We start from the raw sequence: 249,437 nt of genomic DNA on the forward strand, positions 1-249,437 counted from the left end.
AGGGATACTCTTGATCCTAGCTGTGCATTATGCCTCCTTTTTCCCTGAACAGAACCTCAATTTTTCTTGTCATCCTTACTCCCACCTGCCTTGCTTGCCATTCACTCTAACAGGAACATTCATGCTCTGAACTCCTCATCACACCTTTAAAAAAAATCCCTCTTTTTGGACGTTCCTTTGCCCACAAACAACCTGCTCCAATCAAGTTCCTGCCTTGCACCAAAGTTGGCCTTGCTCCAATTCAGAATTGTCACTGTGGGCATACCCTGTCTTTATCAATAGCTAATTTAATCTTATACATTTACACCATGTGCCTTTTTTTTTGTAAGCCAGCATCCGCAATTCTTTGTTTCCATTGATTTCAATCTGCGATGTTTTTAAAGTGATGCAGCCAATAACTACAATAAAATCCCTTTCTAAATTTAGATTGATTGATAAAATTTCTACAATGTGCATTTGTATGGGAGGTTGACTGGGGTTATAGCAACTTGAGACAATACTCATATGGACAATGTCCCAAACAATATCTATCCAATACAATTCTCTGATATGAAAAAATAAATATTGAGCTTAATCACTTCTGAAGTAAATATTGATAACATTAAAATCCAATTTATTCAGAAATTGCTTTATCGGACACTAAATCTAAATATCAAAAAGGGGTAGTGAAAGCAGTGAAAGCAGTTATTGATAATACAACAAGAATTGTTCACGTATACTTTAATTACATTAGTCATCATTACATTACATCCAGGTGCCTGGTGCTAATTAGCCATTTTTAAACCTCTGTGCAAGTAGAAAATTACAATCATTTGAGGATAAAATCTAGCTGAAATTGCTCAAACTTTTTTTGAGAACAGAAGATATTTAGCATGTGCTGAAAATACTTCCAGGATTACAATAATTTTTTCACATTATTTAATATCAGCGGTAATGTGCAGAATAATGAAATTAATATTTGTATTAGAAATAACTGTTGTTTGAGCAGCAAGAGATGACCAAGATCCTTACTGATTAGGCTCGCATAGATTATTTGCGTGTTCTTCCACTGCATAAGGATCACTAACTATTTGGCTGGCCAGTGTGCTCGTAATAATGTTATTTAATACGGCCACCTATGCATGAAACAAAAACGTAGACATCATTAATAACTTTAGTTTAGTTTAAAGATACAGCGCGTATACAGGCCCTTCATCCCACTGAGTCCGCACCAACCAGCGATCCCCGCACATTAACACATGCCTACATACACTAGGGACAATTTATACTTATACCAAATATACAAACCTAAGTCAATTCACCTACAAACCCAGGGCCAGATTTAGATGAAGAGAGGCCCTAAGCTGTTCCACTTGTGAGGCCCCCTCTGCGTTGGTTTTCAGCGCTGGCGGCGAGGCAGCGACCGGACAGCCATGGCGGCCAAATCTCCCACAATTCAAAGTGAGGGAGAAAGTGCCCAGCGCCGACCAGTTGCCGTTGCAGTGCGCATGCGCAGGGCGGCCGATGATGTGCTGGCCGTGGTTGTGCGCATGTACAGGGGGGAGGACGTGCAGGCCACAGCAATGCGCATGTGCAAGGGACCTGCCGTGCCGGCGGATGAGGAGCGCGCGGAGCCCGGCGGCCCGGACACGGATAGCGGGGGGAGATGGAGAGAGAGAGATCGAGAGGGGGGCCCACCCAAAGTTGAACGGTAGGTGTCCTGCCTTGGCCGGAGGCCCCCCTAGTCCTCGAGGCCCTAAACTTAAACTTGTCTAGCTTATAGGTAAATCCGGCCCTGTACAAACCTGTACGTCTTTGGAGAGTGGGAGGAAACTGAAGATCTCGAATAAAACGCACGTGGTCATGCGGAGAACTTACAAACTCCGTACAGACAGTACCCATAGTCGAGATCGAACCTGGGTCTCCGGTGCTGCAAGCGCTGTAAGGCAGCAACTCTACCGCTGCGCCACCGCCACAAATTACTACCTGTCCTGAACATTTCCAGCATTTTCTGTTTTTATTTGATTTATAGCACCTGCAGACGTTTGCTTTTGTGAGCACATATTATTCTGAGAGTAATATTAAGCACTTGGGTGATCCATAATATGAAAAAGGAAAAACAGACATTTTCAAGCATGTGCAAACTTGCTTGAACACGAAGCAACACTGAGCTTTTTGAGCCTGCTACTTTAATTCTCCATCCCACCCTGACCTGTCAGTCTGTGGCTTCATGTCTGTATTAATGAGTGCTAATACAAACTGGAGGAACAGCTTCTTATCTTCTATCCAATCACATTACACCCTTCCAGATTAATATTGAATTCTACAACTTCAGATCATTTCAGTTCTGTCTGTATCAATTTGGCTCTGCATTTCGCAGCTCTTACATTTTTTGCTATGTTCTCGTTCTCTAATTCAAATACACAGTTATAAGTAACATTAGTTCTCTAAGTTCGCTACATTCATTAACTATTCTGCAAAAAAGAGCAATACGTATTATTCACAATGTCAGGTATCTGGATCACACTAATCCATTATTCTTACAGTCAAAATTATTAAAATTAGCAGATTTGGTTGCATTTAAAACAGCACAGATAATGTTTAGGGCCAAAAATAAAAACTTACCTGGAAATATACAAAAATTATTCAATGAGCGAGTGGGGGGTTATAATTTAAGAAGAATATTTAATTTTAAGGTACAAAGAGTCCGCATGACCAGAAAAACTTTTTGCATTTCGGTCTGTGGAGTAGGATTGTGGAACAGTTTGAATGTGGAGTTAAAGCAATGTCCAAACATGAACCAGTTCAAAATGACATACAAAAAACTTTTTTACACCAGGTACAGGGATGAAGGGGATGGTTGACAAACAGGGGTTGGTGTTTGTTTATTATTTTGTTTATTATTTATTTATGTTTTTTGGTTACTTCATACATATTACTTGTAAGTGTATATCAGTTGTATGTATATATATGTTTGTATGCATCTCTAAAAATTGTCTGGGGTATTATTATTATTAATTAATTAATTATTAAATATGGAAGAAGGGTTTAGGGAGAAGGGGTGAGATTAAATAAGTTATTCTTCTTCTCACTCCTTTTCGAGCTTGTAAAGAAAAAGTGTTGGACATTTAAATTTTGCTTTATGCTTTTCATTGCTTTGCAAATATTGCCTGGATTGTCCAATTGTTTGACTATTTCGATTTTGTTGTTGTTATTTATTCCTATTTATGTCTTTACTTGTTCGGAACAAATAAACAAATAAATAAATAAATAAGATAAACAGTTATTAATGTTCAAAACAGAATAGTAAAATTACTGAATCCAACAGAGAGTGAAGAAGAATTTTTATATTCTACATAAGGTGCAATCCTAAATCAGAACTTACGGTATCTTCGTGTGGAGGCATCTTATCAAGCTGATATACAGTGACTTGTCCATCGCTGTCCCCAACAAGAATGCAGTCTGTGTTTTTAGCAAAGAGCATTGTGGTCAAACTTAATTCCTCATTGGCTGGGCAGATAATAATAGGGTCCAATCTACAAAATAATACAAAATATTTTGAGTATTTACTTTGGTATGTTGTGCCTACAGCAAAATAGGTTCAGAATTAACATTGAGATCTGTTGTTTCAGTCTAAACCAAACAATGTTAAATTAAATCTCTGTCCAAACCATAACTAAAGTTTGAACCACCTGGTTAGCCTTACATTGAGGCATGGGATTCACAACCCTTTAAAGCTGCATACACAAGTCGGATCTGGCCACGAATAACAACTGCAGTTCAGAATAATTTGATTGCTATCATTCATTTTTGGTTGTTCTGAGAACAATATCATAGAATATATTGCATACTGCATACTATCATATAACATACTAGGCAGCAATAAAAACAGAAACCACTGTAAATATTCACATTGATCAAACAACAACAATGGAGAAAGGAATATGATCAATCTTTCAGATTGATAACCTTCCATCAGAATTACAATATACTGGGTGCATGTCCGAATGAGTACCTCTGGTCTGTATGAATGTAAGAGTGCTCACCCTGACTCCGATTAGTTAGGATTCTTCACCAGTAGCACCAGTAACACTACCACCTCAAATAAGCTCTGAACTACACAGACTATTATTGTTATTATTGAACGATTATTGCTTGTTATGTGTACGTATGTGTGTGTGTATAGAAAACACACACTGAACTTTTTTTTCTCATTTTCTCATTAATGGGCGGCATGGTGACGCATCGGTAGAGTTGTTGCCTTGCAGCGCTAGCAGCGGCGGAGACCCGGGTTCGATCCCGACTACGAATGCTGTCTGTAAAGCTCTTGTACGTTCTCCGCGTGACCACGTGGGTTTTCTCCAAGATCTTCAGTTTCCACCCATACTCCCAAGGTGTACAGCTATGTAGGTAAATTGGCTTGGTATAAGTGTAGATAATGTTAACGTGCGGGGATTGCTGCTCGGCGGATCGACGAGCCTGATTCCGCGCAATATCTCTAAAACTAAAAATCTAAAACTAAATTTATGATATAGTTTACAGTGTACTACGTTTACTTATTCTGTTGTGCTGATGCAAGTAAGAATTTCATTGTTTTATCTGGGGCATATGACAATAAAACACTCTTAACTCTTGACTCTCTTTCTCTAGTTGATGTACCTGAAATCCCAGATTCTTTATCACTATCCACTCATTAGTGGCTCAGATTACTGATATGACAGTGCCAAATGAACCTTATGCCAGCGAGAATACGTTGACTGGAGAATACTGTTTAGGTTCAAAAAGCAAAAACGCATGGTGTGCATTGGATGATTACTCTTCCGCACGATAGAGATTTGCCCAGCAGCTGCCACACTTCTAGCTGCTTCTTCTTCTTGCGTATGGCGTGCACAGCCTAAAGTTGTAGGACAACTTGTTCTATTTGATCTTATTTGATTGTGAACACCAGGTTGATTGCATTCGTCGAAACAGGGCGGACCATGTGAAGGTGGCAATCTCCCACCCCTTCTAGCTGCTTATCTAGCAATAATTATAGCTATAGCTAATGTTCCTTTGGTTGTTCTTAGTACAGATCAGATTCAAAAATCAAAAAACAATAAGCATCTGGTCTATGGATATTGGTAACAATATCAGGTGTTATGAACTAGGTTATTGGGAACACTAATACTCTAAGATTAACAACTTACTCTCTATAATATTTAAAGAGGGAAAATACCCACATGCTGATGGAGAGGTCCCAGATTTCCATTCTGTCCTCATTCACTGCTCCAAACACAGTAGCTGACTTTGGTGACCACATGATATCATGCACAGCCTTCGTAATAGTGGAAGAAAAGCGTAGAACTGGTTGTACTATTTCCTGACTCCATAAATGAATGGACCAATCAGCAGAGCAGCTTAGAAAAGTATCATGAGAAAACGGTGACCATGTTACTTTATACACAGGACCCTGGAAAGAAAACATAAAAAGGAAAGGCATTTGCTGGTTGTGAAAAATGACTACGAACTTTAACATAAAGATAACATCGGGGAATCAAGAACCAGGGATAGGTCTATGGTGAGAGGAGAAAGATATAGTAGGAACCTGAGGGGCATCTTTTTCACACAAAGGGTGCTGGGTATATGGAACGAGCTGCCAGAGGAGGTAGTTGTGGCAGGTACTATAACAACATTTAAAATACACTGGACAGGTGCATGGCTAGCAAAGGTTCACAATGATATGGGCCATGTGTAGGCAAATGGATAATAGTGTTGATGGGGCATCTTGGTCGACATGGACAAGGTGGGCCAAAGGGCATGTTTTTGTGCTGTATGACTCGAAAGTAATGATTTGGCTGCACACACTGATCTTTAACCTCCAGCTAATTTCTCTATTTTCACTGTGTTGAAAACAATATCCATAGACTTCAAAAGTGATCTTGTTTTTCAGACTTAAAACTGTAAAGCATTTTACCACTCCTTTTCGCCTTCATCAGGAACCATTCTACTGGTCTGCTCATCCATCCCTATCCACCCCTCTTCAACCTCTAGCACTTCTCTACAACTGCAAGAGATGTACCACTTGTTCCTATACATCCTCCCTCACCACCTCCCACATGAGGCCAAGATTCATGTGCACCTCCTTCAACCTTGTCTCTAACAGTCAATGCTCTCGATGTGGCCTCTGCTGCATCACTGAGACCAAATGCAGACTCAGCTACAAATTTGCAAAGCACGTGTGCACTGGGCCAACCTAAGCTCCCTGCTGCAAGCCATTTCAAATGCCTTTCCCATCTCCTCACTTGTCCATCCTCAGCCATCCCCCCGCCATACTCTTCCTGCTCCCTATTACCCATTTTTGTCCCCCCCCTGTTCCATGCACCTACTTCCCACATATTTCACCCACTGGATCCTGCTCCCCCATTAGGTTTCACCACTGGCACCCTTACTCATCAAGAATCTTAAAAATATCCATTGACCTGGCGTCCACAGCCATATGTGGCAAGGAATTCCACAGACTCACCAGCCTCACACTAAAGAGGGTGGATGAGGTCATACAGAGAGATTATAGGGAGTAATTTCATAATCAGCTTTGCTTTCAATAGTACCACCCACTTTAGTATTATCTGCAAAAATACGAATAATGCCTTCACTCTCATCCAAATCATTGATATAAACCACAAACAGCAATTGGCCCACCACCAATCCCCGAGTTACAGACCTCCAGCACCAAAACAACCTTTCACCATCACCCTATAGCTGGTAGTTGGCAAACACAGGAGAGAGTTTTTTTTTTACATGCAGATTGTTGTACAAAGGCCAGAAATGAAAAGACAGGTGTGAGCCCTGGAGTTGAAGCTGGCCCGGACACTGGGCTTGGGGATGAGCAAGGGAGGGGGAGGAGATTACTGCTGCCGCCAGCACCACAATCACGAACAGCACCAGCAGCTCCACCGGGCGCCCGGCCTTCCATGGCCGGCAGGAGCCCATCCGCAGACTCTCTCCGACCGGGATGACTCCACCAGCAGCGACTCCGAGTTGCCCGTCTTCGAGCAGGGCCGGCGGCTGCCCATCTTCAGCAGGATCTCGGTGTCGGACTGAGGGGAGGGGGGTGAAGGTGGAGGGCTGCCGGCCAACCCGGCAGGACAGGCAGAGCCGAGCTGGAGCCAGCGGCTGCAGCGCTGGCTGCAAGTCCACGGCCGCCGCGCCAGCCCAGGGCCACCCCAGACACCTCCGGACAGGGACGGGACACAGGGGAGGGCACAGGGACGGCACAGCAGCAACTCAAGAGCACCAGCAGCAACGGAGAGCTGAACCCGACCCCGACCACGAAATGCAAGCCTGCACACAATGAAGAAATACCGTTGCCGAGACTGTTTATAGCTAGTGACCCATGACCTGGGCATGCGCAGTCGGAATACCGAACTCGCTTATTGGCTGGAATCTTTGAGGACATATTCAACCTCTCATCACTGATTCCTTGATACAGTTAATTTTGTATTTTGAGTGCCACATACCTTGTGGACTCCATATGTTTCCAAGAACTGCTCATTATAGGAACATGAGCATTTATGAATATAGCCTTCTTCTGTTCCAGCCAAGTAAATATTAGTTTCCTGCCACAAATCAGAGCATCCGTTTCAAAGGCAACATATTGAAGTAGAATATACAATAATTAAGCTAGCAAAATTGGGTTAATATTGAGACAGAATGATTTAATTATGATTTTGAAGTGATTTATTCTTAAACATTTTCCTGAAAGCAATCTTGGTTGATTGTCAGTTTGTTATCAGCAGGCCCCCAAAAAGTTGTAAAGGAGCTAACACAGCAATTTTGAAAAAACACTCTCCTTCCTAGAAAGGCACAACTAAACTTCCCCATCAATGTGATGAGATTATTAATGATATGCAGCACTGTGTTGGCAGATAAAGCTCTGCATATAATACATTTTTGGGACTGAAAAATGATTGTTGGCATAAACTGTAGCTTTGGATGGCTTTAATTTATTACTTACCCTTAATATGACTCCTAAACTAATGGAAATAATTTCCCTTCATCTAACTTATTACTTATGTTCAATAACTTGAACTTTGATGAAAAGCACTTTAAACTTACAAATTTTAGGCTTCAGAATTCTAGTTTATGTCTGTTCATTTCAAATACACCGAATGTGTAGGGGTGAGAACTGGCATTCGATACTCTCAAGGACAATTAGCACAAGTGAATAAAGGCATTCCGTGACATTGCTATCACTGAATCACTTGTCATCAACATGAGGGGCCGGGCCTCGCCATAGACCCGAAACTCAACTGATTCAACCACATAAATACTGAAGCTTTTCACTGTATTCCGGTACATATGACAATATTAATAAACCTAAACCTATCCTTCACAGACAGTGCAGCTCTATCAATGCTCAAGAAGCTTCACACTACCCAGGACAACATGGCCCGCTTGACTAGCATGCCATCAACCACGCTAAATATTTATTTCTTCCTTCATTTTTTACCACCAGTGCATGTTGTAAACAATCTACAAAACATACTGCATTTACTCACCTATTCTGCACAGAGAGCAACTCCAAAATCCACCATCTACCACATAGGAGAAAAGCAGACAAGGGAAGATCACCGCCCAGCGTTCGCCTCAATCCGAAAAATGAAGATATAAAATCCAAAACTCAACTTGTGCAAATGGTAGTCTGCTGCCAAACTGTGCCTACAGTCCATATTATTATGTGTTATTTTCTTCTATGAGATGGAGGGAAGAATGTTATTATTGTTACGTGTGAATTGGCTGCTTCTGGTCAAGTAGCTGGAAGTGTACATAAAGCCTATGATGTGTGTGCCAGAGTAGTTGTAAATCAATACCATGCTGAAGCACTGATTGATACTGATTGTTGTTGGGAGAATGATGGGATCATAGAGCAAGGACCAATATGAGTTTTATGGTGGATATGATTGGCTGTAAACTTTCAGCAATGGGATCAAAACCTGAAGGTATCTTTAAATGCATTAATCAATCTGACTACCTCCTACCATCATCTCTATATATCTGTTCTGAGAGGCTTCCATGATCTCTCCACCGTATTCCACTGTGGGTGTCAAGACATTAGACATCTGCTACCATGTCTGTGATGCTATTCCTGTTCACGGTTCACCATAAACTGCAAAGTGATATCCCGCATCAGCGGCATTAATTGGTTATCTTCTCTTTGAGAGATGCAGGTATGATTTAATTAAAATGTTAGTTTCAGTATCAGAGGTTCGTAATTAATTAAACATACAGTTGGGTGGAACGCAAAACACATTCCTGGCGCTTGGCGAGATATGGATGCTTCACTCTTCTTATCTTTATCCATCGCCACTTTTTTAGATGTCTGTACACCTGTTCGTTTTATCCTCATTAAATCTGTAGTGTAAATTAAATGTTACATTATGAAAAATCTTGGATTTGCATTCCTGTGAGTACATTGTATGTGAGAATAAGGGGTGGCACAGACAGTTGATAGAGTTGCTGCCTTACAGATAGAAACATAGGCTTGATCCTGACCATGGCTACTGTCCGTGTGGAGTTTACACATTCTCCCTGTGACTGCATGGGTTTCCTCCGGGAGTTCCGGTTTCCTCCCACATTCAAAAGATGTTCATGTTTGCAGCATAATTGGCCTTTGGAAATTGCCCCTATTGTGTAGGGCATGGATGTGATAATGGGATAACATAGAACTAGTGGCCGGCGTGGACTCGGTGGGCCAAAGGGCCTGCTTCTACGCCGTATCTCTAAAACCAAATAAACAAACAAACAAATAAATATAAAATGAAGTGCAATGAATTATACATTGAAGATAGACAAAAAATGCTGGAGAAACTCAGCGGGTGAGGCAGCATCTATGAAGAGAAGGAATAGGCGATGTTTCGGGTTGAGACCTTTCTTCAGTATATACATTGAAGATGTTTATTTTAAAGGGAATGTAACTTTTGCATTTGATGTTGCAATACTAGAGCTGTTCTGTTGTACCTTGTTAATTTCTTAAATGTGGCAAAATAAACCGTAATTAATGGCTTCTTGCTATCTCTATACTATACGATTGGATTCTTGGCTTACCTGAAGATTCCAGTCCTTTTGCAAGTGTCCATTTGGCAATCCTGCCATCAGCAGCAATGGAGATTAATGTCCCTTCCTTTTCATCCCCTTTGGAATTTCTGTCCTGTTCAGTCCACTTCAGTTGCCAGACTGGGCCGATGTGCTTATTCATATCATTACTGCAAATGAAAAAGATAGACATTTTGTAAGGTCCCCAATTAAAAAATAATATTTCTTTTATGAGAATGTGCTCAAAAGCAACTATCAAGATCTTGCTGGCACACATCACCATCCACAATCACATCTTGTGGTCACCTTTTTTCATACCTATCAAGTCTACATAAGCAGGGCTGCCAACTCTCACGCATTCAGCGTGAGAATCACACATTCAGCGTGAGAACACGCATTCAGCGTGAGCTCAAATCACGCATTTCGCCAAATTCTCACGATCTCATGCTGATCACAAATTTCTCACGCTCTGTTGTGGGAAATTCTGTGAGCAACGAAAATTTCAAAACTCATATCAACTGCATGGGCCGCGGGTGTTGGAGAGCCGGGGCTGAGGGAGGGATGGAAGCAGAAGCAGTGGCGGAGGCAGATGCGGACAGGGAGCCAGGGCTGGCGAGTGTTTGCCTGGCTGGCGAGTGTTTCCCGGGCTGGCGAGTGGCTCGCTACAGCTCTGGCCATGGAGCAGCCTCAGTGCAAGAGTCCCGGGCCCATAGGAGGCGTCGGAAGCGTTGCTCCGCGGCCGAGTCTCTGCCGAATTCGCCCAAGTGACCGGCATGGATCACGCTGCGGCTCAATGCATCCTGGAGGACAACCAGTGGCTCTGGAAGTAAGTACCAAGCACTGGGTAGAAACGGTGGAAGGTAGTGGCCTTCAAATGTGGGTGGTTGGTGGAAGCATCCTGCTTGCCTGCTAGATTTTCACTTACTGTAACTGCAGGAAAAATGTTCCCGATGTTGGAGGAGTTCAGAACCAGGGGTCACAGTTTAAGAATAAAGGGTAGGCCAGTTAGGACTGAGATGAGGACCAATTTTCTTCACTCAGAGAGTTGTGAATCTGCGGAATTCTCTGCCACAAAGGCAGTGGAGACCAATTCACTGGATGTTTTCATGAGAGAGTTACATTTAGCTCTTGGGCTAGCGAAATCAAGGGATATGGGGAAAAAACAGGAAAGAGGTACTGATTTTAGATGAACAGCCATGAACATATTGAATGGCAGTGCTGGCTCGAAGCGCCAAATGGCCTATTCCTGCACCTATTTTCTAAATGGCAATAAAACTCGACCACTTGATTTTGAGGTATAATGTAGTCATAGAGTGATACAGTGTGAAAACAGGCCCTTCGGCGCAACTTGCCCACACCCGCCAACATGTCCCAGCTACACTACCTGTTTATGGTCCATTTCCGTCCAAACCTGTCCTATCCATGTATCAGTCCAACTGTTTCTTAAATGTTGGGATAGTCCCTGCCTCAACTACCTCCTCTGGCAGCTTGTTCCATACACACACCACCCTTTGTGTGGAAAAAGTTACCCCTTAAAAAGTTACCTCTTAAAAATACTTCAAACAAAAACCATTGAAATCATACTTCTACAATGCACTAAAACATACATCAAATTTCAAAAGTCCCTACCCCACTCAGTTGCTCCACTCCCTCGCCGGGTACCCCCAAGGCCAGTGATCAGTGAGCTATCAGCCTGGCCCCTGGTTCAGACAGAGAACACTGCCAGATGTGAGCGGGGAACTGAGGCCAGTTGTCCGTGATGTCTGAATCCCAATGATCAGCGCTTCGTGTTTCGGAGTTGGCTAATGTTATTGATTTGTAATTAGTCTGATTTGTAATTAGTTGACAAAACCTTAATTTATTAATCTGGAATATCCAGGGGGATGGGATAAGTGTAATATTAAAATGACATGCAAGGTGTCAGACTGTCTGTCACAACATACAGCCCCGATATCCCATTATTTCCTCCAGTTAAATATTGGGAAGGTAGCACTATTGTCATTTGCCACTCAACTATTATGTTTGTTTATCTCACTGACTATTTCTAAACTTCCCCCCCCCCCCTCCCCAAAATTCCTTTGACAGGCTGAATAGAAATGTCCACAAACTCGTTGTTTTATTAATTGAACACGTAGATGAACATCCTCAAGGAGTGTAATCAGATGGAAACTGATTCAGATGTGATGTTTAAGATCTTGTTCAAAGAAGGGGCATATTTTAAAGGAGTGACAGAGATACTTGCAGGGGAATGTGTGAGGAGTTTATTATTTGTCTTTAGTTTTAACTTGAACCAGGACATCTGAAGATTCAAAGTTTAATATAGTAATTGTGCTGATACTGACTCCAACCAACCACGTAATGAATATCATCCATCCCAGAGGTTTTATTTTTCTAATGCCATTTAAACTTCACTTGAATTTCAATTACATCAATGTAAAAGTAAATGGGAATGAGAAGCATTGGAACAAAATTTGCACTCAGTACATATTATCTAATATAATAATGTATGCATGTTGGTAAGTGCAATCAAAACAAATATTTTTTTATCATTGTTGTGTTATGAATACCACAGAAAATATTATGTACTCTCAAGATCACATTTAATAGAATAATATTGCTTAAATATATAGTTATTGGACTTTGCATTTCGGAATAGTCCCAGCTGAGCGGATCAAAATACTGAAAATATTGGGGGTGAAAATGACTTCAGGACAGTTTGTTAGGAAAATGAAGGAAATGGTAACAGAATACTTATACAGCTGAGTGAGTATAAATTTATGGATGAGAAATTGAGTTCAACCAAATGATGACTTCTTTGACAAAGTAACTAGCATGTTAGATAAAAAGGATGCCAATGGATGTAGCAAATTTTGTTATACAAAATTTGGCCTGTGAAGTGCCCCACAAAAGATTACCGCATTAGATAAGCACCTGTGGACTTGAACATAATAGGTTAAGTCCAGGGGGACAGATATGGGGATTTATGTGTGGGCCAAATATATTGTCAGTGCAGAGGGGGTCGGAGCAAGGCCAAGTGTGCATCCAGAGTCAAGGTCTGGAATAGTACTAGGTGTGCAGTCAAAGCCCCCCCCCACCACCACCACCACCACCTATCCACCCCGCATAGATTCACACCCCCCCCCCTCCCGACCCTATTGTGCTGGAAATGTCTTCAGAGCTAACATTGACTATGTTTGATAACGGAATGCAATCAAATATGTTTTAATTCCCAATGTTATTATTTGTTTTAATCCACAAAGATTGATTCATTAAATTGTGAACACGTGAAACATTAAAACCGCAGTGTTCGATTGTCACTGACACGTTATTACAGAATTCATTTTAATGGCAAATCAATGCTCTTAATATGGAGTATCAGTACTGTAGTTATTTAATGAGCAACATTCACAACTATACGTTGGATTTATTCAGGTTTTACTTCTACAGTCAGTCATATACATCACAAATTTGGTCAGGAGATATTTCAGTTGAAATTTTAACGTTAATTCTGAAGTGGGAATGATGGAAAAAGTGTTTATCAACAACTTTTTCTTTTAAATGGTTCTTACAAACTGGGTATCTTCATTGCCACATACATCTAATCTGAATGTCCGGTAATGTGGCGTCTTGACACCTTTAAATATATTACCAAGCATTTGCTGCATTTATGTCGTTTGGCCATCTCTTGTTAGTTAGTGTAATGTTTAACCTGTCAGATGGGTATAGTCAGTTTTAACAGCTATTATCATAAAATGCCTTTAGAAAATTCCTTGCAACCTGTATATTTTGTTGTGGATAAATTATGTGAGAAGCGAGAGTGTTTCTGTGCCAATAGCAATAACGACCCATGCTATGGCCATGTCATGATAATTTTCGGTCCTTCACAGAAAACATGCTTGCATCAATCTGTAGTGTGCATGGTTGAGCATATATGCTATCAAGGTCCAGGATTTATTGATACAAGTTGATCATACGCTGAATAATCCAACCACATTTTTGTTTGGAAGTGGAAAGAAATAATAAAAATTGCATTAATTGCAATGTGTAAAAAGAGTTGTGATACCGTATTATAATTTTGCTGCATGTCATTGTGGTATATATCATGTCTTGATTGGTGAATATGTTAGTTTCTGACTTTATTTGAAGCAGAAATAATATGTGAATGCTTCATTGAGCATAATTCCGACTGGTAACTACGCACTTCGTCCGAGCACGTGTCATGCAAGCCATTTTAAATGACCACCTAAAATGTCATTTGGCAACCTAAAAAGCTGCCAAGGTTCACTGGCTGGCAACAGGGAAAAAAAGTTAAGCGAGAGCCCTATAAGATCATTCATGTGCTGCACCTGTTGATCAGAGCCTGGCTCTGCTGTGGAACGTAATTAGGAATGTAATTTAGCCTAACCTTATTCATAGCTAATCCAATTTAAAGCATAAATATTGCATTCAAGTGTAAGTTAAAAGACTCGCTACAGTATGCACCAGATTGCACAATTTCAAGCTGAAATATGCAAAAGCTCCGTACCAATGAGAGGGGGACAGTTCTTTTTTGAAATGTTAATGAATCACTCTTAAAATGTTGCTATAATTAAAAAGCAAATTAATTTAAAAGAAAGGAACTCAAAGCCCTACTATTCCTTCTGAAATTAATTGGTTTGAGGGACTGATAGTATTGAAACATGCACCACTAATTATGGCAAAATAAATCAGGAATTTCTATGGTTGGAATGCAGTAATCCAAATATGCTGCCAATTGAACAGGTAAATGCTATTGGTTCCATATTATTGTAGATAATCAGATACAGATTCCATTTTTTGGAAATAATTTATTAGAAGACCATTTTTTGCACAAAAAAAATAAAAGCTGAAATTATCATACAACTGAGAGGCAAAAAAAAATTCAAAAACATAATTTCAGTGTTGTAAAACCAACAGGGCAAATTGTGGCAGTGGCTGAATTGTCAGCATTCATTTGGTCATAGTCAGTCATACAGTGCAGAAACAGGTCTTTCGGCCCAACTTGCCCATATGCCCCATCCACACTAGTCCCACCTGCCTGGTTTTGGCCCATATCCCTCTAAACCTATCCCTTCCATGTACCTCCTCTGGCAGCTTGTTCCACTTACTAGCACCTGACACTGGAAGCAATACAAATATCACTTCCCTGGAGGTTCTGCTTTTTAACCTTTTACTTAACTCCCTATGCTCATATGGCAATACCTCATTCCTTTTCCTAGCTGTGTCATTAGTGTCAACATGCATAACGACTTCAGGCTGCTCACCTTCCCCATTGAGAACGTCACACAGCTGCTTCTAAACATCCTGGACCCTGGCATCTGGGAGGCAACACACCATCCCAGCGTCTCAAATGCTGCCACAGAATCTCCCATCCCCTAACTAAAGAGACTCCTACCACTATGCTCTGCCTGACGTTACCTTTCCCTGCTGAGACGCAGAGCCACGTTCGGTGTCGCTTTCCTGCTTGGCATTGCTGCTCAACCTTGATATATTCCCTCCAACAGCACTCAAAGGTGTCTTGTTTAGAAGAGGGATGACCACAGGGGTCACCAGCACTCCATGTCTATTACCCTTCCTTGTGGTCACCCACCTTCTATCTTCCTGGACCTTGAATGCGACTATCTTGCTGCACATCGTGTCCAAGAAGCTCTCATTCTCAAGAATGGTTCTGATGACATGCAGCTGCAGCTCCAGTTCCTTAATGCCGTCTGTAAGGAGCTGCACTTAAAGACACAATTCCCACAGGTATAGTCATCAGGGACACCAACAGTTTCCATGACTTCCCACATGCAGCAGGAGGAGAATTGTACCAACTTACCTGCCATCACCACTGCAACTGAACTAAGAGAGAGAAATAATTAAAAAAAATCACCTGCACACAAGGGCAGAGCAGACTATCCTCCTCATCCTCCTATCCACCTCAGCTAGCCTCCTTGTCTCAGCCTCCGCACTGTAGACTCGTGCCAATGACCATAATTTGACCTCCACTCACCACTTAATATTCCTGAGCCAAAGACTCACAATTGACCTCATCACAGCACATGATTCATGCACCCAAGACTTACACTTGACCCCAACACAGCACTTCACCTCAGCACAGCCTCTCTCCCGACAAGGCCGTTCCCAATAACTCCGCTACACCTTGCTTTATTTTTATTAGCTGCTCAATTGGCCAATTTTGATGCTCCAACCAATCCACTGGCTTCCTTAATATTTCCTGACTCTCAGGTAAACTGCCCTCAGATGCCTTCACTACTCGCCTCTCACTTTTTAAATTCTCCCGTACTTTTCCAGGACTGTCTCCCACACTTTTCCGAGATATTCCAGCCATCAAGCAGAAGTACTAGGTTTAGGTGGACACACTGTAGTTCAAAAATCCACTGAGTGGCATTTGGCACCTCATCTCTCTACACTCTGTTGCTGGAGCCCAGAAATGCCAGGATCATGTCTCTGATTCCTAAGTAAGTCAGAACTGCATAGTCAGAACTCCAGATCAAATCAATCCAGTAAAATGGGAAATTTGATGCCTGGCAGCACATTGCCATTGTAGATATCTGAAATGTGGGTGCTTTGGGACAGAACCATTGTCTGTGAAAAAGAACTGCTGATGAGCTCATTTTGCAAGTTGCTGGACCAGGCTCCACAATGTCTGGAGTTTTGCAGGATTTGCAGGAAGTTCTGCACCTGTAACCTTTTTATTGACACTCTGTTCGGGGTGTTAAGTGCTTTTTCTTATTTTGCAGAGCAAGGACGCTGAATGCATGCATATAATTGGTTGGGAAGTTTTAGGTTCTTACTTAGTTTCTACTTTGTTTCAGTGTCCCCTCCCCCCCCTAATAGTACGCTCATGGATAGATTCATGGGTGATTATAGGATACATTTTAGCAACCAGTCCCCGCCATCTTGCTCCGCCATCTTGTTCCGCCATCTTGCTTCCGGCCAAAGATCGGATCTTTGTTTCCGCAGCGGGAGAGGGAGTGTGCGGCCCGGGGCTGCGGGAGAGGGAGTGTGCGGCCCGGGGCTGCAGGAGAGGGGGTATGCGGCCCGGGGCAGCGGGAGAGGGGGTATGCGGCCCGGGGCAGCGGGAGAGGGGGTGTGCGGCCCGGGGCTGCGGGAGAGGGAGTGTGGGGCCCGGGGCTGCGGGAGAGGGAGTGTGCGGCCCGGGGCTGCAGGAGAGGGGGTATGCGGCCCGGGGCAGCGGGAGAGGGGGTGTGCGGCCCGGGGCTGCGGGAGAGGGAGTGTGGGGCCCGGGGCTGCGGGAGAGGGAGTGTGGGGCCCGGGGCTGCGGGAGAGGGAGTGTGGGGCCCGGGGCTGCGGGAGAGGGAGTGTGGGGCCCGGGGCTGCGGGAGAGGGAGTGGGGGGGCCCGGGGCTGCGGGAGAGGGAGTGTGGGGCCCGGGGCTGCGGGAGAGGGAGTGTGGGGCCCGGGGCTGCGGGAGAGGGAGTGTGGGGCCCGGGGCTGCGGGAGAGGGAGTGTCGGGCCCGGGGAGAGGGGGTGCGCGGCCCGGGGAGAGGGAGTGAGCGGCCCGGGGCAGCGGGGAGAGGGAGTGAGCGGCCCGGGGCAGCGGGAGAGGGAGTGTGGGGCCCGGGGCAGCGGGAGAGGGAGTAAGCGGCCCGGGGCAGCGGGGAGAGGGGCATAGGAGGGGGGGGAGACATTGTAGTGTGGGAGCAGGCGAGGGAGTGCCGGGGGGGGGGGGGGAGAGAGTTGAGGGGTGGGATAAGGCCTAGTGTGTGTGAAGTTGCGGAGAGGTTTACAATGTTTCTTATTTAATGTCCCTTGTCTAGTCTGAAATAAAGTTCATCATTGCATCAGAAGAAATATAATTGTGTGTGTTATATGATTATATACATTTATATCACATTCATGTATGTGTGTTTATAAACATTTTATTCTTTAAGAAGAATTAACAGAATTATGAACTAACAGAATTATGAATCTAACCCTATATCACACACAAAAACTTCCCCCGCAATGTCAATTACCCTGCGGGTCAGGTCGGGTAGGTTCCGGTTACTACAAAATCAACTCAAACACTGCTTGTGACCCATTTTAAAAGAAATTATTTAAAAAACATTAAAAAAGACAATTACCAGAGTCAAATTTTATTCTTGACAAGAAGTATGAACTGACAGAATTATGAATCTAACCCTATATCACACACACAAACTGTTGCCCCGCAACATTGATTACACTGCGAGTCGGGTCGGGTCGGGTCAGGTAGGCTCCGGTAACTAAAATGGGCGGGGAAAAATGCCCAGGATCCCCTCCGTAGCGTACTACACGTCAGCCCATTGTATTTCGCAGGAGTGGCCTATCTTGCTCTGCTCTAAGATCTTTGGTTGTCTCTTTCTTCTGTACTATTTGTACGAGGCTGGTGTGGGCTTGAGTGAAGAGTTCTCAGTCCGGCCCCGCGGTACCATTTACAAATAAACAAGTGTTTGGATCACAGTGTTTGAATCAGTGCTTGACTGAACCAGAATAGGGAAGGAGTTTTAGAACTGGAATCTACACCACGATAACCAGAATAAGTTAGTGATCTGACCTGCTATCCAGAACCATTCCATTTTCTGTGTTGCGTACGTTATAGATTGCCACAAGTCCATTATAATGGCCGACTGCCAGCAGATTGGGGCTGTCCGCAGAGAAATCCAGCGCTGTAACGCCACTTTCACATTGGTAGATGCGTTCGGGCCACTAATATAAATTAAAATGCACATTTCTTAGGGTCCAAATAATATTACAGGTGCGCCCTGATTTACGATGCTTCAACTTGCGATATTTTGACTTTACGATCGGCAAACGCTCAGCAACGGCAGCGAGTCGCATGTCACTTCCAGTCACGTGATCGCCATATATCGCAATGCGTTTTCGACTTGCGATATTTTCGGTTTACGATGGGTTTACATTCCGATAAACCCATCGTAGGTTGAGGAGCACTTATCACAATCGGAAAAAGATCATTGTTGTACAAGATGTGAAATCATCAGGAATAACAATCAAGAGATGTAAAATAGGCAGCAGGCTTGATCTCAACTTATTTAATGCTGTCATGCAAGGCCAAAACCTGCCTACAGTTTGAGAGTTCAACAAAGCAAAATATGAGTTAGATTTGTGTGCTCTTATAATGGCAGGGACTGTGCTACAGGTAAACACTTTCTGATGAATAGTTGGAGATGCTTTCAGGTTGACAATAATATAAACAAATAAATTCCTGCCCCATACTAAACTAATATGAAAATACATTATCCATGCGAAATACAATTTGAGAAAAAAACTGGAGGAAGTTGCTACTCCTACTTTCTGAAGTTGAGGCTATGATCAGAATAGCTATAATATAATTGTAGCTGGACCATGTGGGGATGTGGCCTCTCTTTCTAACACTTCCCTATTATATTTCAGCCTGCTGAAAATATATTATTACGGTTTGCAAAAGCAAGACTTCGCTTTTACACCATTTAAAAGTAAATTATCGGCAGATGTAAATGGTATCAGGCTGCAACTTTGCTGCAAATCATGATGAAAAATCTGTAGGCCCAACTAAAATGTTGCATTCCATGGAGTTTCATTTGGCTTCAACAACATGCTGCAACTTATTCAACTTACCATGGGATTTTTCAGTGACCAGCAACAAATCAGTCCTCCTCTCTGTTCCTTATATCCAAATGATCCATAGCCGACTGCTAGTAGGTCCTGTATGCCAACAAAACACAATTATCATAAGAATATATACATAAAGTTATAATCCTAAAATTTTACATTACATATAGCTATAGATAAGGACAGCGCTGGTACACAAGTTAAGTTCTAAATGGGACAAGGCCAACTTTGATGGTAAACGGGACATGAGATAGCTCTGGAAAATAAGATTAAGGAGATTCCAAAGAGACTTTATGAGTACTAGACCAAGTGGGACCCGTTGGGTCCCATCCACTCAACGCCTGGTTGCGGGGGGGGGGGGGGGGGGGGGGGGGGCACTGTGGCATCACACACACACACTAATCCCCCCCCTTGATATTATATTAATATTATTCATTCGCTACTTTTCCCCCATCCTCCGCCCTATCCACTCACGCATTGCCCCCAACTGCGCAGGCGTGGCGAGAGAGGAAGGGGGTAGAGAGGGAGGAGGAGAGGGGTAGAGAGGGAGGGGGAGGGGGTAGAGAGGGAGGGGTAGGGTTGTAGAGAGGGAGGGGTGGGGGGGACGTGGGGTCACAGGGGAGGGCTGGTCCCCAAATGCAATACTCCACCACTCAGTGGTCCCAATACTCACCACTTCCTAGAGAGGGAGGGGGGTAGTGAGTGAGTGGTGGTAGAGAGGGAGTGGTAGTAGATGGGGGGGGGGTAGAGAGGGATGGGGGGAAGAGAGGGCAGAGAAGGAGAGAGGGCTGAGAGGGGAGAGGGCAGAGAGGGGAGAGGGCAGAGAGAGAGAGAGGGCACAGATGGGAATATGGCAGAGAGAGAGGGCAGAGAGAGGGAGGGCAGAGAGAGAGAGCAGAGAAGGCAGAGAGCAAGGCAGAGAGAGAGGCATAGAGAGAGGCAGAGAGAGAGAGAGAGAGAGAGGCAGAGCGAGGGAGAGGCAGAGCGAGGGAGAGGCAGAGAGAGGGTGAGGCAGAGAGAGGGTGAGGCAGAGAGAGACAGAGAGGCAGAGAGAGGCAGAGAGAGAAAGAGGCAGAGAGAGAAAGAGGCAGAGAGAGAAAGGCAGAGAGAGAAAGAGGCAGAGAGAGGGAGAGGCAGCGAGAGAGAGGCAGAGAGAGCAGCGCCAGAACCTGGAACTCGGCCTGGTTTTCGTACTCAGCCCAGCCCTGGCTGTAGACTGCAGCCGTTAGCTCGGCCACTGCATGGTCTCCAGTCCAGGCCCCGACTTATCGGCGGCTTATTTTTCGGTGCCGGTCACGGCCCCATCCCAAGCCCTGGGCTCGGCCCTCACTCCAGACTCCAGCCCAGGCCCAGTCGCCTGGCTCGGCCCACGGCAGCAGCCTCCCCACCTGGCCGCAGACGGGCGTCGACGACCCTGACCCCGGCTAGTCCTTGGTTCCACCGGTGGCTTCTTTATCGGCGCCGGTCAACGCATCATCCCAAGCCCCGAGCTTGAAGATGTCCTTGGAGAGCTTGAGTGCCCCTCCCGCACTGAGTGTCCCGTCGTGCCTTGCGAGTCGATTGTGACATCAGTCGGATTTATTTTCTTCGAAATTAGAACTTTGAAAACTTTCATATTTTAATAGTAGGCAGTATTGGCCAGTGGTCCAGGAGGCCGGTTAGGCCACCCCCCGCCCCCGCCAGTGGGGGTTCAGGGGGGCACCTGCATTTTCAATAAATTGAAAATGATTCCCAAGCTTTCTGCTGGTAGTTTACATAACAGAAGCTTAGAATGTTTCTAACACATAACCAGTAAAATAACCTCCAAAATATAACGATTTCATGAAATAAATGACTTCATACAGCTAAAAAAAATCTTTACAAAAAATGTTACCTGAAATGTCTCTTTGCCTAGCACTGTGTGCAAACAGCACAAAAAAAGTGATTTTGGCTGCAGCCATCTTCTGCTTCAGTAAGGGAAGCTGGTCGGTGATTGGCCGCAATTCCCCTTGGAGACTGCATCTGATTGGCCGGCAAATAATCCAGCAGAAAAAATTAAAAAATAGGAAAACAAAAAAATTGCCCAAACTTGAGGACCTGATCTATAGGGAAAGTATTACAACAAAATTTAAAAGATATTTCAACAGGTACATGGATAGGAAAGGTTCAGAGGGATATGAGCTAAACGGGGCCAGTGGGACTAGTGTAGATGGGGCATCTTGGTCAGCATGGCCAGGTTGGGCCCAAGAGCCCGTTCCTGTGCTGTATGATCCTATGACTCTATGAGAGGTTGGGCAGGCTAGGATGCTATTCCTTGGAATGTAGGAGGATGAGGGATGATCTTATAGAGGTGTATAAGATCATGAGGAGAATAGATAGGGTAATTGCACGGTCTTTTGCCTAGAGTGGGGGAATCAAGAACCAGAGGAAATAGCTTTATTGTGAGAAGGGAAAGATTTATTAGGAACCTAAAGGGTCTGTCCCACTTAGGAAACCTCCGACCTCTGGCGACCTTAAGTGACTTTTTATAAAAATCAAGGTCGCGGTGACCTACGACGCCCTACCACCTTCCACGACTATATGTACGATCTCCTATGACTATGTTGAAGACCTCCCTCGACTATGAAGAAGACCTCCTTCGACTATGTTGAAGACTGGCTTCGACCATGTACGTTTTACTCGAGGATGGTCTCTGGCAAATCATTCTGAACCATGCAAGCAAGGCAGGAACTAGTTTGGAGGATGTTAGTAAAAATACAACTACTGCTGTTTGCAGTAGCCCTTTTGCTTCAGCAGCCTTTTAAGAAAAGCAGAAGGGGAAGAGCAAGGGTGAAGAGGAAGCACAAGAAGAGGTCTCAATGGTTGAATGGAGATGATGTGATGGACTATCCCGGTACACCATATGACTGGACGAGAGTGACGCTGGGCTTTGATAAAAGATGGAACTTTAAGCACACATGTGGGGCAGTGGATGGCAAGCATGCCATTCTTGTCCCTGTCCCTGTACCCCTCATTTTCCTTATCGTACAGGATGGCATTCTGCTGGAACCATTCCTCAAGGTCCCCCTCCTGCTGCCTGGTGAAGGTGTAGGGCATAACCTTCCTCCAGCCCTCCCTCACCACCAATGGGGCATCTGCCTCTGATGCTGTGTCAGACACTGGAGAAAGGGCTGCTTTGCCGCCTTCAAATGAGGCAGTGAAGGATGGGGTGGTAGTGGGGACATATACTACCACCCAGGGCTACCTCCTCCTGCACTATCACCTCCTGTAGCATCACCTCCTGCCACTCCTCCTCCTGGGTGGGCAACACCTGCATGGCAGGGTTTTTTGAGGGTTGTGCCCTCCACCTGCGCTGCTGCCTTTTTGGTGCCATCTCCAAAATACTCTCCAGCTATGAATGAACATGCCCTGGAGTGACAGAGGTGACGTGCTGCTGTTTAAATTACCTTTTTTTTTCTACTGACCCCCGGAGCTATTACCTTCGACTAACTTCAACCACCTTCGACTACCTACGACTAGCATCACGACCTACTACGACCGACCTCGACTAGACCTACGACAAAAAAATTATCGATTTTTCCCATGGCGACCTAATTTTAGTCGCGGTCAATTTTTAACATCTTAAAAAATATGCCGCGACCTAGCTGAAGCCTCGACTACGTGGAGACCACTTTCGACCATGAAGGAGAGTGACGAAAACCTCCTACGATCTCGTGGCGAACTATGGGTCGCGGGCAAGGTCGCCAGAGGTCGCGGTAGAGGTCGCCCAATTGGGACAGGGGCTTAAGGAGCAACTGTTTCACATAGAGGGTGGCAGAATGAGCTGCCAGAGGAGACAAGTAATATAACAACATTTAAAAGACATTTGGACAGGTACATGGATAGGAAAGGTTTAGAGGGAGAGGAGAAAATGCGGGCAGGCTGGACTAATGTAGATGGGGCATCTTGGACAAGGTCGGCATGGGCAAGTTGGGTGATGGGCCTGTTACCATGCTGTATGATTCTATGACATTAAGCTGTTATGTTTTTACATAACATGTGCAGTTTCCTGCTTTCTGCCTCCCTCTTTTCCTGACTAGAGCTTATGTTTAATATCCCATGATGTAGGGCATTTTGTTCAGGGGATTTGTCTGTTAATTGTCTATGCTTGCCTTGTGTCAAACCTCTACCATGCTTAATTAAGCAGTTTTGTGGATGTCTAGACACACACTGGAATGATTGAAGTAACAATTTTAATAGATAAAGACTGTTTTAATTTAAGTTTAATTTATTTATGGAAATAATCTGGCGCAGACAACTTTGATCTGTTTTGCCCTAGGGAACATGATCTTTCTTCTCCACTGTTTGATTGGGGCTTCCCAGCTAACAAGGAATGTGGAAGTCCTTCCCAAAATTAGATTGCAGATGTTTCTATCCAAGCAATCATTCTCATTTCCAACTTTATAAGATGCAAATTTCCTTTAAGCAATGCATTGTCATTAAGCAATGTGAGTGGTATTAGCTGCATGAATGAAACATTATATTCAGCTGCCGGCTCTAGCCCATGTTCTCATTTAATTTAGTTTCGAGATACAGCATGGAAACAGGCCCTTCAGCCCACAAGTCTACACCGACCAGCGATCACACCAATATGTTCTATCCTACACACTGGGACAATTTACAGAAGCCAATTAACCTACAAACTTGCATATCTTTGGAATGTGGGAGGAAACCTGAGTAGCAAGCGAAAACTCACGCAGTCACAGGGAGAACGTACAAATTCCGTATGAGTTGCATATGTAGCCAGGATAAAATTCGGATCCCTGGCGCTGTAGGACATTAACTATACTGCTGCGCCACTGTGCCGCACGAAAGCACAATGTCAGTTAGAATTACAATCAAATTTCTACGTCACATATTAACAAAAATATGTATTTTCCTTAACCTGTTACCCCAATAATTATTTATTTTACTGTTCCCCCTTACGTTTCCTCACCAAATTGTGTTTGTTCCAGACCATGCAGCTCACATTGTGTCCCTTGGTGAGACTACAGGTAAAGGTCCAGAGTGGTAGCAGTTTTGGACCCATGACTTCCAGAATCAGCATGCTATCTATCAGCTCTTCTTCAGCAGTTAAACCTCCATCTGGATCTAGGTAATATCAAGGATTAAATATTAAAATATTTTAGACCTCACCTAATGAGGAAATAAAATGAAACAAAATAAAAATATCAGTCACAGACACAAAATGCTGGAGTTGTTTATTCTGTTGGTATACCAGCATCATCAGTTCCTTTTCATTAAATTATGAATATCAGACAAATGACTGTTAAAAAGTTTTGGAAATCTCTATAATACTAAAACTTTGTCTTGTTCATGGCTGTGTGTGTGTGTATGTGTGTGTGTGCGTGCGTGCGTGCGTGTGCATGTGCGTGTGTGTGTCTCTGTGTGTGTGTGCGCGCGTGCGTGCGTGTGTGGCTGTGTGTGTGTGTGCATGTGCGTGTGTGTGTTAATATCTGGTTAATTCCTATTTTCTTCCAAACGTTAGGCCACAGACTTCTCATTTCGCACATTCTACTCACAATTTTCCCGTCGAGGCGATAAACATCTTCCCATCGCATTCCCACCTATATTTCCGAAGTTGTTAATCGTTTAAAGTTTTAAAAACAGCCGGAAAACTCACCCATATCAGAAAAAAAAACGAGTGACGTCCCAATGCACTCGCAAGGCAGGACGGACATTACGGGAGGGAGGGACACTCCAGCGCTCGCGGTGAATGAGGAGCGGCAGCAGCTGCCAGCACCTGACGCCCAATGCCTGATGGGGAGGGTGGTGCTGGACCTGCAGCGAGGGCCGTGCGTGGGGCTTGAGATGGGGCCGTGACCGGGGCAGAGAAAATGAAGGGGCCGGGGCCGCTGGAACTAAGGATGAGCCTGGGTCTGGGGTTAGGAACGAGCCCGGATATTAAGTCGGGGCCTGGACTGGAGCCCAGGCGGCAGCCGAGCTGACAGCTGGAGTCTACATACAGGGCTGGGCCGAGTACGAGAACCAGGACGAGTTCCAGGCCGTGGCACTGCTCTACAACCTGGGTAGGTCCTGGGGCAGGGAATGGGAGTGAGGGGAGGAGGATGAGGGAAATGAGGAGGAGGGAGATGGGGTAGGGAGTGGGTGGTAGAGGGAGGTGGGGGGGGGGGGGGTGTGGTGTGGAGGAGGAAGATGGGGAGGGGTGGAGGAGGGAAATGCTCCCTCCCTATTTACTCATACTCCCACCCTCTCTACCCCCCTCCCTCTCTATCCCCAACCCTCGCTACCTACCCTCTCCCTCCCTACCGCCCACTCTACCCCTCTCCCTCTACCCCCTTCCCTCTTTACCCCCTCCCTCTCTACCCCCCTTCCCCTCTCTCCCCCTCCCTCTACTCTACCTCTCTACCCTCCTCCCTCTCTGCCCCCCACTCCCTCTCTGCCTCCCCTCCCTCTCTACCACCCCTCCATCTCTAGGGATTGAAGAACGAGGGTGAAGAGGAGGAAGAGGTAGTGCTGGGGGATGAGGAGAAATGAGCCGCGCCTGTGCAGATGGGTGCTATGCGTGAGTGGTGCAATATTGCTTTGGGGGAACAGCTTGCATTGGGGGGAACAGGTGAATGGTGGAATCTTGCGTTGGGGGAGTGCACTTGGTCTAGTAAGTAATAAAGATCACTTGGATTCTCAGATTGATTGATTGATTCAATTTATTGTCATTGCACTTTTCAGTGCAACGAAATGGTTTAGATCAAAACCTTTATCAGAGATGTTCTGACAGATCACACCTAAAACATTAATCCGGATTAAGATGCTTCATTGAGATGATTCCAATATTTACTAGATTAGATTTGACTGATGATTAGCTGTAGTCCTGCAGACATGGGTGCAATTTCTCTGCCCACATATATTATTCAGTTTGTACGCATTTTGTAATCTCCTGAGCCAAGCAGCCATAGACACTTCTTATAGAGTCATAAAACAATATGGAAACAGGCCTGACTTGTCCATGTCAACCAAGTTGCCTAATGCCCCTGTCCCACTTAAGAAACCTAAACGGAAACCTCTGGAGACTTTGCGCCCCACCCAAGGTTTCCGTGCGGTTCCCGGAGGTTGCAGGTGGTTGCCGGAGGTTGTAGGTAGTGGAAGCAGATAGGGAGACTGACAAAACCCTCCGGGAACCACACGGAAACCTTGGGTGGGGCGCAAAGTCTCCAGAGGTTTCCGTTCAGGTTTCCTAAGTGGGACAGGGGCATTACCAAGCTAGTCCCTGTTGTCTGTGCGTGGCTCATAATCCACCAAACTTATAGAAACTTTCTTATAGTAAGTTTTATTATAGAAACTTACAAAATTCTTAAGGGGTTGGACAGGCTAGATGCAGGAAGATTGCTCCCGATGTTGGGGAAGTCCAGGACAAGGGGTCACAGCTTAAGGATAAGGGGGAAATCCTTTAAAACCGAGATGAGAAGAACTTTTTTCACACAGAGAGTGGTGAATCTCTGGAACTCCCTGCCACAGAGGGTAGTCGAGGCCAGTTCATTGGCTATATTTAAGAGGGAGTTAGATGTGGCCCTTGTGGCTAAGGGGATCAGAGGGTATGGAGAGAAGGCAGGTACGGGATACTGAGTTGGATGATCAGCCATGATCATATTGAATGGCAGTGCAGGCTCGAAGGGCCGAATGGCCTACTCCTGCACCTAATTTCTATGTTTCTATGTTTCCTATCTATGTACCTGGCCATATGTCTTTTAAATGTCATAATTGAACCCATATAGATATCTCTATCAGCTCATTCCATAAATGCAACACCCTAGATGTGTAATAGTTGCCCGTCAGGACTCCCCGCTCACTTTAAAACCATGCCCTCGAGTGTTAGGTACTCCTTCTCTGGGGCAAAGACTGTGGGCATTCTCCTTATCTATTCTTCTCATGAATTTATACACTCGAATAAAGTCATCTCTGCGACCCTGATGCTCTAGGGGAAACGGTCCAAACCTATCCAGTCTCTCCTTATAAACCAAACCTTCCAGATCCGGTATCATTCTCATAGATCTTTTTCGTACTTTCCAGTTTAACAACATCGTTTTTATAGCATTTGTTCTTATTGCATATGTCCTATGGATATCTTAAAGAATCATAGAGACATATAGCCCGGAAACAGATCCCTTTATCTAACTGGTCCCAGCAGACCAAGATGCCCCATTTAAGCTATTGACATTTGCCCACCTTTGCCTCATATCCCTCTAAACATTTCCTATCCATGCTCCTGTCCAAATGTTTCTTAAATATTATTATTTTACCTGACTCAATTAATTCCTCTGGCAGCTTGTTCCATACACCCACACCCTCAGGTTCCTATTAAATATTTCCCCTCTTACCCTAAGCCTATGCCTTCTAGTTCTTGATTCCCTTATCCTGGATAAAACAATCTGTGTGTATTCACCCCACATTGAATATAAGATGGAAGTCATGATACAGCTTTATAGAAGTTTGCATGTACTCCCTCTGATCATGTGGGTTTTGCTCTGGGTGCTCCGATTTCCTTCCACGTCGTAACACGTATGGGTTAGTAGGATAATTGGCCACTGTAAACTGCCCCCAGTGTGTAGGGAGTGGATGGGGAAGTGGGATAACATGGAGCTGGTGTGAATAGTGGTCGATGGCTCGTATGAACTTGATGAGCCAAAGGGCCTGTTTCCATGCAGTGTCTCTAAAAGCTTAACATTCCCCCTCCTCTTTTCCACTTCCTCTATCGTGCCTGTGCTCCCGCACCTCGGAACATTAACCTGCTAGTCCTATCCCTCCATTTGGCAAAACACAAAGTCCTGGAAGAATTCAACAGGTCGGGAAGATTTGTGGAGGGAATAGGGAGACGATGTTTCGGGTTGGGACCCTTCCTCAGACTAAATGGAGCATGGGGATGAATGTAAGGAAGGCCCTTTGATCCAACTCATCCATGCCAACCAAGATTGCCCATCAAAGCTAGGCCCATTTGACAGTATTTGGCTCATATCCCTCTAAATCTTTCCTATCCTTGCACCTGTCCTTCAAATGCTGTTACATTGGCCTCAACTGCTTGCCACGGTAGTTCATTCCATATCGCACCATCCTCTAAGAGAAAAAAGTTGCCCCTCCGGTTCCTAGGTCTTATACAACTGCAACATTATAGTTCCAATGTATATACTCAATATCCTGGCTGATGAAGGCCAATGTATTAAAGCTAGAGTTCTTCACTACCCTATCTACCTGTGACACCACTTTCAGGAATTGGGCTCCTGTACTGCTGGATCCTTCTGCTCTACAACGATCCTGAGGGCCAACCATTAACTGTGAAAGTCTTGCCATGTTTTGACTTCCCAAACTGCAAAACCCTGCACTTATCTGCATTGCACTTCATTTGCCATTCCTCAGCCCACTTGCCTGACTGATCAAGATCCTGTTGTAACTTTTGATAACTTTATTCATTGTCTACGATACCACGTACTTTAGTGTCATCTGCAAACTTAGTAATCTTGCTCTTAATAATCATACATTTTCATCCAAGTCTTTGTTATAAACCACATATAGCAATGCACCATATCCTGAGGTACATCACTAGTCACAGACATCTAGTCCAAAAAACAACGATCCACCACCACCATCTGCTTCCTTTCAGGTGTATGAAGGTAGATAAATCTCTCGGGCCTGATCAGATATATCTGAGGACACTTGAGTAGCTGCAGAAATCGCAGGAGCCCTGAAAGAGATACACATATAGTCACGCAGTGTGGAAACAGGCCCTTCGGCCCAACCTGTCCACACCGACCAACATGTCCCATCTACACTAGTCCCACTTGCCTGCATTTGGCCCATATCTCTCTAAACCTGTCCTATCCATATACATGCTTGTTAAATGTTGCGATAGTCCCTGCCTCAACTAACCCCCCTGGCAGCTTATTCCATATACCCACACCCTTTGTGTGAAAAGGTTACCACTCAGAATCCTATAAATCTTTCCCTCTTCATCTTAAACCTATGCCCTCTGGTTCTCGATTCCCCTACTCTTGGCAAGAGACTCTGTGCGACCACCTGATCTATTCTTTTCATGATTTTATACACCTCTATAAGTTCACCCCTCATCCTGCTGTGCTCCAGGGAATGGAGTCCCAGCCTGCTAAACCTCTCTTTATAACTCAGCCCTCAAGTCTTGGCAACATTCTTGTAAATTTTCTCTGAACCCTTTCCAACTTAACAACATATTTCCCATAACATGGTGCCCAGAACTGAACACAATATTCTAAATGCGGCCTCACCAACGTCTTATATTTATAACTGCAACATGACCTCCCAATTTATATACTTAATACTCTGACTGATGAAGACCAATTTGCCAAAAGCCTTTTTGACCACCCCATCTACCTGTGACGCCACCTTCAAGGAACTACATATCTGCACTCCTAGATCCATAATAATATGAATCATCGTTAGACATGGGTGAGGCACCGGATGACTGGGCTAATCTTGAGCCTCTATTTAAGAAGGCCTGCAAGGAAAATCTTGGCAACTATACATTGGGAACATGTTTCCTGCCTCTAGCGTGTCCAATCCCTTAATAATCTTATATGTTTCAATAAGATCACCTCTCATCCTTCTAAATTCCAGAGTATACAAGCCCAGACGCTCAATTCTATCAACATATGACAGTCCTGCCATCTCGGGAATTAACCTCGTGAACCTACGCTGCACTCCGTCAATAGCAAGAATGTCCTTCCTCAAATTTGGAGACCAAAACTGCACACAATACTCCCGGTGTGATCTCACTAGGGCCCTGTACAACTGCAGAATTACCTATTTGCTCTTATACTCAACTCCTCTTGTTATGAAGGCTAACATGCCATTAGCTTTCTTCACTGCATGCTTACTTTCAGTGTGTGATGAACAAGGACCCCCAGATCTCTTTGTACTTCCCCTTTTCCCAACTTGACACCATTCAGATAATAATCTGCCTTCTTGTTTTTGCCACCAAAGTGGATAACCTCACATTTATCCACATTAAACTGCATCTGCCATGCATCCGCCCGCTCACCCAACGTCCAAGTCACCCTGCATCCTCATACCATCCTCCTCACAGTTCACACTGTCACCCAGCTTTGTGTCATCTGCAAATTTGCTGTTGTTACTTTAAATCCCTTCATCTAATTCATTGATGTATATTGTAAATAGCTGCGGTCCCAGCACCGAGCCTTGTGGTACCCCACTAGTTACTGCCTGCCATTCTGAAAGGGACCCTTTAATCCCTACTCTTTGTTTCCTGTCTGCTAACCAAATTTGACCAACTGGTCTTGTATTCACTGGAATTTAAAAGGATTAGAGGGGATCTTATAGAAACATATAATATTCTTAAAGGATTGGACAGGCTAGATGCAGGAAAAATGTTCCCGGTTTTGGGGGAGTCCAGAACCAGGGGTCACAGCTTAAGAATAAGGAGTAGGCCATTTAGAACTGAGATGAGGAAAAATGTTTCACCCAGAGAGTTGTGAAACTGTAGAATCCTCTGCCATAGAAGGCAGTGGAGGCCAATTCACTGGATGTTTTCAAGAGAAAGTTAAATTCAACTCTCAGGGCTAAAGGAATCAAGGGATATGGGGGAAAAACAGGAACAGTGAACTGATTTTAGATGATCAGCCATGACCAATAGAATGGCGGTGCTGGTTTGAAGGGCCAATTGGCCTATTCCTGCACCTATTTTTCTATGTTTCTATGATCTACGTTTTATGATAGTTAACACCGATTTGTACGTGGAAGATCGCGTCTCACAAACTTGATTAAGCTTTTTTGACAAGGGCAAGGACATAGGCATTGCCTATATGGATTTCAATAAGATCTTTGATAAGTTTTCACATGGTAGGCTGCTCTATAAGTTTAGATTGCATGGCATATAGGTGAGCTAGCTTCGTGGATACAGAATTGGTTTCATGGAAGAAATCAGAGGGTTGGAGTGTTAGTGTGCGGGGAACGCAGGTCGGTGCAGAATCGATGGGCCGAAGGGCCTATTTCCACACTGTATCTCTAAACTAAACGGTTATAAAATGTTATAATTTACCAGCTAGTATAGGTAGCTGCCGATAAGCAGCAAGTTTAGGCTGGAAAATATTCTCCATAATGACACGCTCCATAATAAATAAATCTTGCTTCAGTTTCTCATTCTTTAAGATTTCGTCCAGCTCATGGTCTACATATTCTATGCCTGGGACTGAGGAAAAACTTTCCGACTCTCCCGATGAGGTGGATCGGCTTTCTGTAATCAAAGCAAATATTTTACATGTAAAAATACAATTATCCAATTTGTTTGACAAAGCCTCAAGCATTGCGCCTGCTCCCTCAGATTTTCCACCAGGTTGGCTATTGTCAAAAGATGCCATTGTCAAATGGACAAACCATTACATTATTTTAGGTACACAAAAATGCTGGAGAAACTCAGCGGGTGCAGCAGCATCTATGGAGCGAAGGAAATAGGCAACGTTTCGGGCCGACCTGAAGAAGTGTTTCGGCCCGAAACGTTGCCTATTTCCTTCGCTCCATAGATGCTGCTGCACCCGCTGAGTTTCTCCAGCATTTTTGTGTACCTTCGATTTTCCAGCATCTGCAGTTCCTTCTTAAACACATTACATTACTTTGACCAGTTCAGAGTACAGGGAATTCTGATAGTGACTGTCACCAGACACCATCGGGTCTCTGATTGTAAAACTGGCAAAGACCATAAAATAAGAAAGATTTGGGAAACAAGGCTCGTAAGAATATTTTGTAGATTATTGAGATGGTGCTTTTTGATCTTATTCTCAGCACCAAGCTAAGAATCATAAATCGTCAATATTAAATCATCCGTAATTATTTTTCAGGTGGAAATGATGACAGCTATGTAATGCCCTTTAACTGTAATAGTGGCTGAGCAATTATGACAAACTTTATCACATCATATAAACTATCAAGAGAGAGGAACAGGTGCCCAGTGGAACAATGACAAAACTTATTTGCTCCATAACTTTCAGGAGCATTTATATAATAGCAATAACAATAACAATAATACTAACAGGGTTAACAATATTAATATTGTAACAGCATCAACACATGTACTTACTGTGTATTGCTGCGCTCTAATTTCCAGTAGAATCAGGATCAATTTCCCATCTCTATAACTTTAAACCTCTCATCTTGTATGTGTGTATATGTGTGTGTCTTTATATTTTCGCAAAAACACGACGCGGTAACGATAAGATTTTTACATATTCTGACTCACATTTTTCCCCTCTAAGCAGTGATCAGCTTCACTTAAGATTTATGCATTATTTCACGACATTGCTGATTAAATTTAAATATTTTTTTTTTAAACTCCCTTTTAAAATGACCAGATACCACTGATGACGTCACAACGAGGTCCGCGGGCACAATGGCTCGGCTCAGAGCCCGTTTCACACACAGAATATTCTACGAGCTTCGAGTGATGTCAGGCAGAGGGTCGCATTTCCAGAACATTTCTCAAACGCTTCACCACCTCCCCAACGGTCGACCTGCTTCATTCTCACTGCTTGATGCACTCCTTGATGCTTCATTCCGACTTCACCATCTTTAAAGATATGATGTCACAATGAGGTGGGCGGGCACCATGGCTCAGGTCAGCGCCTGTTTCACACACGCCCGCCCGCGGCCTCGCTCGGGTCCATGCCCGCCGGCAGCCTCGCTCGGGGTCCTGGTGTTCACGCCCGCCCGCGGCCCGGTGCCTGGTGGGGCGGCTGCTGCCGCGGGCCAAGCCTGGCAACTGGGCCTGGGCTGTAGCCGAGCCTGGAGCTTGAGTAAGGGCTGAGCCCGGAGCTTGGGATGGGGCCGTGATGGGGGCTGAGAAAGAAGCCGCCAGTGGAAACAAGGACGAGCTGGGTTCAGGAACGAGCCCGGAGGTGAAGTCGGGATCTACCCGGAAATGAAGTCGGGGCCTGGACTGGAGCCAATGCGGCGCCCGAGCTGACGGCCGGAGTCCTCTCTATCCCTCCCCTCCCTCTCTATCCCCTCCCTCTCTACCCCTCCATCTCTGCCCCTCTCCCTCTCTACCCTCCTCTCCCTCCACCCCTCCCCCTCCCTCTACCCCTCCCCTCCCCCCTCCCCCTCCTTCTCTACCTCCTCCTTCTCCCTCTCTATCCTCCCTCCCTCTCTCTCTACACCTCCCCCTCTCTCTCTGCCCCCCCCCTCCCTCTCTGCCCTCCTCCCTCATTGCCCCCTCTCCCTCTCTACCCCCTCCCCCTCCTCCTCCTCCTCCTTTAACCCCCTCCCCCTCCCTATCGACCCCCTCCCTCTCTACTCCCCCCCCCCCATCCTCCCTCTCTACCACCCCTCCCTCTCTACCCCCCCCCCCCCCCCCCCCCTCTCTACCACCCCTCCCTCTTTACCCTCCCTATCCCTCTCTAGGGAGTGGTGTGTATTCGGGCCTATTGGTGTGTGGTGGAGTATTGTGTTCGGGGATCAGAGCTCCCCTGTGACGCCGTTTTCCAAAATGCCATTATGGTCACTTCCTTCCAGTGTGAACGTATTATAAAGCATTATCGGATTTGACCTTCCAATGTTGCAATTTACAATCTGAAACACTTGCAATTGAAATCATCCACAGCAATGTTGGGCAGCAGCTGGCTCTTAGATATGCTCTTGTGATCTCAGGAACTGACAAAGGGGGATGTGGAGGGGTGGACAAACCAGTTGCAAAATAGTAGTAACATGGAAAAGGTGGTGATATGTGAAGGACGGCAATTGCAAGGGCAGTGGATCAGTGGGAATGTATTCCACAGTTCACTGCTGGAGAGGCAGAGCATTTACATGTTCATAAGTCATAAGAACAAATATATCCAACAAAATAGCCTCCACAGCCATCTGTAGCAATGAATTCCACAGATTCACCACCCTGACGAAAGAAATTCCTCCTCATCGCCTTTCTAAAAGTATGTTCTTTTATACTAAGGCTGTGCTCTATGGTTCCTAGATTCTCCCACTAGTCATAGAGAGTCATGTTCATAGGTTCAGAATCATACAACGTGGAAACCTCTGGCCCAACTTGCACACATTGATGAACATGCCCTATCCAACTAGTCCCACCAGCCTGCATGTGGCCCATATCCCTCCAAACCTGTCCTAACCATATATCTGTCTAAATGATTCTTAAACATTGTAAAAGTACCTAGTGGAAACATCCACTCCACAATCACTCTATCAAAGACATTCACTATTCAGTAAGTTTCAATGAGGTCACCCTCTCATCCTTATAAACTTCAGTGAGTACAGGCCCAGAGCCATTAAATCCTGATCATACAGTAACTCCTTCATCCTCAGGATCATTCTCTTAAACTTCCTCTGGACCCTCTCTATTACCCGCACATCCCATCTCAGATATGGGGCCAAATGCAGTCTGAGTGGAGCCTTATAAAGCCTCAGTATTACTTTCCTGCTTTAATATTCCAGTCTTCGCGAAATAAATGCTAACATTGCATTTGCCTTCCTTACTCCCGATACAACTTGCAAATTAACCTTTTGAGGATAAATCACTCTTCTCTCTGGGTATGGAGGAAGTCCAAGACAACGGCTAGGCACTCTTGGCAGGAGATTTCTTGGGAAACCTCCATTTGGAGAGGATTTTCTATGTCTGCACCATCTATCAGTGTCTGTATTTTGGGGAAACGCTCACAAATACTCATGCCTGCAAATTAACCTTTTGGGAATCTTGCATCATCACTCCCATGTCCCTTTGCATCTTGGATTTCCGAATCCTCTCCCCATTTAGAAAATATCTACACCATATTCCTACTACCAAAGAGAGTGATCGCACACTTTGCTACGCCATATTCCACCTGTCACTTCTTTGTCCACTCTCCAGACCTGTCCAGTCCTTCTGAAGCTTCCTCTACACCACCTGCCCCTTCACCTATCTTTGTATCATCCCCATCATTAATATATAAGGTGAAAAATATCGGTCCCAATACTGATCACTCTGGAACACCACTAGTCACCTGAAGCTAACCAGAAAACGTCCCCTTTATTCCCAGTCTTTGCCATCTGCCAGTCAGCCAATCTTCTGTCCATGCTCGTATCTTCCCTCTAATACAATTAGCTCATGGTTGATAAACCCTACAATGTTTCCTTCTATGTGGCCCCCTCAACTGTCTCCAAACTCTGTGCCATGCCATCCAGCAAGTTAGGTGGAGACAAATACCGATTGGAAGTTGGTTTTGATTGTAAGAAAGCAGTTAACATCCGATCGTAAATGTGATCAATGTTTTGACTAGGCATTGCTCCACAGTGTACTATGGAACAGTCTGACAAGAATGTTTTTAGTGTGATTGGCCAATCAAATTGTGTGGTTTTGGTTTTTGGTTACCAGTGGGTAAACAAAGACACTCAGGTGCAGATCGGTGAGGTTGAAAATCATGCCAGAAGGCAAAAGGCAGGTATTGCACCATTGCTAACATAATTGGAACAAATTTAAATATTTCCAGGGGAGTGCATGTATCAAATATACACAGCTCATCAGTTTGAAACCAAATCTTTTTTTAAATGTCCAGAACTGTATTCAAAATTTCCACAAGGCAATCAAATTGCAGTGCAATTCTCCATTCAGCAGAGTTACATATCCCCACTGGAAAATCAAACAGTGCCCAAAATCAACATAAAATAATTCTAACTAATATAATTTAGTTCATTTTCTAAAAAATTCATGAGAAATTTTCAGTATAACATGAATAGCTCATTTACACAGATGATGGCACTGCTACCTCAGTGCTCCAGGGTCCAGGTTCACTCCTGGACATGTCTTATCTCAGAGAAGTTCACACATTCTCTCTAATTCTCCTGGTTGCTAAAGACTTTAACTCCCCCTCCCATTCCATACTGACCTTTCTGTCCTGGGCCTCCTCCACTGTCATAGTGAGACCAAATGCAAATTGGAGGAACAACACCTCATATTTAACTTGAGCAGCTTACAATCCAACAGTATAATAGTAATTCCTCCAACTTCAAGTAACCCTTGCTTTCCTTCTCTCTCCGTCCCTAGTTCTCCTACTAGTTTCACTGTCCTGATTAATTTTACTGTTTGTATGTTTCATTGTCACCTTCCCCTTAACCAACAATGAACCATTGTATATTTCCTTGATCATCGTCTGCTTTGATCTGCCCCTTTACACCTTACATGTTCTTTGTACCCTTCCATATCTCGTTTCCCTCTCCCTGACTCTCAGTCTGAAGAAGGGTCTCAACCCGAAACGTCACCCATTCCTTCTCTCCAGAGATGCTGCCTTTTCTGCTGATTATAGACAATTGACAATAGACAATAGGTGCAGGAGTAGGCCCTTCGGCCCCTCGAGCCAGCACTACCATTCAATGTGATCATGGCTGATCACCCAAAATCAGTACCCCGTTCCTGCCTTCTCCCCATATCCCTTGACTCCGCTATCTTTAAGAGCTCTGTCTAGCTCCCTCTTGAAAGCATCCAGCCTCCACCTCCCTCTGAGGCAGCAAATTCCACAGACTCACAACTCTGCGTGTAAAAGATTTTCCTCATCTCCGTTCCAAATGGCTTACCCCTTATTCTTAAACTGGGGCCCCTGGTTCTGGACTCCCCCAACAGCGGGTACATGTTTCCTGCCTCTAGCGTGTCCAAGCCCTTAATAATCTAATATGTTTCAATAAGATTGCCTCTCATCCTAAATTCCAGAGCATTCAAGCCCAGCCACTCCATTCTATCAACATGAGAGTCCCGCCATCCCGGGAATTAACCTGGTGAACCTACGCTGCACTCCCTCAATAGCAAGAACATCCTTCCTCAAATTGGGAGACCAAAACTGCACACAATACTCCAGGTGTGGACTTACTATGGCTCTGTACAACTGCAGAAGGACCTCTTTGCTCCTATACTCAACTCATCTTGTTATGAAGGCCAACATGCCATTTGCTTTCTTCACTGCCTGCTGTACCTACATGCTTACTTTCATTGACTGATGAACAAGGATCCCCAGATCCCGTTGTACTTCCTCTTTTTCCAACTTGACTCCATTTAGTAAATAATCTGCATTCCTGTTTTTGCCACCAAAGTGGATAACCTCACATTTATCCACATTAAACTGCATCTGCCATCCATCTGCCCACTCACCCAACCTGTCCAAGTCACTCTGTATCCTCATAGCATCCTCTTCACAGTTCACACTGCCACCCAGCTTTGTGTCATCTTCAAATTTGCTAATGTTACTTTTAATCCCTTCATCTAAATCATTAATGTATAGTGTAAAGAACTGCGGTCCCAGCACCGAGCCTTGCGGTACCCCACTAGTCACTGCCTGCCATTCTGAAAGGGAACTCTTTATTTCCTGTCTGCCAACCAATTTTCTATCCATGTCAGCACCCTACCCCCAATACCATGTCCTCTAATTTTGCCCACTAATCTCCTATGTGGGACCTTATCAAATGCTTTCTGAAAGTCCAGGTACACTACATCTACTGGCTCTCCCTTGTCCATTTTTCTAGTTACATCCTCAAAAAAAGTTACTCCACCATTTTGTGTCCATCTTCAGTGTAAACCAGCACCAGCAGTTCCTTCCTGCACACTCTAATGACCATGTGGGCTTCTGCTGCATGCCCCACTTTCCTCCCGCAATTACATTTGGTTATTGTAAATTACTCCTTTATGGAGATAAATGGCAAAAGATTCATTGGATGTAATACTGACCATAGTGAGGGGAAATAAAATAGCAGGGCCACATTAAAATAAGTAGGGGGAACGAGACTGATGGAATTGTACTGTAAGAAGCTAACATGGTCCCTATGGGTCAAAAAGCTTCTTTCTCTGTGGTATTAATAAGTAAACAAACAGGAAGTTAGAAGTCATAATGACAGATTGTAAATCTATAACATTTTATGGAGAAATCAGTTGAAATCATCTCTATTTAATAGACTTTTTCATTATTACATACTTACCTAACCCTAAAGAACTTAGAGCTGATAACGTTTGAATTATAGTTCTGTCTAAATTAACTTGTGCTGGTAACGAATCTTTTTTCTGTTTCATTGGATTGAAGGCAGCGTCTCCATACAGTTCTCTTTCCTTATAGCTATCATACAGGTCCCAAGTTGTTGCCATGACAGCTGGAAAGCAAAACATTGTAATTTGTCAATGTGTCATTTGGATACTTCAGCTAGATTTCCAAACATGGAATTAATTTTTCACCACAAGCAAAAATAATACTAATAATAACCAACTGAGAGCAAATTTTGACACAAATGCAACAGTATGGGGTGATATCAAATATATGTAGTTATTTTGAAGCTCAGCCTATTTCATCTCCCCAGTTTAATCTCCATCTGATTGGTTATTTTGCATCTTAGCACATTAAGATCATGCATATTTTCTGGCTGTTTCAAACAAAATGTCAGAAACATATATAAAGCCTATATAAAGCATGACCCTGCCTCTTCAAGATTACACTCATTTCCAGGAGTTTTGTTTTGTGAATGAGGAAAAGCCACATCCTATGAACTCTAAGTAGCAAGTATGGCTAGTAGACTATTTCAACTATCTAATTATTGCTTGTACCATTTCATGTATCTTAAAAAACACATATTGAACCATTTTCAACACCTTCATAAACTAGCATTATGAATGCTCAAACTTTACACTTTGGCCTCTAAATCTCATAACCTCATTCAATGTGTTCTTATTCCTCTGCAAACTTATAGCACTAAAATGGAGTATTTATTACTATTGTACGTACAAAACGCTCCAGACCCTCCAGTCCTTACAAAAAGTAAACTAGCTAAGAATACACAATTAAATTATAATAACCAATTGTGATTGCATTGACAATTTTCCCCTTCCTCTCATGAGGTTGTTGGGAATATAATCTCAATAGTGTAAAAGTAGGCAATGTGTAGATCCCCTCCATCTGGACGGAACAAGAATAGAGTTCCCTTGGTCAACAACTTTCACCCATCAGCGTCTACATCCAATACATCATCCTCCAACATTTGCGTCACCTGCAACGTGATCCCACCACCAGTCACATCTTCCCATCTCTACACCTTTCTGCCTTCCGCAACTCCTTGGTTCACTCATCCATTCCCACCCTAATGACCACACCTATCCTCCCCCTCCCCCTACAATCAGTCTGAAGAAGAGTGCATACCCAAAATGTCACCTATCCACATTCTCCAGCTGTTACTCCAGCATTTTGTGTTTTTTTTGTAAACAAGCATCTGCTGTTCTTCGTTTCTATACTAGGAGTACAGGTACAGGTAGTTCTCTGAAAATGTGATCTCAGGCAGATAGAGTGTAAAGAAGCCCCACATTGGCCTTCATCAGTCAGGGTATTGAGTATAGAATTGGAGACGTTATGTTACAGTTGTATAAAACATTGGTGTGGCCCCGTTTGGAGTACTAGATTCAGTTTTAGTTACCCTGCTATAGGAAGGATGTCATTAAGGTCATAGGTTAAAGGTGAGAGGGGCAAGATTTGAAAGGAACCTGAGGGGCAACCTTTTCACTCAGGTGGTGGTGAATATATAGAACGAGCTGCCAGAAGTAGTAGTTGAGGCAGGTACTATACCAGCACTTAAAAGATGGATACATGGACAGGAAAGGTTTAGAGGAATGTGGACCAAATGCAGGTAAATGGAGCATCTTGGTTTTCATGGATGAGTTGGGCTGAAGGGCCTGTTTCCATCCTGAGCTAAAGTACCTGTATTCGACTCCCCTTCAATTTGGGGAAAGAAGATTGTGACCGTTCACCTTATCTATGCCGTTTGGGTTTTAATACCTCTATTAGGTCCCCGCTCAACTACTTAGTCCAGGGAAGAAAGGCGCAGCCTATCCAATCTCTCATTATAACTCCGTGCCAGTATCAACCTTGTGAATCTTTTCTGCACCCATTGCTGCTTAATGACATATTTCCTCCAGGTAACCACAGCACACAATAATTCAGGTGTGGTCTAATCAACATCTTGTACAGTTCCAATATGATTTCCCAACTATTGTACTCATGTGATAGGAAGGAACTGTAGGTGGTTTATACCAAAGATAGACACAAAGCACTGGAGTAACTGAGCAGGTTGCCTGACGCGCTGAGTTACTCTAGCACTTTGTGTCTCTCTTGTATGCAATACCCTGACTGATGAAGGTAAGTATGTCAAATGCCTCCTTCACCATCTTGTCTACCTAAACCTACCTGTAAAAACCTTCAACGAAGTACAGACTCGTATCACTAGGTCTCTCTGTCCTGCCACACGTTTGCTGTGTAAGTCTTGCGCTGGTTTGAGTTATGAACTTGGCTTCCAAGATCCCCCCCACACATTAATGCTGTTAAGTGTCTTGCCATTAGCTGTATATTTTCCCCTTATATTCAACCTTCCAAAACTGCACACTCAACACTTGCTCAGGTTAAAGTCAATCTGCCAATTTTCTGCAGTTGATCTATATCCAGCTGTATCTTCAAACAGCCTTCCTCACAGCCTGCAACTCCTCCAATATTGGTGCCGTCAACAAACTTACTCACCAACCCATCATACAACATAGTCATTGTGAATCCCGCCGTACATTGTAACCTTCTGGATCAACCTACCACCTACCTACGCAAATTGGACAAACAGCATCTCATATTTCCTTTGGTATGAATATTGATTTTTCTCACTTCAGGTAGCCCCGGCATTCCCACTCTTTCTATCCACCCCCCCCACCCCACCCCCACCCAAGTCACACTCGCTTCTCGTTTTCACCTAACAAACAGCTAACAATGGCCTTTCCTTTATCATCATTTTTTGCATATATTTTATTCATTGTTCTTTATCTCTACACATCATCGTCTATATCTCTCCTTTCCCTTATCCTTTACCAGTCTGAAGAAGGGTCTTCTTTCCTGAGATGCTGCCTGTCCCGCTGAGTTACTCCACCTTTTTGTGTCTATCCTATCTTGCCTCCCTCAATAACCTGGGATAGATCCCATCAGGCCCTGGGGTCCTATCTACCTATCCTTACTTTGAAGATTACTTGCCATAACCTCCAATTTCTCATCAGTGTTTCCATTTGCTGGCCTGCTGCACTGGTTCTCACCACCCCCCCCCCCGTAGATTGAAGCATTCTGAAACAAATATAATACATCTTACTTGGATGACCCGAAATTAAAGCGTATAATTAGTTAATTACCTAATTGTAGCTAATTACAAAATTGACCGTTGTGACGGAAATAGTAATAAACACCCAGACGGCCTTGAAAATTCAAAAATGTGATATTCTCAAGATTAGAGCTTTAATATTATTGTATAATATGTTGTAAGTCTGTAACAGATAGGTAAATAAATTACAATTTCTAGCAATAGACCAAGTCTTTATGGAGCAGATCAGTTGCTAGCTGGTACATTGGCATATCATAATAAGTAGCATCATCATACTCCTCAGATTGTAACCAATAAGCTACTCTGTACACCTTGTTTTTCCTCAACTTTTCAATTTTGGCATTGTAAATTACAAGTTTTTGCTCTTCAAACCACACATGACATGCCGTTCTGCCCACTACTTTTCCATTAACAATGTCCTGTAGATTCAATTTCTTAAGAAAATTATATATTTTTTAAATAGCCTAAGTATCCAAATAACAAACTAATCCCATTCACACAAGAATTCACAATATAACATGATTTTAAAATCTCACTGTCATGAATTTATATCCTAGATGGAACGAATTTAATGTTTAATTCCCATAAATTAATCTAAAAACATCCACCCAAAATATAATCAAATTATTGTTTTTTGCACAATACATGGGACACAAACTGCTGTGAATATTTGGTTTAAAAATAATGATCATGGAGAGAGAATAACACAAAATATAGACAATTTAGACGGCTTATCTCCAAAAAAATAGGCATTTTAATCATCTTGCTTCTGGAACGCTATTGATTAGAACGTTGCATTTGCGGTGAATTTGAACCCCATATCGGCAGGAAAAACACTGCCGGTTCGTATGGGGCCCAAATCACATTTTCGCAACGTAAAATTAGATTAAACCCATCCCAAGAAGCAAGATTATATGTAAAATAGACGATTTACAATTTGTTTCGTCCCGTTTTTGCGATCCGTCACGTTGTAGGTGTTGAGGGCGTTCGAAGTCGCTTTTTATTTTAATCCAAATATTAAATTGTCCAGCGATTTTTTTTTTATATAGCGCGAACGGGAGTCGGATCGATTTTTCTTCAGCAGCTTAGCAGCCCGAGGAAATCCGCCTCTGATAGGCAGTACAAAACGGCATTTTAATCCCGCCCCCCCCCCTCAATGGCGCCAAAATCGCGCACACGGCCAGTGGCAGAACTGCAGCACCGCTGAAGGTAAGTTTTGTAACATCGCTAAAACTTTGCCTCAATTTATCTAACTTTTTCACCATCCTCAAATTTGCTGGTGCTCTGCATTATGTGCCAATAACAAATAAACTAGATGTTTGAATAATATGTTTTGTTTGCTTGATAGTTTACCTTGTTCTTTTGTGTTAATTTTGTCACACTGAATATCCTTGGATTTTTGTGCTCCAGTGAATGTCTGTGCCATCCTTTCAATGTAGCGATCATTGCCAACTCGCTCCCTGCAGAGTTCAATATATTGTGCATTCCTTGTCCTTAAAATGAAAAAAATGCCAAAGTTTGCATTCACCTTTGCTACAAATATTGCAAGGCGTGGAACAGGAGCAAAGACTGGAATCAGCTGCAATATTTGGTCCATTTTCTCCTGGTAGTACCGAGGTCCAATTTCATGATGTGCCAGATACTCAGCAGATCAGACAGCATCCGTGGTGCACATGGAGAGGCTCTGAATGCAGTCGAAGACGTTAGAGGAAGATGATTTAGACTTTGTGTGTAGGAAACAACTGCAGATGCTGGTTTAAATCGAAGGTAAACACAAAATGCTGGAGTAACTCAGCAGGACAGGCAGCATCTCTGGAGAGAAGGAATGGGTCGCGACCCGAAACATCGCCCATTCCTTCTCTCCAGAGATGCTGCCTGTCCTGCTGAGTTACTCCAGCATTTTGTGTCTATCTATGAGTTAGACTTCCTCTGACCTCATCATGTCTTTTTACAGCGCCAACCTTCCTGTTCATCGCGGTGTGTGTCTGTTTCACCTTGGCTTTGCACCGTGGGAATTTTTTAGACAGCGCTTCCCCGCGTGCCCTGTCCCCCACCTGCATAACAGGATGGTGAAGGAAGCAATGTGTTTGTGTGTGTGTGTTCCACTCTGACAGTCGCCGTACCAGTTGCCGGTTTTTCAGGCGACTGTCGGCAACTTGACAGTCGCCGGCAGTCCGCCGAAAAATCGCCTGTGAGACTGGCTCATAAAGCTACAAGTTCAGTATTTCACAAACTCTGGGGGTACACAAAATTGCTGGGGAAACTCAGCGGGTGCAGCAGCATCTATGGAGCGAAGGAAATAGGCGACGTTTCGGGCCGAAACCCTTCTTCAGACTGATGGGGGGTGGGGGGGGAAAAGAAAGAAGGAAAAGGGGAGGAGGAGGAGGAGCCCGAGGGCGGGCGGATGGGAGGGTGGGAGGAGACAGCTAGAGGGTTAAGGAAGGGGAGGAGACAGCAAGGGCTAGCCAAATTGGGAGAATTCAATGTTAATGCCATAAGGACGCAAGGTCCCCAGACGGAATATGAGGTGCTGTTCCTCCAATTTCCGCTGTTGCTCACTCTGGCAATGGAGGAGACCCAGGACAGAGAGGTCGGATTGGGAATGGGAGGGGGAGTTGAAGTGCTGAGCCACCGGGAGGTCAGGTAGGTTTCACAAACTCTGGTTTGCTCTGCAGAATAAACAGCACCCAGCTTACTTCAAGAAACTGCTTCCATTCAGTAATATAAATGGTAGATTAATCAAATAATATGGTAGGATATTTACGATGTAAACACTTACTTTACAGCTTCTGCTTCTCCTGAATCCACTGAAATGATTTCAACTGGAAGATCCAGAAAAGTATATGTTTCAGTCTCTGTCAGGTACACATCAACAATGTCATTTAGTTCATCATCTGTCAGTTGTTCTCGTACATCCTCTCTCCGCATTTGTTCATCTAAAATCGTGAGTGTTTATGAAAGGCACAAATAATAATCCGAATTATCATCTAAAATTAACAGATTTGTTTAAAATGTTGAAATATTTTAGTCAAATGGGAGAAAATGGTTTCCACGGATTGATAATTAAAGAGCATCACTTTAATTAACAAAGAACCATCAACTAAGGAACAAAAGGAATCATCTGCCTGTACATAATTATCTAGGATACATTTTCTGTGGCAGATAACTGTTAGGGTAATAAATTAACCACATTGGCGTAATAGCTTCAAAAAGAAAAATAGCAATAGAACGCCTCGGAATGATGGGGACACAGCAATAAAGTACATGCTTTTTCAGAAAACTTAGTTTGGTTCAAAACAGTACTGGTTTAAATGGCATCTTTCCCTGCCTTAACATTTTATCCTTTTATAATTTCCCACTCTCTAGAACAGGGTACACACCTGTCAAACAAATCCTGATCACACTTTAGATGCAATTCAGATTAGATACTAATCCACAAGTGACAAATTAAAACCTGACATGATTACCCTTGACAGCATCGATGTATTGATGTACAGAGTGATTTTGGGATCCAAGTCCATAGCTCCCCGAAAGTAGCAACGTAAGTAGATAATGGTAAAGAAGCCGTAAGGTATGCTTGCTTTCATTGGTCAGAGCAATGAGTACAAGACTCAGGAAGTCATATTGCAGTTTCATAGGACTTTGGTTAAACCGCATGTGAAATATTGTGTGCAACTCTGGTATACCCAATATATAAAGGTTGTGGAGACTTTGGAGATGGTGCAGACCAAGTTCATGAGAATGCTGTCTGGATTAGAGGGTATTAGCTTAGAGTGCATTGTTTTCTCAAGGAGTGGTCGGTGCCTTGAACACACTGCCAGGGGTAGTTATGTAGGCAGATACAAAAGAGGCATTTGAGAGGATTTTAGATAGAGAAAGGATATGCAGAGAATGGAGGGATTTGGATAACGTGCAGGCAGAGGAGATCATGTTCGGCATGAACATTATGTGCCAAAGGGCTGTTCGATGTTCCATAATTAAAATAATAGCAAAACTTATAATTCTCTCAAATTCCCTTCCAATACCAATATTAAAAATGTTTAAGAAAGTATCATTAAGTACTGTGAAAATGCTTCCAATTTATATCAATACCACATTATAGTAGCTGAAATAGCAATATATGAGCAATTATAATTTATCAAGACATTAAATGTAGCTACAGTATTTTTCATGAAATTTCCATCTCAAAAAATAACAAAATAAGTAACCAAAATAATTAACTTTATGAATTAGTAACTAGGGAGTTAATGACATTATACTCATAAATCTGTACAGTGTTAAGCTACAAAATATGGTGACAAATCTTACAATGTATACTACTTGTAACCTCATGATGCACACTAGAATCTCCAATGTCATCCATTGAATCTGAAAAAGTACGACTTGTTCTGGAGATGCTACCGCTGTCAAAAGTGGATCTGTGGATAATAGAGAAAAGAACATTGACAGGAAATGCAGGTAAGTACACCCGCACACTTTATTGTGATCTGTAATTTGTCTCTGCTTTGTTTAGTTTAGTTTAGTTGAGAGATACAATGTGGAAATAGGCCCTTTGGCCAGGTAGTCCACGCTGATCAATGATTACCTGCACACTAGATCTATCCTCTAGTATCTTTGGGCAGGTGGGCAGGCGGGCGCGCGCTGGAGTCCAGCAGCGGAAGCCGTGGCGCGAGCGTACTTGGAGGCATACTGGAGGCAGATTGGTCGGCATGTTGGTATTGTGACGTCAAGCAGCTCGTGAGTCCGATTTAGATTTTAAAATGAGTGGTGGGGGGGGGGGAAGGATTTTATTAAAAAAAGTGTACATAAAAATGTCCAAATGTTTTGAGGAGTGGATGATTGAATGTAAAAGTGAAATCGCTAGCGAAATGGAAAAAATCTCGGAGAATTTCTGAGTTGTTTTGGCGTAGCAAGGAATCAAAAGGCCGAATCTGGCACCCACAAACACACACACACGCACACAGACACACACAAACACACACAAACACACACACACAGTTTTAATATATAGATAGATAGATAATAGATGCCAAATTTTGTGAGTTTCATACCAATTTTGAAATGAAATGGCTTGAAAAGCCCTAAAATACAAAAGCTTATTTTATGTCAAGCACCACAATGGAATCCACATTCAAGGAAATGTACAATAGGGGTGTTATCCCTTTCCAGAACAATGTTCAAAATCTCAACTGAACGAGATTTAAGACAAAATGAGAGTTACCTGGTAAAGGGTCCTCCATAACTGACATTTGCTCCAGTCTGGTAAAGTGTGCCAGTGAAGGTATAGTCAGAAGTTGTTAACTCTTGTGAGGAGAAAATTTTACTTTGCCTGGCTTGTGGAATATTAGGATCCAAGAGTGGATGGGGAGTGACATCTTTTCCATTTTCATCAAATACCTAGAAATTGATACAAACAGCAATATCAGTTGAGCATGATCAATATGCATTTAGTAAGGAGATAGCGAGCTCAATAACATGGTATGAAGAAAACAATTTCTCCCTCAATGTCAGCAAGGTGAATAAGCACATCATTGACTTTAAGAATCGAAATGATGTACACATCCCAGTCTACATCAATGGTGCCGAAGTGCAGATGAACAAGAGCTATAAGTACTGTGACTTAAATATCACCATTATTCAATGTTTATGGACTTGGCAACAAACCTGAATGAATACACTGCAGTTGTTAATGACTAGAGCCAGGATGTTTAGGCGCTAAAAAATCTCTGAAATAGGCAGGCAACAAGGCAAAATATTACAAAATAGGCACAAAAAGGCATTTATTGACAAAAAAAGGCATAAAAAGGCATGTATTTCCACGACCAAAATATGTTTAAAAATGATAATTATGAAGGAATACTACATTATTGCCTGGTTGCACATAACTACTAGCATTTTTTTCAAATAACTGGTGTTAAACTATGCCGTCTGTCAGACAGAATATGCTTCAGTTGTGAAAAACTTCTTTCTACCCCAGCTGACGTCACTGGTGCATTCCTGAAACAAGCTACAAACTCTACATTCATGTTGATATCTTGTGCTTTTTGACTTCTCCAATACTTCCAATGTCAAGAAATACTCCTTTGATGATTGACCTGCCTCCAGTTTACCGATGACCACATTGGCAACATATCTCCCCACAGCATTGGTTGTCTCGTTTATTAAGATCCATATTTTGATGCATGCAACTTCATCTCTAATGTTCTGCACAACAATGTTGAAGTTGCTGTCAACATAATTTTTCTGTAATGATGACTCGCTCGGTATAGGTTCCGTTGTGTATTTCCCTAAAAAACCTCTGAGAGATTTGTTTTCCGATTTCCACAGTGGAATTGCAGCATCAATGAATGCTTTGCACAGATCACTCGAAGCGATTGGAGCCAGCAGTAAATGTTGTGAGGAGACAAGCTTGCGTATTTCCTACCTTCAGTTTCTCTGCGGTCAACTTGTGTTTAGCTGTCTGTTCATGCTTCGCAAAACAGCACACAGTTGTCTGTAGAGAATATATCACTCCCGTACACTCTCATCAAATCATAAAGTTTTTTACAAGGCGTTGACGACTTTAGGCATTTTGATGCTTGCAGGGGTAGATCCTACAGGAGCGGGGTTGCAGACCTCTTCAGGCAGGTCAAGTGCAAGCTGAGAAGAGGAATCAGAGCTGTCAAGGAAAGTTGAGGAGCAAGTTCTCAGCAAATTACTCTTCTTCAGTGTGGAAGGGCTTGCAAGAAATCACAAGTTACAAGAGGAAAACTCCCCGCTCCTTGGGCAATCGTCAGCTGACCAATGACCTGAATGAATTCTACTGCAGGTTCGATTAACCCTGGTACCCCCCACCGGATCCCCAACCAACACTTCACACCTACTCACAGCTTGACTCCAATATGAAAAGACTAGATCCTTCCCCAATCACCACTTCACACCTACTCACAGCTTTGACTCCAGTATGAAAAGACTAGATCCTTCCCCAATCACTACTTCACACCTACTTAAAACATGACTCCAGTCTGCAAAGACTGGACCCATTCCCACGCACCCCTCTCCAATCACCACTTAACACCCAATTACAGCCGGGTTTCGCTCTGGTGCTGTAAATTTTCTTGTAAGTTATGTTAAAATGGCAAAAAAAGGGCTGATTTAGGCACTCAATCGTGAAATGGGCAATACAGACCTCAATCTGTATGAATTGGCAGCAACACTTCCTCCATGATCACCATCAGCATGGGAGCATCTCAAGGATGTGTGCTCAGCCCCCTGCTCTACTCACTCTATACTCACAACCATGTGGCCAGAAAGAGTTTGAATTCCATCTTCAGGTTTGCCGACAACACTACCATTGTTAGACAAATTACAGAAGACTAAGAGGGAGTTAGATGTGGCCCTTGTGGCTAAAGGGATCAGGGGGTATGGAGAGAAGGCAGGTACAGGATACTGAGTTGGATGATCAGCCATGATCATATTGAATGGCGGTGCAGGCTCGAAGGGCCGAATGGCCTACTCCTGCACCTATTTTCTATGTTTCTATGTTTCTATGTTAAGACAATGAGTCAGAATATAGGAAGGATATCAATCGACCTACCAAATGGTGCCAGAAGAACAACCTTGCTCTCAACGTCAGACTAAGGAACTGATTGCAGAATTTGGAAGAGGAAGGATGAGGATCCACAAACCTATCTTCATCGATTGGACATCGAAGGAGTCAAAAGCTTCAAATTCCCGGGTGTGCATAGCTCTGAAGATCTATTCTGGACCCAGTACATTGATGCAATCATAGAAAAAGCCCTTCAATGGCTTTACTTCCTGAGAAGATTTAGAAGACTCGGTAGGTTAACTAATATTTTTGTGAACTTCTTCTACAGGTGTACAGTAGAGAGCATATTGACTGATTGATTCACGGCCTGGTTTGACAACTCGAACACCTAGGAACGAAGAGGATTGCAAAAATTGGTGTACAGTGCACTACATCATTAGTGTACTGCCCTCCCCACCACCATCAATGTGATCTCCAAGAGTCGCTGCCTCAAAGGCAGCCAGCATCAACAGTGACCCACACTACCATGGCCTCGCTCTCATTTCACTCATCATCGGGAAGAAGGTATAGTAGCCTGAAAACTGTAACGTCCAGGCTCAGGTACAGTTTCTTCCCTACAACCATCACGCTATTAAACCTCCAAATAAACTTGTACCCAGTCGCTCTCGACCAGATCCCACAAAAAGACAACATTTGACGACCTTGAAGGTCTCGACCCAAAACGTCACCTTTTCCTTCGCTCCATAGATGCTGCCTCACCGGCTGATTTCTCTAGCATTTCTGTCCACCTTAAATTTTTCCAGCATCTGCAGTTCTTTCTTAAACACTGACGACCTTAACCTTCACCCATCTTTGGAAGAGATCAAGAAGGCCATCAGTCCAACCAGCATAGGCAAGGCATCAGGCAGGACGGAATCCCTATTGAATTCTACAAGGCAGCAGGTCCTGAGATACCAGACGCCTTCCACAACATCTTGTCCAGCATCTGGGAGACAGAAAGTATGCCCGATGAATTCAGGGATGTCACTGTTGTCTCCTTGTTCAAAAACAAAGGTAGCAAAGTTGACTGTGGCAACTACCGAGGCAGATACTGACGTGTGTCATCCTTAACCGCCTAATCGATAAGGTCGCGGAAGCAAGCTTGCCGGAGTCTCAGTGTGGTTTCAGACCTGATCGCAGCACTTCTGATATGATCTTCACGGTGGGACAGATACAGGAAAATTGAATTGAGCAGAAGATGGACCTCTACGCAGTCGTCATCGACTTGACAAAGGCCTTTGACACGGTCAACCGGGAGGCTCTGTGGTTGATACTTCACAAGCTCGGCTGCCCAAGAAAATTCATCCATATCATCCGCCTCTTCCATGATGGTATGACAGTAACAGTTCTGGTCAACGGCAGAACTTCTGCACCTATTGACATCTCCAATGGACTGAAGCAAGGTTATGTTCTGGCCCCTGTACTCTTCAACCTCTTCTTCGGCTGCGTCTTGAGTCACGCACTCCAGGACCTCGACCATGGCATGCACCTGAAGTACCACCTGGACAAACCTCTCTTTGACCTTCGATGACTGAACGCCAAAACCAAGACGCACGAACAGCTAATTCTCGAAGCCCTTTTTGCGGTTCCCTGCAAGCACCTCCGGTGCATTGTGACCAAATTTGCAGAAGCAGCACAGGCATTTGGTCTCACAATCAGCCTCAGTAATAGACAATAGACAATAGGTGCAGGAGTAGGCCATTCGACCCTTCGAGCTAGCACTGCCATTCAATGTGATCATGGCTGATCATCCACAATCAGTACCCCGTTCCTGCCTTCTCCCCATATCCCCTGACTCCGTTATCTTTAAGAGCCCTATCTAGCTCTCTCTTGAAAGTATCCAGAGAACCAGCCTCCACCTCTACGGCAGAAAATTCCACAGACTCGCAACTCTCTGTGTGAAAAAGTGTTTCCTCATCTCCGTTCTAAATGGCTTCTCTTGTTATGAAGGCCAACATGCCATTCGCTTTATTCACTGCCTGCTGTACCTGCATGCTTACTTTCATTGACTGATGAACAAGGACCCCCAGATCCCGTTGTACTTTCCCTTTTCCCAACTTGACACCATTTAGAAAATAATCTGCATTCCTGTTTTTGCTACCAAAGTGGATAACCTCACATGTATCCACATTAAACTGCATCTGCCCACTCACCCAACCTGTCCAATTCACCCTGCATTCTCATAACATCCTCCTCACAGTTCACACTTCCACCCAGCTTTGTGTCATCTGCAAATTTGCTAATGTTACTTTGAATCCCTTCATCTAAATCATTGATGTATATTGTAAATAGCTGCGGTCCCAGCACCGAGCCTTGCGGTACCCCACTAGTCACTGCCTGCCATTCTGAAAGGGACCCGTTAATCCCTACTCTTTGTTTTCTGTCTGCCAACCAATTTTCCATCCATGTCAGCACTCTACCCCCAATACCATGTGCCCTAATTTTGCCCACTAATCTCCTATGTGGGACCTTATCAAATGCTTTCTGAAAGTCCAGGTACACTACATCCACTGGCTCTCCCTTGTCCATTTTCCCAGTTACATCCTCAAAAAATTCCAGAAGATTAGTCAAGCATGATTTCCCCTTTGTAAATCCACGCGGACTCAGACCGAGCCTCAGCAAAACGGCAGTCATCCACCAGCCGGCTCCAGACTCTGCAGCACCGCCCCAAGTGTGCACATTGACAGCACACAGCTGAAAACCGTTGACTCCTTCAAATACTTGGGAAGTGTAATATCAACTGATGGCTCCCTGGACAAGGAAATCTCAACGAGAATCAGCAAAGCCAGTCAAGCACTTGGACAACTGTGTACATGAGGGTTGAACCACCACAACATCAAGCTGTCAACTAAACTCAAAGTCTACAAAGCAGTTGTGCTTTCCAGCCTGCTCTATGGCTGTGAAACGTGGACCTTGTATAGGAATCACAACCATCAACTTGAGAAATTCCATAAGTGCTCGTTACGGTCCATCATGGGAGGACAAAGTGTCCAACCTAGAAGTATTGGACAGATCCAGCTTCACAAGCATCGAGGTAATGATCATCAAAGCACAGCTCCGATGGACTGGGCACGTCATCAGGATGGATGAAACCCGCATGCCTCGACAGGTCTTCTACAGCGTGCTCTCCCAGGGACAAAGGAACCATGGGCATCCCAGGAAGCGGTACAAATATTGCGTCAAGGACCATCTCCACTATTGTGGTCTTGCGCCCCAGCAACTAGAAGCCTGCGCCAGCGACAGAACACGCTGGTGTGCAGCAGTGCGAACAGCAGCCAGCAGCTATGAGGAGCGCCGCCTAGAGCAACTTACCAAAGCCAGGGAGAGGAGGAAGGCTGCCGCTCAGAACCCGCCCGCAATGACCTTCATCTGCCCCCACTGCCCTCAAGTGTGCGGTTCACGAATTGAACTTGTGAGCTATGTCAGAACTCACCAGAATTGTGACTGCACAACCCGCCATCTTAGGTACCGACGAGCCACCACCACAGATTCCAAACTACATAGAATCGGGGATGTTATTTTTTAACTTATCACTATTATTGTTTGTTTATTTGTCAAGTCAACTTTATTTGTCACATACACATACAAGATGTGCAGTGAAATGAAAGTGGCAATGCCTGTGGATTGTGCAAAAACAACAGAACATGATCAGTATTTACATTATTAGAAAATATATATATATTTTAAAAGACACAACACAACAGTAAATTAGTACAGTAAATTAGTCCCTGGTGAGATAAGAGTTTACAGTCCTAGCGGCCTGTGGGAAGAAACTCTGTCTCATCCTCTCTGTTTTCACAGCATGACAGCGGAGGCATTTGCCTGACCGTAGCAGCTCGAACAGTCCGTTGCTGGGGTGGTAGGGGTCCCCCATAATGTTGCTGGATCTGGATCCTGGGTATAGGTCTTGCAGGGGGGCGAGTGTAGTTCCCATAGTGCGTTCAGCCGAACGCACTACTCTCTGCAGAGCCTCCGTGTGCTGGGCAGAGCTGTTCCCAAACCGGATTGTGATGTTGCCAGACAAGATGCTTTCTACAGAGTAGAAGCACTGAATTTCCTCAGCTGCCTGAGGTGGTAAAGGCGCTGCCTTGCCTTACTCACCAGTGCGGCAGTGTGTGTGGTCCATGTCAGATCCTCTGGGATGTGGACTCCAGGTATTTAAAGCAGCTCACCCTATCCACAGTAGTCCCATTTATCTCCAGTGGCATGTTGTGCCCTTCTAAACAATCACCTCCCTAGTTTTAGTGACATTCAAGAGGAGGCTGTTGTTCTGACGGGCACATTGAAGTTACGTCTAAGAAGACACACCAAAGCCTATACTTCATCAGAAGACAAAGATAGTTTGGTGTATCTCCACAATTCTTATCAACTTCTACAGATGTACAAGAGGAAGCATCCTAAAGGGATCATCACGGCTTGGTTTGGCAACGGGTCTTCACAAGACCACAGGAAATTGCAGAGTGTTATGGATGCAGCCCAGTCCATCACACAGACCAGCCACCCTCCTCCCACCATTGAAGTATAGGTAATAGTGCCAAATAACATCAAAGATCCATATCACTCTGGGCATGCTCCAGTTTTACTGCTACCATCAAGAGAAATATATTGAAGCCTGAAAAGAGTGACCACCTGGTTCAAGAACACTTTAGTCCTTGCAATCATGTGGCACATGAACACTATACAACACTAATCGTAGCTACTATGATCTCCAATGGACTTTCTTTGATTGCACTTCAAAAAAAAATTATTTGCACTATTATGGTTATCTAGGATTGTTGTCCTGGCACCATTCAAACAGATTTCAATTTCCCTCCTGCACTCTAATTCATCGTTACCCATTATTTGTCCAACAACAATGGTATCCTTGATAAATTTAAAGGTGACGTTTGAGCTTTGTCTGGTTGCACAGTCTTAGGAATGGAAAGAGTAGAGTAAGGAAGACATAAATAATCTGCCGGAAATAGCAGGGAACCGGGGGTCAAATGAGATGGAGGAACTGAGTGAAATCCAAGTTAGCCGAGAAGTGGTGTTAGGTAAATTGAATGGATTAAAGGCCGATAAGTACCCAAGGCCAGATAAGTTGCATCCCAAAGAACTTAAGGAAGTAGCCCCAGAAATAGTGGATGGAATAGTGATAACCTTTCAAAATTCTTTAGATTCTGGAGTAGTTCCTGAGGATTGGACGGTAGCTAATGTAACCCCACTTTTTAAAAAGGGAGGGAGAGGTAAAACGGGGAATCACAGACCAGTTAGTCTAACATCGGTAGTGGGGAAAATGCGAGAGTCAGTTATTAAAGATGGGATAGCAGCACATTTGGAAAGTGATGAATTCATTGGACAAAGTCAGCATGGATTTATGAAAGGTAAATCATGTCTGACGAATCTTATAGAATTTTTCGAGGATGTAACTAGTCGAGTGGATAACGGAGAACCAGTGGATATGTTATATCTGGACTTTCCGAAGGCTTTCGACAAGGTCCCACAAAAGAGATTAGTATGCAAACTTAAAGCACACGGTATTGGGGGTTCAGTATAGAGAACTGGCTGGCAGACAGGAAGCAAAGAGTACGAGTAAACGGGTCCTTTTCAGAATGGCAGGCAGTAACTAGTGCGGTACCGCAAGGCTCAGTGCTGGGACCCCAGCTATTTACAATAAGATTGAGGGGGGATCTTATAGAAACTTACAAAATTCTTAAGGGGTTGGACAGGCTAGATGCAGGAAGATTATTCCCGATGTTGGGGAAGTCCAGAACAAGGGGCCACAGTTTAAGGACAAGGGGGAAGTCTTTTAGGACCAAGATGAGAAAATCATTTTTTACACAGAGAGTGGTGAATCTGTGGAATTCTCTGCCACAAAAGGTAGTTGAGGCCAGTTCATTGGCTATATTTAAGAGGGAGTTAGGTGTGGCCCTTGTGGCTAAAGGGATCAGGGGGTACGGAGAGAAGGCAGGTACAGGGTACTGAGTTGGATGATCAGCCATGATCATATTGAATGGCGGTACAGGCTCGAAGGGCCAAATGGCCTACTCCTGCACCTTTTTTCTATGTTTCTAGTAGTGCACAGCCCTGAGGTGCTCCCATGTAGATAGTTATCATAGAGGAAGTGTTGTTGCCAAGTGTACTGATTGTGGTCTGCCAATGAGGATCCAATTATGGAGAAGGCGTACAGAGAGCAAGTTCTCTAATTTAATGACAGGTGTGGAGGGGATGATGGTGTTGAACTATAGCCTGACACACGTGTTCTTATTGTCAAAGTGGTCCAGTGCAAAGTTGTTTGTTTATTGTGGCATTCTCTGATTTAGACTAGTTGATTCAGCATGGGTGAAAATAGCTCTTTTAGCTTTCTTGTAAAACTACTCATTAAATTATTCCTCATTGGATAAGCCTAAGAAGGATAAAAATAACATTTAGTTTACTACTATCATTGTCACATGTACCAAGGTACAGTTGCGTGCTATCCAATCAGCTGAAAGATTGTACATGATTACAATCGAGCCATCCATAGTATACAGATGCAGGATATAGGGATAATGTTTAGTGCAATATAAAGTTCAGTAAAGTCCAATAAAATACAGGCCGAGGGCCTCCAATGAGATAGATGGTAGGTCAGGACTGCTCTCTCGTTGGTGAAAGAATGTTTCAGTTGCCTGCATTATGGGAGAGGGGAGAAGAGGGAGTGACCGGGGTGAAATTGATCCTTGATTATGCTGGTTGCCTTGCCCTGGCAGGGTGAAGTGTAGATGGAGTCAATGGAAGGGAGGTTGGTTTGCGTGATGGTCTGGGCTACGTCCATAACTCTGTAATTTTTTGCAGTCTTGGATGGAGCTGTTCCCAAACCATGCTGTGATGCGTCCCGATAAAATACTTTCTATGGCGCATCCGTAAAAGTTGGTGAGAGTCGCTGAGGACCTGATGAATTTTCTAAGCCTTCAAAGGAAATAGAGAGTTCAAGAAGGAACTGCAGATGCTGGAAGTTCGAAGGTACACAAAAATGCTGGAGAAACTCAGCGGGTGCAGCAGCATCTATGGAGCGAAGGAAATAGGTGACGTTTCGGCCCGAAACGTCACCTATTTCCTTCGCTCCATAGATGCTGCTGCACCCGCTGAGTTTCTCCAGCATTTTTGTGTACCAAAGGAAACAGAGATGTTGGTGTGCTTTTGTGGCCATTGCTTCAGGACATAGAAACATAGAAACATAGAAATTAGATGCAGGAGTAGGCCATTCGGCCCTTCGAGCCTGCACCGCCATTCAATATGATCATGGCTGATCATCCAACTCAGTATCCCGTACCTGCCTTCTCTCCATACCCTCTGATCCCCTTAGCCACAAGGGCCACATCTAACTCCCTCTTAAATATAGCCAATGAACTGGCCTCGACTACCCTCTGTGGCAGAGAGTTCCAGAGATTCACCACTCTCTGTGTGAAAAAAGTTCTTCTCATCTCGGTTTTAAAGGATTTCCCCCTTATCCTTAAGCTGTGACCCCTTGTCCTGGACTTCCCCAACATCGGGAGCAATCTTCCTGCGTCTAGCCTGTCCAACCCCTTAAGAATTTTGTAAGTTTCTATAAGATCCCCTCTCAATCTCCTAAATTCTAGAGAGTATAAACCAAGTCTATCCAGTCTTTCTTCATAAGACAGTCCTGACATCCCAGGAATCAGTCTGGTGAACCTTCTCTTCACTCCCTCTATGGCAATAATGTCCTTCCTCAGATTTGGAGACCAAAACTGTACGCAATACTCCAGGTGTGGTCTCACCAAGACCCTGTACAACTGCAGTAGAACCTCCCTGCTCCTATACTCAAATCCTTTTGCTATGAAAGCTACCATACCATTCGCTTTCTTCACTGCCTGCTGCACCTGCACGCCTACTTTCAATGACTGGTGTACCATGACACCCAGGTCTCGCTGCATCTCCCCTTTTTTTGCCACCAAAATGGATAACCTCACATTTATCCACATTATACTGCATCTGCCAAACATTTGCCCACTCACCCAGCCTATCCAAGTCACCTTGCAGTCTCCTAGCATCCTCCTCACAGCTAACACTGCCCCCCAGCTTAGTGTCATCCGCAAACTTGGAGATATTGCCTTCAATTCCCTCATCCAGATCATTAATATATATTGTAAATAGCTGGGGTCCCAGCACTGAGCCTTGCGGTACCCCACTAGTCACTGCCTGCCATTGTGAAAAGGACCCGTTTACTCCTACTCTTTGCTTCCTGTTTGCCAGCCAGTTCTCTATCCACATCAATACTGAACCCCCAATGCCGTGTGCTTTAAGTTTGTATACTAATCTCTTATGTGGGACCTTGTCGATAGCCTTCTGGAAGTCCAGATACACCACATCCACTGGTTCTCCCCTATCCATGCTACTAGTTACATCCTCGAAAAATTCTATAAGATTCGTCAGACATGATTTACCTTTTGTAAATCCATGCTGACTTTGTCCAATGATTTCACCACTTTCCAAATGTGCTGCTATCCCATCTTTAATAACTGACTCTAGCAGTTTCCCCACTACCGATGTTAGACTAACTGGTCTGTAATTCCCCGTTTTCTCTCTCCCTCCCTTCTTAAAAAGTGGGGTTACGTTTGCTACCCGCCAATCCTCAGGAACTACTCCAGAATCTAAAGAGTTTTGAAAGATTATTACTAATGCATCCACTATTTCTGGAGCTACTTCCTTAAGTACTCTGGGATGCAGCCTATCTGGCCCTGGGGATTTATCGGCCTTTAATCCATTCAATTTACCCAACACCACTTCCCGGCTAACCTGGATTTCACTCAATTCCTCCAACTCCTTTGACCCGCGGTCCCCTGCTATTTCCGGCAGATTATTTATGTCTTCCTTAGTGAAGACGGAACCAAAGTAATTATTCAATTGGTCCGCCATATCCTTGTTCCCCATGATCAACTCACCTGTTTCTGACTGCAAGGGACCTACATTTGTTTTAACTAATCTCTTTCTTTTCACATATCTATAAAAACTTTTGCAGTCAGTTTTTATGTTCCCTGCCAGTTTTCTTTCATAATCTATTTTTCCTTTCCTAATTAAGCCCTTTGTCCTCCTCTGCTGGTCTCTGAATTTCTCCCAGTCCTCCGGTATGCTGCTTTTTCTGGCTAATTTGTACGCATCATCCTTCGCTTTGATACTATCCCTGATTTCCCTTGTTATCCACGGATGCACTACCTTCCCTGATTTATTCTTTTGCCAAACTGGGATGAACAATTTTTGTAGTTCATCCATGCAGTCTTTAAATGTCTTCCATTGCATATCCACCGTCAACCCTTTTAGAATTAATTGCCAGTCAATCTTGGCCAATTCACGTCTCATACCCTCAAAGTTACCTTTCTTTAAGTTCAGAACCATTGTTTCTGAATTAACAATGTAACTCTCCATCCTAATGAAGAACTCAACCATATTATGGTCACTCTTGCCCAAGGGGGCACGTACAACAAGACTGCTAACTAACCCTTCCTCATTACTCAATACCCAGTCTAAAATAGCCTGCTCTCTCGTTGGTTCCTCTACATGTTGAGTTAGATAACTATCCCGCATACATTCCAAGAAATCCTCTTCCTCAGCACCCCTGCCAATTTGATTCACCCAATCTATATGTAGATTGAAGTCACCCATTATAACTGTTTTGCCTTTGTCGCACGCATTTCTAATTTCCTGTTTGATACCATCTCCAACTTCACTACTACTGTTAGGTGGCCTGTACACAACACCCACCAGCGTTTTCTGCCCCTTAGTGTTTCGCAGCTCTACCCATACCGATTCCACATCCTCCAAACTAATGTCCTTCCTTTCCATTGCGTTAATCTCCTCTCTAATCAGCAACGCTACCCCACCTCCTTTTCCTTTCTCTCTATCCTTCCTGAATATTGAATATCCCTGGATGTTCAGCTCCCAGCCTTGGTCACCCTGGAGCCATGTCTCCGTGATCCCAACTATATCATAGTCATTAATAGCTATCTGCACATTCAACTCATCCACCTTATTACGAATGCTCCTTGCATTGAGACACAAAGCCTTCAGGCTTGTTTTTACAACACTCTTACCCCTTATACAATTATGTTGAAAAGTGGCCCTTTCTGATTTTTGCCCTGTTTTTGTCTGCCTGCCACTTTTACTTTTCACCTTGCTACCTATTGCTTCTACCCTCATTTTACACCCCTCTGTCTCTACGCTCACACATTTAAGAAACCCTTTCCCTTTAACTCCATCCTCCACTATCCCATTCGACACCCCACCCCTCTTATTCAGTTTAAAACCACCCGTGTAGCAGTGGCAAACCTTCCTGCCAGAATGCTGGTCCCCCACCTGTTAAGATGCAATCCGTCCCTTTTGTACAGTTCCCCCTTACCCCAAAACAGATCCCAGTGATCTAAGAATCTAAATCCCTGCCCCGTGCACCAGTTCCTCAGCCACACGTTCAGGTCCCGTATCTCCCTGTTCCTGCTCTCGCCAGCACGAGGAACTGGAAGCAAACCGGAGATAACAACCCTGGAGGTCCTGCTTTTCAGCATTTTTCCGAGCTCTAAAGTCACGCTGCAGAATATTCATCCCCTTCTTTCCGACATCGTTTGTGCCGACATGCACTACCACTTCCGGATGTTCACCTTCGCCCTTGAGGATTTTCTGCACTCTGTCCGTGACATCCTGGATCCTGGCACCAGGAAGGCAGCATACCATCCTCGCATCCCGTCTGTTGCCGCAGAAACCCCTGTCCGTACCTCTCACAATGGGGTCTCCCACTACAATGGCGTTGCCTGCCTTAGGCCTTTTTGGTTTTGGCTCAACAGCCCTATTCGCATCACAAGCCAGTCCGTCGCCCAGTGTAAACACCTCTTCTGTCCCGACAGCTTCTAAGTGGGTGAACCTGTTCACAAGAGGTACAACACCCGGGGACGTTGGCATTCCATGCTTCCCTCCCGTTCTCACTGTCTCCCACCTTCTCTCTTCCAGTACCTTAGGTGTAACAATCGTACTGTAGGACTTGTCGAGGAACGACTCCGTTTCTCGGACGAACCGGAGGTCATCCACTTGCTTCTCCAGTTCCCCAACACGGCCTTTCAGGAGCTCTACCTGGATGCACTTCTCGCATTTGTAGCAGCCAGAGGCACTAGCGGTGTCCTTGACCTCCCACAAACTGCAAGCATCGCACTGAATCAGCTTGCCTGACATTTCCTTCTTTCGTCTCCTCGCCGAAGACTCTCGAGCCAAAGACTCACACTTCCCTCACAAGGCCGCTCACTCACTGCCGCTTGCTAAGAGCAGTCTTGCTTAAATTGACTGATAAATTGCCTGATTTACCAATTTACAAACCAAATTCCTCAGTTTTCAACTGTTTTCCCAGCACTGACTCACTTCTCTCCTCCCACTTGGGCTAGAGCCAATCAGTCGTATCTCTTGCTAAACTCCTGCTGCTGTTGCTCCCAAAGCTACAGCAGTTCTGAGTCAATTCTGCCTGTCCTTGGCCTCTACTTTAACTGTTTTCACTTCTCTCCTCCCACTTGGGCTAGAGCCAATCAGTCGTATCTCTTGCTATATTCCTGCTGCTGTTGCTCCCAAATCTACAGCAGTTCTGAGTCAAGTCTGCCTGTCCTTGGCCTCTACTTTAACTGTTTTCACTTCTCTCCTCCCACTTGGGCTAGAGCCAATCAGTCGTATCTCTTGCCAAACTCCTGCTGCTGTTGCTCCCAAATCTACAGCAGTTCTGATGATAGGTTGCTGATGATATTTACTCCTAAGAATTTGAAGCAGATTTGAGGAAATGATTGTAGTCTTGGCACCAGGTGACAAGGTTCTCAATCTCCTTCCTGTATTCCATCCGTCATTATTTGACATCCGGCCCACTAGTAGTATCATCTGCAAATTTGTTCATTGAGTTGGAATTGAGCTGATTATGTTCCGAATTGATGTAAGCCCGCAGATAATTTGCATCTGTCCAGTTAGATGGATTTAAATGGCATACCTTGCATAGAATTCTCTTACCTAAGAAAAGGAGCTAGCTGATCAGGACTGATAAGTGTTTTCAAATTTTTATTTTTTTAAAATTTTTTTTAACTATTCGTACTGTTTTTATCAGGAACTGGATTGTTTTTATTTATGTGTGAAATGTTTAAGTTTTTATGTGCGATGCTCCGGTATTCCCTGAGAAACGTCTTCTCATTTTGCACTGTACAATTTGTTGCTTTGCATGATGACAATAAAGAATGATTGTGAATTCACCATTTTGTTGCATTATAGAATTGTACAGCATGGAAACAGACATTTTGGCTCAACGTGTCCACACCGAGCAGTGGGCACCCTTTCATATTAATCCGATTGCCTGGCAATTTGGCTAAATCCCTCTATCCCTCAACCATTCATGTGTTCAGCTGGACACACCTTAAATGCAGTAAGCTGATCCAGCTTCCACCACTTTCTCTGGCAGAGAACTGCTGATACTCACCATTCTCTGGGTGAAATAGACAAAACAAACTCTAAAATTCATTGATGTTATAATTCGAGAAAGTGAGTTTCTTCTTCTTGCGTTTGAGGCAGCAGAAGTCTGCAGCAGGGTGATGCCATCCGGTTCGACATCCGTAGGTGCCCGCCATAAAAAGGGCGCATGGTCCAGATTGGCGCCAAGCTGCGCCGCTGCTGCAGTGAAGCACTAACTATTCCTTTCATATCATATGTTTTATATTCAAAATAAACAGCACTCACATTTCATAAGTCATTGAAGCAAAACAAGACAAGTCATAGAAGAAGAAACTAAACTGAAACTGTTCTTATCATTAACATTAGACTTTATCTTCGCAGATATTGGGTTTCATTTGCAGTCTTCCAAGCTCCTAGCATAATTTACAATTTTGGATGGGTCAAAGCAAGAGGATGAAGCATCAAAATACTGAGACAAACAGACAGAATGATCTGGTCAAAGATCGCTTTATGTGTAACTTCATCAATTTACAAAGTGGATCATGTGATTATACACAATTCATTTAAGAACCCAATTATTATACATCTCCAGACTTCAGACCTCAATTGCTTCAGTTCAAGCAGATAACATAACTCCTAAGTAGACATTTCGGGTTGAGACCGTTCATCAGGTGATGATTCACTCTGATGAAGGGTTCGACCCAAATGATCACCTATTTCTTTTCTCCAGAGATGCCTAACCCGCTGAGTTACTCCAGCATTATGTCTAACTTCAGTGTAAATCAGCATCTGCAGTTCCTACTTACCACAACTCCTAAGCAACCATATACATATCTGATCCAAATAACTATAATTTCTCTGTTACATGCACAGTTTATCATCTTAATTTTGTCTAAACTAGATAGTTGGATAAAGACAGAAAAGTCTGTTGGAGAATTTATCTTATTTTAACATGTAAATGTGGCTTCACTTACAACCCAATGCTATGAACATTAAATTCTCCAATTGTCGGTAACCTTTAACGATTGCCACCTTGCTCCCCCATATCCCGCCACCCTCCCCTCCCTTGTGCCACACCTGAACTCACACCTATTTCTCCCATCCACCTCCTCCTAAATTCCTGTCGCTGGCTTCACAATAAGCAAGTATGGTATTCCGACTGCGCATGCCCAGGTCAAAGGTCACTGCATTAACATTGCTGTAAGCAGTGGAGATGTGTACATATAGACATTCATTTCATCTGTTTTTTTCCAGCTTTGATTCTTCTAGGTAAGAAAATACTGCTTTCAAACTATGCATTAGTTGTATTTATTGTTCCTTTGTTAAAAACTATGTTGATTTTGTCGTTTTTATTGCTTTATGCTTCGGTGAGTGAGCGAGATCGTGCTGCTGCGTGGAGTCGGGGTCGGGCCCAGGTTTCCGGCGCTGTTGAGTTGCTGCTGGGCCGTCCCCGTCCCCTCCCAGGTGTCCCGTCCCTGTCCGGGGGCAGCCGGAGGTGTCCGGGGTGGCCCTGCAGCCGGCTTGAGGGGGAGGCGGTGGCTCTGGCTCCCGGGGGGGCATTTCCTGGCGGGCCGGGGACCGTCGGCTGCGCCTTTCTCCTTGTCCAGTGGCTGTCGGTTGGTGCTGGCGGGGGCCAAGCGCCAGTCATCGGCAGGGGTTGCTCGGCGGGTCAGGCAACATCTCTGGAGAAGGGTCTTGACCGGAAACGTCACCCATTCCTTTACTCCGAGGATGCTGCCTGTCCAGCTGCAGTGCTTTGTGTGTATCCCCGTTGATGGCTGGTGCTCAGCTTTCGCCGGCACCAGGGTAGTTGGCCGGTGGCCGCTGGGTGTGGTGGGGGGTGCGGCTGGCAATCTCCGGCCCATCGGGGAGCGGGTTCCTCGGGAGTTGGAGTGGGGTTGGCGCTTCTTCTCCACGCTGGCTGTGGGCCTGTGACCGCTGGTGTCCTGTCGGTCCGGGGTCGCTCTAGACGTCTCCGGCCACCCTCGGGCTGGGGATGGGACACTTGGGGGGTGGGGAAGGGGCGGTCCAGTGGCGGTTCGGAAGCACTTGCGGCGCCGGGGACCCAGGTTCGATCCTGGCTGCGGATGAGGCATGCGTCTGTGTACGCACTCTCCCGTCTCCCACTCACATCTGCCCCCTCTCTCTCTCTCGCTGTTACTCTCCGTTCTCCCGCTACCCGTTTCTTTGGGGGGATGAGGAGTTGACCATTTTTGGGAGTCCCTTTGGAATCGAAAATGTCATTGCTTATTCGTATTCATAGACAAGGCTGAAGAATTCTATTGCCTTGAAATTAGCAGAATAGTGAAATCTGACTCAGAAACTATCATTGTTGTGTTCCTGTCTGGAATACATTAATTTTCCTATAATGTCACCAAACGGTACCCCCATTCCTCAGATTATATTATTTTTTACACGTAAATTATGAATAAAGATAAGAATTTATACACAGTTTCTTCAGCCAGCGCTTCATTCACTTTTTCTTTATGGTGAATGACCTTTGACAAATCTCATGATTCCTTACATTTTTCAGAATACCGAACTCACTTATTTCCTACCATTCTATCAGTCTGTCTCACATCTACTTTAATCTCTACCCTTTGTTCCAAAGATCTGCCTATCAACCTCCTACCCCCTCACCTGTATTCACCTATTACCTGGCATACTTTGTCCTGCCTCTGCTCTCCCCCAGCTTTTATCTCCCTCCCCACTACAATCAGTGTAAAGAAGTGTCCCTCCCTGAAACATCACCTATCCACCTCCTGAGATGCTGCCTGACCCAATGAGTTACTCCAACACTTTGTTCTTTAGTGCCTCAAATCTATTTTTTTCACCAGCTCCAGGGAAAATGCTTAGCATTAATTTAAAGTAAGTATGGCAAGTCTAAGATGGATAAACTGTTTATATGGAAAAATTCTGTCACAAATCCCAAGTGTTCACATCCAAACATGATGCTGAACACATAAAACTGTACCTGTGTGGTATGTCGTCCTCCTGCACTATAGCCTTTATCCAAGAATTTCTCTGCTTGTATACTTATCCTTGGGCGACCACTTGATCCGAAAAAATTGAATATGTTTTTTTGGCTTTTACTGCCTAAGTTACTGGAACTGCCATGAGTAGAATGCCTCTTCACACTTCCTCCAAGTTTGGATTGCCTACAATGTCAAACCAAAAGAAGCCATTAAAGATTCAAAATACTGCAGTGTTTTGGTAGCAGAATGTGCAATATAAAAAAAGATGCTGGAGCCAAATTACTTAAACGTGCAGCATATTTCTTGATCAAAATGTTTAATTTGTCATCAGTACTATTTACTAGGAACAAGAGAGCTCTAAACACAAGCACTGTATTTTACTACGATGTACTTTAAAATGCTTTCCCTGAAAATATATCAAGATTTCAGGGAAAAACTAGTTCACATAGCACTTGCTATTTCACATTGTCCAAAAACTGCCGATGGTACCTATTATCCTTCAGATGAACTCTTCACAAAGTACAAAAGCAAAATATAGTCTATGCTGAATACTTGAAATAAAAAGGAATAGGCTGGAAAGACTCAGCAGATCAGGCAGCATCTGTGAAGATAGGAACAAAGTTAACATTTTAGGTCAATGACCTTGCATTCTCCACCAAAGTCCAGGAGCTTCATATATTACAGGGCATGAATTGGCTAAAAATGAAGATTCAAATCAAAATGAATCTGGTATCAGGTCTGTTAATATATTTGGAATGGCTGCCTGGCATGAACAAGGGGACCAGCCCTCCCCTGTGACGCCGCGCGCACCCCCTCCCCTCAATCTCTACCCCCTCCCTCTCTACCCTCCTCCCTCTCGCTCTACCCCCCCTCTCTACCACCCTCACCCTCTCCCTCTCTACCACCACCTCCCTCTCTACCCCCCTCCCTCTCCCTCTCTAGCCATGCTTGTGCAGTTGGGGGCAATGCGTGAGTGGATAGGGTGGGGGATAGGGGAAAAGGAGCAAATGAATAATATTAATATAATATCAAGGGGTGGATTAGTGTGTGTGTGTGCGCGTGTGTGTGTAGGGGATGGTTAGTGTGTTTGTGTGATGCCACAGGCCGCCCCCCCACAACTGCATGTTGAGGGGACGGGACCCAACGGGTCCCACTTGGTCTTGTATAACTTTAAAACTCTCATCGTATATATGTGTGTGTGTCTTTATATTTTCGCAAATTTTTACATATTCTGATTCACATTTTTCCCTCAAAGCAGTGATCAGCTTCACTTAAGATTTTATGCCGGCGGCGGCCTCTGGCCGGGACCAACCTGAGAGGTCCAGTCGCAGAACCTGTGGACTCGTCATCTTCGGAACGGGAGGAGCTGTGGTGGCGTGCGGCTGCGACCCGACTTCGGAGCTTCGGAGGCTCCGGCTGCAGGCCCGGTGGACAGGAACATCGGGAGCTCGCAGGTCCCTGGTGGGAGACCGCTTTTCGGAGCACCCACAACGGCAACTTCTACCGCTGGAATCGCGGGGTTTAAAGGACTCGGAGCGGGGCCTAACATCACCCGGCACGGCTTAAATGGACACGGGACTTACCATCGCCCGCCGGGGGCTTTAACATCGGGAGCCCCAGTTCGCCTCGACGCTGCAGTTGGACTGCTGGACCCCGGAAGAAGAACACCACGGGCGGACACAATGGCTCAGGTCGGCGCCCGTTTCGTACATGCCCGCTCACGGCCCGTTTCACACATGCCCGCTCAAGCTCGGGTCCTCGAGTCCACGGAGCCTTGCTCGGGGTCCTCGGGTCAACACCCGCCTGCCCGCAGCCTCCCCCGTGCCCACGCCCGCCCGCAGCCTCGCTCGGGTTCTCGAGTTGACGCCCGCCGCCTCGCTCGGTGTCCTCGAGTCCACATCCCCCCGAGGCCTCACTCGGGTCCTCAGCTCGATGCTCGCAAGGGGTCCTCAGGTCCACGTCCACCCGCGGCCTCGCTCGGTGTCCTCGGGGCGGCCCGGTGCCTGGTGGGGAAGCTGCTGCCGTAGGCCAAACCCAGCGACTGGGCCTGGCCTGGAGCAGAGCCTAGAGCTGGAGTGAGGGCCGAGACCGGGGCTTGGGATGGGGCCGTGACCAGCACCGAAAAAGAACCTGGAGATAAAGTCAGGGCCTGTCCAGAGGTGGTCGGGGCCTGGACTGGTGACTGCGGCGGCCAAACTGACGGTTGCAGTCTACAGCCAGGGCCAGGCTGAGTACGATCACCAGGCCGAGTTCGTACCAGGCCTCTCTCTCTCTGCCCCCCCTCTCTCTCTCTGCCCCACCCCTCTCTCTGCCCCCCCCCCCCCGTCTCTCCTCCCTCCCTACGGAGTGGTGAGTATTGGGACCTAGCCCCCTCCCTCTCCCTCTCTAACCGCACCTGCACAGTTGGGGGCTATGCATGTGTGGATAGGGTGGGGGGGATGAGGGAAAAGGAACGAATTAATTGTATTAATAGAATATCAAGGGGGGGGGTAGTTTGTGTGTGTGTGTGTGACGCCGCAGGCCGCCATCCCCCCTCCCCCCCGTCCGCAACTGCGTGTTGAGTGGACGGCACCCAACGGGTCCCACCTGGTCTAGTACATAACTAAAACTCTGATCTTGTTATATTTCGGTTTGCATGGTCTTGCCATTTGCATAAAAGGTACGCGATAGCGCTACGATTTTTCACCAGCTCACTCACCGTTCACCTGTGCTGCGAGTGTGCCGTTTCGCTCCGATCGGTTGAATGATGTAAAAGTTAGCGAGGATTAAAAATCTTAAAAAACGCGCATGTGCAGATCGATCTCCACTCCTGCCAGTCAGCGCCGCGCGGATTAGTCTCTTCTCCTGCCACTCCCCAGGACGGTCCGCCCCTTCCTGCGCCATCTCATCTTTACTAGAGCTGAGGGTGGCCGGCGGAGGTCTCCAACCGGACATAATTTTCAGAGGGACCGGAAGCAGCCCAGCCCGGAGTCGGAGATGTCGTCAAACAGGAAGCGGAGAGAATAATCTCCGGTTGGCGGCGCAACTCACGCAGCCTGTCTGTCTTTTTTTTTTTTTTTTGTCTAGTTGAATGGGGTTTGTTGTGTTCTTTTTATATTGTTTTTAACTGTGTATATGTGGGGGGCGGGGGAACTTTTAAATCTCTTCCCTTCACGGGAGACCCGACCTGGAGCTGGGCAGTACATCGCCCGGCGCGGCCTTAACGGCCGTGGGACTTACCATCGCTCGCCTGGGGGCTTTAACATCGGGAGAAAAATGGAACACGGGAGAGAAAAGACTTTGCCTTCCATTACAGTGAGGAGGAGATTCACTGTGATGGATGTTTGTGTGAATTGAATTGTTTGTGTCTTGTAGAAATTGTTCCTTTTTGTATGGCTGGAGAAACAAAGTTTCGTTTGAGCCTCATTGAGGTTCAAATGACAATGAATAAATATTGTATTGTATATTGTAATCCCAGCAGAGGAGAACGACCAATGTGAGTCCCATCGCACTGCCAGTTCCAACCCCTCCAACCCCTGCACACACACCCCTCCCCGCCCATGCACTCTTCCGGCCACAACCCCACCTTGCCCACACCCACACACCCTCCTCCCCCCACACACCCCTCTCCCCTCCTTCCCATACCCCCCCCCACCCCCCCACGACTTTGACTTTGACTTTGGCCTGCGCAGTTAGGGGCGATGGGTGAGTGGTGGAATATTGCATTGGGGGAACGGGTTGCGTTGTGGGAGCGGGTGAGTGGTGGAAAATTTTGTTGGGAAATGGGTTGCGTTGGGGGACCAGGTCTCCCGTGTGATTGGGACCCAACAGGTCCCACTTAGTCTAGTTATTAATATAGATTGACAGACTAAAGTAGACCCAGCACCAATCCATGTAGCACCTCACTGGTCACAGGCTTCCAATTTGAAAATTATCCCTTCATTACCACCCTCTGATTCATACAGCATACTCCCGGCAAACATCCAACCTGGTGAAAACAAGCTGGATGAACTTAAAACTAGACTCACCTACCTTAATGAACTGGGATACTAAAGTGTGCATTGTTTTACAGAGACAAGGCTCACACCTGCTCACCTGACTGTGCCATTCAAAATAAAGGCCTCTCAATTCATTGGATGGACCATAGGGCATCCTCGAACAAGAAAAGATGAGGATGGGTCTGCTTCCTAATCAAAATTTCATGGTGCTTGGACATGGCTGTTCTGGTGAGATCCTGTCCCGCACCGTGAATATCTGAAAGTAAAGTGCCATTCCCTATTACCTGCCACAGGAAATCACTTTGGCTATCTTCATTGCAGTTTCCATCCCACCCTATATGGGCGTGATTCCTATACTGGATGTACTGTGCACCGCTACCAATAGCTTAGAAACAAAGTACTGCAAAGCTTTAGATAGACACAAAAAGCTGGAGTAACTCAACGGGCTAGGCAACATCTCTGGAGAGGAATGGGTAAGGTTTCGGGTCGAGACCCATCTTCAGACTGGTAAGGGATAATAATAATAATGGATGGGATTTATATAGCGCCTTTCTAATACTCAAGGCACTTTACATCGCATTATTCATTCACTCCTCAGTCACACTCGGTGGTGGTAAGCTACTTCTGTAGCCACAGCTGCCCTGGGGCAGACTGACGGAAACGTGGCTGCCAATCTGCGCCTACGGCCCCTCCGACCACCACCAATCACTCACACACATTCACACACAGGCAAAGGTGGGTGAAGTGTCTTGCCCAAGGACACAATGACAGTATACACTCCAAGCGGGATTCGAACCGGCGACCTTCCGGTCGCCAGCCGAACACTTAGCCCATTGTGCCATCTGTCGTCCCAAGGATAAGAGAAAGCCTTGTTCATCATAACCTAGGGCTTCAACCAAGCCAACCTTGAGAGTGTTCTACTAAAATACTATCAACGTGTCCTCTATCCGACAAGAGGGCCAAACACCCTCGATCACCGCAAAACAACCCGTCTGAATTTTGGAAATCTGACCATCAGGCTGGAAAAATCTGATTTGTAAAATTTAACCAGCTCCTATTCCCTCCTTACACGCAAAAACAGAACTCAGATAAACATAGAAAAATAAATAATGTATCAATTATATATAAGCTACACATAGAATTTCAAAAAGAAAAACTGTACCAAAAATAAGATAAGATGCAAAAACATAATTTGAAAAAAAGCACAAGTCCATAGTAGTGCTGGTGATAGTCTGTAGTGTTCCGTTATTGAAGTAGAATTAGGGTTGTGTGGGTTGATTCAAGAAGACAAAACTTGTGCGAAAGTGATGTTCCTGAAACTAGTGGTGTGGGGACTTTTTTATTTTGCCTGATGGTACCAGTGGAAAGAGGGCAAGGCCTGAATGGTTAGGATGCCTGGAGAGATTCCACCTTCTTGTGGAAGTATAATGTGGATAAATGTGAGGTTATCCATTTTGGTGGCAAAAACAGGAAAGCAGACTATTATCTAAATGGTGGCCGATTAGGAAAAGGGGAGATGCAGCGAGACCTGTGTGTCATGGTACACCAGTCATTGAAAGTAGGCATGCAGGTGCAGCAGGCAGTGAAGAAAGCGAATGGTATGTTAGCTTTCATAGCAAAAGGATTTGAGTATAGGAGCAGGGAGGTTCTACTGCAGTTGTACAGGGTCTTGGTGAGACCATACCTGGAGTATTGCGTACAGTTTTGGTCTCCAAATCTGAGGAAGGACATTATTGCCATAGAGGGAGTGCAGAGAAGGTTCACCAGACTGATTCCTGGGATGTCAGGACTATCTTATGTAGAAAGACTGGATAGACTTGATTTATACTCTCTAGAATTTAGGAGAATATAAGAGGGGATCTTATAGAAACTTACAAAATTCTTAAGGGGTTGGACAGGCTAGATGCAGGAAGATTGTTCCCGATGTTGGGGAAGTCCAGGACAAGGGGTCACAGCTTAAGGATAAGGGGGAAATCCTTTAAAACCGAGATGAGAAAAACTTTTTCACACAGAGAGTGGTGAATCTCTGGAACTCTCTGCCACAGAGGGTAGTTGAGGCCAGTTCATTGGCTATATTTAAGAGGGAGTTAGATGTGGCCCTTGTGGCTAAAGGGATCAGAGGGTATGGAGAGAAGGCAGGTACGGGACACTGAGTTGGATGATCAGCCATGATCATATTGAATGGCGGTGCATGCTCGAAGGGCCGAATGGCCTACTCCTGCACCTAATTTCTATGTTTCTACGTTTCTATGTTTCAGGCAGGTCCTCATGTAGATGCTTTTGATGGACATGTTAACATTGAGTGAGAGGGTGTTTTTGCAGCACCACTCAACCAGGTATCCTATTAGGTTTTCTAAACCATCTGTGACACCAGGAGACAATTCCAGATCAAGTTCATTACCGAGACTAACCACGCAGATACCCATTGATCATATCAAGGCCTGCATACTATAAGTGGCTACAAAATGAAGTTGGGCAGAGTTGCTGGCAACAATGCATTCCTCCCTGAGTCAATGCATTCTAAGCTCATTTTAAACCAAAGATCAGAGAAATGCAGTCTCCTGCCCCGATAGCCTCGGGTGCACATGTGATCATGAATACAGACATCAGATTGGATTTCCAGAAACTGAAGCAGGTTAAAGTGACTGGCCCAGACCCTGAATGTACCACAGCCAGCCGAACATAGCACAATACTGCACCATAACAGGATCTTCGGCCCAGAATATCCATGCTGAACATGATGCCAAGTTAAACTAATCTCTTCTGCCTGCAGGTGATCCATATCCCTTCATTCTCTGCATATCCATGTGTCTATCTAAAAGCATCCTAAATGCCAATATCATATCTGCCTCCACCACCAATACTAGCAGTGTCTCCCTGGTGGAGATATACGAGTAGTAATTAAATACAGGTGAAGTGCCAGAAGACTGGATGGTGGCAAATGTTGTGCCTCTATTTAAGATGGGAAAAGCCTGGGAACAATAGATCAGTGACTCTAGCATCTGTGGTCATAAAGACAGTAGAGAGTATTCTGAGGGATAAGATATAAAAGACTGGATAAACAAGGGCTGATTCGGGATAGTCACCACGGTTTTGTTTGCGCGGTATCTGGTCACACAAATTTGATTATTTTTTGAAAATGTAACCAATAAGGTTGACGAGGGCAGAGCTATAGACTGTCTATATGGATTTCAGCAAGCCATTTGACAAGGTTCCACATGGTAGGCTGCTCTGGAACGCTAAATCGCATGGGATCCAAGGAAAACATCTTTGAATAGAAAATTAGCTTCATGGAAGGAGGCAGAAGGTGATGGTGGAAGGTTGCTTTTTGGACCGGAGGCCTGTGTCTTGTGGTGTGCCTCAGGGATTGGTGCTGGCTCCTTTGGTGTTTATGGTTTATATCAATGATTTGGGTGAGAACGTACGAGGCAGGATTAGTTAGTTTGCACACTAAAATGGGTGGTATTGGAGATAACGAAGGTGGTTATCAAAGGTTGCAACAGGACCTGGATCAGTTGGGTAAGTGGGCAACATGACCATCCACACGAGTTCCACCCGTCTGCATTCAGCCCATATCCCTCTAAACTTATCCTATCCATGTACCTGTTGCTTAAATTAAGTGTTGCTTAAATGTTGCGATAGTTGTCCCAACTACCTCTAGGAGTGCAGGTTAGACAGTTTATTGCAAGTGGCATCTCAGGTAGATAAGGAGGTCAAGAAGGTTTATGGCACATTGGTCTTCATCAGTCAGGGTTTTGAGTATAGAAGTTGGAATATTATGTTACAGATGTACAAGGCGCTGGTGAGGCCACGGTATACCACCAGTATTGTGTCATGTTGGTCATCCTGCTATAGAAAAGATGTTAAACTGGAAAGAGTGCAGAGAAGATAGGGAGAGGTCAGGCAGAACAGGACCTTGTACTATGTACCTTATACCTTCCACCTTCCGAAGAGTCCACCAGGGACTATACTGGAAGTAGGACAATTTTATACCGGACAATTGTTTTTACATTTATCAAACCAATTAACCTACAAACCTGCACGTCTTTGGAGTGTGGGAGGAAACCGAAGACATCGGAGAAAACCCACGCAGATCACGGGGAGAACGTACAAACTCCATACAGACTGCACCCGTAGTCGAGATCGAATCTGGGGCTCCAGCACTACATTTTGCTGTAAGGCAGCAACTCTACGCTGCGCCACCGTGACTGCCCTCCTGCATTCCTTGGAGCGTAGGAGGATGAGGCGATCTTATAGAGGTATATTAGTTCATGGAGGGAACAGTAGATGCGCAGAGTCTTTAACCCGCAGTAAGGGAATCAAGAACCAGAGGACATAGGTTTAAGGGAGAAATTTAATCGGAATCTGAGGGGCAGCTGGTTACACAGAGGGTGGTGCGCAGTTGGAATGAGCTGACAGATGAGATAGTTGAGGCCAGCACTATCACATTTAAAATATATTTGCACAGGAACATGGATAGGATAGGTTTAGAGGGATGTGGGACAAACACGGGCAGGGGGGACGAGTGTAGATGGAGTATTTTGGTCGACATGGGCAGGCTGGAACGAAGGGCTTGTCTCCTCTGTGCTGTACGACCTTATCCTGAATCTTTCTTTCCGGTTCATACTCACGGGCTGAGATAGTGAATAGCAGAAAATGAAAAGCCGATAAATCCGTCAGTCTTGCTACTCTCTGCTTCCATAGCTGCTTGCTGCTATGGACATCATATGAGTGTTCTAGCGGTAATTTTCGCAAGACAGTTCAGAAGACAATCTGCAGAAGGGTCTCCACCCGAAACATCATCCATTCTCTCCAATGATGCTGCCTGTCACGCTGAGTTACTCCAGCATGTTGTGTCTATCTTCGGTTTAAAGCAGCATCCTTCTTAAATCCGCAGTTCCTTCTTACACACTCAGAAATAACATGTCGTTTCGATCTCTATCCCAATCTCCGAGATAACTTTGGACAGCATTCCTCAGTGATAGACACAAAATGCTGGAGTAACAACGGGACAGGCAGCATCTCTGGAGGGCAGAAATGGGTGACGTTTCGGGTCGAGACCCTTCTTCAATCTGAGAGTCAGGTGAGAGGGGAGACACAGAGAGATGAAAAGGTACAGAACAGATCAAAGCTATGATCTGACCCGAAACGCCACCTATTCCTTTTCTCCAGAGATGCAGCCTTACCCGCCGAGATACTCCAGCATTGTATGTCGGCGTAAACCAGCAACTGCGGTACCTTCCCACACATTCCTCTGTGAATTGAAATAACGATCTTGGGCCACTGAATTACACACGAACCTTTAATTATCAGTCATATAAAAAGTAACACAAAATCTAGCAGAACTCACGACACTGAGGTGTTGCCTTTCTTCATTGCTGCAGAGTTTTGCATGAAGTGGATGCACTGACTTACTCCCTCGCCGCGCTCCAACACAAAGATCTTATAGCTTTGCTCCAACCGGCTTCACCAGTTTCCAAGCGACGGGGCCGTTGTCAGGGAGCGGGCGGTACAGTCACCATGGTTACTCCGGCCCGCCCGCAGCCGCAAGAAAACCCAACCCGATTGGTCAATATTGAAACAGAACCAGTTCATTCCAAGCAAAATTACGCCGCTATTTCAAAAACAGTTTTAACCAACCGACGGAAGAAGGCGCCACAAAACAGCCGAGAAGTGTGAAGCGGGCGGCGGAACATTAATTTACACTGATGGTCCAAGTTACTTGCGCGTCCAATCAGAGAGATTGTTGCGGCACGGTTGGGGGGGGGAGGCGGGATGGGCAGTACATCCGGGTCAGCAGTCGATCTCACTCTCCGGCCCGAAGTTAGAAAATGGCGGAGGTAAGGCAGAGCCGTCAACACTTGGCTGAGCAGGAAGAAATAAAAGTTAATTTAAACATCTATTCTTTAATATTTATTCTCAAATGTGACCATCATCCGAGTCTGATTATGTTATATTTTTAAAAAGCAAGATGCAATTTTAAAGAGCAATCGTTCAGCTGCTGAACTTTTCGTTTTTCTTGGGGTTAAATATTGCAAAATTGTGGAATTATTACTGGGTTGAGCCTGCCTTCGCGGCGCGCTTTCCCCAACCCCCACCCTCCGATGTTGAAGTTCTGTCCGTATCCGCTAGGCCTTGATAAGGGTTATTCCTCTCCTGGAATTCGTCACTTAAAAAACCCCACAAAAAACTGCGTTTCTCCTGAAATATGTTTGAATAAAGTTCTTGAATTGCTGCATTTACTTTGATTTTTTTAAACATTTTATTTCGCTCCAGGCTACGTGCAAAAGTCCGCCAACAGCGGCTTGCCATTATACAAACTTTCCTCTCAACCCACCCAGTCAACCAGCCAACATTTCCCAATTTGTATTTTATTATTACTTTTAAGAACGGTGGTAGTTTGTGAATATATATTTAAATAATATTTGTATAATTTGTAACGCTTTATAACGCCATTTAAGACTTTAGATCTAGACATGTTTTTTTTAAATGACTGCCAGTGAATTTATTTTGAACCTTTTCAATTTTATTTTAATCCACAGCCTTCCATTGGAAGCTCAAGCCCAGGTAGAGTAAATGTAAACATTCCTTAAGGTCTGTATTTATGATAAAGTTCGCTGTTACATCATAATATTTTGTAGAAATGGCTAATTTATAAATTGCAATTTTTTTTTAGTCATGGGATACTGGGCAGATACAAAACTCGAGAATTTCAAAAACTTTTAACATGAAATCCAATAGATTTCTCACAGATAATGTGGTCTCATTGGGACTAGAGTCGTATCAATGTTGGACTACAAAGAACTTGATGCTTTCTATCAAATATTGTGTAAGCAAAATCTAGTGCTGAAGGTCATCATAAATTATGTTGAAAACTATAAGGCATTGCATTGTTTTACACTCAACATTCTCATAAAAATGCCTTGTACAGGGGGTGCAGCATGCTCAGAGGACCACGATTTTGATCCATCTACTGATATGTTGGTGCATGATTTTGATGATGAGAGAACACTTGAGGAGGAGGAAATGATGGAACGTGACAACAATTTCAGCTCAGAAATTAAAGATCTTGAAAGAGTAAGTAATATTACTCTTAAAATAATAATACTCTTATAAGAGTAAGTAATGGTTATGGTTTATGCTTGTGAATGCAGCAACTTTGTTGCAGAATGATTTCCCCATCTGGATTGTTTATGAAAATAATGAGTGTTAAAATTGTGACATTCTCATAATCAGCTTTGTGGTGTTTCCTAATACAGATTACTAGATAAACATATTTTTGAAATGAAAAACCATTCGTATTGTCCACTTTTTATTCCTTGACTTTATTTGTTACATTGAACAGTTTAATTTAACGATACAGCGTGGAAACGGGTCTTTTGGCCCACCGAGTCCATGCCGGCTTTCAATCACCCATTAACACGAGTTCTCATCCACTCCCTACCCACTAGGGACAATTTACAGAGACTAATTAACCTGTATACCAACATGCCCTTGGGATGTGGGAGGAAACCACAGGAAGCCCATGCGGTTATGGGGAGAGTGTGCAAGCTCCACAAAGAGAGCACTTGGGGTCAGGATTTAACTCTGGTCTCTGGCGCCATGAGTCTGTAGCTGTACCACTGTGTTGCGCCACTGTGCTGCCCCAGCTTGGCCATTGGTCGGATTTCAAGTCAAAATCAGCTGTTATTTAAATTTTTGCTGCAGATTTATTTTTCCTTTGAACATTTCATTTTCATTGTTAATAAAAACAGAAAATGTTGGAAATGGTATTGGTTTATTAATGTCATGTGCACTGAGATTCAGTGAAAAACATTGAGTTGCATGCTATCCAGGGAAATCATACCGTACATGAGTACATCAGATAGTGCAAAAGAAAAACTAAACAGTACAGAGTATGTCTTTACAGCGACAGAGAAAGTGAAGGTCAAAATAAAGGGCAAGGGTTGAAACAAGATAGCTTTAAAGATTGAGAATTCATTTGTGGTCTTAAGGTCCATCCAGGAGTCTGAGAACAGTGGAAGAAGCTTGCAGTAGGCAGTAGCTGCTTTCAAGTTTTCTATTTTCTGCCTGACGGGAAAGGGGAGAAGAGAGAATGGCTGATTTGTGAATGGTCATTGATGGTCCTGAGACAATGTAATTTGTGGAGGAGGAGAGTTGGGTTTGCACGATGGGCTTTGTGTTTACAACTCTCTAATTTCTCGTAGTCTGGGCAGAGCAAGCTGTGATGCATCCGGGTTGAATGCTTTCTAACTGTAGAAATTGGCACGAATCGTTTGAAACATGCTCAATTTCCTTAGCCTTCAGAGGAAGTAGTGGCGCTGGTGTGCTTTCTTGTCCGTTGCGCCAGTGTTGTTTTGTCCATGACAAATTATTGGTAATATTTTCAGCTAATGTTCAAGAGAAAGGAAGTTAATATTTCAGGTCTACAACTATACAATTGAACTAATGATTGAATGATCATTCACCTGAAACAACGATTTATAATTTGTATCATTTTTTTGTGCTGGTCCAAATCATTTATTTTATTTCAGAAATTCATTTTTGTTATGTATATTCATAGCTGAAGAAGTTAATTTACAGTTTTGCAAATTGCTGTTTACTGCTGTTATTTTGTATGCATCAGTAAACCTTTTAAATTAAATTAAATTAAATTTCTTTATTTATATAGCACATTTTTAGTCAACTTGCATTGACCCCAAAGTGCTTCACATAATTACATTCACACACACAGGCAAAGATGGGTGAAGTGTCTTGCCCAAGGACACAACGACAGTATGCACTCCAAGCGGGATTCGAACCAGCTACCTTCCGGTTGCCAGCCGAACACTTAGCCCATTGTGCCATCTGTCGCCATACTGATTTTCAGTAAAATAGATTTTTCTAAGAGAAAATTATAGAATGTTCTCTATAATAAGGCTAATTATAAATCTGCAATGTAGTTTCTTGTTAATTGTATAGCATACATGGGTTTTTTTAAAGTGTTTTCTTTAATAGCAATACTGTAAACCTTTGTTATTGCAGACATCTTTACAATGGATTTGGGTTATAGTGATTGTCTCTTTAAGAAAGGTAGACACAAAATGCTGGCGTAACTCAGTGGGACAGGCAGTGTCGGGGCGAGACACTCCTTCAGACTGATGTCAGGGGAGTGGGTGGGACAGAGATAGAATGTAGTCAGTAAGACTAGTGGGAGAACTTGGAAGGGGGAGGGAATGGAAAGAGAGGGAAAGCAAGGGCTATTTGAAGTTAGAGAAGTTAATGTTCATACCGCTGGAGTGTAAGCTACCCAAGCGAAATACAGTGCCCTCCATAATGTTTGGGACAAAGACCCATCATTGATTTATTTGCCTCTGTACTCCACAATTTGAGATTTGTAATAGAAAAAAATCACATGTGGTTAAAGTGCACATTGTCAGATTTTAATAAAGGCCATTTTTACGCATTTTGGTTTCACCATGTAGAAATTACAGCAGTGTTTGTACATAGCAAAGCTGTCAAGTCGGAGTTGGAGCAATTTTGGTGCTGCTGGAGTCGGTAAAAAAGTCCCGAATCCGACCTCAACATAAATTTCAGAGAATTACAATTTGTAATCATGTGTTGTCTTTCTGCTAACTGGTTAACACGCAACAAAAGTTTTCCACTGCACCTTGTTACACATGACAATAAACTAAACTAAGTGATGAAGTTGATCAATGTGAGTACGGTAGTGGATGTTGTCTACATGGATTTTATTAAGGCATTTGTTAGGTTTCCCATGGTAGATTGATCCAGAAGATTAAGATGCATAAAATTCACACTGACATGGTTGTAAGGAAGTATAGCTGACATTGATAGAAGATAAAAGATTGTGGTTGAAGAACAATGTTCAGGCAGGCGTTCTGAGACCAGTGGAGTTCCACAGGTATCGGCGCTGATCTCTGTAATATACAAAGGACTTGGACATTAATGTAGATGCTTAGTTAGTAAGTTTGCAGATGGCACCAAAATTGATGAGTTTGTCAAGTGGAGAAGGCCATCAAAGTGTACAGTGGGACATGAATCAGCTACAGAAATTGTGGAGAAATGCAGAATATAATCTGAGCAAGTGTGAGGTGTTGAATGTAGGGAGATGGAATGTAAGGGGAATGACAGTTAATGACAAGATCCGTAACAACACTGATGTGTGGAGGGATCTTGTGGTCCAAGTCCTTTGGTTCTTGAAAGTGGAAATGCAGGTAGATTAGCGTATGGCATAATTGCTTTCATTGGTCAGGGCATTGAGTTTGAGTGGGGAAGTCATGCTGCAGATTTATAGGACTTCAATTACTCCACATTTGAAGTATTGTCTGCAGTTCTGATCACCCACTACAGTAAGGCTTTGGATAGGATGCAGAAGAGGTTTACCAGATTGTTACCTGGAACGGAAGGTAATAGCTATCAGGAGAGGTTGGGCAAATTTGGATTGTTTTCTCTGGAGCGTCGGAGGTTGAAGGGAGATCTCAAAGTATATAACATTGAGAGGCGTAGATAGGGTAGACATGTAAACCTTTTTACTAGGGTACGTGTCAAATATGTGAGCGTAAGATGAAACCAGAAAAGTTTGAAGGAGCCAAGTAGGGCAATTAATTTTTAGGGGGTGCTAGTTTGCACTGTCAGTGATGGCTGGCATTTGGTGGTATTTGAGACTTACAGATACACACATGGATAGGCAGGGGATGGAGGGATATGGATCACATGCAGGCAGAAATTTGTTTAACTTGACATCATGTTTGACATAGACATTGAGGGCTGAAGAGCTATTTCCTTTGCTGTACTATTTTATGTTCTGTGAAATGAGGTTTTTGACTAAGCTCTGCCGAGCACTATGAAGCCTCTGGGGCTGCTCCAGTTTCTTCACTTTTGTACTGGACCTCTATTCTGTTTGCCTGCTTTTGTTCCATCTCGAGGAGTGGAGCAATTGCTACCGTGCTTGACCTCTGTGGTGATAGTTGTTTCTAAGAAGTCTGTACAGAATTTTGTCCAGTGCACCAAACCACAACAGGCCAGTCATTTTAAACTTTTTTTGTGGAAGCTATTAGTAATTGTCCAAATTGCTGTTAATTTCATCTAAGATAAATTTGGATTAGTTTAGAGATACAACATGAAAATTGGCCCATCGTGCCACTGAGTCCATGCCAATCATTGATTACTCAATCACACTATTCATTTATCCCATGTGTCCATTCTCCATGCTAGAATTTAGAAGCCAATTATCCTATAAACCCACACATCTTTTGGATGAGAGAGAAAACGCGTGCCGCCAGAGAAACCCCACACATTCACATGTGGAACGTGCAAACTCCACGCCACATTCGACGGTAGAATTGAACCTGTGTCTCTGACACTGCACCACTTTAAAGCAGAGTCAAAGTCATGGATGATTAAAGAGCACACTTGACGTGGCGTGTTGATGTTTAAGGTGCCAAATAAGAGTGTTGTAAGTAAGCTTTATGCATACCAAGTGAAATACAGAGTGGCAATATAAATAAATAATTGGTTAAAACGGAAAAGAATCATGCTGAACATTTGTAGTATGGTCTGAAGGAAGGTGGCTTGGCAGAACATAATTTAGAATTAACATGATGACAGAAAGGACAAACCCCAGGAATAAAAATGGAGATAAGACCTGTTTAGGCTGGTCCAGAAGATTAATTCAAATGGGACCCATAGTGACTTGGGAATTGGATCCAATACTGACTGTCATGAAGAGGATGCAATGGCAAAGGTATTTTTATTACAGTAGGTTTGACTTGTGTTTGCAAGTGTATGATTTGCATGAAAATATAGATGGTCTCATTAGTTCATAAGATCATAAGTGATAGGAGCAGTATTAGGCCATTCGGCCCATCAAGTCTACTCCGCCATTCAATCCCCCCCCCCCATTCTTCTAAACCCCAGCGAGTATAGGGCCAGTGCCGTCAAACACTCATCATATGTTAACCTACTCATTCCTGGGATCATTCGTGTAAACTTCCTCTGGACCCTCTCCAGAGCCAGCACATGCTTCCTCAGATATGGTGCCCAAAACTGCTCACAATATTCCAACTGCGGCCTGACAAGCGCCTTATAGAGCCTCAGCATTACATCCCTGTTTTGATACAAGCCCTTTTGAAATAAATGCCAGTATTGTGTTTGCTTTCTTTACTATCGATTGGACTTGCAGATTAACTTTTTGGGAATCCTGCACCAGCACTCCCAAGTCCCTTTGCACCTTGAAGCTTCCCAATCCTTTGGCTTCCCACTAATATTTGCAATGTTATATGTCTTCTCTTTTAGTTTTATACTGTCCTTGACATTTCTTGTCAGCCACAGTCGCCTCTTTCTCCCCGTAGAATTTTTCTTCCTGTTTGGAATGAAAAGATCCTACATCTTCTGAATTATTCCCAGAAATTTGTGCCATTGCTGTTCCTCTGCCATCACTGCTAGTGTCCCTTCCCAGTCAACTTTGGCCAGCTGCTCTCACATGTAGTCCCCTTTGTTCTGCTGCAATACTGACATGAAATGAAATTTGTGGATTTTGGATTGAGGGGCAGTCAAAGAACAAAGCAGAATATAGATCAGTACAGATATGTTGGAGAAATGGCAGAAGGTGTTTAATCAGAGTTTGGGATATTGTATTTTGGGGGATCAAATACAAGGAATATACTAAATGGCTGGGCTCTTGGGACGGTGATGTACAAAGGGATCTTTGGGTGTTTGTCCATGGCTCACTGAAAATAGCAACGCAAGTAGATAATGAGGTAAAGGAATATGGCATGCTTGCCATCATCGGTCAGGGCATTGAGTATACAAGTTGGCAAATTGTGTTGCAGCTGTGCAAAACGTTTTGGTTCTGTTACATTTGGGGTATTCTGTCCAATTGTCCAATATAGGCAAGATGGAGAGATTTCAGAGAAGGGTTTTACCAGAATGTTTTTGAAAAAAAAACACATGCAGTGCTAGAATAACGAGGCAGATCAGACAGCATCCCCCCCCACCCATTGTTTTCTACTGCTCATTGACCACTTTCTCTCTTAGAATCACTGCAATGGCCACGTGTCCTTTGTAAAAAAATATAATCATAGTTTCCCTTGTCCTTGCCTTTCATCCCACTAACTTCCACATTCAGCATATCCTTTATCTCTTCTGCCAACTATAACACGATCACACAACCAGCCTTATCTTGATCTCCCCACCCTTCTGCAGTGACTACTCTCCATAACTGCTTGAACTGCTCATCATCCTGTTGGCACTTTCTCTGCTGGAGAGCAACACTTGTTCCTAAACATCTTCCCTCATCACCTTTCAGGGACCTAAGCTGTTCTTCCAGGTTAGGTGAAGATCCACATGCATCTCCTTCACCCTTGAATACTGCATCATATAACCATATAACCATATAACAATTACAGCACGGAAACAGGCCATCTCGACCCTTCTAGTCCGTGCCGAACACATAATCTCCCCTAGTCCCATATACCTGCGCTCAGACCATAACCCTCCATTCCTTTCCCATCCATATAACTATCCAATTTATTTTTAAATGATAAAAACGAACCTGCCTCCACCATCTTCACTGGAAGCTCATTCCACACAGCTACCACTCTGAGTAAAGAAGTTCCCCCTCATGTTACCCCTAAACTTCAGTCCCTTAATTCTCAAGTCATGTCCCCTTGTTTGAATCTTCCCTACTCTCAGTGGGAAAAGCTTTTCCACGTCAACTCTGTCTATCCCTCTCATCATTTTAAAAACCTCTATCAAGTCCCCCCTTAACCTTCTGCGCTCCAAAGAATAAAGCCCTAACTTGTTCAACCTTTCTCTGTAACTTAGTTGCTCAAACCCAGGCAACATTCTAGTAAATCTCCTCTGTACTCTCTCTATTTTGTTGACATCCTTCCTATAATTAGGCGACCAAAATTGTACACCATACTCCAGAATTGGCCTCACCAATGCCTTGTACAATTTTAACATTACATCCCAACTTCTATACTCAATGCTCTGATTTATAAAGGCCAGCACACCAAAAGCTTTCTTTACCACCCTATCTACATGGGATTCCACTTTCAGGGAACTGTGCACAGTTATTCCCAGATCCCTCTGTTCACCTACATTCTTCAATTCCCTACCATTTACCATGTACGTCCTATTTTGATTTGTCCTGCCAAGATGTAGCACCTCACACTTATCAGCATTAAACTCCATCTGCCATCTTTCAGCCCACTCTTCCAACTGGCATAAATCTCTCTGTAGACTTTGAAACTCTACTTCATTACCCGCAACCCCACCTATATTAGTATCATCTGCATACTTACTAATCCAATTTACAACACCATCGTCCAGATCATTGATGTACATGACAAACAACAGTGGACCCAACACAGATCCCTGTGGCACCCCACTCGTCACTGGCCTCCAACTTGACAAACAACCATCCACCATTACTCTCTGGCATCTCCCATTCAGCCACTGTTGAATCCATCTTGCTACTCCACCATTAATACCCAACCATTGAACCTTCTTAATCAACCTTCCATGAGGAACCTTGTCAAAGGCCTTACTGAAGTCCATATACACAACATCCACTGCTTTACCCTCATCAATTTCCCGAGTAACATCTTCCTCAACTATTCCAAATGCAGAAGAGGCGACTAGTTTGCATAGCATCTGAGCTCTGTCCACAATAGCAATCCTGAGATCCTGGCTACATGCTATTTCAACTTCCCATTTCCACACTGACTTGTCCGTCTTTAGCCTTTTTCACCACCAAAGTAAAGCCCAACACAAACTGAAAGAACAATACCTGGTGGAGGAAATTGAGATGGAGAGGGCATAGGTTTAAGGTGAGAGAGGAACGTTTTAGCCTGTCGAGGTAAATGAGGCAAGCCCAATAGCAACGTTTCAGGGACATTTCAAAAGGTACATGGATAGGAAAGGTTTTGGGGGGGGATATGGAACACCTTGATCAGTGTGGATGAGTTGGACAGAAGGGCCTATTCCTGTGCTACATGGCTCTGACTAACATAGTAGATTAGGTCGTCTACAACCCAATAGTACAAATATTGAGCCTGAAATTTCAGGTAAACATCACCACTTGTTCCTCTCATTTTTGTCCCCTTTCCCATTAAACTCCCCCTCACCCGGATGACTACGTTTCTTATCTCTCCAACTTTAGTTTTAATCCATCATCTTCCGACAATCTTCACTCATAGAAACATAGGAAATAGGTGCAGGAGTAGGCATTCGGCACTTCGAGCCAGCACCGCCATTCAATATGATCATAGCTGATCATCCAAAATCAGAACCCCATTCCCGCTTTCTCCCCATATCCCTTAATTCCATTAGCCCTAAGAGCTATATCTAACTCTCTACATCCAGCGAATTGGCCTGCAATGTCTTCTGTAGTAGAGAATTCCACAGATTCACAACTCTCTCAGTGAAAAATGGTTTCCTCATCTGTCCTAAATGGCTATCCCTCATTCTTACTCACTGTGTCCCCTCCCTCATATGGCACCATGTACCCTTCATCTCTCCCTTAATATTTCCCATTTATTACCATCTTTATCAGATTCTCAGATTTCCGCTTTTGCGTCCCCACTCAATGCCCTCCAGTCATTGTCTCCAACTTTGCCCTTCCCCTTCTCCCACTTGGCTCCATCTATCTTCTTCCTTCTCTCCAGAGATGCGGCCTGTTACTAGTCGGAGTCGGATACACAAGAAATCAAGGAGTCGGAGTCGCGTGTTTTGGGTATCGACTCCACAACTCTGATATATTATCCCCCCATTTCAGGATTGAGCCAGTACCTTCAGCAGCCATACATGCCCAGGCCATAACACCCTGTTTCACAGATACGGTGGTATGCTTTGGATATTGGGCAGTTCCTTCTCTCCTCCATACTTTGCTCTTGCCATCAGTCAAATATAAGTTAATCTTCGTCTCATCTGTCCACTAGACCTTTTTCCAGAACTGTGGTCGCTCTTTTAAGTACTTCTTGGCAAACTGTAACCTGGCCATCCGATTTTTGCAGCTAACCAGTGGTTTGCATCTTGCAGTGTAGCCTCTGTATTTCTGTTCATGAAGTCTTCTGCATACAGTGGTCATTGACAAAATCACACCTGAAGAGTGTTTGTGGTCTGTCAGACAGGTGTTTGGGGATTTTTCTTTATTATAGAGAGAATTCTTCTGTCATCAGCTGTGGAGGTCTTCCTTGGTGTTCCAAATAGTTGATTTTGGTAAGCCTTAGGTTTGGCTAACAGTTTTATTCTTGGTTCTCATAAGTCTCATAATGGCTTATTTGACTTTTATTGGCAGAACTTTGGTTCTCGTGTTGATAAACAGCAATAAAAGTTTCCAAAGGTCATGGAAAGATGAGGTGCTGAGAGCTCTCTTAATTGCCATTAAGGAGGCAATTAAACACACCGGAGCAATTACAAACGCCTGTGAAGCCATGTGTCCCAAACATTGTGGTGCCCTGAAATGGGGGGACTATGTATAAACACAGCTGTAATTTCTACTTGGTGAAACCAAAATGTATAAAAATGGCCTTTATTAAAATCTGACAATGTGCACTTTAACTGCATGTGGGTTTTTTTCTATTACAAATCTCAAATTGTGGAGTACAGAAGCAAATTAAATAAACGATGGGTCTCTGTCCCAAACATTATGGAGGGCATTGTATGAGGTGCTGTTCCTCCAATTTGTGCTGGGCCTCACTCTGATAATGGAGGAGGCCCAGGACAGATTGGGGCTGGGAGGGGGAGTTAAAGTTCTGAGCAACCGGCTGAGTGCTGAGCTTTCTCTTTAAGAACACAGACTGCTAGTTACACTGCTGACACTATGGAAATTGACATGACATTGAAATTGACTGACTACCGATTGCTTCCATCCACACTTAACTCTTTAATGTAACAAACTGCCTTTAGTATTTTAGCTTGCAGTAACAAAATTACATGTAGCTACTAAAAAGAACTTTGCATTTGAAGGCAATTAATTGTTTCACAGAGTGGCCGCTAGGTGGTTGGAGTAAAACCCTTACTTGCTTATAGCAGACAATCTACAATAGCGGATACTATTTTCTCCCTGTGGTATGTTATAATGAGGGTTTACAGTTGATTGCAGAATTGGTACGTTAATAGATTGATACAGATGGGGAGGGTATTTGATAAAGTCCCGCATGGTGAGAGACCAGGTACGACTGCTCAAGGATAAAGGAGGAAATTTGTGCTTGGTCAGACGATGTGTGCAAGGTACTAAATGAATGTTTTGCATCTACATTCACCAAGGAGAGGGACATGAAGGACAGTGAGATCAGTATGGAGAGTACTAGCATGCAAAGACATTTTCAAATTAAGGAGGAAGTGGTGTTGGGGTTCTTAAAGAGAATTAAGGTGGATGAATTCCCTGAGCCTGATGCGATCTGTCCCAACTTATTAAGTGGAGATTTGCGAAAATACTTCTATCTTCTCTAGCTACAGGCCAAAGTCCTGGAGGACTGGAGTCGATGATCTTTCTTTGTTTACGAAGGGAAGTGGAGAGAATCCAGGAAGTTACAGGCCAGTGAGCCTCATGTCAGTGGCAGGGAAGCTATTGGAGAGGATTCTGTGAGATAGGATTTCTTCCCATTGGAAGGTGGGCTAATGAGGGACCAACCTCATGGCTTTGTACCTGGTAGATCATGTCTTCCAAACTTGATTGAGTTTTTTGAGGTGACGATGAAGATGATTGAAGGGGGTATGGCGGTGGATGTTTTCTACATGGAGTTTAGTAAGGCGGGAAGTTGAGTAAGTCTCCCACGGCAGGCTGATCCAGAAGATGAGGGATATCGTGGGCTGAACGCCTGTTCCTGTGCTGCACTTTTCTGTTGTATAAATGTTGTGTGAACCTTTGAAATCCATTAATATTATACTTGCCTCCTATAGTGGAGAGCAAAACTGAACTTTTTTGTTGCTATAGTTATGGATGATCATTTGTGATTGAGAATTGTCCAGAGTAGTTAGTTAACAATGCAAGGTTACTTTCACTTTTGCCATATGGAATGATGACTGGGTAGCAATAGATTATCAGTGGAAAATCTGCAGTTGGGTTATTTTACTATGTTATATTGAGGATTCATAACAGGCAAAATGATGATGATGATCAGTTTGTACCGATGTTTAGTACTGAACTTAATTGAAGACTTAAATGATCAACACTGAATATCCTTATGGGCTTTGACCAGAAGCAAAGCCAATGATGAACATAGTGTTAAAAAATTTTAAGTTCTGACATATGATCCGTGTTTCTCTGCACTATTTATTGCATATTCCTTTGCCTTGTTTCTTCTATACAAAGGTGGCACCTCGTACCTCTGTAGATGGAATTCCATTTTATGTTTTGGCCTAGTTAAGTATTCTACTGATACCTTTTGCTGCCATAGTAATTTTTCACTATCAACCAAATAAACCTTTTCCTCATCCAGCAGTACTGAGATTTATTGTAATACCCTGTATGACCTCCATGGTGTCTGGTTGTTTATCTTGATATTAACTACAGTTTAAGTCATTTTGTGCTTTAATTTCTCAAAGTAAAAGTAAATGTCATTAAAAATTATCTTTAAATAATGCTGATTTTCTTAAAAAATAATGTGGATGAAAGTCTCAGGTTGCTTTTTTTGTGTTGAAATCTTGTAAAGTCACTTCCTTTAGTTGGATCATTGACTCAAGGCATGTGTTTTGCTTTCCACTGAGACTGGCCTGCTAAATATTTCCAGAACATTGAGATTATTTTTATTTCAGAACATTTTTATTTCAGATTTTCATTTTCATAGCCAGTATTTTGATTTTTCATTTCATTTATTTTTTAATCTCTTCATTTTCTTTTATCTTCAGGAAGGTGAAATGCCAATCCAAGATTTATTAAATTTGTATGGTTATGGAAAGACTGTGCCATTTCCTGGTGATGATGATGAGGAGGATGATGATGATGAAGTGGAGGAAGATGATGATGGAGATGAAGGAGATAATGAAGAAAATAGTGGAAGCAGTGAGGTTCCAGAGACAGAGGATCTACCTGAGATAAATATAAACCAGGTTAGTTAAAATGTTGGTGGTATAACAGTTGGTGGATAAGAGCTTCATCTGAGCAATCTATACATAAGGTTTTGTTTTGAAGAACTTATGGTTTGATGGAGTGGGATTTTAGTCATGTGTAATGTGAGACAGAATTTTTTGTACTATGTTCAACTAAACTGCGAACAACGCTCAAACACAATTATTTTTTCTTAGATTTTGCTTGTCCTTTGATTCAACATTTTATTTTCTGATGTATTTGTTTTTTTACAGTCATTGCAATACACCTTGTTCAGTCAAGCTGTCCATTAATTTCCTGGCTCTTTCATGTATTTTTTTGCTGCTCCGGAAGTTGTGATCATTATATAGTGATTTTTGTTCACCAATTATAGTTAACCAGCTGCTTCCATTCATAGGAGCATAAGCAGTCCCTTGGCATCCGTATTAAATTAAGTTTGAATCCATGACTTGTTTGAATGCAACCATTGCTTTTTAATGCCAGTTTAAAATCTTGGATTTGGGTCTTTCAGGAGGGACTTGAACCTGAAACCTTTTTATTTGGGTCACAATGAGCATTTGTCTGGGGCCGGAGCCTCTAACCCAGATGTAGGGGTCGGAGCCTCTAACCCAGATGTAATCATTATACATCTAGGGTAGACAAAAATGCTGGAGAAACTCAGCGGGTGCGGCGGCATCTATGGAGCAAAGGAAATAGGCAAAGTTTCGGGCCAAAATCCTTCTTCAGACTGATGCAGGGTGGGGGGGAAGAAAAAGGAAGGGAAGAGGGAGAGCTGAGAAGGGGAGGAGACATCAAGGGCAATTGGAAATTGGAGGTCAATGTTCAGGCCACTGGGATGCAGACTGCCCAAGCGGAATATGAGGTGCTGCTCATCCAGTTTCCGGTGATGCTCACTCTGGCAATGGACGTGGCCCAGGACAGAAAGGTTGGATTCGGAATGGGAGGGGGAGTTGAAGTGCTGAGCCACAGGGAGATCAGGTTGGTTAATGCGGACCGAGCGGAGGTGTTCGGCAAAATGATCGCCAAGCCTACGCTTGGTCTCACTGATGTAGATCAGCTGACATTTAGAGCAGCAGATGCAATAGATGAGGTTGGAGGAGATACAGGTGAACCTCTGTCGCACCTGGAACGACTGCTTGGGTCCTTGAATGGAGTCGAGGGGGGAGGGGGGAGGTAAAGCGACCAGTGTAGCATCTCTTGCGGTTGCAAGGGAAAGTGCCCGGGGAGGAGGTGGGAAGGGAAGAATTGACGAAAATGACTGAGGACTATTTGTTGTATGTGACGGCTAGTGGGATGGAAGGTGAGGACTATAGGGACTCTGCCTTTGTTCCGAGTAGACCGTCCTAGTGGGGAATGGAGGTGTAGAGTGACTGGACGTCCACGGTGAAGATGAGGGGATGGGCACGAACAGGCAGAGACAATGGGTCTCCCAGGACAGTCAGGTTTGTGGATTTTGGGGAGAAGGTAAAATCGGGCCATGCGTGGCTGGGGAACGATGAGGTTGGAGGCTCGGGGGGGGGGGGGGGGGGGGGGGGGGGCGGGCAGGGAGTTGATGAAGTATTTTTTCGTTTGACTCCTCCCATTTCCTCCAAATACAAGGCGTAGCTATGGGCACGCGCATGGGCCCCAGCTATGCCTGCCTCTTTGTATGTCCTCATTCTTCAGGGAACGGAGGTTCCCCTCCCCTACCATAGATGAGGCTCTCACCAGGGTCTCTTCAATACCCCGCAACACTGGGCTCTCTCTCCCCATCTCCCTACTCGGGACAAGGGCAGCGTCGTTATGCAATTTCTATTAGTTCTTTCCACTTCCAAACAAAAATGTGGTTGGATTATTCAGCATATGATCAGACTGTGTCAATAAATCCTGGACCATGGTAACATATATGCTTAACCATGCACACTACAGATTGATACAAGCATGTTTTCTGTGAAGGACCGAAAATTACCATGACACGGCCATAGCATGGGTCGTTATTGCTAATGGCACAAAACACTCTCGCTTCCCACATAATTTATCCACAACAAAATATACAGGTTGCAAGGAAATTTCTAAAGCTTTTTATGATAATAGCTGTTAAAACCGACTATACCCATCTGACAGGTTAAACATTACACCAACTGACAAGAGATGGCCAAAGCACATAACTGCAGCAAATGTTCTTTTGGTAATATGTTTAAAGGTGTCAAAACAAATAATAACATTGGGAATTAAAACACATTTGATTGCATTCCGTTATCAAACATAGTCAATGTTCGCTCTGAAGACCATGAAGCACAATAGGGTCAGGGGGTGTGTGAATCAGTGCGGGGTGGATAGATGGCGGAGGGTTGAGAAGGCAATCGGTGCAGAATGGATGGATTGAGGCAGGTGAATTAGTACATGTTGGTTCGAGTATGTAAAATTGTGAGGGGAGAGCACGGGGGATGTCAGTGGTGTTGAATGGTGGGATCAGTACGGGATGGATGGGGGGGGGGATCAGTACAGGATGAATGGGGGTAGACAAAAATGCTGGAGAAATTCAGCGGGTGAGGCAGCATCTATGGAGCGAAGGAAATAGGCAACGTTTCGGGTCTATACCCTTCTTCAGACTGTTCCCCCCCCCATTCTTGAATGGGGGGATCAGTACAGGATGGATGGGGGGGATCAGCACAGGATGAATGGGGGGATCAGTACAGGATGAATGGGGGGGGGGGGGGGGGGGGGCAGGACAGTGTGGAACGGAGGGTATGTGCAGGATGAATGGGGGATCACTACAGGATGAATGAGTGGATCAGTATAGGATGAATGAAGGATCAGTACGGGATGCATGCGGGGATCAGTACAGGATGAATGGGTGATCAGTAAAAGATGAATGGGGAGATCACTACAGGATAAATGGGGAGGGATTGGTGCCGAGTAAATGGAGGGTGGGTCAGTATGGGATGAATGGGGGGTTCAGTGCAGTATGAATGGGTGGAGAAGTACAGGATGGATGGGAAGGGGGGTCAGTACAGGATGAATTGGGGGACCAGTGTAGGATGGGGGGGGGGGGGGGGTGGCAGGAGAATCAATGCGAGGTGGGTAGGGTGATGAATAGATTGGGGGGTGGGTAGATGGGGAGGGGAGCACAGGGGATGCCAGTTAGGACTGAATAGAGGGAATGGGGATCAGTGCGGGATGGAGAGGAGGGGTCCCAGGATAAGAGGGGTGGAGGGGGTCGTACGAGAGAGAGAGAGAGAGAGAGAGGGGGGGGGGGGAAGGAAGGTCAGCGCTCCTCGGACAACATAGCCCCGCTGCCTTGGCCATCCCTGTCCAACGCCAAAGTAGTGCCACCGCCAAAGGGGGTGTCGGTTGGGATCTCCTCGCCACGGCCTCCCCTCCTCCGCCAGCCGACAGGAAGGTGCGGGGCCGAGGGGTGCAGCTCAAAGATCCTATAGCTATAGGATCTTTGGTGCAGCTGCATCAGACGGTGGAAGGAGACCTCCCTCTCCCCCTCCCTCTCCCTCTCTCCCCCTCTCCCTCCCTCCTCCCGGCCTCGGCGTGCGAGAGGGGTTGTTTTGAAAGCGCTGTTGGCGGATTTGCAAGCAGCGGCCGTTATCAGGGCGATAGCGGTCGCTGCCTGCATATCCGCCAACGGCGCTTTCAAAACAACCCCTCTTACATGCCGAGGCTGAGAGGAGGGAGGGAGAGGGAGGCCTCCTTCTGCTGGGCGGGGTGCGGGAGGAGGAGGCGGTGGAGCCGCTGTGGCTGTTCGGTGCCCATCATTTGCTCCGACCCTTCGTCACCATGCACCTAGTATCTTTGCCCCGCAATACAGCCGCCTCCGACATGAAACATCACGTTCCTTTTCTCCAGAGATATTGCCTGGCCCGTGGAGTTACTCCAGTTTTTTGTGTCTATCGGTATAAACCAGTATCTGCGTGCCAAGCCGGGCAAAATGACTCGCCGTTTAGGTTGCTCAGCGGCACTTCGGGTAGTCAATGGCACCCGGGTAACCGCTAATTTCGAGCCCTGAACTAGTGGTCTGGCACCACCTTTAATCCGGATAAAATTACAAAAGTACACTTAAAGCCGGTATCTCAGCTCCTCGGAGGCCTTAACCTCTGTTGGTCCAGCAAAATGAATAATCCAGTAAGACTCTGGAACCGAGTATGCCAGAAAAACGATGGTGTACCTGGACTTTGCAGCACATGTTAAAATAGACCAAAGTCAACATGGTTATTGTGAAGGGGAGATCTTGCCTGACAAATCTTTTGGAATTCTTTGAGGAAGTAAATAGTAAGATAGACAAAGGTGAGTTAGTGGATGTTGTTTACCTGGATTTTCAAAAGGTTATTGATAAGGTGCTGAGCATGAGGCTGCTACAGAAGATGAGAGTCCATCGTATAAGAGGGAAGATACTAGCATGGATAGAAGTAGAAACAAAGAACTACAGATGCTGGTTGATACCAAAGATAGAAACAAAGTGCTGGAGTAACTCAGGTGGGTCAGGCAGGATCTCTGGAGAAAATGGATGGGTGACATTTCAGGTTGGGACCCGAAATATCGTTGATCCTTTTCCGCCAGAGATGCTGCTTGACCCGGTGAATTACTCCAGCACTTAGTGTCTATCTTTAGCATGGATAGAAGATTTGCTGAATGAGCGAAAGCAAGGGGCGGAAATAAAGAGGGCTTTTTCTGGTTGGCTGCAAGTGACTAGTGGTGTTAAGGGATCGTTGCTGGAACCGCTACTTTTCACGTTGTATATCAATGAATTGGATGAGGGAACTGAAGGCTTTGTGGTCAGGTTTGCGGATTGTATGAAGATGGGTGTAGGGGCAGATTGTACTACGTTCTGCAGTTCCTTGAGGCGTTTTCATTTGTATGCTGCATAAGTAATCTTTCCCCTTTTCTAACATTTGCATATAGTTACGCAGTCCTTTAGAGTAGCCTTCATATTTTGACTCAAAAAATCATACTTTTGTTCTTGATCTTTTTCTACTAAATGTTGTGAATTCATTGAGCTTTGTTTTACATATTTTTTAATGAATTTCATAGCAAGAAGTACCAAAGAATTCATGTGGACACGAAGATGAAACTCAGTCTTCAAATGATGACCTTGTACCATTGATAACCTCACACGATGTGCAGGAGATGATCCGCCCACGCAGATGTAAATACTTAGACATAGGTATAATTTATTTTGTGCATGTAAATAATTAAGCTATGGTTACCATTCATCTCCATTATTATAGATCTCAATGGCTTCAATCTCTGTTATTGTCTGAAAAAGAGCTGTCGCAACTGAGGAGCGTAAAGGTCACAATGCAAATAATCAAGGATGCAAGGCAAAGGCAGCTTCATGAAGTGAGGTTCTAAATCAGATGGACACAATGCTGTCCACAGTAGGACAGGAAGCATTTCTGGAGAGAAGGAATGGACGGTGTTTCGGGTCGAGACCCTTCTTCAGACTGAACCTACCATTACTAGGTTGTTTAAATTTAGAAAATGTGTATAAAATATAAGACCAAAATAACACTCATTTTCTCTTCCTCCATTAATTTTCACAGTCTAACATCATAAACAGTAAAAATAAATTGAAATTCAGTTTCAGCATTTTAGAATATTTTAAACCAGTTTATATCAAAATGATGATTGTTACACAGTTAGAGCTGTACTGCATGTACCAGGCCCATTGGCCCATTTCGTCCATGTCAACCAAGTTGCCTGTAATTGCCCCATATCCCTTTAAGCCCTTTCTATATATCTGTCCAAATGTTTCTTGAAAGTTGTAAATTAATCCACTGCTTTTTCTTCCTTTGAGTAAAAAAGTTGCCCCTGAAATCGCTTCCTTTTGGTGTTATCTGCAAATTTACTAACAATGCTAGCTACATTGTCATCCAAATCATTAATGTAGATAATAAACAACTTGTGGACCCAGCACACACTGGTCACGGGACTCCAATCAGAAAATCAACCCTCCGCAGCTACTCTTTGACTCCTTACTGCAATACAATTTTGAATCCAATTAGTTTGTTCATCTGGGATTCCATGTGATCTAACTTACAAAACTAGCTTACCATGCTGTACCTTGTTAAAGATCTTGCTAAAGTCTATATGACAAGGGCCATTCCTCTGATCTTCACTGACTTTTTCAACAACAAAAAACCGGATTCATGAGACACAATTTCCCACGCACAAAGCCATGCTGACCATCCCTAATCATACATGCCATTCCGTATATGCTGTTAGATCTTGTCCATCAGAATCCCCATCAGTAATTACCTCCATTAATTTCAGACTAGGTCTGTAGTTACCTGGGTTGTCGTTGCAGCTTTATTAAAATAAAGGTACAACAATAACCACCTTCCAGTCTTCGGGACATCACCTGTGACTCATGATGCAAATTGCACAGTGGCGCAGCGGTAGAATTGCTGCCTTACAGCACCAGGGACCCGGGTTCAATCCTGACTAAGGGTGCTTCCTATATGGAATTTGCACGTTCTCCCTGTGACCGCGTGGGTTTCCTCTGGGTGATCCGGTTTCCTCCCACATCCCAAAGGCATGCAGGTTTATAGATTAATTGGCTTCTGTAAATTGTCCCTAGTGTGTAGGATAGAACAAGTGCAGTGCGTACTCTGTGCACTGAAGGACCTTTTTTCATGCTGAATATCTAAAATCTAAATACCTCTGCAAGGGCCTCTGTAATTTTTTTTCTCTAGTTTACCCACAAGTTCCGAAGGTCAGGTCCTGGGGATTTATCCACTTTAATGTGTTCTAAAATTATCAATAATTCCTCTTTAGAGAAAAGACAGGGCAGTATCTAGTTCAAACCTGGATAGGTTGTGTTTCAGGTTGGAACCCTTTTCAGACTGATTGTAGTTCACATCCCTTCCCACCCAAACCACCCCCTCCCCAGGTACTTTGCCTTGCGACCATAGGGGGGTGCAACACCTTTCCTTATACCTCCTCTCTCACATCCATCCAGGGACCCCAGCAGTCTTTCCAGGTGACACAGCGTTTTATGTGCACCTCCTCTAACTTCACCTACTCCATATGCTGTTCCCTATATGCCCTCCTTTACATTGGCGAGATCAAGCATAAACTAGCTGATTATTTGATTAAACACTTGCGCTCTCGGTCCACCAAAGCCTGGCTGATTTCCTGTTTGATAACCATTTTAAATCCTCCCATCACCATACTGACCTTTCTGTCCTGATATGATCAGTGAATTCTCCAGTTTTAGGTAACTAACCACAAACGCCCTCCTCCCCTTTTTCCCCTCACTCTTCCCTGTGCCCCACATGGATTCTATTTCTCCCCTTACCCCTGGATTCCTTCCTCTGGCTGCACTATTCGCAACTCTTCTATCCTTGTATTCTGGTCTCTCGCACCTTTTGTCTTTTCATCTCCAGTCTTTGTCATGGCTTTGTCCTGCCCCTAATGTTTCCAGATCTCTCCTCCACCCCACAATCAGTGTGAAGAAGGGTCCTGACTCAAAGCATTCTCCAGCGAAGTTGCTGACTTGTTATTCCAGCATTTTGTGTCCTTTTTTGTAAATTAATATCTGCGCCTTGTGCCTTGTCTTTGGAGGTTTGATGAACTAATTGGAACTGTTATAATATGTATGGAATGGGGTGTATCAATGAAAGCACTGTCTTTTACCCAGAGGAGGGGAGGCAAGAATCAGAGAGCATCGATTTAAGATAAAAGTGGAAAGATTAGAAACCTGGGGGGGGGCACCATTTTTACACTGTTGGAATGGAATATGGAATGAGCTGCCAGAGGAGATAGTTGAAGCAGGTGCTATACAACATTTAAAAGCTATTTGGATATGTACATGGATATGGGCCAAATATGAGCAAGTGGGACTAGCGTAGGTGGGGCATCGTGGTTGGTATGGGCAAGTTGGGCAGCAAGACCTGTTTCTATAATCTGTGCATTGCTGATCTATAAGAATTCAAAATTGCAAAATCATGAATGTATATTTTCAGATTTTATGACCAAGAGACCTACAAAAGAGCAAAAGGGTAATTTTTATTTATAATAACATTGATATTTTGAAAAAAGCTTATGTACAAATTGAATTAGTTTCAAAGTTCTTATTTTAAACAAGCAAAGCTCTTTCCATAATATTACGAAGAATAATACTGGCATGTCAATATCCTTAGGCAATGAAGAAGAGGAATCTGAAGAAGATGAAGACTATGTGCCCTCAGAAGATTGGAAAAAGGTAATATTATCCATAATAACAATGATTTACAAATGTTGTTAACTGAAGCCTCATTTCACAAGTCCCCCAAAACTTTATTTTCTGACTTTGTGCATGTATGGCTGATTTCCATTTTAGCCTCCACTAAGCTGTTCTGAACAGGCTGGCTAATAATTAAAAAGATGAGTCAACAATAGGTAAAATAGTAGCATCATCACCTCAACTCTTGAGTCCAAAATGCTGAAATGCAGGATAACTTTTGGGGTGCAGATGGTGGAATTGCTTCCTCAGCGAGAGAAACTTGTGTTTGATCCTGACCTCAAGTGCTGTCTCTGCATGTTCTCGCATGACCCCGTGAGTTTCCTCCCCCTCTTGGTTTCATTTGGATGGAATGAACAGTCAGTGTTTCGGGTGAGGACCCTTCTTCAGACAGATTAGAGTCGGTGGGGGGGGAGGGGGCGGAGGGGAGGAGGCGGAGTCGGAAATGAGAGGTGGAGGTGGGATAAAACCTGGCAAGGAATATGTGTTTAGAGATACAGCATAGAAACAGGCTCTTCTGCCCACCTGATTTGTACTGACGATTCATACTACTATGCCTTTGCAACCCCATCCACACCAGGGGCTATTTATAGGCCAATTAAACCTACAACCCCACACGTTTTGGGGATGTGGGAAACCAGAGCACCCAGAGGAATCCCATGTGGTCATGGGGAAAATGTATAAACCACACAAACAGCTCCCGAGGTCAGGATCAAACCAGAGTCTCTGGTGCTATGGAACGACATTTCTAATAGCTGCACCATACTGCCGCCATACAAATGACTGAAGTGGTTTTGATTAGCAGATGGGTAGGATAAAAGACAAAGGTTAGAGGTGGAAATGAAACAAAAGTCACTTCAAACTTTTGTCTCTTACTCCACTTATCTGCTAATTACCCCCCTCCCCCTCGCCTGTATCCTATCATTTGCCAGGCTTTCTCTGCCTCAACCTCCTTTTTTCATCTTTTTCATCTCTGCTAGCTGCACCATAATCCCGGCCCACTCCAATCACTCTGAAAAGGGGTCTCTGACCCGAAACGGCATCTATTCATTCCCTCCACAGATCAGGCACTGCCTACCCTGACTAAAATTATAAAATGGTAATTACTAAATATAAATAGTAAAGGCATGGGAGAATTATGCCTATCTAAGAGATCGATCTCTTAGGTAGGCATAATTCTCCGTGCCTTTCATCCGCAGTACTTGCAACACGCAAAGGTCTGTGCAGCCCACGTGCCGTCAGCGCTGCTTGAAGCCGTCAATGACAAGCGGGGCAGAAATTCTGCCTTTGCTGTACGGCGCAGGGCGCAGCAGCCTACTGCGCATGCGCAGCGCTAGTTTCTTGGCGAGTTTTTTCAATTATGGATTGACATTATCTTAAGCGTATTTTAAGAAACAAAGAGAGAAGCATGGCGTTCGTGTACCGATAATGTGACAAGTACATTTCTTGGTGCTATATGTTTTTAAATACCGTATTTCTCAGGGTGAGGGGGAATTCCTTTCACAGCGTTTGGGGAGTCTGGCCCGGGGTAAAGTTGCGGGGAGGGCAGGAGCGTTGTGAAGGAGGGGATCGGGATCATGCCAGGAACCCACATACGACGCTCCTTGCACGGAGCCACCGCATTGAGGCCGGGGTGGGGGGAGAAATAGCTCGGGTGGCTGAGAGCGGCCGCCGGGCCGGACAGCGGAACCAGCCGCCACCTCAGCGCCTTTTGCCGGCCGCCGCTCACCTCTGGCAGCTCTCCGTCTAAAAACCTCTCTCCTGCCGCTTGCCGGCCTCACTCATGTCAGCCGCTTCCAGCAAATCCTTAAATTCCAACAACGAGATTGAGGTTACTCGGCTGTGGGAATTTAAGGATTTGCGGGAAGCGGCTGACATGAGCGAAGTCGGCGAGCGGCAGGCGAGAGGTATTCCGACGGAGAGCACTGCCAGAGGTGAGCGGGCCGGCAGAAGGCACAAAAGTGGCTGCCAGTTCTGCTGTCGGGTCCCGGCGGCTGCTCGCAGCTACCCTAGCTGCTTCCCTCCCTGGCCACAATGCGGTGGCTCCGCGTCCGGAGCTCCGCAGCAGCGGTGAGTGAGTAAGTTACTGGCATGATCCATGACCACCTCCTTCTCAACACACTTGCCCTCCCCTCAACTTTACCCCTGGCACAGACTCTCCACACGCTGTGAAAGGAACTCTCCCCCCAATTGGTCCCTTGAACAAGTGTTGTCATTCAATAAGATGACAACTGATTCATCTTGTCCCGGTGTGCTCCCGTTTTTCCCACCATCTCTCCACCTGCTGTCACCCTTCACCCCCCACCCATTCAGTAATTCAGGATAAAGGACACTTGGAAGCCTTGGGCAAATTGAATTGTTACTGTCTTTATTTTTTATTTTTACGGAGAGAACATTCTGCGCATGCGCGGTTTAAGTTTTTTTTTAAAGCCGACTGACTGCCTACCCTGAGTAATTACTCACGACACGTGCCTGCCACAGATGCTGCCTGACCCGCTGAATTTCTCCATTCCAAATGAACAGTTTGGTTTTGGAGAGGGAAGGCGGTGCTCTCACTGACAGTTTATGCTTATTACGAAGTTGAGGCGGGGTTTCAGAAGCAGATTAAAAACTGGAGCTACCGTCATGAATTTATCATCAGTATTTGATGCTATCTGGCATGAAAGCCACCCACCGAATGATTTGGTATGCCAAGACTCTCAGGGCATTCAGTGCCAAATAAATTTAACTTGAGATCATCTACTCAACAACTATCTGTCATGTGAGCAAGTGTATGCATCCGGCCTTTTCAGCCTCCCACTGATTCCCAGAGGTGTTATTTATGTTGCCATTGCTAGAGGAAGCAAGTTAAAAAATATTTGAGCAACTGACACCCATAAGTGTGCTGCAGTCAAAAGGAACCGTAGATTTAATCAACACCCAATTCACAATAACTTAGCAAAGCCCCCTCATAAATAAAGCCCTCTCAGAAGACATGCTCTTATATGCTGATTTACAGAAAATGACATACAGTGCTGGAATAACTCAGTGGGTCAAGCAGCATGCCTGAGCTGCTGAGTTACTCCAGCAGTTTGTCTTTGTTCCCCATCGGTACACTGTTCTGGACCTGGCATCCCATCTGAAGAAAATGATGCTGGGGAAAAAAATCAAGTTTTCCAAAAACATTTTGCCCATGAGCATCATCCTGGTATCTCATGGTATGCCTCATCTAATTAAAACACTCAAAATTTGGAACCTTCAAGACCTCTCAAACTGTGTGACTATTATAACTGCATTCCCCTGCCTGCTATTCACTGTAATTCTGATGACCTCTCAGTTAAAAAATGTGTCATGGATTTAATCAACATCCAATTCACTATAACTTAGCAAAGCCACCTCACAAATAATGCCCTCTTAGAAAACATGCTCTTATCTGCTAAGCAGCAGTCAGTACCGTGCGGGTGGCGCCCCCTAACCAGATGAAAGAAAAAGCAGCATGCATCCAGTGCACGAAACGGGTATTTCATCAATGGAACTTACAGATACATTTAGCTTTGACTTCAATCACGGACCAAGTTCAAACAGGACAGAATCTGTACTGGCCAGGAATGATGAGACCACTTGGTTTACAAATGGAAGTGTTAAATAACCTGAAGTGAGGTCATAGTATATGTCCAAAATATGGAACACGTCACCTCAGTCTGACAAAGAATTCTGTTGCTGTCTGGCACCTCATTTCTCCACCTGGCTGTTGCCTGCATTGACGTACTTGCATGGCGGTAGCTCCAGTTTCTCCACCTAGCTGTTGCCTGCATTGACGTACTAGACATTCAACTGTCACTCATTTCACATTGTTTGAAAGCAGTAAAATACCTTAAAGCATTGTTTTGGTTACCTTGTTAATGTGTCCAACTGGGAACTTGAAAACTAACTACTGTTCATTTTCACCTCTAGTCAGGAATTTTTATTGGTTGGAATGATATTCTCCCTCTTCTCAAATATATATTGGGCTAGGTTATGTTCATTATAACTACTGGCTACATCCTATTTGAGTCAGCTCATTTACTACTTAAATACCTGAGCATTGCAGTGCAGGTCAGAGATAAACCGGAGGTTATTTGCTAGGGCATATGATCTACACCATTTCAGGTCCCTTAGCGTTACACAAGGAATGTCTAGTTTCAGTAGCAAGCCCATATTCATTTGAAGGTGCTTGTCATTTTTCTTTAATAAGGTGATAAGTATATTTTTTTGTATTTTATGTTTTAATTTTTTAGAAATGTTTTTCACAATTTCAATCATTTTAAATGTTTTTCGACTTTTCGAGACAGTTAAAAATAGTTCTGACATTTTTGAGAACAGTGACTAGTCGAGAGGCAATCCGTGTGCTTTGAGTGCAAGGCCTCAGGATCCATTGCCTGAGGTCACCACTCAAAGCCCACTCTGGTTTCTGGGATGCCTGTTGCATCAAAACATGAATGCTGTTTGCCACAACAGAGCTGCAAAAGGTAAGTGACGCTGCAGAAATAACATAGGAGTTGGGGAGGTAAGCCTGGGTTGTGAAGTGGTTCAAGCATTACCTGGCTCAATATTTTCAGTAGTGGGAGAACAAAATTGTGTGTTATCACTCTCTTTAAATAATATATAAAACCTATAATGCTTTTTATAAGTTTATATAAACTTTCTATGGAAAAAACAATTCACAGCGGGTGCTTTTATCTTCTGGTGTAGTGCCTGTGCCACTAATTTCTGATACATGTGTCCTCGGCAATAAAATCAAAGTAAAGTTGCCAGATGTCTCTAGCAGCAGAAAAATATGTTTTTCCAATTACCACTGTATGAAGAACGTATAAAATGAACAGGCTATTGAGTGTAACCGCACAGTTATCAAATATGGGTAATAAATATGATTTATGTTTCTTTATAGGAAATTATGGTGGGCTCCCAATATCAGGCTGAAGTTCCCATTGGCTTTTACAAGTATAAAGAGAATGAAAAGGGTAAGCTTTTCTTCAGAATGTGCTTCTTGAAAAATGCCATATTTGTGTGAGAAACAGCGAGTATTGTGAACTGTGTAATACTGTGACGTTTTATGTTGCACCTTTCCAACTTTAGATTCGTTACTTTGTATCTACAACATTCCTCTTGTTTGAAGCGCTCTGTCATTTGAATTTAAACTGATGTACAGATCTATAATCTATGCAGCCAGCTTTTAAATTTATCAATTACATTGAAATTTAAAAAAAATAGAGGAGTCATGTGCCTCCTCAAACTTGCACCAGTTGTCAATAAGATTCTCTCTACATGCCAAGTCAACTTTTCTATCAGATTTCCTTTCTTGCTTGATCCTCTTATTTTTCTTATTTCTTAATGGCCAACTTTAATGCGGATGTTATACCTCCCTCTTGACATTCCACTCAGAGGAAGCAGTCTCTCTGTATCTACCCAAACAAGCACTTTCAGAATCTTGTATTTAAATGAGATCATCTATCAATTTTCCAAACTACCATGGATTTCAAGTCTAACAAGGACAGGACATACCCAGCGAATGGTAGGACTCTGGGAGTGTTATAGAGCAGAGAGCTATAAGAATGCAGGTACATGTTCCTTGAAAGTGTCATCACATGTAAAAAGGGTGGTCAAGGCTTTCATTGGACTTCATCAGTTCGAGTATTGGGTATAGAAATTGGGAGGTTGTATTACAGTTGCATAAGGCATTGGTAAGGCCACATTTAGAGGATTGTGTTCAGTTCTTGGCACCATGTTATAGGGAAGATGTTGTCAAGCTGGAATGGGTGCAGAGAAGATTTACAAGGATGTTGTCAGGACTCGAGGGCCTGGCTTATAGGGAGTGGTTGAGCAGACCAGGACTTTATTCCTTGGAGCACATGAGGATGAGGCGTGATCTTATAGAGGTGTACAAAATAATAAAAGGAATTGATTGGGTAAATGCCCACTTTTGCCCACAGTAGGGGAATCGAGAACCGGAGGACATGGGTTTAAGGTAAAGGGGGGTGGCGATTTTATATAAACCTGAGGGGTGACATTTTTACACAAAGTTGGTGGGTATATGGAACGAGCGGCTGGAGGAGGTAGTTGAGGCAGGTACCATCACAACGTTTAAGATCTATCGTAAAATTCAAGAGACATATGGACAGGTAAATGGATAGGATCTGTGTGGAAGGTTATGGGCCAATTGAGGGCAGGTGGGCCTAGTGCAGACGGTTGGGTCGAAGGACCCATTTCCACACTATGACAATAATTTATGCCAGTGTTGCACTCTCACTCTGGTGGAAATCCCTCATCACACGAATCTTAACTGGTGAATCTGAATCCTACTTACAAGGCAAATGTAGCTTTTCTTGGATTATGGAAATATAAACTAGTGTGGTCTCACCAAAGCCCTGTTTTCTTGCACACCAACTCTAAATGCATGCAGGCCATACTGTTTATTTTTTAGTTGCTGTACATCTGTGTAGACCGTCTGCATTTCACGAATCAACAAGCTAAGTTAAGTACACTATCTTACTCATTGCTTACCATTTAAAAAATATGCTTTTCTGTTCTTCCTAATTAAGTGATTAGTACCTCATTTTCACATATCATTACTCATCTGCCTGTTCATATGCACTTGATATATCATTGCTGACACCATGTGTCATTCTCACAGCTCACTTTCCCACCAGTACAGTTTCCTTTTATCTCTTCTGTCCTCAAACAGATTTTAAAAGGCCAAAGATATCTGAGCATATCGTGACTCCAAGACTAAATTCTCCCAACAGAGGAAATGTCTCCTTCATATCTACTCTGTTAAGACTCTTCAGGATTGTAGTTTCTGCGTCCATCTTTGTGCTTTAAAATTCCAACTGATACAAGCCTAGCCTGTCCAGTCTTCCCTCATACGACTAATTTTCTATTCCTGCTATTATTCTAGTAAACCTTCTCTAAACTGTTTCTAACACATTAACATTATGTTTTTAAACTAAGCAGGTGTGTTAACATGCTCTTCTTGGCACATGACTTCACAATAACTGCTGGCACGATAGCTATTCGCAAATCATACACTACGATGCTCACGTTATTTGCTGCTCTTTCATCATTTTGGTAATAGGTTTTTCTTTTCCTTTTCCTGCCTTAACCTCTACCAACCCTATACCAGCAGTAGTGTTAATGTTAATTTCTTAAATACTTTGAGCATGGATTCAAAATGATAGCATGCTCTGTATGTGTTGTGATGTGTATACGTATGTGTTGTGCTTTGTGTTTTATAACCAATTTAAAACCATCTGAAATTTAGTACTACTGTAGGTTTCATTTTATCAAACAAAGTTCAAGAATTAGGGGCAACATTTTTTTAAAATCCTAATCAGATTAAGTTACAGAAACATGCTGTTTTATATTAGTTATTTAGCACTCCCTCCAACTTTATTAAGTTAATTCCAACCTGTCAGAAAAATTAGCTTTCTCCAGAAAACACTACCATTGGCACGCAAATTGTTCTGAGAATTGGTCTGAATTGTTTTGGAGAAAATACCTATCTTTTGCCAGAAACGTCCTGCTTTTGCCAGGATGTATGCAGGGAAACATGTGAAAGACACAACAGCACAATTTAGAATGGATAGGGTTCTAGGTGGTAACCCAAAGGGAGATTCTCCAAGTCAATGTTATGGAATGTTTTGCAATCCTTTTTTTTTTATCATTGACTGCTGAGAGGATAGGACTCCTTTTTGGCTGTAACCCTCCTTCAAGAGAGAAAACAAATGTGTTCAGCCATCTTCACAACTGTCTACATAGAAATATCCAATGCCTAGCTGTCGATCTTTGAAAATGTGGTATAACAGTATGAACAAATGTTTACTTTTTCTGAGTGGTGATCCAATGCTATTACTGAAGAATACTGCTATTCTGTTTAGATCACCTCCTACAATAGGCCAAGGTAATTGGTAGTTGGAGCTAAGTTTATAGTGCATGTTTAAAAGCAAAAGTGTCCGTGGTTTGGATATTCCACCAATAGTGGGATTGGGTAATCCACTGACATAACTATGAAAGAGCCTGACATCCTTTGTCAGGACTTGTAAGTAATAAGTGGTTGATTAGATTAGTTGTCAAAGTTCTTACATCACCTGAATATTTCTATGCTAGCATAAGATGTCACTGAGGAAAATTTATTTGTTATTTTCTTTTTAATTTGTTAATGGTTTCTTTGGTTAATCTTAAAGATTGAGCCATAACGGTTATTTATGAGTCAACTATAGAATCGAGAACCACAAGAGATGCATAGTGATCGCAAGTGTATGGCATGGGTAAAACTGTGCACTAATGGATCTTATAAAAATCTATGTCTAGTATATGAGAATGAAGACCAGTTGTTGTGGAATCCTGATTTTCTGCCTGAGAATAAAGTGGTGGAATTTCTTTGTGATGCTAGTAAGCGTACGGGTGAGGAGAAAGGATTGGATGCAATACCAGAAGGCTCACACATAAAAGACAATGAACAGGTTGGTTGTATATGTTGAATTTTACATATCAAACAAGGCCTTAGATAAAATCATTATCTCAAATTAGTATCTCAGTTTAACATCATTATGCATTTTGACTAATTATTGTAATTTGAATTCTTAATTGAAGGCAACGTTTTTTGTATTGTCCTCTCTGTTAAACATGTATTCTGTAAGATATAAGTTAGTAAGAAAATTCAGTTAACAAAAGATTGAAGCAGCTCATTCAGATTAGCCATTTCATTTAGAACTTAAATCTCTGGATGAGTGACGGCACTCCATTTCAAAATGCTTTGCAAACTTCCATGACAGATGAATGTGTGGCTGAGGAATTGGTGCAGGGAACAGGAATTCAGATTTTTGGATCTCTTCTGGGGCAGTGGTGACCTGTGCAAGAGGGATGGGTTGCACATGAACAGGAGGGGCACTGACATCCTTGCAGGGAGGTTTGCTGGTACTACTCAGGAGGGTTTAAAGTAGTGCTGGGGGGTAGGAACCAGAGCATCAGATCAGCAAATGGAAGGGCTGCTGAGAAAGTGGAGGTCTCAATTATATCTTAAATAAGCAAGTCTCAAATCAAAGACAGGCAGGGAGAGGTTCATGAATACGGGGATAATGAAGGGCTGAACTATGTTTGCTTCAATTAATATTGTGACGAAAAGTGATGGAGCCTGGCTCAATGCTTAGAATTATGATATTGTGGTCATTACAGAAATTTAGTTGTGCGAGGAACACTATTTGGGCTGAGGAAGGATGTACTGGCCCTGGAGAGGATCCAGAGGAGGTTTACACGAATTATCCCAGGAATGAGCGGGTTATCTTCTGATGAGCGTTTGACGGCACTGGGCCTGTACTCGCTGGAGTTTAGAAGAATGAGGGGGGACTTCATTGAAACGTACCGAATAGTGAAAGGCTTGGATAGAGTGCATGTGGAGAGAATGTTTCCATTAGCGGGAGAATCTAAGACTAGAGATCATAAGCTCAGAATCAAAGGACGTTCCTTTAGGAAGAAGCAATTTCTTTAGTCAGTGGGTGGTGAATTTGTTGCCACTGAAGGCTCTGGAGGCCATATTTTTAAAGCAGAAATAAATAGATTCTTGATTAATACGGGTGTCAGGGATTATGGGGAGAAGGCAGGAGAACGGGGTTAGGAGAGAATGATAGATCAGCCTTAATTGAATGGCGGAGTAGACTTGATGGGCCGAATGGCCTAATTCTGCTCTTATCACTTATAACCTTATGACTGGCAGCTCAACCTGCTTAGGTTTCGATGTTTCAGATGAGATAAATAGTTGGGTAAAAAAAGGTGGAGTAGTTGCTTTGTTAATCAGGATGTCACGATGGTACTCTGAGAACATATTGGAGGGTGTGTCTACTGAAGCATTATGGGTTGAGCTCAAATAATCTATTCTAATGAGATTATATAGGCCTCCCAAAAGCCAGTGGGAAATGGAGAATCATTTACGTAGACAAATTACAGAAGTATGTAAGCACTGCAGGGTTGTTGTGGATGACTAACTTCACCAATATTGACTGGGACTTACTCGGGGCAAGAGGGTTAGATGGAGCAGAATTTGGTAGGTGCACCCAAGAATAATAATAATAATAATGGATGGGATTTATATAGCGCCTTTCTAATACTCAAGGCGCTTTACATCGCATTATTCATTCACTCCTCAGTCACACTCTGTGGTGGTAAGCTACTTCTGTAGCCACAGCTGCCCTGGGGCAGACTGACGGAAGCGTGGCTGCCAATCTGCGCCTACGGCCCCTCCAACCACCACCAATCACTCACACACATTCACACACAGGCAAAGGTAGGTGAAGTGTCTTGCCCAAGGACACAACGACAGTATGCACTCCAAGCGGGATTCGAACCGGCTACCTTCCGGTCGCCAGCCGAACACTTAGCCCATTGTGCCATCTGTCGTCCCGAAGGTTTCCTTAAACAGTATGTGGATAGTTGACTCGAGGATGGACTATACTTGACCTTGTATTGGGAAATGAACCTGGTTATTGTGACTGGTGGTGCAGTTGAAGTGGAATTTGGAGATAGTGATCACAACCCCACAGGTTTTAACCAAAAATAGAAAATGCTGGAGTAACTCAGCGGGACAGGCAACATCAAGGAGAGAAGGAATGGTTGACGTTTTGGGTTGAAACATCTGCAGATTGAGAGTCGGGAGAGGGATAAAGAGAGATAGGGAAGGATACAAAGAGCATGCAAGGCATGAAAAGGACAGATCAAATCAGACAATGATCGAGGAAATGTACAATGGTTCATTGTTGGCTCTGGGGAAGGTGACAACGAGGCAGACAAACAGTAAAATTAATCAGGGGATAGTGAGAATAGTAGGACAACTCTGGTGTTGGAGGGAGAGGGGGAAAGCCAGGGTTACATGAAGTTTGAGAAATCAACATTCATACTGCTGGGTTGTAAACTGCAAGCAAAATGAGGTGCTATTCCTCCAATTTGCATTTGACCTCACTGTGACAGTGACGAGGCCCAGTACAGAAAGGTCAATATGGGAGGGGAGTTGGTGTTTAGCAACTGGGAAATTGCGTAAGACCAGACAGACTGAGATAAGGTGTTCATTGAAATGATCGTCCAGTCTGGTTTTAATATTTTGAATAGGGATAGGTCTGGATGTTGAGGGAAGGCAGATTACAATGTCATACGGCAGTAGCTAAGGAGAGTAAATCAGGAGCGGTTGTCATTGGGTAGTCCACAGATGTCACGTGGGACTCATTTAAAAGCCATCTGATCAAAGTGCAGGATCCGCATATTCCGGTAAGAAGGACTGATGTGGATGACCAAGGAGATTGTAAACTTGTTCAGGAAAGAAAAGTATGTGTATGTCAGGTTTCAGAAGGTAGGCTCAGATGGCCTCAGAGCAATATTAAGCAGGAAGGAAAGAACTCAAGCGGGCAATCAGAAGGGGCCCTGAAATGCCATTGATGAGTCAGATTTAAGTAAAATCTCAAGAGTTTTTATACAGATGTTAATAAATAAAGGGTGACCAGAGGGAAGGTAGGACTGCTCACTAAAATGAGGAATCTATGCTTGGAGTTGGAGGATGTAGGTGAGGTACTAAACATGTTCTGTGCATCTGTGTTCAAAGAGGAGAAGGACTTTGGCAGCGAGATCAGTGTAGAGAATACAAATATGCTAAGGCAGCTTGAGATCGAGAAGGTGGTGGTGGTGGTGGTGCTGGGGCTCTTGAAGACATTAAGGTGGATGTTCTCAGACATCTCTTGATGGGATTTATCCGGTTATTGAGGAAGACACAAAAAGCTGGAGTAACTCAGTGGGACAGGCAGCATCTCTGGAGAGAAGGAATGGGTGACGTGGCCTTGACCAGGATCTTTGTTGCTTCTCTAGCCACAGGTGAGGTCCTGGAGGACTGGAGAGTGGCCATGTTGTTCCTTTGTTTAAGAAAGGAAGTAGAGAGAATCTAGGAAGCTATAAGCTGTAGAGTCTCACATCAGTGGTAGGGGAACTATGAGAGAGAATTATTTGCGACAGTATTTACTCCCAATTGGAAGAGATTGGGCTAATTACGGATAGTCAGCACGGCTTTTTCCGTGCAGGTTGTGTCTCACAAACCTTATTGAGTTTTTTTGAGGAGGTGACAAAGGAGATTGATTAAGGTCGGGGGGTGGATGTTATGTATATTTTAGTAAGGATTTTGGTAAGGTCCCTCATGGTAGCTGATCCAGAAGATTGATATGTGTGGGGGTTCACGATGACTTGGTCGTAAAGATTCTGAGGTGACTTATTCGTAAAAGACAGGGTCATTGTGGAAAGTAGATATTCTGGCTGGAGGTCTATATGTATTCTAACTGTAGATGAGTTGGTGAGTAAGTTTGCTGATGACACTAAAGAGGAATTGGAGACTGTCAGAAAATACAACGGGATATAGATCAGCTGCAGAAATGGCAAATGGAGTTTAGCATGAGCAAGTATGAGGTGTTACACTTTGGGAGGTTGAATGTAAGGAATTTGATGTACAGAGGGATCATAAAGTCCAAGTTCAAAGCTCACTGAAGGTGGCAACATAATTCAATAGAGTGGATAAGAAGGAATATGATACGCTTGCCTTCATTGCTAGAGGCATTGAATATAAGAGTCAGGAGGTCATGATGCAGCTCTATAGGAATTTGGTTGGACTGCATTTGGAATATTGCGTGTAGTTCTGGGCGCCCTATTACAGGAAAGATGTGGAAGCTTTGCAAAGGGCGCAGAGGAGGTTTACCAAAATGCTGCATGGATTAGAGAGTTTAGGCAACTGAGAGAGGTTGGACAGACTTGGGTTCTTTTTTCTGGAACATCGGAGGTTGAGGGGTGACTTGCTAGAAGAATATAAATTTGAGAGGCATAGAAAGGGTAGACGGTCAGAACCTTTTTTCCAGGATGGAAATGTTCTACAGTTAAGGCATAACTGTAAGATGAGAGGGGAAAAGTTTAATAGAGGTGTGTGGCGTGAGTATTTTGCACTGTGGGTGTGGGGGGGGCTGGAACACATTGCCTGGGGTGGAGCTGAAGGGTGATGCAGTAGTGGCTTTTAGATAGGCACATGGAAGTGTAGGGAACAGAGGGATATGGATCATGTGCAGGCAGATGAAATCAGTTCAGCTATGAATCACGTTCGGCACAGTCATTGTTTTAATTCAATGAATCTGCCTTCCCTCTGTCATACTTTGTCATACTTTGGTTAAATTAAAGTCTAATACTCAAATATAATGTTAACAATTGTTCAAGTATCTATTGTAGATAAGGGATTGGTCCACACCTGACATTTCTTGCATGGGAAAAGCATTAGTCTCAAATTTAGTGTTTGTATCACGTTAAACTTGATTAGATTTGCAGAATGTTTCCTATAAAATGATGGTACCTATGTTCCAAACTAGTTAAGAATATATAGTGACGATATTACATAAATAATAAATTATTAGAAGTGCCATTACGTGTAGGTACCTATAATAATAAACATTAACCATGGGTGGTTAATTTTAAAATCATATACAAGCATCAAATTTTGTCGGCAAAACATAGTTTTAGATGATAAAGCTTCTATAAACAACATAACTTAACTAATCTTGGAAAAGTCTACAGTTACGTGAATTATTTGTCTTTCTCAGGCATTGTATGAATTGGTTAAGTGCAATTTTGATACAGAGGAGGCACTGCGCAGATTGAGATTTAATGTGAAAGCAGCCAGAGGTAAGAGCATTTTAATTTTCCAATAAATGGTGGTTTATATTGCAAATGGTGATAGGGGCACAACAATTTCCACAGCTTTGAAATAATGGACCAAACGTTGCATGCAATTATTGCTGTTCAACATGGTGCATATGGACATGCCTTTCTTGGATTCTTCAGTGTTTGCTTGCTTTACAGAAGTATCTGTCCAAAATAGCACTGGCAGCTAGACCTGGCAAGTGTTAATTTTGTCTGGTGGGCAAACCACGGTAAGCGTCACCTCTGCTATAGCAGCTAGATAGATACTCTGCCAGCCATCCAAGCCGTGGCATTAGCTTAGTGAAATATAAAACAAACATTCAAAAGCTACAACATTTTTTTTAAAGCGTGGCCTGCTAGGGCAGCGTTGACCATCAACCCACATTTACACTGTTCCTGTATTAATCTATTTTATATTTCCCTCCACATTCTTATCAACACACCTCAGATTCTACTACTCCTTATAAGCTAGGGCAATTTACAGTGATCATTTGACTTGCTAATCTACATGCCTTTTAGGATGTGGGAGGAAACACAAGCAGCAACAAAAAACCCACTCGATCATAGGGCGCACATGCAAACTCCATATAGACAGCACCCAAAGTCAGGTGCTGGATCACCGTCGAACAATATTTAAGCAGATTTTTTTTAATTTATATTTCCTTATGCTTTCATGGATATTTCAAAGCAATTCCTCTTCTTTCCAAGATTGAACCTGCAATTCTCCTTTGTTTAATCTATCAAAGATTTGGCTGTCAGGTTCTTTCATTTTGTATTTCAGATTACTTGGTAATCAAATTTCCTGTCAGTTCAATGACGACTTCAAACCTACGGTTTTAATGCTTTTCTGAGCACCCATAATCGTTTTCTCACCTGCTTCAGAAAACAGAGAGATTAATGTATCTAGTTCTTTACCACAAAGACTGATATCAGCATTGCTTTCAGATACATTAGGTAAATTTTGTCTGAAAGTTAAAAACTTTTACTTCCTGTCGTATTCCTGTGTTTCCAATGGTAATTTGTTTTTCTCAATATACACATCCCTTTTAGTTGAATACACTTTTTCTAATTAAGGAATGCCTTAACTTGCTAACTTTAGCAGCTTGGAGCTAACATAAGTTTTTGAATATACATAGAAACATAGAAAATAGGTGCAGGAGTAGGCCATTTGGCCCTTCAATATGATCATGGCTGATCATCCAACTCAGTATCCCCATCCCTGCCTTCTCTCCATACCCCCTGATCCCTTTAGCCACAAGGGCCACATCTAACTCCCTCTTAAATATAGCCAATGAACTGGCCTCAACTACCTTCTGTGGCAGAGAATTCCACAGATTCACCACTCTCTGTGTAAAAAATGATTTTCTCATCTCGGTCCTAAAAGACTTCCCTCTTACCCTTAAATTGTGACCCCTAGTTCTGGACTTCCCCAACATCGGGAATAATCTTCCTGCATCTAGCCTGTCCAACCCCTTAAGAATTTTGTAAGTTTCTATAAGATCCCCCCATGTTATATACTTTGGTTGCTTTTTCTTTAAAATATTCTGAATTATGTACAGTTCAAACTGACGATGCTTATATTGATCTCTAATTGTTAATAGATCTAAATTCTAAATGTATATGGAGAAATAGGAGTGGGAGACCTTATTATGTAGTTGTAACAATAGAATGAAATCTTGTCATTATTACATAATTTCAATATTACTAGTTATTGGGGATTTTGTTTTAAACATCGCTTGAGATAATTAACCAGGCATTAACTTAAAAAAGAAAGTCAAAAATTCCATAAGAGAAGGGCCATTGGAGCATCAAAGTTTGCTATCAACGAAATCAAGATTGTTTTCATTTCCTCTACTATTCCCATAAATGATCATTACCCATTTCCCAATATTGAGTGCTATTATTTAGAACCGATAAGCTTTAACCAGTGGCAAGGGAAAAAAATCAAATGGGAAAATTGAATGCTTGTCATGTGAATGCTCATCACCGGTCCAACCGATGCTATAACATAAGGACTTATTCTCACTCCTCAAATCTTAAACAAAAACTTGGATGGAATGACTTTCAATGAAAATTAGACCCTTACCTGAAAATATTTACTTCTAATCAGTCAAGTGGTGCTCCAGCATATAATATGCAATGCAGTTTGTTCTTCGGATTAAAGAAGAAATATGCTCAATACTTGTGAATTGTGTTGTAATTTGCACCTTTTTGCTTACAAGTTTTTCATTTAATGTAGAAGAACTCTCTATTTGGAGTGAAGAAGAATGTAGGAATTTTGAACAGGGACTCAAGGCATATGGAAAAGATTTCCATCTGATCCAGGCCAACAAGGTAGAATCTCTCATATCTATGCTTGTTATCTTGAACTCTAAGAATAAATGTTGATAATTGGACAATAATAATTCTAAAACTGGAATCTAAAAAAGATTGAAATTTCAACCAGAAAAATCGAACATTTTCATGCCTCATCTGCAATCCATAATGCTGGCAGGCCAATATGTGATTCTCGACACACCAGTGCAGTTGACTTTTAATTGCCTCCTAGAATTCAGGAACAATTAGAGATAGATAATAAACCCTGACATTAGCCGTGCCATCCCTGTGTGAATAAATCAAAAATTTCAAATAATTATAATGCAGTTAATGTACAATACAGATTTTAAAAGATCAATTTGAAGGATAATCGTGAGAGGAATAGATTGGATAGACGCACAGAGACTCTTGCCTACAGTAGGGGAATCAGGACCCACAGGACATAGGTTTAAGGTGAGGAGGGAAAGGTTTATTAGGAATCTGAGGGGTAACTTTTTCACGCAAAGGGTGGTAGGTGTATGGAATGAGCTGCCAGAGGAGGTAGTTGAGGCAGGTGCTATCGCAACATTTCAGAATCATTTAGACCGGAACATGGATAAGACAAGTTTAGAGGGATATGGGTTTAGTGTAGATGACACATGTTGGCCGGTGTGCCTGTTCCCATGCTGTAAGACTCTGACTCTATGATAGCCTTATGCTTTCCTTCAAAACAGCATTGTGGAATAACTAAACTGAGAAACCAAAAAATGCATGCATTATGTTAGAACGGTAAGGAAGCTATTACAGAGGATTCTACGAGTTCAAATGTACTCATTTGGACTGGCTAATTTGCGATAGTCTGCATGGCTTTATCCCCAGCAAGTATTAATCGTATTTATGAACTTTTGAGTTTTTTGAGTTATCGAAGGTGATTGATGAGGTAGACCAGTGGATTTGTCTCTTTGGATATTAGTAAAGCATTTGATAATGTCTGTTATTCTGGCTGGAGGTCTGTGACTAGTGGAGTTCGGGGACCTCTGCTGGGACCTTTGTTACATGTGATATATATAAATAACTTGGACGTAAATGTGAATGGGTAGGTTAGTAGATTTGCAGATGACACCAAATTTAAGGACCGTGGGGAAGGCTGTCAAAGTATACATGGGCAAATAGCTCACTTGGTTAGGCTGCATTTCAAATGTGTGTTCTAGTCGCCCCATTACAGGAAGGATGTGGATGTTTTGAGAGGGTGCAGAAGAGTGTACGCGAATGCAGCTTGGATTAGAGCTTTTTTTCTCTACGGAATGTCAGAGGTTAAGGGGAGAGCTAATGAAAGTATGTAAAATTGAGTGGTATAGATAGGTTGAAACCTTTTTTTCCTCTGGTGGATATGTCAAAAACTAGAGGGCATAGTTTTAAGGTGAGAGGGTAAAGGTTTAAATGAGATGTGCATGGCAACTTTTTTTACACACAATGGTGAGTGTTGCAGGAGCGTTGGGGGAGGCAGATAAGAGTGGTATTTAAGAGGTTTTTATAAAGACGTGGTTTGAACAGTTATGTATTCACCATTCACCAGTGTCAAAATAAAATTTGCCTCCTACATTCTTACCTACTCGTCGTAAACTAATGCTCTCTATTACTTAACATTTCCGAACTGGGGGTAAACGACTGTCACTATCTAACGCCCCTCATGATTTTATAAACTTTATCGGGTTCACTCTTAGTCCCTGAAGCTTCAGCAGAAATAATGGTTTGCCGAACCTCTCCATTTAACTAACATGCTGTAATCCAAGCAATGTCCTTCACCATTCTCCAGCACTGTTTTCGCCCCCACATCCATCCTTAATGTGGTGACCTGAACTGCTTGCAATACTCTAAATGTGGCCTAGCTGAAGTTTTATACAGTTGTGACATGAATTCCCAACTTTGGGACTAAATGCCCTAACCAATCAAGGCACCTCTTTACCAACCTACCCACGTGTTGACACTTTCAGGGAAATATGGAGTTGCATCCCAAGATCTCTTTGTACTTCAATGCTCCTAAAGGACTGGCAATTTACTGTATTCTTGCATCTTGTATATAGTCTTCAAAAATGCTTCATCTTACATTTGTCTGCTATAAACTCTCTCTGCTAGGTACACAAAAATGCCGGAGAAACTCAGCGGGTGCAGCAGCATGTATGGAGCGAAGGAAATAGGTAACGTTTCGGGCCGAAACCCTTCTTCAGACTGATAGGGGGTGGCGGGGAGAAGAAAGGAGGAGGAGGAGCCAGAGGGCTGGGGGATGGGAGGAGACAGCTCGAGGGCTAAGGAAGGGGAGGAGACAGCAAGGGCTAACAAAATTGGGAGAATTCAATGTTCATGCAATGTCCTTCATGCCCAATGAACATTGAATTCTCCCAATTTTGTTAGTCCTTGCTGTCTCCTCCCCTTCCTTAGCCCTCGAGCTGTCTCCTCCCATCCCCCAGCCCTCGGGCTCCTCCTCCTCCTTTTTCCTTCTTTCTCCCCACCACCCCCTATCAGTCTGAAGAAGGGTTTCGGCCCGAAACGTTACCTATTTCCTTCGCTCCATACATGCTGTTGCACCCGCTGAGTTTCTCCAGCATTTTTGTGTACCTTCGATTTTCCAGCATCTGCAGTTCCTTCTTGAACAACTCTCTCTGCTAGTTCTTCACCCAAGTTTCCAACTGATCTTTATCTTGCTGTATCCTTTGACAGCCTTCCTCACTATCCAAGTCCACCATTTTTTGTGTCACTAGTATAAGAATGAATAATAATTTTTGACTCAAAATTAATGTCTAATGCTATCTGTTAGATCTTCTGGAGTTAATAATAATAGAATTACTTTAAAATAAGACATGGCTGAAATAATTTCAGTTTCCAGGCTTTTTTTAAATGCATATTCTTGTGAATTATCGGATTATCTGCGATAAAGGAATTATTTCTTTACTATTTTCACAATATGTAAATGTTTTGAAAATTTATATTTGCAATTTAAGCATTAGCTTTTGCAGCAGGTTCAGAACCTCAACAATTTTTTAAGAGATGCTATAAAGACACACATAGAATTCATTGGATATTTTAATTGCATTCAGTTAATTGTGAAATTATTTCCTTTGAACTTTAATTTGTTTAAAACCTAATTTTGAACATAAAGTTTTAAGAAAAAGAATTCAGGTAAAATTCTTTTGAAAATGAATTTTGAGATTAAATGTTTATCAGCAAACAAACCAAAAACCATCTGTTTAAATGAGAATATTAACTCTAAACATTGGCAACTGGTGATAACACTTATGGATGAGATGGTTAATAAAATAATAGATTTAATAATCCTGGAATAGTCCAACACCAAATTATGAGATGAAAATGGATGGCACCGCAAGATAACATTTTGCTTTCACTAAAGGAAGTAAATAAGATTTTGGTTATCTGTGCACTTAACTTTGACACAGTTTAAAGTATATTGTTACTGATTTGATTCTGTTAATATGCACAGGTGAGAACACGGTCAGTAGGGGATTGTGTAGCATTTTATTACATGTGGAAGAAGTCTGAGCGTTATGATTTTTTTGCACAGCAGACTAGATTTGGAAAGAAGAAATATAATCTTCATCCAGGTGTTACGTGAGTATCTTTGGAATAATTGTACAATCTATAGGGCCAATTCATTTTTTAATATTGTAATATCACATCCTATTAATGTTCTGTTGCACAATTTAAAAAACCCACATGATGAGGAGGCTTTAGAAAGGGTGTAGAAGAGACTAACTGCTAACTGCTAACTCCACGCTGTATTTCTAAACTAAACTAAATGGTTAGCAACTTAGAGATCCAAGGCAGACCAGGTGCAAATGCTCAACAAAACAGTCACCTAGTCTATGTTAGCTCTCCAGATGTAAAGAAGGCCACATCAGGAGCAGTGAATGCAATAGATGGAGGTTAGAGAACGTTCATGTGAACCGTCTCATCTGGAAGGGCTGATGGAATCCCTGAATGGATGTACCGTATGAGGTATTGCATTTTGGAAAGTTAAACCAGGGCGGGACCTTCACATTGAATGGTGAGCCTTAGGGAGAGTATAGAGCAAAGGGATCTAGGAGTACAGGTACATAGTTCCCTAAAAGAGGCGTCACAGGTAGAAAGGGTGCTAAGGAAATATTTTGGTACATTGGCCTTCAACAAAACAACTTACCATGGAATCATTTTTATTATTAAATGCCATCAAATGCCTTGTTGAAGCCCATATAGACAACATCTACGGCTTTGTCCTCAATATTTTTAGTTCTTCATAAAACACTGAGATTTTGAGACACGAACAAAACCATGCTGACTATTCCTAATTGGCCTTTGTCTATCTAAATGCATGTGTATATTATCCCACAAAATACTCTCCAGTTACGTGCCTAGCGCAAATGTTTGGCTCTCTGGTCTATCTATATTCCCAGGCTTTTCCTTGCAGCCTTTTTTAAATAGAGGCACAACATTCGCCACCCTCCAGTCCACCGGCACTTCACCTGTATTTAATGATGATTCGTATGTCTAAGCCAGGGTGCCTGCAGTTTCTTGCGTAGCTTCCCAGTGTCCTCTGATATATCCGAGAGATTTATCCTCCTTCATACGACTGAAGGCATTCAGCACCTCCTCAACTGTAATACTAACTGTCCCCAAGACATTGGCGCAGTGGTAGAGTGCCAGAGACCTGGGTTTGATTCTGTCTACAGATACTGTCTGTATGGAATTTTTGTTCTCCCTGTGATTGTCGGAAGTTTCTCCAGGTACTCCAGTTTCCTCCCACATTCCAAACAGATGCATGTTTGCTGGTTACTTGGCTTCTGTAAATCATCCCAGCATATAGAATGGAACTAGTGTGAATTGGTCATTGTGGACCTGGTGGGCTGAAGGGCCTGATTTTACGCTGTTTCTCTAAACTAAAGACACTTACATTAACTGTCCCAAACTTTATCATATTCTTCCTATAGGGTGTCAAATGCCACCTTCATGATACTGTCCACCTGACTTGCCACTTTCAGGGAACCATGCACTTGTACTCCTATTAATGTTCTGTTGCACAATTTAAAAAACCCATATGATGAGGAGGTTTGATCACTCTATTCTGCAACACTCTCCAAGCTCAAGCATTTACTGTGCAAGTGACCTAGTTTGACATACCAAAGTGCAATACCTCTCACTTTTTTAGAGTTAAATTCCATTGACCCACCATCCCAACTGATCACTGCTTGTTGTAAACTTAGATATAGAAGCAGTCATACAGCATGGAAACTTATCTATGCTGACCATGATGTCCTCATCTAAGCTAGTCCCATTTGCCTGCATTTGGCCCATATTGCTCTAAACCTTTCGTATCCATGAACCTGTATTAGTGTATTTTAAATGTTGTTGTACCTGGTTCAACTGCCACCCTCTGGTAGCTCATTCCATATACCCACCACCCACTCGATGCAAAGGTTGTCCCCCTCGGGTTCCTATTAAATTCCTATTTAGGTGCAGCACAGTGACACAGCTGGCAGAGCTGCTGCCTCAATGCCAATGACCCAGGTTTGATCCCGACCAAGGGTGCTGTCTGCAGAGTATGCACGTTCTCCATGACTGCGTGGGTTCCCTCCGGATGTTCCAGTTTCCTTTCCCAACTCAAAGACATGGGTTTGTAAGGTAATTGGTCTCTTGCCTCTAATGTGTAGGAGGAGACAGGTGGGATGACATGGAACTAGTGTGGACGTGTGATCGATGGTCAGGCTGATAGACATGTTTCTGTGCTGTATCAATAAACTCAACTAAATTAAATAATTCTTCTCTCACCTTAAACCCATGTCCTCTGCTTCCCCTACTCTGGGTAAAAGGCTCTGTGCATTTACCCTAGCTATTTCCCTCATTAGCTCGTATACCTTTAAATTATCACTCATCCTTAGGTTCTGCATGGAATAAAGTCCTAGCTTGCTCAATCTCTCCTTATAGTTCAGGCCCTCAAATCCTGGCAACATCCTCCTAATTCTTCCTCATAACACTTTCCAGCTTCCCTAACGGGTTAATCAAAACGGAATAGGAACCTAAAGGTCGACATTTTTGCACAAAGGGTGGTAGGTAAATGGAATGAGCTGCCAGAGGATGCAGTTGAGGCTGATACTATCGCAACATTTAACAGACATTTGGACAGGTACACGAATAGGAAAGGTTTAGAGGCTAATGGGCCAAACGCAGGCAGATGGAGCATCTTGGTCGATGTGGGACCAAATGGTTTGTTTCCATGCTGGAAGACTGACTCTAAAATTGGAAATCGTGCAGCAGAGATTGAAGGCTTGAGCTACAATTTCCTCCATAATGTTTGGGACAAAGACCCATCATTTATTTATTTGCCTCTGTAAGAGAACTCTCAGCACCTATTCTTTTCACCAGTCTTTCCATCACCTTTGGAAACTTATTGCTGTTGATCAACATGAGGACCAAAGTTGTGCCAAGGAAAGTCAAAGAAGCCAGTATGAGCCTGAGAAACAAGAATAAAACTGTTGGAGACATCATCCGAACCTCATGCTTACCAAAATCAACTGTTTGGAACATCATTAAGAAGAAAGAGAGCACTGGTAAGCTTACTAATCGCAAAGGCAACACTGCAAGATGCAAACCTCTGGTTAGCTTCAAAAATAGGATGGCCAGGTTACAGTTTGCTAAGAAGTACTTAAAGAGCATCCACAATTCTGGAAAAAGGTCTAGTGGACAGATGAGACGAAGATTACTTATATCAGAGTGATGGCAAGAGCAAAGTATGGAGGAAAGAAGGAACTGCCCAAGATCCAAAGCATACCACCTCATCTGTGAAACACAGTGGTGGGGGTGTTATGCCTGGGCATGTATGGCTGCTGGAGGTACTGGCTCACTTATCTTCATTGATGATACAACTGCTGATGGTAGTAGCATAATGAATTCTGAAGTGTATAGACACATGCTATCTGTTCAAGTTCAAACAAATACCTCAAAACTCATTGGCCGGCGGTTCATTCTACAGCAAGACAATGATCCCAAACATACTGCTAAAGCAACAAAGGAGTTTTTCAAAGCTAAAAAAATGGTCAATTCTTGAGTGGCCAAGTCAATCACCCGATCTGAACCCAATTGAGCATGCCTTTTATATGCTGAAGAGAAAACTGAAGGGGACAAGCATAAGCTAAAGATGGCTACAATACAGGCCTGGCAGAGCATCACCGGAGAAGACACCCAGCAACTGGTGATGTCCATGAATCGCAGACTTCAAGCAGTCATTGCATGCAAAGGATATGCAACAAAATTCTAAACATGACTACTTTCCTTTGCATGACATTGCTGTGTTCCAAACATTATTGTGCCCTAAATTGGGGGGACTATGTATAAACACTGCTGTAATTTCTACATGGTGAAACCAAAATGTATAAAAATGGCCTTTATTAAAATCTGACAACGTGCACTTTAACCACATGTGACTTTTTTTATTACAAATCTCAAATTGTGAAGTACAGAGGCAAATAAATAAATGATGGGTCTTTGTCCCAAACATTATGGAGGGCACTGTGGGCAGGTTCCTCTTTGGAGTGTTGGCAGCTCAGGGATGACCTTATTGAGATGTACAAAAAATTATGAGATGCATGGATGCAATGAATTCTCAGTCTTTTTCTCGAAGGAGAGGATTCTAAAACTAGAAGGTATAAGATTATGGTAAGAAGATAGATATTTAAGGGATCACAGCAGCACTGAGATAGTTCATATCTGGAAAGACTTGCCAGATGAAATTCGTAGAAGTGGATATAATTGTGACTTTTAAAAGGCATTTGGACAAAAATATATGAATACAAAGGTTTAGAGGTTTACGGGCCAAATGCAGGCAAATGGGACTAGCACAACACACTAACAGCCGACATGCTAGTTTAGTTTAGAGATACAGCATGGATACCGGTCCTTCGGCCCACTGAGTCTGCGCTGACCAACAATCACCCGTGCGCTTCTATCCTGCACACTAGAGCTATTTACAGAAGCCAGTTAACCTACCAACCTGCACATCTTTGGAATGTGAGAGGAAACCGGAGCACCCAGAGACCCCGTGCGGCCACAGGGGGAATATACGAAATCCGTAAAGACAGCACTTGTAGTCAGGATCGAACTTGGGTCTTTGATACTGTAAAGTAGCAACTCTATTGCTACACCACTGTGCCCTACAAGGTGGATCAGAGGGCTGGTTGCTGTGCTCCACAGCTCAATGTGATGTGTTCTGCTCATTTGAGGAAGGGGTGGGAGGGGAGGAAGGAAATTGTTGTCCAAAAAATGTTTATAAGAAATGTAACTAGTGTGAAACTGGTGACTGGGTTTTTGGATAACATCCATCTGAAATTGTTTTTAGGGATTATATGGACCGACTGCTGGATGAAACTGAGAGTACAGCTTCTAGTTGTGCACCTTCCCCTCCTCCAACCACCTCGACCAGCAGCAGTAGTCAGACAGAAAGGGAGGATAATGCTACAATAGGAAGTAATACAAATGGTGAGTTCTGCATTAAGTTTTTGTTTCCCAGGCTGAAACCGGTCCCCTGTGAATCATGATGTTGCCATGTATCTGATAAACTTAACTTTATCATCTTAATACATATTATGACCCAAAACAATCATTGTATAAATTTGCTATACCATTTTAAATTGATTGTTCTTTTGAAAATATCAATATTTTGATTGGCGTGGTTTATTTTAATTTGGTTTATCGCAAGCTGCATTGATAATATCAGGTCTCCTTTTTGTTGACGTTCAATTGTTCTCTTAACTAATTTGTATCAGTTGCCGATAACTTTGTTTTATTTTGTGGGGTTTTTTTAATCAGAAGTTATATTTCGTCCTATGATCCAAGATGCAATCTCCACAAGATATTTTGATTTCGCGCAGGATGGACACAAAGTACTGGATTAACTCAGTGGGTCCGGCAGCATCTTTGGAGAAAAAGGACGGGTGACATTTCGGGTCGGGGCCCTTCAGTCTGAAGAAGGGTCCACCTGAAACGTCACCCATCTGTTTTCTCCAGAGGTGTGCCTGATCTGCTGAGTTACTCCAGCATTTTATCTATCTTTGGTATCAAGCAGCATCTGCATTTCTTTGTTTCTACATTTCTTGATTTGACAGGATTCATACTTCCTTACTGAGACTTCAAACTGGGTATAGATCCCACTTACTAAAATTACAGAAAAATTGGTCTAACCATAAGTTTACCAAGTTATATGTGAAAAAGCTTGCCAGTCAGCATAAAATGAATGAATAAGTTTATTGACCAAGTATTCACATACAAGGAATTTGTCTTGGTGCTCCGCACGCAAGTGTCAACATGACATACAGAGACAGGAATGATACATAAAACATTAATAATAAAACATTATTGATTAAACATGTGAATTTAATAAAATACCAGAGCAAAAGGAGGCAACAGATTTTTAGTTATTGTGTAGAGCTACTACTCGTGGATAAAAGCTGTTTTTATGTCTGGCTGTGGCAGCTTTGACAGTCCGGAGTCGCATTCCAGAGGGAAATGATTCAAAGTGTTTGTGGCCAGGGTGAGAGGGGTCAGAGATAATCTTACCCAGTCACTTCCTGGCACTTGCAGTGTGCAGTTCGTCAATGGAGGAGGGAAGGTTGCAGCCAATAACCTTCTCAGCTGATTAGATGATTTGCTGCAGCCTCCGGATGTCGTGCTTGGCTAATATTTGCCTAAAACATTGTTTCTGTCATGTGAAATTTTGAATTTGTGCTGTCCATTTTTATACAGCCTGCTTTGCAGTGAATAAATTCTGTGCAAATGGTATCTTTGGATTTTAAATTTTAACTGAGATGTTGCTTTTAGTGTCATGATAGCTAAGTTTATTTATGTAATTATCAAAGACAATTTTCTCACATTTCTCCATTATACTGTAATGCAGTAAAATCTAGCACCAACAATTTTGCTCAGATTTTTTTTCTTTGAGTAACCTGATCAATTCCATTCTCTTGCATGCTCCCTGTAGTCTTCCAAACGACGAGAGTTAATTATATAATATTTAATTGTCTTCGTATTTACCTTTAATTTATGGTCTCATATTACTATCATGCTAACAGATAATAAACAATTCATCAATATTAATCCGGAATGCATCCATTAAACTGTACTTAGTATATTTTTGTAGAAACCCGCAACATCACAATGGATTAGGGATACTGAAGCTGCTTTGATCACATTCTAGGCTCCTTCTGTGTCTGCTTTCACCCAAAGTTAATAAATATTCTTGGTTTTGTTGATTTTTAGTTAACCACTTAACCATTTCAGTCCAAGATGAACTTCACTCTGTTCCTGAGGGCAGAGTGTGGTGGATGATGATGTCTACATGGATTTTAGTAAAGTTAAAACTCCCCCATGGCAGGCTGATCCAAAAAATAATGATGCAGTGGATTCACAGTGGCTTGGTCGTTTGGAGTCAGAAATTTGCTTTCTCGTGGAAAGGTTTGGTTGGAAGCCAGTGACCCGTGGAGTACCACAGGGACCTGTACTGTTTCTAATACAGATAAAGAACAGGGAAGAGATAAGACTTTTGCCTTCCATCACAGTGAGGAGGTGTTGGAGATTCACTGTGAAGGATGTTTGTGTGAAACTTAATTGTGTGTTTTTTTGCTGTTATGACTGCAGGGAACGAAATTTCATTCAAACCTATGTTTGTTTGAATGACAATAAAAAGGTATTCTATTCTAAATTACTTGGGTATAAATGCAGATGATTGCTGGAGTTGCGGGCAGTGAGGAAGGCTGTCAAAGTATGCAGCGGGACATAGATCAGATACTAAAATGAAATGGGATTAGTTTAATCCAAGTAAGTATGAGGTGTTGCATCATGGGAGGTTGAATATGTGGAAAATATACAGTTAATGGTAAGGTCCTGAATTGCACATATATAAAGAGATCGGGAGGTCCAAGGCCATAACTTCATGATAGTGGCAACACAGAAAGTAGTGTAATAAAAAGGTTCATGGTATGCTTGCTTTTATTAGTTGTGCGATTTAGTATAAACCGGCGGAACTGCTGTCTAACAGTGTCAAAGACCTGGGTTCAATCCTGACCTCGGGTACTGTCTGTGGAGTTTATGCGTTCTCCCTGTGACTACATGGGTTTACTCTGGGTGCTATGATTTCATCCCGCATCCTGAAGATGTGCAAGTTTGTGGGTTCATTGGCCGCTGTAAATGGGTGACCGATGGTTGGCTTGGACTCGATGGGACAAAGAGCTGTTTCCATGCTGTATATTTCAATCAGTAAATCGAGAAGTCGTGATGCTGCTCTATAAGACTTGATAGGCCACATTTGCAGAATGTGTGTAGTTCTGGTCGTCCCATTACAGGAAGGAATGTGGAGACTGGATAGAGGGTGTAGAAGAGGTTTACCAGGCTTGGGCTAGAGAATATTAGCTATAAAGAGAAGTTGGGCAGATTTGGATTGTTTTCTCTGGAACACTAGAGGTTGAGGAGAAACATGATAGAAGTATATAAAGTTATTTCAAAGACTAGAGGGCATAGCTTTAAGGCGAGGGGCAAAGTTGAAAGATGTGCAGGACAAAGCTTGTACATGGAGAATGATGGGTGCATGAAATCTGCCACGGGTTGTGGTCAAAGCAGATATGATAGTGGTGTTTAAGGGGCGTGTGTTCTCGATCTCTCTCCTTCCAATCCACTTTAATTGCTTTCTACCTCGCTCCTCTACCCACTCCCCTGCACCTCAATTTTCCCTGCAAGTCTGTCGGGCATGGCTCAGCAAAGGTGTGATAAATTGGATTTTTACAGGTCCCATCTGCACCAGACGTTGTTTGAGAAATCTAAAGACTGCTCTTCTGCACCATCTCTAGTTTCACGTATATGCTTTACCTTCTATACTAATCAGTAGAGCCAGGATTTTGCCATAAATGCCATGTCTTTTCATGCTTTGATGATTTCACCAGAATAATGCCTTTTTCACGATCGAGTGCTTAAATCAACCTTTTTTTGCCGTATTACTAAGAGGTTGAATTATTTTCTCTTGTTGTACCATGATAACATTTTCTATGTTGACATGTTAATATTAATGTTATTATTAACATGTTATCATAGTATAATTTACAAGAAAACTGCCACCAACGGTCGATCAATTGTTCGTGCCGCTGCCCGCTGGTTCACTTTTCTCCAAGATCTATTTAAGAAAGAACTGCAGATGCTGGAAAAATCAAAGGTAGACAAAAATGCTGGAGAAACTCAGCGGATGAGACGGCATATATGGAGAGACGGAATAGGTGACATTTTGGGTTGAGACCCTTCTTCAGACTGATGTTGGGGGGGCGAGAAAAAAAATGGAAGAGGGGGGAGACAAGGGCTATGTAAAATTAGAGGTCAATGTTGATACCGCTGGATGTAGACTAGTTTCTTGTTACGACAAACACTTGCTTAGCGTACTGGGCGAGCTTGGACTTCTACGCCGTATAGGCCCAAGGAAGACCGTGACTGCACCTGGAGCAACACTGGTGAGGAATCATCGTAAGCGGTATGACAGGATGCGGAGGAGTCTACGCTAGGCTAATCCACACAAACCAGCAACTCATGTTGGCAAATGTCCACTCCCTTGACAACAAGATGGACTACATCAGAGTGTGGAGAGCTTCTCAATGTAGTGTGAGGAACTGCTGTGTCTACGTTTTCACAGAGACCTGGCTGAACCAGAACATCACGGACGCTGCGATCCAGCTGGAGGGGCTAATGCTACACAGAGCTGACTGAGTAGCTTCGCTAGCCGGTAAGCTAAGGGGAGGTGGCCTGGCTTGAGTACGTCAACAGATCGTGGCGCCGGGATGCCGTGGTGGTTTCCACTCACTGCTCACCCCACGTAGAGCTAATGACTGTGAAATGCCGACCCTTCTACTTGACGAGGGAGCTGGCGGCAGTCTTCATAACGGCCGTCTATGTACCACCGAGCGCGGACGTGAAGGGAGCTATGACAGAACTCTACAACAACATCAGTGAGCAGCAGAGGGAGCATCCAGTTGCTTTCTTCATGGCAGCTGGGGATTTCAACCAGGCACGTCTCACATCTGTTCTGCCTAAATTCTATCAGCATGTGAATATTGCAACCAGGGGATAGAACACACTAGACATGGTGTACACAAACATCAAAGATTCATATAAAGTAGTCCCCCTCCTCCATATCGGCAACTCTGACCACCTGGCGGTTATGCTCACACCAGCATACAGACCCAGGGTGAAACAGGACAGGCCAACGTTCAGAGAAGTCAGAATGTGGCCACAGGAAACTACTGCAGCACTGCAAGACTGTTTTGAAACCACACAGTGGGTCATTTTCAGAGAGGCAGCAACATGTGACAGCGGCACTGACCTTCAGGAATATACAGTCTGTCATTGGCTACATTAATAAATGCATTGATAATGTGACTGGTGAAAACCGTCAAGAGGCGTGCCAATCAGAAACCTTGGATAACTGGGGAAGTTTGTTCTCTGCTGAGAGTCTGAAATGCTGCATTTAAATCTGGGGACAACGCAGCATACAAATTGGCACGGAGAAATCTGTCCCGGGGGATCAGGAAAGGGAAGAGGCGGTATGTACAAAAACTAAACAGCCACTTCACAAACGACAAAGACACACGTCGCTTGTGGCAGGGATTTCATACCATCACTGACATCAACAAGTTTGCTGACGACACAAGTGGTGGGTCTCATCAGTGACAATAATGAGTCGGCATACAGGATGGAGGTGGAGCTGCTTAGAGTGGTGCAGATCTCACAACCTCACCCTCAACGTGGATAAGACGAAGGAGATGATGATTGATTTCAGGAGGGCTGGCAAACATCATCATACACCGCTGCACATCGATGGTGCTGCTGTGGAGAGGGTTAGCAGCGTGAAGTTCCTGGGAGTTCACTTGACCTCAACGACCAACAGCAGTCATCAAAAGAACACAGCAGCGGCTCCACCCCCTCCGGAGACTCAGAAAAGCAGGTCTCCCTACTGTTCACCTTACCACCTTCTATAGGGGTACCATTGAAAGCATACTGACCTACGGCATCACTTCCTGGTTTGGGAGCTGCAAGGCCTACGAACAAAGACAGCTAAACAGGATAGTGAAGACAGCCAGTAGGATCATTGGTGACCCCCTCCCTTTCCTGTTGGAGATCTACCAGAAGCGCTGCATCCGCAGAGCCATCTCCATCATTAAGGACCCTTACCACCCCTCCCACCACATCTTCTCCCTCCTGCCATCTGGGAAGAGGTACAGGAGTATCAGCTGCAGAACCAGCAGGATGCTAAACAGCTTCTTCCCACAAGCAATAAAAATGGTTAATGGACTGTGTCCCCTCCCATACACATACACCCCCACATCTAACCTCGCCCAACACCTTGACACCTGTCAAGGTAAAGTTTTTAAATAACGCTTAATTGGGGATCGATTGTTCTGTTTGAATGGCTGTTTTTAGTTCTATTTTAGATAATTTTTAATGTAAGTATTCATTTCTGTTTTTATTAATTGCACTGACAAAAACTGATGAGAAACAATTTTTTTGTTTCTTCTGTGTATGCAAGTACTCGGTGAAATGACAATAAAGTGAATACTGATATGGGGAGAAGGCAAGAACGGGGTACTCATTGGGGATGATCAGCACATTGAATGGCGGTGCTGGTTCGAAGGGCCAAATGGCCTGCTCCTGCACCTATTGTCTATTGTCAGATAATTTGAAAAAAAATGCTAGTAATTATGTGCAATCAGGCAACTTTGGTCATTTAATGAAATACCTTTATAATTATTATTTTTAACCATATTTTGGTGGTGGAAATAAATGCCTCATTGTCACAAATGCCTTTTTCGTGTCTTTTTTGTAATTTTTTAATGCCTTTTTGCCTGCCTATTTCAGTTTTTTAGTGCCTAAACATCCTGGCTACTAATCAGCATGTGGCACTGAGTAGTCCTAAGAGTACCACCTCTAGCGTCCTGTTCTTTTAACTTTCACAGCTCTGTGAACTCCACCTGCAGAACTTCATCCCTTATCTGTTCAGTAACATCCTTGACGCTTGCACCAGGTGGCAAAATCCTGCAAGTGACAAAATAGTTCTCAATGAATGAAAGTTAGAGGATAGATGATATTTTGCTATTGAAGATTGGAATATTCAAGTTAAGAGGTTTGGATGAGAATTTCAGCAGAATTGTATGTTGATTCTTTTTGTAGGGAATAAAGGGTCAAGTTCAGCCTCGTGCTACTGATCACTTTCATCTAACCAGCCAGAATATTCAACCTCAGCATCACAATTATGTCCTGCAAATCTTTCATGTTTATTGGTTTTTTTAAATAACACTTAATGGAAGTTTGAAATAAACATTTGTGTATTCTCTCTGTAAAATATTTGCAAATAATAGAATAAAGAGCCATCTGAAATCTTTGTTTTGTATCTGATGCAGGAATGAATGCTAATGGTTCAACTGAGACATCAGATCAGTGGCATGATTATGGTGAAATCAAGGAATTGAACTACAATGGGCCCATCATTAATTCCACAATTTCTGGACCTGAAAAAATGAGCACAAATGGCTGTGAGAAAGATGATGGTTTCTGTGACCACAATCTGGTAAATACACAGAATAAAAATGACGAGTCCGAATCAAATTGTGAAAGACCAGCTAAGATTTTGAAAACAGAAGGTGATCTTGGAATTGAAAGGAACAGTGTAGGTATTTCAGAAGCAAGTTTGCATGTGAAGTCTGATGCTTCCGAGAGTCTAACCCTGACTGACTCACGACAGCAAATGCCTGTTGAATTGGATGCTCAACAAATCTAAATATATATTAACCACTTTTTATTTACTTTTTGAAAAACACCTGATTAATAATTGGGTTGGTTTGTATAAATACAGTAATTGACATCAGTGATGTCCTTTATACATCTGTATATGTTAGTATATATATATATATGTAAAAATTCTTATGTGGGCTCAAATACATCCTGTATTTTTGCCATATTTCTACGTAAAATTTGGAAGGATTTTTTAAAGATAAATACTCATTTCTAGTCAGTTATGTAAAATTTGTACAGTTGCTAAGCTTTATCATGGAAGGGGGAAATTAATAAATATACCAATAATCTAATTATGTTTGATTCATTCCATTTGGGTACAATTTTAAATTATTAAAATGATGGCCTGTTTAAAATATTTAAGAGGTAGTGGTTTTACACTGTCTTCAGCTGTTGCCAGGGTCATAGTTTTTACAAGACAAATTAATTGAAGCTTTTTGTATGCTAGTGTATCACTGCAGCAAACATTTTAGCTTAAAATAACATTTTGTTCCTCAGTAATGCTGAGTCACAGTTGATTTATATGCTGCATTTTCTTGATATTTTTGATAAGACAATTACAACATGTTGAGATGCATGTTACAAAATTAAATTGTGTAAAGACCAATTGTAATATTTTTCAATAAAAAAAGTTTCAGTTAACCTCCCAAGATTCTGTTTCTTTCAATGATATCCTGTGCTCATGATCTTGGTAATAAAACCAAGACATGTTAAAGATAAGCATTGAGTGCAAGATCCATCATGATAGAAGTAGCATGTGTGCTGTTTTAGACTACTGAAGTATACAATAGATCTGCTTCTGGCAATGATTCAAACATCGGTGGTACAATTTTAAAATTTACATGAGAAGCTTTAGTTATTTTGTGTATATGTATAAAATTAATGCTTTGCCTTCCAGAGGATGGGTTGATGTTACAGGATACACAGAAAACAAACTCATTAGTACAATTTTAACAGATAGTGCCAGAAAGAACAATGGATGCTTGCATGTAAATTTTAAATGACAAAAGGACACAGAAAACAACTCAATGGGTCATGCATCATCTCTGGAAAACATGGATGAGGTTTTGGGTTGGGACCCATCTTTCAGACTGATTGTAGGGTGGGAAGGAGGAGATTCAGGACAAACTGTGGCAGGTAATAGATGGACACAGGTGGGGAATAGGCAGATAGTTGGAACAAATGCCAGAGGTAAAAGATGTGAGATAGAATGATTGAAGTGTTGCAAATTGAAACATGAGGAAGTAATGTAGGAGGGGAGAAATAAGGTTAAGGTCAGTTTATTGCCACACGTACCAATTATGGTACAGTGAAATTCAAATTACCATATAGCCATACTAATAAAAGCAGCAAGACAAGTTAACAAACATCTACCACAGCAGGTTCCTCACTGATGGAAGGGAATAAAATCTAAACTTCCTCCTTTATTCTCCTGTGATCGGAGCTCTTGGAGTTCCCGAAGCCGGTCTCTGACTAGGGACCACGAGCTCCACGATGTTAAAGTCTGCAGGCACCTGCGGTGAAGCTCAGAGGTCGATCCTTGGCAAAGTGATTGCGGGCTCCGTGATGTAAAAGTCCAAAGGCACCTGCTGTGGAGCTCCCGAAATCGGTCTGCAACAAGGCCCCCAACGCCTCAATGTTAGGCCGCAAGGCGTACTGAGATGCCATGTAACAAATATAACCATATACGATGCAGAAAAAAAATTCATCTCCGTCGAAGTAAGGGATAAGAAAATGTCCCCACCCCACACAACAAGCTCAAGATCACCAAAACATACAACAATAGAAGGAAGGGACAGAAACTATGGTGAGAGTTCAGGTGGGGCAGTGGTAGAAATTAACTAAAATTAGAGAATTCTAAATTGGTAAGACTAATTAAAAGGGCAATTTATTATGTAAAAGACAGGAAGTTGCATTGAGCTGCATGGTACAACATTGGATCCAGTTGGTACAATTACCAGATTTGGCTCTTTAGGAAATTTAGGAAAGCAGTAAAAGGTTTGAAAGATGAGGGATTACAATTATAGGGAAAGATGGGAAAAGCTGGTATCGCTCTTTGCAAAAAAGCCAAACGACTTTGAAATTAAAGTATTTAAAATCACGAAGGGGGTATACATGTAAACAAAAAAATAATTGGAGTTAGTTGAACAGTTAAAGCAGATTTTAGAGGCAGTGGAGATTAATATTAAGAAACAGGATGATACAGATTCAATGGTCGTGTTCCAAAACCGATTGGATAGATACGTAATTAAATTACATGAATATGGCAAAGGAACTGGAGATTGCGCTTTGAAAGAATGGGCAATTAAGTAATCAGGCATACAGTACAGAAAGAGGCTCATCGGCCCAGCTTGCCCATGCAACCCAGGTGTGCCTCCACTTATTCACCTGCGTTTGGCCCATATCCAACTGAACCTTTCTAGGCATGTACCTCTTCAAATGTACTATTAAATCTCTCCCCTTAAACCTATGTCCTCTGGTTCTTGATTCCCCTACTGTGGGTAAAAAACCCTTGTGTATCTACCCTTTCCATTCCATTCATGATCTTTTAGACCTCTATAAAATCATCTCTAATCCTCCTACACTTCCAAGGAATAGTCCTAGTATGCCCAACCTCTGCTCAGACCCTCAAATCCTCGTAAAACTCCTCTGCATTCTTTCCAGCTTATCAACATCGTTCTTATGGCAGGGTGGCCAAAACTGAACTATGCTACGGCCACATCTTACACAGCTGTAATGGAACTTCCCAATTTCTATACTCATTACCCTGACTAATGAAGGTTAATTAAAGCTTTCTTTTAACCACCTTATTTACCTGTGACACTGCTTTAAATGAACTACGTACCTGCATTCCTAGATCCCTCTGCTCCACAACCCCCCCCCCCCCCCCCCCAGAGCCCTGCCATTCACTGCGAATTCTCTGTCCTTGTTAGACTTCCCAGAATGCAACACCACATTTATCTGCATTAAACTGTAACCATTTGAAGGTAGATACAATGCTAGTCCAATTCAGCAGGTCAGGCAGCATTTCTGATTAGAAGAAATGGGTGATGTTTTGGGTTGAGACTTCTTCAGAGGAGAGGGAGACACAGATATAAAGAAGGGTAAGATGTTAAAACGAGACATCAAAGGGGATGAAGCTCAAGGAAAATGTAGAATAGATTGTTAGCGAGGGGAAGATGACAATAAAACATACAAAGATAAGATTTAATCAAGGGCTTTTTGTGTCTATCTTCAGTGTAAACCAGCATCTGTAGTTCCTTACTCTCCATTAACCATTTCTGCCCAACTGATCAAGATCCTGCTGTAACCTTCGATAACCATCCCTGCTGCCTACAACACCACCACACACTTTCGTGCCATCTGCAAATTTACTAATCACACCTTTGAGGTTCTCATCCAAATCGATATAAAGCACAAAGAGCAAATGCCCTTGCACTGATCTTTGAGGCACACCACTAGCCACAGGCCTCCAGCTGTAAAACAACCTATCACTCTCTGCTTCCTTCAATGAGCCAATTTTCTATCCATTCAGCTAGTTCTCCTTGGATTCCATGTGATCGAACCTTCCAGAGCATGCAGAACATTGTCCATATGAATTTCAGCAAGGCACTTGGAAATGTCAACAGCTCTGCCATTTTTGGTTCCATCTTCAACAAAAAAATCATTATACACAATCTCCAATATATAAAACTATGCTGACTGTCCATAATCAACCCTTGTCTATCTAAATTAACCTATATCTTATCCCTCAGAATATACTCAGGTAACTTTCCAACAGCAGATGTTAGGCTCGCAGCCCTTTCGTTCCTATGCTTTTCCTTGCAGCCCTTAAATAGAGGCCGTCTTCAAGTCCTCGGCACCTCACTCATATTTAATGGTGATTTGTATCTCAGCCAGAGCACCTGCCGTTTCTTCTCTAGGTGCCCAGTGTCCTCGGATGTATCTGATCAGGCCGGGGAGATTTGTCTACTTTCATACGCCTTAGGACATTTGGAACCTCCTTGACTATAATACTGACTGCCTTCAAGGTACTTCCATTGACTGCTCCAGATTCCCGGGTTTTCATGTCTTTCTCCACAGTAAAAACAAGAGAAATACTCAGTTGACCTTACCATCTCCTATGGTTCCACACAGTGATGACAGCTTTGATTCCTGAGAGGCCCTATTCTCTCCCTGGTTACCCTATTTCCATTAATGTGCATAAGATTTGGATTTTTCTCAATATTAACTTGCAGAGCTATCTGCTGCCTCCTTTTTGCCATCCTAATTTCCTTTTTTAGCATGCTCTTCAGTTCCCGAAATTACTTCAGGGATACACTTGATCTCAGCTGCCTATACCTGTCCCATGACTCCTTGGCCAGAGCCTCAATTTCTCTCGTCATCCAACCTTCCTTACGCCCACCTAGAACTCAGTCACCACTTTCAAAAGCATCCCACTTTCTGGGTATTCCTTTTCCTGCAAACAATATGCTCCAATAAACTTGAACGAATTTCTGTCAAATACCAATGTTGGTCATGCCCCATTTTAGAATTTTAAACCGTAACAATTGTAAGGCAAACAAAAGTGGCCACTGGTTCCAAAAGGGTCATCCACGAACTCTTCAGCAAATTGCTACTCTCAATTTCCTGAGGCTAGTTCAAGCATTGCCCTCTCACATGGAGGGTCCTCGACATATTGCCCGAGGAAACATTCCTGAACATAGTCATAGAGCTCTTCAGGTTCCATACATCCTCCACCCTGTGTCTGAAAAAGTTACCCTTCAGATTCCTGTAAAATCTTTCCTCCTTCACCTTAAACCTTTGCCCTAAGGTTCTTGATTCCCCTACTCTGGGCAAGAGATTCTGTGCTGATCTATTCCTCTCATGGAATTTATACATGATATAAGATCACCCCTCATCCTCCTGGGCTCCTGCCTGCTCAACCTCTCCCGATAGCTCAGACCCTCATGTCCTGCAACATCCTTTCTCTGCAACTTGTCAACATATTTTCAACAACATAGTGCCCTGAACTGAATACAATAGTTTAAATACAGCCTCACCAATTTCTTATATAATTGCAGCATGACATCTCAGCTTGTCTTAGTGCTCTTGACTGATGAAGGCCAATGTGCCAAAAGCCATTTTGATCACCCCGTCTACCTGTGATGCCACCTTCAAGGAACTATGTATCTGCACTCCTACACTTCCCAAAGCCCTACCATTCACTGTGAAGGTCCTGCCCATGTTAGACTTTCCAAAATGCAACATCTCACATTTCTCTGTATTAAATCCCTTCAACCATTCCTCAGCCCATCTGGCCAACCGAACAAGATCCTGCTGCAATTTTGGACAACCATCTTCACTATCTGCAAAACCACCCACTTTTGTGTCATCTGCAAACTTCCTCATCTTGCTTTGTCTGTTCTCATCCAAATCATTGATATAGATGACAAACATAATGGGCCCAACACTAGTCACAGGCCTCCAGTCCGATATGCAACCTTCCACTGGGAAAGTTTAAAGATTTAAAAGTTACAAAATGGATGCTTTCACCTTTCTCCTATTACACTAGCAAGGCTAACAGAAATGTGTTCGCCATTCTTCCATAACACTAGCGAGATAACAGCACATGATGTTTTCCTTTATGATATAAACAATCAGAAGAATGTTCAGACAATGTTTTTTCCCCTCTGCTCTACTGATTGCAATGTACAAACAATAGATCAACAAGGTCAAAAAACAAGAGTGCTTGAATCTGCAAAAAAATGCTTCTTTAGCATAACCATATATGGGATAATCTTTCTTCTCTCGGAAGAACCTGTCAATCTTAACAGACAAGAGGCTGTACAATGCTCTGTAAGATAAAGAATTGCTGAATTGCTGATTATTGGGGTATAAATATATCTGATTGAACATTACCTCTGAGTGGGGATAGTGAACCTATAGTCTGTATATTACATATTGTGAGAGTTTACTGCCACACCCACCTGGTGTAATAAAGATTTTACCACTTGATTACTAATTTTATTGCATTTTTGTCTGTTTGAAGTGAAACGAACCTTAACACCACCATCACCCTCTACTTCCTTACATGGTCGATTTTCTATTTTATTCAGCTATCTCTCCTTGGATCACACGTGATCTAACCTTCCAGACATCTACAGCTCTGCCCTCATTGACCTTTTTTGTCACATCTTCGAACACATTTGATAAATTCTGCTCCGTTTAAACATTTTGCCGTATGACACTCCCAGTCTATGTTGGAAAAGTTAAAATCCCCAACTATGACAACCTTTAGTCGTGCCTGCAATCTCCTGGCTCTTCTAATTCCCATCGACTATTCGACTATTTGGGGGGGGGGTCTGTAGTAAACTCCCAACAAGGTGATCATCTCTTTTTTATTTCTTGGCTCCACCCATATAGCCTTACTGGACAAACCAACAGTAAAGTCAGGCCTTGGTAGCCAAATGATCTTTAGTATAGAGTTTTAGACATACAGTGGGGAAACAGGCCCTTTTGTCCACCGTATCCATGCTGACCAGCAATCACCTGAATACTAGTTCCATCCAACACACTAGGGGTAATTTACAGAGGCCACTTAGGAAAGACTTCTTTGGAATGTGGGAGGAAACGAGAGAACCTGGAGAAAACCCATGCGGTCACCAGCAGGATGTACAAATTAAGTAGACAGCGCCCGTAATCAGGATCAAACCTAGGTTTCTGGGAGTGTAAGGCAGTAACTACCACTGCCCCATTGTGCTGTACTATTATACAGCTCCTTTTATAATGTCCCAACATACTTTGGTCACTCATGGGGAAATGCAGACAAAACTACTTAATCCCTCTGGCCATGATGATCCGCTAGGCCGTTACAATTTCTAGAAACACAGAAACATAAAAATAGATGCAGTAGGCCATTTGGCCCTTCGAGCCAGCACTGTCATTCAACGTGATCATGACTGATCATCCAGAATCAGTACCCCGTTCCGTTAGCTCTAAGAGCTATATCCAACTCTCTCTTGAATACATCCAGTGAATTGGCCTCCACTGCCTTCGGTGGCAGAGAATTCCACAGATTCACAACTCTCTGGGTGAAAAAGCTTTTCCTCATCTCAGTCCTTAATCTTAAACAGTGACCCCTGGTTCTGGACTCCCCCAACATCGGGGGGGGGGGGGTGGGAGGAATCTGCTTCCAGCCTGTCCAAACACTTCCATAAGATCCCCTCTCATCTAAATTCCAGTGAATATAAGCCCAGTCGATCCATTCTTTCATTATATTAGTCCCGGGAATTAACCTGGTGAAACTACGCTGCACTTCCACAATAGCAAGAATGTCCTTCCTCAAATTAAGAGACCAAAACTGCACACAATACTACTCAAGGTGCAGTCTCACCAGAGCCCTGTACAACTGCAGTGGGACCTCCTTGCTCCGATAATTGAATCCTCTCACTATGAAGGCCAACATGCCATTTGCTTTCTTCACTGCCTGCTGTACCTGCATACTTACTTTCAAAGACACCCAGGTTTTGTTGCACCTCCCCTTTTCCCAATCTGATACCATTCAGATAATAATCGGCCTTGTTCTTGCCACCAAAGTGGACAACCTCACATTTATCCACATTATACTGCATCTTCACACTCACACAACCTATCCAAGTCACCCTGCAGCCTCATAGCATGCTCCTTGTAGCTCACACTGCCACCCAGCATTGTGTCATCTGCAAACTTGGAGATGTTACATTTAATTCTTTTGTCTAGTTAATATATATTGTAAATAACTGGGGTCCCAGCACTCGTCACTGCCTGCCATTCTGAAAAGGACCCGTTAATTTGCAATCTTTGCTTCCCGTCTTCCAACCAGTTCTCTATCCGTGTCAATTGCCCCTCCCAATACCTCCTGCTCTAATTTTGCACACTAATCTCTTGTGTGGGACCTTGTCAACGGCACAACTGCTGTGGGACCAAAGCTAGCTATCAGACCTTTGACTACCAAAATTATTGTGGAACCCCCAAACAATGGTGTAAGATTCACACTTCCACTTACGTTTTGCAGCAAGAATGCAACAGCTATCTAGCCAAATAAGATGGGATCCTTTGTAAGTCCTGATCTGATCTCTCCAAGGTTAACTATTCAGCCAAGAATCAACAAATTCGGCTGACTGTCTTAATAATGGTGAAAGGTCACAAACAATGGGGTTGAAATTCATTCCACCGCTGCACTTAACAATCCAGGTAATTATAAAAATTACCTTTCTTCCTTCACCCCGCCAAATGTCTAAGAGAAGGGAAACCGTAGATGCTGCCTCACCCACTGAGTTTCTCCAGCATTTTTGTCTACCTCCAAATGTCTGATTCTTCCATTGATTCGTATTACTAATACCAACATTTCTAGTTTGAAAAAAGCAGGAGAGCTTGAACAGTGCAAATGTCCAGGTCGGCAGAAGAGGCGAAAAGCATCAGTTTAGTTGCAGTGCTTAACAGGTAAGTAGTGTCTTTCTTCTTTCAGTTTGAAGAGCAGGAGAGTTTCAACAGTGAAATTGGCCAGATCCAGGTAAAGGCAGTGAAGGTAAGAGGTAGGCCAATTTAAAGGTAATAAAGGCAATTTAAAGATAACCATTGGTCTGGTTGCAGCATCAAATTAGTTAATTGAGTAGTAAATAAAAATAAGGCAAGGTAAAGTGGAGTGGCAATGTTGGGTGAGGGGCTGTGTTGAGGGTAAATGCTGTGGAAGGGTCGTGTGAGTCTTTGGCTCGGGAGTCTTCGGCGAGGAGGCTGAGCCAAGGAGACTATCAGCAGCAGATATGAGAATAAGGTTCAATCAGCTGAGTGTTTCTCGTCATCTAATTATTGATTTGGCTGCAGTAGTAATGGCATGCAAGTCGTTGCAGTGTGTCACCTGCAGGATGTGGAAAGTCAAGGAAACTGCTGGTACAATTGTAACATAACCTCCCAGCTTCTATATTCAATAAGGGTCTTGACCAGAAACGTCATCCATTCCTTCTCTACAGAGATGCTGCCTGTCCCGCTGAGTTACTCCAGCATTTTGTGTCTACCTTCTACAGTATATTCAATACCCTGACTGATGAAGGCCAATGTGGCAAAAGCCTTTATGACCATCCTATGTATCCATGTAGTTTCTTCTAAATGTAGTTGTATTCCAATTTCTGCTTTCTATTCAGTCAATCAATACATGCTTTCATAATGCTAAATTAGAAATTTGACATTGACGAGAAGGGCACAAGTATGAAGATGACAAATAAGTCAAGTGGAGGTGGTGGAGGCAGGTTCGATTTTATCATTTAAAAATAAATTGGATAGTTATATGGACGGGAAAGGAATGGAGGGTTATGGTCTGAGTGCAGGTAGATGGGACTAGGGGAGAATAAGTGTTCGGCACGGACTAGAAGGGCCGAGATGGCCTGTTTCCGTGCTGTAATTGTTATATGGTGGTTAAACTAAATGTTATAGATTTAGCGTAGAACAGTACAGCATTAGAATAGTGCTTTTAGCCCACAATGTCTATGCTGGCATTATGCCAAGACCAACCTACATATAATCCATTCTTTGCAGATCCAAGTCTCTTTAATGCCACTGTTGTACCTGCCTCCACCACCACCTGCAGCACCTGCCATAGCTGGCATTCCATTGCCTAGTTAGGATTTGGGTTCTGCTGGTTGGTTCAAGAACCTGATAGTTAGAGGTAGGAAACTGTTTTTGAACCTGGTGGTGAGAAACTTTAGATTTCTGTACCTTCTGCCTGACAGTAGTAACATGGCCCAGGTGGTGAGGATCTGATCTGACATGCGAGATGCCACATTCTTGATACTTTTGATTGTGGGAGAGCTGTGCATGTGATGGACTGGGCTGAGTTCATTGTTCTCTTCCTGTGTTGGATTGTCATACCTAGCCATAATGCAACCAATTAGGATGCCCTCTATAGTAAATCTGTAGGTTTGTTAGCATATTCAGTAACGTGTTGAATCACTTTAAACTTAAGAAAGAAGACTCCATCACAAAAATGTAGTGCAGGTCAGTTAGGAAGAAAAATATATTTGTAGAGAGATAGATTTAACAAAAAATGTCTAACTTATGAAAATGTATCAATAAATTGAACTTGGAATATCTGGAACTAGTTTTACCCATCAAATAATCACAATTTTTCTTCACTTGGAATAAAGAAAGTCGAGAGGACTAGAAGAATGCCTAAAATTTGTTTAAAATTATGACAGACTTTGCACTTGAGAATATTGAGTATCAATACAAGATAATTGTTAAATTGTTACAGTACTACATTTTCTCCACATGGCTGAAATCAAGAGATTGGAAGCATTTAAAAGGAGAGGAACAAACAATATAATTAGATGAAATTGTAAAAAATTTGTTAGTGCGAATAATTAATGCTAGGAATGGGGTGAATAATCTACATACTACCAGATTCAATTTTAAATTATGAATGCCAGCAGATTGACAGAAATGTCATGGCCAGATAGACATTAGATAGTAAATGTTAACTATAAACCTCACCTTTTTTGCAAAATGGACTGGATTAATTTGAGACCCATAAGTTGAAATAAAGTATGTTATATTTGGTTTTCTTATCAATTGTTAATCATAGGTACAAAGACATTGCTGCCAAACAAGCTAAGAATGGGTTCCTTAGCTAAAAGGGACCACACTAATCACTGCCTGCCATACTGAAAAGGACCTGTTAATTCCTACTCTTTGCTTCTTGTCTACCAACCAGATCTCCATCCATGTCAATACCCTACCCTCAATACCATGTGCTCTATTTTTTTGTGTGGGACCTTGTCAAAGGCTTTTTGAAGGTCCAGATGCACCACATCCACTGTGTCTCCCTTATCCATTCTACTAGTGAATCCATTCTAATGAGGAAATTAAAACAATTTGAATTATGCCACGTACATGGACGAAAAATCCATTCTTTATTCAGATCTACATAATGGCACCGCTGTTGCCTCAGTACCAGATAATCGGGTTTGATCCCGACTTCTGAATGGACTTTGCCTGTTCTCTGTGACCGTGTGTGGCTGGTAGAGACTTGTTGGTTAAACGTCCTCTGTAGAATTACCCTTAGTGTGCAGAGTGAGAGAGAAAGTGGGATGAGATAGAACTAGCACGAACAGATGTGTTCAAAAGGGAACTGCAGATGCTGGAATATCGAAGGTACACAAAATTGCTGGGGAAACTCAGCGGGTGCAGCAGCATCTATGGAGCGAAGGAAATAGGCCTATAGCACGAACAGATGATTGATGATTGGCGCGCGCACAGTGGGCAGAGGGCTTGTTTCCATGTTGTTTCTCTAAACCTGCCTCTCACATTCTTTAGAATGCATTTGACATTGCTAATGATGATATAGTTGTTCTAAATATATGCACAACATTTTACAGATGTAAGTAATATGGTGACTGTTTTTAACTGTTGTCCAAGAGTTAAAGGTTTTAAAAGGATAGCAAGTCAAGTTTTAGATAAATCATATGCTTAATTATTAGGACTTAATTGAAAACTTTAAAGACTTATTGAAGTATTGACGACAATTTTAGATGCTTAATAAAATGTTTTGCCTCATAAGCAAAGGTATGGAATACGGCCAGGGAGACTTAAATCACTTGTTCGACTGCAGGTTGAGGACATGGTACAGATCTGGTTACATTACAGAAAGGTGCAACTGAATTGCAGAAGTTGTTCTCTTTAGAATCAATCAGCTGAGTGAGAGGAGACGGAATTGAGATACGGCAGAAACCTTAGAAATTATGACCTGCAGGACTAGAGATCAAATGTACACGACCAGGCAATTCTTTCTCAACCAGCTTGTCCAAAAGAGATCTATTGATCTTATGATAAATGTTTCTTTGATTTGATCTTCACATATTGGTTGCACAGTGCAACTCAATTTATGATCATCATTAAATAGTAAAATAACTGTAATCTTTGCTTAGATTTTAAATAATTGCAATATTATTATATTGTTTTCCAATCTACATCTCGTTTCACCAAGACAGAACTTGGACACAAACTTAACATCAGGCAATAAAATCTATACATAACTAAAGCTCTGATCTTGTTATCTTCCGGTTGCGCGGTCATTCTATTTGCGCAAAAAGGTTACGCGATAGTGTTACGATTTTCCGCCAGCTTACTCACCATTCTCCTGCATTGCAATTGCACGAAGTTTCGTTCCGATCGGTGGTCTAATGTAAACTTTATGCACCATCGCGTCTTTACTGGAGCGGTGGATGGCTGGCAGAGGTCTCTAACCGGACACAATTTTCGGGGGGACTAGAAACGGCCTGGGAAATGTCGCCAAACGGAAAGCAGAAAATCTGATCTCGGCGGAGAATGACCAGCGACCACTGTGAGTCCGCTCCTTCCCCTCTGGTCCCCCTCGCTGGCTCCTGCCCCCTCCCACAACGCCCGTATTTTCTCCAAGCTCTCGCCCCCCCGCGCACACACCCCCCCTCCCCACACCCCCTCCCCCAGCTCACACCTCCCTGCCCATACCCCCCCCCCTCCCTCCACACACACCCCTCCCACACGCCTGCGCGGTAATACCTGCGTGTTCTACGTCACAATAAGAACCCAATGGGCGGGAAGAGTGGATGGGGGGGGGGGGGGGTTGAGGGGGGGGATGGAGAGAGTGCGTGGGGGGGGGGGTAAGGGGAGGATCAGGGGCTTCGCAACAGGAACCGTCAGCCGCACCTGCGCAGTTAGGCACTATGGGTGAGTGGTGGAATAATGCATTGGGGGAACGGGTGAGTGGTGGAATATTGCGTTGGGGAATGGGCTGCGTTGAGGGACCAGGCCTCCCATGTGACTGGGTCCCAACAGGTCCCACTTGTTCTAGTAAACACTAAAAGGTTGAAAACAAGACAAAGTGCTGGAGTAACCCAGTAGGCCAGGCAGCATCTCTGCAGAACATGGATAGGTGACTTTTTGAATTGGGTCATTTCTTCAGACTGATTATGGTAGCAGGGAGGGGGTATAAAGCTGGAAAGGAAGAGCAGCAGGATAAAGCCTGGCAAGTTTTTGGTTGATACAAGTGAGGGTGGGGTTGATAGGCAGGTTGGACAAAGACCAGAGTTGAAAGGACATGAGATGTGATAAGGGTAGAAAGATTGCTTCCAAGTATTTGGAGGGGGAACGGTGGTGCAATGGTAGAGCTACTGCTTTACAGTGCCAGAGACCCAGGTTCGATCCTGACTATGGGTGCATGTTTGTATGGAGTTTGTACATTCTCCCAGTGACCCGCGTGGGTTTTCTCGGAAATCCTCTGTTTCCTCCCACATTCCAAAGACGTACAGGTTTGTAGGTTAATTGGCTGGTATAAATGTAAATTGTCCCTAGCGTGTGTCAGGCAGTGTTAATTTGCGAGGATCATTGTTCGGCGTGGACTCGGTGCGCCCAAGGGCCCGTTTCCGCGCTGTATCTCTAAACTAAATTGTGAAGCCAGTGGAAGGAATATAGGTGGAGGGGGGAAATGGGTGCATATCCGTTAGCTTGTAAGCTACCCAGGCAGAGTACAAGGTGTTGTTCTTCCAGTTTGAATGTGACCTCACTCTGGCAATGACGTAGACCCAGGACAGAAACATCAGCATGGGAATGGAAAGGGGAGTTACAATGGTTAGCAACCGGCAGATCCTGTAAGCCATGACAGGCCAACAACAAAACTAAAGGATGACTATGAAATCTACTGCTATCACAAATTTACAGAGTAATATTAAGGATTAAATAACTTTTCCAGGCAAGATTTATAAAATACTAAGTTGTACCTTTATCTGTATATTATGCTGTGGAGATATTACAGGATGATGAATAATACTCATGTGAAGTTAAAGCAATTATTAAAACAGAGTTAGTTTAAAAAAAAAGCTGTATTTGTTACAAAATATTTTTCAAATCCAAATTTCATTCAATGAAAGGATGAAGTACAACTATTAAAAACAAAGTAGAACACGTCCTTTATACATTATGGGAAATTGCACAAGCAATACATCATCGGTAGTAATTAATTTAAGAAAATCTAGATTTTCCAAATGCATCCACATTACAAATACCCAAATATTAAAAAAATAATTCAATGACTAGGCACTTCAGTGTTTACTTACATTAAACTATACATGTTTACTGATCACCATATTTTCAGTACTAAAAGCATTTTGAAAATCACTAAACCACTTAGCTGACTATGCAGAAATATAAAGGAAACCTTGTTGCAACCTTAAAAAATACATATTTAGTGCTGAACAAAAGCAAAATGGTACTACAATTTAGCAAGTGTTAATTATTCTGGACGGTGTCGTTTCTTATTTCCATAAAGTAGACTTAACTAATTGATTTTCAATTGATCTCACGATTTCAATCCATCTTATTACATACATGATTTACAAATGCCATATTCTGACAATATGCATTTCAGAAATTGAACATTTAAAAATGCTCATTAAAACTTATACATACATTACAAATGTAACTGTCTCCTTGATTCCTCATATTCATACTTTTTCCTACAAGCTTTATATTCCACATGCTTTATATTAAAAATGTTATGAAGTTGTCACAAACACACAGTAGATTTAAGCAACCTGTCAGAAGTACAGAACAATTAATTATTAAATACTTTGGTTCATCCAGGTACTGAATGAGTTGTTTGAAGTAAATATTTAAATATTTCATGAAAAGTTACAACTGAATGGGCCAAGAGGTTTAATGTGAACCAACATTTTCTAATCTTCCAATTTTATCAATTGTTTAGCAGACTTAGAAAGCATCAAACAATTTTTTGAAGGGTCCCAACCCGAAACACCACCTATTCATTTTTTACATAGCTTTGCTTTAATGTTAAAAATGTTAGTTCCAAAACTGTTCTTACAATTCACAGTTGTGTTTAACACAACTCGCTTGTGCAACACTCATTAAATTGTTTGACGGATTTTTTCAGATTTCAAAATATTTAATTTAAAAAAAGGCAGTTCAAATGCAGCACTAAATTTATTTTGAAAAAACAATTCTCCACTAAAACCACCCTTGTGATGTTATGATTATCTGAAATGTATTGTTAAATGTAGTACCTAGCAAAGCTATTTCTGGGAATTTCAGCACAAGGTGTACCAATGAGATATTTATGTCAACAACATTCTTGCTCCCCAAAGTCAGTTTCTACCATTTGAAACCTAGAAAATTATCCCACACTTTACTGCAACATTTCTTTCTGTAAATGAACAAGATTGTTTACTTACAAATATCTGATTCATTGAATACAAGATGTCTGTTCATGGACCAAATTTGGTAGCCACAGTGCATGAGATAGTTGGCTTGCACCCAATGCTCCAAGATATCCTCAGCCTCTCAATCCACAAGTACAAATTTTAAATCGATGCCAAAAACTATCGGTACTCTGACTTCCTCCACTTAAAAGTGTTATCAAAATTGGTAGTTCTACAATTCAGTCATCATTTAATTAAAACCATTGTAAGCAGAACATATTATCTACCTCTAAGATAGCCAGATTATTGTACTGTTCTTTCGCTGTTCTTAAAAAGAGGTGCAAACAGACAAACAATAAATATTGTAAAAACAGATTAAGATGCCCCAGTGAAGATATCTATTGGGAACTTTGGGGCCAAGACAAAATAGAACCTGTAGGGGAATGTATAATGTTTTAAAACCAAACTGTAGCATATTAAAAATGGGCCATTTTGTGCTAGTTTGGCTTTATTTGGTCTATCAACATTGTAACAAACTTGTACCAAAATTAAAACAGCATATAATTACATTAATCTATAGTCATAGATACCTTTCTTAAAGAAATTAAAAGGAACAAAAATGTTAATCTATCGAGATGCTCTGCTCAAACAGCAATTTTCCCCTTGGTTTCAGTGTTGCTGCTGGGTATCTTGGTTGACTGCTCCTCTGTGAATGTAATATAGGAATATACCAAACTTCCAGCAATGCTGTTAAAACAAAATACATGAAAAAGTTCATGACATCTCACTATATGAATAGATCAAATCAAGCAAGAAAATTATACCATTCTACAATGTTGCAGACAAGGAGAGACGGTTTAAAAGATGAAGAACACAATGCCAGGGCCTAAAAGGGAACATTAACCTGTTAGACTAAACAATATACATTGCATAATATTGCATGCCCTTTCGGCAATACTAGCTGTTTTGCAATAAATCCTTCCATGACCTACTCTGTAAATTTCCCGTGTATAACCAATTCCTTTGAAATTCACCACAGGAAACTGAGTAATTCAGTGTGGGAACAGGCCATTCATGCCGTCCAAGGGCAGCACGGTGGCGCAGCGGTAGTTGCTGCCTTACAGCAAATGCAGCGTCGGAGACCCGGGTTCGATTCTTACTACAGGTGCTATCTGTACGGAGTTTGTACGTTCTCCCCGTGACTTGCGTGGGCCCATTTCCGTGCTGTATCTCTAAACTAAACATGCCTCATCTACACTAGTTCCACCTGCCCATATTTGACCCATATCCCCTTGAAACCTATCCCATACATGATTACCTCCCTCAACTACCTCCTCGTTCCATAAGTCAACCACCCTTTGTGTAAACAAGTTGCCCCCCAGGTTCCTATTAATTCTCCCCCTCCCTGCCTTCTAGCCCTGATAACATCTTCGTAAATAGGAGGTAGTCAAAAGTGCTGGAGAAACTCAACTGGTGAGGCAGCATCTATGGAGTGAAGGAAATAGGCAACGTTTCGGGCCGAAACCCTTCTTCATCTTTGTAAAAATGCTTTTACGAGGGGTGATTTTATGAAATTGCCAAAAATCATGAGTGGTTCATAAATGCAGTCTTTTTCCCTCGGGTATGGAAATCAAGAACTAGAGGGGATAGATAGTTTCAAGACGAGAGACTTGAGATAGAGCGGAAACAGGCTATTCGGCCTACTGAGGCCACACCAACCAATGATCCAATAGTTTTATCTGACAAACTAGGAACAATTTACAACTTTTACTGAAGCTAATTAACCTTCAAACCTGTATATCTTTGGAGTGTTTGAATAAACCATAGCATCTGGAGAAAACCCACACAGTCACAGGGAAAATGTACAAACTCCGTAGACAGCTGCCCTAGTCAGGATTGTACCCAGGTTTCTGGAGTTATAAGGCAGCAACTCTACCGCTGTGCCACCTCTGCCAAGGAGAAAATTTTAATAGGAACTCAAAGGACACCTTTTTCCACACAGGTGGGTATATGGAACGAGCTACCAAAGGAAATAGTTGTGGCAGGTGCAGGAGCAACATTTAAAATTATATTTTAAAGGTACATGGATAGAGATGGTTTAGAGGGATATGGGCCAAATGGGACTAGTTAAGATGGTGCATATTGGTTGGCATGGTAGAATTGGGCCAAAGAGTCTGTTTCCGTTCTACATAACTATGACTTTATATCCTCCAAACTTGAGAAGGCAATCTAGAAAATAATCAAGTCAACAGATGCTTGGTACCCTTGTCATCCCACAAACCTCCGCATCCAACATTTCCGTCACCTCCAATATGATCCAACCACATCTTCCCATCTTCTCCCTTATCCTCCTTCCGCCGAGAATCGGTTCTCTGCTTATTCTTCAATTACCATTTGTTAAAATAGATTAGCTGAATTTGTCTCATTTCCATCACGGCACCTTACTCGATATAAAATAGCTAATGTATACACCCATATAGTGACAATGACTACACATCAAAAATTGAGCCATTCACTGTTGACAGTGCTGAGCAATTTCAGAAAGAGATATCTATTTAAATCCTCGAACTTTCATACCTTTCAATCACAGATTTAGATTTTCTCAGCGTTAGTGTGAGAAATCTCTATGAATCTGAAATGCTATTTCTAATTCCCATTTTCAACTATGACGATGAGGAAATATTATATAATAGAATTGCTCAGATAATAACTTTCGTGTGAGGAACCCATGTTAAATTGCAAGAGAAGGGCTTGGAGTTGGGGTTTTCATAAATACATGTCCCCACAAAGAAATAAAGTACGAAGAACACACACAAACAGGAGAACAGATGGCTTATCATAACATGGAAATGTTGATCTGAATAAGCATAGCTTTGTTTGCTTTGAAGCAACTATAACGCTGTCAGAAGTTGTATTTGGTCTAGTTTGGTGTTTAGAGTGTAGGTTGTTAATGGGGTCTCTTCCCAGGATATATGCACCAGTTGTTCTTTCTTTGTGACACATCTCTGAGCTCTAGTGTCACAAAGAGAGTTTATGGTTGTTTATACTGGGTCTTAGACAGCAAGGCTAGATAATATAATCTGAGATTTGGTTTGTGCTATGTTTAAATGTACTTATGTTGAGATAAGAGATAAGGCATAGGTGATGGTTATGTGACCTTTGTATATGGGCGATTTCTTATGTAAATCTTATGTACATAAGAAATCGCTGTTTTGATTTAAGCCAAACGATTGGGGTCTGTATATAGTAATCTTCTATTTGCTATGCTATTAGTGAGGAGTCGCAGAGGCCTTACATTCCTCTCCTCTAGAGATAGCAGGGGGAGGTTGTAATTCAGAATGAAACTAGACCCGAGCTTGGTAAGAAGCAATTATAATCTATAAAGTGTGACAAGTATATGGCCTTTGTGTGCTTGGAGTTGGGAATTGTGTGATTAGAAATAACTTAAGTCTTTACCGACTTTGTAAGAATGGGGCAAAACTCATATTTAATCTTTGTAATCCATTAATAACTGTATTTTAACTATGTAGTTGTAGGGAAATTATTTGTGAAGTGTATTGTGTTTTAATTAGGATTGTAAGTATTAGACTTTGTTTAAATCTGAAGTTTTAGAAATAACTTTCTTTTCCAAAAGTGAAAATATGCGTTTTGTGTGTATGTATTGTGCGATTGCTGTTTGATGTGTCTTTTATATTCTGAGAGGTGGTCTCTGAGAATTGAATTTATTTTTCTGTGGTTTTATTTCATTGAAATAAAATGATTTTGAACTAAGAGGGTAAAGAAAACCACAAGGCGAGCAAGGGTTGTCAAGAGGCCAGAAAAGGGAAAATCATGTGACTAAACGTGTTGTCAATCACTGGAAAGGTCTTAGTTGATTTGGTTAATGCAAATAAGCCAATGTATGGTAAACCATAATGATTTGTTAATAGTTTGCCACGCCTTCTGTACCTGGGGGGGAAGGGGGAAACTACCTTTCAGGGTCCCTACCTGGTCGGAGAGGCAGCTTTTCTCCGGGCTGCAGCTTCGACCCGTCCTCGCGGCCTACCAGCGGGCCTGGAGCGGCGTTTCCTGTCGGGGACCGCCCAGAACCTCGGCTTCGGCGGCGGCACAGCGCTGGAGCGCTATCGCGGAGCGGGCGATGCCTTGCCCGGGTCGCCGCGCTGGAGCTCTGGTGAGCTGAAGATCGCGGAGGAAAACATCACGGAGCTGCAGGACTGTGGAGCGACCAGCTGCGGGCGGCGGCGCTGAACTTTACATCGGGAGCCTGGGATCTCTAGATGAGATCGCCAGTTGTGGAGCTCCAACCGGCGCGGCCTTGTTGGCTTTGGAAGCCGCGGCCTCCAGTACGGAAGTGGCCGTTTCAGGGTTCCCAAGCCGCTGAGAGGATTCTCCCGACGCCGGAGCAACATCACCCGGCGAGAACGGCCTGGAACGTCAGGCCTCCGTAGAGGCAACTGTGGAGGCCTCAATAGGCCCGACTATGGGAGAACTGGGGTTGGGGACTGGACTTTGTGCCTTCCCTCATAATGGGAACCATTGTGGGGGGATGTTCTTTATGTTTAAAACTCTTATTAATGTTATGTCTGTATTCCTTCTTTATGTTCTGCAAAATGGCAAGAAGCATTTCACTTCACTACACCTAGGTGTATGTGAATGTGACCAATAAAATACCTTTGATAATGATCTAATACCTATATAATGCCTCAATTTTGTATCGGAGATATAGTTCTCTGGATCTGTGTTGGAAGGTTTAAAGAATTATCCAGCACTGTCAGAATAAAGAATCGATTCCAACAGCAACAAGATTTTGAATCAAGTGTTCTTGAATTAGATTGAAAAAAAGAGCTCAGTTTAACAACGAAAATAACTAAAATATCAATCATTACTAACCTGATATTTAAACCAATGAAGTTAGTCCATGTGAATATATAGTCTCCACCAAGAAACATTCCAATATAAGTCACCAAAATATTCTGTGGGCATAAAAATATTTTAATGCAAGTTAAAAAAACTAAAGTAGAGAAGATTTTAAATGTAGCCAAAGTCTAAATTTTAAAAATCAATGCTTTTCACATACATCAGCCCTCATTTGGGCAAGTAGAAACTGGATGCTGGTTCCATATTTAAAATGTAATATTTTTAAATTTAAAAATGTATTTTTGCTGAAGCTCTCAGCTAGAACCTTATTTCTTTTTTTATCTCCTGCAAAAAAAAAAAACTGCCGCAATAGATTTTGATTTACAACACTATGCACATTGGTATTCAAATTATTAAATTGATAGTGCCTTTGACAAAAACTGGAAATCTTCCTGGTTTGAAAACCATATGGTTTATAAATGTTAATAAAGTAAATCCTCGTTATAATGGACCACGTGGGGTGGAGAAAAATATATATCACAGTTTACTTGCTGGTAACAACTCACCTACCAGTGATGCTCCCTAGTATATTCTTTAAATTTACAATTTTGTGTGAGAAGTGTTCTTTTCCGACTGAAAATTCAGTTTAATAATAATACATTTTATATTTAATGGGCGCCTTTCATACAAAATCTCAAGGACACCTTACATAGTAAAACATATAATCAGAATAAAATAAGTAATAAAGACATCACAGAGACACAAATTAAAAACAGAATTCATTCCAAAAAACAGAAAATCAAAAACACAGTGTGAAGAGAGAGCAGCGGCAACCAATTCGTGCCAGCGTCCACTCTCTCTTCACGGCAGCAAGGGTTCCATTCCTGAGAACTTTAAGAACAGTTCTCAGGAATGGAACCCTTGCATAACCTGGGAACCCCTAGTGGCAAGCAGCAATACAATTGGTCTAAATATACTTATGCAAAACTTGGGTATGGCTATACTTTATCTGCAAAATAATTTCACTGTACGACTGCACACGAGATAACCATTGTAAGCAAATTCAGCAAGAAAATACAGTCAATCAAAATCTCTCTATTACTCAATGATCCTCAGCAGTAGAAGGAATACAGGGTCACACTTAATTCAGCCATGACTTCAAATTACTGCTGGTAATTGAGGACAGAACTATGTAGATTGTTTGCTACATATTGCAGCTTTATAGACACTTCCCAACAAAAAGAGTCAAAGAAGAGAAGCCATCACCACCATTACAGAGCGCATTGTACAAACATGGAACGAGCTAGAACATCTTACAGGCCTCTGTTCCCCAACTCTTGGATGTTGCATCAGGTCAGGGTGAAGACATGCCTGATTTTCCCTTGATACTTGCTATCAAGAAATATTCAATACGGACCGTTCACATGAAGTTCAAAAAGGATTAAGCATTTCTCTGTACTTCTTAGCCATACCATAGTCGAACAAAGGCAATTCAAAGATTATGCAGGATAACAGGCAAATTACGTGCAGAATAGCAAAAAGGTAGGGAATCATATAATATTGCCGTTAGAAAGATAATTGTCAGGGCATGCCAAATACTGGAAATAAATGAATCCTTTAAGGTTTTGTCCTATCCTACCTTAACACAGCCAACGATGGTGGTGGTAAGAGCAGAATTATACTGTGTGCACAGAACTGTAGAGTACATGAGAACAAATCTGCAAAAAGTAAAATAATATCAATAAAACTTAGGTGATCCAAACTGAACTCAATTAACACAACGATTTAACCAAATTCAGTATTTTGTGTTAGTGATTTACTAAATACCAAGAGGCAGGTTTTAAATTCAAGTAGACACAAATATCATTGTTGCAACAGGAAACTGCAGATGCTGCTTTATAAAAAAAAGTGCTGGAGTAACCCAGTGGATCAGGCAGTAACTCAGGAGAACATGGATCGGTGACGTTTTGGGTCGGGATCACTCTACAGGCGGATTGTAGGGAGTGGAAAGAAAGCAGGAAGAGAGGAAGAGCAGGAACAGAGATTAGCATGGTGGATGCAGGTGAGGGTTTTTTGGATGGGCAGATGGTTGGACAAAGGCCAGAGATTAAAAAGCAGAAGTGGGTGACACAAAAGGATTGAAGAGTTGTGAATTGTAAAGCAAGATAAACCAACATAGGTGGAAGAGTTGGGGAGGAAAGAAATAGGTGCAAGTTCAAGTGGGGCACATGGGAGGGGGTGCAGAAAGAGGAGGAGGGGCGGATACCTAAAATTGAGGAACTCATTGTTCATACCAAAGATATACAAAATGTTGGAGCACACAGCGGGTCAGCTAGCATCTCTGAAAAAAATGGAAAGACGACGTTTCGGGTTGGGACCCTTCTTCAGACCGAATGTTGCAGGAAGAACGGTGGGAACATTTGGAAGTGAGAAGAGGCAGGGCAAATTACTACTGGCAATAGATGGCCTCAGGTGAGGGGATACTGTGATAGGCAAATTGTTGGATTGAAACAGATCTGAGCCCAAGAGGGATACATAATGATTGTAGAAAATTGAACATTGAATTCTCCAATTATATGTAACTTCTACAAACCTCCCACTGGAGTTACTCCAGCACTTTGTGTTTATCTTTGGTATTATCTATCAGCATTTGCAGTTCCTTTTTATTTCAATGTTCATACCACTGGGTTGCAAGCTACCCAAGCAGACATCCTTTTATGCAATTCTCCAATTTTAAGTAACTGCCCCTCCCCCTTCATCCCCCAAATATCCAAGGAAGAATGTGCTGGCGTGGAGAGGGTCCAGAGGTGGTTTACAAGAATGACCCCAGGGATGATTGGTTTAACGTATAGGGAGCGTTTGTTGGCTCTGGGCCTGTACTCGCTGATGCTTGGAAGAATGAGGGGGTGGTCTCATTGAAACTTACCAAATAATGAAAGGCTCAGATAGAGGGGACATGCAGAGGAGTTTCCAGCAGTTGGAAAGTCTAGGACCACCATGTTTAAAATCGGCATGTAAAGGGATATTTCTCTGACTGTCAAGGCAGAGAGAGGCGCAACCCAAATTTTATACTGGAGAGGGTGGGAGAAACCTCGGGTATAGATTACATCCCAATGAATTCTCCAATTGTAACTAATATTTCTCTATCCCTTCTCCCTTTCCTGTGTGTGTCCCCTCCCACACACACCCCAATTTTCCCCACTATCATGCACCTCTTGCATGAGGTCATGCCCCTCTCCCCCCCCCCCCCCCCTTTTCCCAGACCCTTCCACCTATATTCCTCACTCAGGCTTTACATTTCACTCTTCCCCTTATCTGACACCCTCTTCTCTACTTTCCATCTTATGTTTAAATACTTATTCAACTTTAATTTTAATCCTGTCTCAAAAGTAACACTATCCTTTGTCATTTACTCCATCCAAATGCCAACCTAACCCCTCCTTATGTGCATTCAGCTTTATCATGTCCCAATCTCTCTTCCAGGTTCTCTCCTCCCCCCACCACTACAATCAAGTTTAAGCCATAGGAGCAGAATTAGGCCATTCAGCCCATCATGTCTGCTCTGCCATTCAATCACGGTTGATCTATTTTGCATTTTCAAAATTACTTTGCATTTTCAAAATTACAGAAATATACGTGGATTACACTTACCCCATTATGCAGGACACCAGATACTGCAAAACAAACATTCCATTTGACCAGCCTTCAAAATCAATTGCCTGGAAAAAAAAAAAGTGTTAACTTACTTGTTAATTTAAAGTTTAATCTCTTCCAAACAGATGGAAAATGAGGTTTACAAGCCACGTAGCATAGTTGTACTTACAGAATCATTCCTTATTTACTATGTCTCATCCGGCAATACAAGACAGGTTCTAAGAGAATAATGAGAGTCACGACCCAAAAGGTAGTATGTCCATTCCCACTACAATTGCTGCCCGACTCGCCGAGTTTGGCCAGCACTGTGTTTTGCTTATAATTCCACAAGGTAATCTATCCATTTACAGGATAGACCACTACATGTGTCATCACAATGGAACACAGACAGGATGACTCCAACAATGTTCCAGTGGGTGGCAGAGATGGGCAGCTGATCTTATGCCACCTCACAGCACCAGAGACTGTTCAATCCCGACCTTGGACGCTGAGTGGAGTTTGCATTCTCCGTTACCGAATGGATTCCCTCCAGTTTCTTCCCACATCCCAAAGACGTGGGAAGTTTGCAGGTTAATTGGCCGTTATTGCACCAAGGAGTGTACAGAGTGAATGCGAAAGTGGAAAGTGATAATATAGAACTAATGTGAAATGGTGATTGATGGTCGGCCTGGACTCGATGGGTCTAAGGGCCTGTTTCCATGATGTATCTCTAAACTAAACTGTGCTCACAGCAACAAGTCAAACTAAGAACTGATTCCCACATACCATTTACCCTTCGATGATGAATCAGTGCTCCTTCACATTGGGCAATACAGGGTAGAAGCATTGAAAATAGCAAGAGCACAGAACGTACACAGTGGGAAATTTTAATATCCATCACCAAGAGTGGATTGGTAACGCTAGCACTGACTCAGCCCCCAAGACCCTATCTGGTGCACCTGACATGCTTTCTGAAAACAAGAATGCTATCAATGACTCCTTATTCTGTTAGGTACATAGACGTGTTGCTTACTTTATTAGTTTTATTGCTATCAATAAAAGTCTCGGCCCAAAATGTCACCCATTCCTTCTCTACAGAGATACTGCCTGTTCCACTGAGTTACTCCAGCATTTTGTGTCTATCCTCAGAATAATTCTATTCTCTAAAACCCACAAATACCATTCTATTTTCCTCCAGTTGCAGATCTCTGCTTTCCCTTCTTCACTCTATAAATGATTCACACTATAGTGCTTTATTCGAAAATGTGTTCTAATATTCTCAAGAACCTGTCAAATCTATTAATTTTAAAAGCTGTAAAATGTACAAATCCAAAGTAGTTCATGTGCTAATTTATTTATTAATGTGCTAGATTGATAACAGTAAAAATAATTTAATAATTATAATTATATGCATACACTTAAAGGCAGTTTCTTCTGCACAGGAATATCAGTTGTCAATCTTTGTATCTTTTAAAGTATTTATCTTTTGATGATCAGAAAGGCACAGTGCTGCTAGTAATATCGATATATCGGGGAAGGAATTTTTACATACACCTGCACTTTGTTGGTAAGTTAATTGTAAATTTCTAATATTCTGAAAGTACATCAGGCAACAGATTTGATCCCCAAAACCTGTAACAGTTTCAAAATGGTAATGCAGCTTTGTTAAAAGCACAAATGAAAACTCTTAAAAATTCTTCATAGCCCCGAATTATAATTTGCCTTCACTCTCCCGACTCCCAATTCTGCACTCCACCCCTTCCTTTTCCTAAACTTTCTTACAGTACCTCCACAGAGCACACTCAAATAAACCACCCCTTGAGATAGCAAGACAGAACGTCTATTCTACACAAGTCTCCCTGGTATTTTTTTCCCTCCAGAATAGGTACACAGGCCTTGAACCAACGCCAACTGGGCAGACAGCATGTCTGCATACTGAATTCAACTATTCAATCCTGCCAAAACAGTCACAAGCTGGGGCCTCTCACATTACCTTGTGTGCACACACATTAATATTAATATTTCTATCATTAAATCTTGACCAAAATACAATTTGAAATACTATCCAAGTTCAATATTTTATGAATTCTCCAAATATATTTCTCTGAAACTAAATTAAAAAATAAATGCCAATCCTACCAGTTCGCTGGAGGTTATTTAAAATGAATATTTTATTACACTTCCCTTTTCTTAGGACTCCAAATAGTTCAGAAAATAGAATTTCTAGAAGCTCCATGCGGTTTCATAGCACTGCATTTAGTTTAGTTTAGAGATACAGCGTGGAAACAGGCCCTTCGGCCCAACGAATCTGCACTGACCAGTGATCCTCGCTCATTAACATTACCCTACACACACGTGGGACAATTTACACCTATACCAAGCCAATTAGCTTACAAAGCTGCACGTCTTTGGAGTGTAGGAGGAAACTGAAGATCCCAGAGAAAACCCACACAGGTCACGGAGAGAACGTACAAACTCCGAACAGACAGCACCCGTAGTCAGATTCGAACCCAGGTCTCTGGCACTACAATGCAACAACTCTACCGCTGTGCCACCGTTCTGCCCGAGATCAAAATTGTTTGCATTTTGAAGCACCAAAATCTAAAAACTTAAATGCTCCAGACCTATATAGAGTGTTGCATCAAAGGAAATCCTTGCCCACTTACTTCACCTATGTCCTTTTTGTAGCTTCCTTTGTATTCGTCACATTTTGCTTTCCTACATTTGTATTATCAGCTAATTTAACAAACTGTCTTTGATGCCTCCAGTCATACTTGTAAATTATTTTAAGGTTGAGGCCTTGGCTTCAGTCCCTGTGGCAAATCACTTCTTGCATCTTGCAAATCAGAAAATAACCAGTTTTTGACCATTCTCTGTTCTATTTACCAATCCACTCTCTATGCATTCCAATGTTAACATTGCCATGACCTTTAACTTTTACTCTTTCAGGTTGATACCATTCTTCAGACTCAGGCATTGTCCCGACCCCAAACGTCACCTGTCCAATCCCTCCCCAGATGCTGCCTAACAGAGTTCCTCCAGTAGTTTAAATTTTGCTCAAGAACTCCATATCTGCAATCTGTGTCTTCTTTACCAGAGCAGTTGTGCTTTTTTTTGAAGACTACAAGATTAGAGACTATGGACTGAAGCTATTTGAGGGGAAGAGGCTAGTGGAAATATGGGAGACAATAGTCTGATGTTCAATGGTGGGTCATGGTGCATTAAGTAGTGCGATGCATCAGATAACTGGTGATCAGTCTTTGGAATTAGAGATATGGATCAATTTGCAAAACAACAGTATCGCCTTCATCGGCAGGTCCTATGACAATGTTCGCACTATTTTCAGATAGCGTTATCAACGGGCACATATTGATAAGCAGTAAGAAGGGTGCAAGGTCAGCTGGGAGATGCCGAGAGCTGTGAGAAGACATGCCACTCACTGTGCATGATTCACATGTCATGGTTATACAGGCTAATATAGTCCCCCAAGTTGAATAAAAATGGAAAATCATTAAAGGAGAATGAATGTCGTAATTGTCTTGAGCTGCAGATGGACTGTGAAGGTAAAGGAAATATAGTATACTTCTGTCACAATCAAATTAGGTCATTTGTGAATTATAATTGCACACCCTTTCAGTCCTACAACAGGATTCAGGACATACGGGAAAGATTCTAGAAAAGAGACCAAGCACAGGAAGAAACACAGGCTACACAATAGCCTTAACTGCTGACAGCAGATCTAAAGGGGATGACAGCAGTGACAATATCATGAGCGAGCAGTTAATAGGGCAGCACAACGGCACAGCAGTAGAGTTGCTGCCTTACAGCACCAGAGACCTAGGTTTAATCCTGGCTATGAGTGTTGTCTGTACAGTTTGTACATATTCCCTGTGACTGTGTGGGTTACCACCCACATTTCAAAGATGTGTGAATTGGCTTTGTAAATTATGTGTAGAATAGAACAAATGTATGGGTGATTGTTGGGTGGAGTGGACTCAGTGAGCTGAAGGGCTTATTTCCACACTGTATCTCTAAATGAAACTTATTAAACATTATGTGCTCACAAGCTGTTTACAGAACTTGTAAGATGAGACAGATATGCTTATCTTGCATTAGGGCAGAGTAGAGAAACTAGTATTTGTATCAATTAATAGCAGAGATATTTTTGTCATTTTCTACTAGTCTCAGTTTATTTTCCCTTTCACTGCGTAATAAATTAATTTTATCTTTCACTGCTTAATACCTTAATTTGTAGATTTAAAGATGAAGCCTCAGTATAACCAAGAACACTTTTTCAATTTTTGGCGATTTATAACGTGAAACACTTTTTGTTCTATTGGACAAAAATAAAATGCCAGACATCATACATCTTGGTGACAGCTTAGTTTGTGAACTACAATGGCTAGCTTCCAAGAATGAGCTATCACATTCAACACAAGTGATATGTCTATACTTATGTGGCAGACTATTAATAGCAGTATCAGGAAATGTTGTATAATGAGCAGTGTTGTTATAGGTACATAATTTTAAGTATTTCCCTTCATCACCTAGGCAACATTGACAAAGTGATGTGGATCGCGAATGGGCAAAAGAGAATGGAGGTGGGGGACAGATTGATGGGAATCTGTGCACACTTACCGTATTTCCCGGCAATGAAGACGCTATTTTTTACCCAAAAATAAGGCACGAAAATTTACCTGCGTCTTGGAGGTCGAAGGTTAGGTTGGTAGCCAAGATAGACTTGGCTATACCCCATTGCTGGCAGTTGATGGGAAGTGGCTGTAAAAGGACAGCGTCGCTGGGGGGGGGAAAGAGTTCCTTTCACAGCGTGTGGGGAGTCTGGCCTGAAGAGGGAAGCCGCTCGGGTGGCTGCGAGCGGCCGCTACCTCAGCGCCTTCTGCCAGCCAGCCAAGGTGGGTCCTTCGGCATAGGCGCAACCGGTGGAGGTGGTGGTTGGCGGTTAGCTACTGGACGGAAGGCTGGCTGCTCCAATAGACAATAGGTGCAAGAGTAGACCATTCGGATCTTCGAGCCATCACCGCCATTCAATGTGATCATGGCTGATCATCCCCATTCAGTGCCCCGTTCCTGCCTTCTCCCCACATTCAGAGAATTCCACAGACTTACAATTCTCTGTGAGAAAAAGTGTTTCCTCGTCTCCGTTCTAAATGGCTTACCCCTTATTCTTAAACTGTGGCCCCTGGTTCTGGACTCCCCCCCAACATCAGGAACATGTTTCCTGCCTCTAGCGTGTCCAAATCCTTAACAACCTTATATGTTTCAATAAGATTCCCTCTCATCCTTCTAAATTCCAGAGTGTACAAGCCCAGCCGCTCCATTCTCTCAGCATATGACAGTCCCGCCATCCCGGGACTTAACCTTGTAAACCTACACTGCACTCCCTCAATGGCAAGAATGTCCTTCCTCAAATTAGGGGAGCAAAACTGCACACAATACTCCAGGTGTGGTCTCACTAGGGCCCTGTACAACTGCAGAAGGACCTCTTTGCTCCTATACTCGATTCCTCTTGTTATAAAGGCCAACATGTCATTCGCTTTCTTCACTGGCTGCTGTACCTGCATGCTTACTTTCATAGACTGACTAGACCAAGTGCAGACCCGTTGGGTCTGCTCCCCCAACGCAGCCGTTCCCTACCCGTAGCCCCCACGGGAGACGTGGTCCTCCAACTCAAGAAACACACACAGCCACAAAAACACACACAGCCACACACACACAGAGTTTTAAATATAGATAGATAGATGAACAAGGACCCCCAGATCCCATTGTACTTCCCCTTTTCCCACCGTGACGCCATTTAGATAGTAATCTGCCTTCCTGTTTTTGATACCAAAGTGGATAACATCACATTTATCCACATTAAACTTTATCTGCCATGCATCTGCGCGAGGGATCTGGGAACTGCAGCCAGTCCCGAGGCACACAGGTGATGTTGCCGACCCCTGGAATAAACCAAAACCTTGATACTGTCCCGCCAGGTACACAAAATTGCTGGAGGAACTCAGCGGGTGCAGCAGCATCTATGGAGCGAAGGAAATAGGCGACGTTTCGGGCCGAAACCCTTCTTCAGACTGTCCCGCCATCCTTTTTTCAAATGTTAACAACTTAAATTAGGGGTGCGTCTTCGATGCAGGTGCGTCTTCATTGCCGGGAAATACGGTTCATGTGGCCAAAGGATACAAGAATTACCGATACTGATTTTAAAAAGTAGACACTATAAATGATGCATTAAAAAGCTTACCCTCTGTAGATCTCCTGTGAAATAGGCGATGGCCAAAGAAGGCAAAATCATAAAGAGGGCATTGTAATAAAGCAGTCCATATTTTCCCAGCTCCTGAAAAAGAAAGACAAATCAGCATGAACAAACAGATTTAGGTAGCCTCCATGAAACACAGCACAGGAATATACCCTTCAGCCCAAAGTACCAAACTAATCCTGTCCGCCAACACATGATCCACATCAATCTGTCTGTTCATGTGTCTGTCTAAATGCTTCTTAAACATTTAGATTTTAGAAATACAGCGTGGAAACAGGCCCTTCAGCCTGAAGAGCTGAACAGTGCTCACTGCCCCCCCCCCACACACACACACAATCGTATACACAAGGGATAAAGGGAGTGTTGGAGGTAACTGGAGGACCCGGAGAAAACCCACGGTCACAGGGAGAGCGTACAAAATCTGTACAGACTACACAAGGATGATCCAAGAAATTATAGGTTTCAAACCTTACGATAGATTTAAAGAAAATATTAGGGACAGGATTTACTCTTTAATTTATTCGAGATAGTTAGCTCAGCTTTGTGCAGAGGATATCCTGTCTCATAAACTTTATTGAATATTTTCAGGTGATGAAGATGACAATAGGGTAGTGGATGTTGTCTACATGGACTTCAGTAAAACCTGGGGTTGATTCAGACCACAGTTGCTGTCTGTAGGGAGTTTATACGTTCTCCCTGTGGCTGCATAGATTTTCTCCGGGTGCTCCCATTTCCTCCAACATTCTAAAGGCATGCAGGTTTGCAGGTTAATTGGCTTCTGTAAATTATCTCTAGTGTGGAGGATAGAACTAGTGTACGGGGGAAATCGCTGGTTGGCACGGACTTGGTGGGCCGAAAGGCCTGTTTCCACGCTATGTCTCTAAAACTAAAAAAAAAAATCATTGCATTCAGTTCCATTTGCAACTCCTCAGCAAATGAACCTGTCCATACCTGCATGCATCATGACCAACAACATTCCACCAAAGCCTGAGAAATTAGCGTTCATAATTGTGCCAGAAAAAAGGGAGCGTTATTTTTAGTTTATATTACAAAAACATGCCTTCCCATGGCATAACAGTGAAAACTGCAACAGTTGAAAATGATAACTACATTCCATAAAATTAAAGAAATGGAAGTGTTTGTTTTCAGTTTCTCTTATCTACTTTCTAAACCAGGCGATTTTCATCTGGATCACCATGTTCTACGAGCTTTCTTCTTTTTTTTTTTTTTTTTTTTTAAATATTTTTTTATTGGAGATAGGTACATAGGTACATAGGTACATAACCTATTTACATCATTACACTTACATTTTTGAATTGATAATATTGTCAATTATTATTACATTGTCTCCAATACTTTTTGCCTTTTTTTTTTTTTTAAACTAGATAGAACTAAAGAGATAGATGAAGTAAAGAAATAAAAGAAAAAGAAGAAAAACAAAAACAAAAACAAAAAAAAAGAAAAAAAGGAAAAAGATAGTTAAAGAAGAATGGAAAAATTTATTAAAATAAAAAAGACTTCATTCGAGATATATTTGTACATTTCAGAGTATAGTATTTCATCCATTCTTTAGCCCGCGTGCTAGTCAGGTTCCTGTGTTGAACCATTCTGACCCTTTAAATAATCAATAAAAGGAGACCATGTTCCAACGAATAATTCCTGTTTGTCCAACAGGGAAAATCTGAATCTTTCCACGTTTAAGGTCTCCGTCATTTCTATAATCCACATTTTGATTGTGGGGGCCGTAGGGCCTTTCCAAAATTTTAGAATTAATTTTTTTCCTGTTATTAAACTATAATCAATAAAGTTTCTTTGTGTTGTTCTAAGTGTTTGATTTAATTCTAATATTCCGAGTATTATTAATTTTGGATCTGGGTCCAATTGTGTGCTGGTTACTTTAGATATTATACTAAAAATATTTACCCAGAATTTTTTAATTTTTATACAGTTTGCAAACATATGAGATAATGTAGCTTCTAAATGTTGACATTTATCACATATAGGTGAGATATGTTGAAAAATTTTATGTAGTTTTGTTTTTGAATAATGTAACCTATGTATTACTTTAAATTGTATTAGAGAATGTCTGGCGTTTAATGAGCACTGATGTACGTGTTGCAAACTTTCTTCCCAAGTATCTTTCGTTATTACTTGATTTAATTCTTTTTCCCATGTTTGTCTGTGTAAGTCCGTCGAAGGAATGTCACTGTCTAATAAGATATTATATATATAAGATATTAATTTTTCTGTGTTAGGATGTTTGTTCCAACATTCATCAAGAATTTCTGAATTTCTAATTCGAAAATTTTGGGAGTTCGATTTTATATAATCTCTAAGTTGAAGATATCTGAAATAATCATTTCCTCGAAGTCCATAAGTCTGTTGCAACTCCTGAAATGTCAGAAAAGTGCCTTCCTTGTAAAGTTGTCCCATATTTTTAATTCCATAATTCTTCCATTGTGTAAAACCCCCGTCCAACCATGAAGGCTTAAACAAAGGATTATTCACAATTGGAAGAAAAAGTGATAAATTATCTAATTTTAATGTCTTTTTTAATTGTTTCCAAATTCGTATAGCACTAAATATTATAGGGTTTTCCCTATAAATTTTTTTGTTTAATTTAGACGTAGCAAATAATATCGAACCGATATCAAAAGGTAAACAATCTTCCTTTTCCATTTTTAACCAGTCTGGTTGATGATCTATTTCTTCCAACCAGAAATTCATATTTTTAATGTTAACTGCCCAGAAATAAAACAAAAAATTGGGTAAAACCAAGCCTCCATTTATTTTTGATTTACACAAGTGTCTTTTGTTTATCCTATGATTCTTATAATCCCAGATAAAATCATTAATAGAGTCCAATTTAAAAAAAAAGTTTTTTGCCAAATATATCGGAATTGTCTGAAAAAGGTATAATATTTGCGGTAAAAAAATCATTTTTATGGCATTGATTTTGCCTACCATTGAGATAGGAAGTGTTTTCCAGTATTGAATATTCTTATGTAGTTTGTTCAGTAATGGGGGAAAATTTGCTTTAAATAATGATGTATATATCTTAGTTACATAAATACCTAGATATTTAAATTTTCATTTACTATTTTAAATGGAAATTGTTGTATTGTCTGTTTGTTATGTTCCCTTATTGGCATAATTTCACTTTTATTCCAATTTATTCTGTATCCTGAAAGTGAACCAAATTGGGTTATTAACTTTAATAAGTTTGGAATACTAATTTCTGGTTTTGTAATGTAAATTAATACATCATCTGCGTATAGAGAAATTTTATTCACTGTGTCCTTTGTGTTATACCCATGTATTTCCGGATGCCCCCTAACTCTTTCTGCCAGTGGCTCAATAGCAAGCGCAAATAATAATGGAGATAATGGGCATCCTTGTCTACAACCTCTAGATAGGCTAAATTTAGATGACAACCTTTGGTTTGTAAATATTCTAGCCGTGGGATTTGTATATAACAGTTTTATCCATGTACAGAATTTCTCCCCTAGCTGCATATTTTCCATCACCGAAAATAAGTAAGGGAGTTTATACGTTCTCCCTGTGGCTGCATAGATTTTCTCCGGGTGCTCCCATTTCCTCCAACATTCTAAAGGCATGCAGGTTTGCAGGTTAATTGGCTTCTGTAAATTATCTCTAGTGTGGAGGGTAGAACTAGTGTACGGGGGAAATCGCTGGTTGGCACGGACTTGGTGGGCCGAAAGGCCTGTTTCCACGCTATGTCTCTAAAACTAAAAAAATCATTGCACATTCAGTTCCATTTGCAACTCCTCAGCAAATGAACCTGTCCATACCTGCATGCATCATGACCAACAACATTCCACCAAAGCCTGAGAAATTAGCGTTCATAATTGTGCCAGAAAAAAGGGAGCGTTATTTTTAGTTTATATTACAAAAACATGCCTTCCCATGGCATAACAGTGAAAACTGCAACAGTTGAAAATGATAACTACATTCCATAAAATTAAAGAAATGGAAGTGTTTGTTTTCAGTTTCTCTTATCTACTTTCTAAACCAGGCGATTTTCATCTGGATCACCATGTTCTACGAGCTTTCTTCAATTTAATGCACTTAATTTCAAACAGAGTTTTATTTCACTTTCAAAAACAGTATTTAATTTCACATATACTTCTTTTGAAAATATCAGTCCTTTGGACAAAATCTACCAATAGACTCTGCCCAACAAATTTTTTTTTTTTACCATTGCTCAAAATAGACGACATCCTTCTACTTAAATTCTAACACGGATAGTGTGATGTCATTGCAAGTCAATTTCCTAACATCACAACCATTCTAGTTTTAGTTTTAGAGATACAGCGCGGAAACAGGCCCTTCGGCCCACTGGGGCCGTGCCGACCAGCGATCCCCGCGTAACCACTAGGGAATTTTTTAACATTTACCAAGCCAATTGACCTACATAACTTAACGTCTTTGGAGTGTGGGGGGAAACCGAAGATCGCGGGGAAAACTCACGCAGGTCACAGGGAGAACGTAAAACTTCATACAGACAGCCCGTAGTCGGCATCAAACCCGGATCTCTGATGCTGCATTCGCTGCAAGGCAACTATACTGCTGCGCCACTGTGCCGCCCCCTGCCGTGTCTTCTTCACTGAATCAGTCAGACGGTGGCAGCTGATCAAAACGTCGCCTGGCTATTTCTTCCACATTCCCGACCCGACCTGCTGAGTTCCTCCAGCTCTTTATTTTTCATTATTACTACTTCCTCCACATGTTCATCAATCAAGGTGGGAAAGCTTGAGGGAACATTTCCAATACTATTTATAAAATTCTATCAAACTCTGGTGGCACAGTGGAGCAGTGGTAGAGTTGCTGCCTTACAGCCCCAATGACCTGGGTTTGATCCTAACTATGGGTGCTCTCTGTATGGAGTTTGTATGGTCTCTCTGTGATTGCTCAGGTTATGATCCACATTCCAAAGACATACAGGTTTGTAGGTTAATTAACCAGTAAAATTTGTAAATTGTCCCTAGTGTAGTATTATGCTAATGTATGGGGATAGGTGCAGACTCGGTGGGCCTGTTTCCACACTGTATCTCTAAACTAAACTCTGATAAACTTGTGAAGAATGCCAATTGACAAATTCAAAATATATTTTTCTTGAAGGACTGTGTTGTAATCATCACTGTTGTATCCGAACAGCTGCAAATTCCACTTTTGAGGGCGAGGGGTGAACAACGGCAAGTAAAACTGCATGCTCAAATGAATGCGGACACATCAAGGTTTACAGAACCAAAAAGTAAGCACACAACTCCGAAGAGAAATGCACATTGCACGAGTTTGTTACACTCAGAATCCATAGAGCTGTGCAGCTTGGAAACAAGACCTTTGGCCCATGTTGTCCATGCCATCCATATCAGCATTCTGAGCTAGTCCCATTTGTCGGTGACAAAGTTAAATTCCATTTCCCATTCCTTGGCCCACCTTCCAAATGATCTACACCCTGTTGAAATTTTTTATTTTTCTTCGCTGTCCACTGTACCACCAATTATTGTACCATCTGCAAATGTACTAAAATGTTAACTACATTGTCATCCAAATTGTTAATGTACACAAAACCCCCCAATAATAGTGCAATAACAACAACATTGTAGTTATTTGAGGTTGTAGTGATTAATAGCCCAACACGAAAGTCATTAGGTTTATTGCAATGCTGCAGCCAGATCTCAACAACAATGACCATGCCATGAGCATTTGGTGCCACTTGTTCAGTGCTTTGCATCAATTTCCCAGCTGCTCAGAAGGGTGGGAAGGAGAAAAACAGAAGCTCCTCTCTTATTTTCGTTCCTTCCACCAGTATTTTCATAGCTGCATCTGAAAATCTGACCTGCTGAAATTTGCATTCCTGTAGCAGATTTACCATGCAACCTTTCATTCTGGTCACGTTACATTGAGTTACAACACTAACTCAGCTTCATTCCACGGATGCTGTCTGACTTGCATTTTCAAGATATTGGTTGATTTAAACCTTTTAACTTCCATAATATTTTACTTTCACCTTCCTTTTAACTTGAAACCTGAGAAAGCAGTTGTTGCTTATAGTACATTAGACACCAAAAATAACCATGCAGTTATGCCAAATAATCCACTCGGAAATAGGCAAGCTCCCTAATTTGGCAGCATGCACCACACCAAACCTATCACCTTTGGATCAATGCACTAAGATTCATTTAGTTTTGTTTACTAGTTTACCCTAAATCCCACGTCTGACTTGCCTAATCACATTTTGGGAGAAGTGAATTAGAGGTTCTATTTTTATAAACTTTTCCCACTAAGTATATAATAGTCACAATATTAGCAGCACCAACAACTCTGAAGAGCCAAGGGTGGATCCATATTATCAATTAATGCCACGAGGCAGGTGGTAGCACAGTGAAGGGGAAGAATTATAGAAATATTACATATGCACAAAAATCTGGGATCTGGGAAAATCACACTGTGGCTTACCATGCCTGGGATGTGGAATGGGTAGGAGGACTATGCTACATGTTCTTCAGATATTTTAACCAGTTTAAAATGCGAAAAATGTTCTGCTGAAAAGAGGGGGGGGGGGGGGGAAAGCAGATTCATTTGCAGGGAATACAATGGTCTACCGATGCACCATCTAGGTTGACACGAGTGGCAAACGAGATGGAAAAATTACTTACTTCTGCAATATTACTTACTTTTGACTCCAATTTCTGTTTTACATAAGCTCCATTGGCAGCTGTTAGTACATCATTTGTAAGAATGTATCCATATCCCAAAGAATCAAATGCCATGTCAGAACTGAAAGAAAATGCAGAGCAGTTTTCACTTTTCATCATGCACATTAAAACCAAGATACTGTGCCCTCCATAATGTTTGGGACAAGGACCCATTATTTATTTATTTATTTGCTTCTATACTCCACAATTTGAGATTTGTAATAGAAAAAAAAAAAATCACATGTGGTTAAAGTGCACATTGTCAGATTTTATTAAAGGATATGTTTATACATTTTAGTTTTGGCGAAAAGGTTACATATGCTTGGTCTTGTCGATGTACAGGATGCATTAGGTGAAGATAGAGGAGGTGCAGTGAACCTCTGTCACAGCTGGAAGGACTGCTGGGGTCCATGGATGGGGGCGAGTGAGGGGGTATAGGGACAGGTGTAACATCTCCTGCAATTACTGGGGAAGGTACCCGAGGAGGAGATGGTATGGGTGGGAAGAGATAAGTAAACCAAGGAGTGGCGGAGGGAATAGTCTCTGCGGAAGATTGGAAAGGGTTGGGATGGGAAGATGTGACGGGTGCTGGGATCACGTTGAAGGCGACGTAAATGTCAGAGGATAATGTGTTGGATGTGGAAGGAGCTGAAAGGACCAGGGGAATTGTATCCTTATTCCATCTGGGAGGATGGACAGTTAGAGCAAAACCACAAAACACAGAGGAGACACAGGTGAGGGATCCATCTATGACAGTAGGGGAGAAACCATGTTTACTAAACAATGACGACATTTCAGATGTTCTACAATGGAAAGCCTCATGCTGGGAGCAGATGCAATGGAAACGGAGACATTGAGAGTAGAGGATAACGTCTTTGCAAGAGGCAAGGTGGGAGAAAGTGTAGTCCAGAGGTACATGAGTTTTCTTCCACATTTATGCACAGAGTTCCTCTTTTATCACAAAGAAATTGCAAATATTTTCCCTCCCCCTACCAAGCTCGTGTGCACACACACACACAAATTACCTTTGACAGCTCTCATTTTTAAATATAAACAATCACAATCATCCTTTATTAGCCAAGTATGTTTTGCAACATACGAGGAATTTCATTTGCCAAGTCAGTCATAAACTACATATGAAAAGTAGCACTGAACTAAAATAAGCAAGTGCACTCTTTCAAAATGAGTCAGTGTCATCCATCACAGTAATTAATGTAGAACATAATAAGATTCTATGATCTAGCCAGCAGACATCCCAAAAGCAGGTATCACTTTGAGTTTAACCGCTAAATACTTGAGTTGTCAAATTGTAATTGTGATTCTGCACAAAACCATGCAAGTTATTCCACACAGCTGCCTCATAAAGAGTATCAAAGGAAATTATTTCAACTTGGGAATATCATGTGACTTGAGGACAATTAAGAGTACTTTCAAATATCTTAGAATAGGCCCCTACTTACTTACCTGTATATTTCTATGATTCCAAGAGTTGTTGTACTGCCTATTAATTGAACTTCATTTTGTGCTTATTTTATCTGCTTTCAATCAAATGAAACAAGCAAATGTCCTTGGCTCGTTACATAAAATAAAATTATACTTTAGCAGAGATGTAGCCGAAAATAAAATTTCAGAGTAACACTGTAAAGAGAAATCAATATTTCTAATAACTAATCTGTATGAATGAATTCAGATAAATCTCCAAGACCAAGTAATTTTATTTTACATTTGAGATAAAAATAGAGAATGCTCAAAATACTCAGCAAGTGAAACAGTATCTGTGAAAAATGAAACCGAGTTTTGAGCCTTCTCTCTTGGTTAGCTCTCCAACTAACCATCAACATACACATCTGGATACAGCAGGATTGCAAAGCGTTAGTACGATCTGTTGGATGCAAGATTTAACCTGTTCACTGCCAAGCTTTTTCCCCCACTAATGGCCATGATCCGAGTATACTCATGGGTGGCACTGAACAGGTTAACCTTGTTTTTGCCATGTAGCATAGTTTCCATGGTCTGGCACCTGAGAAATGACAGTTATGCCCCTGTCCCACTTAGGAAACCTGAACGGAAACCTCTGGAGACTTTGCGCCCCACCCAAGGTTTCCATGCGATTCCCGGAGGTTTTTGTCAGTCTCCCTACTTGCTTCCACTACCTGTAACCTCCGACAACCACCTGCGACCTCCAGGAACCGCACGGAAACCTTGGGTGGGGCACAAAGTCTCCAGAGGTTTCCTTTCAGGTTTCCTAAGTGGGACGGGCTATATTTAAGAGGGAGTTAGATGTGGCCCTTGTGGCTAAAGGGATCAGGGGGTATGGAGAGAAGGCAGGTACAGGATACAGAGTTGGATGATCAGCCATGATCATATTGAATGGTGGTGCAGGCTCGAAGGGCCGAATGGTCTACTCCTGCACCTATTTTCTATGTTTCTATAACCCAGAATTGTAAATAATCCAGAAAGAGGACAGCACAAAACTGAAGAATTCATTAAAATTCATAGCAATTAAAAAAAAAAAAAAAATAGAACCTTTAACTTTAATATTGGGGGCTCTAACATGGCATTTTCAAACATAAAATCATTCTAGCCAATAATATAAAAATTAAAGCGCATGAGTAATCCTTGGTCAAAGAAACAGGAGAGGTAAAAGTTAGAGCGGGAGAGGACACATGAAAGATTAAATGGCAAATAAATTTGACAGTGTAATTAAGCTAGGATATAAAAATATAGACGTTTTGTGGCAGGGCAAAAAATTACATAGATAGGGAAAGGCGAGATATGGTGGGATTTGTAAACAGGAATGAGATTCTTCTCATCCTTCTAAACTAGAGATCTGAATACATAGATACATAGAAAATAGGTGCAGGAGTAGGCCATTCGGCCAGATCTAACTGACCCAATATGGGCAGCACTCTGGCACAGCTGCTTCATCACAGCACCTCAGCTGCTGCATCCCTGCACCAGACACCCAGGTTCGATCCTGACCTCTGGTGCAGTCTATATGGAGTTTACATGCTCTTCCTGTGACCGCATGGGTTTCCTGAGTGTTCTGGTTTTCGTTCCACATCCGAAAGACATCCAAGTTAATAGGTTAATTGGCCCTTGTGTGTACTGCACAAAATGAAGATGGGAGTACCAAATCCTTCTCATCCTCTTCAAATGATGATTTTACAAACTATTTAGATAAAATTGAACAGTAGAGAGTAAAGCATTCCCATTTAAACGTGCGAAGGCAACTAATGGAATTTAGGCAAGATTTTCTTGGTGGTTTAAAAGTAGAGAAATTTGATTGCTCATGTAAACTTACAGAACAAGAAGTCATCCCTGCTTATCCAGAAATGGTAACATTTGCAGCTATGATAGTAACAGCCATACTACCCACTCAGGTCAGCGTGGAGCATCTCGTCAATGCGTATCTTCTCGTCAATGAAAATAATTCAATCAGATTTAAAGGCTTCAATGAAGGAGGATCTGGCAGAAGCAATTCTGTTCCTAAGGACAAGTTTACATTTTAGGTATGGAGTTGTGGAGCAAACTTAACTACCTATGCATTTAGTTTTAATTTCTATTGCACTTGAGATTTTTGTCATAATTTTGCCATTTAGCCATCAACCTGTGGCTGGAGTAATGTTTTTATAATTTTTATTTAATTTGTAATTTTTTTCTTTCTTTAGAATGAATTATGGGTTTATTTCAAGAATAAACAATTAAAAAATAGCCATATTAGCATAGCTACAACCATTAGACTTAAAACTTTAAGGACATGGGTTTAAAAGGTAGCCTGATGATTCATGCAGTTCTTGTGAAATGCCATCTTGTGTAATATAATCATAGCAGATTTTAAATTATTATACCTAGGGGTCAGTCGGAGTCACAAAAAAATCAAGGAGCCGGAGTCGGGTGTTTTGGGTATCAACTCCACAGCCCTGCTTGCAAGTTCAAGCACATTAGCATATTTTTCATAGAATTCAAAACTCACTCATCTCACACCATGAAATCGAAATTCGAAGAACCATGGGACATAACCTTTTTTTTAAAGATCATTTAGGTAGCTTTTAACATTCAATTCTTTCCACATAAATGTCCATGTTCTCTCTCTTTTAAAAAAAAAAAAACACAAATTTCATTGTTTCCTGCTCAATATGCTTCCCCCATAAACGGTTCAACCGTAGCATTTAGTTGCAATCAAGTATTCACCATCTTGCTACCCATGCAGCCAGGAGAAATCAGAGAGAAAGCACAAGACATGGCAGATTCTGGAATCTTCAACAAAACTACTCAAATTTAGGAGGTTACTTGGGCATGGACTGAAATATGCATGATCATTTATGGTTGATTTTAAATTGACATATTGCCAATTTTGTGTCCAATTAACCTCGGTTTGTCTGTTCATACCACAGAGGCACAGTTTTGCAGAAGCCTTAAAGCACATGAATTCTGTGGATCTATTTTCTTATGGACAGGACACACATCACTTGGCTAGAACTCAAAAGCTGCTGTTGTCACACATTGAAGTTGACTGGCTGTTTTTATCCAAGTTAATATGATACCCGTGGCTAATTCCCGAAATGTAATGCAAGAAATTGAGACCAGGATCTACCTGCTCTTTTATAACCCCTTGATCATAGAATCGAATTCTCCATAAAGTGGTGCGGAAAAACAGAAAAAGGTAACAGCTGGAATTAAGGAGACCAAGATTAAAACTCAGTGGTTTTTTAAAATAACAGGGACTGGAGGGTGAAGCACACACTGAGATGTTATTGAATATAATCTTACCTGGCAGCAATTATTGCACCAAGCAACATTGCAAATACTGTCATCTGAATAGATCGAGTGAAACTCTTACTGTAACCAGAAATGAAAAAGTTAGGTTTGTATTTGAAAGAAAAAAATAATTACAGGGCATTTATGCAGTACTTTCAAACAAGAAAAGCCATCTTTCCAACAGGTGCAACAAAACTAGCACAACAACCATGAAGTTCAATTGTATTTGGAAATGTTGGAAATACTCGGTTTGGGCAACAACTGTGAAAGACTTTAATCTACTGAAATAGTCAGCAATAAAATGAAAGCAACATTTCCAACAAGCAGAAATCTCCAACAATACAGTTGTTAATCCTGGCTAAATTGGAACAGCTAAGACTTCAAAATGGGGTAAAGTTTCAGGGTTGCTGGGGGATTTGGTAAAATTGGAATTGCTCTCTGCAGAGCTGGGACAAGCTGCGAAGAGGTGCCAGAGTGTCTGGAGCTTAGATACAATTTGCAAGCAAAGAACGGGAATATCTGAAAAACCCTGTCAATTAGGTGCAAAATGCATAGAATGGATTGGATGGCTGCAAACCAGCCATACACCTTATAAATAATGTTGCAGAGTTTGACTTTGCCAAGTGTTGATTGGATGAGGTGTTGAGTCTTGTCTGGGTTTTCTGTAAATCAGGATAAATGTTTCTAAATTGGCTTCCTCTCAAAATCAGTTTTGAATACAATGTATTGAGCTGTTGTATCATTGGGTTATGGGAATGCCTGTTATATATAGGGTTAATCGATACCTGTAAGTGCGTTATTAAGAGAATAATAAGTGTGGTTCGGCCCCTCGAGGTCCCGGGACATATAAAAGTCCACTACCACGAGGCTCAATGTCGATCTTCTGGGAGAGCGCTTTGGACTGCGTGAATTTCTGAAGTGTCTCTGTCTGAGCGAGGCCTAGAGGGCTTAAACAGGCAGAAACGAGGATCGAACCCGCGGTGGGATAGGTACAGTAGTTGAACTGTAATGCGCTTTCGGTAAAATAAAGATTAGTTGTTTCAAGTGCTTGATGCAGTGTTTTTTTCTGAAACTAGACTGGGGGGGGGGGGGGGGGGGGGGGGGAGCTTAGAAACGAGCAATTTACACAGTAACAAAAGCAAGATTATTTAGAATAAAGTTTTATTAAACTCTAACTTTAAAAAATCAAAACATCATGACAAGCTATAACACAGAATTGACTAGACTTTTGAGAAACAACTTTCTAGTGATACAGGTCTACCACCGATTTTCTAGCAACTGCCGATCTGGCACCTCCTTTAATACGGACAAAATTATAAGAGCGCACTTGAACCCCCCCCCCCCCCCCCCCCGATGTGGGGTCTAGGCTGGGTGAGACAGCCCCGATCTCAACATCATCAGGACTCCGGTCCGGCCAGAGCCGGCACATCCATTCCCATAGCCGACTTCCGAGGCCGACTTGTATCTTGGCTCCCCAATAGCCTAGCCTGGGTACCATTGCAATGACCTCTATTGGTTCGGCAAAAAAGAAAACCTAGAAAGGCTCTGGAACCAAGGGTGTTGGAAAATCGGAGGTGGACCTGTATAATAATGCATGACTAACTATTTGCCAATTATGCATTTATATTATAGGCTCTGAGAAATTGTACAAAATATTTGTTTTATAAAAATAATCAATAATTTTTTGATATTACTTACTTGAGCAATATGCCTTCCGCTATCATTGTAAATAGAATGGAAAACCTCCTTAGGACTGTAAACATTGGGAGGCTGAGAAAAGGAAGTAACATTTAGAAAAGGTCATATTGTTCAAACCCAAGCTTCTTTCAAAAAATGAGATATAAACATACTTCAGTTTCTTGGTGCCAAGAAGTCCTGTCATTTGGTTACCCAAGTACAAGAGAGGTAGTGGAAAAACCTATGACAAAGTAATTTTACATTACTCATTTAATAAGATGCAAAATATACCAAAATTGTACTTACACAGGCAAATTACAAATGCATGCAAAGGTTTAGTTTAGAGATACAGCATGGAAAAAGGCCCTTCAGCCCATCAGGTCCACGCCAACCATTGATCTCTTGTTAACGAAGACAGACACGAAATGCTGGAATAACTCAACGGGACAGGCAGAATCTCTGGTATGGAATGGGTGACGTTTTGGGTCGAGACCCTTCTTCAGACTGGGGATCTCTTGTTCACATTAGTTCTGTTAGCTAACTTTCTCATATACAATAGAAAAAGATACTGTATGACTTAAAGGGCTTACACATATTCTAGAAAATTTGAGACGCTATTGGTAAATATTTTGCCTGCTAAAATATTACATTCCAACTTTTTCACGTGAAAATAGAACTTTAATAGCAGCACTGTTTTTTTCTCTTTGGTAACTTAGAATATGACTTGTAAGTATTGTATTTTCCAGTTACAATAACTCTGCACACTTTCACAAATTACAATTTTCAAATGATGTGATGGATAAAGGAAATGTAAAGTTATTTTGGCCTGGATGCAAATGGGATATGTCAACACTTTACTGTGGACTGCCAGCAAATGTTAAATTTGTACAAGTGCAGAACTTGCTAACCTAACCCTTCCAGTGATTTTTTGGCAGCCTCTGCTCCTGGACTCTGGGGGAAGGGGGAGCAGGGGGAAAATTCAGCTGTACAGCACACAGTTGTGCTAACTTACGAATGTCTGACTGTAGATCTAGCTCAAGGACTACAGAATCATGAATCCTCTTATTTGAAAGGAAACTTTGGCTGCGAGGAAGAAAAATAAGTCACTACTGTGCGTGTATGCTAGTTTTTTGGTAGATTTGAATTTTTAAATTAAATATTTTTCCAATATATTTTTTATAGCTTTTGATTATCACGAGCATTCAGAAGCATATAAAGACTTTGATGGAGGCAAATTCCCAAATGTGAAATTGGGTTCTGGCTCGGACATGACCAGACCACAAAGTAGAATGACCTGACATTTCACAGGTCTCCTTCATGCCGGTCCTATACCTTGCTATCCAGCTTTTTGTAATCAAATCGGGTAAACATGGAAAATTACTAGGGATGACACAAAATTCTGGAGTAACAGTGGGACAGGCAGCATCTCTGGAGAGAAGGAATGGGTGACGTTTCGGGTCGAGACCCTTCTTCAGACTTGTTCTTTTCAGCAAGTTAAGAAAAACGTATTAAAATTATATATTTATCTAAACAGGTGGCCAGCAATTTAACTCCAATTGATATAGGTGCAATTCATATCTGGAATAAGAACCATTTTAAGGTTATAAATTATTTTTTTCATGCCCATAAATATGATTTTTCAAGATATTTGGGTTGCCCAAGAGTATCCCAGAAATACCACCTGAAAAACTAATGAAAGAATAAATGCTGATGGCAAGTCCTTCATGGAAGAAAATCTACAATTGTTTCCTGACCAGGCCACCAAAGTGGTCAACCCAGCGTGCCCCACAATGTTTTGGGAGGCATTGGAATGGGTAAGAGATAATGGTTTGAAAGCAACAGCCACACTCAATAAATCCATAAATATGAAGTGACCTTCACGTCTCCTGGTCGAGATAACATAACAGTTTTGACTGGTACTTATTCATGTGCAGTAACCAGAAAGTTTAAATGATTTCCCTCCACCATTTCTAGCATGTAGGTCTCAAGTCGTTTGTACCCTCACTACCCCCCCCCCCCACACACACACACACACACAACTTAAAGACATAATTGATTTGGTGATTCAATAATAAACTCAAACCTCAGTGCTCAATGTGCTTGCTCCTCATGAACAAGAACACTAGCAATCAGCCCAAGATAGGCCACTATTGCATTCTCTACCAACAGCACTGCAAACCACTATTCTCCCTGCTACTCAAAACTGGTTACGTTTTGGGTGTAACAATGAAACAGATATAGTGATCATATCCGCAATTCCGTGTCCCTCACTATCTTCCAGTCGCCTCAAGACCCATCTCTTCACCTCTGCCTATCCTTAGCCCCACGTCCCCCTCCCTTTTCATCTGTGCTTGAATTGCCTCATATTGTGTTTTGAATTGAATTCTGTCTTTAATTTGTGTACTAGTCATGTCTCTACTATTTATTTCATTCCGCTTACATGTTTTTTCTCTACTTGCTAAATTTTTGTAAGGTGTCCTTGAGACTCTTGAAAGGGGCCCATAAATAAAATGTATTATTATTATTATTATTATATCATTGCACAGCTCGGTATGAAGTGCATCACTACACTTGATGTGTGATATGCAGTGTCTGTCTTAGAGAATAGGTGTGGATAGGTTGGGGGCTTGTCATCACAGAAATTACCAGACTAGGATGAGATGTGTACCCAAGTAAAAAGGGGAGAAATCACCTTTCATCACATACAATAGGAGGCAAAATCACCTTCCAACATATTCAGAGGCAATCTGTTAATACATGGAGTAGGAGCTGCCAGGTCCTAGCAATGATCTGTACACAGTGTACCAACCAGGATGGCCTCCTAGGACCAGACCTCAGTGCTGCATGACAGCACTGCTTCACACTAGTCCGTGTGCATTGCCTCAGTGGTTCATTCTAGAATGAACAGTGTATTAATTCAGGCTCCCAGCAGAGAGCACATAGCTCAAGTAGAGGACCACTAATTTTAAAAAAATACTGGGAGTGCATTACTACAAATATTCAGACTTAGAACACTAAAACCAATCAGTGCCCTAAGTTATGCCAAGTAGATAGCAGCTGAAAAATTAGACATTACACATTTGTTAACAACTTGCCTTGGCAAAACTGTCATTATTCAATTAAAAAAAAGCATTGGTCAAACAACTTACATTTGCAATGAAAAGATCAGAAAACTAACTATAAAGTATTATTGATCCGCTTTGCTGCAAACATTGAATTATTTACAAAACTGATCATTCAAATTATTAAGCATCTTCTAAAAATCTTTAACTTGTCCGAATTGGACAAATTACAATTTCCACTATGCATAAAGCAAATACATCAAAACATATTTTAGACTTGCCTTTCGAGGCATACTGTAGTCGAGGTCAGGATACTTTACCACCTTGCATGCCTTACCCACCCACAGCAGGGTCACTGTTGCCAACATCTGCAAATGAAAGAAAGTTTTCAGAAAGTAGGTCACATGCTCCGTTTACGTTTATCCAAAATGAAACTTTACCAAAAAAATACAAACAAATTAAATTGCGAAAATAACGTACCTGCCCAAGCCCCACAAATATTATTGAAGGGAATCTATAGGTGGAATTAAAAAATAAAGATGGTTAAACCTCAACCTCCAATACGTTTGAAAGGTTTACAAGTCAAGACAGCAAAGTTGGGGGTGGGGGAAAACGGCTACCAAAAATTGCTATTTCCTTTTTGCCGAAGTTAACAAACCGCAGAACAGAAGCAAAACGTAGAAAAAGCCAACCTAATTATTTTAGTTCAGCCACGAATAATCATCTCAAAAGAGGAGAAAAATACCCTCAACTGTTTTTCGAATACAAAGCTTTCACATAAAAAATACACATGTAAAACAAAGCTGCACGTTTTGCAGCAATTCAAAAACATGCAAAAATTAGAATTTAACCAGCATCCGTACACAGTAAAATGCGTGAAACCTAAGATCGTTCCCAAGTAAATAAAAATGCAAATGTTAACGGGATTTATGTTTGATTGAAACAATCAAAAGGTAACGTTTTGCAAAATGTCAGTGAATAAATAAAAAATGGTTATAAGAAAAATCCCCTAAAGCGTTTAAAATACACCCTGGCCAGCATAATTTTGCATGCGGATCAGGCAGCAGTATGTCTTTAATTGGAATTAGTGCAGAGAACATGACGATTAAATCAGATACAATTCTTGTTTCAAGCATTCCGCGCTGTCTGCACTGGAAAACGAATGAGCGAGCTGCTCTTGTGCAAAGACCGGTGGTACAAGTCTGTTGTTCACGCCCCGCCGCTGCACTCTTTTCACCTGTGGCTGGTCAGCACACTTTTGTTCACGACGACGATAAAAAACGAGCTGACTCCATAAAAAGCAGCTGCGCAGAGCTTCAGGAAGACGGTTATCGGCTCCGCTGACATCTCCTCGAGCCCGGCTCGCTGGTCGACGCGGCCAGCATCTCCGGCCTCCTCTTTTCTCCCCTGCCTCGAATTAACCACAGCATCATGACGTTGACGAGCAGCCAACATGTCTTCTCCCTCGGCCCCGACGCTGCGCTGCGCTGCGCCACTCTCCGTCCGCCCAGCGTGATGGCGTCACGTCACGCTCCGCCCCGCCCACCCGGCGTGATGGCGTCATGGTCCCCGAGTGACACGTCACACGTACCCGGTAACAAAGAGAGGTGGATACAAAGTTTCCACCGCAGATGGATACAAAATGCTGCGGTAACTCAACGGGACAGGCTGCGTCTCTAGTACAGAGAGAAGGAATGGGTGATGTGTCGGACGGGTCTGAAGAACGATCTCAACCCGAAACCCGTTCCTTCTCCTTTTCTCCACAGTTGCTGCCTGCCCCGCTTTGTTACTCCAGCATTTTGTGTCTCTTCTATCGAGGAAAGAAGACGGGTTTGAAAGCGGGAGGAAATTGAGGTACGTGATCGTTGAGGAAAAGGAAATTAACATGATTGTATACCCGCGTCAGAGTGCGGTATCATGTTATATTTATGCAGCAGTGCCTGGTTTCAAATGGTCTTGGATCTCTACCATTATACAAGGCCCTTGTGCTGTCAAAAGTGCGTGGAAGCTAATAAACAACCATCATACTTTGTGTACTAGTCATGTCTCTATTATTTATTTCATTCCCCTTACATGTTTTTCCTCTACCTGCTAAATTTTTGTAAGGTGTCCTTGAGACTCTTGAAAGGCGCCCATAAATAAAATCTATTATTATTATCATATAAGGTTTACAAAGTAAGATTTACGGGTACCTTCCGCTCCCATAACTTCAATAGAAGTTAATCATAGCCATACAGCATTAAATATGCTCTTTGTGCCATTAGCTCCATGCCAGCCATCAGGCACCTATCTATATTATGTTCATTTACCAGCACTTTGTAGCCTTCCGTGCCTTGATCCAGAGCGATCTACCCAATGTGAATATTGAGGTGATACAGTTTACACCAAGATTGCTGGAGTTGTGCACAGTGAGAAAAGCTGTATAGAGCAGGATATAGATCACCTACAGAAATAAGTGGAGAAAAGGCAGATGGAGTTTAATCCGAGCAAGTATGAGGTATTGTACTTTGGGAGGCTGAATGTAAGAGAAAGGTATACCGTTGAGGGCAAGACCCTTAAAAGTATTGATGTGCAGACATAGTTGGCCGAATGGCCTGTTCCCGTGCTGTACTTTTCTATGTTCTAAAAAACATAATTTACTGGAAATGACAAGTAAATGAGAATGTTAGAAATATTCGGCAAATCCGCTAGCATCGTGAAAAGAGAAAAACTTAGAAACCTTGCGTCCATCTCTTTCCCAGGGTAGGGGAATCAAGAACTAGAGAACAATTTGTAAGGTGAGGAAGATTCATAATAGGAACGTGAGGGACAACCTTTTCACACAGAGGGTGGTGGATATAAGGAACAACCTACCAGAGGAGACATTGAGGCAGGCACAATAACATAATTTAAAAGACGTTTGGGCAGGTACATGGATAGGAAATGTTCAGAGGGACATGGGCCAAATGCAAGTAAATGGGAATAGCTTAGATGGGAGATCTCAGCCAGCATGAGCAAGTTGGATCCAAGGGCCTGCTTCTGAGCTGTATGACTCTGTCTGATATGTAAGAGTTCAGTTTAGTTTATCGTCAAGTGTACCATGGTACAATGAAAAGTTTTTATGTTGCGTGCCATCCAGTCAGCAGAAAGACAATAAATGATTACAATCAAGCCATCCACTATGGGATACTGGGACATTCCTGCTTATGGATCTTGGGAGGAGGTATACGTGGCTGTGCAGGTTTGGATGACTAAGATGTTGTTAAGCGTGAAAGAGTGCAGAGAAGATTGACAAGGATGTTGCCAGGACTCAAGGGCCTGAGCTATGGGGAGAGGTTGAGCAGGCTAGGACTTTATTCCTCGAAGCACAGGAGGATGAGGGGTGATCTTTTGGAGGTGTATAAGATCATGAGAGGAATAGATGGGGTAAATGCACAGAGACTTTTGCCCAGAGTAGAGGAATCAAGAACCAGAGGACACAGGTTTACAGTGAGTGGGGAAAGATTTAATAGGTATCTGAGGGGCCACAATTTTACACAAAGGGCGTAGGTACATGAAACGAGCTGCCAGAGGAGGTAGCTAAGGCAGGTACTATCAGAATGTTTAAAAAAACATTTAGACAGTTACTGGATAGGTTAGAATGATATGGGCCAAAAGCAGGCAGGTAGGTCTAGTGTAGATGGGCATGTTGGATGGCGTGGGCAAATTGGGCTGAAGGGCCTGTTTCCACGCTATACAACTTCATGACTAAGAATGGCTGTAGAGGGATCTCAAGGAAAAGGCCTATGGCTGTGTGGAAGACAATGCCTGATGGTCAGTATTAGTAGGGGTGTTGTTTAGAGGGAGGTGATATTTGGCCTCTGCAAGGCAGAAGTCAGTTCTCAAGACCTCAACAACTCCACTCTTGTTGGGAGCTTTGATGGCATTGCAGTGAGAATCCACTACCACTTCACATCCAGGAATGACCATCTTGAAGAAGTAAATTTCTGATAAGAGGTAATTGATTTGAAATATTGTTTCTCTATCCACAATTGCTGTCTGCTCTGCTTTCTGTCGTATTAGTTGTTTCTATTTCAGATTTGTAACAATAGATTTTTTATACTTTCCAAAAGCAAATTAGTAGCCTGGTGACACTTTACTCAAATTTCTTGTCCACTGAAGATAGACACAAAGTGCTGGAGTAACTCAGTGGGTCAGACATCATCTCTGGAGAAAAAGGATGGGTGACATTTTGGGTCGGGACTCTTCTTCATGTTTAATTATTTTCAACTCTCATCTGAAGTAATTTTCATCTATCTCAGCAGTGTGGTTACCTAATAGAAACACAGAGAGCAGCATTAACCACCGGACATGACATTCTTCAACCTCAAAAAAAGCATTTAACAATTCAGAGAGAATACAGAACATTTTCCTGATGTTGGCTGCTCTGAAAAATCTCTTTCTACCTACATCTGATTCGTGTAAAACATTAATTTGACCCATAGGCTCAACGCAAATGTACTGGTAAAAAATAGTCATATACTATAAAGTTCAGTATATCATAATTTCTCTTGAAGATAGACACAAAGAGCTAGAGTAACTCAACGGGTCAGACAGCATCTCTGGAGAAAAGGAATAGGTAACTTTTCAGGTTGAGACCCTTGTTCAGACCTGAATCATTCCTGCCTCATCGCCAACAAACTTCCTGCTGGAGCAATGTTAATCTGCAGGACCAGCAGGAAACTGTCCAACCTCCATTGCATCGACTCCAGCACCAAGGTCATTTCAACCTCAGTCATAGGGCTACAGTACATTAACAACACTCCTGTATGTGACCATCCCGCCTTCAATTACAAGTGTAGAAGTTCTGTACATCTCATTTCCCAAGGCATGTCCTTCATAATAGATTCAAAACTTTTTGCACTTGTTTAACCACTAAAATACATGAATTAAATAAATTCAACAACTACAACAGCTTGACTCATTGCATCCACCCAAGAGGAAAATTGGAAATTTGCAATAGCATGCCTGAACAAAACACTGATAATGATCTACAAGTCCAAACATTTTTGAGTGTTCTGTGTCACTTTTACTCTGAGGTATTCTTAACGAGTAAATTGGTTTTGGATTGTTTTATTACTGTCACATGTACTGAGATACAATAAATCTTTGTTTTGCGTGTTACCCAGGCAAATCATAACATACCTGAGTGCATAGGGTAGTGCAAAATATATAAATAAATAGTGTAGAATATAACCTTACAGCTACACTGAAAGCATAGAGTAAACAGAAAATCCAAAGGCCTCAACAGAGTAGCTTGGCAATGATATTGGAGCGTGACGACTCTTTGCGCGATGGCCCTAGCAGATCTACTTTAAAAAATTACAATCTGAGACTAACTGGGTGATTATTTTTGATGTGACTTTTGCGGGTCATTGTTTGATACAGCCTTGAACAATTTGCTTCAGAATCAGAAATAAAAATAATGTCTGGGGAGCTGGTTCAATTGTTACAATTAGGAATGAGCAGGGTATCTAAAGCTTTTTTTTACAGTTCTAATGGCTTTCTGTTTAATATTTATGATTGGCAACTGAATCTGCTTTACTAACTCCTGAAACATTCTCAGGGGAATTCAAAATCCTTTCAGTTTGTATTTCAAGATAATCAGTAATCTCATGACATGCACTTTGTGCCATCTAAAGGGCCTGTCCCACTTAGGCTATTTTTAGGAGACTGCCGGCGACTGTCACAGTCATAGCAGGTCGCCGTAAACCCGGCCACTGGACCCCCCTTCGACATAAAATTTGAAATAGAATCATTACTTTAACAACAAAAAAAAACGAAGTCAGCACCGGTGACAACCTACGTTAACCTGGCGACAACCTATGTTAACTTGGCGACAACTACGACAGCACCTATGTCAGGAGAAGTCAAGCTTCACTCAAACCCACTGTCGCCGACTGTCTCAGAAAAATTTTCAACATGTTGAAAATCCAGCGGAGACCAGAAAGACGCTACGACTCTTTGGGGGACTGAGGAGATGACTCACGGCCATATAGGCGACACCCCAGCGACTATGTGGCGACAGCCGAGTCTTCAGTAGTCGCCTAAAAAATATTTAAAGTGGGACAGACCCTCTTACCTGTAATGTTGTGAAGTCTGAAGTTCAAAGGTTGTGTAATTACTTTGGATTTGCTAATTTTGCAACAAACAACATCTTTGATGGCTGATTTTGTTTCTGTATATATCTGGTGAACTGGGAGCCACAGATAAATTCATGGTCATACTGCTCCTTGGTCTCCGGGTTGAATAATTTGCATGACTGCTTTAAATCCACATACAACACAATCTTTATTTTTCTTAAAGCTGATCTGTGTTTTCAGTTGCAGTTAGCTTTAAAATTTCCTGTTGTTTCCCAGAGGCATAATTGGGCATGCGTAGATGCTATAGATAATTTTCCTATTAATATTGAACAGTACAAGGCATAAACAGACCCTTTAATCAAAAATATCTCTTATCAAAAATGATGCAAAATTAACCTAATCCCTTCTGCCTGCACATGAACAGTACACAGGAACGGGCCCTTTGGCCCTTTGGTTCCAAACATGATGCCTAGCTGAACTGACCTCATCAGCTTGCACATGATCCATATCCTTCCATTCCTTGTACTTCCATGAACTTATTTAAAAACCTCTTAAACACCACTGTCATATCTGCCTCCACCACCTTACCTAGCAATTAGTTTCAGGCCGCCACCACCCAATGTGTACAAAAACATTGCTCCTCTCAACATAGCTATACCCTCTAGTGTTGGACGGTTACACCCTGGGATAAAGGTTCTGACTGTCTATCCTATCTGTGCCTCTAATAATTATCAAGTCTACTCTCAACCTTCAACGTTCCAGAGAAAATAATCCAAATCTATCCAACCCTGAAGCTGAAATCCTTTAAACCCTGCTGTATTCTGGTAAACCTCCTCTGCACCCAGTATGGCTGCCTGAGAAGGCACATCAGTGTTCTCCCTTTTGAAGCGAGCATAGAGCGCATTGAGCTTGTCCGAGAATGATGCCTCGCTGTCCTTGAGCTGCCACTTGGTTTTGCCTTGTTGGAAGCAATTGCGTGCAGGCCCTACCAAATCCGCCAAATGTCTGTGTTCTGTCCTCCAATTTAGAGCAAAAGCTTATCTTTGTCTTTCTGATGCCTTATTGAGGCCTTACCAGGACTTGACACGTGAACCTGCATTGCCAGACTTGAATGCCCAAGATCTGGTTCTCAGAAGATTGCAGAAGCATAATAACCATTTCAAAGAAGATAGTGGGATTACATTCCATAAGACATCTATCTTTAACCATATATCTACTAGATTAAGTGGGACCCGTTGGGTCCCAGGTTCACATGGGAGGGCTGGTCCCCCAAAGCAATATTCCACCTCTCCACCAATTCCAATATTGGTGGCCAATATTGGGGGGGGGGGAGGTTCTGGAGAACTAGCATGGGTGTTGTTAGTCAAGTCAAGTGCAGGGCCAACAATCCATTTCAACCCATTTCATGTCAATTCAATCCATTTCATGTCAATTCAATCCATTTCAAGTCAAGTCATGCACATGGCAGGTGGGGCCAGCCAACAATACAATCCATTTGCTTTAATTTCAGGTGAGGTCAAGCAAAGCAAAGACAACGCAAAAGCACAGGGCAGGCGGGGGCAGCCGACAATACAATCCATTTGCTTTCATTTCAGGTGAGGTCAAGCAGGCAAAACAAAAACAAAAGCACTGGGCAGGTGGGGCCAGCCAACAATACAATCCATTTGCTTTCATTTCAGGTGAGCTCAACCAAAGCAAAGGCAAGCAAAAGCACAGGGCAGGCCAAACAACTCATTTTATTTTGTTTCCATTTCAATTTCAGGCACAGGGCAGGCCAAACAATTAATTTCATTTCATTAAGGGCTAACAAATCATTTATTGCAAGCACATTAAGGGTTAACAAATCATCATTCATTGCAAGTACATTGCTGGCTAACAAATCATTTATTGCAAGCACATTAAGGGTTAACAAATCATCATTCATTGCAAGCACATTACTGGCTAACAAATCATTTATTGCAAGCACATTAAGGGTTAACAAATCATTATTCATTGCAAGCACATTACTGGCTAACAAATCATTTATTACAAGAACAATAATTATAGGTAACCACATAAAGCACATATCCACATAAAGCGCATAACCACATAAAGCACATAAAGGGTAGACTCACAGTTCAGTAGACTCACAGCAGAATCCCAGTTGTGGCCTCTCCCTCACAATATTTCAGAGTGACTGACTCATGACCAGGCTGGCTAACAAATAATTTATTGCAAGCACATTAAGGGTTAACATCCGGGGTTTTATAGTCCTGCCCCCCCCGCCCCCCCTTACCTTCATCATGGTGATTGACAGGCGAAAGACCAATCAACTGATCTCAATATGTTTTAAACATTCATAACTTTTTTTAATTTTTCATCGATCAGAAAAATCCTCAGGGCTGCCTCAGTGGAGGAGGACTGAGTAAGATGGCCAAAAATCATAGCGATATATGATCGCGTTTTTTCATGCAGCCAGGAAGTGGTCAAGCTGAGACTTTTAATTATATAGATATATATCTTTCTTCTTTCTATACATAACTAAAACTCTGAGCTTGTTATCTTCTGGTTTGGCAGTCATACTATTTGCACAAAAACAGTACATATCGCTACGATTTTTCGCCAGCTTACTCACCATTCTCCTGTGCTGCGATTGCACAGGAGAACGACCCCCGACGCATGTGGCAAGGCATCCAGGCCATCACGGACTATAAACCCACCAACCCCACCCCCACATCCAGCGACACCTCCTTCCTTGAGGAGCTTAACCACTTTTATGGCCGCTTTGACAGGGACAATCAAGAGATGGCCATCAAGGCTGTGCTCCCTGCTGATCACTAGCCCCTGACACTCATCCCCATCGACGTGTATGTGGCACTGAGCAGGATTAATGCACAAAAGGCTGCTGGCCCGGACGGCATGCCCGAGCGCGTCCTCAGGGCCTGTGCTGCGCAGCTGACAGACGTCTGGACTGACATCTTCAACCTGTCACTTGCCCAAGCAGCTGTCCCCACGTGCCTTAAAACCACCTCCATCGTGCCGGTGCCAAAACACTCCACTGCGGCGAGCCTCAACGACTTCTGCACAGTTGCACTTACTCCCATCATCACCAAGTGCTTTGAAAGGCTGGTCCTGGCACACCTCAAAGGCTGCCTACCTCCCACACTGGACCCCTATCAGTTCGCCTACCGCAAGAACAGGAGTACGGAGGATGCCATCTCCACGGCACTTCACTCCGCGCTCTCCCACCTCGACAACAGAGACACCTACGTGAGAATGCTGTTCATAGACTTTAGCTCAGCATTTAACACCATTATCCCCTCAAAACTGATCACCAAACTCATCGACCTGGGCATCGACCCCTCCCTCTGCAACAGGATACTGGACTTTCTAACCAACAGACCCCAGTTTGTTAGGTTAGACAACCACAGCTCTTCAACCCTCACCCTGAACCCTCTTCAACCCTCACCCTCATTCCACAGGGCTGTGTGCTGACCCCCCTCCTCTACTCCCTCTTCACCTACGACTGCTCACCTGTACATGGTACTAACACCATCATCAAGTATGCAGATGATACAACGATGATTGGTCTCATCAGCGACAATGATGAGTCGGCCTATAGGGAGGAGGTCCAGCTCCCAGCAACATGGTGCGCTGACAACAACCTGGCCCTTAACACCAAGATGACCAAGGAGCTCATTGTGGACTACAGAAGGTCTAGGGGTGACACGCACACCCCCATCCATATTAATGGGACGGAGGTGGAGCGTGTTTCCAGCTTCAGGTTTCTGGGGGTCAACATCTCTGATGACCTCTCTTGGACCCACAATACCTCAACTCTGATCAAGAAGGCTCACCAGCGTCTCTTCTTCCTGAGGAGACTAAAGAAGGTCCATCTGTCTCCTCAGATTCTGGTGAACTTCTACCGCTGCACCATCGAGAGCATCCTTACCAACTGTATCACAGTATGGTATGGCAACTGCTCTGTCTCTGACCGGAAAGCACTGCAGAGGGTGGTAAAAACTGCCCAACGCATCACTGGTTCCTCACTCCCCTCCATTGAGTCTGTCCAGAGCAAGTGATGACTGCGAAGGGCGCGCAGCATCGTCAAGGACTGCTCTCACCCCAACCACAGACTGTTTACCCTCCTCCCATCTGGGAGGCGCTACATGTCCCTCCATTGCCGGACCAGCAGGTTCAGGAACAGCTTCTTCCCTGCGGCTGTTACCCTACTTAACTCTGCACCTTGGTGATTGCTAGGCACCCCATCCCCCGGACACTCCTTCCCCCAGTGTCTGATCTCCTCCCCCAAAAAGAAATTACACTACTGCTACTGTATATGAATATATATATTTTACTGTTCCATTATTCTGTGTTCGCACTTCTGGGTGAGATGCCCACTGCACTTTGTTGTTTATGTACTTGTACACTGCACAATGACAATAAAGTTTGAATCTGAATCTGCACCAAGTTTCGGTCCGATCGATGGAAGCTGGTAAGAGTTATCGAGGTTTATAAATCTTAAAAACCGCGCATGCGCAGATCGATTGCCTCGCGCGGATTGGTCCCTTCTATTATCACTCCGCGGGACGGTCCGCCCCTTCCTGTGCCATCTCGTCTTTACTGCAGCTGCGGGAGGCTCTGGATGGCCGCGGAGGTCTCCAACCGAACACAATTTTCAGAGGGAGGGACTGCAAACGGCCCGACCCAACCCAACCCAACCCAACCCAACCCAACCCGACCCAGCCCAACCCAACCCAACCCAACCCAACCCGACCCAGCCCAACCCAACCCAACCCAAACCAGCCTGGTGTGGAGTCGGAGATGGCCCCCTCCCCCGTGATACCGCACTCTCCCCCATGGCTCTTCCCTGTATTTTCTCTGGGCTCTCTCTCCTGCCCCCATGCCCCTCTCCCCCACTCACACACCATTTCCCCCCCAAAACGCCCCCGCCCCCACATCCCTCCCACTCCTCTACACCACTCCCCCTCCTCCCCACACCTGTGCCCCCCACACACCCCTCCCCCCATCCCCCCCCTGCCCACACACTCCTCTCCCCACAACCCCCCCCCCCGCCCACACATACCCCCCTCCCACGCACCCCTCCCCCCACAATCCCTCTGCCCACACATGCCCCCCCTCCCACACCCCTCCCCCAACCCCTACCTGCCCACACACATACCTCTCCCACACACCCCTCACAAATAGAAGAATGTAATAAAAGTAATGAAAGTGTGTAATTATTTAAAAAAATAAGGCACGACATTGTTCAGAGTGCAAGCGGCTGGCCGAGCACGAGACCTGCTCTCACCTGACAGGATCTTTCAATAATAACATGGCCACTGAACTACTTTACTTCACAGACAGTCCCTTAAGATTAAGATGCCTTGTGTCCACAGTGCTTTTAGAATGCTAGTCACCACCACATGTGGAGCACGAGGTGCCTGATGGCGCAGGTAGGCATTTACATAGAATAGTACACTGACATGAGGAACAGAGGACTGCCCCTCAGAGTGACCACACCGAAAGAGAGCCTGGCTGAGCAACTGTCCCGCACTGTGTGGGAGATGGTGGGAAGATCAAGACCGCAGGGGACAGCCGAGGAGCGAGAGAAGGACATTGTGGGGAGACTACGGGCCTTCAGAAGACAGCCCTCGTCTTCAGAAGAGCTTTAAGTTATGGATAACTTTTAAAATATAGGTGAGCTGAATAGAACTTAAAGGTTGACGGTGCTTTATTTCATTTGTTACGTCCAACTGTTTTCCCCTATTTAAATGAAGATAAATACAGGGGAGGAATGCACAGGGAAGTATGTTCTGCATTATGGATGGAGTTTTTTTTCTTTTTGGATGCTGCAGTGGGAGCCCTCAGCTCACAGATGAGAGAGGCTCTCCCCCACAACTAGGCTTTTCCTCAAGCCTAGTCCAGGGTCATCCACAGGAGACCCCTACCTTGGAATCATGCCTTTGTTTTTTCATATGTTCTTTTGTTTTTGTCTGTTCAGGGAGTAGATTTGTTATGCCTAATTTCACCATGTTACTGATACACAGAAGTTAAATACAAATGGCTAATGGAAAGGTAAAATTCATTTCTTTTTATGTGAATGGTCTGCTAAACCCAATTAAACGCAGCAAAATGTTAACTAAAATGAGGAAAGAACAAACCCATATAGTATACTTACAGGAAACCCATCTAAATGACAAAGAACACGAAAAACCTAAAATAATGGGTTTCACTAATCACTTTTTCTCCTCATATATATTGAGATGTGGGAGAGGTGTCGCCACTCTCCTCTCAAGCAAGTTAGATTTTGAGAAAGTATTTGAAATGAGTGTTAAGGAGGGTAGATTTATTTTAGTAAGGGGGGAAATAGATGGGAATCAAGTTATGTTGCTGAATGTATATGCACCTCCTGGAAGTGATTTTAATTTCTTCCAGAGAATTATTAATATCATGATAATGGAAACAGAAGGCCTTCTTATTTGTGGGGAAGACCTAAATATCCATTTACAACCAGAGCTAGACTCGTCCAGTAGAAAATCTCATGATACAAAGTCTTCACATAAGAAAGTCAAAATTGTTTTTAAGGCGGTCGGTTTAATTGATATATGGCAGGACCCTTTCCCTAATAGAAGGGATTACACCCATTACTCAGCCCCACACTCTTTATACACAAGAATAGACTATTTTATAACATTTGGTAAAGATAAAATATACACCTGTGGAATTGGAACAATAGATTTAAGTGATCGTGCACCTATTTACCTATCTTCCTTTCTTCTCCCCGCCCCCCGCCCCCCCACCCTCCATCAGACTGAAGAAGGGTTTCGGCCCGAAACGTTGCCTATTTCCTTCGCTCCATAGATGCTGCTGCACCCGCTGAGTTTCTCCAGAATTTTTGTGTACCTATTTACCTATCTGTTGATTTAGACCTACGTGGCCTCATGGAAACTGAACTCGAGCCTGCTCAATGATCTTAACTTTAAGGAACAAATTAAAAAGGAGATAAGTCTCTATTTAGAACTCAATGATAAAGGAGAGGACTCTCCCCCTATTTTGTGGGATACTTTGAAGGTTGTTCTAAGAGGAAAAAATATAGTAATATCTTCATATAAGGAAAAAAAGAAGGAATAAAACATTTGAGGAAAATAAGCTGAAGGAACTAGAAAGGAAACACAAATTGACGCCGGCGCGGGATACATTGGAGGAAATTAGAAATACTAGGAATGAAATCAACAATCGGGTTGCAGAAGAAATCAAGAAAAAGTTAATGTTCCTGAAACAGAGGCACTATGAAAGTGGTTCTAAAACTACGAAAGTATTGGCGTGGAAGCTGAAAAAAAAGATGGCTGAAAATACAGTTCACAGAATCAGAGACCCAAGAACAAAAATATTGAAAAGTAAATTAAGTGAAATTCAGGAAGCCTTTGAAATATTCTACAGAACTCTGTATTCTGAAGTTCCAAGAGGTAGCCAAACTCAAGTAGACATATTTCTGAATTCCTTAGATTTGCCTATCTTAAATGAAGAACAAAACAAGATAATGACTGGAGACATAACAGAGGGTGAATTAAAAATTGCAATTAACAGGCTCAAGTTGAGCAAGTCACCAGGATCTGATGGTTATAGGGCAGAATGGTATAAGGAATTTAAAGAGGAGTTAACACCTATTATACTCCGTACATTAAATTGGGTTTCAAAAAAAGGCACAAACACCACCGAGCTGGAGGGAGGCAATTATCTCTGCTATACCAAAAGAAGGTAAAGATAAAACTGAGTGTGGGTCATTTAAACCGATATCAGTTCTTAATGTAGATTATAAATTATTCATTTCTATCATGGCCAAACGGTTAGAACAGTTCTTGCCTAAATTAATACACAATGACCAGACAGGGTTTATTCGGCAACGTCAAACACAGGACAATACATGACGGACACTACATATTGTGAACTACATTAAAGAAAATTTGAAGCAATAGTGATAAGTGTGGATGCTGAAACTGCATTCGACTCTGTGAACTGGAACATTATCGAGTTCTAATAGATTTGGCCTGCATGACACTGTTATTAAAACCATACAGGCACAGCCCACAGCTAGAATTATAGTTAACGGAAATTTATCAAATAGTTTTTCACTAGAAAGGGGTTCAACACAGGGATGTGTGTGGTCACCATTACTTTTTGCATTGTATTTGAAACCACTAGCTCAATATATAAGACAAAATGAAGAAATAAAAGGTATTACTATTCAAGGGACTGAACATAAATTGTCCTGTTCTGCGGATGACCTTTTTGATTTATTACCAACAAACTCTCTACTTAAATTGATGCAATCACTCGAACAATATGGTTAACTATCAGGATACAAGATTAACATAGGTAAAACACAACTGCTTACATACAACTGCAGCCCATCAGGAGAAGTCAGAAGTAGGTACCCTTTGGCATGGCAAGCAGAGCATCTCAAATATTTGGGTATCATTATACCAAGGGGTTTTACAGAATTATCAGAATGCAACTATTCACCTATACACCATAAGATTAAGGAGGATATAGCTAGATGGAACCTAATTCATTTCTTGAGCCTCAGCTCGAGAATTGAATCTATTAAAATGAGCATATTGCCAAGACTGTTATATTTATTTCGGACCCTACCAATAGAGATTAATCAAAAACAATTTAATGAATGAGACAAAATATTGTTAAGATATATATGGCAAGGTAAAAGACCTAGGACCAGCCTCAAAACCTTACAGTTAACAAAAGAAAAGGGGGGATGGGGTCTACCCTCTCTCAAAGACTATTCTCGGGCAGCACAGTTAAGACCTATGATATGTTGGTGCAACCCATCATATGATGCTCAATGGAAAAATATTGAAGAGAGAACACTCGCCATTCCTGTACAAGCGATCATAGCTGACAGCATCCTACAAGACTATATAAATGCTATTGAAAATCCTTGGGTAAAATTGACTCTTAAAATATGGAAAACAGTTATAATTTAGAGGAAGACATTAAAATTCTTAAATGGTGCACATATGACACAGACGTTACTCCTAATAAATTAGATAGTAGGTTTAAAGAGTGGACAGTTAAAGGCATAACTGCTCTTTGTAACATAATGAAAGAAGGAACACTGTTAAGTTTTGAAATGCTTAAAGAAAACTTCCTGTTAGAAAAACAAGACTTCTATCGATACTTACAGATGCGGAACTATGTTAATAAAAATGTTAAAAATAAAACAGTTGAGTATAGGTTTGATGGGATTATTTAGGAAAGCTTATAACTCAAATACTGGTGGTAAAATTATTTCATGCATGTATGAATCTTACATGATTCTGAATGTTAAATCACACTCAACCTTATATATTAAAATGAAATGGGAGAAGGAAGGAGGGATAATCATATCCGACGAAGAATGGACAGCAATATGGAGGTATCAATGGAAGTGCGCCAGTTCACAAAACTGGAGGGAGTTTAGTTGGAAAAGCCTGATGCGGTATTTTATTACGCTTTCTCAGAAATCCCATTACGGTGGGAACTCTCCAGTTTGTTGGAGAAAATGTGGAAATTTAAAGGCAGATCATTACCATGTTCTCTGGGATTGCCCTGTTATTAAAGATTTTTGGAGAGAGTTGCATGATGCCTTACAAGACATTTTAGATGTCATGTGCCCCTGGAGAGTAAGATCATGTTTTTTGGACTCATACCTGAAGGCTGGCGGAAAAAAGACAAATACTTACTGAATATATTGATGGTAGCTGGTAAAAAAGCTCTCTCAAAGAAATGGTTATCACAGGAGAGCCCAACTCTGAATGAATGGATGGACATCACAATGGACATTTATAAAATTGAGAAAATAACAGCATATGTTAACTTTAAATTGGATTTATTTGTGTCACCCGGGGAAAATTGGGTTAACTATGTAACGCCACATAGGCCAGACTTTATTTTTACAAATTGTTGATTATATGGTAAAGAAAGGATCACCCCCTAAGTGTTCATAGTTTTTACTGTGTTCTTGTTTCTATATTTGTGTAGCCCTGTGTAACTTCATATTAGTTTTTCTTATTAAGAAATGTATATAAGTTTTGCTGTGAATATGTGTTCTGCATTTTGATTTGTTGTAAATGAGTTCAATCATTTTTCCTGTGTGGTGATTGGTTTGGGGGTGGGAGCTGGGGTTTGTGGGTAATCGAAGTCCAGGAGAGAGAGAGAAGAAGCCTAGGCTAACTGCTACCCCTTCAGCTCGGAGGGGTGGATTAAAGACTGTCGCTGTGTGGACTTTATGATTACGGGGAAAGTGAGAGCAGCGGTTAGCTGAGCCCTGGAGACAACGGGGGAGAAGGAAGATTTCTGCCACATGGGGTCCTCTCTGGTCAGCCAACTCCCCGCCATCTTGTGAGCTTCTGCACTGTGCACTTGTCGGCTTCCACTGTATTTGGCCGCGACGCTCTCCAGCTTCGACCAGGCCTGCAACGTGGGGTTATTCTTGTTTTGTTTTTAATGTTGCCGGCTTGTGTGAGTGAGTGTGTGGACCCACATAGTAATTAATACTTAAAGGTACTATAAAAGATTGATTTATTGAGTGTTGTTCTTTTTTGAATATCTGTGTGAGAAACACCAGTAAAACACCTATAAGGGAATTAAAGTTAATGAACCTGGGGCGCAGCTCATGTTGAGGGCAAAGAAGCGCTACATTTGTTTGGTACAAATCTCAAAAAGAGGCAATTCAAGACAAACATAAGTGGATGATGTGTACATATAGAATCATACCTGAAACCTGATTTATGGAAATGTGTTTGCTGTGGAATGCCAATAGAAAAGTATGTTAAAAAAAAAGAACAGTACAGCACAATACAGCACAAGGACAGGCTCTTCAGCCCACAATGTCTGTGTCAAACATGATGCCAAGACCATCACTTACATACCTGCACATAAACCATATCCCTCCATTCTCTGCATATCCATGTGCCTGTCCAGAATTATTTTAAATGCCACTAACGTATCGGCTTTAACCACCACCCCCAGCAGTAGGTTCCAGGCACCCGCCACCATCTGTGTAAAAAGCACCTGCACATCTCCTTTAAACTTTGCCTCCCTCATGTTAAAGCTATGCTCTTTAGTATTTGATGAAAACATCATGGGAATACGATTCTGACCGTCTACCCTATCTATGCCTCATATTTTCATATATGAATATCCAAAATAGAAAAATTATGAGAGGCATAGATAGGGTAGGAAAAGGAGAATTTGGCTGGTGTTGGTACAGATGGAGAACCATAATGTCCTGAGTTGGCTCGCATTGATCAGCAATGGCCTGCAGAGTGTAAGAGAAGCCATGCTGATGGCTGAACCAGCTGTAAAACTGCTGGTTCACGTTGCACATCAGAAAACATCTAACACGTAGCATGTTCAGTTCTGGCTTACTGATAGATTCATAGAATCATATAGTGTGGAAACAGGCCCCTTGACCCAACTTACCCGCACTGAGCAACATGCCTCATCTACGCCAGTCCCACCTGCCTGCCCCTGGCCCATATCCCTCAAAAACCTTATCCTATCCACATGACTGTCTAAATGTTTCTTAAATGTGGCGATAGAAGACAGAGTGTTGTGGTGGAAGGGCAATATTCAGGTGGGATGTCTGTGACCAGCCGAGTTACACAGGGATCTCTACTGGGACATCTGCTGTTTGTGATATATATATAAATGACTTGGATGTAAATACTTTTGGGTTGGTTAGTAAATAGTAACACACCAAGATTGTGAGGAAGGCTATAAAAAGTATACAGCAGGATATAGATCAGATACGGAAATGGAGAAATGGCAGATGGAATTTAATCCAAGCGACCACGGGAGGTCAAATGTAAGGGGAACAATTAATGACATGACCCTTAACAACATTTATGTAAAAGGGATCTTAGGGCCCAAGTGGTGGATGTTAATTTGTGTTTATTATGTGTTGTTTATTATTACATGTATGGCTGCAGGCAACGACATTTCGTTCAGACCGAAAGGTCTGAATGACAAATAAAGGATTCAATTCAATTCAATTCAATTCAAGTCCATAACTCCCTGAAAGTGGCAACACAAGAAGATAGAGTGGGGGGAAAAAGCCATTTGCTATGCTTGCTTTCATAGGACAGGCGTTGAATATGGAAGTCAAGAAGTCATGATGCAGCTCTATAGGACTTTGGTTCATCTGCATTTGGATTATTGTGTGGAGACTTATGGGCCTGGCCATAAGGAGGCTGTGACTAGTTCCCAGAATGTATAGTCACCTGCAGTCGCCTAAAAAGTCGCCTAAGTGGGACAGGTCCATAAGTCTCCACACAATAATCCAAATGCAGATGAACCAACCTATAGATCCTATAGAGCTGCATCATGACTTCCATATTCAACGCCTGTCCCATAAGGATATGGAGACTTTGGGAAAAATGCCAGAGGTTTACCAGAATGATGCCTGGATTATGGGGTATTAGCTACAGGTGAGGTTGGACAGACTTGGATTATTTTCTCTGGAACTCTGGTGGTTTTGGGGGAAATCTGATAGAATAATATAAAAATTATGAGTGGAAATTCAAAGGGTAGACAGTCAGAACCATTTTCCTAGGATGGAAAAACTAAATACTAGAGGCTATAGCTTTCAGCTTAATGGGACAAAGTTTAAAGGGGAAGTGTGGGGCAATCTTTTTGCAGAGAGGGTGATGAGTGCTTGGAATGCACTTCTGGGGGGTGGTGGTTAAGGCAGATCGTGGCATTTAAGAGAATTTTGTATAGGCATATGGATATGCAGGGGATGGCGGGATATAAATTATGTGTTGGCAGATAAAAGATGGTCTAGGCATCATGTTCAGCACAGACATTGTGGACCGAAGGGCCTGTTCTTGTCCTGTTCTGTTTTATGTTATATATTCTTAATTAGTATTTTAAATTAGAATTGTTTTCTTTTGCTCGTCCTTTTCAGTCAGCTCCTTTGATTTCATCTCAGCTTAATTTAACAAGCGTTCACGCTCCCTTTCAGCTGATGCCATCAGCATTTCTGTAATGTTGTCTCTTGGTCTGTATAGACAGTCACTTTGTTCTCTTGAAATGTTATTTCAGTTCTGCCGATAGGTTAACTACCCGATAGATTCACTTATTTTCTCTCATCAGCAAATGCTGCTGGAACTCCTGAATGTTTTCAATATTTTCTGCTTTATTTCAGGTTTTCTGTAAATTCTTTGAAATTTACCTCCCTCACTTGCCAGTCAGATGAATGGAGTTACTTCATCTGAAAAGAACAGGATATTGGAGAAGGAGTGGGTGCGTGAGGTGTCATGAATAACTGGATTGTTTTACAAAGTGCAATCTTGATGGGTTGGTTATTTAAGTCCATAGTTTTATTAATTAAGTGATGTGCTCTACAACACCTTCCCAGGGGCCTGCCATTTACTGTGCAGGTCCTGTCCTGGTTTGACTTCCCAAAATACACATTTCTCACATTCATCTGCATAGTAAATTCCATTAACTGTTCTGCAGCCCATCTGCCAAACTGATCAAGATCCTGCTGTAACATTTGTAATGAACTTTGCTATCTACGATACTATGGCAAAATTGTCTCACAAAAAATGTGATACTTTCTCTAGTCTGCTGAAGGGTACCAATGTTAGACTTCAAATTCCTAGTTCACCTTGTGCTATAGCTTTAATATTTAAAATAATCAATTTGGAATGATCTTGTCCACAGCAGTAGACATTTTAATTTGATGCCAAGAATATTTCAACTGCAAAAATCCAAATGCAGTGATCAATCTCAGCAACCCAGTTCCATTTTTTTATTTTTGTCTTTTTTTAATATCCTTTTCTCTTGTACATCCCTCTGGTGTAAATGAGAATTTATATTATGGGAGATCAAGTTACCAGAACTTTCTTATTCTTCTTTATTGGTAAAGTTAAGTACTGTTGTTAGCATTTTCTTAGTCATGTCCCCTGAACTCTGAACAACTCTGGGAATGACACAAGGTCTCAAATGAAATTGCACTCCTTGGAACAGGCAGGCTTACATTTTTACTGGATTTCGTGTTCGTAAAATAATAAGTATTCAATGTTTTTGGAGCAAACACTGTACAATGGTGGACCTTCAAGCACTTTTTTTATTTAGATAGGATAGGTTTGGAGGAATATGGGCTGGATGCAGGCAGGTGGGACTAGTTTATGGGGGACATGTTGTTCGGTGTGCGACTTTGTTGGCTTTATCTTGCACTAAACGTTATTCGTTTATCCTGTATCTATATACTGTAAATTACTCGATTGTAATCATATATTATCTTTCTACTGTCTGGATAGTACGTAACAAAAGCATTTCACTGTACCTCAGTATGCATGACAATAAACTAAACTGAACTGAAGTTGTACCGAAGGGCAAGTTTCCACACTTTATTTGTCTCCTTACCTTTTCAACTTTCTTGTTTATTTGCCATTGCTCCACAGCCTGGGATCAATGTTTCCACATTTAATTTCTCCAACCCCACACAGGCAGAAGTGACCAAGATTGGTTAATCACAGAAGCCAAGCCAAACTGAGCTTGAAATAATGTGATATGCCTTGTCCATTCGCTGGAGTGCATCTTTGCAGGGATAATTTAATAGCGAAACACTAGATCTGGACAGGTACATCGATAGGAAAGGTTTAGAGAGATATGAGCCAAATGCAGGCAGGTTGGGCATCTTGACAAGTATGACCACGTTGGGCCGAAAGGCCTTTTCCACGTAGTATGATTCTATGACACTATTTACTTGCAATGCAGATTATTAATCATATTAGCTCTGACTATCACTTTTTGAAATTATATTAAAAATCCTGGAGGATTCAATCGTTTCATTAAAACTTCACATATGTGGGTAAAGTTAGAATGTATCCCGTGAGCTTGAGAACCCAGCTCTAGATTTTGGCTAAATCTAAGTTCTCTTTCTTCCTATATTTTTATCCTTGGCTATCTGGAAGCTGTTTACTTCAGCAGGGATTAGCCTGATCCATCTCCATCAATGTTGGTGAATAGTCTAAGAAAGAAACCTCCATATATTTTTCTTTAAAATGATTTGGCAAATCACACAGATATTTCTACTTCTCTATTAATTACTTGACTTTTTTATTTACCTTTCCAGAATTCTCAGACATCTCATAAAATTCAACAAAAAAAATAATAATTTCCCTATCCCCAGAAATTACAACAGGACAAAGACAAATTCTTTGGAATTTCAGGGCCACTCTTCGATTGTCGGCAGAAAGCCATGTCCCAGTAAAGATGAAATGTGAATGCAGAGCAATTCCCTTCAGTACTATGATTCAACACAACGAGGCTCATAAAGATTTGCAGTGGGAATAACAGTGAAAGTAGAAGCATTCAGCATTATCAAGGAATTTTCTCACACGCAGTAAAACGCAGGAATTAGAAATCTAGCAATCAAGAAAATACATGTACACTATTTATATATATATATATATATATATATATGTCATAAACTCTCATACTTCTAATATCGAGAAATCGGAGTTGCAAAGATTTTATTGCCAGATAAAAGTGAAGCACTGCAAGCATACTGCCAGTGGGAAGTGGACTAACAACAAAGTACTTGGAGAGTATGCCAACCAGATTATTTTCTAATGAGAAGAAATAGCAATCAGGGTATTGAGTCGGTGGCTTCTTTATCTGTAACAGAATCCAATAGTGGCAGGTTAAACATTTTGGCAAAGATCCTACTACCTATCTCATATTACATCCAGTCAATGATTTACATTATTTTAGGATATGCTTACTGAACCCTTCATGCTCATTTCAGTCCTGTAGGACATTTAATATGGACTGCTCACAGACTGGCATTGTTACTCCCTGTAACCTTGTGTTATGAAGCACCAGGTAAAGAACAGTAATTATTAGCCATTCCAATTTCCTCTTCACCTCTTTCATGGAGGACACACGGCCCTCTTTGCCTTGTCTAATAGCCTCTTGCTATTTAATCTCCCCTCCCCGCACAACCCACTTCTACTTCCTCCCCAAACCCACAACCAAGTCTGTTTGGTAGGCCCAATTGTTTCAGTATTCATTTGCCCCCAAAATTATTTCTTCCCAAACAGTCTTAATATATTGACTGTATCCATTTTCTCCAGTTCAGACCCTTCCCACTTACATCTGTGAGCACTCCGACAGCTTCCCACTTTGACAGTTTCCAATTTCCAGGCACTAACCAGGCTAACTTTACCATGGACGTACAATCCCTGTGCACTTCCCTTCCTCAGGGCCAAACAGTCCTCTCTACAAAAGCATTCATTTGTCTTGTTGAATTCCTTCTTAACTCCACTCACTTTCTCCAGATGAAAATATATCTAAGGGAACTTCTATGGGCCCAGGCTCTGGCTCTCTGGGATATATCAAACAGTCCTTGTTTCAATCCTACTCAAGTTTCCTGCCTTGACCCATCTTTGCCTCATCTCCGCAACGGCAACTTCTCCTGCTGGAATCGCGGGGACACGTAGCCAGGGCCTAACATCGCCCCGCGCGGCTTGAACGGCCACAGGACTTACCATCGCCCGCCGGGGGCTAAACATCGGAGCCCCAGTTCGCCTCGACATTGCAGTCGGACTGCTGGACCGCGGGAGAAGAACAAAGGGAAGAGATAAAGCTTTGCCTTCCATCACAGTGAGGAGGTGTTGGATGTTTATGTAAACTGTGTTAAGTGTGGGTCTTGGGTTTTTTTTGTAATGTAAAAACTATAGAAAATGACATTTTGTTCAAACCTAGTTGTTTGAATGACAATAAAAGGCATTCCATTCCATTCTCTGCCTCTTTCTCAAAAGTCAAGTAAAGTGTTTTATTGTCATATGCCTGGAAATGGAACATCAAAATTCGTACTTGCAGCGGGTCAAGATATGTAAACATAGTACTCTGTAAGACCCATAATAAAGTACAAAAAAAGTTTTCATTAAATGTTCATATTTGTGGAGTCGGGGGAAGCCGCTGAGTGGAGTCGGGAAGTGCTGTGTGGTGCCGGGACTGGTGGCCGCTGAGTGCCCCCCCACAGACACACACCCCCTCCCCCCACACATCCCCTCCACCCATGCCCCCCTCCCCTCTTCCCCTCCTCCCCCCACACACCCCCTTTACCCCTCCCCGTTCCTCCCACCCGCCCACCTCCCCACATCACCCCACTCCCCCACATCACTCCACCCCAACACCACCACTCCCCCTCACACCACTCCCCACCCCCCTCCCCCACACCCAACCCTCCCCCACAATCCCCCCTCCCCCACATTGGACAAACCTTAAATTTTTTCACGGGAGACTCTTGTGCCGTGTGACCTAACTTTCTCTGGAAAGGCTCGCGTTAGCACCGTGTTGGAGGTATAGTGTTAACAGGAGACTGGGTGATACCATTCGATGTGATTGAAGGTTGGAGCTCGTCTGATTCCTTTATCTCTCATTTTTCTCCCACCTTTTTGATGTTGAGTGAAGCTGCAAGTGTTTTTAACTGTGAAGAGGCTGGAGAGTTTTCATGTCTTGTTGTAGGTGTAGCCACTTCAGGTGGTGTTGATTGTGCTAATGTAGATGTTGTATGAGCGCCTGGGTCTATGGTTATAGATTTTGGTACATTGGCATTTGGCCTTTCCTATGAATCTATGGGTGATCAAGGTTTACATTTTGGTTTGGATTCATGGTCTGTGTGGGCAATGGAGTCTGTACTGAGCCTATTAGTGGAAGACAAGGATAATCTGCTTCTGGAGCAGGAACGGCAGACCCATGATTCAATCCAAATGCAGGCCCTTTCTCATTTGTATTTTCTTCCTCTGAACACTGCAATGCCTTGGCAGTGAAATGGAACAAAGTCTTATTACTGATTGTAATCTTGGTGGGAGTGGTGACACCAATATCTTTGTGTTTTGGTTTTTGTCCTCCTGCCAGGTCTTTGCAGTTTAAGGATTCTTTCATATTTCTGTTCAGGGGTGAAAATACGGCCATAGGTGCTAGTGGGCTTCTTGGGCATATCACGCCTGGTGTAATGTTGAAAGCATTTTTCATAAACTTGTCTACCCTTGACAAAGATCCTGCAGATGTAACATTATTTTGCAGGTTGCTGACATCCATTTCACAAATCTGCATAATTACACTCTTTGCTGGTTGCCTTTTTACGTTCTCTCTCATCTCCAAACGTTTGATTGTTCCATCATCTGACAATAAATATATTTGCTTATTCTGTGATTTTGTGGCTTTTCTCACTACTTTTACAGGATCTCCCAGGATCATGTCAATGCCTCTGGTCGTGCCATATGATTTTACGGTAGATTGTGAATTTACAGAACTAAATGAATGAATCACTCCTAACTCCTTGGTTGATTGCACATCTTGATTCCAAGAATGAGGATCAAAAGGACATGATCCACTTTCAACCTGTGTAAATAAGGGTGAATATAGATTTTCAGCTGATATTGAAGGAAATTAAAGTAAAACATTCAGAAAATGACATAATGTGCTGGAATTACTCAGCGGGTCAGGCAGCATCTTTGGTGAATGTGGATAGGTCCATATCCATGTTCTCCATGGATGCTGCCTGACCTGCTGAGTTACTCCAGCACTTTGTGTCTTGTTTTGTAAACTTGCATCTGCAGTTCCTTGTTACTAAATTAAAATATCATTTATTTTTGGGTTACACACATTTATTTTCCTCCACCAATATTTGAACCATGCAGAGTTAAGACACAGGAGCCTAGAAATTTGATAGCTTTGTGGCTTCTGCCTGGCAATTAGAGAAAAACCTAACCTTGCATTGCCAAAGAGGAAGCACATAATTATTATGCAACGGTTAAACCACCCGCCATACAAGTTGTTATTGGCAAAATGTGGTTTGCAATACCCAACACATGTGCGTAGCCTCATTTGCTTGGCATGTTTATTATATTTGGGAAGCAAAATGATTTCTTTTGAGCATATGAGCCCCATTGTCAGAAAATAAATGGGTCAAAACTTTTGGGGGCTTTTTCTGGTTGGCTGCCAGTGACTAGCAGTGCTCCGCAGGGGTCGGTGCTGGGGGCGCTATTCTTCACGTTGTATATTAATGATTTGGATGAGGGAAATGAAGGCTTTGTGGTCAAGTACAGATGATACAAAGATAGGCGGAGGGGCGGGTAGTGTAGACTAAGCAGCGACTCTGCAGAAGGACTTGGACAGGTTGGGAGAGTGGGTTGGAAGTGGCAGATGGAATACAGCATAGCAAAGAGTGAAGTCATGCATTTTGATAGTTGGAATAAAGGCGTAGGTTATTTTCTAAATGGGAAGAGAATTCAGAAATCAGAGGTGCAAAGGGACTTGGGAGTGCTGGTGCAGGATTCCCAAAGAGTTAATTTGCAAGTCGAATCAGTAGTAAGAAAGGCGAATGCAATGCTAACATTTAATTTGAGAGGACCATAATACAGAGAAAGGTTGAATAAGTTAGGTCTTTATTCTTTGGAGCGCAGAAGGTTAAGGGGGGACTTGATAGAGGTCTTTAAAATGATGAGAGGGATAGACAGAGTTGACGTGGATAAGCTTTTCCCATTGAGAGTAGGGAAAATTCAAACAAGAGGACATGACTTCAGAATTAAGGGACAGAAGTTTAGGGGTAACATGAGGGGGTTCTTCTTTACTCAGAGAGTGGTAGCTGTGTGGAATGAGCTTCCAGTGGAAGTGGTGGAGGCAGGTTCGATTTTATCATTTAAAAATAAATTGGATAGGTACATGGATGGGAAAGGAATGGAGGGTTATGGTCTGAGCGCAGGTAGATGGGACTAGGGAAAAATATGTGTTCGCCACGGACTTGTAGGGCCGAGATGGCCTGTTTCCGTGCTGTAATTGTTATATGGTTAATACAAAATGCTAAGACTTCATAAGTGCATTTGTGAGCAGTTTTGAGCCCCATATCTGATGATGGATGTGCTGGCATTGGAGAGAGTCAAGAGGAGGTTTATGAGAATGATTGGGTTAACATATGATGAGCGCTTGAAGGCATTGGGCCTGTACTCGCTGGAGTTTAGAAGGATGAGGGAGGACCTCATTGAAACTTACCAAATAGTGAAATGCCTGGATAGAGTGAATACAGAGAGGACGTTTCCACTAGAGGAAAAGTCTAGGACCAGAGGCCATAGCCTCAGAATAAAAGATCGTACCTTAAGAAAGGAGATGAGGAGGAATTTCTTTCATCAGAGGATGGTGAATCTGTGGAATTCATTGGTGCAGACGGTTGTGGCAGTCAATGGATATTTTTTAAATGGAGTTTGACAAATTCTTGATTGGTAAGGATGTCAGGGGTTATGGGGAGAAGGCCGGAGAATGGGGTTGAGTTGGAAAGATAGATCAGCCATGATTGAATGGCGGAGTCGACTTGATGGGCCGAATGACTTAATTCAGCTAGAATTCATGAAAATTTATAGATCACCCTGATCTATGTTCGAAGGTACAAAATGATCTTTTGTGGATTTGGCATTATAAACTTGCTCTCTGAAACTGTCCAAAGTTAATTTGGTGAAACCTTCGGTGAAAACAGGCCCTGCATGAATAAATGCCGTCAGAGGGATACGAGAGGGTGGGGGTGGACAACCCAACCACCTTCCCCCCCACAATACGTTGACTGCTTACTAAACCAGTGGGCACTTGCCAAACCTGTCATTAAAGGCTACACCCTAATATCACTGGGATTTTCTATGATTAGATGTTATGACATGTTTCACATTCAATAGCAATTTCATTGGCCAGGGCTAATGAAAATTGGGATCCCAATCCAAACTTTCTTGTCTGTCCACATTCAGCACACCGTGTGAAACTTGGAGACAGTGAGCAGAGGGCGTCCAAATCTTAAATTGTGCTCTTGTACTGATCATCCCATATTTGGAATAAACATTTATAGGAGGCAAAGAAGGAAGGGGAGGAGCAATGAAAGACCCTGAGATCTTCCCACCAGGAAGGTCAAAAGTCCTCTGGTTCTTCCATGAAGAGACACAGAACCAGTTCCCCTCTACTAACAGTCCCCTCCACCTGGGGGAACTTGTCCTTACCCTCAACAACTTCTCCATTGACTCTTCTCATTTTCTTCAAGTCAAAGTTGCAGACATGGGCTTCACCTATGCCTGCCATTTTAGTTTAGTTTAGAGATGCAGCATGAAAGCAGGCCCTTCGGCTCACCGAGTCATCACCAATCACCCGTTCACAATAGTTCTATGCTATCCCACTTTTTCATCCAACCTCTACACACTAGGGGCAATTTAGAGAGGCCAATTAACCTACAAACTCAACCGTCTTTGGGATGTGGGAGGAAACTGGAGTGCCCAGAGACTCTGACTCTGGGCTCACGTGGTCCGTCAGTCTCGGGATGCACTGATCATATCCCATGAAAAGTGTCCTTCTTCAAGCCCATTATGAAAGCGAGGTTACACTAAATTCAATCCGCTATAACCGAAATACATTATAATGAGGTCAGTAATAACAAGGGTAGACTGTACTTCTATTAGGTCTCTCTTCAACCTCCGGCATTCCAGAAAAAACAATCTAAGTCTGTCCAACCTCTCCCTACTCAAGGCATCATTCTGCACCTTTTCCAAAGCCTTCACATCCTTCCTGTGCTGTATTTTTGACCTCCCAAAGTGTAACACCTGATACTTGCTCAGATTATACGCCATTGGCCATTTCGCTGCCTATTTCTGTAGCTAATCTACATCCCACTGTACATGTTGACAGCCTTTCTCATAGTCCGCAACAACTGCACAGTATTTATGTCAAAATCATTTATATATATATCACAAATAGAGGTCCCAGCACAGATCCCTGCTGAATGCCACTGGTCACAGACCTCCCACCTGAACATTGTCCTTCCACCACAACCCTCTGCCTTCTATCAATAAGATGGTTCTAAATCTATTCAACCAAGTCATTGTTAACCCCATACATCTTAAATCTTCTGGATCAGGCTACCATGGGGACTTTATCAAATGCACGACCACAATCCATGTAGACAACATCCACCACCATACCCTCAGTGACACCTTCATCACCTCATCAAAAACTTGGTCATTAGTAAAATACAACCTGCTGACTGTCCCTAATTTAACCCATTCTCTTTCAAATGGAAATAAATCCTGTCATGAAGAATCCTCTCCAATAGCTTCCGCAGTGACGTGATGCTGACCAGCCAATATTTCCTTGGATTTTCTCTCCTTCTCTTTTTAAAGAAAAGATCAACATTAGCTATTCTCCAATCTTCTGAGACCTCATCTGTGGCCAGAAATAATGCAAAGATTTTCGTCAAGACTCCCATTTTCTCCTTTCTTGCCAGATAGATCCCATCAGGGCCTGTGAATTTATCAACCTTAATTATCTTCATGAGCTCCTCCTTTTTAATCTTATATCCTGCCCTTGCATGTTAGTATTCACCACACTGATCTCACTGTCCTCCATGTCCTTCTCTTTAGTGAAACCTGATGCAAAGTACTTGCTGAGTTACTCCAGCAAAATGTGTTGCAGGATCTACTCAATTGAGAAGACGGAGTGTTGTGGTTCTGGCTGGAGGTCTGTCACTAGTCCGCAGGGATTAGGACCTCTGCTGTTTGCTGTAAATGACTTGGTTGTTAATCGAGATGGATTGGGGAGTACGTTTGCTAACGACATCGAAATTGGAGGAATTGCAAACAGTGAGGAATGCTGTCAGCAGGATATAGATCAGCTATAGAAATGGCAGATGGAGTTTAACTCGAATAAGTGTGAGGTGACAGACTTTGGGTGGTTGAATGCAAGAGGAAAGTATACAGTTAATGGAAAGACCCTTAACAGCATTAAAGTGCAAAGAGATCTTGGAATCCAAGTTCATAGGTCATTGAAGGTGGCAGCACAAGTAGATAGGGTGGTAAGGAAGGGATATGGTATGCTTGCCTTCTTTGCTAGGGGCATTGAGAGTAACGGTCAGGAATTCATGATGCGGCTCAATAGGACCTTGGTAAGCCGCATTTGGAGTATTGGTCACCCATTTACAGGAAAGACGTGGAGGTTTTGGAGAGAGTGCAGAGGAGGTTTACCAGAATGTGCCTGGATTAGAGGCAGTGGAGAGGATGGTGGGGGCATGGAATGTATTGTCAGAGGTGGTGGTGGTGGCAGATATGAAAGTGGCATTTAAGAGGCTCTTATATAGGCACATGGAAGTGCAGGGGTATAGAAGGAAATTGATCACACACATGCAATCAGTTTAACTTGGCATCATGTTCAGTACAAACATTGTAGGCTGCAGAGCCAGTTCCTGTGCTGTACTGTTCTATGTCCTACTGTTATGCTCATCTTGATGCCGATTATTGAATGTCATGAGATAAGCATTACTCCATTCTGATTTCCTCCTCAGTGGTTAGAGAACAAATTCTCTGCTAATCTATTTGTAACAATTTGTAAAAGTGTCCAAACACTGTCATAATCCACAATTCCTCCACTATTTAGCATCAAACCATGGGATCCAAACATTCACCTGAGGTGGAATCTCTTCTTGTGGAGAAAAGCTGATGATCTTTACATTAGATCTTGTCATTTGATCCTCAATGCTGAGAGGTATAAGTGATGATTCCAAGCTCATATTTTCAGTTAATGTCTCTTGCATAAATTCATACTTTATGGAATGCTTTCTGCCTTCAATACATCTCTCTCTGTAAAATAAGATACTGGTTAACAGCTTTTCCCCCAAGTTTTTCAAATGTCATGTCTTTCTTAGATATGTCTGTTAGTTCTGATGAACAATCCATTCAGCTTTAAACTAAATAGATATTTAAAAAGACTAAGATTGGTTTAGGTAGACACAAAATGCTAGAGTAACTCAGCGGGACAGGCAGCATTTCCGGAGTGAAGGAATGGGTGACGTTTCGGGTCGAGCCCCAAAACAGTCTAAAGAAGGGTCTCACCCCAAAACATCACCCACTCCTTCCTTCTTGGTATAATGCACAGAAGCTTCCTGAAATAGTGGAGATCAATAGACTTAAAGTGAATGAAGAACTCAGAAATTTGCATTTATAAAAAATATGGATAAATTAATGTGATTGAAAGGAAATATATTTTCCAGGTTTTGATCATTTTGATCATTTTGACAGAGATCAATAGTTTTTAATTTCTTAAGAGATACGGGTTTTCTAGATTGGGGTTAATAAACGTAGTCATGGGAGTCTGCCATGGAAGGAAGAAGGGAAAACTGGAAGGCCACTGGAAACAAATCTGAGGGTACAACAGATCTTAGAATTCGCAAATAATGTATTTTTCAGAAACTCTACAATGGAATCTTGAGCGAAAAAGGGAACAATTTGCCCGAGATAAAATTAGCTCAAGCAAACCATTTGGGAGGAGAAGTAAATGGAAAGGGCCATCAGCTCTGCTTCCAGCACTCCCTGGAGATGTTCAGTGTCCTTACTGGGACAATGAAATTATGAAAATCACATCACATGTCTCTTTCTGTTCAGCGCTGTAAGCTCCAATTAAATATTTGACATAGGCCAGTAATGTTGCCATTTGGCACAATGGTTTTAACTTTCTGTAATTTGGATGCACCACTATTTGCTTATTAGAAAACCAGAAGCAATGGAGCTAATGGCCACTAATAAAACACCAGGTGGGGCCACCAGCAATGGCTGCCTCACCAACTGTCTGTCTGTCCTTTCTTCTTTTTGTTATTTTTTAGTATGTGTTAAAAAGTACGTTTTAGTGTTCCTCGGCTTCTTTTTTGTGGGGGGGGTGAGGAGGGGGGGGGGGGGGGTTGGGGGAAACCTTTTTGTCAATCTGTTACCTCGAAGGAGATGCGATTTATTTCCGTATAGTTTCTCCGTCCACACTGCGGCCTAACATCGTGGAGTTGGCGGCCTTTCCTGGAGCCCGACCCGGCGCTCCAAACCGCAGGAGTCTGCGAGACTTTAACATCGCGGAGCTTACGATCCCTTTGCTGAGGATCGACGTTCTAACCGTGGGGCCTGTGCACTTTAACATTCTGAAGCCCCTGGTCTCTGATAAGAAGAGGATGACTCGGGAGCTCCATGCCGCGGAGAGAGTTTGAATGCCACGACGCTGGGGTTTCGATCACCCCGACGAGGGTTTCGTTTGTCGGCTGCGGGAGCTTTGATCGCCCCGACTGCAGATGGTTTGCATTGACCGCGGGAGAACAAAGAGGAAGAGGATTGAACTTTATTGCCTTCCATCACAGTGAGGAATGTGGAATCCACTGTGGTGGATGTTTATGTTAACTTTTATGTGGTTGTGTGTCTTGTTGCTTTTCACTTAGTACGGATGTATGGTAACTCAAATTTCACTGTACCTTAATTGCTACATGTGACAATAAACTGACCTTGAAACCTTGATACACAAAACACAGATACACAAATACCTTTGTACCAGTGTTCTCCCCTCCAGGTATTCAATTACTCTCACTCTTGGCTGTGGGATAGTTATTGCCCATAACAGCTTGATTTAAGACTGTATGATAATATCTGAATCCCTTGTATTTCCTCGTGATAGAGAATCACAGCAAAATGTGAATGGTGGGAATTCTTCATATCTTAATTAATAGTATAGCAACCAAAAGCATTTAGCATTTTCCTGTAGAACGGCACAACTTGTTAACGGTGTTCTTGGCCTGCAGAATTATGTTCAGATAATAAATATTTGTTTCAGTAGCAGGAGGAAAAACAGGTGTTGCTGTCCTTATTTGATGGCCGTGGGCTTTGAAGCAAGTTCCAATCCCCAGATGGCAGGTTTTAAGGTAGAGCAGTTAGTTAATTATCCTAACACAGAAACCTGGAGGGCAACTCGGATTGGAATATCAACTGACCCTCCAGCCATAAGATAAATTTAGTTTAGTTTAGTTTATAGATAGAGTGTGGAAACAGGACCTTCAGTCTACTGAGTCCACGCTGACCAATGATCACTCATACACTAGTTCTGTCCTACACGCTAGAATCAATTTACAGAAGCCAATTGACTTATAAACCTTCACGTCTTTGGAATGTGGGAGGAAACCAGAGCACCTGGAAAACCACACGGTCACAGGGAGAACGTACAAAGTCCGTACAGGCAGCAACCATAGTCAGGATGGAACCCGGGTGTCTGGTGCTGTACGGCAGCAACTCTACCACTGCGCCACTGTGCCGCCCTGTAATATAGATGCACACAGTAAAGTAGAAATATTGACACGGTGCTGAATGTTGAACTTACTTTCCACTTTCCATGAGAATGGATTCAGTTAATCGATGACCGTTTATGCCAACCCAGATTTTATTTGGCTTTTGCAGCTGCTGTGCAACTAGTTTTCCAACTCCACCATGAATGCTGTACATTTTGCCACTGGGAATACCTATAAAACAGAGTTAAGCAACACATTCATACTCTCCAGGAATTGTTTTGTTCAATTAAGTTACACTTTTTACTTCATCAAATAAAAGAGAGTTCACATGAACAGTGCAGGAGTGGTTCACGTTTCCGTAGTGCTCTTACAATAATGGAATACCACAATTAATGGGCTATGAATGTGGATCTTGCCAGTGAGGACATACTTTTGTCCTTTTGTCTCTGAGAATCAGGTACAAATGTAAGATTGTAATCAAAATGATCTGACAGAAATCAAAGTAGAAAAATATTAATGTCCCTCAAAGGTTAGAGTTAATTTAAGCAAGGTCTGCTCTGGGGCAATGTACAGTAGATCGAGCTAATCGTGCTCCATCAGTTGTCCGTTTGGTCAATGTTTCATACAAATATACTTAATTAAAATGCCTGGGCAGCTCCATGGCAGAAGATTTGACATCAATAGTCATATTCACGTTATAATCTAGTAGAAGGAATCAGACATCATCAATTCTGGAATCATACAAAATGAATCACCTGTCAGCCCGTCTACTGCCTACCGAGGAATATCAGTAGATAAAGTTGGAAGAATATAATCAACCTTGGGTTTATTTGCATTATTCTCTTCTGAACCATACCAGCTCTCCAGTTCCATTTGTTGTATGACTGCCAGCATGCAATTTTCAGGCGCATAGCACAACATTGGCATTTTGCACTCATGCCATCCATTTTGACAGTGGAACTTTTGCCTCATCGTGCTTATCATCTGCTTTAGTTATCTTCCACAGAAGCTTGTGGCTTTACATGAGTTCAGTCGTGTCAATGAAATGCAAAACCAAATGCAACATCAATTAAAAATGGAGCTGCTGACAGCCTTGTTCCCACTTACCAGTGAAGGCACTGATGGGTGTTTGTTGATTCACGCTGTTGATGCCTGTAATTGAGTACCAGTGTGATTTGTCATTATAGATTTGAGAAGCACCAGAAGTAGATTGGTTCTCACGTAGGAGCTGCTGCAGATGAGGAATCATCTCAACCTATGAACACATTCAACACTACATTAACTCACTCCTTTTGAAACTATCAAGCTGGTGGTGTCATCAAGCAACTTATAGAAACATAGAAACATAGAAAATAGGTGCAGGAGTAGGCCATTCGACCCTTCGAGCCTGCACCGCCATTCAATATGATCATGGCTGATCATCCAACTCAGTATCCTGTACCTGCCTTCTCTCCATACCCCCTGATCCCTTTAGCCACAAGGGCCACATCTAACCCTCTTAAATATAGCCAATGAACTGGCCTCAACTACCTTCTGCGGCAGAGAATTCCAGAGATTCACCACTCTCTGTGTGAAAAACGTTTTCCTCATCTCGGTCCTAAAAGATTTCCCCCTTATCCTTAAACTGTGACCCCTTGTTCTGGACTTCCCCAACATCGGGAACAATCTTCCTGCATCTAGCCTGTCCAACCCCTTAAGAATTTTGTAAGTTTCTATAAGATCCCCCCTCAATCTTCTAAATTCTAGCGAGTACAAACCGCGTCTATCCAGTCTTTCTTCATATGAAAGTCCTGACATCCCAGGAATCAGTCTGGTGAACCTTCTCTGTACTCCCTCTATGGCAAGAATGTCTTTCCTCAGATTAGGAGACCAAAAGGCAGGGCAGGAGCTATGCATTGCATTATGCTGAAAATATACATGAAAGAATGATAGCTCAAGGTAATAACTACCAAGGCTGGGTTTTTATTAAATTTGAAGTCCCATACATATAGCCATAAAATGATGAGAAACCATAAAAACTTACAATCAATGCAGAAAAAAATGGATTACAGCTGGAATATTTTGGAAATAAAATTAGCATTGTAAGGACAAATGTCAAAGTGCAATCTCCATAGTCTAACCCCAATCTCTAAATATGTCAATTGCCAAATGTGATTGTGCATATTCCAAACTCTTGCCCGAGTATTTGGTGGCCAAACCTAATCTCATGACAAAACAACATTGGACAGGAGGTGTGGAATAAGTGGGAAGTCCTCCGGGGCTGCTGGAGAAATACCATTTTTTTTGCATTTAACAAGGTTCTGCATGGTAGGCTGCTCTGGAAGGTGAGATTCCATGGAATCCAAGGAGAGATAGCTGACTGGATGATGGTGGAAGGTTGCTTTTCGGACTGGAGGCCTAAGACTAGTGGTGTGCATTAGGGTTTAGTGCTGGGCCCATTGCTGTTTATCATCTAATGATTTGGATGAGAATGTGCAAGGCATAATTAGCAAGTTTGCAGATGACACTAAAGTGGGTGGTGTTGCAGAAAGTGAAGTTGGTTGTCAAAAATTGTAGCAGGATCTTGATTCGTTGGTCAGGTGGGGTGAGGAATGATTGATGGAATTTAATATAGATAAGTGCGAAGTGGTGCATTTAGGGCAGTTTAACAAGGGCAGGAGCTATGCATTGAATGGCAGGGCTCTGGTGAGTGTTGTAGTGCAGAGAGATCAAGTGGTGCCTTAAAAGTGGCATCACAAGTAGTCACGAAGACTTTTGGAACATTGCTTTTCTTCAGTCAGTGAATTGAGTCTCAATCTGAAACGTCACCCATTCCTTATCTGCGTTACTCCAGCTTTTTGTGTCTATTAAGTATAGAAGTTGAGAGGTCATGTTATTATTGTACAAGACAATGGTGAGGCCACATTTAGAGTATTGTGTTCAGTTATGGTCACCATGTTATAGGAAAGACATGGTTAAGCAGAGACAGCTCACTCCGCAACACTTTGGTTCACTCGTCCCTTTCCACCCAAACCACCCCGGCCCCAGGTACTTTCCCTTGCAACCGCAAGAGATGCAACACCTGTCCCTATACCTCCTCCGTCGTCTCCATCCAGGGACCCCAGCAGTCCTTCTAAGTGAGACCGAGGTTAACATGCACCTCCTCTAACCTCATCTACTGCATCTGGTGTTCCCGATGTGGCCTCATGTACATCGATGAGACCAAAGGTAGACTCGGTGACCAATTCACTGAACACCTGCACTCAGTCTGCCAAGGCCTACGTGATATCCCAGTTGCTAACCATTTCAACTCCCCCTCATTCCCACATTGATGTTCGTGGCCTGGGCCTCCTCCTTTGCCAGATCCAAAGTGGTGGAACAGCACCTCATATTCTGCCTGGGTAGCTTACAACCCAACAGTATGAACATTAAACTCTCCAATTTTAGATAAACCCTACTCCCCCCCCCCCCCCCCCCCCTTTATCCCCCCAAACCCACCCCCTTCCCTCCATTGTGCCCACCTGGACTCACACCTGTTTCTCCCCTCCCCCTCTCGCTTCTCCTGCCAATTTCTGCCCTCTGGCTTTACAATCCACATCTCTTCAACATCTGCATTTGTCACACATCTTCCTTCCTTTCTTATCTTTGGCCTTTTTTCCAACCAGCTGCCCATCAAAACCCCCCTTTCTTGCCTGTGTCGACCTGTTGCCTGCCGAGAAGTCCTGCATCTCCCCTTTTACAGTTTTCTTCTTCTCCCCCCACCCCCCCCCCCCGCCCTAAAATCAGTCTGAATAAGGGTTTCGACTCGAAATGTCACCTATCCATGTTCTCCCAGAATGCTGCCTAACCTGCTGAGTTACTCCAGATTTTTTGTCCAAAAATATGTGAAAACATTTTTTACAGCTCAGCCAGGATGATTTTGAGAGCACATCACCAACAATATTTTGGCTGTCTCTATCCCTTCTCCCCTCAATCAACCAAGTCCAGCTCCATTTACCATTTGCCTCTTCCCTTTCACTCCACTGCATCAAATTCAACCCAACATTCAATGGGATCATACCAATATTCTAGGATGCTGAATTGCTACAGGTCTTAAATGCAAATCTTACATTGGTATTATTGAGTAATAAATGTTACAATTAATTGTCATCCTCGAAGGCTTGCAAAATATTTGAATGAGTTTAAAGAAAAACTGCAAGGATAGTGAGTGAAAGTAAAATGCTAATTCACCTTTTGGGTCCATTTAGGTTCTTTAAAGAATGCTGTAGGTTGTACTCTTGCTTTATCTCTGTAATTGATGAAACTGGCTGCCATCTTCGGGTTCCTCCCTAGAGCAAAATCTCAGCAAAATAAGTCTTCCAGGATGCAAGAGATATTTATTTAAACAGAAAATCTGTCTTTTGCATCAACTGTTATATTGACCTCCCCGAGGTAAACAAGCAAAGATCTTGCGGCAGTCTGTAAATATGAACAGGGTGATTCTGCATGCGCCTGCTGCATCTGCTCTTGAGATGGAGATACTCATTTTGACATTCAAGATTTAACTTTAGGAAACGTAGTTCCTCTCTGGAGACAGGGAGATCAAGAAACGGGAGAGAGGTGTCCTTGGGTGGAACGGTTAGTTTCCATTCTCGGACATCTGAGATGTTCTCTTTTTTTAGTTTTCCATTCTAGAACACTTGACAAGTCCTCTTTCATTAATTCATGTTCATAAGTCATAGGAGCAAAATTAGAACCATTTGGCCCATCGAGTCTACTCTACAATGAATTCCACAGATTCACCACCCTCTGTCTAAAGAAAATATTTCTCATCTCTTTTCCAAAGGTATGTCCAGAAGGTTGTGCCTTCTGGTCCTCGACTCTCCCACTAGTGGAAACATCCTCTCCAAATCCACTCTATCCAGGCCTTCCATTATTTGGTAAGTTTCAACCCCCCCCCCCCCTCCGTCATTCTTCTAAACTCCAGCAAGTACAGGACCAGAGCCATCAAACATTAATCATATGTTAAACTGTTCAACGCCAGCAGATATGGGGCCTAAAACTGCTCACAATAATCCAAATGTGGTCTGACCAGTGCTTTATAAAGTCTCCGCATTACATCCCTGCTATAATGGGTGCAGAAGTAGGCCAATTCGGCACTTTGAGCCAGCACCGCCATTCACAGTGATCATGGCTGATTATCCACAATCAGTACCCCGTTCCTGCCTTCTACCCATATCCCCAGACTCCGCTATCTTTAAGAGCTCTATCCAACTCTCTCTTGAAAGCATCCAGAGAATTGACCCCCACTGCCTTCTGTGGCAACATGCCATTCGTTTTCTTCACTGCCTGCTGTACCTGCATGCTTACTTTCATTGACTGATGAATAAGGACCCCCCCAGATCTAGTTCTACTTCCCCTTTTCCCAACTTGACACCATTCAGATAATAATCTGTCTACCTGTTATTGCCACCAAAGTGGATAACCTCACATTTATCCACATTAAACTGCATCTGCCATGCATCTGGCCACTCACCTGACCTGTCCAAGTCACCCTGCATCCTCATTGCATCCTCTTCACAGTTCACACTGCCACCCAGCTTTGTGTCATCTGCAAATTTGCTAATGTTCCTTTTAATCCCTCATCTAAATCAATAATGTATATTGTAAATAGCTGCGGTCCCAGCACTGAGCCTTGCGGTGCCCCACTAGTCACTGCCTGCCATTCTGAAAGGAAACCGTTAATCCCTACTCTTTGTTTAACTGTCTGCCAACCAATTTTCTATCCATGTCAGTACCTTACCCCCAATAGCATGCTCTAATTTTGCCCCCTAATCTCCTATGTGGGACCTTATCAAATGCTTTCTGAAAGTCCAGGTACACTACATCCACTGGCTCTCCCTTGTCCATTTTCCTAGTCACATCCTCAAAAAATCCCAGAAGATTAGTCAAGCATGATTTCCTCTTTGCCAATCCATGCTGACTAGGACCGATCCTGTTACTGCTATCCAAATGTGCCGCTATTATCTTTTATAATTGACTCCTGCATCTTCCCCACCATCGATGTCAGGCTGACTGGTCTATAATTCTCTGTTTTCTCTCTCCCGCCTTTCTTAAAAAGTGGGATAGCATTAGCTACCCTCCAATCCACAGGATCTGATCCTGAACAAAATGATCACCCATGTGTCCACGATTTCTAGAGCCACTCCCTTAAGTACCCTGGGATGTAGACCATCAGGCCCTGGGGATTTATCAGCCTTCAGTCCCATCAGTCTACCCAACATAATTTCCTGCTTAGTGTAAATTTCCTTCAGTTCCTCCATCACCCTATATTCTCTGGCCACTAGTACATCAGGGAGATTGTTTGTGTCTTCCTTAGTGAAGACGGATCCAAAGTACCTGTTCAACTTGTCTGCCATTTCCTTGTTCCCCATAATAAATCTTCCTGTTTCAATCCTCTGGCTTCCCGCTCATCTTTGCTATGTTATACTTCTTCTCTTTTATTTTTATACTGTCCCTGACTTCCTTTGTCAGCCACGGTCACTCTTTACTCGCATTGGAATCTGTCTTCCTTTTTGGAATGAACTGATCCTGCACCTTCTGTATTATTCCCAGAAATACCCGCCATTGTTGTTCCACTGTCATCTCTGCTAGGGTATCTATCCAGACAACTTTGGCCAGTTCCTCCCTCATGGCTCCATAGTCCCCTTTGTTTAATTGTAATACTGCCACTTTTAATTTTCCCTTCTCCCTCTCAAATTGTAGATTAAAACTTATATTATGGTCACTACCTCCTAATGGCTCCTTTACCTCGAGTTCTCTTATCAAATCATTACACAATACTAAATCCAGTATTGCCTTCTATTTGTTAGGCACCAGTACAAGCTGCTCTAAGAATCCATCATGGAGGCACTCCACAAACTCCCTTTATTGGGGTCCAGTACCAACCTGATTTTCCTATTCTACCTGCATGTCCAGTACCAACCTGATTCTCCCAGTCTACCTGCACAGTCCTCTCAAAATGAATGCTAACATTGTATATGCCTTCCTTACTATCGATCTAACCTTCCAGAGCAGCCAACCATGCAGAACCTTATTGAATGCCTAACTGAAATTCATATGTACAACATCTACAGCTCTGCTCTCATGTGACCTTTTTGATCACATCTTCAAAAACTTGATCAGATTCGCGAGACATGACCTCCCACGTACAAAACCATGCTGACTATCCCTAATCAGCCCTCATCCATCTAAATGCATGTATACCATATCCCTAAGAAAACTCTCAAGTAACTTTCCGACCATTTAGGATCAACAAAAGGGACCACCTTAGTTTCCATTTAGTACTTCGAATCACATCCTGGCTTTCTTCTGCAAGATGATGTAGTATCAATGTGCATGCTTGTTCTCAGTGTCTCAGTCAATCAGGATAAATGAATCATTGTGCATGATAAACATTTTCACTGTACCTCAGTATGCATGACAATAATAACCCAATACAAATAGCATTCAAGAAGCTTATTTTCATTTCCTCGTTAAACATTTTCAATGTGTACAGTTCCATGGACTTACTCTTTGCATCCGAGGCAAATTAGGACCACTACCTTTACTGGCAGTTACATTCTTCAGGGTCTTACACCACATGCAAAATGCCCTACTTTTTGAGGCACATAACCTTGGGAGTTGGTAGGTTTGTGGTGGATGTCAGTCTATAGTCTGTCCATCTCTGACAGCAGGGTGCAAACTACGTTTACTAAAGAACGAGAACATAGAGACATACAGCATTGAAACAGGCTCTTTGGCCCAACTTGCCCACACCGACCAATATGCCCCATATACATTAGTTCCACCTGCCTATGCGCCACAGTTCTGCCCAAAGAATAGAATAGAATGCCATTTTATTGTCACTATACACATGTACAATGAGATTAAAAGCAGCTCCTACTCAGTGCAGACATGTAATTAGTGCAAAAAAACAAAAAACAAAACAAAGGGGGGGGATAAGGTGCACAGTTCTGCGGTGCTATATACATATCTATAAAAAGACAATAAATGAATAGAGTGAATAAATAGGATTCCTATATACAGTATGGGTTATTGCACATATTTAAAAAAATTACAGTTACAGTACAAATTACAGTAGATGGATAGATGGAAGTCCGGGGGTTAGGCTGTGAAGTCAGTACATGTGTGAGTTCAGGGAGGTTATGGCTTTTGGAAAGCAACTGTTCTTGAGTCTGTTTGTCCTTGTTCTGATGCACCTATAGCGCCTCCCTGAGGGCAGCATGTCGAACAGGCCAAATGCAGAATGGGAGCTGTCCTTGATGATGTTCTTCGCCCTGCTGAGGCAGCGGGAGGTGTAAATGTCCATCAGGGAGGGGAGAGGGCAGCCAATGATCTTCTGTGCTGCCCTAACTACCCTCTGAAGCCTCTCCCTGTCTGTCATAGTGCAGCTGTCGTACCATGCTGTAATGCAGTATGTCAGCAGGCTCTCGATGGACGAGCGGTAGAAGGTCAGCAGCAGGTTGGAGTCCAGGTTGTGCTTCCTGAGGACCCTCAGGACGTGCAGCCGCTGCTGAGTCTTCTTGATGACCGCTGTGATGTTGTCTGTCCAGGAGTTGTCAGCGGAGATGATGACGCCGAGAAACCGGAAGGTGTAGACCCTCTCCACACACTCGCCGTTGATGTATAGGGGGGCTAAGTCGGTGCTGTGCCTCCTGAAGTCGACAATGAGCTCTTTTGTTTTCTTGGTGTTCAGAGCCAGGTTGTTTTCTGAGCACCAGGCTGTCAACTTCAGGACTTCCTCTCTGTAGGCTGCCTCGTCTCCCCTTGAGATGAGTCCAACTACTGTAGTGTCGTCAGCAAACTTGACGATGCGGTTGTTGTTGTGGGCCGGACTACAGTCGTGGGTGTAGAGACAGTATAGGAGGGGGCTTAGCACACAGCCCTGTGGGGAGCCGGTACTCAACATGCGAGTGGAGGAGAGGTGGGGGCCGAGTCTCACAGTCTGGGGCCGGTTGGTGAGGAAGTCCTTTATCCAGGCACATGTGAGAGTGGGGAGGCCGAGAGTGACCAGTTTGTCGATGAGAATGTCCGGAATGATAGTATTGAAAGCTGAGCTGTAATCCACAAAGAGCATCCGGACGTAGCTCTGCCCCAGCTCCAGGTGGCTCAGCACAGAGTGGAGAGCTACGGTGATGGCGTCTTCTGTGGATCTGTTTGGGCGATAGGCGAATTGGTGGGGGTCGAAGTCTGGAGGGAGATAGTCCTTGATGTGCTGGAGGACCAATCTCTCGAAGCACTTCGTGATTACCGGAGTGAGGACCACGGGACGGTAATCATTTAGGCTGGTGATGGGAGACTTCTTCGGCACTGGGACGATTGTGGCTGATTTTAGGCAGGACGGGATAACTGCCTGGTCCAGGGAGAGGTTGAAGATTCTGGTGAAGATGACAGTGAGCTGGTGGGCACACGCTTTGAGCACCTTACCAGGTACTCCATCTGGGCCGGCAGCCTTCTTGGGGTTCACTGCCAGGAGCACCCGTCTGACATCGTGCTCCCTTACAGTGAGTGGAGTAGTACAGGGGCCAGGTGAGGGTGGGAGCAGGGCTGTAGCAGATGAGTGCTGCTGTTGTGGTGTTTCAAAGCGGGAAAAGAAGCAATTTAGCTTCTCTGCCAGTGGCGCACTCAGGTCTTCTGTCGTTGTGGCACAGTCTCTGTAGTTTGTGATGTCTTGTATGCCCCGACATACCTCCCGTGTATTATTGCTGGACAGGTGGGACTCTATGCTCCTCTTATGGTCCACCTTGGCTTTTTTAATTCCACTTTTCAGATCGGCTCGAGCAGCCCTGTACAGAGCTCTGTCACCTGACCTGAAGGCAGCATCGCGGGCTCTGAGGAGTGTGTGGACCTGGCTGGACATCCAGGGTTTCTGGTTTGGGAAAACCCGAATGTTTTTGTCCACAGTCACGTTTCCGATGCAGAACTTGATATCGTCCAGTACCGTTCCTGTGAATGTTTCCAGATCCTGGTGTTCGAATATGTCCCAGTTTGTCTGTATGAAGCAGTCCTGTAGTTTGGAGAGTGCATTTTCAGGCCAGGTTGTAACAGACTTTATGGTGGGCCTGGCACTGCGTCTGAGGGGGGTGTAGGCTGGGGAGAGCAGGAGGGAGAGATGATCTGACTGGCCGAGTTGGGGGAGGGGAATGGCTCTATACGCATGCTTGATATTGGTGTAGACAAGATCCAGCGTGTTCTCCCCTCTAGTAGAACACTTGACATGTTGATAAAATTTCGGCAGTACAATCTTCTAGTTGGCCTTGTTAAAGTCCCCTGCAATTATGTGAACACCTTCGGGGTGGGCCCGCTGCTGTTCGTTAATGGTGTTCAGCAGGAGAGAGAGCGCCGTGTTTACATTGGCGTCGGGTGGAATATACCCAGCCGTGACAATCACTACTGTTAGTTCTCTCGGTAGAAAAAAAGGCCGATAGATTAATAAAACACAAGGACATATTTATGTTGAAGTAGTTAGACTAGGAATGTGTTGGATTTTATTCTGGCCTTTGATGAATTTGTTGCCACTGTCAAAGTAGTGATTGGGACACTTCCATTCTTTTATTTTTCCCAAACTAGGGAACATAAAATAAATCGGTGCTGATTCACTGTTGATGAGTATCCAAACATTCCTCATGAAAATTGCGCATAGGTAGGCCAAGGACTGATTGGGACTCACAACTTCTCCAATTTGAATGTTTAACATCAAAATCCAGACAAAGAATATTGACAAATTGTTAAAACTTTTAACATTTTAGCCTTACTTTATGGCCTACAGGTTATCTTACCTGAGAACATTCAGTTAAAATCTTCTTGGAATAAATGTCCCAAATCCCTGATGCATTTAGTAGCATTTGTCATTTCTGTTGAAACAGATAGAAATTAAATCATAATAAGAAATTACATTGAATAACATGTTCAATAATAATTATATGAAAGTACCCTAATTGTATGCCCTAATCTATCCATCTATATCATATCATATCCTTATTAAATGTCTGATCTTGTATGTGTGTATATGTGTGTGTGTATATGTGGTTGTCTTTAGATCTTCACAAAAACATTACGCGGTAACGATTACATTTTTACATATTCCGATTAACAATTTTCCCCTTGAGGCAGAGAGCACCTTCACTGAACATTTTATGCTTTATTTCTCTACTTATTCTTGACTCGTTACCGGTTAAAAGTTTTTTAAAAATCAAAAGACTTTGAATTTGAAATGACCAGCTTCAACTGATGACGTCACAATGGTTCGGCTAGCAGTGATCAGGGGGACCACACCTTCAGTGGGGGCTACGGGTAGGGAACGGGTGCGTTGGAGGAACAGACCCAACGGGTCTGCACTTGGTCTAGTATATGTTACTAAAACACTCATCTTGTTTGTTTCTGTGTGTGTGTGTGTGTGTGTGTGTGTGTGTGTGTGTGTGTGTGTTCCCAGAACTACGCCAAAATGGTACACAATAGCGCTACAATTTTTTGACCAACTTACACACAATTGTCTTGTGGTGTATTTTTTTTAATATCAAGTTTCGTTCACATTGATGTTTTATTTTACAAGTTATTCACATTTTTAACTTTACAAAACCCCACTTTGAGAAAAATAACTTGAACACTGCAGTGGCAGTTACAGCTATGATGTCACAATGGGATTGTAGCCATGCCCACTGCAATGTTGCAACACTGAGTCCTGGCAGCAAGTGGAAGAGCAATTGGATTTTTTTAAAAGTTTAATTAAGGAGGGTGAATAAGGGGAAATGAGCCACCCGTGTGCAGTTGGGGGCTATGGGTGAGTGGTGGAATATTGCGTTGGGGAACGGTTGCGTTGGGGGACCAGCCTCCCATGGGGCTATGGGTGAGTGGTCAAATATTGCGTGGGGGAATGGGTTGCATTGGGGACCAGGCCTCCCGTGCGACAGTGACCCAACTGGTCCCACTTGATCTGATCTCTATCTCTCTTAAGAAGGTTAATAGGCTTCTGTAAATTGCCTCTAGTGTGTAGCATGGGAGAGATGGATAGAACTACGATATATGGTTTGTCCGAAGGGCGCGCTCTCGCTCTCTCTCTCTCTCTAACTCTCATCTTGTTTGTTTCTATGTATGCCTGTCTGCATGTCTATGATCTCTGATTCAGTGATGTCAAATTACACCAAAATGGTAGATGATAGTGCTACAAATTTTGGACCACCATACAAACCACCACATGACAATTGTGAGTATCTAGTTTCGTTCACATTGATGTTATATTTTACAAGGTATTCACATTAAAAAAATGTTTTAATTAAACAGCGCCCCCATTTGCCCTTAGCAGCCTATGACGTCACAATGGGATCTCATTTACATAAACTGCCCATTCATTTACAAAATGTGGGATGGGGGAGGTGAGCACCGACACCGCCCCCCCCCCCCCCCACCCCACGTGGGGACGATTGATTGGCTCCGGGGAGTGCCAACGCAGCCTCCAACAAGAGGTTTCATTTACAAAAAAACATTGCAGACAGCAGACTCAAAAAGTGACTGACTGACTTTAGGATCTACATAAAAAAGACTTGCTGTTCCCGATAAAAGTACGCTAGACATGGACACAGACACTGACTGGGCCTGGAGATGCACCCCTCTCCCTCCCCCGGCTGTGCGCCGCTCCGACAGTCCCATCCCCCCCAACAGTCCCCACCCCGAGGAGCAGCACCAGGCCCGTGGGGAGAGAGAGTGCAGGGAGGGAGAGGAACGGCACCTGGGGCTAGGACATTTTCATTGTGTGGGGGTGGGATAGGGGGGAGGTGAGGAGGTGTGCAGAAACAGGAGGGAGGGTGAAGAGATGGGGAAGGGAGTACTGGGGCTTGAGGGGAAATGAGCTGTGCCTGCGCAGTTGGGGGCTATGGGTGAGTGGCGGAATATTGCATGGGGGTATGAGTAATTTGTGGAACATTGCATTGGGGGAACGGGGCCCTACTGGTCACACTTGGTCTAGTATATATATTACTATTACTCTCATCTTGTTTGTTTCTATGCGTGTGTATGTGTCTGTGATAACTGATTCAGTAATGTCTTCAAATTACACCAAAACGGTACAAGATAGTGCTATAATTTTTGGACCACCTTACTTACATTTGTCATGTGGTGGTTTGTGTCAAGTTTCGTTCAGAATGATGTTATATTTTACAATTTATTCACATTTAAAACTTAACAAAATCCCACTTTGAGAAAAATGTCTTCCATCTGCACACTGGCAGTTAAGCTATGACATCACAATGGGATCCAAATCCTTGCTGGCCCACCCCGCAACAATGTTGCAATCACAGAACACCGAGTCCTGCCAGCAAATTTTTAAGTTTAAAAACAGGGAGGCTGAAGAGGAGGGGGAGGGAGTGCTGGGGGGAGGCAGGGGAAGTGCAATTGAATTATTTTTTAAAGTCCTGGCAGCAAGTGCAATTGGGAGGCTGAAGTGGAGGGGGAGGGAGTGCTGGGGAATAAGGGAAAATGAGCCTCCCTGGCGTAGTTGGGGGCTACGGGCGAGTTATGGAATATTGCGTTGGGGGAATGGGTTGCACCAAAGTTGTATAGGGCTCTGGTGAGACCACATCTGGAGTATTGTGTACAGTTTTGGTCTCCTAATTTGAGGAAGGACATTCTTGTGATTGAAGCAGTGCAGCGTAGGTTCACGAGATTGATCCCTGGGATGGCGGGACTGTCATATGAGGAAAGATTGAAAAACTAGGCTTGTATTCACTGGAGTTTAGAAGGATGAAGGGCAAATTATAGAAACATACAAAATTATAAAAAGGACTGGACAAGCTAGATGCAGGAAAAATGATCCCAATGTTGGTCGAGTCCAGAACCAGGGGCCACAGTCTTGAAGGCCAAGACTGCTGTAGTGGAAGGTAGGACCTCCCTGGTGGAATAAAACTGGGTGCAAAAAAGGTCTTACCTTCCACTACCTGCAACCTCCGGCAACCACCTATAATTTGCCCCTCATCCTTCTAAACTCCAGTGAATACAAGCCTAGTTTTTCAATCTTTCCTCATATGACAGTCCCGCCATCCCAGGGATCAATCTCGTGAACCTACGCTGCACTGCTTCAACTAGCATCGCAACCGGCGTCGACTAAAAAATTACCAATTTTTAAAACGGCAACCTATTTTTAGTCGCGGCCGGTTTTGAATTTTTTGAAATAATTGCCGGAACATAGAAGAAGCGGAAACCACTTTCGATCATTAGGGAGACTGACAAAAACCTCCGGGAACTGCACGGAAACCTTGGGTGGGGTGCAAAGTCTCCAGAGGTTTCCGTTCAGGTTTCCTAAGTGGGACAGGGGCATTAGCCTTCCCTATTCTTTCAGCACCTGTGATGGACCAGGCAGTGTCCACCACTTTTTGTAACATGTTCCTTCCTGGGCGTTCAAGTTGCTGAAGTTGACACCTGTAATAGTTCAAATAAGTATTCATCACCATACAAAATTTCCTCAATCTTCTAAGGTAGTAGAGGTATTGATAGATTTCTTGGGTCCAGGACAGACCCTCAGAGATGTGCACACACAAGAACTTGAAGTTATTGTCTCTTTCCACTAACGGCCCATCAATGAAGACAGGTTTGTGGATCCTTGGTCTTCCTCTTCTGAAGTCAAGAATCAGCTCCTTGGTCTTATTTTGTTGTTCTGGCACCAATCAGATGATTGATCACCATTACCTGTAATTCACCCAACAACGGTCGTGTTGTTGGTGAATTTAAAGACGGTGTTCAAACCGTGTCCAGCTGCACAGTCTGTCAGAACTGAACGAGGAGGAGGACACAAATGCAGGCTCAGACACAGGGCAGATCAGTCTTCGGCGTTTAATCGGTCCAAGTCAGTACACAGGTAGGCAAAACAGAGGCAACAGTACCATATAGGAGCAGGCAAGAATCAGTGGTCGAAAATACAGGCAAAGGTCGAGATCACAAGGTCACAAGATTTCGAGAGCTGGAACGAGGTGATACCAAGTAGCATACACAACGAACTGGCAATGGGAACTAAAACACAAAAGGCTTAAATACAGACTAGCAGGGGATAACGAGACACAGGTGAAACACATCAGGGCGTGGCCAACAGACTAGCAGGGGATAACGAGACACAGGTGAAACACATCAGGGCGTGGCCAACAATCACATGAGGGTAAACGACCTGACAGGAAATGGGACCTGAAACAAGAGGAGATGTGAGACACCAAAATAAAACAAGAATGCAAACTCTAATACTAAAAACCAATAAGAAATAGAAACTAGATCAATCGCGAGACCTGACAGTACCCCCCCCCTCCACGGCCGGCTCCTGACGGCCCAGGATCTTCAGGATGTTGGCGCCGATAGTCCCTGATAAGTTCCGGGTCGCATATGTTGCGAGCTGGCACCCAAGACCGCTCCTCAGGTCCATACCCCTCCCAATCCACAAGATACTGACAACCACGACCACGCCGGCGCATCCCCAGCAACCGGCTGACCGTAAACACTGGACCCCCATCAAGGAACCGGGGGGGGCGGAGGGGGTGTGGAGGCAGGGACCAGAGGACTCTCCTTAAATGGCTTCAGACGGGAGACATGGAAAGTAGGGTGGACCCTCATGGCACGGTGGAGTTTGAGACGAACCGCCACAGGATTGATGACCTTCGATATGGGGAAAGGACCAACAAAACGAGGAGCCAGCTTCCGGGATTCCACCCTCAGCGGTAAGTCTCGAGTGGAGAGCCACACCCTTTGACCAGGCGAGTATACTGGAGCCGGCGTTCTTCCACGGTCAGCCATCCTCTTGTAACGCGCAGAACTGCGCAACAGCATCTGACGAGCCCCATTCCAAACCTTGCGACAGCGACGGACGAGAGCCTGAGCGGAGGGCACACTGGACTCCTTCTCCACAGCAGGGAACAATGGCGGTTGATAACCATAGGCACACTGGAATGGAGAGAGACCAGAGGATGAGCAAGGAAGTGTGTTGTGTGCATACTCCACCCAAATAAGGTGTTTGCTCCAAGTTGAAGGGTTCTGTGCCACCAAGCACCGCAGTCCTGTCTCCAATTCCTGGTTAAGGCGTTCAGTCTGTCCATTGGATTCCGGGTGATAACCAGATGTAAGGCTGACCGTGGCGTCCAACAGAGAACAAAACTCCTTCCAAAACCTGGACACGAACTGAGGCCCCCGGTCAGACACAATGTCTCTGGGAAATCCATGAATGCGAAAAACATGAGACAGCATGACCTCTGCCGTCTGCTTGGCGGAGGGAAGCTTGTGCAACGGAATGAAATGGACCATCTTCGAAAATCTGTCCACTACAGTCATGACTGAGGTGTTACCTTCAGAAGAGGGCAAGCCCGTGACAAAGTCCATGGAGATGTCTGACCAGGGGCGTGAGGGGACAGGCAGCGGATTCAGGAGACCAAAGGCGGCCCGACGGGAGGTCTTGTTCTGAGCACAAATACTGCAGGCAGCGACGTACTCCTTAATCCCCCTCTCCATGGAAGGCCACCAAAACCGCTGTTTGGCCACAAACAGGGTTCGGCGGACACCGGGATGACAGGAGATCCGAGACGTATGAGCCCAGTGAATCACCTGTGAACGAAGAGACTCGGGAACAAACAGACGATTAGAAGGACACCCTAGCGGAGACTGAACACCAGCAGTTGCCTCGGAAACTCTCTTCTCAATCTCCCAAGTAACCGCCCCAACAAAACAGGAAGCAGGCAGAATGGGAGTTGAAACCTTAGGGGATGGGTCAGGATCAAACTGTCTGGAGAGAGCATCAGGTTTGCCATTCTTGGCACCAGGGCGGTAAGACAGTACAAAATCAAATCGATTAAAGAAGAGAGCCCACCTTGCTTGGCGCGAGTTGAGGCGTTTGGCTGACCTGATGTATTCCAGGTTTTTGTGGTCAGTCCAAACTAGAAACGGCTGCTTGGTACCCTCCAACCAATGTCTCCATTCCTCCAAGGCTGTTTTAACCGCTAACAGTTCACGGTTACCCACATCGTAATTTCTCTCAGCAGGAGAAAGCTTCTTTGAGAGGAAAGCGCAGGGATGTAATCGACCATCTGTGGGGGATTTCTGTGAGAGTACGGCCCCGATGCCCACACCCGAGGCGTCCACCTCAACCACGAACTGGAGTGACGGGTCAGGGTGAACCAGGATGGGGGCTGAGGAGAAGCTCCTCTTGAGTCTCATAAATGCAGTTTCTGCTTGAGAGGACCAAGAGAAAGGCACGTGGGGTGAGGTAAGAGCATGGAGTGGTGCAGCAGTGACACTAAAGTTCCGGATAAACTTCCTATAAAAATTAGCAAACCCAAGGAACCCCTGAAGTCGCTTACGACTGGAGGGTGTAGGCCAGGTGGCCACAGCACTGACCTTGCTCGGGTCCATCTGTATACCAGCAGGTGATACAACAAAACCAAGGAATTGAACAGTGTTAACATGAAATTCACATTTCTCAGCTTTCACAAACAGATCATTCAGGAGCAAACGTTCTAGCACCTGGTGTACATGCTGCACATGGGAAGTCTCGTCTGGAGAAAAAATCAAAATGTCATCAAGGTACACAAACACAAATCGGTTCAGCATGTCCCGTAATACATCATTAACCATGCCTTGAAAAACTGCTGGAGCATTAGTAAGACCAAACGGCATGACCAGATATTCATAATGACCACTGGGTGTGTTAAACGCAGTTTTCCATTCATCCCCGTCCCTTATCCTCACCAGATGATACGCATTTCTAAGATCTAACTTAGTGAATACTGCAGCGTCTTTTAACAGTTCAAATGCAGAGGAGATAAGAGGAAGAGGGTATCTGTTCTTAACAGTAATGTCATCGAGTCCTCTGTAGTCAATGCAGGGCCGAAGTGTTCCATCCTTCTTATCCACAAAGAAGAATCCAGCTCCTGCAGGTGAAGAAGAAGGTCTGATGATCCCAGCAGCAAGGGCATCGTCAATGTACTTTTCCATGGCGAGCCGCTCAGGTGAAGACAAGGAGTAGAGATGGCCCTTAGGAGGCGCTGTACCTGGCAGAAGGTCGATGCAGCAGTCGTACGGTCTATGCGGCGGAAGAGATGTGGCCTTGGCCTTGTTGAACACCTCCTTTAGGTCTAGATAATATGAGGGAACCTTGGTGAGATCTGGAAAATCCTCCTCCCTTGAATGGGGAGGCTGCCGGAGGGTGGTCCTGGAAGATCCCAGCAAACTGCTCCTTGACGGATCCTTCATAGACTCAGGAGAAGAATCATGCAGATAGATGAGTTTACAGTTATTCCCCCAAGAAATTACTTCCCCAGTACCCCAGTTCATGTGAGGATTATGGTAAGACAGCCAAGGGAGCCCCAAAACCAGAGGATGAAGAGGACAGTCGAGGAGATGAAAACTGATGGTCTCAAGGTGATTACCTGCCACGATGAGTTGAACAGGTTGAGTTCGGTGAATTACCCTGTACAGTAGGCGCCCATCCAGTGCACTAGCCTCCATAGGATCTTGAAGCTGTTCACGTTCCAGCTTCAATTCATCAGCCAAGCGAATGTCCATGAAGTTCTCATCTGCCCCAGAATCAACCAAAGCCTGCAGGGAGTGCCACTGGGAATGCACCAACAATTGTACCGTCGACAATGGACGAGAGGAACGGCTCATAGGAGCGGTACAACTCACCAATGTCCTCTCTTTCATTGGTGAGCTTTGTCTTTTACTGAACAGCTGTTCAACAAATGTCCCAGTTCACCACAGTAAAAACACCTCCCCTCCCTTAGGCGGTGCTGCCGTTCCTCCGGACTGAGTTTGGCTCGTCCCACCTGCATGGGCTCCTCCGAAGATGCAGGTGGCGCTGTAGGCTGACTGGACCGGCCGAGAGGGAAGAAGTCCCGACTGGAAGGTGAAGGGCGACGCTGCCGCCACTGCTGGGAGGAGGACCGAACTGCAGCCGATCTCCTCTCTCGATCTCTCTCTCTGAGCCTAGCGTCAATTTGGATAGCCAGGGAAATCATAGACTCGACGTCGGAAGGCAGGGTTAGAGGAGCCAATTGATCTTTGATAGCTTCAGACAATCCATTGCGAAAAGCATCCAACAAAGCAGCCTCATTCCATCCACCCTTAGCAGCAACAGTTCGAAAGTCAATAGCAAAATCCATAACAGAGCGATTACCTTGTTTCATGGAGACCAGGTTCTGTGAAGCCTCTCGGCCAGGATTGGAGTGATCAAACGTGCGGGACAGAGCTTCCATGAACAGGACCGATGTCTGGCAAACAGGAGAATTCCGAGACCACTCCGCCGTGGCCCAAGCCTCTGCCCTACCCGACAGGTGCGTGATGATAAAGGCTACCCTTGAGCGTTCTGATGAAAAGGAAGCCGCTTGAAGTTCGAAATGCAGTCCACACTGAATCAAAAAAGGTCTACATTTCTCCGATTCCCCCGAAAAGTGTTCCGGTCTTGCCAGGTGGACGAATGGAGATGCTGCAGCAGCCGCGGCCATCGGAGCTCCTGGAGACACCGACAAGGAAACAGACTCGGCAGGCACGGGAGCCGCAGCAGGAAACAAAGAATTCAGCCGAGTAACCAGGTCTTCCAACCGAGAACTTAAAGTGTTCACCTGTGAACCGATGTCTGCCTGGAACACCTGCTGACGCTCGCCGAGATCCCGGAACCCAGCGACGATCGAGGAGAGTTGACCCTCGTAATGCGAGATGCGCTCCTCTTGCTTCTGGAGCGCTGCACGAAAAGGATCAGAGCCCGCTGAGTCCATTGTTGGCCAGTTCGTACTGTCAGAACTGAACGAGGAGGAGGACACAAATGCAGGCTCAGACACAGGGCAGATCAGTCTTCGGCGTTTAATCGGTCCAAGTCAGTACACAGGTAGGCAAAACAGAGGCAACAGTACCATATAGGAGCAGGCAAGAATCAGTGGTCGAAAATACAGGCAAAGGTCGAGATCACAAGGTCACAAGATTTCGAGAGCTGGAACGAGGTGATACCAAGTAGCATACACCACGAACTGGCAATGGGAACTAAAACACAAAAGGCTTAAATACAGACTAGCAGGGGATAACGAGACACAGGTGAAACACATCAGGGCGTGGCCAACAGACTAGCAGGGGATAACGAGACACAGGTGAAACACATCAGGGCGTGGCCAACAATCACATGAGGGTAAACGACCTGACAGGAAATGGGACCTGAAACAAGAGGAGATGTGAGACACCAAAATAAAACAAGAATGCAAACTCTAATACTAAAAACCAATAAGAAATAGAAACTAGATCAATCGCGAGACCTGACACAGTCATTGGTATAGAGCGCATAGAGCAGGGCACTGAGCACACACTGTTGAGATGTTCCTGTGCTGATGGTTATCGAGAAGGAAGTGTTGTTGCCAATTAATTGGTACCAATTGTGGTCCGTTGATGAGAGAGTCGGTGATTCCGTTACTTGGGGATAGAAAGAGACCCAGTTCCCCGCGCTTGGTAACAAGCTTGGGGGAGATAATGGTGTTGAGCTGTGTCGACAAGCAACAGCCAGAACAGGCATTTTTTCTGAGCTCTATCTGGGGTGAACATACCAGGTGGATAGAGGAAATGATTCAAAGCTCTTCCAGGAAACACTATACCCCCATGGAGTCCTGGAACCTTTAGCTCATGACCAGTCAAAATGGACGAGGATTTGGGATGGTATTGAGAACCGCGAGTACATGAATTGGGAGCACACAAATTCAGCAGTGGAAGACCACGCCACTCATGAACCACCTGCCCACACATGCAGGCAGCCACCTCCCACCCCATCCCATCTGTGGAAAAGTCTGTCTCCCATATTGATGTCATCAGCCATTTCATACTTGACTGCCTTAGAAGAAGGTGACCACATACACACCAAGGATTACACTATCAGTTTTATTTCAAAATACACTTAATTCTATGTTCTTTGCATTCGTTGTACCATGAAAGCATCCAATGTGAAATGACAATGTATCACATCAACTCGTGCTCCTTCACATAGTGCACCCATGAACCGTGTGAGGAGAGGCTGTTACACAGACTAAAATGTGGAGGAAGGAATTGCAGATGCTGGTTTACACCGGAGATAGACACAAAATGCTGCTGGAGTAACTCAGCGGGACAGGCAGCGTCACTGGAAAGAAGAAATGGGTGACGTATCGGGGTTGAGACCCTTCTCCAGACTGAGAGGCAGGGGAGAGGGACCCTTATTCAATCTGAAGTATCTCGACCCCAAACGTCAACCATTCCTTCTCTCCAGAAATGCTGCCAGTCCCGCTGAGTTACTCCATTCACCGTTTTGTGTCCATCTTCTGTTACACAGACTACAGCCCATCCGTAGTGTCCAGTGATGGCAGGACCCTGGATTGCAGCCCTTCTCCACAGAGCCTTCACGGCAGCTGCACTGGGTGTCAGTGAATCCCTCAGAACGCAATCCTGCAACTTGCAACTCATTCGTCGCCAGCATCCGCCTCCGCACACTTCATAACACTAGAAATCTATCAAGTTTCGGGCAGCCTGAGAATCGCACTAGCCGCCGGCCTTCACTACACCTCCCTTCACGCCCGAACTAGAACTAACGTCCGCACACTTAAATCCCATTTCTCAGCAATCATATACTCGATACGGTTCTGAAACAAATGTCTTTCCATAAAGACCGCTTGTGTGATTAAACCATCTTGTTTTAAGAGCGTTTACAAGTTGTTGCAGTTCTATTTATTTAAGCTTACAATACTGACATTAACAGAAATTCCTTCCACCAAAAATATACTCCCAATTTTAATTTTCCACACAAATAGCGATGCAAAAAAAAAGAACTCGCGGATTTCTTTGGGTGGTACATAATCACTGAACAACTTTTCATATTCACTTTTGTGTGGCTCTTCGGCACAGCGGTCCATGCCGATCATCGATCACTTGTTTGTCTGAAGAAGGGTCTCGACCCGAAACGTCACCCATTCATTCTCTCCAGAGATACTGCCTGTCGCGCTGAGTTACTCCAGCATTTTGTGTCTATCTACTTGTTCACACTGGTTCCGTGTTATCTCACTTTCTCATCCATTCCCGACACATTAGGGGCAATTTACAGAGGCCAATTATCGAACAACACCGCACGTCTTTGTGAGGAGACCGGAACAAAGGCACGCGAACGTGCAAACTCCACGCAGACAGCTCCCGAGGTCATGATCGGACCCGTTTCTCTGGCGCTGCAAGGCAGCAGCTCCATCTGACAGCAGCCAATGGGCCACTCAAACCTTATGCGGAAAACATACAGTGCAGCTTCTGACCGTGCGCCATAGGTTATGAGGTTTAGAATTGTTTAATCTATTAAGATTCGGTTGGGAATACCACATAGAAAATGTAAGGCTTGTATTCAATACCTACTTACGTGTCACTTAACTCCCCAACGGGCAGCTTTGCCTGCAGTGCTTGTTTCGTGCTGCGATGTCAATGATTGTGTCATCATTAGGTGAGAGATACCTACCTTATCCAAACTGAAATTGCTGCTAAACCAAGTATAACATTTATTATCCAGCGGCCTTTGAAAAACAAATTTTAACTTAGCTGCAATGCTGAAAACATTTAGAAAACAAACTCACGACGACATCGAACAATCTTCGTTAAGGATAGATATTTGAGCAACAATGACTCTAAAATCCCATAGATGAATTAGAATTCTAATCTGTGTATTTGAAATTAATTTTCTGATGCAAGGAAAGAATGATTTTCAACAAGGTAATCGCTGACTGCGTGATCCAGATTTGCAATAATGCGTCGGTGCAGAAGATTTCCAGACGAATGATAAAATGCAGAAGATTTCAAGGACAAAATAGATTCAGTATGAAAATATTTTATAGGTGTGGTTTATGCCCGCCGTCTGCCCGCCGTTCGGTCTCACTCGGTGTGCGTGCCTTTGGTCACTCGGTCGCCATGGAGACTGCATCTTTCTATTCTTCCATAAAGATTGTATACACTTATTGATTTATCCCATCGCTGAAGATACCAAGTAATTCCTGCCCCGGGTCCAAAGACCTTCCTTTCTGCCACTCTAGTTCACATCCCCTTCCCATTCACGCGTTTAATCGGATAAAATATTATGATTAGATCATTTTATCTAAGAGTTTATTTTCAGAGTATGAAAAAAAATGCCGATGTTATTCATTCAATGCAATTTCTCTTCTACATCGCACGTTTGCCTCCTCTCTATAAGGGGTGCTGCCTCACGCCTTGGTTTGCCTGCTGGAAGACATTCCACCCTATCCAAGTCCACTGCCTGTTGGTTGTAATGACGCAATGGTCTCATCAAGTAATTACTGTAGTAACCAGGCAGATATCCGGTAGGTAGAAATATTTAAGAAAGAACTGCAGATGCTGGAAAAATTGACGGTAGACAAAAATGCTGGAGAAGCTCAGCAGGTGAGGCAACATCTATGGAGCGAAGGAATAGATGACGTTTCGGGTTGAGACCCTTCTTCAGACTGATGTGGGGGTGGGGGGAGGGGTGGGAAGAAGAAAGGAAGGAAGAGGCAGAGACGGTAGGCTGGGAGAGTTGCGAAGGGGAGGGGAAGGAGGGAGAAAGCAATTGGAGAATTGGAATTGGAGAAGGCAATGTTCATACCGCTGGGGTGTAAACTACCCAAGCAAAATATGAGATGCTGCTCCTCCAATTTGGGACTCACTCTGATTATGGAGGAGGCCCAGGACAGAAAGGTCAGATTCGGAATGGGAGGGGGAGTTGAACTGCTGAGCCACCGGGAGATAGGGTTGGTTAATGCAGAAAATCAGCATTAATCAGAAAATCAGAACGGAAGTACAAATCTGATAAGCTTCAAATTTCCTTTGAACGTCTGAGAAACAATCTTCACAAATACCAGGAAGCAGTAAAATCTGCAATAACAAAATACTTTTCTGCCCTTATTTCCAAAAACGCTCATAACTCCAAGGTCCTTATTAGTTTGTGTGGGGGTGAGGGGTGTGTGGGTGGGGGTGAGTGAGCTCAGAGAAAAGACGGGGTAAGAGCCATGGGGAGATGGCATCACGGGGGAGTGGGGGAGGAACCAACGAGGGGTAGTGGCTGGAATTGGCGGTGCGATGGGGACTCACAGTGTGCGCTGGTCACTGGTCGTTCTCCTCCACCGGGATCAGAGTCACCGCTTTCCATTTGGTGACATCGGCGACATCTCCGACTCCGGGCTGGGCTGGGTCGGGTCTCCGATGCTGGGCTGCTTGGGGCTGTGCTGCTGCTTGGGGTGGGGCTGCTGCTTGGGGCGGGGCTGCTGCTTGGGGCTGGGCTGCTGCTTGGGGCTGGGCTGCTGCTGGGGCTGGGCTGCTTCGGGTCCCTGCGAAGGTCCGGTTGGAAACCTATGGCGACCATCCTCAGCTCCAGTAAAGATGCAATGACGCAGGAAGGGGCGAACTGTCCCAGGGAGTGATAGGGGAAGAGACTAATCCGCGCGGCGCTGAAAGGCAGGAGAAGAGATCGATCTGCGCATGCGCAGTTTCTAAGATTTTTAAACCTTGCTAACTTTTACGACATTCAACCGATCGGAACGAAACTTGATGCACAGGAGAACGGTGAGTGAACTGGCGAAAAATTGTAGCACAATCGCAAACCGTTTTTGCGCAAATAGAAAGACCGCCAAACCGGAAGATAACAAGATCAAAGTTTTAGTGTAGATGACTTCAAGTTCACATTTATTTGTCACATGTAACAATTAGGGTGCAATGAAATGAGTTACCATGCAGCCATACAATCAAAAAGTGAACAATACACAATATAATTTTTTTAATAATTTTTTTTATTACATTTTTTATTAGAAGTAAAGTACAATATCACAAACATGAATAACATATTACATTTCATGTTCAACTTCTTATTTTGTTTAATAGTAAAAATGAAAGTGAGAAAAGCCAGAAATAGAGAGAGAGAAAATATCGTATATGATAGTGATATGGTTAATTCGTGAAATAGTGAAAAAAGAAAGAACCCATAGAGCTGTATAGCCCGAAAGAGGAAACAAGAAAGCAAGAAGGTGAGATGAAGTAAGCAAAGAAAAGAATAGAGAAGAAAAAAGAAGAGGAAAAAAAAAAAAAAAGAGATTGAAAGGGACATGCCTGCTTCGTATCTTTACCCACCCCTCACCCAGTTCTGAAACAGTTAATTTCAAAGGTTATGTTGCACCATATGCTTGTAATAAGTCGATAAAGGGAGACTAATACACAATATAATTTAACATAAGCATCCACTACAGTGGAATCAACATTCTTCACTGTAATGGAAGGCAATAACGTTCAGTCAATCTTCCTCCTTTGTTCACGCATGGGCACGCTGGGCGGTTGCCCGGGGCACAACGAGCATAGTGGCCCCATGCTAATCTATGTATGTTGTGACTTGCTGTCAATAAATAAATACTGGATTGCAAGCATAGATTCATCAACTGAATGAGTTTGCCATCTCCGTCCCCTGTGCTGGACACAGCCTGAACTTGGTGGGTGCAAAAGCGGCAGAGTGTTGCCGGCAGACTGTAAAATTCTTTGACTTTGTTCAGTGTCTGTATTCCTTTGTCTCTGCTTCTACACATCGATGGAATGTTCTGGCATGTTGTTCATGCTCTGTATAGGGGTTTCGAGAAAATTAAACATGTACTGGATTCTGTATCAGCTGACACTGAACAGGAAGTGAACACAAGGCGAGAGGCAGAAGGATTGAGAGAGAAAATGGCGAACCTGGAAACAATCTTTCTCACAATTCTTTGGAATGACATTCTTGAAAGAGTGAACAAAACAAGTAAGGTCCTGCAGAGAGAGGATGTGAACATACTTGTTGCCATGAATCTTCTTCAGTCTCTAAAAACCTATCTTCAGGAAATTAGACAAATTTAGTGAATACAAATTGAAAGCCCAGATTCAGATTTTAGCGATGTGAAAAAAGGGGAACGAAAGCGAAGTGTGCGTCTTACTAGATATGACGGATCAGAAGAAGTGGATAAAAATAATTTCAGCCAACATGAAATCTGTGTTTCCCAATGTTGAAATTGTACTCAGCGTGTTCATGTGCATGAACTGTGCAGGAGAAAGTTCATTTTCAAGACTGAAACATATAAAAAATCAGCTTCGCAGCACAATGGAGCAGCAGCGTTTGAACTGGCTTTAATTTTATCGACCACTTACATTTTTATTCCTGTGAGTGGTTGTGTAGGTAGGGGACCCCAGTGCACTGCTTTGCCCGGGGGCCTATAATGCTGTTAAGATGGTCGGGGCCATGAATTCTCCGTTGTTGCCGCTATGGACGGCCCGATGTACAAGCCCTCTCGTCGGGATGATCGAAACTCCGACGTCGGGACGGATCGGAACACACACACTTGTAGTTCCTGAATCGGCCACTTTCTTACCGGAGACCGCGGCTTCACGATGTTATAGGCCGCAGACGAGCGGCCGGACCACTTCTTCTGTCGATCCCCGGCATAGAATCTCCGCGGCTTCACAATGTTATAGTCCACACGCCAGCGGTCGGAGCACTTCTTCTGGCGATCCCCGGCAAGGGATTGCCATACTCCACGATGGTAAGTCCGCCGCGCCTACTACTGAAGCTCTGGGCCGGTCTCCGAGAAAGGCCGCACCAAACCAGTTGTTAGGCTGCGAGGGGGGCGAAGATGCGACAAAGAGAAAAGTCGCATCTCCGTCAACGTAAATTACTGAAAAACGGTTCCCCCTATTCCCCCCCACCACCCCCCACACTAAAACATACATTTAGACATACGAAAAAACAAGAAAAAGTCAAAAGGACGAACACGCTGATGACGAGGCTGCCGGCTCGCGGCACTGTAATTCTGCTCTTATTCTCACCCCGTTAGTCTGGTTCAGTAAAACACTGAGTCAAGCACTGGATCAACTAACTTTATTTTCCAAACACAAACACACTACCTATACGATGCCTAGCCAACACCGCGGGTCCAATCCTTGTCTCTAGTTGTCCAAGCCCTTCAGCCTTGTGCGAATAGACACCTCCTGATGGTCAGCACCGTGCTTGTGCTACCCCAGAAGATTGACACAGATTCATGTTCTCTCCCCTCGTATATACTATATCGTACCCATGGTGAGAAATATATGGGGGGGGGGGGGGGGAGACAAACCAACCCCTACAAACCAATCATAAATAAAGATCACATAATACATTAATTGACAGTTCCCTAACCCAATCACAAAATATCCCATTACATTGTTTCTACAGAAAGTTCGTAATGGAAGACAGTTCCCTTAAGTAAAGAAACATTTTACGAGGTAATGTAAACTATTTGGGCAAGGCCCCTCTCCTTAACCAATCACAAATAACAGTGCAAAGACCATGCACATAGTTAACAATAGTATTATAACATACCATTCCCCAACCAATCATGCATTTGCAGCAGGACTCAGCTCTTTCTGCAAAACCCTCACACATATTAACAATTAAAGGACATCTGGACATCACCCTGTACTTAAATTCCTCCCAGGCCACAGTCATTCTGGAGCCATGATCCTCATGGTCTTTGCAGCCTTTGCAGAAAGATGCCAAGCAGGTTTTGCAAAGGCAGAAATCCTCCATTTTGTCAGACACTAAAAATGCCCACTATTATCATTGCCACCAGGTGGATCGGTTAAAACGGGCTTTCACAAATTAAAGGCATCTTGAATGTCTTAAAGAGGAAATATATTTCAGCTGAAGCAAGTTCAAACAAATCTCTACCAGTGAAACTGACCTGAAAAATGGTGAAGGATAGCACCACAAAGCCCTGTTGTTCATAAACTTCATGGCAGGGTTTGATGGTGAATGTGAAAACAAGGAATGTCTTACATCTTCAGGTAACCACAAGACTTTGCCCAGATGGCGGGGGGAAGCCATGGAGATTCATTCCAGGACTACAATACCACAGGAATTTAAGAGACCTTGTGTAAGTGATAGAAGTTACCTAATGCATCTACAGTTACTGTCTCCTACCAACAGAATTACCAGACCTGGTACTGATTAATTTACCTTAATTCATCACTCGCCTATCAAAAATCTATATCAATCAAAATTCTCACCTAACAATTATCTGGATCACACCCTCAAATATTTAGCAAAGTATCAGTCTCACACATCACAACTCACACTTACAGGCAGCCATTCAACCACATCAACCCGACAGATGACAGATTTCATTACATTCACTAACGTATGCCATCCACTTCTTTCTCTCTTGCAGGTTAGAGGGAAAGGATAATGTAGATGCCAGCTTGCCAAACAGTTTTTTTCATGGAGATCTTGTTGGCTGTTGAACAGCAGATACTCTTTACACAGTAACATTACGGTTGAGGAGACGTAAATGAGGTGGTTGTGAAGGAGCTGTACCTGTCCCTGTGTGAATGGCCAGAGATGCCTTTATCTTTGTAACCCCCCTCCCTCTCTCAGTAACCTCCTTTGGTCATTACACCACTTCCTGTCTCTGTAATGCCATCTGGCCACTACACCCCTCCCTGTTTCTCCCCCTGGTACCTCACCCCACCTCATCTCCACAACACCATCTGGCCCCTACATCCTTCCCTCTCTCAGCAGCCTTACTGTCTCTGTAACCCCCTCAAGCCTCCACACCTATTATGTATAATCAAAACATAATATGAATATTATGACAATGTCTGGGAATTCAGGGGGAAACTGTCAGCTTTCCTGTCCTCCACTCATTGTGTCTCACCACCAATTTGTTCCGATGTGGCGTCTGGGCATAGGTGATTGGTAAACACTGAGCATAATCTAAGTTATTATTGGAATTTCCCTGCAGAATTGCACATACAAGAATATGCCTGAACCAGGCTTATTTCTTGTCATGTTTTATATGGATTTATTCTCCCATTTAAATAACCCATTGAAAGCAGAAATGTCAGACTGGCGTATTTTGATCAAGAGATGAATGTGTGGTTTTGTTTTAATGTGAGCTTCAACCGCAGCGTCAGGAAATGACGACAAATAGTGCAAAGGAAATAAACTATGCTTCATAACCATTGTATAAGGAATGAATGATTAATGATTAAATGTCACTGTTATAAACGTTAATCAATAACAATTTATTGTAAAAATCAAACATCATTTTTAAGGCATTCAATAAATGAGAAATAAGTTATAAGTGACTAATAAGTAATATGCAGGACCGATCATGTCACTGAAAACTGACCTAATTTAAATCAGAAGATCCAACATCCTATATTGGTTAGATTGACTATTTTTAATTTATAGGTTTGAATTTCTCTGATATTTGAAATGCAGATGGCCTAGATTTTCTACATGATCGTAAAGCTGACGGAAGTGTGATGTGGATTTCCATCCACCCTTTTCGTTTGGTGGGGAGGTGATGCCCTGCTAAATTTTAGACTCTACAACAATTAGGGACAGGCAATGCAGGAAGACCTACCAAGGGAAGGAAGATTTTCATTCTGGGAGTAGATCACTATTTCCATGATCGTGAGCAAAAATCCTCGCATAGCAGATAGTTGCGAGCAAAGACAGCATACGAGCTGGAGGCAGTGGGACAACTACCAGAGAAACATTATTATGATGGATCGCCCTTCCATCCATCACAGTGAAATTGTACAAACTCCATACAGACAGCACCCATAGTCTGGATCGAACCCGGGTCTCTGGCGCTGTAAGGCAGCAACTCTACTGCTGTACCACTGTGCTGTAATAGATTCAGATTCAATTTTAATTGTCATTGTCAGTGTACAGTACAGAGACAACGAAATGCATTTAGCATCTCCCTGGAAGAGCGACATAGCAAATGATTTAAATAAATAATAATAAGTGATAATAAGTGTCCGGGGGGTGGGGGGGTGATTGGCAGTCACCGAGGTACGTTGTTGAGTAGAGTGACAGCCGCCGGGAAGAAGCTGTTCCTGGACCTGCTGGTTCGGCAACGGAGAGACCTGTAGCGCCTCCCGGATGGTAGGAGGGTAAACAGTCCATGGTTGGGGTGAGAGCAGTCCTTGGCGATGCTGAGCACCCTCCGCAGATAACGCTTGCTTTGGACAGACTCAATGGAGGGGAGCGAGGAACCGGTGATGCGTTGGGCAATTTTCACCACCCTCTGCAATGCCTTCCGGTCGGAGACAGAGCAGTTGCCATACCATACTGTGATGCAGTTGGTAAGGATGCTCTCGATGGTGCAGCGGTAGAAGTTCACCAGGATCTGAGGAGACAGATGGACCTTCTTCAGTCTCCTCAGGAAGAAGAGACGCTGGTGAGCCTTCTTGATCAGAGTTGAGGTATTGTGGGTCCAAGAGAGGTCATCGGAGATGTTGACTCCCAGGAACCTGAAGCTAGAAACACGTTCCACCTCCGTCCCGTTAATGTGGATGGGGGTGTGCGTGCCGCCCCTGGACTTCCTGAAGTCTACAATGAGCTCCTTGGTCTTCTTGGAGTTAAGGGCCAGGTTGTTGTCAGCGCACCATGCTGCTAAGTGCTGGACCTCCTCCCTGTAGGCCGACTCATCGTTGTTGCTGATGAGGCCAATCACCGTTGTATCATCTGCATACTTGATGATGGTGTTAGTACCATGTACAGGTGTGCAGTCATAGGTGAAGAGGGAGTAGAGGAGGGGGCTCAGCACACAGCCCTGTGGAACGCCGGTGTTCAGGGTGAGGGTTGAAGAGGTGTGCTTGTCTAACCTAACAGACTGGGGTCTGTTGGTTAGAAAGTCCAGTATCCAGTTGCAGAGGGAGGGGTCGATGCCCAGGTTACCGAGTTTGGTGATCAGTTTTGATGGTATAATGGTGTTGAATGCTGAGCTGTAATCGATGAACAGCATTCTTACGTAAGTGTCTCTGTTGTCGAGGTGGGAGAGGGCGGAGTGAAGTGCCGTTGAGATGGCATCCTCCGTACTCCTGTTCTTGCGGTAGGCAAACTGATAGGGATCCAGTGTGGGGGGTAGGCAGCTTTTGAGGTGTGCCAGGACCAGCCTCTCGAAGCACTTGGTGTAGCGAGATAGTAACCTTAAAGCCACAGTTATTCTTTAACAGCCAATACAAAACTCAACATTGCTGAAAAAATTGCAGAAAGACATTATTTATGTCCTTCTGGAACATTGTAGAAGAGCAATGGATTTCTAGAGACTGTCCCTGCATCATTGGTCTTTTCTCCCTCACAAAACTCAGACAGGTGGATGTAACCAAAGTCCCACTTGTGATTTCTTTGGATATCAACTGATCATTCTCTTCATGTGGCACCACAAGCTTGCTGTTGTCACTTTGTTTGGTAATTTGTCCACGTTCTGCCATAATGATCTCCTCTTTAAAATAATTTTGTGAGTCACGACTGGACCCATCTTTTTCCCATTGTCTTTGAATTGAATTACTTGAACCTGTCGTGAAAGTGGTAATGCATATTTATAGAAGTTTAGGTAGACTGCAGTTGGAGTATTGCATGCAGCTCTGCTCACCCCAATACAGGAAGGATGTAGAGGCTTTGGGAAGGGTGCAATAGTTCATCAGAATGATGTCTGGATTAAGCTGCAAAGCCCTTTTGTTAGTTTTGAAGTTGCGTTTTTCTTGTTCGGCCGAATTTGGATTTAAAAATGGTACATTCTTAACAATGAAAAAGTGAATCAATGCCTTCATCTGTTCTTCCTACTTCTTTGTACAGATCTGATGTTCAATAATTAGCAAAATGGCACACTCATGCTTATGCCCTGTTGTTTTCTGCTCTTTTTTTCCCCTTTCCATTTTTCTTTTGTTTAGTCCTCTCCATCTTTTTTCTCATGCTCATCTTTATTTTCCCAGATGTTGGTACAGTTTAATTTGTCTCTTGTTTGTTTCATATTGCGATGGAACAAGATCTGCAACGATTAGGTTTACCTTCCACAAAATGTAAATGTGGTCCCCAGCCTCTGAACTCTGTTGTAGGAAGGTTTGCGTTTGTTCCATTTGGGATGAACATTGGAAACTGAATAAAGGACTCCAGTCAAGCCAGAATACTGTCAACAAATTCTGCCCAGTGATGTTGGGCTAGACATGAAGTCCAACACAATCTTTGGCAACTCAGCTTCTTGAAAATCATGAAACATAATCTGCACATAATCTGCCCTCAGCTTCTCCAGTATCTCCTCAAAGATAGACACAAAGTGCTGGAGTAACTCAGGTGAGATATCGGAGAAACAAAGAACTGCAGATGCTGGATTATTCTAAAGACACAAAGTGCTGGCATAATTATGCTAGTCTGGCAGTATCTCTAGAGAAAAGGGATAGGTTACGTTTCATGGGTGGGACCCTTCTTTCAACTATTTTTAGACTTTATGGATACAGTGAAGAAACGGTCCCTTCAGCCCACCGAGTTCACACCAACCACAATTACCCCATACGCTAACACTATCCTCCACACTAGGGACTATTTACTGAAGCGAATTAACCTTCATACCTGTACGTCTGGAGTGTGGGAGGAAACGAGAGAAAATCCACGCAGTCACGGGGAGAATTTAAACTCTGTACAGAGAGCACCCATAGTCTGGATTGAACCCGGGTCTCTAGCACGTAAGACAGCAACTCTACCACTACGCCACTGTGCCGCCCGATTTCAGAAACATTACCTATCCTTTTTCTCCAGGGATTCTGCCTGTCCCAGAGTTACTCCAGCACGATGTGTTTATCTTTAGCATCAACCAGCCTCTAAAGTTATCTGAACACATTCACACAGTCCGCCTAAACTTACCTGATCTCCCGGTTGCTAAACACTTTAACTCCCCCTCCCCCTCCCATTCCCATACTGACCTTTCTGTCCTAGGCCATTGTCAGAGTGAGGCTCAGCGCAAAATAGAGGAACAGCACCCCGTATTTCGCTTGGGCAGCTTACACCCCAGCAGTATGAATATTGACTTCTCCAACTTCAAGTAACCATTGCTTTCCCTCCTCCTTCCTAGTTCTCCGACCCCCCTGACTGTCCTCCTGATTAAATTTCTCTGTATGCTTCCTTGTCACCTTCTCCCAGCTAACAATGATCTATTCTTCATTTTCCTTGATCTACACCCTCTTTGATGTCTTGTTTTCACTCCTTACTCTTCCTTATCTCTCTCCCGCTCCCCTGACTGTCTGAAGAAGGATCTTGACATGGAACGTCACCCATTCCTTCTATCCAGAGATGTATCCTGTCCCGCTGAGTTACTCCAGCATTTTGTGTCTATCTAAAGTTATTTGTTCTCCAGTATCTCAAAGGTTCAAAGGTTCAAAGGTTGATTTATTGTCACATACACCTAGATGTAGTGAAATTCTTTTTTGCCAATGCAGCACATAAAAAAGAATACAAACATAACAATAATAAATAGCTTTAACATAAAAACATCCCCCCACAATGGTTCCCATTATGGGGGAAGGCACAAAGTCCAGTCCCATATCCAATGTCCACCCATAGTCGGGCCTATTGAGGCCTCCACAGTTGCCTCTACAGAGGCCCGATGTTCCAGGCCGTCCTCGCCGGGTGATGATGTTCCGGCGTCGGGAGAGTCCTCTCAGCGGCATGGGAACCCTGGAACGGCCGCCTCCCTACTCGAGACCATGGCTTCCGGAGCCGACAAGGCCGCGCCGAATGGAGCTCAACTGGCGATCTCGTCGCGAGATCCCAGGCTCCCGATGTAAAGTTCAGCGCCGCCGCCCGCAGCTCCGCGATGTTTTTAACGCATGCAGGAGTGTTCTGTACACCACTGATAAAAACAAGCTCACCGGAGTTCCAGCGCGGCGACCCAGGCAAGGCACCGCCCGCCCCGCAATGGCGCTCCAGCGCTGCACCGCCGTCCTCAGACCCGCAGCTCCGCCGCCGCCGATGCCGCCGCCGCCGATGCCGAGGCTCCGGGCGGTCCCCTCGCTCCTCGGACCCGCAGCTCCGCAGCCATCTGAGTATATGCAAAACACTATATTGCTGTTACTTAATAGAATCATGCTAACCCTTTTATTTCCAATGACTAAACTGACTGAAGCATATTTATATTCACTTCTAAAATTCAGCCATTCACCTTTGTGACAGTCCTAAAAATCATTGTTGTTTACCTATTAGTCACGGCTCAAAAAAAGATGTTCATTAAAAAGCATTCCTCATTGTCCTTGTTTTTATCAGTGGTGTACAGAACACTCCTGCATGCTTGCTCTTAAATACCTTTCTTTGTGGTGTGAAATTTTACAAAGTTCAAATTGTTGTTTGCCTGGTCCATCCTTATCACAATGTGACCTAATTTATGACTTCTGCGATAGTGATAAAAGCTTTTCCTGACACTAGTGCCTCATTTGGCCTAAATCTGGTGTAGAAGCACATAGACTTTATTTACAGCATGCGTATGCACATCTGATTCCTGCACGGCAAGTAGAATTTATTTGACCTTATTTCTGTCAATTGCATCATTTAATTTCTTTTCAAACACATTGTATGTAGACAATAGACAATAGACAATAGGTGCAGGAGGAGTCCATTCGACCCTTCGAGCCAGCACCGCCATTCAATGTGAACATGGCTGATCATCCTCAATCAGTACCCCTGTTCCTGCCTTCTCCCCATATCCCCTGACTCCGCTATCTTTAAGACCCCTATCTGGCTCTCTCTAGAAAGTATCCAGAAAACCGACCTCCACCACCCTCTGAGGCAGAGAATTCCACAGACTCACAACTGTGTGAAAAAGAGTTTCCTCGTCTCCGTTCTAAATGGCTTACCTCTTATTCTTAAACTGTGGCCAGGACCGGCCTTAGGGGGTGTGGGGCCCAATTGGGAAAATTTTGATGAGCCCCAGGTTCCCAGCCAAGGTCTGTAGAATCATAGAAATACAAATAAAGTCTATTAGAGACATTATATCTCTATAGTAGAATGGAAAGTAATCAAAATGTGCCCTTAAAAAGTGCCTGCGAGTTAATGGACCAAACAGATCTAAGCTACATTTTAATATAAAATTGCATACTCATGCTTATGCCCTGTTGTTTTCTGCTCTTTTTTTCCCCTTTCCATTTTTCTTTTGTTTAGTCCTCTCCATCTTTTTGTCCTCTCTGTCTAAAAAGTACAGAGTTACAATACCACTTGTTTTAGTGACTGTGAAATGAAAAACAAGTAATTTAATTAACTAGATCCTGGAAAACCAATAACTATTGGCGAAAAACCAGTCCAGGCATTCAATTTTGGGCTTCAGCCCCATCCTACCCTTTGGGCTTCTACCCCATCCTAACTTATTTGTGTGTCTGTGTGTGTGTGTGTGTGTGTGTGTTAGTTGGCTGTGCGTTATGTGTGTGTGTGTGTGTGTGTGTGTGTGTGTGTGTGTGTGTGTGTGTGTGTGTGTGTGTGAGGGAGGGAGAGAAGGGAGGAAGGAGAGACGGGAGAGGGAAGGAGAGAAAGAAGGGAGGGAGTGAAGGAGGGAAGACCCACCTCCCCCTCTCCCCCTTCTCCATTGCCCCTCATACCCCCCTCCCCGTCTACCCCTTTCTTCCCCCTCCAACCCTTTACTCTCTCAATTCTTTGTCTCCTTGGCTTTTACTTTTGATCTACATAAATGTAACTAACTGAAATTTCCAAGGGAATTGTTAAAATGGCTCCATAATATTGCATTGTTGAACTGGATTAGTTATCTAAAATTGGACAATTCATTGTTCATGCTATTGGGTCGTGAGCTACCCAAGCAAAATACGAGGTGGTGGTCCTCCAGTCTGAGTGGGGCCTCACTCTGGCAATGGAGGAAGATGAGGACAAAAAGGTCAGAGTGGGAATAGGTAAGGGAGTTAAAAGGGTTAGCAACTGGGAGATCCAGCAGACCCTGGGGGACCTTGCTGGACAAATGTGTGGCAAAGTGGTCACCTAGTCTTCACTTGGTGTCACCTATAAAAAGGAGGCCATATCGGCAGCAGCAAATGCAATAGATGAGGTTTGAGGAGGTGTATCTGAAAATCTGTCTCACCAGGAAGGACTGTTGGGGTCGCAGATGGATGTGAGGGAGGAGGTACACGGGCAGGTGTTACAACTCCTGTGATTTCAGGAAAAGTGAACCAAACTATCCTCACCCGGCTCACCCGGCTCACCCAAACCACCCGCTTCCCACTTACATTCCCCTATCAGTTATGACAAGCTACAGTGGTGGGCTCCAGTTTTGAAGGGAGCTACAATGGAAATCTGTCAATGGATATTTTAAAAGATAATCCAACAAATGTTATCAGTTATGGCTCCATCGAGCATCAGTCAGCACACATCCAAATAAAATACACCTCCGTTTTGAATTAAAGGGTCAGAAATTGTGTCGGGATACAGGTATTTAGTACAATGAGATGTTAATGCAATGTAAACAAAATACTATCACCATTTTGCCACTTCCTCAACAGTTCATGTGCTAACCATGTGGTTATATTGTACGTGATGTGCCGTAGTTTTAAACCTATTGTGGTCACTATGTCACAGATTGAGGTTAACACTTAGCACACAGTTCATACCACTTGGAGAAGTAAAAAAAATCACTAATCTGTCTAATTGTGAGCATCATTGAAATTGAAGATGAATTAATAGTGGCTGGCATACACCAGCATGGCAGTATCATTCCAATGATCCAGCATATGACGTTCCAAACCAAACTTTATAGGTTCACAAGTTTGAATTGGTGCTTTTAACAGTCGTAAGATGTCATTAACATCCTTATGGTCCCTATAATGGCTATTTTTCCTCATCAACCATCCCCAGTCTATAACAGATTATAAAGTACCCGAGTAGACACAAAATGCTGGAGTAACTCAGCGGGTGAGGCAGCATCTATGGAGAGAAGGAATTGGTGATGTTTCGGGTCGGTACCCTTCTTCAGACTGATGTCAGGGGAGGGGGCGGGACAAGGAAAGTATGTAGGCGAAGATAGTAAGACTAGTGGGAGAACTGGGAAGGGGGAGGGAATGGAGAGAGAAAGCAAGGGCTATCTGAAGTTAGAGAAGTCAATGTTCATACCGTTGGGGTACAAACTACCCAAGCAAAATATGAGGTGCTGTTCCTCCAATTTGCGCTGGGCCTCATTCTGTTAAATGAGGAGGCCCAGGACAGAAAGGTAAGATTGGGAATGGGAGGGGCAGTTGAAGTGCTGGGCCACCGGGAGATCAGCTTGGTTAAGACGGACTGAGTGGAGGTGTTCAGCGTAACGATCGCCGAGCCTGCTCTTGGTCTCGCCGATGTAGAGAAATTGACACCTGGAACAGCGGATGCAGTAGATGAGGTTGGAGGAACCTCTGCCTCACCTGGAAAGACTGCTTGGGTCTTTGGATGGAGTCGAGGGGGGGGAGGTAAACGGACAGGCGTTGCATCTCCTGCGGTTGCAGGGGAAAGTACCTGGGGAGGGGGTGTTTTGGCTGGGAAGGGACTAGTTGACTAGGGAGTTATGGAGGGAACGGTCTCTGTGGAAAGCAGAAAGGGGTGGAGATGGAAAGAAGTGGCCAGTAGTGGGATCCCTTTGGAGATGGAGAAAATGTTGTAGGATTATATGTTGCATGTGACGGCTGATGGGGTGGAAGGTGAGGACAAGGGGGACTCTGTCCTTGTTACAAGTGGGGGGAGGATGAGCAAGAGCGGAGCTGCGGGATATCGAGGAGACCCTAGTGAGAGCCTCATCTATAATGGAAGAGGAGAACCCCCGTTTCTTAAAGAATGAGGACATCTCCGATGCCCTAGTATGGAAAACCTCATCCTGGGCGCAGATGGAGGAATTTGGAGTAGGGGATAGAGTCTTTACAAGAAGCAGGATGGGAAGAAGTGTAGTCAAGATAGTTATGGGAGTCAGTGGGTTTGTAGTAGATGTCAGTCAATAGTCTGTTTCCTGTGATGGAGACGGTGAGATCTAGAAACGGTAGGGATATGTCAGAGATGGTCCAAGTGAATTTGAGTGCAGGATGGATATTAGTGGTGAAGTTGATGAAGTCAGTGAGTTCTGCATGGGTGCAGGAGGTAACACCAATCCAGTCGGCAATGTAGCGGAGGTAGAATTCGGGGATAGGGCCAGTGTATGCCTGGAACAGAGATTGTTCGACATACCCTACAAAGAGGCAGGCATAGCTAGGACCCATGCGAGTGTCCAAAGCTACGCCTTAGATCTGGAGGAATTGGGAGGAGTTGAAGGAGACGTTGTTGAGGGTAAGGACCAGCTCCGCTAGGCGGAAGAGAGTATTGGTGGACGGAAATTGGCTGGTTTTGCGGTCGAGGATGAAACGGAGGGCTTTAAGACCCTCCTGGTGGGGGATGGATGTGTAGAGTGATTGGACATCCATAGTAAAGATGGAGGGTGTTTGACACAAAATTAAACTGTTTCTCATTCCACAGATGATGCCTGACCTACTGAGTATTTCCAACCATTTATGTTTTTATTATTAGCAACTTTAACTGTTTGAGTTAAATAGTCACCTTAAATTACTGAACCATTTGCACGCAAATAACGCTGAATGTCATTAACCACATCAGTATCCTAATGATGCCAGCAGGAGATTTTTTCAGTGATTATATTTAAAAATATTCAATAGTTTTAATCACATCTAGATTTCAGTCAATACCAGTTATTGCAAAACCCAGAAGATTATAGATTGGACACTCAAAAAACAAAAACCTACTCAAACTGGAACAGATATAATCTGTGTAATCTGTACATGTTTTCCGTTGAATTTATCATTTCCTTTAGTGTCAGCTTGAGCTACCAAGGAGAATGAACTAAACTCTGGCTTCTTTCTCATTAGCAATGTAGAGTATTTATTCAGGTAAAAACTAAAGGGGAGAAAACAACATGATATATCTTGGGCCAACACTGAAGGTCATCCATTTCCCCATTTGCTTGCTTGCTCTTTGAGGGTTGGAGCGGTCTAGATGCACTTTGTATGTTGAGGCCAACTGCTTACTTAGTGATGACTGTCAAGCATTGCAACATTCTGTAACACACTGCTCCAGATATCAGCACATATTGTACACAAAAAAAAACAGGTCCATACCGTCATTAGCATACATATTATTCTGCTGCTGCACTGAGATGTTGCAGGTTTGGATGACACCAATATCACGCTACAGATGAAGGCATATTAAAAGCTGGCTAAGAACACAGCAAATAACGTCTGCAGCCAGCCAGTAAACATACAGCCATTGCTGAGGTGTTGTTGATTTAAAATATGAACAACCCCAAAGAAGGCTTTGAAATTACATTGCACCAATAATGATGCAGCAAATAAGTATATCCACATAGCGCATTCTTTTGTTTTTTGTACAAAAATCCAAAAATTCTGGCATGGAATATTTGATATTTTTTCAAAATTAATTAAAATAAAACTGGTACCAAAACCAGAATGGATCATTTTTGGGATATTGGAAGGTATCCCTGAATTAAACGTGTATCAGAAGAATTTACTCAATTACGGGCTAATAATGGGAAAAAAGCTCATACTTAAATTCTGGAAAAATGCGCCCACACCAACAATAAAAATGTGGACATCAAATATGTTTGAAACATTACATCTGGAAGAGATGAGATTCCTCTTAGCAGGTAAAGCAAACCAATTCCAAAAGACGTGGTCTACGTTTATGGACCTATTACAAGCATGAGGTGCAATAGTAATTTTAAAAATAAATAAATAAATAAATGGTATCAGGACCTGGCAATGGGAGGTAAAACAACAAAAACAGACTTGGTTGGTAGTCTTTCTGCGGAGTTCAATGTTATAATAGAGCAATTGTCCTTACTTTCTTTTTCTTTCTTTTCTAGGGTCTACTTTCTTACTTCACTTCCTTCTCTAACTTCTTTTCTAAGGGGCTTTCTTTTCCCAACACTCTCTTGCACTTCACGACTCTTGCGCACTTTCTTTACTTTCCTTACTTCTATCTTTTTCTTAAAGCTCAAAAAAAAAATTGAAGCGGTACAAAAAATGTATTAAGATATATGTGTTGTGTATTATTGTAATTTACCGTACTTCTAATAAAAAAATTAAAAAAAAAAAAAAGTATATCCACAGATCTCTGTTCCTGCCCGCCATCTGATGTTATGCAGAAACATGAGAGGAGTTTCTGAGGCTAAGGCCAAGGTGTGGTGATGCCTAGTCCAATGGCTGGGGAAGGAGATAGACACTTGTTTGGGTTAAATTCCATCTGCCATTTCTCTGCCCATTTCTGCAGCTGATCTATATCCCACTGTATCTTCTGACAGCCTTTCTCACTGTCTACAACTCCTCCAAATTTGGTGCCATCAGCAAACCTACTCACCATCTACATTTACGTCCAAGTTATATCTATATATCACAAACAGCAGGGATCCTGGCACAGATCCCTGCGGAACTCCACTGGTCACTGAGCACCAGCTGAATATTTACCTTCCACCACAACCCTCTGTCTTCCTAGAATAAGCCATCGTGAATTTCATCCATCTTAATTTCATGGATCGGCCTACCATGAGGGACCTTATGAAAAGCCTTACTAAAATCCATGTATACAATATCCACCACCCTAACTTCATTAATCTCTTTTGCATTATTAAATACAGGGATATTTTAGAGACTCTTTGTCTATCATCTTTCATGACCAGATATTCTCAGACTACAGAGCTTCAATTTGATCAGTTGCTTCTCTACTTTGACACGAGCATTTAGTTGGCTTTGAAGCATTTATAGATTAAAGCAATTCACTGCGCAAACATGCTTGCTCATTTTTGTGTGACCTTAGCAAATAATGGCCAACATATTTGTTGATGAATGGCAGCAGAACCAAGATCTCTCAAATATATTGCAAATAGGTTCTAGCATCAGATAATTATTAGCTGCATAAATTCCAGCTGTTATTTAATCTCCCTTATCCAAAGGGATATGATTATTCAAGCAACCTAAATAATATAAACTCAGTTCATGTCAAGCATGTTAACCAGGGACCTATTTTATTTGGAGGACCAACATATGACATAGATTCTGAAGAAAACAAAACTTGTACATGTCTGAATGGAATAAATGTACGTATATATTTAATTACAAATTGCTGAATGGAATTTCCTAGCCATTTCAAGTTAACGACCATATAACCATAATGTACATAACCTTTACATATTTTTGTGATTTTGAGCTTGAGATCAGAAGTAGACTTGAGACCTTGAGATCAGGATTTTTTTCAGAATTTTTTAAAAACTTGAGTATTTTTTCAGAATTGAGCTCCAGGTGAACACTGAAGATAGACACAAAAAGCTGGAGTAACTCAACGGGTCAAACAGCATCTCTGGAGAAAAGGAATAGGTCACGTTTCAGATCGAGACCCTTCTTCAGACTGAGGGTCAGGGGAGAACACAGTGGATTAGGTTCTTATGAGAGAAAATATATCATCAATATATGTAAATAATTTAACTGAAATGTATAGTGGGTATGAAAAAAAAAAGTTATGTGGGAAAATATGAATTACTTATGTCTATTTAACATTAGTTCTTTCAATGTCATTAGAAACGGGAATAGTGCCGGAGGATTGGCGTACTGCGCATGTTGTTCCATTGTTTAAAAAGGGGTCTAAGAGTAAACCTAGCAATTATAGACCTGTTAGTTTGACGTCAGTGGTGGGCAAATTAATGGAAAGAATACTTAGAGATAATATATATAAGCATCTGGATAAACAGGGTCTGATTAGGAACAGTCAACATGGATTTGTGCCTGGAAGGTCATGTTTAACTAATCTTCTTGAATTTTTTGAAGATGTTACTCGGGAAATTGATGAGGGTAAAGCAGTGGATGTTGTGTATATGGACTTCAGTAAGGCCTTTGACAAGGTTCCTCATGGAAGGTTGGTTAAGAAGGTTCAATGGTTGGGTATTAATGGTGGAGTAGCAAGATGGATTCAACAGTGGCTAAATGGGAGATGCCAGAGAGTAATGGTGGATGGTTGTTTGTCAGGTTGGAGGCCAGTGACGAGTGGGGTGCCACAGGGATCTGTGTTGGGTCCACTGTTGTTTGTCATGTACATCAATGATCTGGACGATGGTGTGGTAAATTGGATTAGTAAGTATGCAGATGATACTAAGATAGGTGGGGTTGCGGGTAATGAAGTAGAGTTTCAAAGTCTACAGAGAGATTTATGCCAGTTGAAAGAGTGGGCTGAAAGATGGCAGATGGAGTTTAATGCTGATAAGTGTGAGGTGCTACATCTTGGCAGGACAAATCAAAATAGGACGTACATGGTAAATGGTAGGGAATTGAAGAATGTAGGTGAACAGAGGGATCTGGGAATAACTGTGCACAGTTCCCTGAAAGTGGAATCTCATGTAGATAGGGTGGTAAAGAAAGCTTTTGGTGTGCTGGCCTTTATAAATCAGAGCATTGAGTATAGAAGTTGGGATATAATGTTAAAATTGTACAAGGCATTGGTGAGGCCAATTCTGGAGTATGGTGTACAATTTTGGTCGCCTAATTATAGGAAGGATGTCAACAAAATAGAGAGAGTACAGAGGAGATTTACTAGAATGTTGCCTGGGTTTCAGCAACTAAGTTACAGAGAAAGGTTGAACAAGTTAGGGCTTTATTCTTTGGAGCGCAGAAGGTTAAGGGGCGACTTGATAGAGGTTTTTAAAATGATGAGAGGGATAGACAGAGTTGACGTGGAAAAGCTTTTCCCACTGAGAGTAGGGAAGATTCAAACAAGGGGACATGACTTGAGAATTAAGGGACTGAAGTTTAGGGGTAATATGAGGGGGAACTTCTTTACTCAGAGAGTGGTAGCTGTGTGGAATGAGCTTCCAGTGAAGGTGGTGGAGGCAGGTTCGTTTTTATCATTTAAAAATAAATTGGATAGTTATATGGATGGGAAAGGAATGGAGGGTTATGGTCTGAGCGCAGGTATATGGGACTAGGGGAGATTATGTGTTCGGCACGGACTAGAAGGGTCGAGATGGCCTGTTTCCGTGCTGTAATTGTTATATGGTTATATGGTTAATGACATAAAATATACAGGTTTTTAGAAAGTTTATAATCTATTTAAACAGGAAATAGATCATTAAAAATTATAAGCCGTGTCCTGGTTGCAACGTGTTTTGTTCAATTATTAAATTAAGGTTAAAAAACAACTGCTTTCTCCTAAAAAACTGTAATGGAACCTTACTTCATGTTAAAATATATCCTTTGAACAGCAAAAGAAATCTAATTGAAGTCCAAGGATTAT

General features: G+C 43.0%; 3 protein-coding genes and 2 long non-coding RNA genes across 14 annotated transcripts; 2 read left to right on the forward strand and 3 right to left on the reverse strand.

Annotated features, from left to right (window-relative positions):
- Positions 1-703: 703 nt before the first annotated feature.
- Positions 704-74,496, reverse strand: dnai4 (dynein axonemal intermediate chain 4). Of its 2 annotated transcripts, none has more exons than XM_033028439.1 (17): positions 74,109-74,496; positions 64,781-64,964; positions 47,026-47,201; positions 46,113-46,222; positions 44,584-44,740; positions 43,158-43,297; positions 38,619-38,786; positions 31,723-31,917; positions 24,619-24,773; positions 19,671-19,757; positions 18,610-18,761; positions 10,063-10,220; positions 9,245-9,369; positions 7,476-7,574; positions 5,199-5,428; positions 3,365-3,515; positions 704-1,115 (listed from the first exon to the last, which is right to left on the reverse strand). In XM_033028439.1, the coding sequence occupies exons 1-17, from the start codon at positions 74,150-74,152 to the stop codon at positions 1,008-1,010; spliced, it is 2,439 nt and encodes an 812-aa protein (XP_032884330.1). In that variant the 5' UTR covers positions 74,153-74,496; the 3' UTR covers positions 704-1,007. The 2 variants fall into 2 exon arrangements, with proteins under 2 accessions (XP_032884330.1, XP_032884329.1); XM_033028438.1 differs by having other exon boundaries at positions 44,584-44,752.
- A 36-nt stretch (positions 74,497-74,532) lies between these two features.
- Positions 74,533-128,544, forward strand: mier1 (MIER1 transcriptional regulator). 9 transcript variants are annotated; one of them, XM_033028441.1, is made up of 14 exons: positions 74,533-74,598; positions 75,301-75,325; positions 75,690-75,835; positions 87,620-87,820; positions 92,838-92,970; positions 95,774-95,809; positions 95,951-96,012; positions 100,937-101,009; positions 104,356-104,507; positions 109,650-109,731; positions 111,989-112,083; positions 115,541-115,668; positions 120,425-120,564; positions 127,512-128,544. In XM_033028441.1, the coding sequence occupies exons 1-14, from the start codon at positions 74,590-74,592 to the stop codon at positions 127,886-127,888; spliced, it is 1,659 nt and encodes a 552-aa protein (XP_032884332.1). In that variant the 5' UTR covers positions 74,533-74,589; the 3' UTR covers positions 127,889-128,544. The 9 variants fall into 9 exon arrangements, with proteins under 9 accessions (XP_032884332.1, XP_032884336.1, XP_032884340.1 ...); XM_033028449.1 differs by having other exon boundaries at positions 74,558-74,598; positions 75,301-75,352; XM_033028445.1 differs by lacking the exon at positions 95,774-95,809.
- Positions 128,545-141,754: 13,210 nt separating this feature from the next.
- slc35d1 (solute carrier family 35 member D1) lies at positions 141,755-175,567 on the reverse strand. Its single transcript, XM_033028450.1, has 12 exons — positions 175,329-175,567; positions 174,572-174,605; positions 174,373-174,459; positions 171,203-171,270; positions 171,051-171,122; positions 169,365-169,433; positions 164,571-164,673; positions 157,855-157,947; positions 151,614-151,681; positions 149,602-149,680; positions 147,996-148,078; positions 141,755-143,852 (listed from the first exon to the last, which is right to left on the reverse strand). The coding sequence occupies exons 1-12, from the start codon at positions 175,544-175,546 to the stop codon at positions 143,750-143,752; spliced, it is 1,077 nt and encodes a 358-aa protein (XP_032884341.1). The 5' UTR covers positions 175,547-175,567; the 3' UTR covers positions 141,755-143,749.
- Positions 175,568-175,620: 53 nt separating this feature from the next.
- LOC116977727 lies at positions 175,621-195,625 on the forward strand. The gene is made up of 3 exons (XR_004413287.1): positions 175,621-175,945; positions 177,985-178,066; positions 193,382-195,625. It is a non-coding gene; the product is annotated as an uncharacterized LOC116977727 (long non-coding RNA).
- Positions 195,626-210,512: 14,887 nt separating this feature from the next.
- On the reverse strand, positions 210,513-229,103 carry LOC116977729. Its single transcript, XR_004413288.1, has 3 exons — positions 228,682-229,103; positions 217,105-217,179; positions 210,513-210,612 (listed from the first exon to the last, which is right to left on the reverse strand). It is a non-coding gene; the product is annotated as an uncharacterized LOC116977729 (long non-coding RNA).
- Between the last annotated feature and the right edge of the window lie 20,334 nt (positions 229,104-249,437).

The sequence above is a fragment of the Amblyraja radiata genome, chromosome 10 (assembly GCF_010909765.2).
Source record: "Amblyraja radiata isolate CabotCenter1 chromosome 10, sAmbRad1.1.pri, whole genome shotgun sequence".
Taxonomy (NCBI): domain Eukaryota; kingdom Metazoa; phylum Chordata; class Chondrichthyes; order Rajiformes; family Rajidae; genus Amblyraja; species Amblyraja radiata.

Bases quoted from the DNA above. Each gene is read 5' to 3' on its own strand.
- slc35d1 (XM_033028450.1), bottom strand. From the start codon at position 175,546: ATGTTGGCTGCTCGTCAACGTCATGATGCTGTGGTTAATTCGAGGCAG. The intron at 174,606-175,328 runs GTGAAAAGAGTG...TTCCACCTATAG, and splicing joins AGTGTGCTGACCAGCCACAG to ATTCCCTTCAATAATATTTG. The intron at 164,674-169,364 runs GTAAGATTATAT...ATTTTCTTTCAG, and splicing joins GGTGCAATAATTGCTGCCAG to TTCTGACATGGCATTTGATT.
- mier1 (XM_033028440.1), top strand. From the start codon at position 75,545: ATGTTGGACTACAAAGAACTTGATGCTTTCTATCAAATATTGT. The intron at 109,732-111,988 runs GTAAGAGCATTT...CATTTAATGTAG, and splicing joins TAATGTGAAAGCAGCCAGAG to AAGAACTCTCTATTTGGAGT. The intron at 112,084-115,540 runs GTAGAATCTCTC...TAATATGCACAG, and splicing joins ATCTGATCCAGGCCAACAAG to GTGAGAACACGGTCAGTAGG.
- dnai4 (XM_033028438.1), bottom strand. From the start codon at position 74,152: ATGCAAAACTCTGCAGCAATGAAGAAAGGCAACACCTCAGTGTC. The intron at 31,918-38,618 runs GTAAGTATGTAA...CTTTGATTACAG, and splicing joins TCTAAGTTCTTTAGGGTTAG to AAAGCCGATCCACCTCATCG. The intron at 5,429-7,475 runs GTATGTGGCACT...TTTTCTTTCCAG, and splicing joins AAACATATGGAGTCCACAAG to GGTCCTGTGTATAAAGTAAC.